Source organism: Falco rusticolus, chromosome 1 (genome assembly GCF_015220075.1).
Source record: "Falco rusticolus isolate bFalRus1 chromosome 1, bFalRus1.pri, whole genome shotgun sequence".
Lineage (NCBI taxonomy): Eukaryota > Metazoa > Chordata > Aves > Falconiformes > Falconidae > Falco > Falco rusticolus.
Genome location: NC_051187.1, coordinates 7,982,251 through 8,256,424, shown reverse-complemented (window position 1 = coordinate 8,256,424; position 274,174 = coordinate 7,982,251). Strand labels below are relative to the sequence as shown.

Below are 274,174 nucleotides of genomic sequence, written 5' to 3'. Positions count from 1 at the left end.
GCAGCGTGTGGCAGAGCACTGCGGGATATTTCGTGACTTGTTCAAGGGGGCCACGTTCACCCCCTGGGTTACCTTGAAGGTGGAGTACAGCCAAGAAGACGAGTACCTCGTGCCAGTCTACTATGGGAACATGGTGACTCCGTCAGAGGTGCGTGAGGGGAGCTGGGATCAACCTCAACCCCATGGGAAGCCTGTGTGTTTCTGTCAGATGCTTCTAATGGGCATTGGTTGTTCTGGGGGTTTTCTTTTACAAGGATATTTCCTTTATGATGAAGGAAATACGTTTCTTGGACACGATAAAGATAGAGCTTTGCAACAGGATCGTTGTCTGTCAGCAGGCTGATGTTTATTAATGCTCTGGGGGGCTCTCCAGGTGGGGCTTGGTGGCATGGCTGTGCCCAGTCTATGTTGCATCCTGGCCACACCAAGTCTGTGGGGTTTGTCACGGAAATTGTGATATGGTCTTGATCACAATTGATTTATCTTGATTGGAACTTGTTGTTTGAGTGATTTGCATTCTCTTCCTGTTGCTCTTTTAGGCTTCCAGTCCCCCTGCAGTGTCATACGAGGCAGATAAAGGCTCCCTCTGGACTTTGTTGCTCACAAATCCAGGTGAGTAGCAAGTTTTTTAAAAACATGTTTAAACTGGGTTGTGTCACTCCGCTGTTGGTTAGCTCCTGTTTCTTTTGGCTGCACAGCCAGACACGATGTGGTATCTGTGCAGCAGGGGTGTAGTATATATGCAGGGAAGGTTGTAGCCTTCCCAGATCTCTAGCACTTGAGAGATGGGACAGCAACACAACAGGACCTGTGTCACCGTGTAGAGGAAACAATTTCCCGGACTCCTATCTTTTGTTTACCTCCAGACTAACTGGGAGGTAGGTTAACTGATGCTGTTCGCTCTGAGAAACCAAGGCACAGTGGAGTGAATTGGCTGACCAAGAAGGCTTTTAAATCTTGGAATTACATCTGTAGAGTTCTCTGCTACTCATTTTAAGCTCAATCCTATAAGAATTACTTACTTTTCTGCTAGGAAAGGAATGCCAGGAGGTCTCAAGCTGCCCACTCAGTTCGGAGTGGGTCTGGGCATTCTCATTTTGGGGTTGATGCGAACACCAGGGTGTCCCTAATTCACCTTTTTCTCTTGTGTGCATTTGCAGATGGACATTTAAGAGAGACAGACTCGGAGTACCTCCACTGGCTGGTGTGAGTACGTCAGAGCAACATGCTCAGGGAAAGTCCAGGTGGAGCAGGCAGAGACATCTCCAACAGAGCTGGGGAATAAGCATTTGCTAAGGCAGTTCCATGGCTTTCTCTGGTGCTTCTGCTATTAGCTTCTGTATTCCTGTGTTCTGCATCCTGCTAAAGATGCAGTAGCTCCAGGTGTTGCTGCTGTTTGGCATTCAAATCACTGGGTGTGATTTTTCTTTCCACTATCTGTTCACTTGTCAAGCAGTGCATGTCATGTCAAAACATAGGACAGAGCGATTTGCAGTCCTGGGTGAATATGCTGGTCTTAATGGAGGGAAATGAATGAATATATAACAAAGTAAACTTCTTTGTGTTCAGGATGAACATCCCAGGCAACGACATCAAGTCGGGTAAGGAGATCTGCCATTACTTGCCCCCCTTCCCAGCCATGGGAACTGGCTACCATCGCTTCATCTTCCTCCTCTTCAAGCAAGACTGCCCCATAGATTTCAGCGAGGATGTTCGGCCGATGCCATGGTAATTCGGGCTTTCACTGGGCAGTTTCACACTTGCTTGGCTTGGCATGTGCTTGTTACTGCTGTGGGAGAGCAGCTCTTTTTAATCTGCGCAGTTGTTTGGGGCTGCTTTGAGTCTGTGTCTCACCTGAAACGAGAATCCCAGCCCTGCAAGCGCTGCAGAGTCCTGTGACTTTAAAACAGGCTGTTAAGAAAATGGTTTGTCCTGCCTGGGGCAGAAATGTGCACATTGCTGGAGAAGCTGGGAGATTTTCTTTGGGTGACTTCCTTTTCTAGCCCCGTTTTATAGTCTCTGGGACGATGTGGGAAAGTAGTTTCCTACCAGAGTGCTGCAGGAAAAGAGATTCACCTCAGCTCTTGTGCTTGTGTCTTATTTCCAGCTACAGCCTCAAAATGCGAACCTTCAGCACGTTCGACTTCTACAGAAAGCACGAGGACGTGATGACGCCAGCAGGGCTGGCCTTTTTCCAGTGTCAGTGGGACAGCTCTGTTACTAAGATCTTCCATCAGCTTCTCAGTAAGAAATGCAGCATGCAGGGATGCTGGAAGGGGCCTGTTGTGGGCTGGGATGTGGCCCTGTGGGCAGCACACAGTCGGTGAGCGAGCTGTTGGCTGTAGGCTCTTGTTTGGTCCTGTCACTGGTCTAGCCTGTTGCAGCACAGGCTGGGTACTTAATGAACCTTCCACCAAACTAACAGCAGCCTGAGCAAACAACCTCTAAAAGGCTGTTTCAAATGAGCATTTTAAAATAACAGCATGAGAACCTTCACTGGGACGTGCTTGACCAGCCCTGATCCTGTGTGTGCATGGGGGGGCCTTGCTGGTGAAGGGAAGGGCCTGGGGTTTGGACCTGAGCTGTCTTGCTAACATTCTGCATCTCCCGTTTACAGATATGAGAGAGCCTGTGTTTGAATTTGTGCGGCCGCCCGTTTACCATCCTCCACAGTTAAAATTCCCACGCCAGCAGCCTCTGAGGTACCTGGACAGATACCGAGACACTGAGGAGCCCACCTATGGCATTTACTAGGGACCCGGACTCCTCTGGAGGTGCTCTGGTGTACACTGGGATGCCAGCCAGGCAGGTGGGGCTGCTGGCTCCCCTGCATTCACACAGCCGTGCAGCTGGGAGCCATCTGCACTTCTGGAGGGAAATGACAGTCTCAGCCCTTCGGCTCCTGGTTTCCCTGTGCTGGCAGCGCTGGGGGCAACAGGAGTTCGCAGTGCTGGCAGCTGTGTGGTCAAAAGGCTCCTTAACGAGGATGTTCATAGATGAAAGCAAATCCATGGCCAGGCTGAAATCTCGCTGCTGATCCTGTAGCAGAGCTGATGGGTAAGGGTGGCAGGGTAGAGGCTCCCCAGAGATGCTCTGCCTTGTTTCTCTGCAAGGATCAAAGTTCTTCTTTTGCCTGTTTGTGGAACAGAGCCAGGCCAGCCTGGATTTTCTGTTCTTACGTGCTATGGTTCAGGACTGTGTCAGCTTTCATTTGTGCAGTCCTCTTAAAGAGATGAGTCTAATTAAACACACTCTGAGCAATGCTGGCAGAGCTGTCTTTATTGGGAAAAGCGTGGTGTCCCAGCCAGCTGGCACAGAGCTGGGGAGCTCAGCAGGGTGCAGGGGAGAAGGGCAACCCTTCCCTTAGTTGGGGTCACTTTCCACTCTTGGATGGTGTAGCACGGGAAGAGTGCAGGTACACGGGTGGTAAACATGCACAAGGTCAGCATTTGTGGAGCTGGCTTCTCCCAACAGCTATCCAAGCGTGCGGACCTCTGCCTCCTTCCCCTCGCTCCCCAGACAGCAAGTACCCGGTGGGAGTAGGTGGGGTAAAAGCAGATCTGCAGGGGTTGGGGCAAATGCGCAGTGGTGGCCTGTCACTCTGCTGCTGCCAGTCCCGTACCCAAGTTGTGCAGAGACTCTGCTTTCTGCTGTGCTCTGCGGGGCTCTCTGCGTCCCGTTTAAACCCCCAAACGCCGACATGCTCTTGCTGTGCCGCTGCCTGTTCCCAGTAACATTTTCTGAGGTTCCCCCTTCCTCAGGAAATGAAGAGCCTCCAGCAAACAACTAAGATTGTGCTGAAATGCCCCCCGCTGCTGTTACCAGCTACACACCCGAGCTCCCTGAGCTCTCCTCCTGCCCTGAAGGGTTCTGGGGTCTGGTTTAAGCCAGGGTGAATTAGCTGGTGGGGTGATCATAGTGGGAGCGCAGGTGTCCCGCTGTGCCAGCAGACACACAGGTTGTGTTACACTCCTCTCTTAGCTTTGAATATTTGGTCAGAATTTGCAGATTCGGCTCAAAGAAATGTTTTGGGGGCTGAAGTTGTGCTGGGACATGCAGGGAGGTGTAACAGATCCCAAGTCACCTGAGTCCAGGGGTGGTCTAAGGGGTGACTCTGAGCCTGCCTGTGGTATGGAAACTGTGCTCCGACCTCCCAGCAGCCCACCGGTGAGCGCCACAGCTGCAGCACAGACCTCCCCGCTTGCCCTCGCCTGCGTGGGTGAAAGCAAAGCTGCGCCACACGTGTGGGGAGGCTGCAGAGCTGTTGTGAACAGGCCATCCTGCCAGCGTTCGGCTGCCTGGGAGCGTGCGCGCAAGCGATAGCACGCCTGAGAGGGTGAGGAGATAAGGTTTGGCCTGGAGACTTGGGAGCTCTTTCTCCAGAGACTGAACTGTATGAAGACAAGGTGAAGCTGTGCTGTGCACAGGCGCCACAACTGCCCCTGGGCAGAAGACTCCGCCTGACTGATTGTGCAGATGACATCTGTCTTGTGTTTCGGAGTGCTGATGCGCACGGGTGTTGCAAGGAACCTCGTAGGAAAAGGAGTGGTGGGTGAGCATGGGGGCATGTGCAGACAGCAGGAGCTGTAGTTTAATATGGAAAGATGCAAGGGTGGAATGTGGCCCTGGCTGGCTCCTGGCATGTGTCACAGCCCTTGTCACTGCAGGGGGAGGTGACATGCAGCTGCCGGCAGCAGTGGGTGCCCCTCCCTGCTGGTTCCCAGGCTGGCAGATGCCAGGAGAGCTGTACTAGGGTCTCTGTGCCAGGGAGGACTGCCACACTCTGCCTGGGGGCCCGGCCTGGCACAGGTGAGGGTGCCAGGAAGATCCCTGAAAGGGCAAAAAAGGAGTGAAATCAAATGATACATCGTATATGTAGCCGTGCAAACGTGTTCACAAAAATGTACATTGCTCTGAATGTTGTCAGCCTCTTGCATGTGTCTCCTTGTGCTTTGATGCAGCATTTCATTCTCTCCAGAGCCTCCTGCAGCACTTCACAGCTCTCCCTGTTCCCGGGGGAGCAGCTCCAACCCTCCCATTGCCTCCCCGGCGTGTGGCACAGCCAGCATGGCCAGGGGACACCCACTGGGTGTCTCTTTAAGAGCATGCCTGGCTCGGAGCCCTGACCCGCCTCTGGGCTCAGCGTCACTGTTCCTTCCTCCACTGCACAGCCGAGTTTCTATTTCCCCGGCTTCCTACACTGGCTTCTTTCCACCATCACCCCGCTCCCCAGCGCAGCTCCCCGGCACAGCTCCCCGGCACGGGTAGGATGGCATTGCCTGTCTCACAGAAACTGGAGGAGAAGCTGCTGTGCTCCATCTGCCTGGAGCTCTTCAGGGTGCCTGTCACCTTGCCCTGTGGGCACAACTTCTGCAAGTGCTGCATCAGCGACCACTGGCGCAAGCAAGAGCAGGCACCTGCCAGGGCCAGCGAGGGCTACACGTGCCCGGAGTGCCGCAGGGCCTTCGAGCAGTGCCCAGAGCTGGAGAAGAACGTCACCCTGTGCAAAGTGGTGGAGCTGGCGCGAGATGGTGAGGCGCGGGTCTCAGGCCCAGAGAGGTGTGAGGTGGCCCATGGCGAGCTGTGCCCGCAGCACGGGCGCCCGCTGGAGCTGTACTGTGAGGATGAGCGGCGGTGCATCTGCTCGGTCTGCACCGTCCAGCAGTGCCAGCAGCACCGGCGGGTGCTTTTCGAGGAGGAGCGTGCTAAAAAGCAGGTAGGACGATGGGTGGCAGGACTGGGGTGATGCGGGGGGTTGAGCAGGGGGAGTCACAGCAGCTCAGGTGTGGCATGACATCCGCAGCCACTGTGCTGTGCCCTGCTGTGGGGACATGATTTGGCTCCATGTGATGAGCTGTGCCTGGCCTCAGCTGAACAGGGTCTGGCGTGGGCTCTGGCCAGGGAAATGCCGCCAGTACCTGGATGCTCCCCGAGAAACCAGGGGCTGTCAGGAGCAGCAGAGAGCTGAGTAAATCCAGCAGTACCAGGTGAACAGTGCCATGTGTGACTGTGACCCCATCATCTACAGGAAAGAGCTGAAAAAGGGGTGAAAGACAGCACAGGGTTTCACTCCTCAGCGACCCTGGGCACAGCCTCTCCCCCTTCCAAGCTGCCTCCTTCCCTGCCTTGTCCTGCGGCCCTGGGAGGGCTCCCGGGGGCCAGGTGGGCAGCAGTGTCCTGCACTGTGGGATGTTGGTACTTCCCTTTGCAGGCCCTCTTGAGAGAGTCCCTGGAGAAAGCCCAGGAGGAATCGGAGAGGATTGAACAGGTGATGCAGAAGCTGGAGGAGCAAACACGCAACATCAAGGTAACGCTGCACTCGTCTGTGCTGGGCACATGGGTTGGGAACACGCTGTCACTCATGGCTTTTCCCTACCCAGAACTCCTCCGAGGGGCTCAAATCGGTGATTCTGAGCAAATTTGCTCTCCTGAGGAAAGCTCTGGAGGATTTCCAGTGGCAGACGGTGGCCAGGATAGAGCAAGAGAAGGCTGCAGCGCTGGGACGTGTGGGGGAGGACTGGAACCTCCTGAAGGACCACCTGGATGTCCTCAGCCAGCACAAGGAGAGGGCTCAGTGCCTGCTGGCCTGCCCTGACGACAGGACCTTCCTCCAGGTACTATCCCGGCTCCATGTCCGTCCCCCCCCTTCCTGGGCACTGCTGGCCCCATGCCCTTTCAGTGAGAGCAGAGATGTGCTTGACCCCTTTCCCAGGTGGGACACATCTTCAGCCTGGATCCACAATGTGATGGGGCTGCAGGGAAGGGCTGCTTTTGGGGGGGGGGTCCCTGAAAAGTTGGGGGGGCAATGCTGGATTGGAGCAGGTGGTGCTGCCTGCAGGGCTATGGGGAGCACCTCCCACCCCAAAACTGCTCAGCAAGGCTCTTCCACTGCCAGCAAAACACAAAGTCCACAAAACACCAAGTGCCACAGCCTCTCTGCTCCCCTCAGCCTGACCTTTCTCTGCGAATGTCCCCTGACCCTGTGCGCCAGTCACACCTAACAGCAGATGTTTTGGGGATGTCCCTGTCACCCGCTGAGGAGATGCAGCATGTGCAGGTAGGATTCAGAGCTGCCAATCCTCTCCAGGCCGGTGCATGGGCGTCTGTTTGTCTGTCTGCAGGAGTTCCCCCTGATGCCAGCTCTGGAGAGCCCAGAGGCACTGCTCTCGGTGGAATTTGATGTGGCTGACGTGGTGAAGCCCTTTGCTGAGATCCTTACTGACATCTCCAGGCTCCTGCTGGAGGACCTGCCCTGCTCTGTGGCCCCCAAAGCCCCTGACCCCGTTGGCCAAGGTAACCCTTCTGCTCACAGGGCCACCCCAAAGGGCTTCAAGTCATCCCAAACCACAGCCTGGCCCATGTCACTGTGCTGGGGACACAGCTGCCAGGCACATGGGGTTGGGATGGGGACACGCATCTACTGATCAGCAGATGGGTATTGATGGAGGGGGGATGAGCTGGGTGGCTTTCCTGTGACCTGTTCTCACTGGCAATGCCAAGCCATGGTTGCGTGTGCCCATTTCCGGGCTTGGATAAGATGGATTTCCTCCTCCTTCCATCAAAGCTAGAAAGGAACAAGTTTTTGGGTGTCATCACTCAAAATGCCTATTCCCATCCTCCACAGGCCCAGCACATCCCCTGGGGCCAGTGGTGAAGGTGGTGGCCCCTGTCCAAGAGTGCCAGCTCCAAACTCAGCTTCTGAAAGGTGAGGAGCACGTAGGGGTCTGGAGGGACAGCACCCTGCTGGGGTCCTCAGCAGGCAGAGATTTCACCAAGCTGGGCTCTTCACTGGGAGGAGGGTGGTTGTGGCTGCAGGGACAGGGGTTCCCTCCCTGGCTCTCCCAATCCCTCTCCCTAAATGCGGAGGAGGATGGTGCAGGGCTGGGGTGGATGGGCTGGGGGACACTGCATGTCTGGGAAAGGGCTCGATAGGGGGATTAGCAGCACTAGGAACAGTTTTCCGTGGAAACGGGCTGCCAGTGCCTGGCACCAGGTCAGTTGCTGCCCTGGATTTTGCCCCATTCTCCATCCTCTCCTTTTCACCCGCTTCGGGCATCTTGCCCAGCCAGGAGTGATGTGCCTGTTCCTGATGACCCATATTTAGACACATGCCTTGCTGCAGGCAGGCAGGCACTGTCAGCAGCTGGGAAGCGAGCACCCAGAGGGATGTGTTATGGGCTGCTGGGCACGGCACAGCACCAGTCCAGAGCCCTGCCTGCAGAGTCCTGCCTGCAGTCATTGCTCTCTATCCAGGGATATAGCTCTAGAGCTCCCAGCCATGGTTCTTCATGTCCCCATCCCACTCTAGTTCCTTAGGGATTTCCTCAACGCTCCTTTTCCCATCTCCTCCCGGTTGGGAAGAGGGCTGGATAATGTTTAGAGTGTGTTGGTCATGTCACTCTTGTTAGGCTTGATGCCTATGGGACCTTCAAGGATCCCTTCCCTCAGGCCCCACAAAATGTTTTCAGGGTTATTAATAGGACCAAAAAAAATTATTTATGGGCAGCAGGCATGAACCCAGCATAGCTGGGTTGTTTCAGGGGGAAGGTGAGGTGCTGCTGGCTGATAAGTGCCTGTGGCAGGTGGAGTTATCACAGCCCGTGCAGAGGAGAGTGACTCCCAGCAATACAATATTTGCTCACTTAACACCTGGTTTTCTCCCCCTCTCCACACTCACACTCATATTTTTTGCTCTTAAAACCAAGCACATCTCTCCCAAAATGACCGCGGAGCCACTGCTGCTTGCTGGCTGTGAGCTGGGTTGTGCAAGGACCACGTGAGGCATCGCGTCTTGGTGCCTCGCCAGCCTTTTCTGGGCTGGTTCCGTTCCTTCCAGCAGGCGGGTGGGCAGGTATCGCATCTCACCCCGCTCCCCCTCCCTTCCAAACGTGCTACACCTTGTTCCCTTCTATTTTGGGAGCCAGCCCTTCACAGTTTAAACCGCACCACCACTGGGGGGGTTCACACCAAGGGCGTAAAGGTCTGATGATGCATTTCAGCCCCATCCATGCCGTTGCTCTTCCCAGACCACCGCAACCTGACCTTTGATCCCAAGACAGCCAACAAGTACCTGGAGCTGTCAAAAGGTAACCGGAAAGCCAAGCATGGCCTCAGAGCCATCTGCGAGCAGCAGGAGCAGGGACCTCGCTTCAAGCCCTGGCAGGTGCTGTGCACGCAGGGCTACGGCCACGGCCACCACTACTGGGAGGTGCAGATCTCCAGCCACTCCATCATCCTGGGGGTGACCTACCATGGTCTCCCCTGGGAGCAGCAGCAGGGCCACAAGTTCAACATTGGGCTGGATGGGGGCTCGTGGGGGCTGCAGGTGCTTGAGGATTGCTACCTGGCCTGGCACAAGGGCCGGGCAGAGAAAATCCGGGGGCAGCTGTATAAGAACCTGGGGGTCAGCCTGGATTACAGCAAGGGCGTCCTCTCCTTCTACGGCCTCGGGGAGAGGACGCAGCTCATCCACTCGTTCCACAATGTCTTCACTGAGCTCCTCTATCCTGTCTTTTGGCTGTGTGAGGGGCGAGCGGTGACGCTGAGTCGGAGGGACTGAGCCGGGGCCCCCACGCTGCTCCTTTAGCCAGGCCAGCAACCCCCAGGCTGTGCTGTGACCGAGCTGCAGCCGGAGGCTGTCATGTTGCAAGTGGGACCCCAATGCTGAGGCAGGAGTGAGGTGCAGAGTTTTAACAGAAGCTGATGAGAAGAGGCATGCAAATTAACCCATCTGATTTGCAAATGCAAATATCATGCTGATTACACAAGTCAGGGCAGGGGAGAGCATGCAGAGCTAAAGGACCATGCCCTCGTGGTGGGGATGGAGTCCCCTGACACTGTGCGTGGGGGCACGTGTGAGTGCCTGTCCCTGCAGATGGGGTGAGGGAGTGGGATAGGGAGGGTGAAAGAATTGGGTTTTTCCTCTTTTTTCTATCCCTAGCAAACCTCCCAAGCCTGGAGAAGATTTGGGGTGAGGGGGACTCCAGAGGGGGTGCTGCAGCCATGGGGTGCTGTGGAGCAATGCAGAGGGAGCCCTGTACTCCTCCAGCCCCACATGCAGGCAGGTCCTTCTCCCCCAGCCTCTTCCTGGTCCCCTCTTGCCACTCCCAGACATGGCAGAGCAATTTTTTAGGGTGTCACGCTGCAGTTGCTCTTTGTACAAAGCTGCTTTCCCCAATAAAGTTCTGTTTTCCTACTGGTTTCACCTTGGTGCTGGTGGGAGTCATGGGACCAAGCAGCACTGGGGGTAGGGGGGGATGTGGGTGCCCCTGCTCGTGCATCCATCCCTGCAGATCCCCATCCTGCCCCTCTGCACCCTCACGGGACCAGCAACAGGAACCAGCCCCAGGTAGTGAGAACTAGAAGGTGCTTTATTTACGATAGCACTGTGATAAGGAAACCTGGTTTCCTATGGCTCTGCCCCAACGTTGGTTGGGCACAGAAGAAAATCCAAAGCTTTGATTGAAGCTTTTCCAAGGGTGAGACCGCAGGTCGGGCATCTCCTCTCACCCCCGCAGGGATGCTGATGAGGACTAACGGGGCAAAACTGGGTGCTGGGTTCAAAAGTGCTGAGCAACGTGTGGGGAATGACTCACTTCCACTTGTATTCTTAGGGGGGAAAGGGCTTAAAAGGATCAATCCCCTTCTTCGAGGATGGATGCGATTTGCCTTGCTGTGCTTCCTCCTTCACTTCGCACCTACCCCCTCCTCCCAGCCCTGTCCTTGGGTGGGACCTTGGGCTGGCATGGACCCTGGAGCTTATCCAAGCCAAAAAATTGTCTCTGTACCCTGCACAGGAGGTGTCTGGAGATCCCATGTTTACCAGCCACGTCCTCATACCAGAAGCACTTTGGTATCTCCCCATCCCCATCCCTGCCAGGTGCCTGCCAGCTCCTGCTGGGTCCCAGAGGAAGAGGGGGACAGGGGCTGCAGCCCCTTTTGGCCATGGGAATGGCTGCCATGGGTCTGTGGGCACGAGGGCTGGCAGAAAAGCGCCTGCACCTATGCACTGGGAGGGCTCAGGACCCTCTATGGGGCCACAGGGCAGGGCACAGATCCTGGGGGGCAGTGGGGTTGCAACAGCTTGTAGCAGCAGTTCCCGGGGAGCAGGGGATGCTTGCTGGGGGGCATTGGAATGGACTGGCAACAGCTGCCCTGGATAGGAGATTTGTCGGGCGAGATGTGGCAGCTACTCCGGGCAGCAGAACCCCGGCGAGGGTCCAGATCCCAGTGGGCTGGATCCTTTGGGTGGTAGTAGACTGGGTAGGGAACCAGTACTTCCTCAGCAGGGTGGTCCCCCGAGGGGGGGAGTTCATCTCCCAGAAGGCAGCAGATGCCGGGGACGGGGTCCAGATACCCGGCGAGGGGAGGAGCGGATCCCGCAGGTGAGACCCTGCCCGGGGGGCGGGTGATTTGGGACCGGGGCTGGGGGGGCGGCAGACCCCCGGCAGCTGCGGGGAGCCGAGCGGGCAGCTCCGGGCGCGGGGAGGCGGAGCGGGCGGGCGGGGCGCGGTGGCCGCCCGCCTCCCGCCGGGGCCGGGGCCGGGGCCGGGGCTGGGGCCGGGGCGGGCGGTGGGGCCGGCTCGGTCGGGGCGCTCAGGGATGGAGACCGCGCCCGGGAGCGCCCCGACGTCCTCCGCCGCGGCGTTGCGGCTGGCGCTGGCGGCTCCGGGGCTGCCCGACGGTCCCTTCGGCTGCCCCATCTGCCTGGACCTGCTGAAGGACCCGGTAACGGTGCCGTGCGGGCACAACTTCTGCCAGGGCTGCCTGGGGGCGCTCCGCCAGCGGCCGGGCCCCCCCGACGGCAGCGGCGGGGCGGGCGGGGCTGCCCGCTGCCCGCTCTGCCAGGAGCCCGTCCCCGCAGCCTTGCGGCTCCGCAAGAACCGCGCCCTCTGCGAGGTGCTGCCGCTGCTGGCGGCCGCCGCCGCCGGTTCGTCCCCCCCGTCCCCTGCCGCCGTGTCCCCGATGGCGCCGGGAGCCGAGGAGGAGGATGCGGCGCGGGAGGAGGGAGCGGCGGTGCTGTGCGACGTGTGCCCGGCGGGGTCGCGGGTGGAGGCGGCACGATCGTGCCTGGTGTGCCTGGCCTCCTTCTGCGGAGCCCACCTGGAGCCCCACCGCCGGGCCCCCGCCTTCCGCGCCCACCGCCTGGTCGCCCCGCTGCGGCGGCTGGAGGAGGGTCTCTGCCCCCGCCACCTCCAGCCCCTCGACGGCTTCTGTCGCACCGAGCAAACCTGCGTCTGCGCCCGCTGCCGTGCCCACGAGCATCGCGCCCATGACGTGGTGCCCCTCGAGCGGGAGCGCGAGCACAAGGAGGTGCGTGGGGTAGCGGGGGGTGGGGGGGGGCGTGGGGGTCCCCACGCGGGGATTACCCCAGCTGTGCTGGTGAGACCCTGCTATGGGGGTGCCCGATGGGGTGCAGGGCCCATGGGGCATCCTGGGTGGGGAGAGCGCAGCACCCCTGGGGGGCTCATGCTGCACCCACATCCCCACGGGGAACCTAATCGCGGTCCCTACGTGGGGGGTGTGCAGGTGTAGCACGGGTGGGATGTCATCTGTGGGGTGGGTGCTGTAGCCCTCCCCCCTTGGGGTTCCCCACACCAGCATGGGGGGCTCATGAACAAGGTGCTATGCCGTCAGGGCACCCTGCAGGATGGGGACAGGCATGAGGGGCAGACCCACTGCCAGCCAGCCCATGGGGTTTTGTCCCACTTCAGGGCCGAACTCGCAGTCCCCGTGGGTGCAGGGCTGGGGGCGAGGGCGCCTGGGACACCCCACCGTGGCCACCCCCGCGGTCACGGGGCACCCGCCTTCTCCGTCTTGTTCCCACAGCTTCGTCAAGGCACTTTTTCTCAGCGCGCTGGCAGCCTGCCCGGCCGCTGCTCTTGCTCTTTCAGGCCTTTGTGTCCTGGTGTTTTGGCAGTGGGGTTTTTTCCGTCACTCCCATTCCCAGATGGGGCTGAGTCACCTCCTAGATTCGCAGCCACGAGCCTCCTCGGGAGCCGGGGCTCCAAGCCCAACGTGGTGCTGCCGTTCTGGGCAGTGCTGCCTCAAATACGGGAGAGGCCTCTGCAGGGCTGTAGGCAGGTGGGAGCCTGTGAGGCTCACGGCATGGTGGCAGCTCCACATTGGCATGGGGCATCTGGAGATCTTGGGGGGGTGAGAGGGTGTTGTTTTTTCCAGGGGAGAGGTTGGGGGCTGCAGACATGCTGGCAGGGAGCACAGCAGCAGCACTGAGCCAGCTCCCACATCCTCATGGGCTCTTGGGACAGCAGGAAAACCCTTTTTCTGGCATTATTAGTCATCAAGTTCCTCAAAATAGAAAGTGTGTGTGATCCCAGCCCCAAGAAGCTGTTGAGCCTCAGCACACTGCTTAACAGCACCTGCACTGCCTCTGTGACTGCTCTCTGCCACTGCCCTCGCGCTGCGGAGTGGGAAGGATGGATGGGGAAAGCACATGCTCCCCCTCACGGGGCACAAGCACCACAGGGGGCTGAGCACTGAGGGGGGAGCTGCCCCAGTTGGGGAGTGTAGTGCCCTCCTGGCTCCCAAGGGACCTGTCCTCGTGATGGGCAATAGCTGGCGCCAACAATAGCCTGTCAGGAAACTCCACGTTCGGACGGTGCTTCCTTTGCAGCCGCGCAGCACCCTGTGCTCCCGGGCTGGTTTGCTTTCCTCCTAACCAGAACCCTCCAGGGGACTCAGCGCTGCATTTCTGAGCGCTCCGGGTCTGCCTTTCCGCACCAGTCCCAGGTGGATTTTTTGCAGCCTTGGGTTACACACGGAGAGTGTGCAGCTTAGCTGCGCTTGCTGCGAGCACTGCCCAATGGTTTTGGTTTCAAATTCCTATTTTGTTTGGTTTCTGCTGGGACCAGGGTGGGGAGTGTGGAGCTGGCCATGACCCTTTGCAGCCTGGCTGCTCCTTTAGATTTCCAGCTGAGTGAGAAGGGGTGTTCACAGGTTGGTTGTTGCAGGGGAAAAAAAAGGGAAACAAGTTGTGATTCCCCTTGCACCCTCCACCCAAAGCCTGACAGCAAGGTCACGGTCAGAGGTGGGGCTGTGGGTTTTACTTAGGGATGAAGCTGGGTCCCCCATGCCTCCTGCTGCTGGGGTCAGGGGGCAGAGCTCAGCACTTGTCCTTCATGTCCGCAGGCCCAACAAGCCAAATTCCTCAGCGATGCGGAGAATGAGCTGGAGGAGCTGGCAGTCACCATTGCGCAGGCCAAGAAGATGGTGGAGCTCATTAAGGTGACTCTGCGATGGCTTCGGTCCCTTAGCATGGTTCTGCTGGGCCGGGGAGCAGATGCGAAGGGGCCATTTTGGGGCACATGGGGTGTGGAGGTGGTGGTCACAGGGGAGTAAGTGCTCTGTAAAAAGATGGTGACCCTGGCAAGGAGCCATGAGGATTCTCGCTCCTCATTTCTGCTGACCCTCATGGTATCTCTCGTTGCTTTCATCTGCAGCCTGAAAGGAGAGACAGGGCAAGGACCGTGCCAGGGTGTCTTCCAGCTCTTGCACTTTCTTTCCCCAGGCTCACAGGGGTTTTGGTCCCCTTTGGCCCTTGTGCAAACGTGTCACTTCACAGAGCTGAGAGCTGGGTGCTGCGTGGGGGACAAGGGTGTCCCTCACCTGCAGGAGGTGACTCTGGTCTCTCTCTCCCTGCACTCAGGGTGCCGCCACGAAGGAGAGGGAAAGAGTCGAGAAGCTCTTTGCAGAAGCCTCTGAGGCCCTGGCGACCTTCCAGAAGGAGGTGGCCAGTTTCATCGAGGATGGGGAGCGCTCCATGCTGGGGGAGGCCGAGGCCGATCTCCGCTGGAAGGAGGAGAGACGAGCCAAGCTGGCCCAGTGCAAGCAAAACCTGGAGAATGTCCCCAGCACCGACACCATATACTTCCTTCAGGTGCCTGGGTGGGATGGGGCAAGGAGAAGGAGCTGATGACATTGTCTTTCGGGGGTTTGGCCCATTTCATGTGGAGCTGGGTGCCCGAGCCCTGGGGTGTGAGGCCTGCAGAGTCTCACTCCTGTTGGCACAGTCCTCTCCTCTCCTTGCTCCCAGGGGGACTGGGTGGCCAAGACTTTTTCCTCCACCACCCCCACCTCCATCCTGGCTGTGACTCAGGAGAAGCTGATGTGCTGCCCAAGCTGAGTACCTAGGTGTGGGGGGCAGAGAGCGAGAGGTCGGGGTGCCCCTCTGCCACCCCCCCTTCCTGGCAGACTAGCAAGGGACCTTTTTGGGAGGAGATGCTGCTCCATGTGAGGTGGGCATGGTCTGGGTCCAGGTTTGAAAGAGAGCAAAGGCACCAGGAACGCGTGGGCAGGAAAGTGCTCTCCTCCCTTATGCAAGGTTGTCCTTGGGCCAAGTCCTGTGAGCTGCCAGTTCCCAAATCCTCTGGGGCAGGGTGGGGTTGTGGAACAAGAGACAACTTCGGCTTGTTTGAAACCTCCTGAAACTGTCTTTTTGGCTCAGGAATTTCAAGCCTTAAAAGTAGCCATGGAAGAAAACCTCTCCCCGGCTCTGAGCTTCCAGAATGAGCTGAACTTCACCAAATGTACCCAAGCCGTGGGTGCTGTGAAGGATGTGCTGTCCGCTGCCTGCAAAACCCAGTGGGACCACTTGCAGGGGAAAGGAATGGATGGGCTGAGTTACCAGGAGATGGAGGAAGGTTTGTGTTCACCCAGCCCCTCTGCCCGGAGCTCATCCTGTCACCCCTTGTCCTCCTGTGTACGTGGGAGATGCCTGCAGGCTCAGTGGCCCCTGCAAGCGCTGGCCCCTCTCCCTCCAGCCCTGCAAGCTGCCCGGCACGGTTGTGCTGCACGTTGCACAATCCCTGTCTGGGCTTACGGCTTGTCTTTGAGGTTTTATGAATTTTTCCACGGAGACTGGAGACTGGAGAGGCAACAAACAGCCTGGGAGTTAGGCAGGGCTCTGCGGGACGAGGCAGGTGGCCAAAGCGGCCTCTCGTGAAAGGGAACTCTTTCTTCCCAGGACAGACGATCTTCTTCAGGGGGCAGTCTGTGGTCTCCCAAACCTGCCAGGGTTAGAAAGCTGATGTGGCAGCTTTCTGCCATGTTCTCTCATTTAGCCTGAGCTCTCTCCTCTTGTTTTCTCAGATGCCCGTGGGAATTGCAGCAGGTTCCTTGCCCCACCTGCCCACCTCCCTGGGGTGGCAAAGGTGACGCCTGTCCTTTCCCGTGTCCAAGCTGGCAGGGTTGCGCAGGGGGAGCCAGGGGTGCTGGCTGGGGCTTGGGGGCCACAGCAGCAGGTAGCATTGGGGTGTCAGGCCAGGGGTGATGCTCCATTAACACCCTTGTTTGTGGCATCAGTTTCTTTGTTGATGGCAAACCCTCCCGTTCCTGTCTCTGCAGCATTGGCCGAGTCCCGATTTCCAGACAAGTCAAACAATCCCGCCTGCCTGGAGAGCCGCGATTACTTCCTGAAATGTAAGTGAAGGACTTTTGCTTTGACAGTTGTTGCTAAGGTCCATCTTCCCTTTCCTCTTTCTCAGTGGGCCAGCTCCTTCCCGCATGCCCTGCCTGTGCTGGTCCCAAGGTGACAGCTGGCAGGAGCACTGCCGCCACCAGAGGAAATATTGCTCAGCTAACAAGGAAGGCTCCTTGCTTTCCTGACAACAGTCATAATTTGTTTAGGTGATTTTTTTCCCCCTCCTTGTCTGTGGTTCTGCTGGACCAGCTGCCAGGGGGCTGCAGATGTACTGTGTCATTTCTGCTGCCTTGCAGCTCTTGACAAGTTGGATCCTCTGTTAAATTGAATCAGAGTTTGTGCGTGCATCTGCCTTGTTTACTGCAGAGCAGCGGCCTGATAAGGGTCAGCTTCAGCAGCAGCAAGCAGAGGGATAATTCAGTGGCCGAGCAGAGACAGTGGGGCAGAAGGGGCTGAGGCTGGAGGGTGCAGGGCTGGGCTTGGGGTCCAACACCCTGCATGACCCTCCACAGTCTTAGAGGAGTTATGGAGTCACCTACTGAGATGTCCCCAGTGGACAAGATCTGCCCCAGCAGCACCAGTGCACCCTGTGGGGAGGGCAGCAAAGGCTGGGCTCAAGCAGGGTGTGCTGTGCCGCTGCTCTAGGGTTTGGACATGCTGTGGGTTCAGACCTGCAACGCAGTCAGCAGCGATACATGTCCAGGGCTGTTCCCACTGGACATCCCCTCTGTTCGGGATCCAGTGGCGGTTCTCACTGGCCCCCCACGCTGGGGGTTGCCTCTGCTCCTGTGGGAGCCATAGGGCAGCGAGAGCCAACTACAAGGAGCAGTTGGTTTGTAGCCATCATGTGCCTGGCTGGTCTCCTGTATTCTTGGGGTCCCTCCCTGCCGTGGTTGGTTGTGGTTGCCTGAAACCTGCTTTTTTATGGAATGCTCCTACTACCACTGTCAGGTGGATCCTCTGATGTCTGGTATCATGGCTGAGCTCATGCAGCAGCCCCTGTACTCTGTCCTCTGCCAGGTTACCTGCATTCATCCTGCTTATGGGAAGTGTCAACTCTTTCAGCTCCTTATCCTCATCGGCTGAGATTGGCCTAGGGATTTAAAAGCAAGGAGACAGAGTGACGGTAGAATTCAGAACGGATTGTGCTAACCACTGAAGTCTGGAGCAGGGCATCAGAGCAGGGAGAGCTGGGGGGATGTCTACCTGTTTCCCTCCTCATCCTCATGTCTCCTTCTTGCCCTGCACAGTTGCCTTCATCATTGACCTGGACAGTGACACGGCTGACAAGTTCATCCAGCTGTTTGGCACCAAAGGGGCCAAGCGGGTGCTGTGCCCCATCCCCTACCCGGAGAGCCCGACTCGGTTCATCAACTGCGAGCAAGTGCTAGGTTTGAACCTCATGAACCGGGGCAACTACTATTGGGAGGTGGAGCTCATCGATGGCTGGGTCAGCATCGGTGTCATCGCCGAGGACTTTGACCCCCGAGAGTCCTACAACCGTGGCCGCCTGGGGCGGAACGAGAAGTCCTGCTGCCTGCAGTGGAATGGACAGAACTATGTGGCCTGGTTTGGTGGCTTTGAGTCTGTCATCCAGCAGCCATTTTTCCACACAATTGGGGTTTTCCTGGAGTACTCGGAGAAGGCCCTGACCTTCTATGGAGTCAAGGACTCCAAGATGACCTGCCTGCAGCAGCTCAAGGTCTCCCATTTTGCCAAGGGTCAGTTTGACCCGTTCCAGAACAAGATCAACCACCAATTTGCCTCGCTTTTCTTGTGCAAGCTGAAACCAGCCTTCTTCCTGGAGAGCGTTGATGCCCACCTGCAGATCGGGCCACTGAAGAAAGATTGTGTTTCGGTGCTAAAGCGTAGGTAACTGCCAGGCGAGCGGGAGCACGGGAAGACCCAGAAAAGTCTCTCCTGCAGTGTATTGCTGCTGTCATGGCTTCTTTTTGGTAGTGTTGTATTTCTTTGTGGCAGCCTTCCTTCCTTGCTCTGTGCTTTTTGTGACCCAGGGGTGGATGAAGCTGCCTGGTGGGCAGAGCCGTGGGCTGGGAGCCAGGAGGGAGCTGGATCCCAGTGCCGGCTCTGCTGCTGGGCTGCTGAGCAAACTTGGGCGAGTCTCTGTGCTGCTCCCTGCCCCTCAGTTTCCCTTTCTAGACGTCAGGGATCACGACACAGCCTTTCTTGGTAAAGTGTATTGCTCAGGAGCAGTGCCACATAGATTTGAAGCTGTATCTTGGCCAGCTGCCGGGCTGCCCTGTCCCTGTCCTTTATATCTGCTCATGCTGCCCTGGTGACTTGCACAGATGCTCTGCTTTGTGCCTTATCTCGGTCTCTGTGTCACGGGTGCTTTTTTTAAGCGCTGGCTCATTGACATCTTCCACATGCTCCTCATGAAGTGCCTTTGAAGTAGCAAGCCCAGCGTGGACCGGGTGAACCCCCAAAGCAGATGTGGTTGCTTCCCCCGTGCTTGCATCACTGTTGTGCCTTGGCGTGGGTGAGCTGGGTAGCAGGGTGCTCCGTGGCGGCTGGGATCCAGAGGAGCTCAGCTGGGCAATATGCTGCGGTGATGCAGTACCTCTCCTTGCAGGGCTGACCACCCATTAGTGCTGCAAACATGAAATGAGGATCTTTGCCCTCGCTCACAGTGCAGCTGGTGGGTATATTGAATGCTGGTCTGTGGGCAGGCTCATGTGGGAAAAGCCATGGTCCCATGCGTGTTGGAGCCCCACGGCCATGGGGCTGTTCCCAACACAGCCAAAAATCCCAGCTGGGAAAGGGGAGCAACTTCCTGCCGAGAAGCAGCAGCACCGTTCCTGCCTTGGGATGGTGAAGCGAGTAGCACAAAACAGTTTTGAGGGTGTGCTTTAAGTAAATTTGTTCCTTGGGAACTGCTTACCAAAGCTTCACAGCCAAACTTTCCCTCATGTTTTTGATGACCCTACTATTTTAGGGGATTTTAGTACGGTTAAACTCCCAACTCTTGATGTACCCTGGGCACAACTGAGCTGTAAATGTACCACTTAGCTTGGAGAGCATTTTAAGTGACAAAGAGGTGCTGTGAATATGTCCCAGGGCAAATGGTCTGTTTTAGGGACAGCTGTGAGCACATCAATAGAAGGTGCAGCATCAGTCAGTTATTAAATGACCCTTCAGGCTCTAGCAATAAGTAACAATTAACAAAAACCACTCTCAAGTAAGTGTCCCCTCTGGGAAAGGTGGAAACAAGGCTGAGAGCCAAAAATGCCCGTTCACGTGTCCTAAGGGAGCTTTTCCAGAAGAAAAATACAGAAATACTGCCTGTAAAGGTGGCACAGTGCAGCCCCTGTCTCAGTGCAGCAAGCCTTTCCACAAGTTTATTTTTTCTGGGATTAGTTTGCTACCTACCACCCAAAGCTTGCTTTACAGAATTGTAGTGCTGTGTAATATATACCTAGAGAGAAAATATATTGGGTCAGGTTCTTTGCTGGTGTGAGTCAGTGGTAACACATCAATGGTCAACAGGGATAGAAAATGGTCCATTTAGCTGAATATATGAAATGTATATATATTCCCCAAAGGATAAGCTGGAAATCATAGTGGTATATTCAAAGGGAGCCAAGGGAAAAAAAAATGAACATGAATAAAAAGGCAGCCACGAAGCCAAGGGGTCTGAAGTTAAAGCCATATTTACATAAACACTGAGGCTTAAAGAGCTCCTTTACTGTAACTCGTTTGCCAGCACTGCCAATTCCTGCTGGTGCGGGCAGAGGTGCTGGCTGGCCCCCAGCAAATGGCCACTGCTGCGGGCGCTCATTTGAGGGGCTGAAGGGTCCAAACTCAGCCGCCCCCTCCCCAGGGCAGGGCTGGTGAGTCGGTCTGGGAGGGTGACCGCTGGGATGTCTCTGCAAATCCCTTCTCATCCTCCTCCGCATGCGGCGACTCCAAAAACGCTGCAGGCAGTGAGAAAAGGAAAGGTAGGGCTTCCAGAGTGAAATCTTCGAATGAAATCTTGGCATTTCCCAGCCAGCAGGAATGCTGCCTGGACTTCTGTCCAAATAGGAATTCAATTCCTGTGTCCTGAGCTCCTACCTCAAAACGGCTTTGTTTGGCTCGCGCCAGTCGCTTTCATGCAAAACTCAGCCTTCGCACGAGATGTCAGTGGTGACACAGTGCAGGCATCGCTGCTGTTTTCCTAACGCAGGGGAGGACTTGGTATCAGAAATGCCTTACCAGACAAGAAAGGTAGAGACGTGCAACAGCCCGTGCGTGGTCATGTCCCGAGAGGAAGAGGAAGGTAACCTTGATCTCTGCTGCACGCCTGCAGGAAGAGCTCTCACATGTGGGCTCCCATCTCGGTTCTATCTGGGCCCTAAATCTCATTTATTCAGGCAAAACTCCCACCACTCGCAGCGAGGAGTTTTGCCAGAGTAAATACAGCAGATCTGGGCCTTTGCCCCATTTCATTTCACTGTAGGCGGATTGATTACTCCGTGGGGAAACCCATGCTCAAGTCATGCATCCCTCCCTTCTCCATGTTGCCCAACGCACAGACGCAAGTCTCTGAACTCCTTCAGGGTTTGGGATAGTTCGGAGAGATCCTACGTCTTTCCCTTTCCATCCTGTAACCACATGGGAGCAGCTCAGGAGGACACGTCTGCGCTTGGGCTTTGCTTCTCGTTGTGCCACTGTGTTTGCTTAATTCACCTCCGCCCCGAGAGCTGGGATGCCGGTTGTGCAGCTTTACGGAGGGTTTTGAGGGCTCCCAGCCCTCTCCTTCCTGCTGCTTGCTTTTATCCCGGTTGGAAGTGCTATAAATCCTCACGGTTTGGGGCATAAAGCGATTTCTGACTGATTTAAGACAGGAGCAATCCCCTCAGGGTGTTGGATCAGAGTTTGCTCTGTGTTGCCAAAAAATTGGGGTGTAAACTGGAATGATTAGGAAATGTGCCGTATGCCAGCTCTGGATCACTGATTCTGCTGCAAACGAAGGGCTGAATGTGTGATGAGTTTAGATGAATAGATAGCAGTTGGCAATTTAAACAGCCCTTTCTGTGTTCCCTTGGGTTATTTCTGCTGTCACAAGAGTGTTCTTTTTTTTAATTAGGATTTTTAAAATACAGTTAATGTAGAGTATTTTACATCGTGTGAAAAAACTGTAACAGAATAATATAATGATGTTAGAGACTATGACTTGCCATTAAATACTATACAGATATTGCTCTGGGTTGTCTTTTCTTTAAATACCAGACCATTAGAGTTGTCCCATTATCTCATGTTTATTTTTCTGTGTCCTGGACATCTGGCATGAAATAACACAGATTTTATTTTTTAAGTGTGTCTAAAGGATATTTTTTAAGTGTGTCTAAAGGAATTGTGCCAAATACACATTTTTATTGCTTGGCTGCAAAAGGAGCGGAAGAATCCTAAAATCCAGTAACAATATTGTCAGTGCAGGGTAATTCAAAACAATGTATTGTCTTAGTTCTCTCTTCTACCTCTGTCCTCAGCTTAGAAATAACAAAGATGAATAGATTAGGCACTTTTTCCTTAGCGTTTTCAGTTTTTAAAAGAGTAAATTTGCAAGGTTTTCTATGTGAGGAGGAGGTCTAGAGCTTTCCATGCACACTGGCACTTATACTGGCACCTTTTTTAAACGAAGGCTGCGTTTCTAAATACCAAATATCGGCTGGAGCTAGGAGAAAAACATTATTCGGTGAGTCCTGGTTTGCTCGAGGTGGCAATGCTTCAGCTGGGTGCTTTGGTGGAAGCCGAGTGGATGTCTGCTACTGACTTTAATAGGAGAGGAATCAGGGCTGTTTGTTATTACCATTTCTTAAAAGGGAAACTTACAGCTTATTGAAAAAGCGGATATGAAAAGCACAAACTTGCTCTTTTCTTGCCAAGAACTGGATAGATTATGTCACTGCATTTATTTAAACTTGGTTTCCATTATGTGGTTTTTCTGCTTTTCCCCCCACCCCCCTTTGGTTCTCAGGCATGCAGACAGGGCTGGGCTGCAAACCCCTCAGGGAACAGCTCAAATCCATATAAAAAGATATCATTTAGGGTAATAGAGGCTCTTAATATGTATTTGTATATTACTGATACACAGTTGTTAGTTATTGCTATGAGGCACCCTTCAGAACAGTTGATTAGTTTTGCAGGGCTCCTCTACTTAATGAACTTGTACAATTGTTAATTTTTTTAAGAGTTCCTTCTGCTCGTGCGCCTGGAGGCAGGAGATTAGACCCTTACGGTAGCTTTGCAAACGCTGCAGGTATTTTCCTGCTCCCAGATTCCCAACAGACAGACAGACACGATCCCAACTTGTTTATAGGGCGACTGGTTATTCCTTCCAGTTTAAAACTCTTCAATATAAAGGAGTAATTTTAGGACACGTTTGATTCCAGTATGGAGAGCAGCCAATATCAGGCTCAAAAATCCATTTGCAAGTCTGTGAAACATGAAACGAGCATCAGATGTGAATTGAAAAATTGTTGGAGCAAGCATCTCCGCTGTTCAGGGGGCTGAGCCTCATTTTATGTGCAGGACCACCAGGTACGTGGGGTGGATTTTTATTCTGCTCTACCAAACATCTGAATTCTGCCCTGCCCACCTCCTGGAAGTCCAATTTCATCTCCATTTCACTTAATTCTGGGCTTTTCCCTGGAAGATCCTGCCAAACAGCGTTAAAAATCACTTGTGGTTGCATGGGATGTGTGAACATCCCCTTCTTACATGCAAAACTGGACAGCCTCCTAGGGAAAATGTTTTATCGGCTAGTAAGAGGGCCAGGAAATGTCTTCAAGATAAAAAATGAGGTGCAAACCACAGCAAAATACAGTGTTTTAAAACAAAATGTCAATGCGGATGCTGCTGGGGGGCTCTGTGAGCTCCCACCCATGAAGCAGCGCTGTGCCAGCGTGCCCTTGCGAGCAGAAAAGCCAGAAAAAACACTGCCAAGTTCAGGCAAGCTCCAAATAATTTAAATCATTTTATTATATATGGTCAGCAGGACATGTAATCAGATGATTAATGCGTTTATAAACATGTTATGAGAGCTCTCCCAAAAAGGAGACTGACTCTTTGTATTACCCGTACTGTTATGAGTTAGAAAACTAAGGAAGCTTAATTGAAGCTGCATTAATTCATTAATTAATTGAAGTTCGAGGAGTTCAGTAAACTGATTATAAATCATGGTGGGAGAGGGACGCTGTGAGTCTCCTCAGGGGTGGCTGGGCTGGAGACTGCAGCGGGTGGGCCTTTGTGAGGGGACTATGCAGATAGCGAGGGAGATGTAGATAGTGAGGAAGGGTTGAGGACCCGGTCTCAAACCGGGTCAGCCGCCAGCCCACCCGCCGGGCGCCATGACACTGCCCTCCCCTCCTCAGCAGAGTGTCATGGCGCCCGGCGGGGGACCGCGGCCTACAACTCCCAGCATGCCCCGCGCGGCCAGTCCCGCCATGCCCCGCTCCCGCCGTGGCGCCCGGCGGCCTTTTCCCGCGCAGGCGCACAGGGCGCTCGGCGCTGTGAGGAGGAGGCGGCGGCGGCGGCGGCGGCGGCCATGGCGCTGAACAGGAACCACTCGGAGGGCGGCGGCGTCATCGTTAACAACAGCGAGAAGTGAGGTGCTATCCTCTTCTCCCCTGATCCGGCCGCAGTCGCCGGGGGATAGCCGGGAGCTGCCTTCCTTCCCCTTCAGGGGGAGCGGTTGTGCGGGGGAAGAGGCCCTGGGGGGGAGAAGGAGGGGGTGGTTTAACCCTCTCGGTTCTGTCGTGGCTGTGCTTGTTTTCCTCCCTTTTCCTTACGTATCCCCCTGGGGCTTCTCGGGTTGAGCTCTGCTAAGCCTCAGTCGCGGCCACCCCCCAACCCCTCCCCCCCCCCCCCGCTCCTCTCTGCAGCCTGCCTGCCCCCCTGCCTGCTGCTGGCCCATGCAGCTGGCCCCAGCCCTTTCCCCGAGTGCTCAGGGAGGGCTGGCAGAGCTCAGCCCCCAGCCAGGTGATTCTGGCCTGCACCCAAGCCTCACCCCTTTCTCGCCGCTCAGTGCTGCGGGAGCGCTCGGGTGCTGCAGTGTGCCTCTGTTCAGCAGCTGCCCGCTTGGGAAGCGCTAGTGGTTTGGTTTGCTGGGATTTTTGCGCACACACCCCCTCTGTGTGTTTGGAAAGGAGCAGCAGAGTTGGGTAAAGGTGCTGGGATATAACCATGGAAACGGAAAGCCTCCACAGAGCTGCCTCTGCATGGCAATGGGCTGCTCTCGCTCTCTGTATCTGCCAGTGTTCTTCAGTTCTGACGTGGCAGTCACCTGCTTCTGGGACAAAGGAGTAGTTCACTCTTCAGGGCTTCCTTCCATGAGGCCAGTTAAACATTAGTATAGGAATTCTGCGCCTGACTTCCATTTGGGATGTGATCCTTCTTAGAAGAACTTAGTACGATCAACTCTGGAGCTGAAGTCTGCTTTCATTGAAAGGAACAGCCGTGGCAGCTTAATGTGTTACTGTTCGCAGTTGTCAGCCTGTCTTGAATCAGGGGTTGCCTCTGGGGCAGCAAGGGGTTGTTTCAGCTGATACGCTGTAGCCTGAACAGAGCTGCCAGCCCCTGTGCCCTTCCAGAGCTTTGGCTGGAGGGACAGGTACTTGCTGGCAGAAGGGAAGGGCAAGTGACTGAGGATAGTAACACGTAAGCTGCCAAAGATAAAGGTGGTGGAGGTTTCTCCAGCTTTAGGGATTAGAGTTAACACAAGTTACCTGCTGTATCTATGCAAGGGTGTTGCACTGGTTTTAATCAGGTCAGTTTCTAATTGAGAATCAAGGAGTCAGTGCAGACAACATGGGTTAATGAAGTCTAGCAGCAAGAGAGGAGAGTTCCTTTTGATAATATTTTTGTGACAGAGGTGCTTAAGCTGTGGTTAGACCTTCAACAGCTGTGTTGCATAAGCCAGCCTGAGCAGTTCCTGCTTCAGCAGTCCTTCCTCCGCTGTGTTACTTTTGGTGAACCAAATTAGGGAACTGATCCAGAAGAAATGCAACACAATGTAAGAAAAATAATAATAAATATATTGCAGTCTTGATCAGTTCAGCTGACTAGCTTCGCTGCCTGGCTACGCAGACAGTGGTAGCTGTGCCAGCACACTGAGCAGGGAACACAAGGTTGACAACAAGCAGCCAGTACTACTGAAGTTGTTACTACCAACAACAAAAAAAACAAGCAAGCCAGACTGATTTTGCCTGCCAAGAACTGGCCTGAAGTTAAAGGCAGTTTTGGTAGGTCAGTAAACTTACATGCATATGGTACTTCTGCCTTGAACTATAACACTGTAACACCGTGTCTCTTCTGTCATCTTCTTTGCAGTGTTTTGATGACCTATGATCACATAGAAATTACCTTCAGTGATATCGAACCTATGCCAGATGCCTTCAAAGGGACCAAGAAAGGGAGTGTTTTCTTGACTCCTTACCGAGTAAGTAGTAGAAGGCTTTATCTTGTGTAAGCAGATAAGGGTTCTTTGCGATTCTGTATTTAAATGTCCTCAATACACGAAAGTCAGGATAATCTACTACCCCTTGAAGTATGGCTCATCTTCTCCCTCTGGGGAGCATTATGAATTCATTGCTTATCCTATCTATTTGTCAAAAGATAATAAATCTGATTAGTTTTTATGCAGGCAGCTGTGTAGTCAGTCCATCAGGCATCTTCAAGATTGGAAATTAGCAATGGTCTGGAAATGCTCGATGTGACAGCACAGCTACTAAATCACAGCTGTGTGGAGCAGCGAGTTCTCTGGAAGCTGGGAGGAGTATTATCTGAGCAGGGGTAGTCTTTTCCTGGAAGGCTTTATTCCCTTGGGGCTTCAGTTTACCCTTGTGGCTGTTTGGTGTAGCTTTTGGCTTGCAGAACTGACTAGGACCTTCAGTCCATTGGAAAGTCTCTTCAGATAATAAATGGGGGCTGTGTTTCTTGTTTGTTTTGCATACCCTTCGTAATGTTGTTTTCTTTTCAGGTTATCTTTGTATCGAAGGGAAAGGATGCTATGCAATCTTTCATGATGCCCTTTTATTTGTTGAAAGATTGCGAGATTAAGCAGCCTGTCTTTGGAGCAAATTATATCAAGGGGACAGTGAAAGCAGAGGCAGGAGGTATGTATAGTACAGATGTATGTTCTGTATCTTGGTTCAACTGCACAATGTAACTGAAATTGAGAAACGGACCAAATGGGTTTTTACAGTACTGCTAAAATATGTTTCTTTCTTTGAAATGAGCAGTTAAAAATATTCCCCTTATCTGTTCCCTGGTGCAGTTACAATGAACAGATCTGCAACTGATCTCATTCCTGGCCTCTGCAAAACACTTAAGTTCAATCAGCCAAGTGATCTCACTGAGTAAACATGGGAGCAGAGTCAGCACGAGTGAGGATGTCATTTTGCTTTGGTCAGTTGGGGTTAACCGGTTAATTCTGCATCCAGGTTCTCTTGTGCCAAAGACTCATGATCCTTTCTGGATCAGTCTGAGTTTTCAGGTGCAGGTTTCGAGAGCGCTGTTCTCCATCATTGATTTCTTTTGCAATTCAAGGGAAGGAGTGCTGTTGCTGTGGTGCATCTTAGCAGTAAAAATGACAGTTGGAAAAGAAAATCTTCTAGGGGCAGTTTCATATTAATGTTAAATGAGAAGGTTGTGGTAGACATTTTCAAGAAGGATTTTTTTTAATCACTGTTCCATGCCTCTCCTTTTACCAGAGGCACAAAGTTCAGTGAACTCTTCCATTCCTGGCTGCATTTAGTCTGTTAGGTGTGGCACTGAAATCACGGTGCGGCGCTTAGGAGACTTCAGTCTATAAACCTGAAATTGGTATTGCACCTTCTGTATAGGAGCAGAGCGGGACCATCCAGTGTGAGAGGAAGCCTGAGCAGTAACAACAAACTCTGTAAACTGAGTGAAAGGCAAATGGCTTTAGCTAAATCTTTGTGAATTTTCCCCAGAGGCCATCTCTTGTAATGAGAATGTTGCTTTAACAGCCATGAGAGTCTGGTTTAACTCAAGACTCTTCAATCTATGTGTCCCTCTTCCAGCACTGACACAGCTTCTGCTTTGATGCATTGTTGTGATTCTGGGCTGTGCATGTTTTTCTTTTTTTAGTCTGTAATATGAGATGTCACTAATTTTTTTTATTATTACTATTATCCTGACTTGAAATATCTTCCATGGACTCTAATGGATTTATGTGGACCATGTTTTTCATTAAGCTCTTTGCTTCATTGGGCATTCAAACTCCCAAACTAATTTATAACTGACAGTTAGGTGTAGTTGCAAAGGCTCTTTAGCAAACGGGATTAACAAAATCCCTGTCTTCTGCACTAATCTTGTACAAAGCTAGAGCAAATCCAGTGCTTCTGATAGCTTGGTCTGTTGGCAGCTGGTGTGGTAACAGGCACAATTTTAGAAAGCTTTTGAGGGTCTCCCTCATTGATGTTTCTTCTTCAGGTGTCCCTTGACCTGAAAATACTTTAATGGGAATTTTTCTAATAGGGTGATTCTGCCACTTTATCAGCACTTTTTTTCTTGAATCTTTGGGATAAGCTCTTTAAAGAATTATGTACAGGGCATCTGTAGATAAAGCATGGAAGCTAAATAGCATCAAACAGCTTCTCCTTGCTTCTGAATTCTGTCTTCTCTCCCTGCAGGTGGTTGGGAAGGATCTGCCACGTTCAAGATGACCTTTTCAGCTGGGGGTGCTATCGAGTTTGGGCAGCGTATGCTGCAGGTGGCATCACAAGGTATGGGAGTCTGGTAGCATCTGCCAGACAATTCTGTATTTCAGGAGGCCTTGCCCTCATCTCGCAGCAAGGGCAGTTTCAGGTTGCAATAAGTTGGAATCAAATCCATGCAAATTTCGGGCTGGATCTGGAACTTGCTTTAAAAAAATACTTTTTTCACATCCAGTGAACAGTAGATTTATTGGGATGGAGCTTGTTTGTTTTTTACGTAAGGATTCTTTAAGTTTGTATGTTTGGTGCAGGCTTGATGTCTTGATGAGGTCAACTTACCCTTAATTTTCCAGTTTCCAGAGGTGAAGTACCCAATGGAGCTTATGGCTATTCCTATATGCCAAATGGATCCTATGCATTCGCACCAGCTGCAGCTAACGGGGTCTATCCATACCCACCACCTCCTCCTGGTAAGTCTGGGAATTGAGGATGGGGATTATTCTAGTTAGCAGGAGTGAAAATAAGTAGAAGGGGGAAGAAACACAAATTTTACTTAGTCTTTTAGATTGGATCTGATGCCTTGTGCAGATTTTGTCTCCGAGCTTAATGGTATTTGCCTTTGGCTTGTTTTGGCTGGATGCTGTGACCCACCCAAAGGAGTTAAGTCTTTTCCTCTATTATTTCCTTTTCTGACAGAGTTTTATCCTGGCCCTCCTGTGGTGGATGGAGACATGGGTTACATGCAGCTTCCACCCCCGCCGTACCCAGGGCCCATGGAACCCCCTGTCAGCGGTCCAGACCTGCCTCCCACTTCTGCAGGTAAGGGGTGTGTTCGGGTGAATTAGCTCACAACAGTTCTGTTACTCATGAAACAGACATTGTTTCTTGTCTGTTACCTCTTGGAAAATTTAAGAGTCAACTTAGAAGCTCTGCTTAGAAGTATAAATTGTTTAGGAGAGGGACTGGGGAGCTCCCCTCATCTCCAGCCTTGTATGTCCAGCTCAGCTTGGAGGCCAGCTTGGTTCTATTTGGGTAGATACCATTAGCAGCTATTTTTGCAACTGGATTTATTCTTGTGACAGAAAAAATACAGTTTGTGATTCTCCTGTGGTGGTAATTTTGCTCTGCTGGATGAATAGAAAGAAATTCATGGTGAAGTGTTTCTGGTCCATTTTAGTTAGCAATTATGGCTTTGGTGAGCTTTGCTCCCCTTTCCCCTGTTTCACTCTAACCTGATTAATTTTGCTTAATAAGAAACAGCGGAATAGATGATGGAAAGGAGCTGGGGAAGTACAGTCTCATTTTCACTCATTTGGGATTTATCAAAATGATCTTGAACATGGTCTTAGAAAAAAAAATATGAGCTTTTGTGGTTGGCCACAGATCTCTCACAGGTAAGGATATTTGTCTGGGTAAGGATTTAACTTCTCTCTTTGGTTTGAATAACCAACCAATCGTCTTTGAACTATTATTTGGAAAGTGGCACTGATCCAGATGGTTGTACAAGATTTTTGTTTTCTGCAGAAACAGAGGATCTGGATTATCTTCATAAATTGCCATCTTTAAAGCATGAATCCCCTAAGCTGCTATAAACTTGTGCTGATTTTTGTTTTGTCTTGTTTTCACTCCCAAGAAGGATGGTTTGTTGACTGTCTTTTTAAGGGGTATTGCCTGTATTCAGGCGAAACAGCTGCTATTGTTTATTTGTTGGCTAACAGGCAAGTCCCAGGTGACGTCTCCAAACTAAATCTTGGTCTGTTTTACTTTGGACTTGACAGTCCTGTGGCAACTGGAAGAGGTAATGTTCAGTTGTCCTATTTGTTGCAGCTATTTTGCAACTTGCACGTTGATCAAATAGTGCTCTGTTAGTAACACTTGATGACCAGGAATACGTGGAGTTTTTGTTTGATTGTAAAAGTTCTCTGTGTGTCGTCAAATTTGTAACTTCTCTTTCTGTGACAGCTGAAGCGAAGGCTGCCGAAGCCGCTGCCAGTGCTTACTACAGCCCAGTCAACCCACATAACGTCTATACACCCACGGTGAGTTCCTGTATCATTCTGGGTTTGCAGTGTGAGCCCAAGTGTGTATTTAGCAGTTCTTTTTCTCAGTGACGCAACAAAGTTTGTCTGAATTGATTTTGGTTTTTTGGGTTTGTTTGTTGTTTTTTTTTTAGCCATGGACTGATATTCTTTTATTGTTTTTATTTCAGGACCAGCCACCCCCTCCTCCTTACTTCCCACCAGAGGACAAGAAAAACCAATAAGCTAACACAGAACTTCTCCACAACTCATTGCTTTCTTACTTCCCATTTTGGCAGAATCTTGGGGCATGGTCCATAGCACGGAGGAGTAGAACCTTCCCCCAGGGCATGTAGTTTTCATGGACTCTAGTGGTAAATGTGCAGAGCAAGGGGAGAGATTTCAGCAGCCTGGGTTACCTTGCAGAGCTCTGAGGGTTTCCTGCCCTGCTGCAGTATTCCCTTCTTCCTGTGCACGGCATCACTTGAACTGGAGGTTCTCTTCATCTGTGATTGTTTCCTTTGTCTGTTTCTTTTGACACTTTAATTATACCTCTTTAGAGTAAGCAGCTGCTCCAAACTGATAATTAACATGCTCATAACATGGGAACAAGGCTCTTGGAGGGGTGGGGGATGTCTTGTACTTAGTGTGCAGCCAAGAGCATCTCTGGACACAGGGATGTCTCTGGGTATTCCACTCAACCCAGACTATCACATCCAACTTGTCCCTCTCCTACCAAGAAAGGGCTTCAAAAGGGAAGCTGTGGGATCCCAAAGGAAATAGATACCGATTACATTTTTCAGATATCTATTAAACTTCCTTGGTTTTCTTAGCTTAAGTCATCCCTGACAATGGTAGCAAATAATCTGGTAGCCCTCCAAATTTTCGTGCTGTGATGATGCAGATAAGCTTCCCTTCTTAAGAAAACACACTACTACTCGTTACAGGGTTGATTAGTAGCATCTAACTAGTTATAGATCATATGGGAACACTAATTTTCTGTTGGTCTTTCTTTTTTTCCGGTTAGATATGTGGGCTTGAGATCACTAAGTCCTGAATATTCTCTTTATAGTCTACAATGCACTTTTTTTTTATTTTCTTCGCTGTAACACAAATTACACTTTTTGGCCAGTGAAGCATCTTACTGCTGTGATTTAACTGGTGAATTAATAGCTAATAGGGAGAAAAGAGTTGCTTCTGCCCTGGAAGCACTTGAGAGAATATGCAAAACGTTGAAATAAGCTGTTAGGTACAACTGAGCTGCTCATTGGAATGTTGTTTAATGCTGTTAAGTGTTCCTGGATCCGCTGTGAATTTACTTCCCAGTAACTTGAATGTGGGTTCCTTGGACTGAGGATTCAAGCGTTTTCCTTCTGTAGCATTGATTCATTGATCTCATTAGCAATGACTCTAGTGTGCAGAACCTCTGCGGGACTGATCAGAATCCAGGTTGTAAAACTTAGTGCCGTGCAAACCTTTGCACAGATTGGACTTTGCTGATGTCTGACAGCTGTGAGAGTGAAAACCCTTCCCAGCAAGTGTGAAGAAAGGTCGTGTGCTAGGAAACTGCCGAGACTTGCTGCATGCAGCCTGCTTGGAGAGAAAAATGGTCCACCTCTTGTTTTCTTTTTTTTGTCTAGCTAATTAATCTAATTGCTACTGTCTGTGCACTGACTTTTCTAGAATTGCTACTGCAGTGATGTAAAGAAATGGTTATTTTAAAAAATATATTTATTTTGAAAATGTTTGATTAATATATTAATGTGAAATGACTTTTGAATGCAGATTTGTTTTGCCAAGACTGTGAAGTAAAAAAAAATCAGCTCAAAACTCAGGTGTTTGTGCATTTGTGTGCATGTGAGCAGGCAGACTTGATGGTGACTTGGTAGCTTTGGAAGGGGAGAGGGAGAATTAAACAGCAAAATCACTTGGATTTTGTTCGTGGCTATTCATTGGTGACACTAGTTGCTTGATTTCTCTTGACTGACTTCGTGAAACTAAAAGAGGATGTTAAAATCTAAAAAATGCCTGTTTTGCAATTCCTGTTGTAAACCAGTGAGGCAGCTGCTTAACACTTTACCCAGATGTGTTACCCAGATGGTTTTCCCAGACCGGTTATCCTTGTAAAAGTTGCGACCTGTTACTAGAAGTAGTAGTTGAGGGAATTAGCATAGTTGTTGCCTCTAAAATATAAAATTACAGATTGCCTCTAATTAGAGACATCTTTTTTAAAGTGTGCTGAGATGCTGGGGTTGCTCTGTTCAGTTAGGACTGAACTCTCCTAAGGTGGTGTGGGCCACCTGGTAGTGCTTCTCCCTGGAGAAGTGGGAGTTGTTACTCATGGGCGTGCTCCAGCAGCAGGGCCAGAGCTGTTACTCCTTAGGTGTGAGCAGAGTCAGGTGTGTTGGTGTCTCTGGGCAGGGCAGGGAGGCAGCGTTCCGCACCGGCTCTGGTTCTGTGGTTACCAAGAGCAAACGAGTCTCTGGTTTGCACTGACGTGTCAAACGGGAGTTACTCAGAAGCAGCTCTACAGGTAACATCCCAACCTTGCGTGGCTTCATTCCTCTCCCCAGCTGCCTTCATTCTCTTGCACTCCTGGATCAGCTGGGGCCGACAGCTTCCAGATCCTGCTGGCCTACATCCCTTTTGACGCTCATGTCCTCCCGCGGGGCTGTTTTACTGCACTTTAAGGCTGGCTGAGGCACTTGGGTGTGTTTTCTGTAGCAAAAGGTGGGTGGAGAAGGAAAACGTTACGAGGTAAATGTTACAGCCCAGTAGGAACCTCATCGATCCTGGTTTGTGAACTAAATGACTTCTCGAGGTTTCCTGAATCCCATCAGTCCACTGTACGATGCTGCAGGATCTGCTGTACCAGATCTGTTCGGTTGTAAAATGGCCCCCAGTTACCCACTGCTCCCAGACAGATAATCCTAGAAACACAGATGGCATGAAGTTTCCAGGTCTCTTGCCGAGCACTGCTCACTGTGCAGCTCTCGTGCCAACAGTCGGTGCAAACTCATGATTTAAAATAAAAAAAAAAGTCAGTCGGCGAAGTGTGCTTGAGGGAAGAAACATTTAGATATCTACTCTGATGAGAACCTGGCTCCAAGGTTCAGGCTGAGCGTCTTTTCCGCTAGTGTGGACAAGTAAGAGCTGCAGAGAGACCATGAGGTTTGCTGCCTGGAAAAAGGAAAATATGGTGAGAGGATGAGTCAGGCTGGAATAAATGAAGTATTCCTTTCCGCGACAGGGGTACTAGTGAGCTAAATCAGTGACTTCGGAGCTGTGAGCGTTTTACAATGTTTTTTTGGTGAATGTCCCTGTTCTTCTGGGCTAGAGCTTGGCGCGGTCTGTGGGGGGGTGAGAAGGAGAGAGCTAAAATAGAGAGATGGATCATGGTGTTCTCGGTGTGTTTGGAACATGCCGATGGGAAGTGAAGCACATTCTGGGAATGCTGAAGCTGTGGGGCCAAAAGGCCGGGCAAGTCACGCAGTCGGCAAGGCTGCTGCAGGTATTAGGCTGAGTGGAACAGCTCCGTTCAGGAGGCTGCGGGTTTTGGCCAGATAGATGCTGGTGAGAATCCCCACCTCGCTCATTAAAACCTGAAAACCCAGATTTGATTGAGATACTCTGCACTCGCTGCCGTCTCCCTGATGGGAACTGGGAGCTGCGCTCTACTTCGGAAAGGGTTTAGAGGGGGTGGAAGGGTCGGCTGCTGCTAAGGTAGAAGATTTAAAATATTAAAGCAGGAAAGTGCAATTGGAAGTCTGCTTCTGCTCTGGAAGAGGGTGGGAGTAGGGCAGGAGGAAATGTCATGCATTAGTATGTCTCCAGATCTGGTCCCTGGTTGCATAATTAATCAGCTGTGCAGCAGAAAGGCTGCCGTTGTGAAAGCAGACCGGTCCCATTACATTCCAATATTTGGATGGTGTTATACTACTGAAGAAAGAGTGGGGTACAGAGAGCAGTTAGTGTTGGATCCAGTTGATCTTTTGGCATAGACGGACTTTCTACCGCTGTGTACAATTCTGTCTCTTGGATTGACTTAGGCTCTTCATTTGAGAAATTGCTCACGGCACCTTGTGCCTGCTTCCCCGCTCTGAACACGTGGCTATTTCCCTCCTCCACGGGAGCGTGGTGTAACGAGTATTTCTACAGTGCTTTGAGATCTTGTGCAAAAAGCTGTTACTACAGGAACTGCAGGTACCGCTTACAGATTTCCTATCAGCCTGAAATCTTGCTGACAGCCCTGGGGGCTGGGGAAGGCCTTTACCCTGGAAGGACGAGGTATGTACGTGCTCGCCTCCAGCTGAAGGAAGAGACTGAGACCACCTCCTCCTCCTCACCATTCTGCCGGGTTTTACTTTGAGCATTGCTGCTTCATGCGACCTATTACCAAACAAAATTTAAACAAATCATTTTTTTGCATTCATTCCTTTACGGCTGGAGCGATGTGCTGGCAGTGGTTAAGCCAGCCTGGCCGGTGCTCGCCTGCCCCGTGTGCATGTGTGTCTCTTCCATCAGGGACCAACGAGGACTCCCCACCGCTCTCTGAGCAGTAGATACTCAAATTGCATCTCTGCCACGTGATGGACACCGAGACTTAGGAGCTGCGAGCTACGGCTTGAAGCACCGGCTGCCTTTGCGAGCACTGCTGGAGGTGGCAGGAGGCGTGGGGCAGAGTTTGGACGCAGCTGTTCCTGGATGAGCCACGAGCCGGGCCAGCCCTCACCAGTGAGCAGCTCGTGTTGGCCAACGTGGTGGCATCGCAGGCACCTCCAGCTGGGAGCAGCTGCCAGGTTGGTATTAGAAGATGGGTTTTGCTAAGACAGGCCACGATCAAGAAGTGGTTTCAGGTTTTAAAGCTGTACAAGTAAGCCCAAACGTGGGGGTTTTTGTGGTTTGGTATGAAATGCTGGGGGACACAGGGTGGAGATCTTCATTTTAGGCAAGGGTTTTCTTTGCAGCCGTACTGGGTATTACTCACCCGTCTGCTGCCCTGGGTGAGTCAGCTCAAGGAGCTGCCATCATGAGACTAAACTGGAAACTGGTATTTCAGCAGCCTCTTGTGCTGCTGAGAGGGGCCACAACGGGATGTGAAGAGACACGTGTAATGGTGAGCAGGAGCGGGGACTTGTGCCCGCGGGCAGGGACTGCTGGATCTCACACCCTGGGGTGCAAAGGGACCGGGATCAGTCTCTGCAGCATCCTCCCAGCCATCCGCCTGGCATTTCCTACACATTTCCTACGGTCTCCAGATCCTGGAACAAAAGCTGTTAGCTTGGACTCCATTTACAAGCTCAGTGCAGCAAATCCCCTCTTTCTAAACCTTTTCTTTCCCTTGCTCAAGTCCAGTCTCTCCTCCTGCTCCGTGTACTTTGCTCCATAAGGGCTGGGCTCTGGCTCGGACACTGTTGCTCTCCCCGCAGCACAGGTTGCCAGCAATAATTCCCTGGGGTTTGGTGTGTGTCTGGGATCCAGGGGCAGTGTGGGCGAGTTCAGCCCTGCAGCCTCCTCCTGTTGTCCAAGTGTGTGGCTCTGTGGGACTTGGTGGGCTCCTCAGGGGGCTTTGACATGTGTGTGGGGAGAGGTGACAGTGGAAAAGCCATGGGGGGACCGTTTTGGTGCTGAAGCTGGTCAATAATGAGGCACATGTGCTCCAGGACGGGCACAAATCTGCTTAATGCGCACCGTGGGGCATGCCTGGTACCCGGCTGTCAGCCCCAAGTTCTTCCACCTTCACAAGCATCTACCCCGGTGCCTCCTCAGCTCATGTACATGCTGTAGCTCCTGCTGCTCTGCACTCAGCACCCCAAACCAGGCAGTGAAATGGCCTTGAAATCTGTGTCCCCCCTTTCCTGTGCCTGCAGCGAGAGCAGCCGCTGCCCTGGCCCCACGGGGAGGGGATGATAAATCCAGTGGCTGACACTGAATTAATCTCACTGGGAGGGGGAGGGGGAAGAAATATTTGCTGCATACACGTAGCACATGGTAGTGATGGAGAAAGCATTTTAAAGCTGTCATGGGATGTTGCAAGCCAAATGAATGACATCCAGAGCTGTACGTGAAGTTTGTGACCTCCTGAAGGACAAGGCAGGCTGCTGCTGGGGGGGGCTGGGCTCTCCCCCTGCCGTGTGCTGCGGTGCAGGGAGCCAGACCTAGTGTTTGAGCTGGGATGGTGTCCGGGCAGGTCAGCCCTGTGCTCTGGATCCCTGGGGGGACCTCGGGGAAGTGGGATCAGGGTGGGCAGGACACACTGTGCTTTCCCCCTTGGATGCAGCCAGCCCCCTGGGGAGCTGGAGCACCTCCAAGCAGCAGCCAGCAAAGCCTGGCATCGCAGCGGCGTTTCCTCCGGAGGGGCTGGGACTGGCCAGTGAAGCCCCTCCAGGGTGACTGGGGTGCTGATGGCCTCGCGGGCAGCTTGGCCAGAGTCACCCTTGCACACCCCAGCCGTGGAGCTGCAGGTCTCGTGCCAAACCCGTGCTCCTGCCCGGGGCTGCTGTGGGGAACAGCTTTCCCAACTGCCCTGCCTCGCGTGGGTGGCTCAGGTCCCCTTTGCTCTTCCCAGAAGGACGGGGGATTGCCGTGATGTCCTTCTAAGATGATCCAAATGGGGTGGGGGTTCTGTGTGCTCCCCCACTTCTTCCCAGGTACCATCATTTTTTGTGAGGTGCACCCCAAGTGCTCGGGAGAGCCTGTGGGAGAAAAGATGTGGGGTCAAGGCAGAAATAACTGGAAGGCGCCCTAGCAGACAAGGAGGGGAAATGACTGACATCCCTCCTGGGTATGAAATGGCTGGTCCCAGAGCACACAGTACCCGGAGGTCCCCAAGGGGATGCCCCAGCCAGGTGGCCCCAAGGAGGGGGAGCAGGAACATCACCGTTCTCATTTTGAAACCACCTTCCTCTCCTCTGCCTTGTGCTTTTACTGTACGCCTTGCCAAACTCTGGCAGGGACAGCCTGGTTTTGCAGTGTCATTGGACCTCGTGTTTAAAAGGAGAAGTGAGGGAGGGACATGATGAAATCAATTTTTTTGATATTTGCCTGTTTCCAGCCAAGAGGTTGAGTTAAGGGTGAGGGCAGGCTGCGGCTCCAGGATTATCAAGCCAAGAGGTAGGGAAATAAACTGCTATTAATGCTTGCAGAGGGCCCTTTTGTACCAGGTTTGGCTTTAAAGGGAAGACGATACCCTTTAAAGAGGGCGATAATGCTTGTTCTTTGGAGATCTGTTTTCTCAGCAGCACCTACAGCTCCATGCAGGAGTGAACTGTGGACTTTATTTAGACTGGGGGCCGACTAACCTCACAAGAGTGTAGCTCTCTAGCCTGTAAGGAAAAGAGGTTTTCCTTTAGGATGAGTTGTTTTTAAAAGGAGTGGAAGGGTTCACTCTATATTGTGCATATATGTGATACACCCGCCCTGGCTAGCTGTTTGGGGAGGCAGACTGATGTTGTGGGGAGGGAGGGCTGTTTTGGGGAACGCTGTCCTGCTCCGTTTAGAAAACAAAATCCTATCACAGCTCCGGACTTGGGTGTTTGGGATGTTTTGCTACTTATCTGCATCTTTGGGGCGTGGAGTTTGTTTGGATTGTCTCTGCTAAGCAGCCAACTGTGCTGCTTCTGGAGCTGCTTTTGGGGCTTTTCTTATTGTTTCCTGGACAGGGAGTAATTTGAGGTGCAAATACGATGGGATACGTGCGCTCAGTGATTTCTGTCACCAGTATTTTGTGGGGCAGGTGGCTGCTGGTAAAACCCGGGGGGAAAACAGGATATTTGCTGCTTTTGAAACGTGGTCACCAATAAACTCTCCCTTGGCACACACAGGGGCTCAGACCCACGCGAGCCCTGCACAGAGACCTGCTGTAAGAACCGTGCTTGCCTCTGACGGGAGACGTGTGCTGCCCACCCCGCCAGGCTGTGCCTGAGCGTTTCCAGCCGGCAATGCAGTGACCAGTTGGGGAACTGGTGGGGAAAGTCCTTTTTAACAGACCTTCCTCACTGAAGCTGAACTTTTCCTCTCTAAAACCTGCAAAAACCCAGCACAGCCACCAGCTCTTGGCTTGGAGAATGATTGCCTGATGTTTAGCAATATTTATGATTGCAGTGGGTTTTATTTCTTCAGCATTGCAAGGAGAAGGGAGATGAATCTGAGGATTAACTAAATTCTTATCAGTTGTTCTCTCTGTGCTGGTTGAGGTAAGAGACGTTGCTTTGACCCCTATTATTTTTTGTGGCAAGAAGCAGCAGAAGGTGTGAGCAGCTCGGGGATGCTGCGTCTGTGTCCTGCCTTTATCTCTGTGGTTGCTCTTTGCTAGGCCAGATTTTGCTTTTGCAATCAAAGCTAAAAGCAAAGATGACAGCAATCATTTTCAAATGCCATTGTGCACTTTACATCTCTACATCCCGCTGACAACGTTTTGCAGTGGAGCATAGTGCTGATGTCCCAGATCAATAAACAGCATTTGTGTGTGTCAAGGGAGAGGGATGCAGAATAGAAAACAGCTCCTCTGCCACGGCCCCTCCATCAGCGAGGGAGGAGATGCTTTTAAACTGTTTGCCCAAGGTGAAGCTGGTTAAAGTCAAGGCTGAGGCTGGCAGGGCTGCGCGAGCACCTCTGAGCATCTCTGCCAGCCAAGGGGATGGGCACCCTCGCCGGGCACAGGGCGAGGAGGCAGCTCCAGCATCAAACTGGGGAGCACCGAGGGAGTGATGCGGATCCCAGTTCCTTGGGCTTTCTGTGCCAGTGCCTGGGGCAGTTACAAAAGAGCCTCCTGGCATGGGGGAGAGCAGAAGTGTAACCAGCAGCTTTTTTCAGACCTCAGGGGATGAGGCTGAATGATCGCTGTGAGAGCAGGGATGGATTTCAGCTTTTCAGCATCTCACTGTATCTCTGGATTTTTACTCCATAGATTAGCTTGGCATTCCCCTGCCCCTGGCAACTCACTGTGCATCTGCTGTGCAGTGCCTTGTGGTCCCGGTCCCGTGCTGGCAGACCTGGATAAGGAAAACCTGACCCCCATGTGGATCTGCTGCCAACACCCACAGCCTTTTTTCCATCTTGGAGTCCCCCAACTTCAGGGAACCACTTTTGCCAACGTAACCTGCTCTCACAGGGTTTCAGGGCAAAGGGAAGTTGTGTCTCTCCTAAAATAGCTAAAACAGTGCAACTTGCCTTAATTAAGGAACTAGATGATTGCAAGGATGGAAAGGACTGGCTGCCTGCCTCCCCCCTGTCCTCCCACAGGGATGCCGCTGCCAGCATCCTCCTGCAGCAATTTGCAGCCCTGGTTCCAGCCAGCGTGCTGCACGGTACCGCCGTGCTATTGGAGTTGTCTCCTCATAACGCCTCATACGGTAGGTAAGAGGACAAACTTTCCCATGCGTGTTCCATGGTCATGGTTTTCTGTTTGGATTAAGCGGAAATCCCTGACAGGCTGCACAGCACCGCTGCACGCGACGTGGAGCCTCTGGCCCCTGCATTGCATCTGAAGCATCTTGTTTATGGCTTCCAGGGGTGTCTGGGGGCCAGAAACAGGAAGGCTGGAAAGAAAAAAACTCCCCTCGAGGGAGAGTGCAGGGTCAGCCGTGGTCACAGCCCTGTTTCACAGAGCCTGTGGCTGCTCAGCACCCCCAGCAGTGACACGCAAGGTCCTGGACCCAGGCTGGGCTCCTTCCCCGGGCTGTGGCTCTGCCCACTGAGCAGCCAACGCTTCTGCAGCCCCACGGCCCCCGGAGCCCGAGGCTGCTCTGAGCTGTGCACCCACGTAGGTTCGACGTCCAGGAGCAAACCGGCTCTTCCCTTGGCCGTCTCCTGCAGCTCTTCCTGATGCCCACCCACGCCTCCCCCCCCCCCCCCCCCCCACCGCTTGCCACCAGCGCAGGCGTTTCGATAGGGATCTTCGAGGGGTGGGTGCTGCTGCCAGCCTGTGATAGGCAACTGCCTTGCAAGTTGCAATCAGATTAAGTGTTTACAAGAATGAAAGCTGACAGTAAATCACAAGTTTTCAGCTCCATTTCCTGATGCTTTTTGCCTCAGTAACCATTCCTGCCTGGATAGCCCGTTCCGGGAAGGGGGCCCTGCGCCCCTTCCCAGTGCCATGTGCACTGACCGCCTCGGTTCTCAGCTCAGCTTTGTCCAACACGCCCAGGTGCCCCAGGAATTTCCCATCCTGCAGCTTTTGCACTGGGTTTCAAATCCCCTCCATCCCTGAGGCTGAGGGTGACTCTGCTTTCTGCAGGGTCCCCGTCTGTGCTCACAGTGCGTGGCAGATCCCAAATATGCGCTGCAGCCCAGATCCTCCATGTTGCCCCCACCCGTGCTCCCCACCATCCCCTTTCCCTGCTGGGCTTTGCCTTCTCGGAATGACTTCTGTCCACCTGCTCCCAATTCCTTGCTCATAAATAATAGCAGGGACTGGGTGGGACACCTTTCTTTTGCCCCCATCCCTTCTATACCACCAAGTCCCCGTTGCTGAGGGATTGCCCGCGTGGGATGGGGTGCTGGGAAGCAGGGCTGGGGTGCGGGCATCCCCGTGCTGCTCGGGAAGGAGGCCTGTGCGTGTTTCCGCTTCTTAAAATGGCCACGGTGAGATAAGGTCTGTGGTTTCCTTCGAGCATGCGAGTGAGGGGGAGAAGCGGCAGCAGCAGCCAGAGCTGCAGGCGCTCCCCTGCCCTGTGCTGAGCCTCCCCCTGAGATGGATGCTGCTGGTGAGACCCCCGTGGGGACCCTCCCCGGGGAGGAGAGCTCCAAGGTAGGTGGCCTCGGATGCGCAGGGGTTGGGGGCGATGTTTGGGGCTGGGGAGCGTGTTTGGGGTGTGATGGCCCCAGGAAGGAAGTTGGGGTGGCCGTGCCCGGGGGTCCCCGGGGTGCAGAGCCGGGTGCTGAGGCTGAGGAAGGGGACTGAGTAAAGGGAACGAGTCCATGTGCTGGCTGGGATGCTTGGCAAGGGTGAGCAAGGAGTGGGGATATGGGGGTACCGTACCCCTGCAAACATGCACCCAGTGGCTGCAGCTCTGGGCTGGCTCCCAGGGTCCCCCTCTTGGCTCGCCCACAGCTTCCCAGTGCCTCCCAGCCCCTTCGAGCTCCCTGCTGCCATCAGATCTGCCAAAGCCCTGTTCTCAGCCAGCCTAACCCAACCGACTTCCTCTGCGGTGGCTGGACAGACAGTGTCCCTGTGGGTGTCGCTTTGTCTGCCCCCGTGGAGATGGGACCTGCAGCTCTGCCCAGTGCTGCTGGGAGCAGACGGGCACGATCCCCTATGCTGGACTCCCGGGATGGTCTGTCTTGGTGGTGTCCCCCCCGAGAAGGTCTTGACCTCCTTCCTAAATGCCGCTGTCTCCGCAGCCAAGCTGGCACCCCGCACCAGTGACGCTGCCCCTGCTAATGGGGTGGGGGGGATGCTGGTGGCTCTATCCAGACCTGGATTCAAGCAGCGCCCCTGGATTTGAGCTGGGCTCTTGGCGTGGGGATTAACAGCAGTAAACACATCCTGGTGGCTCAGCTCGGCTTTGGCTTAACCAGTCCCGTGCACATATGGGCGAGCATAAAGCAGATCCCTCAGCAGCCGTCCTCGATGGCAGAAGGGAGCAACAGGGCACTGCCCAGATCAACAGCCATCCCTCCGGCTGCCCTCCCATGCTACTCCACTGCTGGCCGAGGAGCAGATGTTTGCGCCTTGCTGATAAGTAACGGCAGCAGGGAAGTAAAGTCCTTTTTCTCTCCCCTCCACGCTTGCAACCCTGCTATGGGGCAGCACTGCCCACAGGGATGCTGCAGGATTTGGACCGTGCCGTGCCCGCTGTGCGCTGATGCAGGCAGGATGGTGCTGGGAGCAGCAGAGGGTGGATGGCTCCTGCGCAGGGGCAGGCAGTGGCCCATCTGGCTACAACAGGTCGCCCTTTCACGGGGGTTGCTGACCCACCGCAGCCCCCGGCACCAGCCAGCGGTTAAAAGGAGGGATGTGGAGGCAGGTGGGGGAGAAGCAGCTCGAGGGTTAAACTCACCACGGGTGGAAGAGTTGAATGTAGTCCAGATGGCCGGGGGATTATGCCAGCCCTAGATTTGCATAAGCAAATGTTAATGTTCCAGCTTCAGGTTGGTGTTTTATTATTATTATTATTATTATTATTGTTATTATTAGGGGGATCCTAAGGTCATTTTGGGGCCTGGGCTGACCCACAGGTAGGATTTATCCATCCAGCCATCCCCGCCAGCCCTGGCTGAGTAGGGTGCTGGGGCCATGAAGGGTCAAACTCATTTCAAAAAATTTCCATTATATTTTTTGGCGTCGCCCCTTTGTACTCCCAGAGGCACCAGCACTGGGAGCCATAACGGATGGCACAGGGGCACTGGTCCCCCTCTCCTCTGGCTGCATCACAGCTCATGGCGGTGGCAAAGTCACTGTCACCTGGCCAGGCGCTGTGACAGGAATGAGTTGCTCAGCGTGGCAGTGGCTGAATCCAGCCCACGGTTAGAGAAGCGGAGGCATGAGGGGCTCAGCCTCGGCGTCAGGGTGACGATGGGCTGGGAGCAGGGGTTTGCCAGGGAAAAGGGTATTTTTGGCAGAGGTGGTTTGATCTCCTGGCCAGACCCATGTGTGGGAGGTGACATTTGAGGCGGGGGATGACGGGGGCTGTGTGGGCAGCAGGACCCCCAGCCAGCCCCGGGGCTGAGCGCAACTGGAGCCCAGCTGCACCTCATCGTGTGGCACTGTTTTTTGGAAAGTAAATGCTATTGCTGGTCATCCTTCAAGTGGGAAATGGACATTCAGCTCAACAGCAAGCAATGCACCATTGCAACAGTGCTCGTTTTTCTTCCTGGCAAGAGGACTCATGTCACAAATCCCAGTGGCTTTTTGTCATCTTCTTACCCATAGCTGCCTTGCCCAGCCTGCAGCTCCTCGCTGTGCTTTGGCCATCTGCCCTCTCCCTGTGCTGGTTTGCCCTCCAGCCTAGTCCTGCTGGGCCTGGCCAGGCCAGCGAGCAGCTCTGTGGGGCAAGAGGCAGGTGGGTGGCTTTTAAAGCCTCCTATGGGTCACCCCAAATTGCTGTTGCCATCCTCGCTGTCCCCTCCTCAATTAATGGGGCTTGGGGGTGAAGCACCCCATGCTGCCCCCCCGGTGGGTGATGGAGGAAGCGGTCCCTTGACCTCAGGGCATCTGCGGGGTGCCACAGCATCCTTTGGGATATTGCACCCCAATGCACGTCCCAGCTGCCTTGCCCTGCCTGGCCGTGTTTTCATCTTAAAAACCTCCTCTGCCAAGAGACCTGACAGGAAACCTCTCTCCTTCTTTCTCTAGATGGATCTGTCCCACCGGTTCTCCAAGAGAGAGGTAGGAGCATGGCCCTGCCACGGTGTCACTTGGTGGCACTGGTGGGGGTGGCAGCACTGCTGGGCTTTGGGGACGTGGCTCATCTCCTGAAGATGCTCCCCAGGGACACCCGGTGTGGCTGGGCAGGGGTGGATGCTGAGAGGGGGGCAGCAGGGACCGTCTGGGAGCCCCAGGAGCTGGAGGCAGGGGGGACACCCCGCTCATTCTGGGGGATGCGTGGAGCAAGTCCCCGCTGGCCTGGCCCCGTGCAAGGTGTCGGTGCTCCCCCCTGCAGCTGGCCCTGCTCTACGAGGAGGTCCTCTACACCATCCTGCACCGCCTGGGCAAGCCTGAGCACCACCATGTTGCAGATTCCCAGGAGCTCTACGCCTACGTGCAAAAGGTGGGTCCCCACTTCCCTGGTGAGGTCCCCCAAACCTGTCCCCTGACCTGTCCATCCCCCCAGCTGAAGAGTATGGTGGGGGGCACTTGGAGGGAGTTTTTAACAAGCACCTTCAAAAGATGCAGCAGCAGCAGCATCCAGCTGGAGGGCTGGGACAGCGTGAGGATGGGAAATAGTAGCTTTAGGGAGAAATACTTCATTTGGGCTCGGGATGGTGGGAAGAAGGCTCTCCCCCGAGAGCTTTCAGCTGGTCCCTAGCCTTTTCTGCTGGGCTCTTTGTTCTGCTCCCCTCCCCTCGAGCTGCAGCTGGCTCCCAGGGAATGAAGGGAAGCCCCTGGATGCTCTCCAGCCACACTAACAGGGCAGCATCCGTTACCGACCCCGGTATCTACGCAGGCTTTCGGCATGGACACCGAGGAGCACAGCGTCATCATGCAGCAGGTCAAGGAGCTGGAGGTGCGCAGTGAGACGGTGTCCCCCCGCTATGCTGAGGCTTAGGGGAAGCTTCCATATCGGGGTGGTGCTGGGGGGGCTGCATATCCCCTGGCCCCGTGTTTGGGCTGGGGGGTATGGGGTGCCCTGGGTTGTGTGTGTGGGGAGTTGCCCAGGAGCTATTTGCTGGCCTGAGCGGCAGCTGATGTGACCCTGCTCGAGCCCCATCTTCCCTCGCAGGGTTGGTGACCCCCTACATTAATCACTGTTATTTTCCTTCTTCTAGAGCCCGATTTTCTGCCTGAAAGCAACTGTGAAGGAAGCCAAGGGGATTTTGGGCAAAGACGTCAGCGGTAAGTGGAGGCGGGTGGGTGTCCCGTCAGAAGAGGGACAGCTGCTGCCCTCCATGGGGACTTGCACGCCTCCCCCCTCGCAGGGTTCAGCGACCCGTACTGCCTGCTGGGCATTGACACCAAGAGCCAGGAGCCGGCCCACCCCGAGCACAAGAGGCGGATGAAGGCTGTGGTCAAAGACCTCATCCCCGAAGACCAGATCCATCGCACCCAAGTCATAAGCCAGACCCTCAGCCCAGTGTGGGATGAGACGTTTATCCTGTAATTGCTGCCCCTTGCCTTTGCTCACCGGGGGGCTGGAGGGGGGGTGCCCAGGGCTCTTGGGGGTGGATGGGGGAGTTGACCACTTGTCCCAGCCGGGAGCTGGGGCTCTGCTGGGTCGGTGCCCACTGGGGTTTGCCAGGCTTCTGGTCTGACTCATGCAGCAGGTCCAGGGAGGGGAAAAACAAAACCCTTGGGGCTCTCCCACCGCTTCTGCAGGCTGTGCAGGGTGGTTTGGGGTCTCCCCCAGGGAGGAGCTGCCTGCCTGTAATCCCCAGCTGTTCCGCCTGCATGCTGCCGGTCCCTCGGATGCTACTCGAGTAATGGCATCCTGCTGGTGTCTTGCAGGGAGTTTGAAGACATAGAGACAGCCAGCTTCCACCTGGACATGTGGTGAGTGGCAGCACCCCATGGCCAGCAACCCCAACCCCCACCCTGAGTGGGGTCCTGCCTCCCTGGGGTGGTCCTTCAACCTGCACCCTTTAAAAACCCCCAGAAACCATGCGGGGACCCCTTTCCCCGTTACTTTCTGCCGGAGCAGTGCACAGTGCAGGATGTGACCAGCATACGCAAAGAGCGCCCAGGCTGCCTTTGCCCAGGCAGGGCTGATCCTGAGCCCTGATTTTATTTATGGAAAGAACCCACATGCTTGCAGATTTTGTCTCGTCAGCTGGTTTTGGGGGTGGTCTCATCCCAACACATTTCCCCCATCTCCAGCGACTTCCCTTCTCCACCATCATTGCAATTCCCTGAACTATTTTGCAATCACCTGAATTTCCTCCTCTGCCCTGGTGGGTTTTGCTGCCCACGCTCGCAGGGACTCGGACACGGTGGAGTCGGTGCGGCACAAGCTGGGAGAGCTGACGGACCTCCACGGGCTCAAAAGGTTGGTGCTGGCGTGGCCCTAATGTCTTCCTTATTTGCCTGCTGGATTTTAAAAATTGCCTTTGGAAGGAGGGAGGAAGGGTGGCAGGTCTGCATCACCTTTCACCCTGTCCACGGCTGGGTCATGGCTGCAGAAAACTTTTCACCCTCTCCCTCACCCGTGCCTTTCAGGATCTTTAAAGATGCTCGCAAAGACAAAGGGCAGGATGATTTCCTGGGGAACGTGGTCCTTCGCCTGAAGGTGAGCACCACGGTGCATCCTCTCCTCCAAGTGGCTCCCCAGGCACCAGTAAAACCCCACGGGATCAGGGCAGGATCCCAGCCCCATGCCAGCCCTGAACACCCAGGATCCCGGCTCAGAGCTCCAAGTTGGTGTCAGCTCCCTCAGTTCAGTGTCAGGTGCCCCAGCCACTCCAGCACACTTGATCAGTGATTATACAACTTTTATTTTTAATCCAGTACTAGAGTAGCCAGCATCTTCCTGCCCCATTAACGCAGTAGGACCTGGTCCCTGTGCAGGATCCTTCCCCGAGGAAGGCTGCCTGGGGCTTCACCCTCGTCTCTGCACATGCAGGACCTGCACTGCTGGGACGACCAGTGGTACCAGCTGGAACCACGGACAGAGACGTACCCCAACCGGGGACAGTGTCACCTGCAGTTCCTGCTGACTCACAAGAAGGTAGGAGGGGATGGGGAAGGGGAGCCCTTTCCATTGCCTTGGCAGGATGGGTCACAGATCCCTGCCCTAGGACCAGAGGTGCCAGCACCAGGGTTTGCACGTGCTGGAAAACAGCTTGACCCGCCCCCCCCCCCCAGCTCCGTGACAGCATGGGGGCCTTGCTCCTGGTGCATCTGCGTCCCTTGGCTCAGCTTCAGACGGGGCTCTCTGGCCCCATGCTCTTTGGGTTCCTGTGTCCCCACTCTCTGACTGTGTCCCTGCATGGCCAGGCAGGTTACGGTTGTTGCTCCTATGCCCTGTCTCTTTTCAGAGGGCCACCACAAGCAGCCGGACACAGCCGAGCTACACTGTCCATCGCCACCTCCTGCAGCAGCTGGTGTCCTATGAGATCCTTCAGCACCAGGTACCCCTCCGGCAGCTGGGCTGGGGTGAGGGCTTCCCTCGGAGCCCATCACGCCTGACGCGCTGCTGCAGTGTGATGGGGAGGAGGGTCATGATAGTGCCTGGCATCCTTATGGGATGCCCGTTCCTCCCGTGGTCCTGCAAACACACCCCATCCCAGTGCCCATTCCCCTCCTTGCTCAGCCCAGCTTGCTCCAGGACACCTCACCCTCCTTTTGCATCCTCACAGGCCGGCAGCATTGCCTGGGACGGGGAGCTGAGCAGGCACGCCAGCACCGTGCTGTACCTGCACGCCACGCAGAAGGATCTCTCCGACTTCCACCAGGTCATGGCGTGAGTACCCCCCACCCAGGGAGCCGTGATGCAGCACCGGGGGGGTCAAGGGCCCCGACAAGCTGGTCTCCCCCAGGAGCTCAGCGTGGCTGGTAGCGCTCCCTGCAGAGACCTGGGTCCTGCCTCTGCAAGCCCAGCAGCAGCCGTGGGTGAGGGAGCCCCATGCTGGCCCCTGGGTGCCCCCCAGCCCCTGGGGGCTCAGCCCAGCCTCTCCCTCCCCCCCCAGGCAGTGGCTGGCGTACAGCAAGCTCTACCAGAGCCTGGAGTTCAACAGCAACTGCCTGCTCCACCAGATCACCAGCATCGAGTACCAGTGGGCGCAGGAGCGCCTGAGGCCAGAGCAGGTGGGGGGGTCGGGCACCACATGGGGGGCATCAGGGATCAGGGAAACATGTCCCGTGCACCCAACCCCGAGCTTCTCCTCCCAGATCCTGGGGCCATTTCCCTCCCTGTGTTCCAGCAAAGGCAGGAATTTGTGGGGTACAGGGGTGCTGGGGCAGCTGGAGGGCATCTCTGGGGAGAACCAGCCACAGGGACCAGGGCAACCCTGGGTCAGGGGGACACTTTGCCCTGGTGGCTCGTTCCCCTTCTCCACAGAGAAGCCCTTGCCACTAACATCCCCCTGCTCCATTGCTGCCATGAAGTCAACCACAACCCCCTGCAAAGCCTGAATATGACCCAATTCCTACTTTTCCCTGCCTGTTTTCCCAGAGCATCCCAGCAGCCTGCTGAGACTGAATTTTTCATGCTTATCTGTGAGGTTTGAGCAGAAAGCTCAGTTCAGCCCCTCCAGGGAGAAGTTACCCAAGGCGTCAGGGGGGTTTCCCATCCCTGGAGCAGGCTGGAAAGGAATGGGAGCCACCCAGCTCCCTCCGCTGCGATGCTGTGGTCCTGCCAGCATCTCTGTTTGCCACTGAGGAGGACAGCATGTGTTTTCTACCTTCTCCCCAGAAAGCAGAGCTGGCCGAGTCCTTCCATTCCTTGCTGACTTATGGGGTCTCCCTTGTCCGGAGGTACCGCATCATTTTCCCCCTCTCTGTCCCAAGGTCCACCGAGAGGCTCCAGTCCCTGCTTCGGTGAGTCGAGCACCTGTGCCAGCTGTGCATGGGGTCATATGGCTTGGTCACCACGATGGACAAGCCTGTAAGCTTGAGCAAAAACCCACGGGAGCCCTTTCTTCCCCTTTCTCGGCTGCTGTGACACTTGTCCTGCCCTGTCCCTCATCCTGGGCTCCCCACGGGGGATGCCGTTGGGAGGGGAAGGTCTGTTTGGGCAGGGTCTCTGTGGGGAGAGGCAGTTGTTTCTGATGGGCTGGTGCTGGGTTTCACTTGAGGTTCTCGCTTTGCAGGGTCCTGGTCCAGATGTGCAAAATGAAAGCTTTCCACGAGCTGTGCACGCTCAGCCCTGACCTCCCTCAGATGGTTTCCGTGGCACTGAAGGTAGCGGGACCAGGGGTCTCACCCTCCCCAGCCCTTGGCAGGTGGGACCCTGCGGGTCCCATCCATCCCCTGCCCAATGCCCAGCAAAGGCCACCATGGCAGGGGAAATACCTGCCCCTTTTCAACTTGGTGGTCCCAGTCTGTGGTTCCCACCACATGGAGCTGGGTCCTGGCCACAGGGAGAGCAAAGCGGGTGACAGAGGTGGCTTTGCTCCTCCTGCTTCCCTGCCGTCCCACCAGGACCCTTCTCTTGCAGTCAGGCACGACGGAGTGGTTTCACATGAAGAAGCAGCACCTCAAGCCCATGGTGAAGGTCAGGTCCCATCTCTGTCTCTCTGACATAAGAAGCAATTTGCTGGACTTGGGGTGGGAGGCCTGAGGGAGTGGGAAGACAAGACTGAGATGGGGCTTCTCCAGTTTTCTGATACAGTCAAAGCATTTGGGCTTCCAGCTTAAAAATACCATGAGCCACGTTACCTGCAATGCCGAGGTGCATGGAAGCTTAAGGCCTTGGTGCGATGCTCAGGAGAGCAGGTGGTGGTTTCCAGCCCAGCCATGCAAACACAGGGTGACAGCAGACATTACTGACAACTTCTTGGTGCTCGTCATGTGGATCTGATGATAGATTGCTACCCCACGAGAATAAATCATAGAAATAAATCCAATCAGAATGGAGCCTAGGTCATCTCAAGGTCACCGAGCATGCAAAACAAGCTGTTCCTCCCTTTGCAGAGCATGGAGGAGAACGGCAAAGCTTTGTCCAGACTCCTCGTGGAGGTGGTAGCAGATCTCCAGCAGTGCCAGAAAATCTGGAATAAATTCTTCATCAAGTAGGTTTTGGAGCTTGATCCCCCTCATCCACCTTCCCTGGGGTCAAGAGCAACGGGGCACTTTGACGCCTCATTCCTTGGCTCTTGGGCTCCACAGACAGCGTCTGTGGTCCTGTCTCTGCCCCTTAGACCTGCACTGTCCTTGTCCCCATGGCAAGGGCATGGCCTGGGACGTTGGCTGGGCTGGGTTTGCTGGACTGGGGCTGGCAGGTTCCTGACTCTGTTTCTCTCTTGCAGCACCTTGAAGTTGAATCTCTTCTCCATCGCCTACCTAGAGCTGGAGAACCTGGTGAGCAACCTGGGCTACTCTGCACTTGTGGGACTAAGATCTAAAGCCAGGCTGAGGCTTTTGTCCACCCTTCAGGTGACAACTGGTTGTTGCAAGCTCGGAAAGAGCACAAGCCAGGGAAACTCTCCATCTTTCTTTGCGTGCCCATCATCTGCTTGCTTGACCCAGTGAATCTCCTGAAATACCACCCAAAAGGAAGAGTCCCTCGAGCTGACCCGCACGCCGTGGCCCCACAGAGCCCTTAGCAGAGCAAGCCCTCCTGGCCGGACCCTCGCTAACAGCTCTCCCCCCTTCCCTTCCTCACTGCCAGGTCGCGGAGCACGTCCAGGAGCAGCTGCATGAGGTCGACAGCAGCATGTCCAAGCCCACGGCTGAGAGCCTTTTCCAGCTCTACATGAACCTGCAGGAGCTCTATCGGATGAAGGACTTCCTCCCAAAGAGGTATCCAGCCCAGACAGAGGGGAGATGCCGAAGCGAGGGAACCAGTAGTTAGTTGAGATGCACTCCAAGTCCCTCCAATTCACTTACATCACTAATAACACACAAGGCAGACCAGGCTGTTGGTGTCTGGGGTCCATGCAAGCACCACCAGAAGGGTGTCAGGCTTGTCTCTGAGTGAGGTTGATGGAAACCTCAACTTCGAGACAAGTGGAGGCTTCTCCTTAGCACGTTGCTGTGTCGTGCCTCCACCTTGGGACAGTTTCTTTTACATAAGAGTGAGGGGTGATGGCCCCTGCTGTTGCTGTGCGGTTGGAGAAGCTGGTGCCTCCATCCACAGGGATGGACCTCTGGCTCTGAGCAACTTCCACCAGTGGTTCAAGGAAGCTGTGCCCCAGTGGCTGCAGAAGGCCTACACCATCGCGCTGGAGAGGGCACAGAGAGCCGTCCAGATGGACCAGGTAACCAGGGCAGGGGAACATCTCCCTCCGTCCTTTGGGGACGCTCCAGCTCCCTCCACACCTTGCTGCTGTGTCTGGCTCAGAGCACAGAGACCACCATGCAGATGCCTCTTGCAGCCCAGGAGCAGCTGGTTCCTCTCCCAAATGCGTAACAAAGGACACGATCTCCTGAACCAGCCCCACCCCAAGCCCCTGTTCCCCTTTCCCTTGCTGCCCTCTGGCAGCCCGAGCAAGCTGATGAGCCTGCACCTGGGCCACGCTGTGAGCATCCCTTCCGCTTCTGGCCTTCAGCAAGAGGGGAGGGAAGGCAGCCAAGGGGCCACGGGCTCCTCGCCCCGCTCCTCAGTGTGGTCCGATAGCGCTGGGTTGGGGTGTGGTGGAGGACAGCCCAAGGCAGCATGCTCAGGCTGCTCCATCCATCCTCATCTCCATTCTCCAAAGTGACTGGGTGATGACACTGGGACGTGATACTGGGACATGCTATTGGGACTGATGGTGGGCCAGAGAGTCCCAGACAAGCTAAGTTGCGTTTACTTTCCCTGCCCCCTCAGCTGACGCCCTTTGGGGAGCACAACAAGCACAGCACCTCCACCGTTGACCTGTCCACCTGCTACGCCCAGATCGTGAAGACCTGGCAGCAGCTCAGCTGGCCAGACCCCGAGGAAGCCTTCATGATCATGGTGAAGCTCGTGGAGGTTTGTACACCGGGCCCTGCCGGCAGATGCCACGCTCAGCAGCAGCTGGAATTTTCTCTCTTCTTGGAGCTGTGCCTCCATGAATGGGGCTGGTGTCCCACGGTGATGTGGCGGGGTCTCCTGGCCCCGTGGTGGTCCCTGTGCTGCCCAGCTCAGTCCCGTTGCCTTCTTCTCTATCCTGCAGGACATGTGCAAAATCGCCCTGATGTACTGCCGGCTCATCAAGGAGCGGGCTCTGTCGCTGAGCGAGCAGAACGAGGGTGAAGCAGCCAACAGGGTTGGTGTTGGGGCAGCATCTGCTGCTTAGGGAGGGGCAGGATTTGGCCACGGTTTCTGGGCAGAGAGGGAGACGAGCTGTGAGCTGCTCTGCTGGGTTTCACGGGCACCACTTGGCCCCCAGTAACCATAATGCTGGGAAATCAGGAGGGAAATGGTGTGAGCAGGGGGAGCGGGATGGGGTTGGGGTCTGGGATGAGGATAAGGATAGGAGTGAGGATGGGCATGGGGACGGGGATGGAGATGGGACTGTAGATGGAGCTGGCGGGGGATGCACCACGGGGTGTGGGACACCCTGAAGGAGACCCACCTCCTCCAGCTCTGCATCGTGGTGAACAACATCAAGCAGCTGCGACTGCTGATCCTGAAGCTGCCATTGCAGCTGGACTGGGCCCAGCTGGAGCAGCGCACGGGGGCCGTCATCGACCAGCAGCAGATCCAGCACACGTTGCACAACCAGCTTGACAGCACGGTCTCCTGCCTGGACCATGAGGTCCGCGACGTGGTGCAAGCCCTGGCCACCAAGGTGACCACCTGCCACTGAACTCCCTTAGCCCTCACCTGGCCCAAAGTGTGTGTGTGGGGGGTTCGCCCCAGGGGTCCTGGAGCCCATAGTGCTCCTGGGATGGAGACAAGGTGGACCTGGGCATGGGGAGGCTGCTGCAGAGGGCAAACCCCCAGCACCTGCGTGCATTTCCCCCCGGCAGCTGGAAAAGGGCATCGCCAGACACATCCAGGAGCTCTCGTCTTCCAGTGACAGCCGGGTACCTGAGGACGTAAGTACCTGGCCCTGCCTCTCCTGGGTCATCTTTTTGGGCGGCTGTGAACAGACCTTGCCTACTTGGAAGCCCCCATCACCCTTCCCCACCTTTCCCTGCCTCATGCCTGGGGCCCAGACCTCCGTGTGCTTTGTCTGACGCCTGTGTTGGCAGCAGGACCAAACCGGGCACCGCCTGCCCACCTACTCACTGTGGGAGGGAGACCCCTGGGCTCTCCCCTGCTCTGCTGGCTCCAGCCTGCCATGCTCTGCCCCTCTCCCTGCCTTACCCTGCTGGATACGGCCCCCCATGCCCTCCCCAATGCCCCTCTCCTCTCGCTGCAGTCCATCATCCCGCTCATGAAGTTCCTGGAGTCGGAGCTGCAGTATCTCAACGAGCATCTGGTCCAGGAGAACTTCAAAAGGTGACCAGGGCACTGGGGATGCACCACGGCAGAGGCCGGCAGCGTTCGCACCCCTCGGCGGGAGTGTTCCCCCAGCCCCAGGGGGACATCCCACCTTGGGGCTGGCTGCTCAGCAAAGCCCCTCAGCTGAGGACCAACCCCCCGCACAGACCCTCACTCACAGCCTTCCTCCCTCACCCCTGCAGCCTCCTCACCCTCCTCTGGCATCACACCTTGGCCGTGCTCTCGGCAGCCGCGGGGCAGCCAGTCCCCTCGGCCCAGCGCTACAAGAAGCTGCACTGTGCCCTGAAGGTACGGGGCGGGGGCACCGGGGGTCCCGGCAGGATGGGTGTCTGGTTGCCAGCTGACAGCATCCTTCTCCCCAGAGCCTGGAGCTGTGCTTCCACGCCGAGGGCTGCGGGCTGCCGCTGGAGACCCTCCACACTCCAGCCTTCCTGGTATGGGGTGCTGGGGACAGGGGGGTCCCCAAGGGTTTCCTTTGGGTGCTCTCCAGGGAGGGCATCCCCTGGCTGCAGCTCCTGTCTGCGTGCTTGACCGTCACCTCTCATCCTCCCCGCAGTCACTGGAGACCCACCTGGCCCTCTGCTCCTCCACCAGCCGCAAACTCATCCAGAAATACTTCAGCAACAGGATCCAGCAGCAGGTAGAAATCAGGATGGTGCCCCCAGCCCCTTCCCACGTCCCACCCTTGCACACATGAGGCTGCCCAGCACAGCCTGCCTGTGGAAATGTAGGATTTCCCCACCACCCTCCCAGTCCTGGGGGTTTTGGGGTTGATTTTTCCCCAGCGGTGGGCAGGAGGGGGTTCAATTACATCCCAGAGGATGCCCATCACCCCCTGCCCTGTACCCCAAAATGCCCACTCAGCAATGGGACGTGGGCATCCCCTCCATGAGCGTGCTGAATGGCAGCACCCTCATTCCTGTGCCCCGCTGCTCAGCTGGACACCAGCTCGGAGAAGTACGGGGCCGTGACGATCAAAGCGCTGTACCGGCCTTCAGAGCAGAAACTCCGCGTGGAAGTGCTCAACGCTGTCAACCTCATCCCACTGGACTCCAACGGTGGGTGTGGGTGGGCTGGGGACCCCCAGCGCCCCAGGACCCCCTGTCCTCAGCCCCTGATATGCCCCTGGGTAGGAGAAATGCTGGCAGTGCTCGGGGTAACGGGACTTTGTCTTGATTTGCTTTTGAACACAAGGAGGTCGATTTGGGGGAGAAGGGGGGTTGTTGCACTGGTCTGGGGTGGTCCAATGGGATGTGGCAGGTGGGACGCTGTGCCCGCATCCCACTGCCTTCCCTGGGCGGCACAAGCCAGCAGCCAGGGCAGGCGGGGTTTTTTTCCATCGTGCAAACCATCTCTGGGACAAAAAAAATACAGCGGAATGGGAAGGGACAGCCTCGGGGGTTGGCTGTTGTTTGGGGAGGTCTCCAGGAGAGGTCACTCCTCCTGCAGCCACCCGTGGCCGATGGACTGTAGGCGGGGTTGGGGTGATTCCCGAGCCCTCGTGGGAGCGTGGGCTGGGGTGGGGGTGGGGTGGGGGTGCCCTGACCTCCCCAGCTGCCCTGGCTGGGCTCAGTTGGCCGTGCCAACTTTTAATTTTAAATGTGCTGATGTCTGCACCCCACCAGGCTCGAGTGACCCCTTCGTCCAGCTCACCCTGGAGCCCCGTCACGAGTTCCCTGAGGTGGTGGCCCGGACCACCCAGTGCAAGAGGAACGAGCTGCACCCCCTCTTCGATGAAGCCTTTGACTTGTACGTAAGGGCTGACACCCCCCTCCACCCCCCAAATTCCTGCAGCACCCCACACTTCAACCCCTGCTAGGGGGCTGCTGCTCCAGGAACTGGGTCCTGCCCTGCGATTTCACCCCCTGGACCCCACTGGGGGCAGGGGCTGGGGTGGGGGCACCCCAAACTGGGTCCTGCAGGCTGGTGTGGGGCTGTGCCAGGGCCTTGTGCTTTGATGGGGTTGGGGTCATTGCACAGAGCATCACCCCAGGGAAGCCTGTTTGGTCCCTGGAGGGAAGGTTGAATGTTGGGACCAAGGGAGTGGGATGTGATGGGCCCCTGCACCCCTCCCCCTGCAGCTTGATCCCCCCTGAGAAGTGCCGGCAGGAGGGGGCCTGCCTGCTGCTGACCGTCTTCGACTATGACACGCTGGGGACCAATGACCTGGAGGGCGAAGCCTTCTTCCCCCTGTGCCACCTGCCCGGTCTCGACACCGATGAGGACCAGGCTGATGCGGGACGGGTGCCCCAGACCCGCCTCCCCCTGACCCACCCCAAACCCACCGGTACGTGGTGCCGTGGCCAGGCTGAGCCCTGCAGAGCCCCCGCCGGCCCTGCGGTGTGGGGAGGGGGCTGCGGTGAGCATCTCCCACCACCTCTCCCCTCCTCTCTGGCAGGAGATGAGATCCTCCAGCTGCTGGAGTCCAGGAAGGGGGACAAAGAGGCTCAAGCCTTCGTTAAGCTCCGCAAGCAACGAGCAAAGCAGTCCAAGGAGGTGGAGTGAGGGAGACGGAGGAAGGGGGTCCTGAAACGAGGGGATCCGGCCAGTGGGACCCCAGGAGTTTTGCCAGTGCTGGAGATGGAGCCATCCACAGGAGATGGGGGGACAGAGGTGGCCCCTGTGTCCCCCACCACCTCCCAGCGCCCATCTCACCCCCACCTTCAGGTAGCAACGTCCCCGTGATGATGTGGAGGGTGGGCACACTGTGTTTCAGGGTTTTCTTTGCATGTCTGGACTAGCAACACTACATGGGGATGTGAAAGTGTGTGGCTGTCCCTGCCTGTCCCCCATTAGCTTGTCACTGCCGGTGCTGCGTCTCCTGGTCATGTCCCCAAGCCTCCTGTCCGCAACACTGCGTCAGGGCAATGCAAACACGTCGGCATTCAGTTGGGGTGGGCACAGCCCGTGGCCAAACCTGCCTTCCACCACCACCACCCCCCCTCCTTTTTTTTCCTCTTTCTCTTGTGGATAAACCTCTTATTTTAAATTAAAAGGAACAAAGCTGATGCGTGGGCTGAGTCTGCGCAGGGAGCGCTCGGGGGCCAATGGCCCTGTGCCGGGAGCAGCCGCAGCAGCAGCGTGGCAGGGTGGGACAAGGCGTTTGGGGTACGGGGGGGGCAGCCGGGAAGGGTCAGTGGGATGAGATGGCAAATGAGTGATTCGGTCCAAGTTTCCCTTTGGAAACAGGATAGAGCGCTGCGATGGTGCTGAGCCCTGCACTGCTGGCAAGGAGCTGTGCTGGCACTGGGAGGCAGCCAGGTGCCTTGCTCAGGGACCACCAGCACCGGGTGTCACTGGCACCGGCACTGGTTTGTCCCTCCCCTCCCAGCCTTGGCTGGTCCCTGCAGGAGCCCAGGTTTTGGCGAGGGCTTGGCCGTGCGGAATCGGCCGGGCTGTTTCCCTCTGCAGGGAATCGGGATGCGCTGGTTGGAGTTATGGGCAGTGCGAGGCATCACCTGCCCGCAGGTACCAACTGAAGCTGCCGCTGCCCAGCGGTGCTGGCGGCAGGGCTCAGCACGCAGCACGGCCGGTGCCCGTCGACCGGCTGATGGAGCTGGGGGCTGGCGTGTGAAAGAGCCTGACGAGACATACGTAAGGCCCAGGGCTGGCTCAGGCAGCACGTGGTGGTTCAGTGGTGAAAAAGGGGCCCAGGTAGATACGCGTGTCCTCCGGGCTGGGGAGAGGGGACGGGAGCAGAAGCCATCCCTGCCCAGCCTGGCACTGCGGGCTCCTGGCACCTCCCCATACAGCCAGTCAGGCTTTGTAGTTTGCCTTTTTGCATTGTTTTTTTGTTTCCTTTTTTTAAAACGTGCATAGCTCTTGGGTGTGTTTCTGTGTTTTACCGCCGATCAGGGTGCCGGCCGGGGCTGCGGGGGTTTGCTGGAGCCCAAGGAGCAATAAAGAGAGAGCATCACAGCCCCGTCAGCTCAACCACGGTGCTTTGGGCTGCCGAGAGCCCCCAGGCCCCCGGCGGTGCCCCCCAGCCCGTGCCAGGGACCTGGGTCCCTCTGGCAGGGGTGGGCAGCTCACAGAGTCCATCGCATGTGGGGCGACCCAAGTGTAACAGCAAATGCCCAGGGGGGGCAGGTGGTTGCTAATTATCTGCTGGTTTTTTTCAGAGCTTGTTTTAGCTGTAATTATTATGAATTATAAATGTGGAGCTTTCTCTGCCCCCACCCTGCAGGGTCCAGCGGGTTCCTGGGAGCTGCCGCGTCCTGGGGAATTAAAAAGCATCACCCCCTGGGGTGCCAAGCACCAGCTGCTTTCTCGGTGGACAGAGCAACTGCTGGGTCATTTCAGGTCAAGCCCTCGATGCAGGGCTGGGAGGGGGGGGTGGGCAAAAGCTCCTTTGGTATCTGTGTGACACGGTTGGGCTCAATCGAACCCACAGCGGGAGGGATTAAGGCGCTGCTTGCTCACGGGGAAGCCATTTGCTGGCTTAAATCACTCCTTTCAGTCCCTCGCCTTGTAGCTCTGCAGAGAAGTAAGGGTCCGGAGAAGGGTCCCGGCTGGCGGCGGAGATGCTGTCCCAGAGCATCATTTTGGACAGAGAAACCTCCACATCCGCGCTCTGCAGCTAATTCGGTGTCGGCACCTGCTAGCAACCTGCCTCACACTTTACTGCGGAGCTCAGCTCTATGGGGCTGCAGGTCGGAATGTGTTTTTTTAGCTTATTTTTAGCTGCGTTTAAAAATTGTTGTGCTCTGCCTTGCTCTGGGCTGACCACCCCCCCAGACTGTCCTCGCTACAGGAGCCAGCGTGTCCCGGGGAGCAGGCGGCACGGGCCGACCTCTGGTCTGAGATTGTTTGCACTTTATTATCCGAGGTGGTTGAGCTTAATTTTTGCTTGGCTCTGGGTGACTACGTGGGTTTTTCCCCACCCCAAAAGAAATCACACCCTTTACAGAGGACTAATAAACCTTAAACCATCAGAGCGCAGCTAACCCCATGGCCCAGGAGGAGAATAGCCTAAGCATTAAAAAATATGGCTTGAAGCACACAAAACCAGCTCCTAGCAAATGCAAGATTGAGGAGAAAGAAATCCCCATCATCATCATCATCATCATCCTGGTGAAGAACCCCAACACAGGCACATGGCTGCGACACAAGAGGGAAGGGGGCAGACACGTCTACCGATTTTATTGCATTACTAACGATCTGTAATATAAATCGGGTGATTCAGATTTTTGTTGTGATTGGACTGACGGCAAGTGGCTGATGCACCTTTGAAGCACTAATTAGACCAAAACTAGAGGCAATTCTCGGATCCATCTGTAAGGCATGTTTTTTTGGGTGCGAACACACAGAACTGTGTATGTAACAATTTAAACGTTCCCATCCCCTGCAGCTGCACAGGCACAGAGCTCTCCTCTGCCCAGCCCAGCTCTTGCAGGAGATAAATCCTTGCCCAGACTAAGAATCCGGGGGATAAAAAACCATGCTTTGCTCTGTGGGTTTTGCCATCTCTGGCAAAACCATAGATTTTTTGCATCTCTGCCCCCACTACCCACACCGCCTTGCCTCTCCCCCTCTTCCGCTGCACCTTGATTGTAGAGATGAAGGGCTGGCCCCTGAAAAAGTGGCTTGATCCAGAAGGGAGCTCAGAAAGAAATTATTTGTGGTTGTGTGAAAGGGAGAAGGCAAACCTGGCCACAGGGCTGTTGTTTTGAGGGCTCCACCGCACAGACTTCACACCTCCCCAGGCCCCAGAGCAGGGCACAGGGCTGCACATACACCCTGGGCACGCATGCGCGCACACACACGCACACACTGCTTTATTATAATTTTTTTTTTCTTAGCAAAAAAATAAAAATTTATTGTCCTCTAAAAAAAAATCCATCCTGCCCTTGGAAACTGTGACACAGATTGAGTTCTTTCCAGCCCCACATGCAAATTCACTCTGCCAAGAAAAGAGTCTAAACCAGGTTTCTGACAGCCAAAACACATATTTACAGAGTACGAGAGAACGACAGCTGAAATCACAGTTCTATACATGGAATCAACAACACGTTTTACACACCACCAATCACCATTCTGCCAACTTCTACACGGACTAGGGGCGCTTCTGCCCAGTGCCCTTCCTCCTGGGGAAACGAGGGAAGGGACTGGCCAGGAATTGCCACCAGAAATACTGCAGTGTGTATTATTATTATTTTTTTAAACGTATACTGTATTTGTTTTAACATTGGAAGCTACGGAGTGGGGAAGCCCCAGAAATCTCTCCGATGCAGTCACTAGTTTGCAGGAATACTTCACCTTTAAAATACTAGGTTTTACATCAGTAACATCTGTTTTGCTGTTGGACATCACTCCAAGGATTACTATAATTCTGGAGGAAAACACTGGTAATATTCTTCCTTCTCAGATGGGGGAAAAGGAGAAAGAGAGGAGGTTCGGAGGCTGGTGGAACAGCAATGGATTACTGAGTCCGTTCAGCTTTACAGGCTTCCTCACAGGTTAAGGACTTCTCTTCATTGTCTCAGCTGCACAAGCCCTGCAAGTGGCTCAGGTTCAGCTTCAGAGATGTACGGGAAGTATAAAACCCTTTGGCAGGGATCAGCTGCAGTGACCCCCTTGCGGGGGGTGTAGCTGCTTAAGGAAAAATGTTGTGCTCCAGCTCCGAGACTTTCCCCCGGTCCCTCCTGTGCCACCGTGTCTTTGCCACAGCTGGCATGCAGCTACATCATCTAAGGCCGGAGATGATCTAAAAGTGGTCCTGTTAGCCCAAAGCAATGCCAAAATTCTTCAGCTCCTGGCTATCGTCTACAGCTCTAGCCTTGCTTTTTGAGATCTACCTACCCAGGATAGTGTTGTCTTAAGCCATTTGCTTCTATGTTGTTTTTCCATAAAATGTAAAAAGTTTCTTGACGTTTAAGATACTGCGGTTTCACAACACAATTAAGACTCCCTTCCCCCAGCTCTTAACTCAGAAGTGTCTGACCGGCACAATTAGTCACTGAGGTCAATACTCCTGAAACTCCCAAAAATTTGGGGAGGGAAGTGTCGTTATCCAATAAGGAGTCTGTGTGAAGAGGCAGGACCCAGACGTGTGACGGCTGCTCAGCAGCAGCCAGCTGGGCTGCTCATCAAGAAGCCTTGTGGACCAAAACTGTTTTGGGGCTTGACTTGGCCCAAAAAGCCCCCTTAGATCAGATGCGTTACTGCGTGTCCTGTAAAAGGGAGTTCCTGCTTCAGAAGGAAGCTTGACAGTACATTACAGGGGCTGTACTTATTAGCACCAGGTTTATTTCAAAAAGACTCTTTTTACACCATACAGAAGCTGACCACAGACCCTTAAGCCTTAAATGCAGTGCTGTGATTACAGTTCACCTTCCTGCCTGGGGCAGGCAGTGACAGCTGCTGGAGCGGGTCAGAAACACTGCCCTTTCCCCCTGCTCTCACTTCACTCAGTTATGAAATTGTCATATAAGTGGCCCCCCCAAACATTCACAAAATACGCAAAGATTAAGTTCTCTTTTCCGTCTGATGCTTAAGAAAATAGTTCACATTTCAGACTATTCTTTTTTTTTCTCTTTTTTTTTTTTTTTTTTTTTTAATAAAGCAGCAAATTCATAGAAACCTAAATTTAGGAAGTGTTTCTTAAAGAACCAGAGGAAAGTGAGAAACAGTCTATGTGCTTGTGCAAAGAGAGTGCTGAGATACACCGGGGTGGGGGCAAGGGAAGGGGCTAGTGCTAATTCCTTCAGGCTGTTCTGCCATGAGTGCAGTGTGGCAATAGAAAGTTAGAATTTAAGGGCCACAAATGAGCGAAGTTTTGAATTCTTTGGTCCTTCAGTATAAGTTTTAAACCAGAGAAACTGTTTTATGCAGAAGGGAAAAACATGCTTTCTCTGGCTTGGAATTTTCCTTGTACCCCCCTGCCTAAGCAATGTGCCCCCAGAGGAACTGGGGGCAAATATCTCTTCCCCCTAGATCCAATAGCCCTGCATCACACCGTGACTGGAAATCCCACTGAGACAGCCAGAGCTGCTACCAGTGGATGAGTTTCACTCAAAGAGAAGGGACGAGGTGAAGAGCCCCGGTGGGAATCAAGAGGCAGTCACGCAGCCAGGTGCCAGACCGTTCTGAAATCAGAGGGTTGGCCAAAGGCAGCGTCACCCTGAACAGGCCCACAGGGAGGCAGGAGAGCAGATAAACCACCATGCTAATAAAAAGTAAGTGTTACAAACCAATAGCCAAAACAGGCTGATCAACTCTGGTTCTTATAAATATTAAAGACCTGATTCAAGAGTTTATTTCCTATGATTTAAGGTAGTTACAAAAACTTTTTAGTAAATTTTTATCTTAATTGGGCTTTTTCCTCTTCCCCTCACTTTTTTCTTTTTATTTTTTATTATTTTCCTAAAAAAGAAATGTTCATGTATTTTAATAAAAGGTCTTTCCTTAAGATCAGACCAAGGCAGATGCGCTGCCCCATGGCACAGACATTCAAAGGCTATAACCAAACAACATAGCCACAATAGTCACTCAACAGTGTCTCTCCATTAAAAAAAATATTAAAAAAACTGATGCTAGTTACAATAAAATACACATGGAAAAAAAAAAAAAGCATTTTTTACCAAAAAACCCAAAAACAAGTTAATGGGAAAAACATAAAAAAGAACTACACAGAGCTGCACTTAAGAGATCATCTGGGAATGCATATTAACCCCTTCCATGTAAAGGAAAGGTGGAATTATGGAAGCAAACCTAATTATGTCTTTGCATTAAATATGAAGCTTTCTGAGCGGCTCCGGTAAAAATTCAGTTTTCCTACAACAGTGGGCTGCTGGAGGTTCCAGTGCTTTTCCAGGTCAGGGAGGGGTAGCACAGGCACCATTCCCATGCGAAATAAAAATGTTTAGACAACCGAGTGGCGTTTTGGTTGAGATCCCAGCAGGTTACTGCAATCCACCTGATGTAAAAATCCAATTAACACACTGGTAAAGAAAGTCACAGGAAAGCTCAGCTACTGGACAGGTCTAAGCTGGTGGCATTTCTTTGTCATGCTGGTCTTTCTCTGTCACCACAGGCATACATGATCTCTAGCATGACAGCTTCTGGACCCAGTAGTCCACAAACCATCCTTGAGTTGCTGACACAGGCAACATCGACTCTGCTCAACAAAAGTGTCCTCAGACTACCTGGAACTGTTTCATGCATTTCAGCAATGACTATGAATCAGGTCCTTGTGGCTAAAGCAAAATTAATCTGGTCTGCAACAGTAAAAAGCCTCTAGACAGCCACCAGACAAAGGGGCGCCTGGAGAAAAATAACCTCTGCAGCTATATTTCTTTCATAAAGGGCTTTAGCCGACACAAGGGCAATGCTTCTAAGGCTGCTCAGACCTGGAACACGTTAGCTGTATCAGCAGTGAACACTAGTCACTGAATTTTGGGGCTTGGCTTGCTCTAGGTCCAATACCTTTTTTTTTTTTTTCCCTCTTTTCTTCTTTTCGTAGAAATATACAAAGAGTGTAAAAAAAATTTAAAAAGCGAACTTTGCTGATTAAATGACAGACAAAGTTCCTGCACATTCAGAGATCGGCAACGTGAGGCCCACCAGGCAGGCACCCAGCAGAGCTTCCATCAGGGAGGACGGCTTTAACCAAGCTGGGTCAGTGAAAGAGCAGGGAGACCGAAGACATGAACAAGTCATTTCAATCTACCTCGATCCTCCCTGTGATCTCAACTCTTCCTCTGGAAAGCACATGGAAGCCCCTCTTGCCCACTCTAAATCCTTCTGGAAATAGTCAAAAATTTGTTATCACCTAAATAGAAAAGAGGAGAAACACAGACTCTTTGCAAATGGCCCTTTGATCTGTATTAAAAACAGCTCTCAAAGTTCCTCAAGAGTTAGAATTAGTGGGGCACAGGTGAGGGGCAGTTTAGATACGGGATGTAAAATATTAAAAAGTGCTCTGCAACTAATTTTTGTTTTATGTGTGTATGTGCATGTGTGTGCATATATATACATACACAAACATGCAGATACACACACACATATATACATATATATATACACATACATATATATGTATGTATGTATGTATAAAGTTAAAAAGTTCTATACGATATGATTAGAACAAGTGTCCTTGGAAGGTCACGACTGGAGAGAGTGGGGCCTGTTGGGATGGCAGATGGGGCACTCGCCCTCCTCGGCGCACGTTTCACACAGCACTGCGTGTTGGCACGGTAACACCACCCGGTTCTCCTCCTGACACTTAAGGCATTTCACTGACTGCATCTGAAATACCGCCTGCAAAAGAGGGGGACAGGGCAGAACATGAGCGTCAAAGTCACAAAGCAAAGGAGCTGCCATCCTGCACTAGGCAGTTCGGGGAACAGCAAGGAGGCAGCAGGGGAAGGACTTGCAGCCGTCTGCCCATTCATCTTCTGAAGCAAAAGCAAAGCAGCACAGCGTGATGTCTTTTAGGACCTTTAGGATCGAGAAAGCAGCTTTGATTGACTTAAACTGAACTTTAGGCAAAAAGAAGACGTAGGTATTTTCCTGTAAGCTGGCTAAAACTCACTTTGGCTACATCCACATGGAATTGCTTCGATAGGCTTCTGATTCCTGGCCGTGTTAAGAAAGGGAAAAAAGGTGCGACCTGTAGAAGCAGAGAGAGCAAAGCCTTGCCCTGCAAATCCCTGGCACTCACCTTATCGACTTTCTCCAGGTTTGCCCGCAGCTGTTTCTGAAGGGTGTAAAGCGAAGAGAGCGAGAGTGATTCCAGATCAGAGAAGGAGCGCAGAAACTGAGGGTCCTGGCCTGTGTGGATCCTCTCCAGCTCCTCCTGCAGTTTCTTCACTTGCAGCTCCAAGGCTTCCCTCTGCTCCCGGGCCAGTTCACATTCCATGTTAGCTGTGTTGGCGCGATCATTTGCTTCCTCTGCCTCCTTTTTCCAAGCATCACAAGCCTACAAGTTCCAAGAAAGAGGGTAAAAGAAGCAGTCTGAAAACTTTGTCAGCCTTCAAGAGAGAATTCCAGGCAAAAATATCCATTTGCACGCACTCCTCACCAGGAGCACGTTCTGTCCAACCCGCCCTCTTCCCAAATTCTGAAACATCCTTGAACTTTGCTTCAAAGTGCTGCTCATTCCAGATACCCCATCTGGTTGGGCTGTAGTTCTACATATTTGGCTCCCACCGTTACGGGGATGAACTTTGCATACCAGCAAATCGTCATGGATCTAAATCAACTGGCAGGTCTAAGAGACTGTTAAGCACTTCAGTGCATCTGTTATGACACCTGGCCTTGCACTTCCAGCATCTGAGCACATCAGGCACAGCGATCCAGTCCCTCTTTCCAAGAGAGAGGAAAGAAAAAGAATGCTTAAGAGAGTCTGTTTGTAAAACCGACAGCTCTTCCCATCACCTCAAAGTCTGGAAAGCTCCTTTGAAAGGCTGACACGCTCCTACTCCTTTACACTCCCTAATCCCTCTTCCCAGGAGTTGCCCAAGTACCTGTTTGGCTTGTTTCCAAGACTCTTCCCACTGCTTTATTGTGCCGTTGGCTTCATCCAGTTCCTGTCGTAGCCGTGCCAGCTCCGCAGCACCTGGACCTGACAGAAATGCAGGTGAGGTACTGGGCGAAAAACTCCCCGAAGCAAAGTGTTCCCATATGCTGCTGTTCATCCCATTTAAACCTGTTTCACAGGGAAATAGAGAGGGTTATGTCACAAGTGCTGGCAATTTCCCCATTTCCTCCCTACCCCTGTGAAATCCAGGATTCAAAAATGCGTACGTAGGAAAGAGAAGATCATCTTAAGAATTAATTTCACCCCCAGGACCCAGGAGTCCATCATAGAGGGACTTTCTAGGGGAAGTTTCACACCATTAAGCTTCATCTTTAATGATACAGGGAGGACCCAAGAAACTGAGTGGAGGCAACCTTCAAACCAGGCTGTTTTTAGAAGCATTGATTTTACAGCAGAGCTGCCTACCAGCTTGAATCCCCCTTCTCACAGGAGAACCTCGGAATGATTTCTGCCTTCCCACTTTTCCGTGTGGCACTGCCATCAGTGTCGGTGAACAGACTGGTCCACACAGCCAACCCAGGTGGTGTTTCCTCTCATGCTACACCCTAAGAAAACTGCTTTTGTCTCCTCAGCCTAGTATTAGAGGAGTCTCACTTCCCAAACAGCGAGACTAAAATGTGTCAACACTGTTACTGTTTGCATATGCAAGAAACAGAACTAACTGGAACCCCCTGTTTACGAACAAGTGCAGGCAGCAGTATATACACATCAGCTTCATCCCCAGCAGAGTTCTAGCACAGAGCTAGTGATTGGCACCAGAGAAGACTAACTAACCACCTTCCTGTTTTAGCTTGTTCAAATAATTTCTCTTTTCAGGAAGAAATTCAAGGCTTAGGAAACAAAGCAGTAGAAAACCAGTTGTAAACAAAACTGGCTATTTTTCACAGACTCCAAGGTTCATACTCATTTAATAACAAAAATATTTTTTACTTAAAATAAACATCTACACTTTGCACTCAGGGGAGAACTAGTAGGAAAAGCTAATATTGAGACAGGGCCACTGAGTGATGTGGACTCTTACGCACACAGACACGCACCGGTCTGATGCAGGAGTTGTTTTCATTTAGCAGTGCCCACCACTGGCTGTGGACATTCCTAAACCTAGTTGCATCTGGTAATTCTGATCTTACAGCAGCCAAACTGACTGTGTCTGCAAGCAAGCCCTGGAGCCAACGGCCTCTCACTGAGGGTTAACCCAGCACCACTTCCTTCCCACATAGTACCAGCCAAGACAGAAACAGTTACAAAAAAGTACAGCTGAAAAATAGTAAATTGTCTTCACTAAGGGCTTAGGCGCATTAACAGATCATTCAGGAGAGCAGCAAGGGATCTTTGCTGGCTCAAGCCACTTACCATAGATCCATTTCAGCTGCTCTGAAGTTGCTCAGCCATCAGCAAGAAGTTATAATGGAATCCCAACTCACATTTTGTTTTTAAAACTCCCGTTTTCTTGAATGGGGATCTAGCACTAAGCAGGATGCTGGCAAACCACAAATTCTGCCATAATGCTGACCAAGCTTATTTTAGTCCCTCTTTCTACCTGCTGTTCTCATTTCACATTTGAAGTAGCAGCCCCTTTGCTCCGGAATGCTTTCTCTGCATATTTTGCATCTAGCACAGTGGGAACTAGCCCAGGACTAGATATTTTTAACTCAATTGCAATACAAGTAATAACTACACACACTAACTTATGTGCATGCATTCAGCAAGTCACACGGAATAGATAAATTCCAGAGTCCCAGCTGCTAGCTTACTATATAAATATCTTAGCAAAACCTCAGCAAAAATGGTTTAATCATGTTACAGGAAAATATCTAACTTTTTTCTTCAAAATATTTAAATGCATTTGTGAATTTCCTGCATTTCTTTGGCTTTTTATTTGTATAACTATATAGTCAAGACAAATGTAACTGCTTAACTTGTTTCTTCTGAAATTAAAAGCAGGCTGTATCAGCAAGTTTTCCTTTTCTTACTGAACGTGGCATAAACAGCCAGCCTCAACACTAACTAATAGCAGAGATGCCTTCTGATGTCTCTTTTCTTATTACAGTAATTGTAAAAGCTGTTAAAGCCAAACAAATAACAATTGCAAGGCATGAAAGCATGGGTTTGGCCTATGCAAACAAGGGATGCAGTCACACAGATAAGTGCATGCAGAAATAGATTACAAAAGCACGTCATCATTTTATTAGGTTAAACTGAATATTAAAGATTAAGGCGTATCTCAAATTTGAAGCAGCATTTACATCTAGTATCAACAGAGTAACAGTAAATATTAGTCCTCTAACAGAAATGAGCAGAGCCAGTGCCACTGCAGCCTTGAGCTCAAACAGTTTTATTTCTCAAGGCAACCCTGCGTCTTGATAATAAAAGAGATTTGGCTCCTCAGTTCCCAGTTCTGCCTGATACAGCTGAAGCTCCAAAACAAATTGCCTTCCCTTCACAGCCCTTCACGCAGGAATCAGACCCTCAGGGGTGGGGTGCGGGGGGAAAGGAGCAAAGGGGGCAAAGCTAGAACATCGTAACTTTTTGCGAAGTCCATACTGCAAAACTGCGTGCACAGTGCCAAAGAGGAGACAAAAAAGTACAACGACCTATGCCTGCTCCAGAGCTCCCAGAAGCCAATCCGACCTACAAGCAGTCCCGAGGGCAAACTGCAGTCCTCACCGTAACTAAGCAAAGCTGAGGACCCAACTCCGAGTTTTACGTAAAGTGAAGTCTCCACACAGTATTGTCGGCAGGAAAAGGCAGAGCTCTTTTCCCTGAAAGGCATCATCAGAGCAAGTCACTTAACCTATCTGTCCCTTTTTCTCAGCCTAGAAACACGCGAAGTAGAGGGAGTTGCTCCCTTGTTCACAAGGTATTAGCTGATTTTGGTAAAGCAGCTTCTAGTACTGTTGCTGTTCTCATGGGAAGAAGAGACACAAATGGCAGCAGTGAAATAATACATTAAAATTAAAGCTAACTTAAAAGAAAATACTTACATGGCACAGACAGGCATGTACATGGGACACACACACTGTGCATTTACCTAATGATCCATGAGAAGCTGATGTCCCCAGGAAAGTGTTTTCTGATTGGCTTAAGTGTCCCTGGGGCTGATGAAGGAAATGCGATGAGAGGCTGACCGGTGGAGAAGGAGAGGCAGAGTGAAAGGAGGCAGAGCTTCCAAGGGACCCGGGGATATTTACAGGAGCAGAACTTTGCAGCAAACTCCCACCTGGACAAAGAACACACAGAGAGGATGGCTATGTATGACCATGAAGTATGGGCACAGCACAGGAGTTCAGGGCAGAAGGCATTAGGTTCCCTTCTCCTCCCTAAGCCCCTCGGGATTCCCTCTGCTTCTCACGTTTCATCCCCCTCTCAGCCTTTAAGAGGAGCACTGAAGCTGCCATCCCAGAACCACGTAGATTAAGACCCTCCTCCAGAGTTCAATGGACTACTTTTCCATTGGTCAAAGCAACAAAAGGTTTTCTGAGCAGAGTTCAGTCCCTATCAGTCTAGAGAAGATGAATTTGGTATCTGGTGCAATACTTGGTAATGAAAAATTCCCTTCTACAACGCGCACCTCTGCCTGTAATACTACCAACCAACCTGCAGTGAGAAGACTACCATGCTGGGTCAGGTTGTGATCTTAACCACTACAAATCAGTAACCAGCTTTAGTAATTTTAGACATGTTTGAGTGTCTGGACCTATCAGCAATAAAAAAAATCCCAAATAAACAAAAGCCCAACTTCCAAAGACACCTCCCTTATGCAAGAGGTCATTCTGCCTGCCACAGATGATATATCGAGAGAGATCTCAGCCCTGCTCCCCACTCCCTCCTGATCTCCCTTCTTAGAAGACCACCAGGTAACACCCAGACCTGACACGAACAGAGGGAAAAGCAGTGTGGATCATCTCTAAGCCACTGCAGAGATGCAGCCACTGCACGTATCAGCAGACACGTACAGTAAACTCTCCGACCAGGCTCTTATCTTTGGCAGGGAAGTGGAAGTGATATTCTTTAGGGTCCCTTCCACAGGTCCCTTCCTACCTCAGTACAGCTCCTGGCAGCATAGTTCCCTTGGAAACCCTCAGACAACCAAAGTTAGCTCCCATTCAGAAACCTGTCTTACACAGCAAGGGTAGCCAGAAACTACAACCACTTCCAAAAAGTTAGGAGACATTTCATTTTTCCCTAGACACTCATTAGAGACAGGTAGAAGAGGCCTTAGCCTACCTCCACGTATTCAAATGAGACAGACATTACAGGAATCAAATCAGCAGACCATGATGACACTCTGTGACAGATGGATAGCATTACCAGGTCAGTGAGTTTCCTGTTACTGCTAGGGAGAGTTTTCTGCTTAAGATGCAAATCATTATACTTTGGCCTGTTTTTAAAGGTATTCGATGCCTTCTAGAGTTTACTTACACACTTTAAAAAAAAAAAAAAAAAAAATCAAGCAAGTCCCATTCAGTCTCAAGAAACATCCCCAAGACACCTGGGCCCAATGGCAAGAACTCAGCTCTGCTAGTCAATAAGGGCAAGCTTTCACTTCAAAGATGCTCAGCTGTTGCCAGAGTTGGTTATAATTGCTGGTTTAACCAATGTTGTTTTGGGACTGGTTTTAGAGCTTTGTTGGGCTGGCTCCACTGAGGTGACTGGGCAACACTGCTTGGCAGAAGATAAAGAAAGCTCTGTTGCTTTCATGTACCTATCATGATGCCACTCGTGTGGGGCACTGTGCTGCTGTCAAATGTCTTCTCCAGGGCAGCCACTCCGAATTCATTCAGGTCCAGGTCATCCAAGGCAGACTCTGCCAGACACAGAGGTACCAATTATGTTATAAAGGACCAACAACTTCAAGAGATAGGATGGCCCAAAGAGCCTACATGCAGAGGAGCCTTTGCTCTCTATTTGTCAGTCTGCACGGCCCTACTCTCTGCCCTGTGCAACGCTGTTCTTAAATGGTTTGGCAGAAGTGTCACGGGCAGCTTTTCAGTTCAGGTTCTTTGGCCTGATCTGATTTCCTTTTGTCTCAAAGTATTCCCAAATGCTATATGAAAACAAAAATCTGATGAAATAACAGCAGTTCCCGTAAGTCTTCCCCAAACTGCTCTTTCAAGTCTGTCCATAATAGGCAGGAACACTGGCTTATGACATGTCTGGGTCTGGCTTGTGCTTTGTCCCTACTTTGCTGAAGAGCCACTCAGAAAAGAAATACCAGTAGAAGGGAACACTTGAAAAACATCTCTGAGGTTCAAAGATAGGGTAAAATAAAGAAAACTTATGAATGCCTGCAAACGTTGTATCTATTTGAACATGCCTCATCACTAATCATGATCGATATAATTCCATCCCACACATGCCTACTCATTTCTATTATTATTTTTAACAAATTAGTGAGATCACCTCAGAAACGTTAGATTTAATGAAAAAGAAAAAAAAAAGGAAAAAAGGAAAACGGGTGACAAAAAACCTGTACCTAAGAGAAGCGACTCCATTATCTGGACTCTCCTGTTTTCCTTTTTCTTACAGGTGCTGTCCTACACTCTGTGAAGGGTAAGCCCCTACAATCTACCTGGTGGTAGCCGTTGTTATAAAATTGTCATTTAGAATGTAAGGGGTTGTAACTGTGGAAAATGCCCCTGTGATTTCCTGCCTACTCCAAGACCTCTTTGTCACTCTGACAAACCTAACACTAAGGCCCTTTACACCATCTGACATTCTGAGTAAGTAGCTCAGAGGCCTTCTGTTGGTCCTGTGGGTGAATTTCATCCATAATGACCTGCAGAAAACATCAGATGTGTCACAGTCACAGAAAAAGCTTACAGCCTCAGGAATCTGCCAACACTGACAGAGACGAAAAAGTGATGCTCACTGGAACACCCATGCTACTCCAGTTCTCATACCTGGCGATCCACGTCTGAGGAAGCCCTGTGAGTATGCATGAGTAAAAAAGGCAAAGTTACCTATGACAGACTCAACGGTGTCACTGGTTGGGTAGAAAGGAAGGGCATTGGCATTCATGCCTGGTATGCTGCTGGTGCCGGCAGGGCTTGGTGGCGTTGCAGCCAGACTGGAGGTGATACTAGAGGAGATGCTGGATGTCAGTGGGCTCCCCACTGGGAGAATACCCAGTATGTCCTGAAACAAGAGTTTTAAAAGGGAAAGAGGTAGGAAATAAAACATCTTTATAGAAGAATCCCTTCAGAAACATGCAGGAATGAGCCAAAGATCAGCAGCAAACCTGTTCCTGCCTGCTTCCAACCTGACAGATGGCTGGTGCTACTACTGGGCTGGGGGTGGGGGAGAGATTAACAGCTTTTCTTTAATTTCTGCCGACTGTTCTCCATTCCGTCTGTTGTCCCCCCGGCCAGTATTACAGACATTTCTCAGGCTTCCCCAGAATTAACTCCTGTGACCCACAGGTTGCATGCAATCACAGGCATGAGTCGCACAGTCACTCACTCAGACTTAGTTCAGCACACAACTTAGAACCTGATATTAAATTCTCTTTGCTGAATCCTTGAACTTAGATGACTCCAGAGATCCATTTCAGCTCAATTTTCTGTAATTTGGAGACTCTCTCCAGCACAGTCCAGGCCTATGAATCTATCCTGAATTCACACAGGTCTAGCTGCTCACAAATAACACCTCCAGCAAATCATCCCATCTTCACAAAGTAATCCCTCAAGCTGAGCGTCCCTAATGGTGTCTGGACTGTCATTTACTCCCTGCAGAGTTGTCTGGACTCACAGATTTCTCGTGTCCTTGTCTGCGGTGGTGTGAGCACTGAGCTAGGTTCAGAGCCCTGCTGGCAGTACCGTACCTGTTTGGGCTGTAACAAAGGTTGCTCCTGGCTCCTGTGTTCCAGCGAGTGAGACTTCATTTTTGCTTGCTGCAGTAAAGAAACAAAACAAAAAGATAAGCAGAGGGATTAGCAGCAAAATTAAAAATGGCTGACTGTTGGCTTTGGAGAGGCCATAGGAAACAGAGTCCTCTGCTCTCTTACAGCCTGCTCAGGGCACTAGAGAATTTGGAGAGCGGGAAAGCATAGCAAACTGAAAACACTCCAAGTGATTTGCTTTCTGTACACCAAGACATCACCCCTAGAGTTATGCAAAGACTTATCACAATTACATTTGACTTCAATGCTGCTCTAAGTCCTCTGCTAGCACAAAGCACATCTTAAGAACCAAGACCAAAAGTGAATTAATTTGCCTTGCTATAAATAACCCATCAGCTCTACTAGTATCTAAAAAAGGCCAGAAATGGTGGGAGGCATACTGTCATTTTAAAATTATGTAAACATTTTTCAGCTTTGGGAAAACAAAGAATGTAGATTATGTTTTCCCTCAAACTTCTCCAGCTCCCAGCTAGGACTGCAAAGTAAAATACAGTGATTAACTAACAGATTTTGAAAGCAACATCATCAAAACTGATTTTTTAAAAAGTCCTTCCCCATCCGTTAACATGGAGAACGCAAAGCTATAAAACGTGAGGTCAAGGCTGTCTGGAACCGCAAAACTGCCTGAACGACAACATACATTTAGAATTCCGCTACTCAGCCTAAAAGTTCAGCTTAAGGACCTTCCAGTGCTATATACCCCTAACAGATATCAACCTTCTTGCCTCACAACATCAGTTAATTCTGAGCTACAATAACCAGAGCTGGGAAGGAAGTGGCCTCATGAGCTTGTCTGTGTGTAACTGTCTGTTCTGCAGGCCTGGCTCTGCTCCTGCCACGCTGCTACACGCATAAGGCACAGGGAGATCAATCACACCCTCTGGGTACAGAGAGGGAGCAAAAAAAGGGCTGAGAGTCAGGGCTGCTTGTTTACTCGTTCTCCAACCCCCCCAGTCTGAATCAGAGACTTATTCCAGGCATAAAGTCCGCTTGATTGTTTTTATCACAAATGCAGGCAGTCACCATCTCTGCAGGGGAGAGTCAGGCATGATGTGCAACAGCAGCGCACGAGACGCCACACTGACCTGAAGTGATACGCCTTGACTTCTTGGCTTAAACAGTCTTACGAAAAAGATAAATGATTGCTGGAGAGGGATGACATAACCAGACAGGCGAAAGAACAGCAGAAGAATTCATCCCTTGGTTTTACTTAATTAAATCATTTTCTCTGCTCAGCTGTATGCCTATGGGCAGATGGGGAGGTCAAAACCTGGCACACAGGCAGTTGAGATATGGACACAAAGATCCTTCTGCAGTGGGTACCACTCTCTTGTGCTTCCCTGAAAAACGTGCAGTGAGTTTACATACAGAAAAAACTACCACTGAACTTATCACGGGCTTGTTTTCCTTTGTGTGCAATAGATGTGTTACATTGGTGCATCTGTGTGCGTCTGATAACATGCCTGCTCGATTATCCAACATATCCCTACCCTGTTTGACACTCATCTGAACACAAAATGTGCTATCAACAGACGTCAGCAGCTACAGTGAAGCCGCATACACAACCATGCCCCCCCTCCCCGAGAGGCTTCCTGCCAATGTAGCTAGCTGGCTCTGCTGCAGTTAAGTCTTACTGGAAGGTTGTTTTTTTTCCTTTAAGGAGGAGAAAAAGCGTACACATTTTCAAGCTAGTCCCAGTTCCCACTACCTTGAATTTACGTAACATGTGAGTGAAAAGTAGAGCAAACCAATCGTCGCCACTAAGCCAGTCTCGTTTAGCTCTGGATCACGTTAAAAAGGGGAGTACGTCAAGACAAATTCAAGGGGCAGGCTGAAATTCTCCAGCTCCCTCTGTTAAGTCAGGGAAGAAAACAGGGGACATAAATTACAAATGAAACTGAACGTTTTCTGACCAGCATGGAACAAACCCACTGTACTGTGTGTCAGGACTTCGGAACACCTCCTGCTCATGGCACTCAAGTTATTCCATTGCAGCCAGCATTTTTCCAGCTTGCTAAATCTTCTGGGACTCAGGAAAAGTATTTTTAGCTTTAACTGCTGGCTCAGCCTTACCACAAACTATGTGGAACTTATTAACACAGAAGGTGCATTTTTCATTCTAATAAGATAGAAACTATTTGTACTAATTCTACAGAGGAGAAATGACAAGCTCATTGCAGAGCTGAGCCAGAGTCTCTCTTTAAGTTTTCAAATATGAGTGAATAAAGTTAAATGCCTAATTATTGATCTAATTTACAGAGTATATGAGAATCTCTGGTGCCCACCGCAGCCAAAGGAAATGACAGAGGATTGTAAAAAGTCAGTAATTATAGATTAAAAGCAAATTAAATCAGGACACTTATGAGACACCTAATTTTGTCTTTAGAAGCCTAGTATAAGGCAACTGTGATTACTTCCATCTATATCTTAACAGCTATTTATTCCAGTCATTTAACACAGGTTTTTGCTTAATTAAAGCCACATAAGTGGGAAGCTACCTGAATACAGTATCTTTGTAGCACAGCCTGGACTTCAGACACAAATGCTCATCATCTGGTCCTCCTTTTAAAAGTCCTATTCATGCTCCATCCCCTTTCTCCTTGGCTTAGGCTTGCTGCCCATTTTCTCCAAAGCAGGGCCTCCCTGGCACCCTGCCTCTGCTGGCAGGAAACAGGGGTTCTCTCAGTCCTTCGGCTTTGGGTTCACTCCTCCTTTGCAGCAGAGGCAATAGAGAACGAGCACATGTTTCTTCTTTTGTTTCTAAACAACTGCTACAAGCTGCTGTGCCCACAAGAAGTGCCAGGATCACAGCATGGTCTGCTCTTTACCCCCAAAGACGTGTTGCATCAATTTGCAATTTCCTAAGCCACATCCACGTTAAGCAAGACAATGGAAGCATTTACAAGAAAGTGTACATGCATATAGCTTAATCTGTATTTGTCACTAGATCATTTTAATTAGACTAAACAGCATTCAAGGCTGGTCCTACTGCAAAGTTTGGTCATATTTTCCCTGAAGTTGTAAAAATAAATAAAACAAACCCCACAGAGTCTGCTTCTAAATCCAACTACTTCATGCACGATCTTGTCTGGATGGGATATTTCCACTGTTTTCTCACAGCAGTGCAATACTAACGCAGCAGTAGAAGCTTATTAAGACTAGCTTCTTTAATATTACAGATTACTTTAAACGTAGCCAAGCTGAAACCAGCACTTCTTGTCATCTCTGTTTTCAGGCAACACAGACCAGGCATTTTTATTCTTTTATTCATTTTTTTTAAAAGTATGTGAGAAATACTTTTTCAGGCATCTCTTTCATAAAAGTAGCTATTCCTTCCCCTAAAGCAGGATGTTGTTCTATTACAATTATAAATCCACTGAGGAATAAAAACTGAGACTCAAGCTCTGCATTGGACTCAGCTGACTTAGAAGGAATAGTGCAAAGAAACTATTAATTGTCACGTCAAGAAAAGAAATTCACAATAAGAAGTTGACTGTGGAAAAGCTCATGTGTGGCAGAAGAGATGGAAGAGCCTGTTCTAGGCTTAGGAAGCAGTCTGAATAAGGCACGACACCAAGACGACGACTGAGGAAGCAGCAAGGCAAGACTGGGATATCCAGAAGGGATAAGAGGGAATGTCATTAGAGATGTGGGTTGGGTAAGATTGCAGAGGGTTCTTCAAATGAGAATGAAGAATTTAAATTTAATACAGAAGCCACAGGAGAGAGCCAAGGATCAGAATGATACAGCCAGAGAAGCAAGAGACAACTAACATGACATTTTTAATACACTGGAGAAATATATGGCGAAAACAGAAGACAAACCAAGTCACGAAGATCAAGGTAAGAGTTCGGAGCGAGAACAGAGAAGGAAGGATGAGTTTCCATGACACAATACAGCAAAAGAAACAGCAACTCTTGGCAAGGACCTAAATAAGGGAAAAGAAAGAGCAAGAAGTGATATGTGGGAAGCTACCCAGGGTCAACACAGGACAGAAGTTGTGAGGGGTTAGGAAAACAAGCAGCAGCTCGACTTCTACAAACTGAGTGTGTGATGGCAGCTAGGCAGACAAGAACAGATGTAAGATGGAAGAGACTGGAAGGGAGGCTGAAAGCAACAGCAGATATCTTAGAACTGCGAGTGAGAACAGTGCTTTCTCAGTTTTGTTCCCTGGGGAAAAAAAAAAAACCACCAAAACACATACATTCAAGCTAGACTGGGCAATTTCTTATTCTTCCTCATCCCCCCAACTCTTCCAGCCAATATTCCCTACTAACCTGGCATTTGAAACTCTTCAAATACTCGGCCCCCACCTGATCTTCTCGCTCAAACCCCGGTGCTTTCTTGTAGCTGCCGGCTGCTGTTACTGAGTCTGGAGGAAAACCAATGGTCTCCAAGCTGTGCGGCTTTCCAATGGCACCAGGAGGAGACCCACATATATTAGATGGGCTTCCGAGACTGCTGTTCCTACAAAGAATCTAATAGAAGGAACAAGTGTCAGGAAAGTGCAGCCAGCATCAATGACTCGAAGAAAAGAGACATCCCATGGAAGAGCTCATTCACTTCACTGTTTGCGCATTGCTTATAGTGACAGTCAACACAAGCATATGGGCTTCCACGAAACAGTAATTAAAAACCAGGAAAAAGCTCCAGTAGCTACTGGATTTATACAGTCCCACAATTATGGTATTGTCATTACTTTGTACTGGAGTGCAGTCTTATAAAATCCAACCTACAGTTCTAGTGACATTTATTCTTTTGGAGGCCTCGGACATGACTAATCAAGTTTCCAAACCTGACCAAAACCTCTTTGCTTGCTTTAGGCTACAGTGGATCCTGTCTGCACTCTGAGTAGTAGCGTGAAACCTGGAAAGGTGCTATGGCAGTCAGAACAACTAAGCATATCTGACTTAGGTGTAATACTGTATCTTTTGCTTTCCAGTTGGAAATCTGAAAGTTTTAATGCAGGCAAAAGCCTAAGATCAACAGCTGCATTAAAAAAACCTAAGAATTTCCAACAGTTCCATTCTTTAGACTAATACCAGGGATCACAATCACATGCAACAAGGCTAGTTTTGCACTGTAGATGAAGCCACAGACAGCAGCAAGGGAGATCAAGATGGGTTTTAGAGAAAGCGCCTACCTGGATTAATGCAGATATCCCATTTCTCTGGGACAAGAAATTATCTGCCTGCACTGGCAAGTGTGGCTGTGCTTTAGATATCATTTAGACAGCTACTGCTACCACAGATTCAAATGTGGCACAGTCTGGGCTGGCATTAGAAAGAAGGAGCATCCTACAATGTTTTGATTTTATTTTTACACAGACATTCTGCTGTCCACGCTTCCCTACAGTTGCAAAGATACTACTCACTGTGGTGGAGGTGGGGCTAGTTGGCAGAGTTCCTGATTTATTCCACACCTACAGTACAAATACAAAACAGAACAGGCCACGTGAGGCTGGCTGCTAGAGGGACCTTTTTCTCTGATTAATTCATCATGTAAAATGATCACCAGCAAAGCCATATTTGTTTGCAAGCTACATGCAGATGCCCTGTGGAGTGATGAAGTCACAGAAAGACATGTGTTGCCGTTTGGCATATATCCAAGGATTAGGAAAGACTGTTTAAAAGACTAAGAGCTGGAGATAGAAAAGACCTAAATGGTCTATTAAGTGGAAGATATCTTCAATTTCACTGCAGTTTTCAGAGAATTTAGATGATACATAAGACGAAGGGGTATTGGTTTTTATTCCTTTCCACAGTGTTATTTAGTGAGAGAAAATATTTTGTCCAGACTTGTCAAGATCTGTTTGGAATTCTAGCTGCAATCAAATTCAGGAGAACTATGAACTGTTAGGTTGGCTTTGGCATTAATAAAATCAAACTATCGGCTTTTCTTTTCAAGGAAGGGGAATAAGATAAAACAGAGGTCCTACGTGAGCTCACCTCATTCTGACCAGTTTCAAATGAGTTAAACTCATGTCATTTTACCTTCTCAAAACCTCAACCAACCCTTTGAAAAGGTTACACACCTTATCAACAGTAGTGCAATCAGGAAAGACTTAATCAACAACAAAAAAAGAAATCTCAGCAAAAACGAAGTGGTCTAGCATTCCATGGGCGGCTTACCTGTCTGCATGTATCTGTTCAGCATTTAAAGAACTCCCTTCTTGTACGTACAACTAAAGGTTGGGGCATTACTTAAACATATGCCAGAGTTTAGCTATCTCCAGAAGTAGGAGAGGGAGGGAATCAAGGATATCCTATAATGCAACACAATATCCAAAGGCTAAGGCTCTGAGATTACATATGTAAACAAACTCAACTGTAGTTATGTACTTTAGACGTTATTGGCTCACAGCCTTTAATTAGAGTACTTGGAAGCTAAGCCCAATATGTACCTCCAGACAGGAAGGAGTTGGACTTCATGTGCGGATGTATTCCACTTTCCTGAAAGTACATCAACAAACTCTGCACAGAAAGGAAGGCTTAGAAATTTTATAGGTGAGAGGACAATACTAAAAGCCACTGAATTGTATATTCCAAACAAACAGATCCCTATAAAAAGCGCAGAACTGAGATCTAAAAAGAAAAATGCCATATCCCTTTGGGCTTTTGGATACTTCAGATTTCTCTTCCTGGGAGGAGAAGTACAGTGACTCAGAGAAACCCAGATATATAAGTTATGAACAAGGCTTCCCACAGTGCTACATACATTGCTAAGGTCTGGGGCATGTGGACTGGAAGGGCTGACCGGAACAGAATCACCAGCTGCCGATGGCATATACATCACAGGGCCTGTCTGTGTCGGGCTAGACACAGCTGAGGATTGCTGTAAATCTTCACTCAGAGCAGGCTCTGGAAGAAATAAAGTACACGTAACGTTACTCAAAGCTGTACAACTGCAGTGGAGTACAAGATGTTTAGGAACAAGAATATCTAGATAATTTTGAAAGAAGAAATATTCCACAAGCACCTACTATAAGTATAGAAGCAAGGAGAAACCTTATCTGGCAAATGGCTACTACTTATCTAATATTCCTTATGTTATTACTGTTATCACTTGTACACTGTGTTGTTCCTTAGCCCATTAATGCTGCTCCAAAATTATCTTCTCTGCATGAACTGTGTGTTATTCATTCAGCTGTCTTGAATTAAGCAGAGCTTCCTTCATTGCTAGGCACAAAGTTGATGGGTGCATTATAAGTAGCTGAGGGAGATAAGTTTCCATTTGTGCTCCAGTACAAACCATTACCAAAAAGAAGTAATGTACATAGAAAGGCATATACAAAAATAAAGCGTCATCGGCTTAGAAGGTAAAGTAAGAGATGCTGTAGACTTGTATTTACATCTAACACAACTCAGCATCTTTACAAAGACTATATAACTGACATGTACATGCTTGTATAGTAGTATCTTTAAAGTGCTGGTTGCAACACATTTCTTGCTAATAATCAGCAAAACTCATGCTAAGAGCAGATCTAATAAATGCACTCCTGTTATTTTAATTGAATTAGGCCCTCAGTGTTTACCTTGCTAAGAAAGGACTAAAAGATACAACTGTGTAAGACAGCACAAGCAATAACCAGGTTGGAATGACCTAAGTGCCACAGAATGGCTACTGTACCACTTCAAAGCGGTATAGCATCAAGTGCAGTAATCTTGTTAGGAATAAGGCATATCCTAAACAAAAATACTATGTTATACACACATGGGAGTTTGCTAAACACCGTTTCTTTATCAAGGCTTCATTCTCTCTTAAGCTTGCTGGATCATACTGTGCAGTTGCATTACTGTGTTTTGGGCCATTATAGCCCACAGCTCTAGCTATAATTACTGCCTGTCGACAAGGCTGCCTATAAAAGGAACTGCATAACCTGTAGGGAATTTACTCTCACCATTCCTTGACAAAGGCAGCAATTACTAATTCCACCATTTACAAAGGATAATCAAATAACAAAGATTTGCTCAAGGCCATGTAGTGAGTCAGTATCAGAGCCAATCTATTGACTTCTGAGTAACCTGCTCTAATTGCTGCAAATTCAACAGTGAAACTGGAGTGCAGAAATTGAGCAGGAGCCACAGGAACAGGAGCTAACTGTTTATCTGTGAATGTTAGTACCCACCTGAATACTGAGCTCCCACAACCAAAACAGCATCGCTACTTTACAGATGATGAAAGAGAGGATTGAAATAATGCCTTATAAATCAGGGAGCTATGGAGAAAAGAGGATTTGAGGAAAAGCGGACAAAAAAGCTGCCTATTTTCCTTCTCCAACCTGACTTAAAGACTTAAACTCTAAGCAAAACTTCATAAATAGTAAAACAGCATTTAATTTTTAAAGCAGATCAATACATTATCTATAATTAGCAATCTTATCTTCAGCTTTTTAAAATAAAACGCTTTGCAACTTAGCTAGGTACAGTTCATCCACGTACAGATGAAAAGCAGTTTTCTCCTCCTAAACTGATGTACAGAGAACTAAGCAAGTGAGAGGGAACAGAGGGAAATACTTCAAGAGACAGCGCAGTGAGAGCTGAGTCCTACAGACTACTTAACTGCCTTCAGCTCTGCCAACACCTCCCACACTAGCACAGTTTTACCGGAATTATCCAAGTTAATACTTTGTTTTTGAAAATCCTTCACAGAAGCTCTAGTTTAGCGGCCCAGTATTTTAAACTATCTATTTTGGCCAGAAGCTCTCCATAGTTTAAATATCCACAAAAGACAAGAGAAGCAGCCCACGTACGTTCTACATGTGCAAAGGCACAGAAGGGTCCTCGGGGACAGCTGCCAGACTGCTGCATATCATTGCATTTGGTGGATTTGTAGATCTAAGGATGGGAAAAAAAAAACAAAAAAAACCCAGACATGAACAGGAAAAAACAGTGACCAGCAGCCCAGGTACAAAAGTACTATGAAGAGACTCAACCGCAAGATAGGAACACAGATCAAAGGCACAAAGGCTAGCAGAATTCAGAGTGACCATTTCAGTGCTTTGCTTCAGAGGATGGAAAACCCACTAGTAGTTAAAACAACCAAAATACGCCCATCACAGCTAGTGCTCACCCAAAGATCAACCCGTCACACATCAGCTCACCCAAAGGTCACCATCTGCCATAGTCCCTCAGTCCCCCTGGAAGCTTCATGGATATTACAAATGATAAAAAGTAGGAAACAGTCGACAGATGCCAGCACAGAAAGTTACAGTCACGTGTTTGCAATGAAAATAACAAACCATCGACAAAGATTGTAGGAAATGGATTATTCCCCTTCCCTCCAGTTTGACAGGTGGTGACAATGGTTACTGTGCCCATACAGGCACATCAAAGCTTTTCAACACTGTAACATGAAGCAGACTAGGACAAGGTCTTAATTACACTTTCTGTAAGGATGTTGGAATGCTCTGGGCATGCTCACAACTAAGAGTTTGGTGTTTTTTAGCATTAATTCATGGCTATCTACGGTTTAGTGCGATCATCGTTAACCAAGAATTCTTCCTCAAGGAAACAGATGCTGTATGTTCACCTGCAAACCCACATCATGCTTTCAAAAGGCCCCCCATAAATGAGACCGCTTTTACATTTGAGTTTTCCCCTACTTTTCTTACCTCCTCCCATATGGTCTACCTAACAAGAGGGCACACCTGTAAAGCAGCTGAATTTCAGCTTGCTTCCACATGCAGTTTCTCTGTGTCCCAGGACCACACCACAAGCAGCCCACACACTCTCCCAGCTGGCACGCTAATCTACTTCATGAGACTGGAATGCTTTTGCTTTTCTAGTGAGCTACCAAATAGAGTGAGGAGGTTACCGTACCTCTGGATGGAATTGTTGTTCTGTGCGAGTGTGGCAATATTGGCATGAGTCTCCATTTTCACACTTACTGGGATCTCCCCACTCGTCTCCATGTTTCACACTGGGACATGGCGAAGATCTGTGTAAATAAGGCAGCAGGAGAATGCATCAAGACTCAAAAATGTGCTTTGAGCTTTGTTGCCTTTCAGCAGACTGCGAAAGGCGACTCTTCCCCTCTACTCTGCTCTCACGAGACCCCACCTGGACTACTGTGTTCAGCTCTGGGGGCCCCAAAATAAGGACATGGACCTGTTGGAGCAAGTCCAGAGGCAGCCACAAAAATGACCAGAGGGCCAGAGCAGCTCTCCTAAGACAACAGGCAGAAAGACTGGGTATGTTCATCCTTGAGAAGAGAAGGTTCCAGGGAGACCTTACAGCAGCCTTCCAGTACTTAAAGGGGCCGACAACAAAGCTGGAGAGGGGCTTTTTGCAAGGGTGTGTAGCAACAGGACAAGGGGGGATGGCTTTCAACTGAAAGAGGGTAGACTTAGTTTAGATATTAGGAATAAATTCTTCACTATGAGGGTGGTGAGACACTGACACAGGTTGCCCAGAGAAGTTGTGGATGCGCCATCCCTGGAAATGTTCAAGGTCAGGTTGGATGGTCTAGTGGAAGGTGTCCCTGCCCATGACAGTGGGGCTGGAACTAGATGATCTTTAAGGTCCCTTCCAACCCAAACCATTCTATGATTCTATGATTCTTCAACGGCGAGGCAGGTTTGGCTGCCCACCGTCAGCTGCACAATCTGTTTGGCTGGCTGCTGCTATCCCAGCCCCCACCCACCCTGCTGTTCTTGCATCTTCTTCCCCTTCTTCCAATTTCCCGATGAAAGAAACATGGCTTAACGCTCTAACTGAAACTGAACACAACTCGAACCAACATAATTTAACAATATTAGCAGCTGATGTGATTAGTGTCAGAGATGCTGGGTCTGGTTTCTGTTTTGGAACTGTACATTCATAGAAAGCTAATAAGTTAATTGGCTAATCCTAAAACACATAATACCCTTACAGTGGTATGTTTCCAGGGTTATAGTATGGCCATGTAGAAAACAGGCTGAGTCAGGTCACTGGGGAAAAGGCAAGTCCATTTTCTTTCTCCCAGCCAGGAACAGTTCTTTTTCTCGGTTCTGAATTTTTCTGTGACCTACTTCCCCTGCTCTTTATGCTCTTAACCATTCCCTCAAACAACAGCAGAGGGAAGCAGATAGCAGCAGCAGCAAACGCCTGCATGAAAGGCAGCCACATCAGCCGGGGGTGGGGAAAGCTACACAGAAGTGAGTGGAGATCAGGAGGGGAAAAGCTTCCACCTTTTCCCTTCCCAAAGGGCCCAGGCAGGGGCAGAAAGCACATAGCTGCTGCCTGAAGACTGGCTTGGTGTTTCTTTTTCTCCTGAAAGCGTTGGGATTAACCTTCATTTGATTTTCATTTGTTTAATTTTTTTAAATACAGGATTTCAGTGCCAATTCACAAATTTCTGTGAATGCTGGGGGTGGGGAAGGGAAGTGAGAACACCCATGGTTTTTTCTCTCCTGGCTTTTGGGTCTGCTCTTATGTTTTTCGAAAAGGAACTAAGGAAAAGCCCCACTGAGACCACAACAAAAGCTCTGTTGTGTTGGAGGAAATGAGGGCCTACAACTTGGATAAAATGCGTTCAGGGAGACGCAGCATGCTGAAAAATTCAGCGACAGCTGAGTGACGAGGACTCCCTGGTGCCTCAAAAAGCACAGTCTTTAGCAGTTGGCTAGGAATGCATGTCCAGCTACAGTAACGGTCACACCGTGCCTCACGGTCCCCAACACCAGGCACACACAACAAGCAGCTTGATGATTCTGAATCCTTCACCATGAAACCACTGTTGTGTATGAGTTTTGTTTCTAGATGGGGATTAAACCTTTTTCCTGCACTGCTTTCTAAAGCAGGAGTTATGCAGTAAGGGGAAGCCAGACACAGGTTCTGTTTGCTACAAAATCAGAGTTGTAACACAATTTAGCAATGGTCACTTATTAGAGATACTGGTTCCTATACACCGGAAAACTTGTTTAGTTTGTTATGGTCCTCCTAGGCAGAAATAATAGCGCCTCGCATCAGTTAGTACAGGCCTTGGAAACACAAGAAAAATAAACTACCTCGTGGACAAAATCCTAGATCCTTCATTATAGATTTCTACTACACCTCACCATTCAGCTGGGAAATAAGACTGTGCAGGATGACAGTACCTGTATTTGTGTTTTCTTGGGCTTCTTCTTCTGTCTTTGCTATTGTGGTAGTAGGGACAGGCATAACCCTGGCGACAGAGACGGGGGGGTTTCTTACATTGCTCTGTCTTGTAATTTCCCAACACATACGTTGTTTCTGCAAAAGAAGCAGCTAGTTAGTGGGAAATGACCATGAGCTGTATTTACTATATCAAAGTTTTTGACAGGAGCGGGTGCTCCACAAACATAGACTTTCCTAACCCCACAGACCCTAAGTGACACTCACCTTGCCACCTTGGTTCCTCACTCAGTATTTTCTCTATCATAGCATGGCTAGCAGCGACTGCAGACTGACCCTCTATGCCACCTTCAGATGTAGTCTGACCATTCTGCAAAGCCTCCATCGCCTGAAGCTCCCTTCGTGGACAGAGTTAAATGAACATACAGACTGAGCAGATGAAGAGACAGATAAATGTGTATAAAAACTGACATATTGGAGCATGGTAACAATTCCTAAGTGGGTGCACTTTGTTCCTGCATTTTTCATCAGAACACCTTTAGTTGAACAGCAACTGCAACACATGCTCTTCATTCATTGGCATTCCAGATGCATTATTTTTGACACACAGCCCCAAAAGACTCCAAGCACAACTAGTTTAAAGTGTCCTCCCTTCCCCATTTTGCATATCTTCCCTGGAGATTTTGTAGATTTACCTTGTTAGGAAGGGATATACCATCATGACTCCAACTCTTAAGCATTCCACGCTGAAGTAGTACTGTCCTTCAACCACCTGACTTCATTTCGGTACAGAAATTACCTTTTAAATATAGAGCCCCAACCTCTACTAACCTGATGTCATACACTGGAGAACGTAGGTCATGGGGCCCATGAGCAAATGCGCAGTGAACTCCGTTCTTTGTGCAGTTTCCCTTGGAGTCTGTCTCGTGAATGCAGATTCCAGTTTTGTAGTAGCGCAAGTGATACCTCCTCTCTGTGTCTCCAGTAGTTCTATGCAAGAAAGGACACCTGAGGTACAGAAGGAGGGGAAGAACAGACAAAGTTTAGTCACACAAGTGATGGACTCAACGCTACCAGATGACATATTGCCAATACAGGATGCTGCAGTTGACAACACCTTTGCTAACTCTGCCCCTTCTCTTATGCTGTGACTTCCAACGCTACACAGAAGCCCTAAACCTGTCACTACACAACAAGTAATAGTTCCCCTCCCCAGAAAAAAAAGACAGCTGGATTATTAAGCCAGCAGCAGCTTATTATTCTAGTCTAGTGACTGCCACAGGTCTGGAAGAGAGCAAAGGGACAGCCAAGGTGTTCTGATACGCTAGCCGTGATTGAAGGGACATCACATGGCACATACCATTTCCTCAGCAGCCCATCTAGACTTCGTGCTGTTACTGTTTCCTGCTGATGTACTCCTACAGGGCTGCAACAGTCTACTATAGCCAGATGCATCCTTTATGCAGAGCACGGGACAAGAAAGGAGAATTACAACACTACCATTTTAACTTATGCTTTGTTTCCCCTCTTAGGCAGGAAAAGAACAATCTACACTGGGGGGGGGGCGCGGGCGGAAGAACAAGATGGAATAGGTAAAGTTTAGATATTGCAGTTTAGATATTAGCACGAGCTAAAAATACAAATCAGCAGTGAGTTCTGAAATGGCAGGTTTCCATTCACAGAGTCTGAACTAGATATGAACCACTAGAAGCCAAAGCCCCCAAATATCCTATTTCCGGTGCCTTTCAAAAGTCCTCTTCTAACAACTATGAAAGTATTGAAACTGAGGCTTCAGGCTGGGGGGATTATTCCATTCTGCTAAAGTCACAAGATCTTTACCTAACTGGGTAAAAAACCACATTGTTTTCCCAACAAATAGTATTTTTCTATGTGTTTATACTGGCATCGTGAAAGGGAATTGAAATTCCATCTCTCTGTAGCATCTCTATATAAAACACTCCCTATATTTGACCACAGTTTGGCTACACTATTTATTCTTCCATATCTGTCACGTGGTTGAAGTGATATTACTGGGTTAACCCTTTAATTGCTGGAGTCTGGCACATGCACAACAACAACACTTGCATGTCTGCTCCAGTTAAACTTACTGTAGTCCCAGGGAGAGAAGAACCACTCAAACAAACTCTTCCTCATGTTGCTTTATTCTGGGTACCTGTCACTTCCCTACTGGCTTCTTAAAAGTTTAGGAAGACAAAATAAACTGTCAAGTAATGGATATGATTTAAAAAGCTGAGGATAGGTAATTCGGGGGCAGACTAGAGGACAAACCTCCTCCTCTTTCTTCAGTCTGTGAAAAACTAAGCTACACTGCTAGCGAGCATGAGCTATTATTTGGCAGTCAGGGACTTAGGGGAACAGAGTCTTTCTGAGCCCATTTGTCAGCGAGCTGTTTTTCCTACCTCAGCTTCGTTGAAGATGCCAAGGCTCACGAGGACAGTGAATGATACAAGAGCTGAATTCCCATCTAAGTCACCCTCAGTACCACCTCTGCAGCAGGCCTGGAGCACATGGGCTGCTATTACAGTTTTTACATCTGTTCTCATGTTACGTATGTTACAAAGCTGCTTTACTGCTGACTTGCCTCCTCTCTACTGGAATCATCACCTGGACTGATCCCAAAAGCCTAATGCCTGAAAAGCAGGGTGCAGTCTTTACTTACTCATCTCCTTCTGGGCAGATTCCTGTGGTCTCATCATACTTGGTACAGTAAATGTCAGGGCTGTAGTTAAATGTACCATCCCGGCGGCGGATAGATCTGCGACGACGCTGATTGACAAAGTGCCAGTGGAAGCAAGTGTAGGGCCGGTGCTGAGTGCACTTGTGCTGCACAAAAAGAGGGCACTGCTCCGTGCGGAACTCCTTCAGGTAACTGCAGGCAGAAATCCAACAGCAGGAAATCAGGACCAGGATGCTGGTCAGAGGCAATATCCAATCACCCCACCGAGTCCAGGCCAAACCCAGCCACATCCATCACAGGGATGCCTGCTGGCTGTCCTTCCCACGCCCTCCTCCCCTGCTTTCGCTCCCAATAATGGAGGCTGGAAGCTGGTTCTGTAATGGGAAGACAGCAGTTACCAGGCCAGTTAGCACAAACACCAACGCTAATGATAGCTGAAATCACTTTCCATTGTGCCTTCAGGTATCACCTTGAAGAGGCTTTTCGTGACCTTAGAAAATAGAACTCTTAAGTACCTTTCTATCCATTTCCATCTCTAAACTTGAGACTTATCTGGACAAAAAACGGTTTCCTTCCTATACGTTCAGTTTTAAAAAAATAATAAATAAAATACACTTCCTTGTAGCCATGTTTAAAGCTTCGAGTTACTGAGAGGGGCTTTTAAAAGATCCTTTCATGCCTTGCCCTCCTAGTTTAACTTGGCTTCTTCAGCACGTGGTCGACCATGAAATTTAAATTAATCAATTTCTCTCTTGCAATCTTGTGAATTCAGGACTCAGTCTTGAAAAGTGGGATAACCACCCTCAAAAACTCCTGCATGTTTACGTTGCTTTAATGTTAGTATTTAATTCTCTGAAAGTACGTGTCTTCTTTTATCCTGAGAACTAAAGAAGTCACAAGCTTTTATTTGTGACACTAGTAACAGTCTTTAAACCCAGATTGTAGAGGATTACAAAATGGTTTAGATCAACATAATGATCTGACTGTGATCTGTGTGTAGAGGCTTAAAAAATCCACGCTGCCTGAAACTCACCAGTGCCCTGTATTTATAGTGAACATATGAACGGTTCAAGTAGCTCAGACCTGAATCCCGCCAGGTTTGGTCGCAGAGACACCCCCAAGAACAACACAGAAGGTCCAGAGCATTCTGATCTCTTATGTTTAGAAGTCAGTTTAAACAGCAAGTAACAAAATTTGTCGGTCAAAATAAAAGTGCTGGTATTCTGCTGGAAGCAACAGGATGATATAACAGCAGATATGGACTCATTTTAAACTGCACATGTACTCCAATGCAACACAAGAGATTATAGGAATTTGTCGAGTATTCATTCTCATATCAGACAATCTTGCTATCATGTTTTTAAATAAGTGGAAAGATGTCTGATGCCCAAAGATGTATTTACAGATAATATCATCGTGCCAGATCCATTCTGAAAGCAACTTCTGTAAATAAAGCCTCCTTTCCGCTTCACCCCCGGCTGAAGAGAGAGCCTCAGGAAAATGCAAATTCAACCAAAGTGGTTTTGCTTGCTGCAAAGAGAGAATATCACTGGCAAGAGCTTTCCTACATTGGATTTTGCAAGCATGAAAGGATAAAAGCTCTTCCTCCTCTTCAGCCTCCGAATACGAGACTTGCAGGTTCCACCGCTTCGGATCTGCAAACGCTCGGGGCTGGGGAGCCTCTGCAGCTGGCTGTAAGCCCTTTTCAATCCAAGCCCATCTGTCCCCTGCAGTCCAGCCTGGCTGGAACAGTATCTGCATCAGGACCCAAGGCTTAACATCAGAAAAACCAGAGCCAGCATGCAGGAACAGGTCTGTGTTGAGTAGGTGAGGGCTAACAACATCACTTTGTTCCTTTTCACTTTTAAAAAGCCAGCTCCGCTCAAATGCAGATCCCTACTCCAACCACAGCTGCAATTAAACTGAAAACTGAATGCCACAATAAAATTAATCCATTCCTGAAAAGCTTCCTAAGCTGTTGGACCAAGTACAGTTGTAAAAGGTGGAATTCCACAGATTATTTTATCTTATCAGCACACTAATAAGGCTTAGAACAAAAGTGACTGTAACAACGTTTAGGTTAGAAAGTGAATTAAGTAAACTTAAGCACCATGATACTTAGACTGCCATCCACAGACACTACACAGTCACCAACCAGCTCCTTCCACCCACACGTCTCCACGTACACCTTTAGAGACATGAGATTTATGTTACTCCCATTTTACATATGGACAAACTGCAAAACAGCTGGCTACGTGCCCCAACCAGCATCATACAGCAAGCAGAGTCGGTGACAGAAACGAAGAGCATTTGAACTCCATCTTCACTGAAGGGAGTCCCGGGCTTAATTCCTGAACCCCTTCCATGCTCTGGAAACTAAGGGGAGATACCAGCCCAGCACTCCAGACTCGTAGTGATAGGCACATATGAAAACACTGTTAAAACCCCTAGAATTTAGCAACTGCATGATCAACCAAGCTGAAACAGCTTCCCTTTAGCAGGAGAGTTTAAAAACATACGCAGTGAGAAGGGATTTCGGTCTCTGGAGTGTCAATTGTTGCTGAAGAGCATTTGAAAATTAATTGCATTTCATGATTGGCTAAACTCCCTGGAGAAACATTTATTATAATGTAAATGAGAGATAATTACATAAGTAAATGGTTCACCTGAAAAGTGTTTAACACCTAACTTGCTTCATCAGAAACTCATTCTTTAATGCTATTAAATAAATGATCTCTCACTCTTAATTTCAAAGCAAGTCCTGCAAACAGGTACCATTGAGCTGCGCACAACACATTAACTGTGCACGATCACCTCTGCAACAGACCCAACAGAGGAAAAGGAGAGTTGTCACATTAACTCAGTCATTGCGATTTCAATCACTGCTTTGGGCTTTTCTTTTTTTCAAGCCACTACAACATTTTAAATCACCCTCCTCCACAATAGCCTGAATGGTAAATTGCCTTATAGCCCTGTATTTTCTTGATCCATGAAGTGAGTTTTGGCTCCTCTGGGAGAACATGGACTACTCAACCAGCCACTTTGTATTAATATATATGAAAGGCATCTAAACCACATGTGTTTTAGGAACACTGAAAGGATACAGAGACCACACTACCGCGACGTGACGTCTCACAAAGCAGAAAGCTATTAATATTTCAGTAGCCTCTTTGCAAAGGCTCTAAAAAACGTGGAAAACACTGTCATGACAGATCCTTCTGGTGTCAATGGTCTCTATAATTTTTTTCCCTGAACAGCTGAGAAAAGGAATTTTTGAATAACCCTTGAAACTGAAAACATGTTGATAACTGGTATACATTTCACAGCGTGTCAGCCAAGCGCTGTGTCTGTACAGGAAGAGGAAATCCAGCAATGATAACTTGCGTTTCTCAACTCCGCTCTAAAGATCTCAGGAAACTCTACAGCCACCACATGAGAGGCAGAATTATTTACCCCTGTTTAATACAGGAGTTACTTCTATTAAAAAAAAAAAAAAAAAAAAAAAAAAAAAAAAGGTGCGACTAATCAGTTCCGTGTTGGTCTACTTTACCTGAACTTTTTTTGTATGTGTGTATATCTCACTTTCAAACACATACAATTTTTTAAAAAGTGGAAAGCACACAGCACGGTGGTCTTCTGACACTACATTAACATCAACAACCGAATTCCTGGAGGAAATGCTATCATTTATGAGTCCTCCTCAACAAAGACAAAAGCAATTCTAAACAAATAGGACAAGACTGGCCAGAACAATGCAGACCAAAGTCCCCAGGCTGAACTGAACTTGCTGCTGAACAGGATGGACACTACTGGAAAGGAAAGCTTCTTTCACTAGGAAGACAAGAGGAGAGGTTCTTAAGACTAGCTTTGAGAACTCCCAGAGACTGACAGCAGCGACAAAGCATTACGAAAAAACCCAAGGCTACTTTGCTGAAATTCCACTTCCTCTGGGGTGGGATGTGGGAAGGGGCAGCAATTACTCTCGGCAAGAATTTAAGGGGTGTCAGAATTGTTGTCTGAAACAGCCAGTAGCAGCTCGACTCTCCAGGGCAGGCAGCAAGTGTTTACATCTGCAGCTACCAACTGTAGCTAGTTCCCCCTCTGCCCTGGAGGAATTGAGTGGCAATCTGCTCTGGGAGCTGCAAGAAAAAAGAAAAAAACCCATCAAATGTACTTCCACACACCACCACAAACAAACAAAAAAACCCCAACACACAAAAAACAACACCCCCATCAAAAAATAACAGCCACAAACGCTGCGGGCGGGAAGAGAGAAACCAAGAAGAAACTCTAACCTAGAAGCTTCATTTTTAAACTCAACAATTGCAGCCTTGTCCTGGTCACATTCATTGCCTGCTGCTGCAGACACCGCTCGCTTTGCTGCAGCTTTGCTGGTTTGGCTCTGTTTGCACCCAGTGCACTCAAGCAGCTCAGTACGAGAGGATACCTGCATCCGAACTGCATTCCAGGGCTGCAAACTGCCTGCCAAACTTGACATAAGTCACGCATGCAGTGGCATGATCTCAATACAGGAAAATGTGCTGGTAATTCACAAAGACAGCTGAGCTCTAAATACCTTGCTGAAAGCCTTACCCAAAGCTCCCTGAAATCACTGGAAGATGCACACTGATGCCAAGAGAGAAGCCTCTGCTTTGTAACAGAGGTATCAGGAAGACCGGGGAGTGAAACAATACCGAGGACCATGGAAACGAAAAGATTAAAGCCAACTCTTCCAAACGCAAAGCTGAGCCCTCCTTTGCTTTTGACACCCCCTGTGCTATTTGAAATCTTTATGGTGGCCCCCAAACGAGCTTCTTTCCTCTGCAATCCCTCTTTGCTCCTCCCAGTCAATCCCCTTTCTGCCAGATTCCTCTTGGGTCCAGAGTGTGTCATAAACAGGGTCTGAATCTTCGGCGGCAGCACACCACCAGAGCGGGTATCTGTTTGGCTACCCCAGACTAGCACACTGGCTGTAAATGTAGGACAATAGTGAGCTCTACCACCACTGTTATCGAGATTTCACCTACACGTGGGTGTGTGTTTACACCCATGAAACTATGCTACAGCACCTAGTAAAGGCTCACGTTAAGTGACTGGTACCAGTGCTGTTTATATGGTGTTAGGCCAGTGTAAAACTACGGGTATCTTTTACAGTAGCCAGCAGGTCCACGCTCAAATCACTGGCCACTGTCAGCGGGGCTCCATCCCTGCTGCTGCTCCTTGGTCACAAGAAACTAACCTGGAGAAGGCAGCCCAGGCTCTGGCTGTTTCTGTAAAGTCCAGCCTGGTGTGGACAATTTACTTTATTACTAACACCAATATTAGAAATTTCTAGTTCAGGGCTGTATAAAGCTTCTTTGTACTAGCCCTTGTCCAAAAGGGCTCACAGAGGCAAATTAACCAAGAAATCTACAAATAAAGTGGTTAGTTGTCTTTTATTGTTGGGGTTTTTTTGTTTGTTTGTTGTGGTGTTCTTTTTTTAAAAACAAGGTTTAAGTTCCCGATAAGAATTCAGATACCAGGAAGAAAATACTCTTCTGCCATTACCATTTCAGTCCTGTCTGCCTTCTCTCAGCAGAGGTTCACACTGGCAAAGATGTAATTTTATTGACACAAAAGTACATGGAAATGGTGGGGACTTTTGCTGGCACCTTTGTATCAGTCACGTCCTGCTGTTTCAAACAGGACTGCATGAGGCCACAGACCTCTGCATAAAGTTTCAGGTGGTCCCAAGTCACCTCAGTCGTAGACAGACATCCTTCTTGAAAAATGCAATCTGAATGACAGAGGTCACTGCTCTCAAATGCTCATCCGCTCTCCTTCACTGGAAGCTCCTACTGGCACCTATCTGTCCAGATAGCACAATGGACAAATTTCTCCTAATTCAGTTTAGGAAAAGAAGAGGGGGAGGAAAAAAACAAAAATCACCAGCTTAGCTTTAGAGTTTAAATTAGTGGTTTGAGCTAACATAGATAAAAAAATATTTGAAGTAAACCAGGGTGTGTTTACCCAACAGACTGCCTACAAAGTAGGCGGCATCGCAAAACCCAGGAGAAAACATCTAACCGTAGATATAGATGTTTCTAATTCAATAATGCTTATCTATTGAAAGTATTTTCAAAACTCCTATTTTCTTTGTAAGCTCAAAGAGCCACCCCAACACAAGAGGAAAAGAGCTGTCCATATTTAATCAGCTCTCTAAATTCATTTCACCCTCATAAAATTTTATTGCAAAAGATGATATCAGACACACTTTAAGTAAGAAACCCATGACTCAATTATTTTATTTTACTGAACTGTGGTATTCCAATTGAAATGAGTCAGTGGTGCATGACAGAATCTACTTATTCCAACAGGATACTCAATAAAAATCCTACTAATGCACCTTTCGTTTAACATATCATTACTGATAGAGAAAACCCATGATATGCAGTTCTGACATTGCTCAGGAGTTTTTGCTCTTAGGGCAAAGAAGATATTCCAGAATAAGAGGGGGAAAAAAACAAACCCCAAAAAAACAGGGATTTAAAGAACAGTGCTGTTCCAGAATAACTCTTGAGAAATGGTTTGATACCAGCATTCCCACATCATCTCATAAAATGCTGGTGTTTCAATGTAAAACAAGCTTCCTGACAGGAAACACAGACTGTGATTCTCAAGATTTCTTGTGATTTGGGAGAAGCTGGGAGAAAGAAAAAAAAAAAAAAAAAAAAAAAGGTGAAAGAAACAATCTAACTTCATAGGAGTTGTAGTTCCTTGCTCCCAGGGGTGGGCACCAGGCAACCAAATCCCTCAACCACAGCTGCAGTCTACCAGCAGCCTATTTTACAGCCTGCCTAAACCTCTCTGCATAGAAATGTTTAGCATCCTTCTAATAAGAGCAGTAGTTAAGCTAAGTCTGTTTCAATAAACTATTTTTTTACTTACTGGCAGCTGTAATCTAATATTGAAACAGAGCCTTACACAAATCACTGCTGAGGAGCAAACAATAACACACACTTTTAGCAGCAATCTTTTAAGGTTTTCATCATGATTTCAAGAGAAGATCTGACCAGGTTTTACCAGTAATCTTTATCAGTTACTGCGGCTCACCTCAACTGGATATTTCCCTTTTTTTCCATATTGAATGGTATTTTCTAAATAACCTCACAGACCTGACCAAATCCTCATGCTTCACACCAAGGCTTTTGCATATGCCATGCATCACTTGACACAAAATGCAAACAGCTTTCTTTCCGTACACCTCAACAACTATCAGTCTAGCTGCCTTTCCATACCCTCAACAGCCAGGTGCAGTTTTGTAAACCTTGAAAAGATTAGAAAGCATTTAAATCTCAAAGAAAAATATATGGATCACTTTATAAAAACAAAAGGCTGACTGTGAATGTGGGGAAGGAGAAAAGGATGAGGAAAAAGTTTCAGTAAGCTCACATCTGTCAAGAAGATAGACTTCACATGCCTCAGTGTTTTCTTTATCACCTAAATAAATTGAACCATCAACTGGAAAAAGGTCACACAGCAGACAGCACTGTGTGATTTTAAAGCTGTTAGATTTCCCCTTCTCCATTAGAGCTTGACAATAATGTCAGTCTAAGGGCAAATAAAGAAAGTGAGAGTTGGAGAGACTTATTACAGATGCATGGAGTTGGGCTTGTTTGGTTGTTGAGGGTTTTTTTTGTTTTAAGAGTTCATATAACTCATTGTGTACCTTAGTGATCAAAAAGACAACTACTCACATCCATAGCCCATGGCTCCCCCTTTTTGCTACAGAAATAGGTAGGCAGCACTCACAAGTTTTCCTTTTTCTAGGCATCTGATCGATTTAGAAAGTAAAGGTGAGCTGGGTGCTTCCAAATAGATGCTAAAGGATAGCGTGTACTGCAGAAGCTAAAACATAAACTGCTGGATTACAGAAAGCTACGGATAACACACCAACAATAGTCATATTCAACAGTAACACGATCACTGCTGTAACTCTATTTCTGGATTTCAAAGGAGATCATGGGGTAGACAATAAAGCAACTGATTCAATTCAGCCACAAGGAAAGACCTATATACTACCAATACTTTAAAGATAAGAACTTTAACTGACCACAAAAGTTCATGCTAAAAATAACATGTGTTGGCAACTATCAGAAACAATCGGGACATTCTTCAATTAAAAGAAAAACTCCAGAGACAAACAGTTGTGTCTTGTCTACACTGACAAACTAAGGAAACACAAACAGACACACTACAGCACGGTGCCTGCCCATCATGGGAAACTTGTTTCCACAGTTATAGCAAAAATGGCTTTGTTTTGAGAGAAATACCACGTTGTAGCACAGTAGCTCACCAATGCTCTGTCTTGATAAGGAAGGAAAAATCAAGGCTTTCACCTCGGAGTTAACTCAATAAAATGCACATTTATCACATTTGTGAACAGCCAAGCCACAAGCTCCACTGACTCACAGTTGTGTTACAGGCAGTGGGTGCCAGGGAAAAGAGGTGCTTGCTCAGACTTCCCTCGAGCTGCGCAACCCTTAGGCTTGGCATGCATCGAGTGGTGTCATTCAAACCCAACAAATAAAACAATTTGAGTAATTTTTTTGGCGGTGCGTGCTTCTCTCTTTAAAAAGCATAAACTTGATGCATCAGCGGCAGGAAATGTATATGACCAAGCCATAGCAATAAAATCCATTTTAAACACAAGTGTTTGTTTACACAGAGCTTTCACCTTTTTAATTAAAACAATCCAAGCATGGGCGTATGCAAACATTTAACTACACTACGTGTTTCCTTAAAAGCCATTCAGCAAGATCCAGAACTCTGCATAAAGCCTTGAGTTTACATTTCCATTTCCTTGAGTTCGATCTTTTTTTTTTTCCCCAAAATTAGCTGTCCATGAATATGTATTACTTGACATGACCTCAAAATTAACTAAGCATTTAGATGGCTCATGCAATGTTTTAAAACACATAGCCAATTCTTTCCAAGTTTAAATAACTATTTTCAATTTGACACTGCTAGTTTATGTAAACAACACAGCTGTGCCTAAAGTACACCTTGTTTTCAAACAGGGATCGCCCCCAATCGAGACAACCCTCATCACTCTGTGGGCTGGTTTCTGCTCTACAAACTACTCAGCTGCCACTAATCCTTCCCTACAGCACCTGTGTAAGTGCTGAGTCTATGAAAACAGGATCATACTGAAGTAATTATTTTTCAATAACATGTGGGTTGAGCCTAACTGTTTCAGTGAAAATACTGGAGCCTACTGCATCCAGACAGCTGCACACTGTTGAAGGTTTATACCTGGTTTAATTGTCAGCACAATACAGGAACATGTGCTTAAATATGAGCAGTTAAATATTTTACTAGTAATTACTTTGCAAAAACCTTCATCCACAGACCTGTCCGTTATGGCCATTTATACAGCTTCTATCCAGATAAATTTTCTATTTTATATTAACTGGATCAGTTAGATGATGCTTCTTTATCCTGGCATTAGTGTTTGTAGCCTCAGACACATGGAGAACGCCTGCAAAAAGGCAGAGTTCAAACGGAGTTAAGAGGCATCAGGTTTGCCGCACTAGGCTACAATGAATTAAGGTCTGAATAATACACTGATGTCCTGCGCCGTAAAAATTAAAGTTCCAGCTTCCCGTAATGTTTTCCACACTACTCCTCTCACCATCAATGCAACCACTAACAAAGCCTACCCAGGGCTAGCAACTACAGAAACACTTAGTGAAGGCTGGGAACAGGGCTGGGCTGTTCTAAAACTTGCGTTACTCACTCTGCTAGTTCCCCAAAACAAAACATCCCACATGCAAGAATTCGTAAAGGCTAATTCAGAAAAATATTACTTCCATACAAGCCATTACATAGCTCAGGGTTTCAGTTACAGATTTTTATGAGCATTTTTAAGCGGCTAACCTCCAACAGCTTGTCTCACGTGGTACTTCAGAAACACAGCACAGTAGCCTTCCTTCTCCTGACCATTCCCAAGAACCCTCATGATTTAACAGTCAGCTCGTAGATCAACCACAGCCCCGTACAACAGTTATAAGACAGCACACGAACTGTTTGAAGGCCTATGCTTATACTGGACCAAAAATAGAAACCCAAAACTCCTCAAGAAACAACAGATCTATAAAGCCCTCATCCAGACCAATCTACATTTGAAAATGAAACAGCATCTGCTTCTTCTCAGGTTAAATGCCAACCAGATTTGCAGCAGCCTCTTTGGAAAGGCTCACATTTGTGAACAGCCATTTTGTTGCGAGTTTGAAACAAAACACGGTGATTATCTAACAAGCATGAACCTGCATCCCATAACACGTATGCCAGCACAAAGATAAAAGCCAGCCCTTACTGGCTGATTTTGAAGAATCAATGTTAGCCATTCAATCAATTTTCTTTTCCGTCCAGCACTCAAATCAGACTTCATCAGTGTCTGCTACAGCCCAGCGGACTCTTTTGACGCTCCGTAAGGCAATGCACACCTCAGAATAAACATCCTGCACACACAGATGGACTGGTCCAAAGAAGCACCATTATACAACCCCCCACCAGACTGCACTTCAAATAGGTACGCTGGCATCAAGACATAGTATACCAGCTCTCCACCAAGGGGAAAGTAATCAAATCCCAGGCTACATCACAGCTTCTCATCTTCCATTCCAACTGATCAATATATGAATAAATCTGGTGGCACTCTCGAAATGTTTTCAACATGCAAACAATTTTGTTGTTGTTGTTGCTGTAAAGCTGCACAATTGTCCTGAGGCATCTGCTGGTTTTATTTCTGCTACGATGGTAATATTCAAGTGCCATTAATGAAAGTTCACAGTCTATTGAAAATTAGAGAAGAAAAACCACCTCTGAGCATATTGGGTATGGACCGACAGTTTCTTTTTGAACTATGGTGACATGCTGAAGATGAAGGCCAACAATTAGAACAATAGGGAAGCTTCTATTAAATTCAGATTTTTGCAGATATTCATCACATATAGTTTCAAGAAACTATTTCCCTTGCCATATGAGCATGAGTGTTTATTAATCTAAAGAAATTATAGGCATACAATGATAGAAAGCAACCCAACCTTAATTTCTTAACTGTAATTAACTGCGTTATCATTCCTAATAAGCCAGTATGCTCTACTGAAATTTATTTGCAGTGTCTGACCAGCAGAGAGCTGGGGATCGGCCTAGGATTTTTCTTGTCTGAAAACAAACTTGGTATAGGTTTCTCTTCTGCCAGTGTTCTGATAACTACATTCAATTAAACGGCTCTGACTCTTATTAAGAGATATCAGGCCAGTATCAAGCATTTCAGTGAGCTAGCACCTTTATTGCCATCATTGCACTTTAGCACTTAAAATTGAAATATTTCCTTCAAGGAAAACCTAGAACTTTTCTTGTTGTGACAATAACCTTCTAAACCTGAATGAACACTGTACGGCAGGGTGAGGGTATATGAATCAGAAGACAGCCTGCAACAAAGGTAAAAAGAGAAGAAATTGTTGGTATTCATTTTAAGGGCACGTTCATTACAACCAGTATTTCAGATGATCAAAATACACAAGACAGAGATTGCTGAGAAAATTATCACAAGCATCTAAATTGGCTGTCATTACTAGGTGGAGTTTGAGAAAGGACAAGCCTTTAACATCTCCCTATGTACCCTTCTAGTGAGGCTTTGTATTTTTGATTGCCCTGATACAAAAGACAAACTATCTCTCAATAAAGTGGAGAAAAAAGGTCGCTAAGAAATTGCACTTGCTCTACAGCCTGTCAGCACGTGACCTTCCATTAATTTAGGACACCAGGGGAATTGCTGGCCAGCTCTGTGCACGCACAGGGCATAGCTTTCAGTAACAACTTCAATTTGCAAATGTTGTGCTGAATGTTACAAAAAGTTTAGACACTCTATAAAGTCTTTGTAAGATCAAAACCTCTGTGATTGTCTCCCTCTTGTAGTCCACAGTTTCACCAAAATCTAGTTTATGGTGTTTTTCAGGAGGAAACTAACACAATATTAAAAAAGCAACAACAACTCAACCAAAAAATTCTTAGAAAAGGTTTAGATGTAGGTGATTCCATTAGGCAAAGCGACGGACCAGGTGACTTCTCATCACCTCTTTCAGCCCCGTCTCCTGTGCTTTCAAAAAGATCTATGACGTTTTTAACAGGCAAAGAAAAAGTTAAGAGAACGAACAAAACACTATCTTGGCATCCTCTGAAAAGGAACATAGCTCTTCGGGTCCTGACAAGGAGGTTCTCATGAGCCTCAACACAGCAGTTTAAGATGTTACTGCTCCAGCTCTTTATTTTGCTCCTCTCTCAGAAATTACAGCTCCTTATAACAGGGTTAACAGAAGGGAACGCGTGCCTGCTCTCCAGCTGCCCCAGTTCACAGCCTGGTATATTAATACAGTCTACCAGTGACAGTTAGCTCATGCTAATATGCTACACAATAAGCGTGATTAACTGATGTACTGACACATTCCCTCCTGCCACGCTGTTACAGGGGCAGCAACATCCAGCAAACAGCCAGGCAGATACGCTGTAATGCACTGCAGGGAGATTTTCCAGAGGACACTGGTCAAATCCTTTGTAACAAGAAGGCTGCACATTTCAGCTCCTCATAGGAATTAGGAAAACCTTATTCTGGTGGAAAGAATAGATCTAAAGAAAATAAAATACTGAATTCCAACAGAATTTTTCCTTAAAGCCACACAATATAAAAAAAAAAATTAGACAATATATAAACCTACAAAATGAGAAGAAGTGATATAATAGGAAGCTCTAAACTCTGAGGTTCTCTAAAAGAATTATTAATTTTAATATTGTCTCCCATGCCAGAAAAAAATTATCCTACATGCTAACATAAGGAGCGTATAAGCATTAACATAATACTTTTTTTAATTAAAAAAATTGAAAGAACCATTTTCCAAGTTGGAACAATTCTGCATGACTGAATCCCTCTCCTCTTTCACAGAGTTTCGGATTTTTGACATACCAAGCCTTGCCAGACCAAAACTAATTCTGAAAATGTCAAAGCAGTACATTAAGCTTTTCACTCTACAAAACATTTATATGCCACCTATAAAGCAGTTATCTCTGTGAATTCCCTGATATCCCAAGGTACTCACTCATTTAGTGTGAACGTAGCAAGGAAACCACAGCTCCAGTCCCACTTCAACGCAAGGGAGAAATCCCTTATTGCCTCAACACGTGCATCAACCAGGACAGCACAGTCCTGCACAGCACCTGCACCGATGGGGCCCGAACGGCCCATGCCACCCACCAGTCCATCTCTCGAGCTGCAGGCTTTCAACACTCATCCTCCGAGGAACCATAAAATCCAGAGCGTTATTTTTCAGGGTATGTATCTGGTGGTAAGCATATACTGCAAAGGCAGCCCTTCCTGTTCACACTCCAGTACTTTGTATTTCCAACTTCCTCTAACTATTCACGCTTCCTAATAACAGTTTGCGGTAGAGTTGTATTCAGTAAAGTTCACACAGACTTACAAAACAGCAATAATAACCAGCTTATACTTCCTTGATAAGCCGACATTTACAGGTAATGAAGTAGTGGACCGCTGCTAAGTCCCTGGTTTAGAAGTATTGACTCATTCTGTGCTTTCCTAATTACCTCCATGGGCATTACCAAATCTGAAACGTAAAAACGCACGAGGTTTACTTGTTGGTGGGGGTTTTGTGGGGGTTTTTGTTTGTTTGGGTTTTTTGTTTAAATAACAGGCCCGCTTTCTATTTTTGTCTAAGTCCATACCAGCTTATTGATCTAAGGGTTGTCACCAGTAAAACCAAAGCAGAATTAGGGCAACAAGTTTGTTATTTTAAGAGTTCTGATGGTTTAAAAAGGACACAAAGGGTTTCTAAAAACAATTCAAAAGCCTAAAGGGTATTTGCTAGATTGTGAAGACCACCCAAGTCAAGCACATCAAAAGCAGTCTAACAGTCTACGCAGACAAATGCTAAGGGTCCTAGAAGAGCAAGCCACCTACAAAAAAAGCAACAATTCTGAAAATGTGTTAGCTACACATCTGGTTTTTAGTTTTCTTTCCACAGACAGTCAGTCGGCACATTTGAGATCAGTCATGCTGCGTTCACCCTGCCAGTGATAAGACACTGTCCACTGATAAGAAGGATTACGCTCTGCTACTACAAATACTTCGAGGTGCGTTTTTGTGTGCCATTAGTTTTGAGTACGAATGTAAATGTAAGATTTTGAGATAAATAAGACCGTGCGTGCAAGCTCACCATTGAAATCCGAGTCCACCTATGATCTTGTTCTTATTTCTTCTTCACCCCTTATTTTCATCGCTGTCCTAATCAGAGTTCCTAGTTAAGGCTGAGAAACCACCAGACAAGGCACTGCTCAAAGCCATGCAGCTACAAAAACATCTTTGATTTGAGCTATAACTAAAGCATTGCACCAACCTGATTTTCAACCCCACTTAAAATGTCCTTCACTCAAGTGCACTAGTCCTTCTACCTCTGAATCGGCTGGCATGGAAATGGTTGCGAGATAAAGCCTGGGTAAGTGCAAGCCTGTGGTCGCTAACATGACAGCACAACCAACCGTGTGGATGCAGTTCCAGTGCTACTTACAGGGTACTAATCCTTCAGGAATTTCCCACAATTCCTCCCCTCGTGCAAAAGGAAAGACAAGTTTTTTTGTCTTTTATGCTGCAACGGCATAATCACAAAGCTTATCTTGCCGTAGTACAAAGGAAGACAGGATGCGCTCCCAGGCATCTTGGTCCAGAACTCAAGCGAGGGAGGGTACAGCCTGTGGGGACACGGAAACCTGAAGTTTATGTACAGGATGGCTGCTCATACTTAAGACCAGCACGCTCAAGAGAATTATCTTAAGTAGTGATGATCTGGGTTATGCCCAACAAATCTGTGTCCCAAAGAGTTTATCACCTAAATCAGAATATTTTCAACACTGCTTTTGAGCGTGTGTGTTTTGAATAGCTAGAACGCAGGCACTCTTTGGTTTTTTAATTAAATGGGTTAATTTATCTTCACCCAAATGTTTGCTTCCCTGCAGAGTTATTAAACTGTCTGACTTCCAGGTGAATGCACAGTGAACAAAGGACCGCTCCACTTTCACTTATCTAAATTCTGCCAGATCAATAAACACCCAAGCAGTGGATACAATCTTTACAATTCACAATTAAAGAGTCCAGTCTGACTGAAAACACGGGAAGATGGCAACGGCCAAATGGATAGCCTGTACCAGAACAAAACTACACCACAGTACCCGGTATCTACAACTCCAAGTGACTGATCTCTTGCTTTCAGTTTCTTTGAACTTGGCCTCTATCCACATTTGTAGATAATACATTAAAGACAGAGATAAACGCATACAGAAATAACCATGCCAGCTAGAGCTAAGACACAGTGCAAAGTCAATACTTGGTTGAGGTTTGACAGCGCATACCCAAACCAAATCCACTTCCCACTACAAGCGATCAACTAACCCCAGCACAGCACATCGCCCAAAGCAGATCAAAGCCACGCCAGCCCGCCGGTACCCCACAAACCAGCCCATCTCACCCCTTTGTTCTGAGGAATACACTGACCTCACCCTGCTACGGGAGCTGCGGGATTGCAAGAGCCAGCCACGCGCAGCAACGTCTAACCCAGCAACCCAGAGAGAACACAACAGCAGTTGTTGAGTATTTCATTACTCACTTGAATTCTACAAACGGAATACCAGATCCCCAGATGAAAAAAACAACATTCATAATTAAATAGCAAAGTTTGGCATATACCAAAATGACTTGGTCTCCAGGAGCATCCAACTGCACGCTAACAACTGCTACCAAGGACGCAATCAAAGGGGGTTTTTTAGGTTCTTCTTCCACTAGCAAACAGTACCAAAGGTATGAGATAATAGAATTAGTGATTTTTTTTTTCCCCCACCAGATTTTCTTTTGCTGTACATCTAGAACAAATAGAAAGGCTTCCTGACGGGATCTACAACTGCAGTTCAAAGTACCAAAAAATCTCATGCAAATAATACCAAGAGTTTAGAGATTGACACTAGTATGGAAATCGAGACATCTCCTGACAAACACAACCAAAACTTTCCAAGACAAGAGATTCCCCAGCACCAGATTGCCTGTCCCCAGGGAACAGAAAAGTATGCAGATAATTAAGCTCACTTCAGCTTACAATTTGTAACCTTCATGTCATTTTATGGAAACAAACTGTATTTAAGGGAAAAAAAAGGAAGAAAATATTTACATTTTGACAACATACAACTTGCTTACATGAGCAACCCCCAGATAAGTTCCCATATGTTATTGGAAGGAGGTTTACAGTATGATGTGACCTAGCGTACAAATCCAAGACTTTCAAAGTATGGCTTGCATCCTGCTGTCAGCACTGTGCAGCCCCCAAACCCATCCTTCGCTTATCGTTATTCAGCTTCTCTGCACCTGTTTTCACTGAAGTATTTTTAGCATCCATCTGAAAATACATGTTTTACCCTCTGGAAAGAAGCTAATTGCACCACCACCTTTGCTCCTCACTGTCCCATTTTTCCTCCTCTGTCCTTTTCAGCTACCAGGTCTCGATCTTCCTTCTCCCCCTCCCATTTCTTGAACTTTTTCTTCCACATTTTCTTTCCTAGTCTTTAACATCCTTGGTTCTGTGGCCATGCTTAGCCAGGTTATCAGCTTTGTCTTCCTCTACCTAATGCACTTAACCTCTCTACCTCACCTACTTGCCACCCGGGCTTTTCCTTCTCTTGTTTTTGACCAACTGCTGCTCTGTCGTTGGTGCCACTCCACCTCTAAGGGCAGGTCCTGTACCTTCTTTTACCACTACAACAACAGTCCTAGCAGACTCCTTCATGCCAGTTTGTCGGATAAAGCTGTCAAACTTTAAGTGCAGACACTAGAAGTAAAGCAACTTACGAGGCTGTGTTTTGCCAGCTTCCTGAAGATCACAACAGGATCTTCAAAAAGCCAAAAGCCCTCAGCCATAGACTCGGTATTCCAAACAGATCGAAGGAAGGGGATGTCAAGTGGCCTGTGATCCCTGCAGCAGGCATACAGGTCGTACAGATCCGTGCCTCTGCATTTCTTGCAGCTCTTGTTATTCCACGTATCACAGTGTGAACACAGGGAAGACGTCCATCACCAACGTTATGAAAACACAAACTAAAGGAATACAGACCACACTATGAACCTGCCCTTCTCATTTTGGGTGGGGGCATCAACACAAGTGAGAGATATGGGTAATTCGTACAACATTTTTTTCTGTATGCAGACAACACCCTAAAGTGATAAGGGTAGACAGTTCAGCACACATATTTTGTTCACCAGGATCAGTCCCAAACTTTTTTCTTTTAAGGAGGACAGGGAACGCCTGATATTTTTATCCATTACATCTTCACCGCTAGCCCATCCTCACGAAGACAACGCTCACTCTTAAACCACCCCATTATCTCTACCGCAAATGGGGACCTGAATGCCATTGCCACAATTCCCAACCCAGAAACCTCATCACAGGCCAAGTTCACGCAGCTCCAGGGGGTCCTACATCCTCGGAACAATGCAGCAAAACGGTGGGTTTTTTGCTTAGGGAAGGCATATTCCAGCAACAAGACTTCACTGAGGTGCTGTCTCCAATGACGGAGGCAACACGCACCATGAGGTGACACGCACGACTGTTCCTCCTTCATGGAGGAATCGCACCCCAGCGGCGTGAGGGAAGGTGGGCACAGGACAAGCACTTCTTGTGGTTTTTGTGTAACATTTCCTATGGGGGGCATTTCTCACACACACGTGTAAGACACTCCCATTGCTCGCCTGTGGGCAACTTTGCAGAGTTGCCCACCCCGGCGAGGGACACCCACCCCGGCGAGAGACCCCTCACAGGCAGCAGCGAGGTGCCCACCAGCAGGGCTTTGGTCCTCTGGGATGGCCACTCAGCACGGCACCCGCCTCCGCACGCCACCTCCCGCCCGAGGAGCCCCCAGGCCCCCTCAGGGGGCGCAGGCCGGGGGTGACAGGCCACAAGGGGCCCAACGCCCCGAAGTGCCACCACCGTCTGAGGTGACAAAACGCGGGCACGGGGGCCGGGCCCCCACCACGGGCCGCCCGCCCAGGGGCCGGGGCGCAGCGCTGACAGCGGCCCCGCCGCCCCCGCCAAGGGGGCCGGAGCTGCGATGGCGGCCAACCCGCCGCAGGGGCCGGGCCCGCCGGTGGAGGCCGCGGCCACCGGTGCCCCGCCGCCTCGGTGCATCACGGTCGCCTCGACCCGCGGCGGGGGAGGGGGGGGAAGGGAGGGGGGGGGGGGAAGGGGGAGAATGGGGGAGGGGAGCCGCTCATCCCCCGCCCCCCCCCGCTCCCTCCCCCGCAGGCGGGACCCGCCGGCCCGCGCCGGTTGGGGCCGGTTCCAGCCGGTGCGGCGCGGGCGGGCGGCGGGTCTCCGTGCGCGCGTGCCGCACGCTGCCCGCTGACGTCAGGCGCGTGTTGGCGCGCGGGCGGCGGCGGCGGCGGGGAGCTGCTCGCTACGTACGTGTAGTGCTGCGGCTTCTCGGGCTGCGCCTGCAGCGCGCTGGCGGCGCTCGCCGGCCCGGCCGCGGCGGGGCCGCTCGCCACCGGGCCCTTGGACATGCCTCCTGCCTTCCGCTCCCGCCGCCGCCGCTACCGCCGAGGAGACCTTTATTATTCACTCTGCGCGGTCCGCACGGAGGGCGCCGCGCGCAGGCGCCGCCGCCGCCATTGCCGCCCCGGTGCGCGGGGCGGGCCGGGACTTGTAGTCCCGCCGCTGGCGCACGCTCCGCCAACCCGGGACGCGGCGGGCGGCGGCTTCCGGGCGGCGGGACCACAGCTCCCAGGGGCGCCCCGCGGCCGCGCGGCCCGCGCTTCCGGCCACGCGGGGGGCGGCGGGGCTTGTAGTCCGAGGGGAGGGGCTGCGCGCCGGGGCGCCCCCCGGCGGCGGGGCGGGATCCCACCCGCTGCCAGGCCCGGCCCTCCGCGGGCCGGCCCCCAGGCCGGGCACCGAGCCCCCGCCGCGGGCGGGGAACCGGGCGGCACCGAGCCCCGGCGGGCTGCACGCTGGGCCCAGCCCCCGCAGGCCGGGCAGGGTGCGGGGTGAGGCCGGGGAGGGGATGGGGAGCTATTTGTGGCAGGCGGCCTCGCTTCCTTCCTCCCCCCCCTCCCTCCGCCCCAGGGACCGAACGTGGACGCGGGAGCGCGGTGTCCTGGCCAAAGGGTTATTTTAGTGTTGGCATCTCTCATTGCTCCGCAGCCTTCCCCACCCACGGGACAACGTCGTCCAGGAAGTGCCCGGGAATAGCACTGCAGTCCCGAGGAGAAGGACGAGGAGGAGGAGGAAGGCCCAGCGAGCCGAGTGGAGAACTTACCTCCCAGTAGGCGTTACACCAAAGGCCCCCGGATGCTGGGTCACCAGGAGATGCCATGGGCTCCCTGTCCTCCCCCAGGAGAACCCCAAAACCCCCACCTCCCCCCCCCAAAAAAGAGCCGTGTCCAAGGAAACGGCTGAATTCCCATGGGAAGAGTTTCCTCCGTAAATTAACTTCTCTCCTGGGGGAGGAAATGATACGAGTTTCTTTTAATAGGACTTTGATCCCTTGGGCTCCACACAGAACCGCTGGCCTGGCTGGGATCTTCCAGCTGTGTGGCAAAGGGCAGCCAGGGTTTAGAAGGCAAACACCTTTCCCCAACGCTGCCAGTGCACGCGGGGTGAAAGATGTTCATAATAAACTCTCGGGCCTGGCCTGCGTGCAGCCCGTGCTGCCGCTGTTTCGGGGAGGGAAACAACTTTTAAAATTTTTATTTATACCGATTCAGCGTCTACTGTGGGCAGGCTTTTACCAGGGTAATTTAATAGCTTATTGCCCTGCATTTGCAGGAATAAGTCATAGGATATCAATACCTTCTTATTCCTCTCACAACCCTCCACGGGAGGCTGGAGTACTGTAATTATACAGCTCTTGGTCAAGCAGGACGGCTTTTCCTACGTCAATACGTGTGGAGGGATTTCAGTTAATATTTACACATACACGCCTATATGCCCAACACAAAATCACTGTCAGCAATGAACCTGTGGAAAAAAACCCCCACCCTTAAATTATCAACACAGCACACTGAGAAAGGAACCGTCAACGTGCACTTTGTACACAGGGGTTTGGAAACCGCGGGCTCAAGTCCTTCTACGCTGATGTTTGCTCTCTGGTCTGGTACTGACACCGTTTCCTCTTCCAGTTCACTTTTGTTTCACAGTCAGGACAACTCGATGCACGCTCTGCCAAGGAACAGCACGATTTAGGAACAAACACAGGTTTAAGACCTGCCAGGTACGTGCACCCAGGGTGTGTTTACTTCCATCTCCACACAGGTCCTTGTTAACGTGTGCTCCTTCGCTCTCTCCACCTTTGGTGTGTATGCCTTTCCCTCAGCCTCTTTCATCCAAGGGGATGCACGACTTTTCTCCAGTCTCAAAGAGAACAAAAAATCAAAAGTGTCTCCAAAAGTAGAAGCGTAAGCAGCCATTGCTATGAAAACACGGGATAAAGGAAATATCTAAGGAGCATCTCAACTGCTAGTGAGAAACATTACACACTCATGGCACTGGTGACGGTGGACTAGGCTCCTAAAAGTAACAAATTTTAAGTAGCCATTTTTATCACCAGAACAGGATTCTACATTTCTTTTTCCTAAGCAAGAACGACTGGGATGAAAGGGGAATTCTTCACTTCTGATTTTCCAAAACAGATAGAATGCAAACAATTGTTTACCTACTCACACCTCCCAAGTCATTCCGTTGATATGCAGCTTTCTGGCTCTGGCAATTAACGTTTTCCTTTACAAGAGAGAAAATTACCCTGAAAATGAGGCCCAGAGGCCGGGGAGACATGCAGGAGATCCGGTCCCCAGGCAGCCCTGGCCCAGGCACATGTGACAATCCTGTCACACCATATTGGCACCCATTTGCTTGACTTACCCAAGCAGGCGGAGAAGCGGGAGAGACGCTCCCTACGTGCCGAGCTCCGGTGCCACGGCAATCCTCGCTCTGCCTGTCGTGCCGGGTGTTGGCCCGAGAGACTCAGGTGCTCAGGGAGGATGCAAAACCTCATGCCAAGCCTGCACGATGACAGCCATGCGGAGGTTTGTGGAGCTCACTGACACCTTTAGGAGCAGCAGTTGGGCCGTTTGTGCTCGCCATACGTTCTGCGCGGCACAACCGTGGGGCATTCAGGACCTGTTCTTCCTGATCGCGGTTCCCTTCCCATGGGGACAGGGACCTGCCTCTGCAGTTGCTACTAATACAATTTAATAGTAATATATAGCGAGGTATAACTTAAAGCAGCAACTTCCCGCCAAAGTCAGGCTTTTTATTTAATTGTTGTTTATCTTGCTAGATGTTACTGACAGGGAACATAAATTCTGGCTTTCTACTTGCAATGAAACTTTGCAATGGCCTTCGGCGCTGAGGGCGACCCACAGAGTCGGTGGGCTTTGGGGAATGGAGGCACCCGGGGGGACACAGCCCCAGCCCCTGCGTGTTGCGGGTCCCTCCCTGGGGCCGGCTTCCCCATACTTTTTTTTTGGGTGGGGGGGTCACAGAGCAACAGTGCTGCCCGGTGCGACCCCCAGCCCATGCGGAGTGCTGCCGGGCTCCTGCAGGGACAGAACCGGGCACGCAATGCCGGAGGCGCGGACCCTGCCCCCCCCGGGGGGCTCCGCTCGGCCCCCCCGACACTTGCGAGCGCCCGGGGAGGGGACGCGGACCCCCAGCGAACCGCCGCGCACCGGAGGCTCCCGCGCCTTGTCCGCCGCTCCCCGCCGCCTGCGCGCTGCGGCTCCGGGGGAGGCGAGGGCGAGGGGGACGGACAGACGGCCGAGGGGACCCGCCGTCCCCCCCGGACGGCCCCGCGGCCTGGCCCGGCCCTCGCCGCTCGCAGACCCCCCGCCGGGCGCCTCCGCACCACACGGCGGGGAAGGCGCTCTGGGGCGGGCCGCGACGCGGCGGCGGCCGCCGGGGCCGGCCGGGGGGTGCCCGGGGGAGCCCACCGCCCCGCCGCGCCCCGCCGCCGCTCGCCCCGCTCCTATTGACTTCCCATTGTGGAGCTTTGCAACAAAGGGTAGGATCCAAACCGTGCCCCATTTCGTCCAATCAGCGCGCAGAGCACCCGCCCGCCGTCGATTGGCCCCTTCTCGCCCCACAATACCCAATCGGACGCCTACTTTAACAACCAATCAGCGGCCGGGTACGCGTCCAATCAGCGCCGAGGAACCGGAGCACGGCCTTCGTGTGTTGTGACGCCACGGCGCCGGCGGAGGTCCCGGCCAATGGTGCGGCGCGCTGCTTCCAGGCATTGTGAGGTCAACGCGCCGTGTGCCGCCCCCGCTATAAAAGGCGAGTCCCGGCGGCGGGGAGGGCGCAGTGAGGGGGTGGTTGGTTGCCGAGCGGGTCGTGGCAGGAGCAGCGCAGGCTTCGGTGCGCAGCGCTACCGGCACTGGTGCTCCCTTCTTCTCCCAGCGGTAAGCGGCGGGCGGCGGGCGCGTTCTATGGCGGGAGGCGGCGCTGCGCGGCCGCTGGCGGCCTTCGTTCCTCTTCGAGCCTGGCGGGCAGGCCGGGCCTATGCCTACGTGCCCTGAGTCACGCCGGTTCCCATCCCCCCCCTTCCCCGGGGCGGCCTGGGAGGAAGAAGGAGGCGGCGTGACTCAGTCGGCTTCCCCTGAGGAGGGGAGCGGCCGGGCCACGACGCGAAGCGGGGGCGGAGGGGGAACCGTGACTCCTCCTCCCCCTCCCGGGGGAGGCCGCTGGCCGCCTGCCCGCCTCAGTGGCGGGGGAGGGGGGGCAGCTCGCCGACATCTGCCGCTTCTGGATCTTGAGGCGACTGGCTGCGGGGGGGCGAGGGGGGAAGGGGGAAGGGAGGGAGCGGGGACTCGCCGTGTGGCCGGGCGTGGGGGGTCGCTGGGCCCCGTGTCACGTGCGCCTGTCCCCGTAGGTAAGTGAGGAAAAATGGCCCGTACAAAGCAGACCGCCCGCAAGTCCACCGGGGGGAAGGCTCCGCGCAAGCAGCTGGCCACGAAGGCGGCCCGAAAAAGCGCCCCCTCTACCGGCGGCGTCAAGAAGCCTCACCGCTACAGGTAAGGCCGCCGGCACGGCCCGGCGCTGCCGCAGCCGCTGCCCCGGCTCACCCGCTCCTTCCTCCCACCAGGCCGGGCACCGTCGCCCTCCGTGAGATCCGCCGCTACCAGAAGTCGACGGAGCTGCTGATCCGCAAACTGCCCTTCCAGCGGCTGGTCAGGGAAATCGCCCAAGACTTCAAAACAGACTTGAGGTTCCAGAGTGCAGCCATCGGTGCGCTGCAGGTATTGCTATGGCCTCCTGGGCCTCGGCGCTCGCGGCGCTGAGCGTGCTTCGCTGAGGGTTTCTAACGACATTTCTTCTTCTGCTCTTGAAACAGGAGGCCAGCGAAGCATATCTGGTGGGTCTGTTTGAAGATACAAACCTGTGTGCCATCCATGCCAAGAGAGTCACCATCATGCCCAAAGATATCCAGTTGGCTCGCAGGATACGGGGGGAGAGGGCTTAAGTGAAGGCTGTTTTTATGGTGTTTTGTAGTAAATTCTGTAAAATACTTTGGTTTTAATTTGTGACTTTTTTGTAAGAAATTGTTTATAATATGTTGCATTTGTACTTAAGTCATTCCATCTTTCACTCAGGATGAATGCTAAAAGTGACTGTTCACATAAACCTCAGTGATGTGAGCCTTGTTGCTCAGGAGTGACAAGTTGCTAATATGCAGAAGGGATGGGTGATCTTTCTTGCTTCTCATGCATGTTTCTGTATGTTAATGACTTGTTGGGTAGCTAAACTTGTAAGGTACTAGAATTGATATAAATGTGTACAGGGTCCTTTTGCAATAAAACTGGTTATGACTTGATCCAAGTGTTTAACAATTGGGGCTGTTAGTCTGACCATACATCACTGTGATCAAATGTGGACTTTTTCAGAGGGTGAAACTACAAGTCTTAACCACAGTGTAACTTACAGTTTCCTAAAAACGTAAACCTGGCAGCTATAGAATACACTATGTGCATTTATAATAGCTATTTTATATATTGTAGTGTCAACATTTTTAAATTAAATGTTTTACATTCACATGTGAGGAGTCTTTGTCATTTGGTTTGTATGGGCTTGAAGAAGCTTCCTCCTCCTGGCTCCAGTAGGTGCTTGTCATCATGGACTGCTGCTGTGGCAACTTAATCTTGTCTGTCAGCAGAATGGAGAGCTTGCCCTGGCCACCCTCAGTGGTTTTTAGAGGTTTGCTGTAGCTTGAGTCATTGCTGTTGGCCTGTGAGACAGAGCCCTGCTGCTGTGGGGGGCTCTTGGCTGCTGCTTTTTTTTTTTTTTTTAATAAAGCCTAACTGCTTGCCCCTGTCAGCTGTTCAGGCACAACTCTCAAACTAAATTGTTGAGGTGGTGTTTTTTTTTTTCTTGCTCCTCCTTTCTGGTAGATGCAGGGGAAAGTATGCTTTGGTTGTGTGACTGGTCTGCCTGAAGGAAAACACCAGCTTGTTCTCCCAGATTCACCAGTGTCTTGGTGCAGGGTGTGTGTGGCTGCGTGACTAAGTCCCGGTTAATAACAGCAGCCAGCATGAGTGGTGCAGGACAGCGGGCAAGTGGGAAAGCTAATTACACAACCTGAGAGCATATGGGCTGCTAAGCAAACTGGAACCGGTGTTCAATAAGATTCTCATTTCCCATCTAAGCTTTCTTGATGAAACGGGATTATACTCCAGCCTTCGCTTCAGAACAGCTCTTCAGGCTCTCTGCTAAGGCAGATCTGCTTTCCTCAGCGGTGCCTCTGGGAACAGCCGTATATACCTGTTAGGTCATGGTGGAGGAAAGCTGCTCAGACTACGTGTGAAACACAGGTAATTAACAATTTAAATGGAATTGTGAGGCCAGCTCTTGGCTCTTAAAAGAACAGGCTGCACTAGTAGGGCTGGCACAGAAAAGTAGCACAGGGAAGTAGCTGAACTAGCTCATCTCAATTTATTTCCATGAAATTAAAAGTGCTATGGCAGAAGCAGCATTCCAGGAGGAATAAACAGCAATAGTTACACCTGAGAGCAGCACTGGCCACCTGCACCATCATTCGCTGACTGGATGCGTTTGCAGTGCTTCCTTCCATGGCCACGGCGTGAAACCGTCCCGGCTCCTGCTCCCGGGAGTGGGGGGCTGGAGCCAGGGCTCTCCCTTCTCAGACAAACCACTCCGTGTGCTTGAATCCTGCAGCTGGAGGAAGAGGTACTCAGCACCCGCTCCTACACAGCTTCCCCAGCACCCTTTCCTACGCCGCTCCGCATGCGTGCATAGCAAAGGCGGCCCCATAACACCATTACGTCTGCCACGGGGCTGCTAAAAACGTGTTATAAAATGATCCAGGATCAGGACTGAAACAAGTATTTCCCTCACTGCTAAACCTATAGTGAAGAAAAGATTTCCTTGCATCTAAATCGTAAGCTTCATTGCTTTCAAGGCCTGGATCCAAGTTAAGCACCATCTCAAACTTCGGTTGATGCTGAGTGATCCCAGCTAGACTGCCCAGGCAGGGCTGTCCCGGGGGGTACAGCCCGTCGAGGGGACATATGGCAGAGATGTCCCCACGAGAAACCCGAGTGTTGTCAGTGGCCCAGGAGCCATGCAATTAGGGAAGCGCCACCCAGCTTGCATTTAGGCAGGTTAAAAATCAGAATGGGCTTTATGAATGCTTGGTTTGGTGCTAAACTGCAGTAGCAGGCTGGGCTCCTGCAGGAAAACTATGTTTTAAAATAACATCCCTCGAAAACACTGTTTCCTCCAAGTTCTTAGTGGAAACAATGAAACGTCTGGGTATGCCTAGGAGCCGTTTCTTAAAATAAAACCATTGTCTAGCAATTCTGAAAAAAAGAAAACAAACCCCAAACCAACCACTATGCAAACCCCAAACCCACCAGAAAACTCTATCAAAGTATCTATTCATCTTAGTAACCTCAACAAAAAAAGAAATTAAGTTACATCTTCCATGTGGTGGATCAGAACAGCAATTCTTGGTATTCCCACAATCTCCCTGTGATGATATCTGAAGACATAAACAGCTCCCTTACCGATTCTCCTGATGATTTCCTCGCATTCTTGCTCCGAACTCGATGCAAACACCAGGCAGTCGAACGTGCTCCTGTCAGGGCTCTCCGGGGAAGCACTAAAAATGGAAACACGTACATTAGCCGGCAGAGAGAGCAGCTCTGAAAGCCCAGCCCTGGCTTGTAACCACACCAGAGACCCTGCGGCTGGTCTGGATGCTGCTTGTTTATTTTCTCAGACCCACATTCCTCTCCATCCCCCCTCCCAGGGCCCACGGGCAACACTTACGCCACGCAGAAGGCGAATACATTGCTGCTGTCCATGCAGCGTCCCACGCAGGAGATGGTGGGGTAGGGGTAGCGGCACAGGAGCTGTGCAGGGGACAAGAGGGAGGTGGCACTGGGGACCGTCCCTGTCATCCCTGTTCCTGGTTTAAACTGGCCCCATGGCCCCCCCAGCCAGGCTCCCCGCGCCATGGGATAGGCAGCCTGGGGAGTCACTTGCTTACCTTGGAAGAAGGTTTCTCCCGTATGAGCACTTCTGCTTCCTTCACATCAAATAAAACCTCCTGAATGGGGGATGGAGGAGGAAGAAGCCCCCATCACCACAGCAGCTGAGCTCTGCTTCCGTAAGACACTCACAAGAGCGAGATTATTCGGAAGTGGAGGTGATGAAGCACAGTCACGCACAGCTTCTTCAAGGAGTTTTCCCTGCGCTGCCCTTTTTTCTACCACCCAGTGCTCCTGCACCTGAATCTTTTCACAAACCACCCCCCCAAAAAAAGGTTAAAACAAGTGACCTGAGCCTTAAGGCACGCCAGAACCAGGCTTAGCCTCCCCACAGCTTTCCAAGTGCTTTCCTGCAGAGTGGTTCTATTTTTTTTCCTTAATGCACTTTCCTTTCCTGGCTGCAGATACACTTCTAACCAGGAGAAAAAACCAACCAGGAAAAAAAACCCCAAAACAACCCCACAATCAAAACAAACCCAAAGGGGTGGGGGTGTCAAATACTCAGCCTGTGCAAGTAAACCTGGAGCTGGCAGGAAAAAATATCCCCGGGCAGAGGACACCTCTCCCTGCAGTTTTCTCCCCCAGCCCTTCCCGGGATGCCCTCAGCCCCATCGCTCACCCGCGCTGCCGCGTGCCTCTCCAGCACGGCGGAGATGGCCCGGTCCAGCACCTCTTTGCCACCACACTGAAACGGAGCGGGAAGGGGGGGGATAACCCATGGACAAGTGAAAAGAAACTCAGCAGAGACGTTTTACCCCTGGGCACATCTCTGCCCCATCGCCTCACCTTCCCAACGCTGGTCTGGCCCAGGTAGCGCAGGTTGTAAAGCAGCCTGGGGAGAAAAGGGCTGGGGGGCACCAGAGCAAGGACCCCCTGCTCATCCTCCTCCTGCTCTTCACAGGGAAGATGCTCACAGGCCCCCACCGCCCCCAGGCAATGGGGGCAGCTTCAGCCCCACAGCCTTGAGCTGGGGATAGTGTGGGCAGGGGGCTGCCCTGATGTCAGGACCCCCAGCCCCTCCCGGGGGGTCTCTGTGGGACCAGACCTACCTGCCCCCATGCAGCCCCCATGGCTCCCCCTCGCTCCTGTGCCGGGGACCGCGTTGGAGCTGGAATTGGGGCTCCTTCTCCTTCAGGACCTTCAGGTAGGGCAGCAGCGGCTCGTAGACCTCCCCGTCGTGCCACCGCCATCGCAGCAGGCGGAAGCTGAGCGGCTGTCCCTTCAGCTTCTGCAGCATGGCCCCGGCCTAGAGGGGGGGGAAGCAGAGGGGAGGACAGGGGGCAGGAGAGGGGGAGATATGCCAGTCCCCCATGCCCACCCACCTGCCCGTTGTAGGCATTTCTCAGAGAGCAGCCATTGATCTCGTCGAGGATGTCACCGGCGAGCACCACCTCATCCACCTCTGCCTGGCTTTCAGGGAGCACCTCGGTGACAAAGACGCGGCCATCCACGTACCTGGGCATGTGGCCGAGCCCCAGCTCAGCACCGGGGACCCAGCCCCACTCCCCCAGCCCTTCTGTACCATCAGTGATGTGCCACCGATACACGGAGGCAAGGAAAAGCCACCCCACAGGCAGCAGATACCATGAGCCGATGGTGAAAAAAGCACCCGAGAGCACCCTGATGCTGTCAATGGGGTATTTATCTCCCCTCCTTTTTTTGGGGGGGTGGGCGGGTGATGGCAGGGGGGAAAGGAGCATTGAGTCCAGATCCTGCTGGAGATTGGAGAGGAGGATCAAGGGCTCCTACCTTAGCACCATTCCCAGTGCTCGGCACGGGACCGTCTCATAAGTGATGCACACCTGGAAGAGAGTGCCCAGTGCCAGTGGCCCTGGCAATGGCCACAGAATGCCCAAGGAGCATGACCAGGACAACAGGGAGGATGGGGACCCCTTGCCCTGGATCATTTCTGGCATCAATGCCAAGCCAGGGCTTTGGGAGGCCAGTCCCCAGTGCCCTGGGCTGAGCTGGGACCATCAGTGGCTGCTCATCCCTGTCCTCTCCTGGGATTCAGCTGTGGCCAGACCCTGGAGGGACAAACCTGCTAGATGGATGGGATGGCAAAGCAGCAAGGTGAACCCTGAACTGTGCGATGAGCCCTCCTGCCTTGCCCCACGCAGCCAGGGCAGCACTGCTGCCCCTTCCTGAAGCTCTTCGTGGTGGCATTTATTGTCACATTGCATTAAGCAGGGACCCGAAATGTGGCCAGCTTGGCCAGGAGCAGCAGCTGTTAGAAATGCCCAAAAGCCAACGGGATCCCAGCCTCCGCCGCAGTGCCATGGCTCAGCGCACACCACAACCAGCTCCAGAGCCACCTAGAGCTTTTTTATTGGGATTCTTTTGGGTTAAAAAGGCAGCGGAGGGTTGCTCTTCATTTTTAAAAGCCATCAAGGCGTCCCTGCTGTTCTCCATAAATGCACTATTTCATGGAGCAAAACCAAGAGCAAACCCAACTGAAGTCTGTGTCAGCTCAGGGAAACGGGGATTTTTTTTGGCAAGAAAGCAGGGAAGGGAGCATAGGAAAACTTTGTTTATGTCAGCAGTTTATAGGCCTGGGTACTACTCTTGCTTGGGTTTACTCCCAGAAATGCTGGAATCTGCTCCCGGTGACAGCACAGGCACCCAGCAGGATCCCACCTCGGTGGCAGAGATGGCTCCGCTCGTGCTGGTGGCCCTGAGCCAGTTCACCCCTGGCTGTGGCTGGGTAGGGCTGTGTGGCAATCCCTCCCCACCACATCATTCCTTATCTTCCTCATTGGACTTTTCAGCGAGGACCAGGTGGTGAAAGGATGACTCTGGGGAGAGGGGAGCTCTTACCGGCAGCAGCCAGCTTTCATCCAAGAAGCTGCAGTTCTGCAAACAAAGGAGTGTCAGTGCCATCGGTCCCGGCGAGGAAGGGGCCAGGGCCAAACACCAGTAGCCATGGGCTGGCCACCACCCCACTGATTTGTCACCGTACCTGCAGGTCCAGAGAGAAATCCATCTCTGTCATCACCAGCAGCAGCGAGAGGAAGGGCTCTGCAGAGGGACAGGGAGAGAGTGTCACCGCTGGGTTCATGGCAGCCACAGCCTGGCAGGGACATGGCAGGGGTCCGAATAAAGCCATTTTCAGCATAACTGATGAGCCCTGGGGAGTGAGGCCCTGAGAGCATCCAGCACCACGGCACCCTGGCTGCTGCTGCAGGCTCGTCCCGGGCTCCTGCTGCCGGCACGGGGAGAGAAGTGCTGCAGCTTGCCACCTGATGTCCCCAAATTCAGACCAAGGCTCACAGCAAACGCTGCTGACGAGCAACTTGCTCTCCATTTCTCCCCCTACATGCAAAGCCAAGCTGCCCAGGCTCTCCTGCACCGAGCCTTGCAATTACACTGACGGAGATCTGCAATCTGCTCATGAACCAGCAGTGTGGGTGATTTATAAGCCATCAAGGTACAGGTTTAACACGGGGTTATTTATCATAATCAAAAGATTAAAGGCTTTCACCCGGCCCCCCCCAAGGAGCATGGCTGCGGGTGGGGTGGTACAGCCTGCCAAGGCAACGCAGCCAGTTACCGCACCAACCCCCCCTGTGACCCCCCCACGGGACCGCAGCCTAGACCCAGCTGCCAAGGGCTCCCCGAGAAGCCAGGCTGCTTAACCAGCACCCTTGGTGCAAAGAGGTAACACAGGAGACACATCAGAAGCAGTTTTCCTATCCCATGACACTAAAACCAACCTTAGATGGATTGAAACCATGGTTAAATGTTTACGCCTCGTTCTCCACCTCTGCAGCAGCAGATTCCGATTTCACCACTAAGTTTGGCTTAGAAAAATCCCAATGGACTGTTCCCACATCCCCCGCTGCAGCATCAGGGTGCCATAATGCCTGTGACAGCCACCCCGGGGGCAGGTTGCACCCCACCTTGGAGGAGCCACCCGTCTTACCCAGAAGGTCTTCATTGCCCAGGATGGAGCTCACCGGATCGTAAAACTGAAACGCAGAGGAACGGCACCATCACCCCGCCGTGCCGCTGCCCACCGCCCCCCACCCATGGGTCACAGCCCCCCACTGTGTCCTGCACCTCCAGGAGCCGGGGGGTCTGCGCCAGCTGCTGTACGGCCGCCGCCAGCACCTTCCTCTGCAGGGCCAAGCGCAGAAAGTGCCGCCCGCGACCCTGTGCCGTCCGCACGCCCTGGCAGCTGCCCACTTGCTGGATGCTGGCGGAGAGAGGGGTCGGCCTGCTGGGGAGAGCGGAAGCAGTGCGCGGGGGAGATTTTGGCAGAATGTGGGAGCACCCCCCTGCACCTGGGGTCTTTTGGGGGGAGCACGTCGCGATGGACACCACCACGGCTTGGGGCTGCTCACCCGCCGCTGGTTCCTGTGGGAAGCTGCTCCAGCCAGTGCCAGTAATCCCGTCTCCTGAAGCCCCAGGCTGGCTCTGCGGGAGAAAGGGAGCGCGAGGCCCCTCGCCGTGGGCACCAGGATGCTGACACCCCCCACCCAGGTGCACAGGACCACTCAGGTGGGCATGGGGATGCTGTCACCCCCCACCCAGGTGCACAGGACCACTCATGTGGGCCCTGAGATGCCGCCACCCCCCTGCCCGGGCACACAGGACCACTCACGTGGGCCCTGGGATGCTGCCACCCCCCTGCCCGGGCACACAGGACCACTCACGTTGGAGCCCCTTGCGCAGGATGCTCTCCAGCAGCTGGCAGAGGGAGGCGAGGTGCGGCGAGGTGTCGGTGCAGGGCCCCCCACCCTCCCGCAGCCGCAGCACCCCGCCTGTGGTGAGGGGAGCATCAGCACCCACGGGTGGCACCCCAGCCGGCGGGGCGGGGGGGGCACTCATTCAAGCCCCCCCAGCGTGGGTTGCCGGTGCTGTGGGACGGGCCTGACACCCCGGCAGGATGCGGCCCGCCCTGGGGGGCCATGCTTACCTTTAAGGGCGCTCAGCAGCGGCTCCTTCCTGGCCATGGGCTCGTCCTGCCCCCGCCCGGGAGGTCCTGCGAGAGGCTCCGGGCGGGAACCGGGAACCGGAACGGCCCCGCCCCGGGAGCGGAGTAGCCCGGCCCCGCGGGGGGGACCCCGGCTCACACCCCCCACCCCTGCGCTGCCGGCCAGGCACGGACCGACCGACACCCCGACACAGCGACACCCCTACCCCGCACACTTACAGCACACCGGCACACACACAACTATACATACAAACCTCTACGTGTATCAAAAGCATTGACAGCCGCTGATGTATATAGGTGTGACAGACACGCACAGATACACGTACACAAAATATATGTCTTGGCATATATATGGCCTATGTAAGAGTCGGCGGTGCACGTGTGTGCGCGTGTGTCGACACTTACCCCAGCACAGGGGGGGCGGGGGGGCAGGTACGTGTGTTGGAAAGCCCCCGGTGCCGGCACCGCCATAGGTACACACGGGCGTGTGTAGGTGCGGCTGTCGCCCTGCCTATAGGGGTGCACGCGCACGAGCAGCGTTTCCCAGGCCGCGGGAGGGGGCTGCCCGCACCGGGAGGGGGCTGCCCGCACCGGGAGGGCCCCCCCAGCTCGGTCCCAAAGTGCCGAAAGTTCCAGTCCGGCCGCCGGCGGGGTGATGCGGAGCCCGAGGGCCGTGCGGAATCCCGGGGGCGGGTGCAGTACCCAGGGGGCGGTGCGGGACCAGGGGGCGGTGCGGGACCCAGGGGGCGGAGCCCGCGGGCGGTGCGGGACCCAGGGGGCGGTGCGGGACCCAGGGGGCGGAGCCCGTGGGCGGTGCGGGACCAGGGGGCGGTGCGGGACCCAGGGGGCGGAGCCCGCAGGCGGTGCGGGACCCAGGGGGCGGTGCGGGACCCAGGGGGCGGAGCCCGTGGGCGGTGCGGGACCAGGGGGCGGTGCGGGGTGGCGGCGCGGTGCTGGCGGCCATGGCGCAGGCGGTGGCGGAGCCCGGGTGGGCCCCGTTGGTGGCGGCCGCCCGGCGGGAGCACGGGGCGGCGCTCGGGGCGCGGGCGGTGCTGGCGGCCTGGGCCCCCGGCCGGGTCAACCTCATCGGCGAGCACACCGACTACAACGGCGGCTTCGTGCTGCCCATGGTAAGGCCGCGCTCCGCCGCCCCGGCCCCGCCAGCCCTCCTGTCACCCTTCCGGGTCCCTCCGGCAGCCTCCCGGGGGTCCCCGGCTGCCGTTTCCCCCCTCCCCGCCCCACTATGACCCCCCAGGGATCCCCCGCCCAGGACCCTGCGGGATCCCCGAACCGGAGCTCGGAGCGGGACCCGCAGCATCGCGGGCAGCATCCCGCACTCCGGCTCCTAACGCACCGCAGAGGGGATGCGGTTCCCCCTCCCCGACCGCCTTTCTGAGGGGCTGAAACCTCTTTTCTGCAACCCCGTCAAACAAATTCCCTCTCCTGGAGGGCGATGGTTTGGTGGCAGAGATGGTTGGAAGCAGCTGGGGCTTCCTGCCCTCCTCCGGCTTGGCAGGGAAGCCCCTGCTCAGTCCTAAATCAAACCTACAGCTAATTATTTTGGGGGCAAGGAAAGTGGGAGCAGGCCAGCCGAATTCCCTTGAAGTTATGAAAACTTCCTGAAGCCTCTCATGTCCTTTTTGAGGGTTTCCACTCCCCCAGAGCCCAGCAGCAGCACCCCGGTGCTAAGCTGAGGGGGTCGGTCACAGCGTTTCAGTGCTAAGACTGACCCTGTGTGACATTAAATAGCCAGAAATAAATTAAATACCCTGAAATAAATTAAATAGCCTGTGATGAGCTGGAGTGTGTGCTGGGGGCTGGCAGTTCTGCGCAGAGTTAATGGTAACAGTGTTGGGTGCTGCCAGCTGTGGGTCACAGCTGTCCCCCCACCACCAGTGTGGATGCTCCAAGGGATGCCGCAGGGTCTGAGCGCACCTTCCCCCCCCCCCACCCCTCAGGCCCTGCCGCTGGGGACGGTGCTGGTGGGATCCCCCACGCAGGACGGGACCATCTCCATCCTCACCACCTCGGCGGAGGCAGATGAGCCCCACAGGGTGCAGTTCCCGACCCCACGCTCAGGCAGCCCTCTGAGCCCGGGGCAGCCTCGCTGGGCCAACTACATCAAGGGTGTCATCCAGCACTACCGGGGTAAGGCTCAGGCTGCTGGGTGGGTTAGAGCCCCCCTCACGCGGGGCTAGTGCTCTGTTCCTGGCTTTTGGCGTGCTCCAAGGGCTTTTCCAGTGCCGGTGCAATCCTGCAGCTGCTGCTGGGCCCAGGCTCCAGCAGAGATGCTTTCCACTCCAGAGACCTCCGTGTTAGGGGGTGGGGCATTCGTGGGTCACACTCTGTGTTTTAAAGTGGGATATCAGACAGGGACTCCTCACTGAGTTCCCCACGAGCTGTGGGCTAGGGCAACCCCCAGCTTCACAGGGGCTCACAGCCCCCCTCCTCCCTTCTCTTCCCGCAGGTGGTCCTGTGCCAGGCTTCAGCGCCGTGGTAGCCAGTAACATCCCCCTGGGCGGGGGCCTCTCCAGCTCGGCCGCTCTGGAGGTGGCTACTTACACCTTCCTCCAGCAGCTCTGTCCTGGTAAGGCAGCAGCCGGTCCTGGCCCCAGCACCTCCATTCCCAGGTGGGAGCCAGGATGAGGGGGGTGCCCTTAGGAAGATCCCACAGCCCTTGGGGAAATGCCAATGTGGGATGGGTCACAACCCCCTGCCCTCCCTGTAGCCAGAGCTGGCACCACTGTGGCTGTGGGGCTTCTCTGGCTCATGCAGCCTGACCTGTCCATGCTCTAAAGCACATGGACAAGCCCAGCTTGCGGAGATGGGAGGATGTTCCCTTAGGAGCATCTCCCCACCCTCATGTCCCCAAAAATTGAGAGATCCGAGACATCAGTGTCAAATTGTTGCATCCAGCTGGCTCCAGGGACCCATGCTGGCACTGATGCCATGCACTGGTGCAGAAGCAAGCACCTGCAGCTGATGCCTTAGCAAAACCCCATTCTGTGGGAAAGCCACCCTTTACCTTTTCATTTGTTCCCCCTGCTCCAGAGCAAGGGGCAAAGGTCCCAGAGCTGCTAACCTGCATCCTTCTGCTCTGGCACAGATGATGGTGATTTGGTAGCCAAGGCACTGGCATGCCAGAAAGCGGAACACACGTTCGCTGGCATGCCCTGCGGGATCATGGACCAGTTCATATCTGTGATGGGCAAGGAAGGCCACGCGCTGCTCATTGACTGCAGGTCAGGGCCGGGAGCTGAGGTCACTGTGCTGTGCCCACCTCGGCCGGGTGGGGACGAGCTGGTTCTGTGGCTACAAAATAAATGCAGGAGTGCAGAGAGGGGTTAACCCCTGAACACAGCCCAGGATCTCATCACAGGGCTGGGGCTCCCTGCATTTTAATTCCCTTGTCTTGTTTCTTCCTCCTGCATCCTTTCTGCTGCTTGCCTGGGCTGTCCTTCCTGCGAAGTCATTAGGGTCTATTATGGGACTAATAATTGGGAGCGAGTTAAATGCTCTAGCAAAATCCTAAACCACTTGGACTTTGCCTCTGCTGAGGCAGGAGCTGCCTGCCACATGGCCTCACCTGGATGGCCAAGGGCTGGAGCGGGCAGAGGGGACGGGCACGTGGCCTGTGCTGAGCTCTCCCTGCAGGTCCCTGGAGACCACCCTTGTGCCACTGACCGATGCCAGCCTGGCCGTCCTCATCACCAACTCCAACGTGCGGCACACGCTGACGGGCAGTGAGTACCCCACGCGCCGGCGGCAGTGCGAGGAGGCAGCAGTGGCGCTCGGCAAAGCCAGCCTTCGAGATGCTACCATGGCCGAGCTGGAAGGTGGGGACAGTCCCTTTCTGGGTTCTGGCTGTGCCTCAGGGAAGTGGGAGCTCGGTGCCCCATGGCACGGGCTGAGACTGTGGGGCAGCACCCATGACAGGTGGGGGGTGCACATACCGGGGCGGGAGCATGCTGCAAGCAGAGAAGCTCTGGCACAGGATGGTTGCAGGATGAGGCCGCGCTCAGCCCCAGCAGCATCCTGCAGACCTGAGCGGCTTTGCTGCAGTGGCATGCATGTTTCTGCAGCGGCCAGGAGCCGGCTGGGCGAGGAGGTGTACCGGCGGGCCAGGCATGTCATTGGCGAGATAGCACGGACGGTCCAGGCAGCACAAGCGCTGCAGGACAGGGACTACAGGATGTTTGGGAGACTGATGGTGGAGAGTCACAACTCGCTCAGGTGAGAATTTACCAATTTACCTACGTGGGGCAGGGCAAGCTGTGTTGGGGGGGCATCAGCATCAAGTCCTCGTGGGGTTCCCTTGCCTGTGGATGCAGCACTGAGGGCAGCCAGGACCGTGTCCTGCCCAGCATCTCTCGTGGTTCAGCCTCCCAGGGAGTTTTAAGAAAAGCCCTGCAGGCTTCTGTGCCGGGGGGATGAGGCAGCCGGTCACGTATGTTATAGATGTGCTGCTTACAGCAGTGCCCAGCGGGTCCCCAGTGCTCATGGCCTTGCTCACATCTACGTGCACTTACAGACAAAGATCTGGACTAGGATCTGCAGCATCCTGCCTCGCTGCAGTTTGCTACGGCCATGGATGCACCAAGATGCATGTTTCAGCTGTTTGGGGTGCAGGGGCTGTTGCTGGGGTGTGGGACGGGGCTGACCACCGGTCTCCTCTCTCCAGGGACGACTACGAAGTGAGCTGCCCGGAGCTGGACGAGCTGGTAGTGGCAGCCCTGGAGGTCGATGGGGTTTATGGCAGCAGGATGACCGGGGGAGGCTTTGGAGGCTGCACGGTGACGCTGCTGGAGGCTGGGGCTGCAGAGAGAGCCCAACACCACATCCAGGTACGTGGCAGAAAACCGCCAGGAGATTGACTTAAAGATCCCAAGGAAAGACGCAGGGGCATGGCCCGGGGACGCCGCTGAAGGTGCATTCCTGAGGCGCTTGGGGTTGGGGTAGCCCATCCAGTGCTGCGCAGGGGTGACCCCAAGTTTGCTGATGCTGCTCAGGGTGTTCAGTGTTGGTTCACTGTTGGTTCAGTGTTCAGGGTGCTCAGGGTGTCTTGCAGGCTGTTCAGTGCTGTGCTAGTCGCAGAGTGCTGCCCAGGGACCTTGCTGCATGGAGAAAGTCAGTGAAAAGGTGCCGGCTGAGCTTCAGGAAGGCTAAATCCGTCTAGGGGAAAGTAATCCAAGCTGAGCTTAGGCAATGCTGAGCTTAACGCTGGTAGTTATGGCCCAGGAAGGATCTCAGTGCCGTCATCGATGTTCTCTAAAGCAGGAGCTCAGCGTGCACTGGTGGCTGAAAACGCCAGCAAAATGGGGGTGTCAGGAAAGGGGGGCTGTGAACTAGACAGAGCCTCATTTTGCTGCTATAGGAGATCGTGGTGCGCCCTGTGAATAGTAGGGGGGATAAAGAAGGGGCAGAGGAAGCTGTCTGAAATGAGGAGAGACCGAAGGGGCTGTGCCTCTGCCATCTGATGGGAAGCTGGGAGAGAGGGAACATGACCAGGAGTTACAGAACAGTGAGGGGGTTACATAGGGTGAGGGTGGAACTGGCCCTCAAATCCTCTGAAATAAGGACCGGCAACCACTCAATGAGAGGAGAAAAAGAGAGTCGAGGAAGCACTGCACAGAACTGGCGGTGAGTTTTCTGCTGTTGCCAGAGGCCATGGAGGTTGGCAGCATCAGCAGGGTCAAAAAGGGCTTGGAAAAATCATGGACAACAGTCCATACGGGGCTGCTGAAGGGTCAGCTTGGGGATGTGTTGATAGATTCCCTGCCTCATGCTGTGGATGGACCAAGGAACCCCAGGCAGTGGCCAGCGCAGCATGCTGTCCCCAAAAAGCATCTCACACGGCCACTGTTGGAGCGGTGGCTGGACCAGACACACAGCTGGGATGACTGGCAGGGCCTTTGTCCCCCCAGCTCTGGCATCCCCAGGCCTGTGGTGTGGTACAGCCCCAGAGCACCAGCACTCACTCTTTCTCTTGTCTCCTAGGAGAGATTCAGCGGTACAGCCACCTTCTACCTCACCAAACCCTCCGGAGGGGCAAAGGTGCTGCCCCTGTAGAGGTGCAACCACCTTGCCTAGGCTGGGATCGCCTCCCCCTGAGAGGCAGCCACTTGCCTCGATTTGCAAGGGAATCGTTTGCCTGTTTGCATGATTTGCCTAATAAATGCAAAACATTTGCACAGCTGTTCTGCGCCTGCCTGAGCCAAGCTCTGACACCAGAGTCACTGGAGACCTTTCCTCACAGGAGACTGGTTTAACTCCAGTTTGTCATGGGGTCCAGTAGTGCCTCTGAAGCTGCAGTGGCGGGAGAGGATGGTGGTGGAGGAGGCACGTACTGACATTTGGTAGAAGCCCCTGCTTGGGTACCTGCATCTAGCACGTGTCCTTCACCTGCTGCTGCAGATAGAAGGTAGTGGGGTGTGTGTGATATTTTTTTTAATTACAGTATTTTTTGAAAGAAAAGGGAAGAGACAGACTGTAGAGAACACATTTATTGAGTGCAATAGGAAGCCATCTGATCAAAGGGCGGGCTGTTGGATCCACCTCGGAAAGGCTGAACCACCACCAGCCCTCATGACCAGATGAAAATTAAAAAGTGACGCTGTTCTAGTACGAGGCGTTGGTTAGGTGCAGAGCTGCCTTGCGCATGGGGATGGTGTGATGCGCTGGAGAGCAGCAGCTGAGGGGCTGTGCTCTTCTCTTGGGTAACAGGATACTCTTTGGCTAAAATGCTCAGAAATGGGGCTCCCTTTTTAAGCATTTTCGGCATTTTACCCTGGATCACAAAGCAGAAGGGAAGTGTCACAGAGTCCTTGTGCAGGAGGACGCACATCAGCCAAAGAAGATGCCCCAGCCACGAAGGTGAGATGGGAGCTGGGAGGCAGACAGGCTAATGCCACTGATAGTTGCTCTGGGAAAATAAGTGCTTCTTCAAGGCACAGTAAAACCACAGGGTTGGTGAAGTGCCTGTTGACCCAAGTCCAAAACTGACCCAGCTTCAGCTGCAGTCCTGGAGACTGCTGGGGACTTTACTTACCCACGTGCATCTTTGGCTCAACCATGTACAACCCCTCCCACCCAAATGAACATCCTGGAGAGGAGAGGGAGCTCTCGGTGGTGTCAGTGCTGGAAAGTCATCTTCTGAGTTAAAAAGAAAAAGAAGAAAAGCAATGAAAAAAAAGAACGAAAGCACTGAGGTCCAGTGTCAGCTCAAATCAGGCAGGGATGCTGCCAGGGAGACCAGGCAGCTGCTGTTTTGGTTGGAAGCTCTAATTCAGAGCAGCGGCAGCTGCTGCTTGCGGCAGGGTCCTTGCTCTCGGCAGGCTCCTCGCCTGCTCCTGTGCGGCTGAAGCACGCCAGGGAAGCATGCTGTTCAATGAGACACAGAGCCCGATTGTTCCCGTTGGCACAGGGCAGTGAGACGCCAGGCATCGTGCCCAGAGCCAGGAAAGTCCAGCAAGGTCTCAGCTCAGCCCTGCGCCCCGCACCGTGCAGGGGCAGCTGAAGCCAAGGGCTGAGGGCAGCACAGCCTTGCCCGGGATGGTGAGGGCACCCGCTGTTCCCAGGCTTGCTCTTCCCCTGCATTTAATGAGGGGTCGCAGGTCTCTTCATGGACGTTGCTGTTGGGCAAAAGGGCTTTTGAAAGATAACCAACATCTCCTGCTCCAAAATCTCACACTGTCCTCACCAGCCACGTAAGGAACGCCAGGTGCTGTTCCCAACTGCAGGCATGGGAGCTGCCTGGGCCATCCCCATCCCTCGCCTCCAGGCAGCTCCCAGCCCTTCTGCAGACACGTGCTGTGGCTGGAGCACACCTAGCTCACAGATGCTCTGCAGCCTTTTGCTGGAGTCTCTGCTGCTGGAGGATATAAAGCCCAAGGCAGAGCCCACCAGGTCATCAACAGGCTTTCCACAGGGTTTAGTGGCCTTTGGATCAAGCCCTGAACTAATTTCTTCCAGTTATTCATGTTTCTCAGCAGCTCCAGTCCCAGTGTAGCCTCCACATTCAGCATAGATCTCATCTACCTCCATTTTTTTTATAAAACAATAAAATACATTTATATATATTTATATATATACTATGAAAACTGTACAATGTTGTATGAAAAAAAAATGCAGCAGAGGCCATCATCAGTAACGCTATACAAACGAAAGGCTATACTTTGCTATCGTGGTACCCAATGTTAGCAGCGAAGGACAGACACAAATAGGTGCAGTAAGAAAGCATAGGTTACCCCAAACCCCTACCTTGCAGCTCTCATGAAAAACCCAAACAGAACAAAATAACCATCTCCAGTGGACAGGCAAGTTGCCAGAGAGCCTGGAGCAAAGACGGAAAGAGTGACCTTCTATAAATCAGGGTGTTGCCAGCTGGGATCCTCTCAAAACTGAGGACCTGAGAATAAATCTTTCTGTTCCATTTATCTGGGGAGGCTGGAGCCATCGAGACACCCGAATTTTGGCAGGTGTATTGGGATGGATGGGCATTGAAGAATGGTATTGGGGTGAGCGGTGGTTGTTCGTGGAAGGCATCCCTGTGGACTGTGCAGAACTGAGTCTCTGCAGAGCAGGACAGGGTGGAGAAACCCTGAAGGATGATGAAGCCCACACATCTGATGACCCAACCATGCCAGAGCTTTGAGCTCACTGGACTCCAAAGGAGAGGTCCAGAGCTTGTAGTGCCGTGGAGGGTCCTTGCCTACAGGAGGAGCTGCCCAGGCACTGCAGCAGGGTCTGGATGAAGCACCCTTGTATTGTTCTACAAAGTCCTGCCACCTGAACACAAATGTCCCTCTGGCGGGCAGCCTGCCCTGGCTCAGGCCTCGTAGAACTGCCTCTCCATCTGTTTGGTGAGGGTCCCACTGGACATCACGGTCCGGCTCACAAACTCTTTGGTGATCTGTTTGGTGAGGGTGCTGCTGGCGCTCTCTACTCGCTGGGTCGTCATGAGCATGCCATCTGCAACGAGATGCTCAGTGGTCAGGATCACAGGGTCACAGGGAGTAAGATCTGCTCTACCTGATGGTTCCTGGCAGAGCTTTCGCCTTAAATACCACTTTCACTGATGGAAAACCTCTCCAGGTCAAGTGATTCAGTACTTTGCTATGTCAGTCAGTCGGATGGATCTCCTAACAGCTCCCAGACTCTTCCCTGTTGCAGCATGAACCCGTGAGTCCATGAACTGAAGTGGAACAACATGAGACAACCACACTGATTTAATTTAAGATGGTCGTCACACTTCTCTGTTTTTTCCTGCTCTAAAGAGAGCTAACCTTGGAAGAAGAGCTATGATTTGGCCCCAAGTGATAGTCCTGGGGAACTCTGAAGACTCAGCATTCCCTCTGTGACTGGGCAGCACAAGGGGCAACAACTGCAGCTGCCTCTGGGGCAGAGCAGGGACATGGTGTAGGAAAGGGTCTGGTCCTCTTCATCAATCTCACCTGACGGAGCCTCCCTCCCTGCATTTGATGCTTGAGGTAAAAGCATCCTCAGACCTTTGCACAAGCAGAGTTATCCTTTGCTTTTTAAGGGTTTCAAAGCACACAGCGAGTCCCTACCTGTGAAGTGGGGATCCAGAGAGGAATGGCTGATGCTGGTTTTGGTGGTGTATTCGGTGGGGAAGTTGTACACTTCTTCTCTCATGTACTGCTGTCCTCCAAACTGAGAGAAAGTGCCTGGGGAGAAGGGAAAGGGACAAGTCAGCCAGGAAACAATGAGGAGCTTCCAAGCCCTCAGCCTTGCACAGTGAGCATCAATAGTCAGATCAGGAGGTTCCTCTTTCGGACATCAGAGCCAGGTTTAAGAGAAACTGGGAGGACTGGGAAGGTCTTACACCTGTGCAGCGTAAGAAGCTGCCTCCAGGTATGTGTACAACCAGGCATAAGAAAAAAGTTTCATAATAAATTAAACATTGGCAGGTTTTCATGATCCTTCCTCATTCAGTACATCAGGATTGGGACAGTGCTCACTAGGCACAGCATTGTCTTCATGGAAGACGATGTCTCCATGTCTTTCATGGAAAATGGGTCCCCACCAGAGCTGGAAAGGGACTCCAGGAGCTGTGTTCCCTGCTCTGAGAGGTTTCTTATCTTTGCACCTCCACAAAAACATGATACTGTACCTCCATCCTGAGATTCAATGGTGATGATGCCTTCTCTCTCTGGCCCAAAGCCTTGGGTGGTCTTGGCTTGCACTTTGAACTTGTATGGGACATTCTCACTCAGGTGGGGCACAGTCAGGGTAGTTTCTGGATTGTCTCCTTCGACATAGATATTCCTGGGCTCCCCTAATCCACACAGACATACCAGCGGTGAAGACAGACAGGAGCAGCGGTCCCTCCAAACACACTCCCCCCAACTCTGGCTGCTGTCTTGGCTTTCTCTAAGCTTTATGCCACTCACAGACTGTATGATTGCACCTAGTTCTACTAAGGGTTAAAATAACGCTATTATAGTACAGTGGTGACCCTCAACAAACAACCTCCACTGGGGCTGGGCTGTAATAAGCTACAGGTCCTTCCTCTTCCCATCACGTTTGTTACACCAGACCACGCAATGACACAAAGCGTCAGGGTCCAGCAGCTCCCAGGCCTGGAATCAGCCTCATGTCCCCACTTTGTCTGCACTGATGTAAGCAGACAACTTTGTTGCTGGTCCCAGCAAAAATGCAGCAAGTCGCTGCCTTTGCTGGAGGCATCGAATCATAAAATGGTTTGGGTTGGAAGCGACCTTAAAGATCACCTAGTTTCAATTACCCTGCCCTGGGCAGGGACACCTTCCACTAGCCCAGGGTGCTCAAAGCCCCATCCAGCCTTGCATACTTCCAGGGCTGGGGCATTTTGTGCTCTACACAGGGAACCAAGCTTCTATAGCCTGACACCGTACCTCCTCCATGCAGCATCTCACAGGTGACCATGTAGCCCAAGATGGACCCATTGGGCTTGCGGGGTCTCTCCCAGCTGAGCTGCAGGGAGTCAGGGCTGAGGGCAGTGAAAACGAGCGGTCCAGGAGCACTGGGTGTGCTCAGCGTGAAGGGTGAACCTGCAGGGGCACGAGAGAGGTCAGCACCAGGAGGTGGCAAGGAAGAGCCTGGGAGGGATCTGCACACAGCGTTAGGAAAGGTCTCAGCTCTCTAGGCAGCTAGTGGAAGGTGAGTGCCTGGGGAAGAAGGTCCTATTTCTAAAACAAAGGAAGGAAAGGAGAGCTCAGGAAGTGGTAAAGGGAGAAGCAGCAGCAGCAGCAGTGACATCAATGCCACCCTTTTCTCATCATCCATCCACCTCACCTGGTACGGGGCTGAGCGGGCTCTGCGGGTCCACCTGGGACTCTATGGTGATGACTCCTTCCCTCTCGGGACCCCAGCCTTCCTCACTCTGCGCCTTCACCTTGAAGATGTAAGAGTGGTTGGGCAGCAGGTCCTCTACCACCACCGAGTTCTGGCTGGGGTTGGGGATGGTGAGTCGGTGCACCTCTCCTGGGACGCACAGGGAAGGGGGACATCAGCACCACGTTGCAGGCACAAAGACAGAGCTATGGCTTTCACCTAAACCCTATCTCCAATGAACTGCCTGGAAAAGACATTCAGGGCCCCTCCCCAGCCTTCATCACACCATGCCACCACCAACTGGTAGTGCAACATGAGATGTGGTTCCAAAAAAGGCTTGGGGCAAACAGCTTCTTGAAAACTCAAGGATTTTCAGCCAGAGAGAATTACATTTTCACTAACACTGCCCCAAGTTTCATGTAAAAATCATTCCTCCAAGTCCAATGTGATGAAAAAACCTTCAGCTAATCTTAGGGGGCTGGTAGAGAATGATTCCAAGAGTTTTTGGAAGAGGGGTGACTCCACAAGCAACCCCAGGAACTGTCCCCTCAGCAGAAATGGGGAATGAGAGCGGTGGGGTAGCCGAGACATTTCCTCAAGGCTACACAAAAAGCTGAGTTGGGATGAGTGCTTGAATCCCAGAATGGCTGAGGTTGGAAGGGACAGAGGTTCCTTCCTCCAGCTTCCTCCAACAGGAGTTGGAGGTCATCTGGTCCAACTCCTCCTGCTCAAGCAGGGTCACCCAGAGCCAGTTGCCCCAGAGAAGATGCAGACCACCAGACTCTCCCCCACCAGAAGTTCCCACCCACCAACCACCTGGTGAGCACCGTGACCAGGACAAGCACTGGTGAGCCTGTTCACTGACCTCCGTTGAGGAGCTGGTACTGCACGCTGTAGCCCTGCACCTCCTTCTCGCAGTGCGGCTCCTGCCAGCTCACCTTCAGGGAGGTGGGTCCCAGGGCAGAGAACACCAGGCGTGTGGGGGTGTCAGGGACGCCCAGTGGCAGCCTGGAGTCTGAGGCAAAAAGAGAACATCAAGATAGAGATTTGGGGGCTGCAGCTAAGGGGGCTGGGAGAAAGGAGGGAGACACGCGCAAGCGTGGGATGGTCCCGATGGTCCAGGGAGAACGTGGCAAGATGCCATCTCTGCAAGCTGGCCTGTCACGAGGAGGGACTGGCTGGTTCTGCACACCTACAGTGATGTCCCATAGCCTTTTGGTGCCAGCCTTGGGTGGGACAAGTCAAAGTGGTCTTCATGCCCCTGTGGTAGAAAGACCAGAGCAGGGGCTGGGTGCTGTGTGTGGCCCTCCTCACTCACCCTGGAGCACCCTGGCCAGTCAGCTAGAAGCTCCACAGATGTCTTCAGGTGTAGATCAGTTAAGACTGGCTCTAGTCTATAGCTAAAGCAGCCCAACGCCTCCAGGGATTGTTCAAGGGGACAGGGGTGGCTGGGACCACAGCTGGGTGCTCTGGCTCCTTTCCAGCTCAGCCCATGGGGACACAAGGCTCATGGCGAGCACAGCAGCCTCCCAGGTGACACTCAGGGACTGAAACCCATCATTGACATGGGCTTTGGCCAAGGAGCTTGCAGAGGGACATCTCATACAGAGCACACGTTCTCCCCAAGAGTTCTCCAAAGGCCTGTGGGGTGAGACTTGAGAACAAGAAGCTTGTTAGGAATGAAGAGTACGGCGACAATGAGCTGATCAGCTCGTTAGAGCACGGTGGCAGTGGTGGTGAGTGTTAATCAGCCCAGGTGGGTTGAAACACAGCTGAAGTCACCTGCCAATGGAAAAGGTGGTGTGATGGAAGCACAGGCTGCGTCAGGAGGAAGATCAGTGTGGCACACAGCAAGCCATGGGGAGAGGGTTTGGGGCGAGCAGTGGATGGCAACAGCTCATGGAGGGCCGGTGGCTTGGCTGTTATGGGATGGGTGACTGGGAGGAGACGCTGGACAAAGCTGTACCTATGTACTTGCAAATCCCCGCGGACCCATCAGTCATGATTATAGAGTCCCGAAAGCCAGTGCTGGGGTAGTAACCCTTCACCTTTGCCCTGCTCCTGAAACCCACATCCCGGGGCCGTGGGACTGTCCTCCTAGCATCTTCATGGATGGGAGGGAGGAGTCTCCCCGGGTAATCTACAGAAGTGGTGCAAGAGAAAGAGAAAAAAAACCACCATTGGAGACCTCCGAGCAGGTTCAGCCCCGGTGTTGGCTCCTGCAGAGATGACTTTTTAAGGTTTGGATTTGAAGAGCCTTTTAGCAACCTTCTGTCAGTGCTGGCTGATGTACATGTGTGGAGCTGAAAGGCAACCATGCTGCTAGATAGAGCAAGAAGAGACACATGCTCTTCCCAGAGTGCTTCCCAGTGTGAGGATAAGGACGTAGCTCTCTTTCCCAAGCACTCTGCACTTGAGGGATGGGAACACTTTGCAAACTGGTCTGGGAGCAGGGTGGCCTTAGCAAAGCACCTACACCTCAGCGGTGAGGACACCTCGGCAGTGAGAACATGACCTTCCAGATCTCTGGTTCATAGGCTCCGTTTTCTGTGAACACAGTCCTCACCCCAACAGGACTTGCAGGGCAGGTGTCCCAAGACAGCCATGGGGGTGGAAAGGAAGGACAGGTCCCATCACCACAGTACTCACCGTGCCCCATCAGCATTGTGGAGTAGTCTCTCGTCAGCGAGGAGCTCCCCATCACCCTGTGCTCCTGCTGCATGTGTGAGCTCAGCTGGTGGTAGCCGGTGTTTGTTGTCCTGGTCAGGGTGCTGCTGCTGCTGCCAGGGATGGAGAAGTCCACCCGGCCGTTCAGCAAGTGCTCTGTGGAAGAGGGCACACCATGAGGAACATGGCAATGTGGGCAGGTCTGCTGCTCCAGTTTCCATGGGGAGGAAGCAGAAGGCATCATGGTGCACCCTGCCTTGGCTGCATCCCGGCTTCAGCCACTCTGGAAGGTTGTTCTGGAGCACTACATCTAGAACAAGCCACAACCACCCAACACGATGATGTGGAAACAGGTAAACGGAGACTTTGCCCTACACCCAGCACCAGAGACACCCATGGTGCCCAAGGTAACTCCAGACCTCGGCCTCACTGGGGCACTGCCTTGTGGTTCTCGCCATGTTCTCTCACATCTCTCCTTAAATGCAAGCACAGGTTTATAATTCCAGATTCTAAAAGAAGGCGGAAGAAGGAAAACAGCCCTTTATGGAGGCAGTTTCTCCAGATCTCACTCTGGATCCCATCTCAGCTGGATCTGAAAAGCAAACTCTGCTCCATTGTTCTGGTCCTTGACAAACCCCCATCCCTTCCCAGCAGGCCAGGAGAGATCAGCTACCCACAAGAGAGTAATTTCTGTTTATCAGTCCAGTGGATCTGCCCCAGAAGCTCGGAGCACTTAATTAAGGTGAGGAGCTGCCCTTGGAGGTGGCACTTAGCAGGTATCATCTGAGTTTGCTCCTGCCTTGAAGGTCCAGCCTTTTGTAGAAGCAACTTGCTAGCAGGCTCCCAAGTCCGTGCCGAGATGGGGGTTACCTTGACACTCTTGTGAGCAGACACACCAGGACAAGGTTTTGAAGCAGACTACAGCACGTGAACAGTGCATCACGCCAACACGAGGATGGGCACACAAGGGAAGGAAGGGGACATGTACTGGGGCAGAGCCCAGCCGCCGGTCCCTCGGCTCAGAGCAGGACGAGACAGGACACTCAGTGCCGTAACGAAGCTGTCCTTCACCTGCTTGGGGCCGGGGTGTCCCACTCCTCCTCAGGCTGCCAGTAGCCACGTCGCTGTCCTCCTCGTGGAGGAGACCCTCGGTGTCTGAGGAGAAGCGGCTGCTGCCAGAGAGGCGGGGAATGGTTTCAGGTGGAAGCCTCCAGGTGATGCGGCGAAGATCCAAGTCTTCTCCCAGCAACTGCACATATTTCCACCTGGAGCCTTTTGGGACAATGCAAGCACTGGTGTTGGCATGATCTGCAGGGAACAGAGTGGGCTACCCACCACCTTCGTGCAGCTTGCCAGGGAGGGGAAGGGGCAGGCGCCAGTGGGGACGACACCCGTTCATAGCCCGTCTAACCAAACGTTGGCTGATGAGGTCAGGCGGTGCAACCATCGTGTGACTGGTAGATGGAGGATGGTGGGAGCATGACACGCATGGGGTTCCTCAACCCCAGGGCTGTTTTCCAGCCCTATGTCCATTGCGACAAAAGGCGAGAGTCAAAGTCCCACCACACACCTGTCCCTGCCATGAAGAGTCTGCGACAATTGTCCTCTGCTCAGGAAAGGTTTCCTTACTTCTTGATGTGCATTCAGGATGGTTGAATTCTTGGTGTTCCCATTACCTTGCTCTCTGAAAGGACCAGGGACTCGCTCCTGGATCCCAGGCCCTGGAGAACCCTCCCAGGGAAGACCCTCCAGATCCTATTGACAAGCCTCATCTTTCACTCATGGCCCATCTTCCCCTCGTTGTCCCAGTACAAGACAAGGGAGCCAGTCTCGTTCAGAGAGCGAAGTGATGGAGAAGAGGCGCCAGTGCCTTCCCAGCACTTGGTGAGTTCCCTCCTGTTGGCTTGGCCAAGACCCTGAGCGTTCAAGGGACTCAGAGGTCTGTGCCTCGCCAGTGCTTGTTTGCTGACAGTAACTCTCGTAGTCCAGCCAAATGGCAACAAGAAGGGAAGATGAGCAGAGAAGGCCATGAAAAGCTCCTCTCCCACCCTACGCTGAGATTTGTCTGTGCCTCACGGCTAAGGTAAGGAGGCACTGGTCTTATTTACACTGTGACTAGCCAAGTGTTCCCATGGATGCAGCTACTGTGCTTTGGAAAGGCTGATCTCCACCATCTCCGTGACTTGGATCTCTCCATCTCCATGAGGGGTAAAGGAGCAGTGATGCTCATTGCTGAAAGCTGCTGTTAAGGAAAATGAACGTCACAAATGACCTTTGCAAAACTCAGAGCAACGTACCCGAATCGTCAGAGACACTGGGACGCTTGCTGCCAGCTGGAGAGCGAAGCACGTCTGCGCTGTACATCAGGTAGCTGTCGTAGTCCTCACCCCCCTCTGCATCAATGATGGGGACATCAGGGATGATGGGGACTGAAGGAGAGGTGGAAAGTGCCATTAGACAAGCAGCTCATAACCACACAGGCCTCCCATGCTCAAGCTGGCCCTCAGCATTCACTGGGTGGCCAGTGCAGCAGAGCAGACAGGACATGGAGAAGCAGCTGGGGAGCATTCCCTAGCACTGCTCCTGTCCCCCCTGCTCCCCACTCAGGCAGGGCAGTAACTCACTGGACATCGGCCGCTTGGGCTGCGTAGCAAGGTTGATGGTGGCTTCTCTCTCAGGTCCCCAGCCAGCGCCATTTCTGGCCTTCACCATGTAGCGATAGGGCTGGGACTCCCGCAGGTTTTCTATCAGCACCATGCGTTTCTTTGGGTCTTCAACCAGTACCTTCTTCATGGGGCCAATGGGTACTGCGGATACGGGTACGCCTATCACCCACGAGGTCACAAGACACAGAAGACCCCACAGCACCCCACCCTTGGCCAACAGGCTCGCTGAAGTTTGGTGTCTGGCTCTAGGACAAGGTGCAGCAGCTATCTGGGCTGCTCACAACAGACATCGTCTCGGGGAAATTCCCAAGCTGAATGCTGAAGTCAACCTACAGCAGAGGTCTCCTGTGCCAGGTGTGTCACCAAATAGCATCTTCCTGGCACCCTAGCCCTGGGTCTAGACCTGTGAACTGAGTTTTTAAGATGAGAAACAACACAAAACACTATGGAAGTGAATGGGAACTGAGAGTGCTCTAGGCTTTGCAGGATTAAATCCCGAGTGGTGATTTTTCTGTACTCCTTCCACCAAGGAGTGACTCCTCCAGATCTCAGTTTTCACAAGAAACCTACTTGTAGCCATTCCAGTTCTGCTGCTGCTTGGGGCTGTGGAAAGTGTACTCCAGCCCCTCGGTCTGGCTGGACTGCCCCAGTCAGAAAATGAGCTCTTACCGTTTTCCTCGTTGACAAGTCCGTAACTGACTTCGTAAGCCGTGATCTCCCCGTTGGTTTCTGCAGGCTCAGCCCAGCTCAGCTGTGTCACAGTGGAAGACACGACGTTGAAAGCCAAGCGGCCGGGCTCGCTGGGGACTGGAAGGGCAAGAGCAAGAGGTCCAGATTAGCACAAGGTGGGAGCCAGCACACACAGATGCCCAGAGTTCCATGGGTCATGGCTGGGTCGCAGTGGGAGCCGCTCAGTGCTTGTCCCCAAGACCATCAGAAGCTCAGAGCTGGAGCCCTGACCCCATGCTGAGTGCACAGCCACCAATTTGCTCCCACATGGTGGGAAGCAGAGTAGTTGCTCACCGTCCTCAAGCGTGCGGCAGTGGATGATGTCAGAGTAAGCCCCTTCACCCATGGCATTGTAGGCACAGACTTGCATCTCATAGTCACAGAAGGGGTAGAGGTTACTCAGCTCTGCTGATGGTGCTTTGACATCAATGAGACGGGCTTCTGACTCGGGGTCCCCTTGGGTCCAGTATTTCACCTGGCAAAGCAAAAGCAAGCCATGATTCCTTCAGATCCTTGCTGTAATGGGTGAGGAATTCCCCATCTCTTACTAGATCTGCTCTGGGAAAGCCAGGGCGTTGTGCCGTTCCTCTGAAATGCGAGGCCAGGACAATCTGGGCATTTTGTGGTCAGCGGTGGAAAGGGAGAGGAAATCACCAAGGATCTTTCCTGCAAATCCCACATCCACCCAGCGATAGTTCCCCAGGGATGGAGGGGGCCAGAAGGGGTGAGCTTGCTCCCTCCTTTGGGGATCTTCTTCCCATCCCTTCGGCACAAATGACGGTGTGTGACATGCCTGCAGGATGGGACCCACACCCTCTCCTGGGATCCACTCACCCCTTACCTTGTACCCCAGAGGTTTTCCCGGTGGAGGAAACCAGCTGAAGCGGATTTCCCTGGAGCTGACGGCATGGGCGTTGGGATTAAGCGGTGCACTCAGGCGGCCTTTGGGGGACTGGGAGACCTGGCTCAGGCCAGCCATCGAGGGGACACCATCCACCACCTCTGCAGACATGAGGAAGAAATGTCACATCAGTGCTAGTCCCCCGCATGGAAGGAAAAGAAGGAAGCGTGCCCCTTTCCAGCACTGCCCTGCTACCCTGAGGAGCCTCTCCAAGAATTTCTAAGGGGTAGATTCCCCATGATAGGGGAGGGAAACTGAGGCACTTGGTGATGACATCCCCCAAAGCCACACAGCAAGCCGGCATGAGAGCTGGGTTCAGATCCCCCATCACCAAGTCCTGCTCTTCCTGCTGCTTCTCACAGGCTGCCCAGGTAGGAGGACATGAAGAGACCACCTTCTTGCCTCTGAAAAGTCTTCAGCTCTGTCTGAATGTGTTGAATAATGCTTCAACATCTCGGCCTTGTGCAGCCATGAGAGAAGACAGAGATGGGCAGAGCCTTCAAGTCACCCAGCTGCTTCTACTGAAAACCCACCAGCTCCAGGTGAGAGCTCTCCAGAGCCTCTCCAGCCCCAGTGCCTGCTTCTGAAGTGATTCTGGGTGGTCCGGTGACAAGGGACTTTCCTGAACCCCCAATATTCATGACCAGTACTATGATAAATACACTTAGGTTACTGACCCGCTTGATGACAACCTTTACAATTTTGCTTGTCCAGCCACAGGACCCACCAAGCACAGCTCATGACAAGTCCTCCCTCTCCCCTATAGCTTTTTATAGCTTTTTATTCCAATCCTCAAGGAAAAGGCATGAAGAACCCGGCACTCCTTCCTTTTGCCAGGTAGAGCATCCTTCTTCTTCGCACCCACTGTCTATACCCACCAGTGCCTCTAGGGGGAGGCCCAAATCTACCGGTTGGAGCTGGAGGAACCTCCTCAGTTGCTTTTTGGGTGAGAAGCAGGGCTGGAGCTCTGTACCTCACCTCGGGGTGGGCTGGGCTGGTGCGGGGGTCCCACACTCCCTGCTGCCATTGCCCACCACCTGGCTGCCAGCCCCTACCTGGGTCGGCGATGGTCACCGTGGTCTGGGGGTACCGGCCGATCTTGGCGCCGTGCTTGGGATGGAGGAGGTCGATGGCGAACTGCTTGAGCTGGGAGTGGTGTAGGAGGGTGTCTATCTCAGTCAGCTCCAGCAAGGGGACATGCACCTCCTTTCGGGTCTCCCCAGGCTGGAAGACCAGGTCACCTTCTGTGAAGATGTAGTCCTGCCAGAGAAGGAAAAAACGCCTCATTATAGCCCACAGCACCCATGAGAAGGCTCCCAGAGAGCTTCCCCTCCTCTCCCAGTGAATCCCCACTTGCTTCCCAGTGCCCACAGCTCAGGGGGCAGCTGGTACCCACTGCCTCAGGTACAGGCAGCCTCTCAGGTCCCTGTGGCACGGGGAGCAAAGGATGGAGGGGAATGTCAAGCCTTGGGTCTCCCCTCTCCCAGCCACGTCCCCTTTGAGCCTGGTCAGCTGCTCTTCTGCAGCCCTGGGGCCGGTTCCTTCCCAGCCCTCTGTGCCCGCTCGTTCCTGCCTGCCAAGGCCAGGAGCATCACCCTTACCCTGCCATTCTTGGCGGTGAGATCCCGGGTCCTGTAGGTGACTTGGGATTTCCCATTGTCTATGATCTCCCGGAAGACAGGGATCTTGGCCAGCTTATCAAAGCGGCTGTGGGAATAAGCTGGCTGCAAGAAGGTGATGAGGCTGCTGGCTGGAAGGGGTGGGAAACAAGGAATGTGTAGAGTAAATACATGAAGAATCACATTACAGACATGCAGGTGTCCTCCCTGAACAGAGTTCATATCACCCATGGGCGTGAACTGTGTATGAAATATTACTGCATGGCCTGGAGACTTCACCGCTCCTGACTCATGCTCCCTGCTCGAAACAGCCAGACGGGAAGCAGAGGCAAACTGCTGGGGACATTCACCTGCCCCAAGCACAGCAGAACAGCAAAGGAGGTTTTACTTTACTCCAGTAAGCTATGAAGTGGAGCAGCAGAGGGATAAGGTCAGCCCTGGATCTGCTGTGGAATTGGTAACGTCTAAACTTGTGATGGCCAAATGTTTGGGTCTCTGTCATCAGGAATAACAACGCTCCTTTGGATGCTTTAAAAGATGCTCTAGTTTAGGCCCAGGTGACTTAAGATAGAGGTCACCGAGCAAGTCTCCAGCCTGTGATCAGGGGGAGCTCAGATACGCAGATTGCACCTTCCTTAGAAACCACACGAGTCCATCTGGACATGGGACATTCAAACCCAAATGCCCTTAATCCTGTGCCACGGTCGCAGCCCTGCACCTTGTTCTTTGATGATGGTGATGTTGACAAGCCTGCGTCCAATCTCTGCAATGCCAGTGGGGACATCAATGGCCTCCACCTGCAGCTGCTTCTCATCATCGTCATCCTCCCTGATGAAGAGTGGGACACGGACATCCACCAGCTCCACAGCCTCTTGGAACTCCACCATCCCGTGAGCATCTGGGGGAAGGGGCAAGGGTAAGAAGAGGTGGGAAATGCCTCCCCGTGGCCCAGCCAGGAGGCAGCACTGGGCTCTGCTCCCTACCTTGGTCAGAGGTCACAGTGTAATAACCCGGTGAAACCTTCAGGTCATTGAAAGCCTCGTGGGAAACGTGCTTTTCCATCACTTTGATGATCTCTGGCTTGGCTGAGCGAGGGGCAGTGAGCACTGTGTCCACAATGGTGTGGTCCTGCCTGTGACCAGCGGGAAGAGAAGGCCGAGTATGAGCTGGGGCCAGGGTTGCTTATCTCACATAGCAGCTGGAGGCACTAGGGAGTGTGGGGGGGCATTCAGTCACCCCACACGTGCGTGTACAAAGGGGAAGAAGCAGCACAAGGGAAGGTTGCGAGTTCCTCTTACCTTTTCCCAGAATTGGGCTGTAACCTAGGGGGGGGGGGGGGCAAAAAACCAAATCAGAGTGACTAACACACTTGGGGAGACAACATTCTGCGTGAATCACAGCCCTGTGCAGGTCTGAGCTGTGGCAGCTGCCCTGCGGGTACCAACCCGTCCTGCAGAGCCTGTGGCCCCATCACATGTTCCCTCCTGCCTGGCTGCTCCCTCCAGCCCTGGGTTTCCCAATGCAAGGAGGAACATGCCCACGGGGGACATCACAACTCGTCAGAGATGCGGGGAGGGGATAACACTCCCTGCTGAGCACCAGCATCCCCACACCCCTCCGTCCCACACCAAGCATTTGCAACTTTGCACAGGGCTGATATTTTTGAAGTCAATGGGAGTTTTCCCATTGAGCACCATGAACCAGGATTTGTCCCTGTCTGCAGGAGTCTTGGATCCAAAGTCAGATGTAGCTGAGATCACCCAGACAGCTGGTTGGGTTCTGCTCTACAGCCCTGGGTGGATGAAGCACCACACCTGGTTTGTGCCAGGGATGTCTCACAGACCACACTCCCTCTCAGCATCCCAGATTTCACGCCCCAGGTCTCTGGTCCACTCCCTCCTCAGCAGGGCCCTGGGGAACCCTGCCCAAAGGGGGTCGCTCCCCCAGTGACTCACCTGAACTTGGTCTGCTGGAGCTTGTGGCAGCCAGGGATGTGCTTGAAAACGTCGTTCAGCTGCAAGGAGAAGAGGGAGTTTCCAAGATATTCCTTGCTGAACAGGGATGTGTTCAGCGAGCAGAGAGTGCTGCCAGCAAACACGAGAGCCCTCTGGCCACCCCCGGGTTCTCCCACCTCACCCTGCCACGCCAGGCAGAGACCACCACGTGGGTTCTCCCCAGGCTGCAAACTGAAGCCAACCCGGAGCTTCAGACCACATGCCCCGAAGCAAACCTCAAATCTCATCAACGTGATGCTTTGATAATTCTCACAGGTGTGATCTTACAATTTTGTGCTTTCTGTCAGAAAGAGGAAATCTTGCTTCTGCCTTTCAAGAACCACCTGGCTTCACAGGGAAAGGGCACTCCCCCTTCCCCAGCATCGCAGATAGCCCCTCAGCGTGGCTGCCCCCCAGTCCCACCCCAAGCCCCCACTCGTGCCCAGGCTCGTACATTCTCCTCCACTTCCTTGCGCAGCTGCTCGCACTCCCGGGTGTCCGGCTTCACCAGGTTCTGCGTGAAAAGCCGGGTCAGCCTCAGAGACAGCCCATAGGGAACTGGGAAGAGAAATTCCCAAGTCAAACAGTTGGAGGGGGACTTCTTACAAGGGTCTGCGGCGATGGACAAGGGGGGATGGCTTTAAACTGAAAGAGGGTAAATTTAGATCAGATGTTAGGAAGAAATCCTTCCCTGTGAGGGTGCTGAGGCGCTGGCACGGGCTGCCCGGAGCAGCTGTGGGTGCCCCATCCCTGGCAGGGCTCAAGGCCAGGCTGGACGGGGCTGGGGGCACCCTGGGCTGGTGGCAGAGGGCCCTGCCCGGGGCAGGGGGGTGGAACTAGGTGACCTTCAAGGTCCCTTCCAACCAAATCATTCTACGATTCTATGAAACTCCTTCCTTCTTGGTCAGAGAAATAACCCATCCAAAAGCTGGATGCATGGGGACACACATGACGGTCAGCATCCAGACCCTGTATCGCTAGCACCCAAACCCCACAGCACCAGCAGAGAAAACCCTCTGAGAACTGGAGGGCTAACTGGGAAGCTCTCTGCCAGATCCAGCAAAGGCAAGTGTCCAGTGGTGGCTCTGGACTGGTGAGGCAGGGAAACCAAGACTGGGTCACTGAGCTAACGAGACTGAGACACACGTAGGGTGCATCTACCATGTGGCCGGGCTGTCAGGTCTCCAAGGCTACTGCTTGTCCTGCTACAGGGCTGGACACAGGAATGTGCTGCTCAGCTTCCCCCAGGATGGAAGCAGATAAAGGAACAACTCCCCTTGCAACTGGGCTTGGAGGTAACGCCATAGCTGCTGGAGCTAGGGGTCACCACCAAGGGTTCATGTCCTTTACAACACCCGTAGCATCTCCTCTACACCCTGTTCCTCAGATGCGGCACTTACTGAGATCTTTGGGGTTGGCGGCAGCGAGGGAGGCAAAACCCTGCTTGTGAACATTGTTGTTGATCTTCCAGCGGACTGTATCCCGACCCTTGAGGGACCCGCTGCGGACCATGGGGGTGTCCAGGTGGTCGGAGGACATGAGGCTGTGGCGAAGCATGTAGTGGTCCTCCTTGAAGCCGACAGTGCGACCTGCGGGCCAGGGCCAGGGTCAGAGTCTGGGCAGATGGGGACGCCACCAGTCATCAACTTCCCAATGCTGGAAACTTTGTTCTGGGGAATCCTTAGGGTTTCCACCGTGCTAAGGGTGTTGGGATGTCAGGAGCAGAGTGGAAAAGGCAAGGGGCGTCCATGAGGGGGGAGAACACATCACAGCAGCTAGGCATTACAAGGGGCACTGGCCAAGGGAGAGCCAGCAGTGATTCCCAGTAGGGCACACCAGGGTGTGGGGCAGGGACAAGCACTGGAGCAGCAACTCAAGCACTTCCTTGGCTCAGGCTTTTTGCTAGGAGCTTGTCCCCTGATCCACCTCCCCAGCTCAGAGAGGAGGAGGGATGCTTACCTCAGCATGTCCCCCCAACCCAGGAAGGCAGTGAACCCCACAGATCCCCCTCCCCCCCAGTTCAAAGGGCTGGTACCTCGTGCGCAGCAGGGAAGCAGGGCCAGGCAAGCCTAGAAAACAAATGGCCAAAGACACAATCACTTTGCGCCCAAGGGCGACCCCCCGCCCCGTGTCTCCAGCTGGGAGGACTGACAGCAGGGCTGGGTGGGCAGCGGGGGGATGGTGCTATGGAAGGTAACCAGCTTGATGTCCCTTCAGTGAGGGAAATCCCACAGCAACTCATGTCGGCAACAGAGGAGGTGCTGGATACCACCGGGACCCAGCCCCTGCCAATCTGGCCATGCTGGAGGCTGGATGGATTCTGGAAATTTGTCATGTTTTTGGCCTTTATCTGATCCTCTCCCTGGGCTGGGGCTGCCAGCCGAGGCACTCACCTTGCAGCAGGCACAGAACTTCCAGCAGAGCAGCAGCAGCAGTCCCAGGAGCAGGATGAGGAAGATGAGCAGCGGGATGAGCCAGAGGAAGCTCCCCGGCGGGCACTCTGCAAGCCACAGCAATGTCAGTCCTGGGCATTAGCCCCTGCGTGGGGTGTGCAGGGAGGGAGTGGGGAGGCAAGGACGGAGGGGGAAGGCTGGACCACGGCTCTTTGAGGGATGGAGCAGCCCAGTTACACTTGGGAACTTCTGTCTTGGTGCTCACAATGAAAAGTGCTGTTCAGGGAGAACTCTCCCACCTCTCTGCTCACATCCAGCCATCCCAAGGGACTATTCAGCACCTCACATTGATCCCTGCCCTTGCCAGCAGTGAAAAGGCAGTGATCTCTAAAGGTGCTGGCCTCTGAGGATGTCTGCTCCATGTAACAGTCAATGTCACCCACCCGGGTCACACAGGAAGGTGGGGAGGGAGGTGCTGCCTGCAGCTGACCCTGCCCAGGAGCACAGCAAAGGGGCAAAGCAGGGACTGGAGGTGCTGTGGAATAGGTGACTGCTGACCCACACGCCAGACCGGGCACCCCCTCCTGCCGGGTCCCTGCTCACCTTTTTTCTTCTGCACGTGGACAGTGGTGTTGGGCAGGACGCTGGGGTCTCCCTCCAGGGTGTAGTGGTACGTGCAATCGTCCTCCTCATCCTGGAAGGAGCAGTACTCGCTGGCCCCCTCTGCGGAGAGAGGGGACATGGGTCAAAGCCATCAGCACCAGGAAAAGCTTGGGGAACAGCCCCATGTGCACGCAAACACAGAGAGCAGGGCCCACGGGAGACACCCCACGTGTCTGCACCCAGTTCTGCTTCTCCAGGTACCTTTCTTCAGTTCTTCCACCATCTGGATCTGGAGGTGGCACCTGCTGCAGTTCCCTTTCATGTTGCCTGTTCCCCAGGCCTGGCAGCGAACGCAGTCCCGGATGCTCTCGCACACAGCCTGGAAGCCCTGAGCAGACAGGCAAGGTGTGGGGGGGGTCAGGATGCAGCCCACGGGGAGCTGGGGAGGGCATCGCTTCCGAAAGGCAGATCTGGAGAGGAAACGCTGCATCCTCACCCCAGCACCGGAGCAAGGTCAGAAAGAGGAATCCCAGAGAACCAGCAGCTAACGAAGGATTTACGAGCCCAGGAGCCCAGTACAGCCGGCTGCAAAATCTCTTACATCAACAGCCTGCACATGGGCAGCCATTAGATCTTCTCCAAGGGCTTTAGGTGGCCTTTCCAAAATCGAACCAAGCCAGCTTTCTCCACTCCCACTGTGAGATCAACTCATGTTTGTCAGTGGGGAAGCTGAAGCACCAGACCATGAAATATTTTTTTCCAATTTTGAACCAAATCAGAACAAGCCAGGAGCTGAGCCTCAAGCCTCTGCCCCCCACCAGTGTGCAGGTAAACACAGACATTCACCAGCTGTGGCTGGTGAACTGGTGGGCAAAAAAAGCTGGTGGCTACAAAGCAGGTCCCATACCAGACCCTTCCTGGCTACCAAAGGCAGGACAGGCAAGACAACCCCTGCTCAGGATTTTGCTCCTGACCAAGATGCGCTTTCCTCTCTGCTTTGTTTTCCTTCCCTGGAGGCTCTGCGTGGGAAGGAGCAGTGACAAACCCAGAGGGTCCCCAGGTTGAGCCTTACCAGCGAGTAGCTGATTTCGCAGGTGGAGCTGGTGTACAGCGAAGCCTTGTCACAGATGCATCTGCCGCATTTGCACCTCCCGTGGTTATTGCAAATGCCCTGGGAGGGAAGAGGTGACAGCTGGTGTCCGAGAGCCATCGTAGACACGCAGTGGCACTGGGAGTCAGCAAGGTGCCAGCTCCCAGCAGCCCTGCGCTTCGGGCACCGGGACAGCGTGCTGGAGCCCTGCCTGGCCCGGTCACCCTCGCACAGGCAGGGCTGGACCTACCCCTCGGCTGTCGATGCAGGTGTCATTGCTGGTGGGACATTCGCAGCCTGGACCCTCCCAGCCGCTCTCGCACACGCATGCGCCCTTGGAGCAGCGCCCGCGATCTGCAGCGCAGGAGGAGTAATTACCCAGGGCACGGTGCTGCGCTGCTCCCTGGCCCCGTCTGCAGCTCCCCCCTTTTCTTTGGGGTGCAAAAGGGCTGCAGACACCCTCCCTGCATGTTCGCAAGTGCAGAGTCCCCACAGCCCAGCGCTGGTCAGCCAACCCCTTGTGCCGGTGCCACCAGAACAGAGCAGGGCACAGCACATCCCACAGCTGGGGGCGGTGGGGCGATGGGGATCCTCTCACCATTGCAGAGGAAGCCGGAGGTGCGCGGGCACTGCAGGACGTCGTACTGGCAGAACGCCCCGTCGAAGCGCTGCATCAGGTCCTCAGAGTAGCACTGGCACTTCCCACACAGGCACTCGCCCCGGCCCGAGCACGGCTCCACATCCCCCGGGCGGATACAGGCTTCGTTGTTGGGGGATGATGCTGGAGAGCAGTCGCACATGTCCCCTCGCCTGGTGGGGAGAAGTTGGTGCTGAGAGAGGCAGGAGCAGAACGCAGGACAGCAGGGTCCTGAGCAGGATGCCCGGGGCATGAACACGTGTCACTGTGGGTCCCCGGACCCAGCAGGAACACTGGGAGGGCTGTGGAGCTGGACTTACCAGCCCGGGTGGCAGATGCACTGTCCGCAGGCAAAGTCTCCATGGAAGCTGCACTTGGGCGAGTTAAACTCTTGTTGCTGTAAAAGAAGAGAGAAGAGACATTGCTGGATGAGCTCAGCTGCCCCAGGACCATTTCGGGAATCAGAAAAGCAGACCTAGGGGTAAAGTTTTGCCCACAAGACCAAGCTCTGCCATAGGACAGCATGCCCAGCTTGGTACAGGCAATGAGGGAGGTCTCCTTGGCCAGGCTGAGCCTTCACTGAGCGGTGGTGAGGGCTTGAGCGAGACCCACACGTGCCAGCCAACATGTTCCCACCCCAGGCTGGCCAGGAGGGGAACATCTCTCTGCACCACGCACCCCCGTGTACCTGTTCGCAGGGACACACGTCACAGATGACAGAGGCTGTGATTTTGAGGCTGTCGCTCAGGGACGTGGGTTTCACGTGGATAACTCCCTGCCGGTCTTTCTCAGGGAGGCTGCAGACGTGCTGCCCACCAACATACTCAAGCGCCTTCATGCGCACGTTGAACTTGCCCTGAAGGACGGGACATGCCGCAGGGGTGAGCCAGCTCTGCCAGACCGACCCCAGGTGAAGAAGGAAGGAGGGACGCAGCGGTGGGCTCAGCCCCGCGCGCACCCTGCAGGTGTGTCTAGGTGACCCTCCCTCCAGGGCCACCCAAGGACTTACCACTTCCCCACGGGTGATGTGGAAGGAGCCAGATTCTGTCTTTTTATACATCGAGGAGGTGAACTCCGTCTTCATGGCTTTGGGAACAAAGTCAGCCCGAATGTCCATCTTGGAGCGGATGCGCTGGGTGGCAGAAGGTAACCACAACATTGATTTTCAGCGGTACACCTGCAACCACCCCATGGTCTGCCCCAGAGGGGCCACATCCTGCCTCCTGCCCTGGGTAGGAGGTGCCCAGCCTCTGCCTTCCCTGGGAGTGAGAGCAAAGCTCCAGGGAACACCATTACCTCAAAGGCTGTGCGGAGCAGCTCCACGATGTTGGAAGAATCCTCCTGGAGCACCCCGATCTCAGAGATGGGGAAATACTTGTGCAGTTTCTGCAGAGAGACAGGAACCCCCTGAGCCAAGGCCTTGAGAAACCTCTTCTGGCACTGCAGCGGGCTCTGCTTTGAGCAGGGCTCGGACTGGAGGCCTCCAAAGGCTCCTTCCACCCTAAATTACTCTCCACCTCTGCGTCCCCGCTGCTTTAAAAGAAACAAACACCAACAAGGGGACACCTCTAGAAGCCCAGGTTCCTGCACCCAAGATTATACCCTGAGACCTCCCACAACCCAAAGCAGCCCCCCAGCACACTTTGGCACCCTTCCAAAGCATCATGGTGGTGGTTTAGTACTAGGGGACAAGAGGTGGGAGAAGATTTTCTTCTCACAGCTGCGCTCCAGGCAGAGGAGCGATGGTCCTGGTGGAAAGGTAAGCCCTCACGGCACCACTGCCATGGTCTCCTCACCTCATAGTAGCTGTAGGAGTGGTTGGTGACAGCAAAGATGGGGATGATGTTGTGTTGGCCCAACAGGCGCACCAGGGTGGGCACTGAAGGATAGTCCTGCTTAATGTCATACACATAGGTGCCATTGGTGTCTAGGTGACACTGCTCATCATTTCTTGCCAGGATCCCCGCCAGGACGTTGGTACCATCAGCTTCATAGTGGAAGGCAGACTCGGTGGAGAATACGAGCAGGTGAGTGCTGTCCTTCCTCCAGCCGATCTTATCCTACAGCCAGGGAGGGGGAGAAGGAACCTTTATCTCTGCGCTCCCCAAACCACTGCACTTGCAGCCGTTGGCAGGCCGGCACTGGCAGGAGCTGGAAAACCCAAGGGGCAAGGAACCGCCTCTTGGCAGCGAACACACCAGCTACGTAGCCCCGGGAATCCAAGCCAGCAGGTCTCCGCTTCCCCCATCTGCACCCCCAATGCATGGGATATCTCCCAGCAGCTCGGTGCCAGGCACATATATGCACAGGGGGCAAGCCCACACGTTTCTGGACATGTTTGGAGCTGTGCTTATCCCTCAGCCAAGTGGCCAAGCCCGAACGGGCTCGTTTCCAGGGAGCAGAGTTTCACCACCGCAGGCACAAAGGGCGACAGAGCAAAGAGCACAGGCAGGGTGCCCAGCAAGCAGCTCCTGTGCTGGGGATCAGGCACCAGGGATACACACACAGATGGTCTAAAAACTAAGAAGCATTGGGAACGCAAAACAACTCGGCACCGGGAGCGTGCGGCTGGGAGGGCAAGAACTGGCTGTAGCTGAATGTCTGCCCTGGGCTCCCTGGCTGTCTCGTCAGCTGCCCAGCATGCTGCCCTTTTGCTCATCACCCAGTGTCAAGGAGATCAACTCATTAGAGACAGAGCCCTGCCCACATGGCTCCTGCATCCCTGGCCACCCTCACCTCGCAAACGGCTGTCTGCAGGATGGCATCAAAGCCACCCTCAGGGGCATCCAGGTTGCCAGAGATGCGCTCTTTCCTGAGCTCCTGGCTGAAGGAGCTGATGTTGCTGGTCAGGCGGATGACGTTCTTGAAGGAGAAAGGGGAGTCAGCGTTGTTCCAGGGCTCACGCAGCCTAGGACAGAAGGGGAGAGCAGGGGGTTTTGTGGGGGGCAGGAGCAAGGGGTTGCCTGGGTGCCAGGAGAGGAAGTGTGGGGAGGGCACCAGAGGCTGGGGCATCCCTCAAGGGAGGAGATGAAGTTGATCTGGCAAGTCATGAGCAGAGAGAGGTAGAATGGATGAGGGCAGAGGTGGAGAAGAAGACAAGACATGCAACCTGTCGTGGCAGAGCAGGGAAGGTGTGAAAGCAGAGGATGACACTGCTGGCATTGGCACAGTGCTACAGCAAGCCCTGAGCACAGGGTGGGGAGGCCAGGGGAGGCATTCACCACAAAGGGAGAGAGATGGACAGAGGCTCTCCCACCACAGGCGGTGAAGGTCAGGAAAGCCACAGAGAAACAGGAGGTGCCTGCCCTCCCCTCCGCCCTCATCTTGGGGACCCACTGGCCTCACTCACTTCTCAGGTCTCATGTCTGTCTGAGGGGATGAGACTTTGTCCACAAACTTGCCAAATCCAATGGTGTAATTGGAGGTCAGGGCTTGCAGAAACTCCGCTGGGAGGAGAGGAAGAGAGGGAAGAAGACACACATGAATAAAGAGATATCTGTGAGGGTGTTGCTTCAGGGAAAGAAGTCCTTTCCTGGGCATCATCTGTGCTGGCCACGTCTTAGATTAAGACTCCCAGACTGTCAGCTTTTAAGCAGTTTGGGCTTGTGGCTCGTCTTTCTTTTTGGGGTAGAAACCTATACTCCCTTTGGTAGCCCCTTTCCAAGACTGGAGCTTCTGCAGTAGCACACGCCACACCTATAGGTCTGGGATGCCAAAGCCACTGCACAGATGGACTCTGCAGGGCACCAGCCCCCACGCTGGGCTGAAAGGAGAGAGAACATGATCCCTGCAGGGCCAGGAGACAATCCCCCCCAAAGCTGCACAAAGCAGCGATAATAAGGAACTCTGGATAAAACAGACACCCATCTCTTTCTCTGGTGGTGGCAGAGAACTTGCAGCTGCAGGCAGGAGTGAGCTGCCGGGCTTCATCAGCACAGGAGCAGACTCCCCTCTTCTCTCAGCTCTGGTCTCACCTAGGTTTTGGCCCATGCTTTTGAGGTTGTCCAGATCGTCAGACATAGAGTAGGAGAAGTCCATGAGGATGTAGAGATCCACAGGGCTCTCCAAAGGCTGGAAGACATCCATGTTGAAGCTCTTCTCCTCCCCAGCTTGCAGCCGCACGAGCATGCCCTGGGGGGACACCTGGGTCCTCTGCAGGGATGTATTGATGCTGAAATTCTGTGAAGAAAGAGTGACGTGAAGGGGGTGGGGTCCGTCTCCTGGGATAGACCCCATCCCCTGTGCAGATGCAGTGAGGAGGAGGCAAGGAGCAGGGAGACACACGGGAAGGGGAAAGACAAGGGTGATCATGCTCCCTTCCCTCACGTACAGCTGAGGCAGCATCCCCTGTGTCCACACGTGCCCAGCTGGGCACCTCCTCCAGACCTTGGCATTTTGCTTACATCTATTTTGCCTGAAAAGCCACCCCAGCCCTGAGCAGTCACGGCTGGCTGCCAACAGGTTCATCAGCTAGAAGAGGCAGAGCACTGTTTTTGAGTAAAGCCTACGTAAACAGAGGCCTGGACTTTGTATTTTTCCTGCTGAAGACTCTAGAGAAGGATGAAGGACACTGGGAATGGTGGGACCCCCTCAGGAGAGGGCTGTCTCCCCAGCACCCACCTGCTGGGTCTGCATCTCGCCCCTGGTGTACACGATGCTGGCCTCCCCGCAGCCGTACCGCAGCAAGTTCTCCCGCAAGTTGCAACGCGGCTCTTCAAAGCTCTGCCCAGGGGGTGAGAACAACGTTTCAGCCACAGAAAGCAGCAAATCCTCCACGCAGGGGAGAAGGGCACTTATCAGGAGGCAGGGTCCTCTGCTGAGACCGTTAGCGAGCCTCTGGGAGCAGAGGCAGGGCAGAGAAACGGGGAAGAGTCTCGCACAGAAGAACCAATGTCCCCCAACAAGAGGGAAATATGACCACCGGTGGGTTACTGGGTTGCCTGGGATAAGGCCCTCCCTCCAGCCTTTGCACACAGTTTCAGATCTGGCACACTGGCGTTTTCTGATAAACCTCTGCATTTCTGCAAGTTTGCCCTGGATTCCCCTCCCCCACCATTTGTCCGCACCAAAGAAAACCCACGTTTTGGCGCTTCCCACCCAGACCAGCTCTTTGCAGAGAGAAGCCGGAGCCAGAAGCTGACCCTGCTCTGGGGTCCCTGTCCCAGCAGAGTGATGTCCTCTGCCAGAGGGTGGGAAGCAGAGCCCCGGCCCCCCTGCAAGGTCTCACCTCGTCGGTGCAGAAGGAACAATCCTTATCCACTCGGATGCACTCGGTGCAGCTCTTCGCCCGGGACAGCACGCAGCGGTTGTCTACCAGGAAAGATCAGGGTATCAGGAATGGGAAAAACCTGGGTGAGCCATGGGAGGGCATGAAGAAGGCTGATCCCATTCCTGGGGGAGCTGGTGGGGGTTTTGCATGGGTGGTTAATGGAAGTTGGCTACAAAACAGCAGTTGGGTAACCAGAGAGGGGCCCCAAGTGCTAGGGACGTGGAAAACAGGAGGAAAGGCACACAACAGGCCTTAGGCACATGAGGACCAACATTTCTGGAGCCCAGGAAGGGTGCACAGCATCCCCGTGAGGCAGCACCAAGGGGACACCACAGACAGATCTACCACAGCCGCACTCACTTTTGCTCCTTTGGCAGAGGCCGGTGGTGCAGAGCAGGGACAGGAGGAGCAGCCCGGCACATGCCCGTGGCAGCACATCCATCCTCTTCCTCCTGAAACACATGGATTGCTATGCTGTGGAGAGCTGAGATGGACACGATCCTGGAGGTGATGGGGGCAGCTCCCGCAGAGCCCCTGCCCGGCCCCGCCGGCGTGGGACAGCCCTGCCCACCCAGAGAAGGTGATGCCTGGAAGCAGTCTCTGATGGCAGCGGAGCAGGGCACAAAAGCAAAACCAAGAGCAGCTTGTCCTCTGCTTGGGCATCTGCGAAAGTCTCAAAGTCCCCGGCCATGCCAGGGCTGGCAGCTGCCATGCCACCGCACCCCTGCGTCCCAGAGCTGGGGTGTCCAGCTCGATGGGTCACCAGAGCAGCGGGAGCCCAGGCTGCTCCTGGCTGGAGCCCAGCACCATCCACACATCCGAGCATCGACCAGGTCAAGACCTTGCTTTTCCTGGCAGGTTAAGGAAAAAAAAAAAAATAGCAGAGGAAAACAAAGTGGCTGTCTCTCCCCAAAAACAAAATGACCCCTCCCTTCAGCTATTTCCTATTGCACTAAGAGTTTCCAGGATAGTCAAACCAACAATAAATAGAAGCTGAGGCCTTGGGAAATGCCAGACTTGGAGCTTTGGAGTTGCTGAATGAATCTGTGGTCTTCAGAGTTTGGCAGCTCCCCTCTGCCCTGTCCCAGTAGGACCCCTCGTGTGGATCCAGAGGCCAAATCCCAAACAGAGTTAACCATTCTCCCCACACCCACACGTGACTGAGAAGACTCGGTGCCATCCAGAAGTCAGCATTTGAACATGGTAAACAAAAGGGACAAAGCTGGAACTAGAGCTCTGCAGCTGCCGTGCTGCAGCGCGGCTCTGATTCTAGCACCCCAGCAGAGCAAGTGAGAGCAGTCAAGGCAAAAAAAATCCAGTGGAAAGACATCTTTAAAGCATCTCCTTTCTGGAAGATGCAAATGTGAAATATAAAATGCAAATTAACATTCTTATAGCTCCTTGCTGTGCAAGCACTGACTCTAAAATAAATGAAGATAATGTGAAAACCACCTAAAAACAGAGAAGGAAAACAGGAATAGTTGTTGTGTGCAGTGAAGAAGTTTGAGTTCCCAGCAGGACAAACCAGTACTCAGACCAGTCACTTGGTTACTTTGCTAATAACAGCCTGACCTGGGGCCCAGGGAAATCCCTGGAAAGACCCTCTCTAGTCTCAACAGCACTGGATCACACTTGGCCTCTGGATCCTGCATCGGCCACTGAAGCTTATAGAAATACACCGAACACGTGAAGCTGAGCACTTGCAGAAATCACTGTGGCACAGGGCTCTAACCAACACAGCATCGACACCGGGGGACATCTCCCCTTGTGGTTGCGCTTTCTTCCCCATGACAGTCACTGGATACACAGGTAGCAAATGACAAGGCATTGCTATCTCATTTATCTTGTCTGCTGTGCCCAGGGGGATTTATCACAGTAATTAATGCCCCATAGCTGAAATGTGAGAAATAGGGAAACCTCAGGGCAGCATCTCTGCAGGGAAACCCAGGGAAGTTTTACTGTTGGTCATGATCTGGTAGAAAAAACGCTGTTTTTCTTACGGGTAAAAAATACCAGTTGACCAAGGAAATCCCTCTGCTTCCCTGCGGTGGCCCCTGAGCGGAGCTCCCTGGAACGCTGCCTGTGCCCAGCTCAGCCTCTGCGCAGGTCTGGCCTCAGGCGGTCCCCCCAGCCAAACCCCAGCGCTGGCTCTGAGGCCGGCAGTTATCCTCATCCCTGGACATGTCCGTGACCTCTCTCAGCAGCAGTCCTCACGCCACCGCTCGCTGGCAAACATCATGTCCCTTGCCACCAATATGGGCAGGTTTTGAAGCCAGGAAAATCCCCTTTTCCCTCGCTCCACCCCAGCGAGCCATGCCAGCCGCAGCGACTGGTGCTGCGGAGACGTGGGGAGATGCCAGCTAGAGGTGAGATGAAAGGGTAGGGAAGTCCTTTGAGCCCATCAAGGGAAAACACAGTGAAAACTTCCCTTGAGCACTCGGCAAATCCCATCTCCCATCATGGCAAAGGCCGTAAGGAAAGGATTGCTTGGCTCACACACCTGTCTACAAGTCCAAGTACACATCTAATTCATCTTCCTTCAATTGCAAGTCAAGAGAGAGTCACCAATGGGTTGACAGACACACCCTGGGCCTTGGGCACAAACTGCTCTCAGGTCTTTTCAAGTGCTGAGATAAACGGCCATAAAACTCAGCTCGATATTAACGCCCTGTTGCTCTGTGAGCCGCTGGCCTCCAGGGATTCAGCTGGCCGGTTGCCAGCGGGCAGGGAGCTGGTGGCACAGAGCATCGCCACTGCCGCTTGGCACCGCCAGCTGCAGGAGCACAGCCCATAATATTTGTGCAAAAACATGCGAGCAGCCATCCGTCCGTTTCAAAAGTGAACTCTGGAAGGGAAAAGGCCACTTTCACTTTGGAAAAACTGCAGGGGTTTGGTCCGGTTTTCACGATGACAACAACAATAAAAGCTGTTCAGTTGTGCAAAACCAAGGAACGAAGCGGAGCAGCTCCTGGCTGCTCACAGACATCCTACCCCATCCCAGGCCACTGCGCCCACATCTCCTCCTGGGTCCCTCCTGCTCCTCCAGCCTTTGCCTGCACCTCAGCACAGCTGACAACCTACTCCAGAAAGATCCAGGAATCCCAGAGCTTCTGGACATCTGGGCTGACTACCTCATCCCCCAAAACCAGGGGATGCTCCAAAGAAACCACTGGAGCAGCGAGAGGACAGGGCTGGAGCGGCAGAGCTCCATCATCCTGTCCCATCCTGTCCCAACCTCATCCCCACCCCAGCAGCTCCGTGCTGGGAAGGGACAAGGCTGAAGTCAGGTATCACCCCTGCGGGGGGTGGGGGAGAGGGACCAAGGAGCAGGTTATGATGAGCCACACGCCCAAGGTGGGAGCCTGGTTCCAGCTGCCGTGCAGGGGACACCCGGCAGGTTGGGGACACCAGAGTGGGAAAGCGAGGAAGATGCTCAAGCTCTTGGCACAGCCTTCCCTCCCTCCGGTGGGCACTCCCTTTTTCATGGCTGTAGCCCCCCCCGTCCTGCTGAGGGGTGCATTGGGACTGTGTAGGGGACTGATGCCCTGGCAGCATCTAGAGGAGCATCTGCTTGACCACATGTGCTGAGGACTGCAGCACGCTGGGGCAGGCAGGCAGTGCTGGTCACTGCGGCCACCCTCAGCACGGGGCTGGGGGTCCCATGGGAAAGTTAATAGTGGTGGAGGCAAAGCAGAAAGGCAGCTGGGTGCCTCCCCCAGGGACCATGTCCTGCTCCCCCGGGTGCCACACAGTGACAGCCACAGCGGCTCATGCAGGCTCAGCTCTCCTCCAGGTCTGGGCTGCGGGCACACGGATCAGGGCCACATCTCATGCTCTCTCCCTCCCCAGAATACGCGGCAGCACAAAGCTGCCAGGGGCCACGCTCCAGAACTTGGAAATTATCAAGCCAAGCCCCCCAGAAAACTCAAAAACTTGACCCACAAATCACTTAAACATGAAATCCTATTTATCTTTGCTTCTGTTTTTCTGCCCTGGGCATGTCTATGCCACCAGGGAGCTCCATGCGAGTGGCACCAGTTCCTGCTTCCAGCAAGAAGGGGGATCTCAGCTCCCAGGCTGAGCTCCAGCCCCGGACGCAGCCCCTGGCATCTTCCAGCAAAGGACAAAACACAGCGGGACCCAGCCCGGGGACCCAGCCCGGGGACCCAGCCCGGGGACCCAGCCGGTGCTGCTGGCAGCTGGGGAGCGGCCAATACCACCCTGTGCTGGTGGCTGCGGTGCCATCTGTCCCTCTGTCCCCCCGGGTTTGGGCAGGGGGAGCCCCGAGGGTCAGGTAGGAAGCTCAGGACCCTGCCGGCGGGGCTGCCCAAATGCCAGCACAGCCCCGGGACCCTCCCGTCCCCCCCGCGCCTCCCCACGTGCTGCTCCCAGCGCGTTCACTGTTCCCTTGGCCCCACGAGACACTTTTCCTCACCAGCCCCTCCACGGGTGCTCCTCATCCGATTTTTCCCCCTCCTAACGCCCACCTGCCAGCTCCCTCGCACCAATCCTTCCGTCCATTTCTCTATTTCCCATCCATTTCAGACCCACCAGCTCCCGAACACCCCGATACCTGCGGTTCAGCAAAACTGACCCTGAGTCCCCACTCCCTCGTGGCCTTTTCCTGCAGGGACACCCCCTGCCCTTGCCTCCCCCCCCCCCCCCCCCCCCCCTCGCAGGGGGTCGCCAGCAGCTGCCTCTTCTGCAGAACCACCTCCGTGGGTTCAGTGGGTTGGAGCCACCCACAGCCCGGCCGACCTTGTGCCGTTTCACCTGGGAAAACTTTCCCTGGGTGCCAGCTCAGAGGCATGACCGCTTTCTCCCCCGGGAGCGGGGCGGACGGAGAGGGCAACCTTTGAAACCTGCAACAGAGGGTCCCAAGGGCTCTGCTCTGCCTTGCCACGCCGCGGTACCCCCTCCTCCGCTCCACGGCCGCTCACCCAAATACCTTCAGAGACAAAAACCGCACCGTGCAGCTCTGCAAAGCCCTGCTCGGTCACGAGTGTTGCCCTTCCCAGCCGGGCGAGAGGCATGAGGCAGCGTCCGACAGCCAAAACCAGCGGGAAAAGGGGGAACAAGCCGGCAGGGAGCTGAGCCCCCTCCCCACACCTCCTGCCTACCTGCCTTTGCAAGGAGCCCCGCGCCTTATTTCACCCCCTGGTTAATCAACACAGTGAAATTAAAGCAAGCTGAACGCTAAAGAGCACAGATGAATTAATTCCACAAACCTCATTAGCGCTGGGTCTGACTCAGTGTCCAAATCCTCAGCTGCAGCCCGAATAACAGGCACCCACACACCAAGCCAAGAAATTCTTCCGAAGGCAGGGGGAGAACGTGCTGCTTCGCTGCTGCGACTTGATTTCCAGCCTTGGCCTTTTCTTCTTTTTTTTTTTTTTTTTTCTTTCCCTCCCTCCTCTCTATTTTCTGTCCCTTTTCTCTTTCCGGTTAAACGTCAACTTCCAGTGCAGCAGGGAGGGCCGGCAGCCCGCGATCCCACATACCACCCCGCTGGCTCCTGTACCCTCCAGTCAAGTCTCGACTTTGCTCTCGCTCCCCTCGCTTCTCCCTCCCAGGGGGCTGGCGGGGAGGAAAGGTGGGAGCCGGGATAAATGAGATCGGATCCCAGGTGAGGACGAGCTTTATCCCAGCTGGGCAGGGAGGAGGGGGTGCCCGTGACTCAGGGTTGGCATCGCTCCCTCGCACACCTGGACAGGAGGCACAGCCCGCGCAGCCGCCCCGAGCCCTCCCTCCGCACAAGCGCCATCCCACAGGAAAAGGGCCGAGTGGGTGGTGGGAAGGTGCCGGGGGTGCGGGGAGGGGGCCGTGGGACATGGGCAGCGGCAGCTGCTTGGCTTCGCCTGTTTGCTCTGGGCAGAGCCGAGGGCGCTCCCCGGTCCCCCTTGCCGGGGGTTTCTCCTCTAAAGGTCCCACTGGGGCGTGTCATTCCCAGTGCCCAGGTAGCTCCCAGCTGAAAGAGCAGGAAATTCCTGCTGCGACAACAAGCCCGATGCCAAGCCCAGCCTCGCACCTTGCTCACAGAGGACAGATCCGGACAGACCCACATCCCGCTTTATCCAGGGCACGAGCAGGACAGCCCACCCCTCACGGCACTAGATCCAGCTCGTGGGTCAGTGCGACCCCTTGTAGCAACGTGAACGAGAACCACTCCCACCTGCTCCCAACGCATCCCACCAGGCTCCAAGAGCGCAAGGAGCAGCTATCCCCCCACTGCATCCAGCCCTGCTGCTGGGCTGGATCCAAAACCCCTTCCCGCCCCCAAGGAACAGCAGAGGAGGGTTTGAAGTTTGGTTATTTTTTTGTTTTAATCAAACTTTTTGAAGTTTGATTTTTTTTTTTTTTTTTTTTTGCCCCATAGCACCCTTTTGCTTTTAGGGTCTGGGGTTCGTCACAGCTCAGAGCCAGTTGCACCTCCCGTGGCACCGAGCGTGCACATACCAGAGCAGATGCGATGGCAGAGGCTGCTGTGTTGTAGCTCCTCGATAAATCCTCACAAGGAAAACTGCATCCCCTCAGCTTCAGCACAAACAATAGCCAAAGCCAGACGAAAAAGTCACATATTTCCTGCCTGCCTGGGAGACGAAAAACACAAGCAGGACAATTTTGGCCTCTCTGTTATCATTATAGCATCGCGGAGGCTGCTATCAACTCCCAAATGATGGTGATTGAGCATTGATTCAAATGGAAGCGAGGAGCACGATTACTTTCACTGCAAGAAAGAGGAAGCTCAAATATAGATGTGTAACTGATTAAGCCCCAGGAAAAAGGAGGATGTGCTCATGCCATAAAAAACTGCAGCAAATGGGATGCAGCAGGGGTGAAGCTGAAGATGGTCCCAGCGGTTTAACTCTGGTATTTCCTAGTTTCTGGACACTTGAGCTGGCAACCTCTGCATTACCCCGGCTCATTTGGAGATGGGATTTCCTATATTTCAACAAAAAATTCTGAAAATGAAGGGGTTTTGTTGTTGGGGTTTTTAACTGTTGGGGGGCTGAAGGCAGAGGGTCCCGCTCAGCCTCGAGGAGCCACAGAAGCGGCAGATGATGTAGAACGTTGCAGATGGAGAGAAGCTGGGCTTCGGTTCCTGAGACCAGAGAGGAGCGTGTGCTGGTGTGTGCAGGTGTGTCTGCCTACCTCCCCTGGTCCTCCCTCTGGTCCCAGCCACCAGCAGCACCCAGCTCCCATCAGTCGAGCCCACCTCCCACTGCTGCAGTTCTCCTCCGTTACCATTGGGGTAAGCAATGCTGCCAGGCACTGGAGTTAAAAAAAAAAAAGCCAATTTAGGCTACAAGAAACATATTACTAAAAAAAATAAAACCCCACCAAAAAAAAAAAAAAAGTAGTTTAGTGATGGTTCCCCAAGAGGGACCGTGGAGCCAACTGGAAAAGCTTAGGAGCTGCAAGCTTCCACCGTGATAGTTTGTGTCCTTGGTTTCTGGATGCTCTCCTTTCTCCACTTGAGCTGGAGGATGTCTGTGCTGCCTCCTGTAAGGTATCTCTGGTCTCGTCTACAGGCACCCTGACAGTCCCAGGGCTGCCTGACACCGTCTCCCTCCCCTTCATCCCAGCAGCCTGGAGCAGCAAGGCAGGACCAGCTCTGCTCAGCATCTCCAGCTGTGCGAAGGAGCCCAGTTCCTCACCGTGGGAGCTGCCAGAAATGCTCAAGATAATAATTTTGCACCTTTCTCCAAGACATGTCCCTAACAGATCTCTGAGCATACGGAGCACGATTTTTCCCTGGAGACTTGTAACTGAGCAGCATTTAAGTAGATATTTGCAGGGCTGGTAAAAAGCACTTTTCTAGTATCAGGACAAGTCCTTCAACAAAACTTAAGGCAACAAAGCAAAGAGGAATTAGAAATTCTCAGTAACTGGTCATAAGATCTTAATGGGTTTTCACTCAATCTTGTCTTTTTTTTAAAAAAAAAAAATAAATGTATTTTTTATGGGTTGTCTTCCAGGCAGCTTCTCCAAAATACTTCCCCAGGGAAGAATACATAGTGAGCTCAAGTTTTTCCCTTGGTTCAACACTTTGCACTTGCTGCCTGCTGGATCAGGCTTTTGCCACATGATTTTGCTGTTTTAAACAACAGCAGTGAACAGGGACTTTGGAGAAGAGGATCAGCAGGTTTCACTGCCGATGGCTCCATGGAAGCCCCCAGCTGCTTACGTGGTGGCCCTCACATTTATAAATCATTGATTTTCTGCTGTGGCAACGTGGCATGGCAAAAAAATTTTTGCCCTAGGAGCGAAACCAAGTCATTCTATAGCTCACACTAAATTTTTGTGCTCTCTGCTGAGACTACCAGTCCGAGTGCCAACTACCGAAAATTACAAGTGATTTTAGAGTTAATTCTTTTCTTCTTTTTTTTAATGTCATGCCAGCTTGTACTGAACCTTTCTTCTTTCTGTCCTGCCACCACAGTGTGCCCAGAGACGGCTCTGGGGCTTTTTCTAGGTCTCTGTTGAGTGGTTACAGCCAAGAGCACATTCATCCCCCTTCTGAATTCTATAACAACACACACTGCTAAAAGGAAAATAAATACTTGATCCCATAGCTGCACTGTACGCTGTAGTAGCAATATCCTGCTATGGGGTGTAAATTTAAGGAATGCTTAATAAAGTATTATTAATGTACATTAATGCGCACATAATTTATTGCACTAAATTATGCTTAATATAATTACCTAGGTAATTAAAAGTGCAAGATTAAATCCTCCCATATTCTCTTCCTCAGCCTTTCCCCTAAGACAGCAATGACTATGCACATCTGTTGTTTTGCGACAGAGGTTCCTTGTCTTGAACACATACCTAAGGGAAAATATTTTTTGCTGAATGTCACTGATGCCCAAGTGCCTCCGGGACGGACCAGCAGTAAGAGGTACGTGGGCCACCAAAACAACACACCAGGAAAACGTTAGTAAAAGATCCAGGATAAAACTTCAGCCTACAACAATCCTACCCTCCCATCCAGGGAAAACAGGACCTTCCAGGGTTACATTAGCATCTTACCCAGCTGCCGAAGGGCTGAAAGCACACTGATGTTGTTAGAAAGATTCGGTGAGATAGCCCACCTTTCCTCCCAGTTTGTGTTGGCTGGCCCCACACGAGGCATGCAGCAGTGTGGGCGAGGCTTTCGTGAGGAGCCAGCCAACAAAAACTGGGAGAGAAGATGGACCATCACCTTTTGCCACGCTCTCCGAGCCCCACAAGAGGCTACACAAAGAAGAGAGAGGTTAAAAGTACCAGTAACTTCGATTTCCCACCCTGCGCTGAAAGGCAGACTTATTTTCTTCCTGACACTGGTTCATACAGACGTGGTGGAGGACAGACAGACAGACGCCTTCTACGTGAAAAGGCAAAATCTTTTCTTGTTGAAATCCTGGTGCTTTGGTGTTTACTGGCAACCAAAAGCACAAGCCCAGCCCCAGCCAAAGACAAGTTTCAAATAAACAACGACTAAATATTGGAAGTCATCGGTGTCCACAGTTCTCGCTTGGAACAAAAGGAAGGAAGTGGAATACAAACAGTTGGAGAAACAGCAGCGCACGGCAGGGCTCGGAAAGGGAACACAGCCCTGTAAGAGCAATGCACGAATGCGCTGGTGTTAACCTTCTCCAAAAGGAAGAGCAGACTTTGGTGGAACCTCACTGCCCCTTCATGGGTCTTGCACCTCACCAGCAATAATTAAACGATAATTATATATTTTTTTTTACCATTAGGCAGTCTCAGAGAGCCCTGCTGAAAAGTATCTCTCTCTGCAGGTAACAGCTCTGGGTTTTCCTGGGGTCACACGATTTAACGGGAGCAGCCCATACCCTCTGATAATTTTTCGGGCACATTGCAAAGACCGTCTGTTTGAGGGGCTTCGCAGCTACAATTCCTTTTCCCTTGCAACGGCGAAGAGCTGGAAAGATGCTCCTGCAGGTGTCAGGGGGCCGGACGCCGGCTGAAGCCATCACCTCCTTGCTGCTAAAGCTGACTGTGTCGCCAGCAACGCCTTCGCACAGCCCAAAGCCTTGGCAAGGCGGACTTTTTTTTGTCTCAGTAAATAACTCTCATAAAACAGACAGCACAGCAGCAATCCAACTAAAACATAGCTTCGGGTGCTCACATTTTACGGTTTGAGGTGGGGCTGGCAAGGTCTGCCCCTCCCCACCTGCTCTTTCAGCCAGGCAGCACCCAGCCAGACATAAAATAAAAGCAAGTCCTGAACACACAAAATCCCTTCCCACAACAGCATCAAAGGAGGGCAGATCTCTTCAATCACAACAAGCAAATAGGAAAGAAAAATCAACACCTCAGGGCACAGAGGTGGGAGAAAAGACTTCAGAAGGGAGAGCAAGAGCAGAACCAACTCTGCCAAGGATGACTTCATTACGGCAGCTCTCCTCCCTCCGCTGAGCAACCCCCTCCGCAGAGACACACGCTTGAACACAGAGCTTCAGCTAAGGCAGACCTACTCCAGCTTACAAAGGCGGTGAGCAGAAAGAAGCCCCATGGCTTTCAAGGAGCCTGAGCCTGGAATTCTCAGACTGAGGAATAATGAAAATGGGACCAGTTTTCCTCTGCTGGGTACAATTAGTCTCCCCGTGGGAGGAGAGGTAAGAATGAGTCTCTAGAGCTTTTAGGAGTCAGAAGTGCAGCCTGAGCAACCACCAGCACAGCGGCAGCATAAAGAACCTTTTAGCTGGGCGAGACGTGAGTTTGCATTAGTGCAGCTCAGACCCAGCTTGCCGCTCCTGGGGACCATTTAAAACACCGGCACTTGCACACTCAGTGGGTCCCCTCCAGCACCCAGCAGCTGCCACACACCCTGGTATGCCCACAGCCATCCAGATCTCTAACAAGCAAACCAGTCAAACCTCCCAGTTGAGGGCTGTGGCTTCACAGCCAGGAAAGGATCCTTTTCCCTCAGGACATTGCTCTTGCACACCTGAAGCTCCCTCCACCTTCCCCCAGCGTGCTGCCTGACCACAGCCAAGCACAAGCCACCAGCCTGTACGATCACGTTCTCAGAGGTGGGAGAGCAGCTTTTTTCTAGAGCTGTAGTTTCTAACCTGCGTGTCCGCCTATTACTGCCGAAAGAAACACACAAGATAAACAAGAGCAGTGAGCTATTGTACTGGCTGCAAGTTTGTTATACAATGATTGGCATCTCCACTCCAGCTTTTTGGAAAGGAGAGGGAAAAAACAACCAACCAACAAATCATGCACGTTTTCAAGTTGCTTTCTCTGCTGTGGATAGCGAACGCTTAGAAGAGCTCAGGAGTTCGCTGCCAGAGCGCAGCCCAGCCAGGTCTCCTGCAGAAGCCTGTTACTGCAGAAGTTTGAAAACTGGGCCACCTCTGCCCAGCACGCTGCAGGAGAGCTCCTTTTGGGAAGTGTTCTCCTTATCCCTCTACATAGCATCGTCAAGCCCTGCTGATTAGCATCTTCCTATTGCACCGGAGTTGCGGGACACCGTCACACCCTGCCTGCCACAGCAACGCAGGAGCTGACCGAGCGGTGGTTCTTAGCTCTGGTTGTAAAATCTGCCCAGAAATCCAGAGGTTTGGAGTGACTATGGGTACTGCAGAGCAAGAAGGAAAAGGGCACACGGAGGAGGAAGGGGTGGGGTTCCAAGATGTGTGATATGAAGAAGGTACTTACATTTAAATTACGTTCAGTAGCTTCTGTAGTTGAAGGATTCATCCCCAAGAACTTCAGCAGTTGTCCTGTGTCAGGTACTTAACTGGTGAAGGGAATGTAGTCTCACCACTCTCCCAGTTTGTGCTTACTACCAGTTGCAGTTACAGACAGGACAGAGGAAGGGGATGCACAAGACTGGGACCTCCGGCACCGAGCTGCATTTCCATGTACTGGCCCACAGCTCCATGAGGTATTTCATCTCACTCAGCTTCAGACTTGCTCACAGCACACATATTAAGGACACTCACTAGAATTAACATCAGTTGTTCTAGAAGCCCAGACACACCTCCCACCCCTATTCCCAGGAGCAGACAATTGCAATGATCCTTCTGGTGCCCAAAGTTCCCCACCAACCTATAGCCTGAGAGAAACTGCAGCAGACTGTGCCCACCTTGCTGCAGTTTTATGGTTGTACCTTCATCCATACGTTGTTCAGCACGATTTTAAAATAGATATTTATACCATGCCAGTTTTTAACTAGGATGGAATCTTACAAGACATTCCAGACAGGACAATTACCTTACGGAGCTGCAAAGCTCCCTCGTGGCTTCTATTTCCCACCACAAGTAGATCCTGGACCTTTAAAGGAACACCCTGAAAACTGTTCCTCAAAGCAGGGCAATAATCACCTTGAAGTGAGATGTGTCATCCTCTGCAGGGACATTATAAACCCAGAAGAGAAGGCTGGGTGCTGTTACCATCTTCCACAGGATGAGGATGGGATTAAGGCATCTGTCACAAGCTTGCAGGAATCAAGTCAACAGCCCAACGCAGTCATCTAACAGAGATGTTTCTACCTTGCTATTTTCATGCCTTTCATTATCTTACTGCTTTTAAAAAGAGCAATTCCACCGTCTCCCCAACTTCCCACGCTACAGTCTCATCAGTCCCCTGGTTTCTCCCCCATGAGCATTCCTGGATACACAGGTCTTTTTTAAAAGCTGAAATGACTGCCAGGACAAAGTGTTTAACACATTTTAAAATTACTTAAAAGCAGGAAACCAACCTCTTATTCCTTCCTTAAGTCTCCATAAATTCAAAGTCTGGGTTAGGAGTGACATAAGGTAGATTAAAAAACTGAAAAAGCAACACTAAATTCTAAGAAACTTACACTTTTGTTGATCTGGAAACTCTCTCTATCACTGCTTATGGGGAAACAGAAAAATTAGTGAATCTGAAAGATCACGATCTAAGAACTAAAGACCATTTAAATAATCTGGAGTGACCACTGCAAAGCAGAAAACAGTCCAGGTTAGCAGCTGTTTCTCTACACAAACAAAAGTTCAAATTATTTATCCCACCTACCTCAAAACTACAAACAAACCTCTTCATTGCTGTTGAACTCTTTTTTAGGAGACTGGCCTCTATAGAATAATGTTTTATGAACAATCCAGGTGCCAGTCCTAACTTTTGAAGAAATTTAAGATGCAGAAACAGGTATGAAAAAAATAGCATAAAGGAGAGCTGAATTTCCAACTATTTCACAGCATCCTCTGTAACAAAAGTATTTGAATCAAGATCAGTTTATTACTCCTGCCCACCCTTTCCGAGTCTGAGATTTAAAAAAATCGGTAACGTGAAAAATCCACTCTCATGGAATTACTACATACTCACCCAACGGTATCCGTAACCCAAAGTGCAACAAATGGATACTGATTCTCCCTCGGCAAGATGAGAAATGCAGACACATCAATGACACCAGGGTGGGGTTTTTTTGAAAGACTCTCGAATTTTTATAATAATTTTTTGCTACACAGGTAAGAAGATTTATACAATAAAATTTTCAACTGAAAATACCTTTTCACAACAGTGGAGCAAGCAGTAACTGCCATGTGTGCATTTCACAGTACATCACTACCTAGTACAAAGATGGACAATACCACAATTAAGATCAGACACACCCCTCTGCTTATCTGCCGTCCAATCTCATTCCATGGCAATGGAAGAGTTTTCCGCACAGGTCTTTGCAAATGAGTTAACAAATCGAGCCTCTACAGCTTACGGGTCCTGCATAGAAATCTCCACCCCTGCAAGACGGTAACAAGACTATTCCAGCACAGTTGCCTCAATAGTTCAACTATTTAACACGTAGTCACGAAGATCTACACAGATACGCACACAGGTACAGGTGTCAGAGCTATAACAAAGAGCGAGTCTACATTCACAGATGTAGATCCCTTCAGGTCACGTCTGAAGATGGACACTGACCAGCTGTCCCTGCTTTAATTCCCTTGGAACCGAGCTGGCGCAGGTGAGGGAGGCTCAGTACACACCACAAGCTGCGAGCAGCCTTCGAGCGTGACCTGGAATACACCGGGTACCGCTGGTATTCCTCCACGACTCGGTGTCCCACCCCCCCAACCCCCTCCCCGCACCCAAACCAGACTTGCAAGTCGGGTACGACCCTAACGCAGTAATTTTCTAAGCTAACTTTTACAAGCTGACTCCAGATACCACCTTCCACCAGCACGACACACGCAGACTGGTTCTTCCCGCAGCAAGAAAAGGCAGAGTCATTTTCGGCAGAGGTCCGTTCCTGTGGGCACACAGCTGGCATGCCTGCTCCTGCCCCCGTTCTTTCAAAGAATCTTGTCATCTTTTACCAAAGGTGAAAGCTACCCCTCCCTTCCGAGAACAATGGCTTCAATGACAATTAAGTCCAAAAATCAGGCCCAGCACACCAGTCACTGCTTTGCCTTTTTCACAATGGTGCCAACAGCTGATATGACTGTAGTTTTGGATCCACTTGCGCTGGTTGTCACTGTGACAACACCTGGCAGCGTTGCGGTAGTGGTGAGGATGGTGGGCTGAGCTATTGTTGTTACAGGGATGGCCGAGTCCCACTTGCTCTTCCTCTTCTGGGCATCTGTGAATTTGATTAGATCAAGCAAATGAGGATCAGCGTTACAGTAAAGGTCACCAATCCCTTCTCAACACCCTGTCTTGTCAACACTTAATGTACCACTACTTGACTAGACAACTTTCTCTCACATTAATTTCAGCACAGGCTGGCAGTAAATGTCAAGGAGGAAAGACAAATTTGTACCTTAAGAGCCAAAGTAAAACTCTACACACCTGTACTCCAGCCAAACGGAAGACTGGTTCACTCCCTGCCCCAAAGCATATTTAACAGAGCACACGTATCTCAGTTGCTCAGGTACAGGCACAGGACACACAAAGCAGCCCCCAGTGTTTTTCTCTCTTCCTCCCAGTTTAAAAGGCAGGCTGTAGGCAGAATGATTTTCAGTCTTTCCAAATCTCTTGGGATGTATCAGCTCCAAGAATACTCTAGAACCACAGACACCAGCAGTTTCTTGACCCACTAATAAACCTCTTCACTATCCCACCTGTCCCTAGTCTTTCATTCCAGAAGGGCAGCTATGGGATGTAGGGACTAGAGAAAATCTTGTCTATCAACCTTTAGAGGAAACGCTTTCTTGCATGTTACACACAGTCAGTAAGGAGCCTTCCGGGTTTCCAGGAAGCACTAATCCCAGCATTACTGCAGCTTAATAGGTACAGTGACAACTGTTCTTTACCTCCCACAGTGGTACTGGCTGTTGTGGTTGTCGTAGAAGCAGCGCTTGTTGTTGTACCCTTTTTAGTGCCTGTCACAAATTCAATCTGGGAAAGGAGACACACGTAGAAGAAAGGGGAGAGGATTGAAAAAAAAAAATAATGAAGTGTTAAGATATACAGTCTTTTTTTTAACCCACATTGCCTGTGATTTTTACAAACAGCTTTAATGTCATGCAGGAAAAAAGATGCAGACCTCAAGCCAAAGCATACTGAAGTCACGATTGTTAAGGATTGCTGCAGCCCAGCTCCCAGGTCAGATAACAAACACATTTTTATTGTAACTGGTATAAGCATAGAAATTTGCTATAGCTCAGAAAGGATAGAACCTGGTTATTAAAGAATGTAAAAATTTAGTTAGAAGTTCCTGTTCTTCTTCCTTTAAGTAAAATGCAAGACAAGTCCCTACCTGCACAATTTACTGCGACTGCATCATAGCAGGAAACTTAGCAACAGAGCTGCAACAGCATGCAGTCTCATATTTTCAAAAATGCAGATACGGGCAAGGACGTAATCAGATAGCTGGGCTACTGTGCAAAAACCAAAACAAGTAGCAAGACACAACACGCACTGCAAGAAAAAAAATACCTCCATGTAGTGAATATGAAAGGAGCCTTCTGCAAGGTTAGATGGCAATCTCTGACATTGGACAGTTTTCTAATGCCAGCTACTAGCTTAAAGGCAACACCACTGAAGGACAGGAATAAAATCTTCCTAAGCCCATCTGTGTTCTTTTTGGAAAATGTAAGAACGTGCATTTTGCAACAAGCCCAGTTAAAGTTTAAATAGGCCCGACATTTACGGAAATTAGATGTAAGGTGGCAATATCAAGGAGAACAGAAGGCAGATACTGTCTCACAATGAGATATGGCGAGGTGAGGATTTTAAGCTATAACTAGGCTATGCCACCAGGCAAAATGTCATAGACGAAGAAAAAAGCTGTCCCTTATGCATTATCTTGCCTGTACCTGGCTTACTGAATACCATTTTAAGAGCTCTGGTTTAAAAATACTGACAAACAGAAGGAAATCCAGTGGAATAAACAACCGAGAGAAATGGACCTATAAGGGCAAACAGCTTGATCTACGCAGCTTGGAAGAAGACAGGCAGGAAGAAAGGACAGAACCAGGGAAAACCAAACAGTTTTAGCACAAAGCACAGTTTGTAAGGAACAGCAAAGCCACAAAATGAATTCACCAGGGAAACAAACAACAACCCTGCACCTGCATCTCTTTTGGTTTTGAATACCTTTGTGCGTTCCTTCTTGGCCTTCTCCAATTTGTCCATTTCAATCTTCTGAGCTTTAGCTGAGAAAGATCAGAAGTTACAAGAAGTACTAGGAACAGTAAAAATCCATAGTTCTCTTGCACTTACACATTTTCATCATAAACAATCAAAACCTTCAAATTGTGTATAGAAAATTAAACTGCCATGAAACCAACCACTGCTTTTTAATGAAAGCACTACTGTGCTAAATTCATGACTTAAGAGATGAAAATGTTGAACAATCAATTTAAATTAAAAGGCTTTCCAGACTGACAAAGCACCAATAACATTCAGGCACATCCAACCAGCATGCAGTAATGAAAGAGCAGAATGTGATGACTTCTCATTTATAAAGGAAGCGAAGACTCCAATGCAGTTAGTAAACTACAAAACATAAAAGGCTGCTACAACAACAAAAAAACCCCAAGAAAAACCCACAAGACTTCCTGGAATTACCTAGAGCCTCGTAATATGAATCTTCTGACCAGCCATGAGGATCAAACATGTCCTGAAGGAAAAAAAAAAACGAAGTCAGATTAGGGCTATTTCCACATATACCTAAAATACTTTTGAACTGGGTTTTTGTGTATATCTGTTCACTGATGATATTCATTAATAATTTCTTCTTGTATCCCAGTGACACAAAGATCACGTTAGACCTTCTTTTATAGAACCATGTGCTGTCATGAATGAAGAAACAACTTTGAAGCCAAAAGGATGTTGGAATGAAGTCATGCGTTTTTCTGCTGCTTGGCTTCTTCTTCCCCCCCCGCCACCCCCCCCCAGCAGGTTTTGTTCAGAATCAGATAGCAAAGTTGGAGGCACTGAGGCTCAGTACCATGCATAAATGTTCACTTCAATGCAGAGAATCAGACTAAAGTTCCCTTAAAGGACAAGCAGGCTCAAGAAAGCCTGAGGTAAGACCTTACAGCCCTGTATTATCTTTTACCCACTCCCTTGCCAGTTAAAAAGTATTACACCTCACCTTTGGATAATTTGTACCAAGTTCATCAATTGAACAAAACTGGATCAGCTTTTCATAGATGCTGCAAGGAAAAGACAAGAGGTCAGAGCAGAGCTATTGAGCTAGAAGTAAATGGAGGGGTTTCAGATTTGTTAGTGGAAAGATACTGTCACCTCTTCACACTGCAAGAGTAAAATCAGAACCTGGGAAGCTATGCTTGCTATGATTAACGTGGCATGCCATTAACCACATTATTTCCCACTTCCATCAAATTAATCTCCCAGTTCTCAGAACAGACACATCTTGTAAAATACTTCATCCAAAGCCTGCATATGTACAAATCTAACAGCCACACCAACCCTAGCTGTTGTCCCACAGAACACAAAGTTTTCCTGTTTCAGTTACAGTCAAATTATGTCTGTCCTTCTCATTTTTGAAAACAGTAATACTTCTTGCTCAGGATCCTGTTCCTGCTACAACTCCGACAAAGATCAAAATTCTTGGAATTTGCTCTGTGGTGGTTTGGTCACAGCGGAACAGATGGTGGCTCACCTAGGGTTACGGAACTCCTTTTTCCTCTGAATGATGTAGTTCATATCCATACCCTCTTTTATTTTCCTCTCATATAGTTTTTGAATTTTATCCTAAGGGAGAAAGAATACAGGGTGAGCCAGTACAGAAAGGAGGAGCACACCAGCTGACTACCAAACACATACACGTGGAAACAAGCCAACTGAACCAGTGACCTGCTTGCATGGAACAAGGATTCCACCTCTCCCCTAAGGCCAAGCAGGCAGATTAGTACAGACACTCCCTCCTCTAAGGTCTGAAAGTATCTTCATGAACTGTCTGGATGGGTAAGGGAGTTGATCTTTGCACTTTCTGAAGGCTTCAATGATTAAAGATTTGCATTTGAGGCAGTAGTGCACACTCCTTCTTCCCAGTCTGTCGTTTCTGCTTACGGCTGTGACCGTAGAGAAGCAGAAGCCAGCTCTGAGCGGGACAGGTGAAACCCACAAAGGTTCTCCCAAAATTGACAGTGACCACAGCACCCACCTTCAGACTCAGGTGCGCACCTAAAAAACAGCTGCTGGGCTACACTGCACAGGAGGCAAGGCTCACGGCTGTGCCTGGGGAACAGAGGAGCAGAGCCAAGTTCTGCTGGAGAACTGAACCCAGTGGATCATCAGGTACAGCTGGTGGTGTCTGCTGGCAGCCAAACACTCTTAGGAGCAATGATCTTGTAACTCCTGCTTTGGCACAAGTGCCCAGTTAGATGGAGTCAGCTTCTCTTTGCAGATCACTCACGTAAGGTATGAGGTCTATCGGTATCTTACTGAAGCCGTAAGCCCCTGCACAAGGCAACTTGACTCAGGTTGGAAATGTCAAGCGGTCTACCCTCCAAAAAGACTGAAAGATTTTAAAATAAACATGATTTTTTTGCTTCCTCAGCAATGCAGCAAAAGATCTTAAAAGTATTTTTACTCTGGTGATACTGAAGGGACGACAAAAGCAGAAAATTTCAGATGGAATATAAACTTAAGTGGTACTACTAGGAGAACAGTCTCAGTAATTTTCTTCTTTTCTTTTTGACACAAATTTCTCACGCACAGGAGGTATATAAAATAAGACCAGAGGCTAGGCCTTCAGTCTTTCAGGATGGGAGAGTTGAGTCAGTCTTCTTTTGTTGCTTCTGGATAAGTCACGTCATGACTCCCTCTGTGTGGACTTTGAATACTGAACTGACTATTCTCTAGGCATTTGCTGATGACTGAGTAAGACAGGATTGTTAAAAGCTGGTATGAAACTTCTATTTCATCAACCTTAAGAAAAACTTCATAAGATAAAATTTCATCAGGTCCTCACAAAATTAACAAGAAGAAATGACACAATCTCCATACCCAGCACAGCCATCGTGAGGTTTGAAGAAACAACGGCAAAAAAGTGAATTTGGGGGAGTAGAAATGATTGAGTAGATGTTCCCTTCTGTCCCCTCCCCGTGGAGGCAGCAATATGATTCACAAAGTCCACAGAAAGGGAACTACTCAGTCAACTTTCTAGTAAGAAATACTCCCTTTGGCGGAGTTCACGATGCAGTTTATTAGAGGAAGAATCTGACAGAAGGAAAGAGCAAATCAACAGTGAAAAGCCTAGAACATTTTGCATCTCTAAAGAACAATCCCACCTCCTTGCTCAAAGCGCTCTAAGATGTGGTTTGACCTGCTAACAGAGGACAAGCTCTCCTTTGATTTAACATAGTAAACTGCTGTCAAAGGGGAAGAAAATCTGCTTTATTCTGTCTACTCTCTCAAGCTCTGTGCATTCCTCAGATCTAACGCACTCTAACTCATTGATGTCAGAACAGTAAAATCCTCCTACAGCACAAGAGGAGTTACGGGTGTGCCCAGGTACACTGTGCAGAGAAAAAAGCGTGATCTGAATGGTTAGTCATTCCGAATCACCACTGCACATCGGTACCTTACTTTATAGAGGATTCCAGAAGTGATTCTTTACTTATATTTCTACCGGGCAGGTAACTGCAGTTAAAACTCAAATGGGCGGTAGGAAACAGCAGCCCCTGCTCTTTCATTTGCCCTCCATCGAGAGGAGGAGGACAGAGCAGAAGTTGGTTACTGCAATTATTTGGGTGTGCACCAGAGAAAACACGCATTTGTTTTCTTTTGCTGCCTCTAAGTTACTAGCCTTCCCTCTAAATGTTTATAATTTAGAGATATGTAGGTGGAAAAGGAATCCAGTCAATGCTGCCTCAACTATTCCAGTTAGGGGATTCTCAGACCCGTATAGAAAAACAATGACTTGTTCTTTCCTACAGAGCTGAATTTGCTGAGGTAAGAGGATAGCAGCCTTCACAGTAAACATTGCTTCTGTGTCACTAGTGGGATCAAGAGCCATTTTTAAGCTTAAGTGACCCACAGAGACTGGAAAACAGCTTTAAGCTACTTTGAAATTCCTAAACTAGAATCACTGTGAAGTCTAAAGCATTAACACAGTGCATTCATAAACTCAGTGTGGTAAAACCCCAGCTTCAATGCTGGATTTTTGACTTGTGGAAAAGACTGAGCAGAGCTCCCAAATATCCCCCCTCCCTACTGAATTGCAAGCTTTTTTTAAAAAAACTAAATAGGAATTATACCAACCTGCAAGTGGTTAGAACATCTGCCAGGAGGCTCAGGAGGGATTTTGATCTCATCTGGAGACATGTTCCGCACTCTCTCTGAAAAAGAAGCTATAGAGAGCAAACTGGGCATGAGTTCTAGCAATATTGAAGGGAATTTAAGCCATGCAAATCATTAAACTTGTTTTACGTCCTTGCTAGTGCTACTTTATCATGAGAACCGACGGGTAAAGGTAACAGGGGAATGCTGTCAACTGGTACTCGTGGCATTTTCAAAGTGCTGACCAAGAAGCAGCTAACCTGAAGATTAGGTCATTAGAAGAGGGATGTGGTGCTTGCTTTATTGTTATCTACCCTACACCACAGCTCTGTGCGACAGCCACGCTTAAAGCTTTATTTTCAGGGGTCTCTTCACCCCAGAATGGAAGTGTAAAAAGCTAAGCTACTTCCCACTCCAGCTGCAATTGTCGGTAAGATCCAAAGGCAAAGGATCTTCAGAGGAACAAAGGTTGGTTCAAGGAATGCCTCTCTAAAACCCTGCGCTGTGCACCACGTACCGAGCCCTCCACTACTCCGGGTTTTCTGTACGCACTTTGAAGTCCTGCTCTGAACAGCACAGATAACCTGGAGCCTCTGACAAAACTTGTGCCAGGATACTTAAATAGAAAAATCAGACTGTGTATGTGGAGGATCACGAGATCAATCCAAAGCAGCCTGACTCATTGCCATTTTGGGGGAGGGGGGTAATCACTTTGGGTCTTATTTATTTCAAGACCTACCTACATCAACCAAAATGGTTCAAGGAGGGAACAACCCTCCCCAAGGCTGTCAGGAGTCAGGAGTTAACCACAAGAAACTACATCTCATTCTTAAATTAATGTTTCCTTAACAGGCACTTTGATCTTTTCTTACAGTCAGACTATGGCCAGAAAGAACAGCTCGTTCTGCAGGACCAAGAACAGACCAGTTTTAGGGACTGCCAGATGTTTATAGCTGTTTGTGTTGGGATATGCTATTAGAGTACCTGATTGCCCTGTAAAGATTAGGTTACAGTTATCAGCAAAAGAAACTGCCAGGTTTCCCCCTGTTGCTTGCTACTTTCTCACTATTATGAGAAAAACCCAGTCAGTTCTCTAGCCAACTCTTGGAGCAGAGATTTGTGCCACATTTAAGCAGCTGGGATTGTTTTCAACCATAATTTGTACAGGAACACATCTCAGAGCCATAGTCTGTAATGGATAAAAAACATAAAAGGAACCTGACACCAGCACACAAGTTGTATCAACCAAGCCATTCACATTTGCAGCTCCTTGATTATACTATACTATACCTTGATTACACATTCCTCGGTAAAAGCCGCCTGAACTGCAGTTCCAGCACGCCCAACTTGAGCTCCTTTGACTGAAGCCCAGAAGGGCCCAAAGGACAGACCCTGGCGTTTGAACATCGTGCTCTCCTGCCTTCCAGCACAGAGCGTTGGATAGCTGAGGTTACAGATAACCAACGCTACACACATTCAGTGCTACTACAGTTTCCATTTCTTTTGTCAAAATGTAAAGCGCTAAGGACAATATCCTTCGAAGACGCAAAGCTGGCAGGCGACCGCTCATTCTGTTTGATCAAGATGTTGCTGAGGGTTAAATTCTTCAGCAGTTGCTAGCAATGAACAAAAAGCGTGCTTTGGCAATTACTAAGAGGGTGCCTCTATGGAAGAAGGAAAGCTTGCCAGAGCCCCTACAGAAAGGCAGGCAAACTGGAGCTCCCTGACAACAAGGCAGACATTTGTTATAGGTTACAGCTTGTGGTGGGATGGGGAAGCCTCTAGTTTAATTAGAGTTTCAGGAACCCAGAAAGACGGTAGCAAATAGACAGAAGTGTGCATAATAGACAGCACACCAGGCTTTCCGGAAAAGGTGAAAGCTGATTAATGGCTTAAGAGGTTCACAGCATCAACACAAAAATTAAAAAGGTCACCAAATCCAGACTTCATAAGGCAAAGAAAGGACCTTGGGGGGAAAAAAAAAAAAGGCTATCTCCAGACTAGACATCACATAGGCTCCTTACCTTTGCAGATGACCGGAAGAGCCACAGAGAAACAAAACATTTATGAGAAGAGGACCTGTTAAGAACTCCTGTCTAGCCAGCAAAGAAGTCACAAAGTCCTAAGAATATGTTCAGCAATCAATTCCAAACTCCCTTGAAACAGAAATAATACTGGAGGCAGAACAAGAGCTCCCAATGAGACAGTATATTTTGATGCATCTGGTTTTGGTGCTCATTTGCTCTTTTGTTTGAGCTATGTGAAAACAACCATTTATAAATGTTATATTGATGGGGAAGGCACCTCTCAACGGCTTACAAAGAACTGGAACTAAGACATCTTTGTCTACTGCAATCCTGCCATAGCTGCGTGCAGCTGAAGACTGAGTCAGCAGCGAACCTACGTGCACCTCGCAATCTGAGCACAAACATTCATCATTACTTAGTTCATCACACTGCAGCCAGACTGAGAAGCCACATCATTAAGAAGAAAAAAGGATGAGTTTAACCCCTTCAGGCTTATTTACAGCAAGGAAGTACAAATTATCCATGCCCTCGAGCAGTCCTCAAACTTCCTCCCCAAGCAGACAGCAGAATGGCCGATTCCACCAGCTTTTTCCCTAGAGGAAGAAGCAGCTGGGATTATCATTCAAAATAATGCTGGAACTCGCATACATGGCCACAGGCTCTTATATAAAAGATTTTGTGTTTTCAAAATCTCAGGAACAGCTTTCCACTGTCTATACAGCAGTGAATGCAGATGGACAGCTAACAACAAGGTGTGTCCTCACAGGATACATCCAACCGCTTTGTGCATCCTGTTATTTCTGCCAAGATCAAAGTTTTACTTTCATATGAGTCATAGGTAGTGACACTGGCTGCAGTCTCTAATTGTGCCTGTGATTTGCTGGCTCACAGTCTAGAGGATCTCCATGCAGGAACCTCAGGAAGTTGGCTACTGGCAGGGTTAATCACTACGGGCACACCCAGATTCTGGCTCAAAGTAAGTAAATATCTTCCCTTAATCAGATTCACAGCCCAGATAAAGAACTAAAGCCATAAAGCAGATCCCATGACTCAGATGGGGGTCCAAGAAAAAGTACAAGCCAGTCCACCGCCAGGTCTGCAACTCAACGCATCCTGCTGCTGGAGGACGCTGCCACTGGTGCTTAAGTCTGTGCATTCTCCTTCCACACGCTGACCTAAAAGTTAAAAATTTCATCAGCACAAGCAACAGGTGCTTGTAGGTTTTTATGCAGCCAGCATGCACGCAATGGCAAGGCAGGGATGTTCAGCTGTGCCTGGGCTCTGCACAGCAGGCCAAAGCACAGCCAACTATCAGGGTATACCTAGCAAAGATTCAGCATCTCAGTAGTCAAAGGAGAGTATTTGCTCACCAGATCTTGGCAAGGCAGACAGTTAAATGGAAATGCTGCATTTAATGGGCTCCAGTTTAAGACAGATGGGTTATTTTGACTAGTATACCCAACAGTACAAAGACAGGCTGCAGAGCAGCACGGAAAATGCCACAGCGCAAACCGTGCCCTCAGTTCCAGAAGGAAACAACTGCTCACAGTCCAAAGGCTACGCTGGAGACATGGATGGGGGCACACAGGAGCTTTGTTTCCTACAGATGGGTAGGCACTTTTTCTTAGTGCAGAGAAAACCAAAAGAATGGAGAGCTCAGGAATGGAGAGCTGGCTGTACACAAGCAGACCAGGGTGCTGATCATCTGAGGTCTGGTAAAGCATATCTTGGGTCAGTGCCCTCGGTGAATAACCCTGATCCCCAGGAAGGATTAAGAACTCCTGTCCCTTTCAAGGTTCACTTGTATGCAACGTCTTAAGCGGCCACAAGGGATTACAGGCAGCATCAGGTACCAGTTTGTCCATAAAGGTCACACAATGCAAAAACCCAAGCAAAGACCTGGAAGGGGTGATCAGAGGGGCATAGCTTTCCCCTGGAAACATGCAAACCAGTGGTGCCTGGTCTCTAAAACTGCATTCTTTGGCACTCTAATCAAGTCTGCTTGGCATAAACCAGGGTGTGTGGGTTTCTGATTTCCTGGCACCAGAACAACCAAATCAGAAGGAAGAACTGAAGGCAACAACATGCCAGTGACTCACCCAACCATGGAAGGACACTAGTTCCCTTTCTGCTCTGTGGGCTGAGAAATGCAGAAAGTGACCTGCAACTCAGCCATACTTTCTGCTCTTATGAACACTGACTTTGTGCTCAGATAGCCTAAGGGCTGCAGAAAACATTTCTTACAGTCCAAAAGGTAAACAACCATGCTGCAACAAACTTCAGGGCAAACCCCCACATCCTAGAAGTATTATTTTGCAAGGCCACAGGAAAAAGCAAATGCAATGTCCTGCCAGCACCACGTACTCTTCAGAGTGGTACAAAAACCCCCAAATGGACAACAGTGATGCAGAAATCTGTCAGAGTTAAGCTTCATATACACTTCTTCCTCAACCACAGGGAAGTCCCCTCCCATTCTTTTGGGCTTTGATTACGTGATCACTACTTCAGCCTAAGTCAGGACAACCATGCCTTTCCCAGCTGCTCATCCCTACTGCTTTCTTTGTGCCAACTCTAGTTCTCACCTACCATGCACTAAGCAGATCAAGGAATGGATCCAGCTGGAAGCCTCACAGGGTTGGGGAGGAAGAGAAAGGGAAGGAGCAGTGCAGGTGGATCTCAGCTGGCTCTAACTCCCAGACCAGCTCAAGGCACAGAAACCTTAGCATGCATCCGGGGGAGGTAAAACAGAAACATTACTTTTGGCAGGAGCCTACATTTGTGCTGTACTTGAGCAACTGCATAGCCACGGACGTTATTAAAGGTGACGCTGAATAACGTAAGGTTATCTTTTGAGAAGGGCAGGCCCACAAGCTTTTAATGCAAAAAGCAGTGGTGGAAAACTGTCTAAGGAAGATTTCAACTTCCACATACTGATATTACAAAACTCTAGATGTCCAGACTGGAGATGCTATTGCTTTGTGTCAGAAAAAATCCTGCACCTTTTTCCATTCAAGAATTATAACTAAAAGTCAAAGTTCCCAGGAAGGGAGTGGTTCTCACATCAAGTAACTTGCTCTTGCAACAGTTCCTTCTCAACTAGATAAGATATGGTCTAATGCAGATCTACAGAATTCAGCATGCTATGCCTGCCGACCTCTAATAACCTGGTTCTGCACAAAGCTAGCCTATACGCTGCTCTGTGTGTGCTGCTGGGAAAGGATTAAAGATATATTGCAAACCTTAATCCGGGTCTCGGACTCACCAACACTGTCCACTCACAAGCACGTGACACTGTAGTTAAGTGCTCTCTGTGCAGCTTTTAAGACTGCATGAAAGTCTGGGCTATCAGGAAACAAATGAGATTCAATCTTCTCATCTCCTGTGGATGGAACAGTCACTGGGGAAAAGGAGACTAACAAAATTGTAACTTGAGCCTTACACCTTAACTAAGTCTTCCCACGACGTTGTTTTATAAGTGTAGAGCTTCACCCGTATGTAGAGAGTAGAAGGGCAGTTGGCTTTCAGATTTCCTCTTTACTTTTTAGCTTAAATGCTGTTGTCTCATCTGTATTTCTAGTGTGCATTTTGAGGCAGAGCAGTAGTTCGGAGAAAGATTTCTGTTGCATTCTATGCTGGTTAAAGCAGTTTTACCCTCTAAAGGCTGAAAATTCAATACAACAGTTGGGTTGGTACAAAACCTGGGCAGGCCAATTGAAAAGGACTTAAGTCCAAAACGTAAGGAGGGATGGCTGTTTTAAGAGTCACAGCTTAGCATCCTAGTATTTATTGTATTATTTTACATTTATCACACATTATGGCTGAAATATCACACCTTGACAAGCTGACTTGAAAGATAACTAAGCAATTTCTAAACTCGTGGCTTTTAAAGTTATATTATTACATGCTACCACACAGCTGTACTGGTGACCTCAGAAACAAAGGGTTAGTTCAAGATACTCAAGAGCTTCAACATAAAATACACTTTCTGCACAGCTCCACAGAGACCGAGCAAAGGATACTATTTCAAGCTGGTGACCCTGGGCTTTCCAAATTTAAAAACAGTGCAATGAATAAGTGAGATGTCACAAAAATCAAGGAAGTTTTAGTAACCATTAGAAAACATATGATATGCTGTGTCAACACAGCGGCTATAAATCAATATGTGGATCACATTTAAATAGTCTATTTTAGGTAAGTTTTTGAAGGCACAGAACAAAGTATCTGTCATCATTCCCGGTTATACTGGCTCACATAGAGGTGTCTGGACAAAGCTACCGCTTTACTGGTATTAAGCTCATCTAGAAAAAAATACCAACACTGCCCTTTTCATATATTACATGTCTAAGATATATGTAAGTATTTTCATATTTTTAGTCATGGTACCTTTCTCCCAAAAGAAGACTTCACTGAAAATATTCCACTGACATAAAGCATTTCAGGTAATAATACAAACTACAGCATTGTCAGGACAGAGTAAAGATGCTTTTTACAAAAAGAGGGAGCCTAGGTGGTCTACTTTGAAAAAAACACGTGAATAAATACTTCTGAGCAAACTTACCAACTAACTCCTGAGGATCTCTTTTCTCCAGTTCTGAGAATTCCTGGGAGGAAGGGGGAAGAAACAGATATTAGTCAAGGTATGTTTCCAGCCTAAAAAGCTACCCTGTCCATTTGTTTAGAAATTTACACATTACTTCTGAGAAAAAAAGAATAAAAATTCAAAATGAAATACAAGTTATTAGATAGTTGGGCAATGTTTGTGCCATGGAAAGTCAAAGCCTAACAGCATGCTGTTTCTTTTCAAAGCCAGCGTCTAAATTTAATGAATGAATTAAGGCTTTGTTTCAATGAGTCCTGGACACTCTGCTCCTTTTGAATTCCACAAAAACTGCTGTACTTGAAGCCTTTCCTCAAAACAGCTCAAACCATAGATTCTTCATTTTTGGTGACTGACCCTTGGCACCAGCCAAGAGTCAATGTTTTAGAGCGTAGCTAACTAAATACAAACTGGATCAAGCCTACAGAAAACTACTTAAGCCCTGGGAATGCCTGCCACAGGCCTGTGCAGCTCACAGTCCCCTAAGCGTGGCCAGCAGGGTGCATTCCCCAGAGTAACATAAAAACCACTTAAATGGTCCCAGAGCCAGCAGCAGAGCACAAATTCAGAGCAGCATCTGATCAGCCTCTCTGCAGACACCCAGGGCTCCGCAGGGTCCCAGGCTGCAGAGGTTCACCAGTTGTGCTTGGTGCCAGAATTCACTTTTGTAATTGTGCCATTCAAGGCTTTGGCTGATAAATCCTCTACAAATCAAAATGCCAGGGAGCATGGTGGTGGTGCAGATCCTGTATTCTGATTTTAGAAGAATGCTCCCACTGCCAATTCTCTCTTGGCTGCTACTTTCCAGGAGTGATACAGCCAATCTGCTCTACCAGACACTCTCAAGGGCAACTTCCACGGGCTTGTAATATGCTGTTTGGAGATCTTCTCAACACGGCTAATCCCTCCTTAGTTATATAAATTAAGGCTGCTTCAGATGCAAGAGCACAGCAGATGTTTCCACCACAGTCTGCTGAGCTCCAGGAGCTGTTATATAGGATAAGACACTCTTAAATATGCTTTCACTGTATTGAGACCATTGTTCAAATATTCTGGTGCTTCCGAGAGACCCCAGGAGAGTCACAAGTGAGAACAAGTTCAGCACAAAAAAGTTTCTGAAACAGTATCAGCTGTATCCCAACACTGCCCTCTCCCCCCTGCCTCCCTCCTAAAGACCTTTTGTGACTCACTGGACTGTGTGTCCAAAATTCCTCAGTGGCTCCACACACTGAAGCTATTCATTCAACCTGACGCAGACAGAATGCTGCCTCCTTGCTGCTTAGTAACCGCTCTCTAAATCCCCTCCTTCACCCATTTCCAACCAGGTGAGAGATGCATAAGGTGAGGAGAAAGCAACAAGGTCACCAAGTCAGATCTGGGAATAGCCTGTGCCAAATTCACTGTGAAACCCCACTCATTTCCAGAGAAAGCCCCCTGGAAGCAGAAAAACAAATTCTTTGTGTGGCACTAACTGCTACAGGGCACTTGTTATAGCTATTCATGGAGGGAAGGGGGGGGGGGGGGGGGAAAGCACTGTTTCTCCGCAAGTACACTTGGATCACTAAAATATAAGACTAAAGCTATTCTAGAAAATAAAAGAAAAAACCCAGCAGTACACTGAGGAGCACACATCTTCTTGCTGGTCAGCTGGCAAGGCCCCAGGCCCTTTTCTGAGCTGGACTGTAGTGTAACAGCTCCAGCGCCTCTAAGCTAATGCACTTGGTGCAGCGTATTAACACCTCTTCTCCCAGAGTCTTCAGAAAGAACAGCACAGGCAGATAAAAATTTAAGCAGAAGCATGACATTTCAAAGCAGAAAACTTACGCCAAAAGAAGGAGCACTCTTTGGCTCCAGCCAGGAATCCAGGGAATCTAGGCTGTGTTCTCCACAAACCTACGCAGGCACGGCATTAACGTGGTGAGCTTCAACCACATCGACGCAGCGTTAACGCCGTGAGCCTTAGCTTGCCACCAGAGAAGTGGGGGCAATTCTGTGGTAACTAACAGGTTGTAAGGACAAATTCAGATTACCATGCAGGCTGGAGAAGTTTATAGAGCTACAGACAGAAGGCAAACATGTGTCCAGGCAGCACACAGTGACTCATTAGGCAGTAAAAAGATGCGGTCAGAAGGATGCTTTATGCCCTTCAGGGGGAAAACTTGCTAGATGCGTAATTATTTCAGTTTTTCTTGCTTTGGTTTGAGACAGCCATCAAATGTTTGTTGAGGTGAAAGGAGGGAACTGCTTTTGTTCCAACATTGGCTGAATTACATCCTGCACTCTTATCTCTTCAAAGTTTTAAGTGGACTGAGAGGGAAGAGGAAGAGATGGGCTACATCCCTGAGCACCTCTCGATCCTTCCTCTTACCCAGCTCTATATTTATTATTCCATTATCCTTCCCATCTTCATCTGCCCACTTGTCCTTTCACTATCCGAGAACACAAAGGCAAGAGAAAAAAAATCCCCCAAATGACCAATACTGCCAAGCAGACACTTAAAAACCCAGTGGCACAGTCACATGCAGGTGCTTCAGACATATGCTAAACACCCTCAAGAAGGATGCCCTCATATTTGGCCAGTTATCGGGGTATTTGCTCTATTTCTGAAGTTGTCAGAAGCCCATTTTCAAGTCTCCTGTAGCTGCCTGGAACAAGCACCAAGCGTAAGCACACAGTTCTCAGGAAACATGAACTACTACTCTGAGATATATTTGAGGGTCAAAACCTCTCCTGTCTTACATCAGACAGATCTCTCTAAAATGTCAGGTGCGTTAAACAGTATGTTTTATGAATTTCCAAGATCATCAGTAAGTTTGCCTTCACCAGAATTAAGTTGGTCCATTAATTTGTACCCTTTCATCCTAGAGCTACAGCACAAGTCTGCCCCATTTGTAACAGGCTAAATAAAGCCAGTCCCAGCGGGCTGCCGCCGTGTATTTCCCTGGCCTCATCACCCACACCCATTTCACCACAGCTGCTCTAGCAAGCCTCATCTTCACATCCCCAGGCCACAGCCAAGACATCAAGAAACCCCAGAGCTACACCAAGCAAAAGAAAACAAGTTCACTAACATATTACAGCCACACCTCACTGCCCAGAGGATATAAATTTTGCTTACTGATGAATTACTGTGTACCTACACCCACTGCTCCATCATTAACAAGCTGAAGACATCAACACAGCTTTTCATTAAGTCAGACTACTTTCAAGTCTCTTAAATGCCTTCAGAAAACAAAGGGATGACCAACTCTTCCTACAGTGCTTGTTCGTATTTGCTCAGTTTACTGGCAAATGCTACGGTGAGGAAAGTATCAAAAACTTGACCAAAGACAGAGTTTGGCAGACGTGAGATTTAAGAAGTCTTATTCAAACCTCCAAGTATCTATTGAAGATCCAGAACTTAAGGACAGTCTAAAAACCTTCAGTGGAGTAATCACTCAACAAGAACTGTCCTACAGTCCCTTTTAGACTAATTTAAGTCTAGGACACATGGTGAATACGATGAACTGATCGGAAAAGACAGCATTTAAAACCAAAATTCTGCAGATCTAATCTAATATAAAGTTGAATGAAACAGAGTATCACCAGGTGGAGAAACAAGGTACAATAAACATTGCACAGCTGCTATCTTTTGGTTGGGAAAGGGAATAAATACTTACACACAGATGAGGGATTTCTAAAGGAACTTCGAGGCATTTAAACAATGGAAAGTAACTGGATTTTAAGTATGGAGGTTACCTAAATCCATTCAGGGAAAGGTGATCTTTTTGTAGATTACTACATCATCAATATCCAGTATGCTATGAATCACCTCACATGACTAGCACAACATCAAGCAGGGGAGTGGTTCCAAGTGGAGGGGATTTTATGTCAAATCTCTCTATCAGAGCAAACGTATGAAAGCTATTAAAGCCTTTAGAGTTTTCAAGTATCTCAGAGCCACAAGCATCATTTAATGGGTTCATTTCCATTTGGATCCCGATCACTTTCAAAAAAACTAACACAGTGAAGACTTCACTAGTGACACCTTCCAACACTGCACAATTCTCACAAGCCTCACCTCTGAAAGTCCATACAGGAACATCTCTGAATTTGCTTTTGCAGCCAGTCTCTCTCTACTTGCACAAAGTCAGCCTGGACACAGTAGTTATGCTGAAAATTCTCTCTACTATCACGGAAACACAAAACTCAGAGGAAAAAAAAATAGATGTTCCATGTTCATTCTTATCCTCTAGTTATTTTATCCCATCTAGTGTTACATGATGACGTCTAAGAATAGCTAGTTTGAGTTAAAAAAAAAGCGCAGCAGTACTGTACTTTATTTCTCTTATGCACTCAGCAAGCTGATTTTCTGGCTGTTACCTACTTTGCAGCCTAGATTTCACAAGATCAACTGTTTAAGGGCCTAAAGCCAGACAGCCTTGCTCCAGCAGACCTACTGAAAGGAGTCAAGGGATGCCGTGATGGTTCAGAGCCAAGCTGGAAGAAGACTGAAAGACAGCAAGACAAGCAGGAGTCAACCCCCTTTTCCCTGATCCTGAGACTAATGAAGGGCGCAAACTGCTACAGGCAAAGACAAAGTATTAAAAAAAACAACAAGAAAACACCCCTACTTTATAACATCTAACTGGGCTGCTAACGTAAAGTCACAATTTCTGTGCTTCCAAGAGCAATTCTGCACAGCAGCATACAGTAATTCCTGCGTGTGTTCAGGAAAAGGTTTTCCATTTTTTCTACTTCCAAGACAAATGCTTTCTCCAAGCCCTGGGCAAGGCAACGCTGCCTGCAAGAGCCCGACTGATATGAAGCCAGCTTGATGGTTCGGTTTTCACGTATCACAATCAGTTAAAAAAGAGCAGCAAGCTGAAGGGGCATGGGGGTGTGTGTACACGCGTTAAGAGAGCGCTGCATTTTGGCTTGAGATTTTGCCTTGCTGAGGTGAAATACCAACCATCTTTTCAGTTGTAGAGTGTTTCCACTCAGTTACATTAAAAAAAAAAACAACCAACAGTCTCTGCTCAGGTTCCATGGAAAATAAAAACAACCAAACAATGCTCACAGTGTGGAACAGAGATTAAAGGAAGGAAGCAAAATATGAATTTGAGACCAATGAATTCAAATTTGGAAAGGCTTGCCCAGAACAGCTTTATTTAATGGAAAGAATGGACTGACTGACAACAATGCTTGCTAAATCCTTCCTGAAACAAGATCCATAAAGCCAGTACAAAGCTCACATCGAAAATGTTAGCATTAACTGTCACTAAGAGGTACAAATTCAACCATCAATTTCTCATATAAGCAGTTGCATACGTTAGTACAGGTGCACTTCAAACTACAAGAAGAAATGATTGAACAGGGTGGCAGGAAAGATACAGACCCAGAAACTGATTGCTTTAAATAAAATGCAAATTGAAAGAGGTGGAGAAATTGATGCCAGACTTGCCACCACTCAGTAGTGTTCCTGGACTTGCAGACAGCTTAGCCCTGCAGCTTCATTTTTCTGGTGACTTCCAGTTATTGTTAAAAAGAAGTAGCTAGGAAGCTTCCACAGTACCCCTCAATAATTTTTTTTTTCTAGAAAGAATGTTCTTGCATGGCAGAATTTCTTCTCTTCCTCAACTATTCCACCTGATTGCTTGCACATAAATAAATTTAACACCAACTTAAACTGACAGCCACAAAACATATAGACCAGTCACACTGTTGTCATGCTAGTGGATTAGTTTGAAGATATTAATGCAGAGAATTTTTCAGTGCACTCCTTCCACTAGTAGCCAGTGGACAGACCTACTGCTGTAATAGTTGTTACAGTGGATTTCTCTCATCTGAGCACGCACCAGCAATGAGTTTTTGTAATTTCTCCTCCTCCCCACAGTTCAGACTATCTGCTGCAGTCCCAACATATTAACAGCCTCATTTGTTGAGTATGATGGAAAGACACTCTGTAACAGCATAAATTATTAGAAGAGTTATCTAAGCTGATAGTGGCTTTGCCAGAGCAAGCAGGTAAAAAGTTTATATGCAGCCAGCAAGAGAAAGACCTCTCCAAACCCTGGCTTACATCCTTTTTTTTTTTCCCCCTCTTTTTCTTCTTTTCCTTTTTAAAGGAACATGCTAGCAACTATGTTCTTCCTTTTCTACAAACATCAGATGTGCTTCCGGGAAGAGAACACTGGAAACTTCTCATTTAATATTAAAAGTGCATGACAAGAACCGTTTCATTTCTTGCTCGGCAGATCTACCTGCTGTCGGTGTGCTACCAGGTTGAGGGCAGCAAACAGAGTCCATGTCAAGTGTATTCACAGTCCGTGGAACAGAAAGCAAGGAAACAGAAGTACAGTGCTTTTATTCCTCCTGCCCCCCTTTTTCTTGTATTGTGAGAGAGGAGAATCCCAAGAGAAAGCTCAAAACAAGCACATTTCCTACAGCCATATCCTGTTTGCCAGCTCTGATACACGGTTCCAGGCAAAATGCCCAGTACAGGGTAAGAAATTTAACTAAGAAAAAAAAAAAACACTGTAGAAACTACGATCTACATACTAAGAGAAGCACAGCAGCTCAGAAATAAGCCACCTATAGGAAAAACAACCCCATATATCCAACCTTGAGTGACACATGTACAGTCTTTACAAACCCACCTATTTTGAGATACTATTGTCACAGACAAAAAGGGAAGGAAGACCAAACCAGGAAAGAGTCAACTCCTGAGACATTCCTTAAGCACCTCATCAAAACAAAGAATGTGTAGCTGAACATTGCCTTTTACTTTTCAAGCTACATTAAGTCTAAGGCTCCACCTTGATTTCATTTCAATTTCCTTGAAAAAACACCAAAAAACCCCAACCAAGACCTGGCAAAATATTTCAGTGAGAAAATGCTTTAGAAGGGAAGCATTCATAGCATAAAACACCTTCAAATAGCTTCTTTGAAACTCGATTCCATTCACCTGACATACGCTATCTCAATATTTGACAAAGATTATTTGTTAGAAGTAATTTCCAGTCAAGGAACTGCGTGCCAGAACTCTCACTTTCCAAATGGAGGTCCAGTTAATAACAGCTGCTTTTCGACAGCACCTTGGTCCCAAAGCTACTTGCATCTGTTGGGTGCTTCCTCTCTCTTCCTCTCTGATGCCAGGGGCCCTTCAAGTTTAACACTTGCAGATCACCCTGTGCACAAGCTTTACCAGACCACAGCATACAGCCTCTCCACAGCACGGACACCAGCCAGGCTGCAGTGGTGTAAGTGTGTACAACCGTCTGCACGGAAGATGGCACAGCCCCTGGGAGCACACCAGCAGTGAGCGCAGCCAGCAGCACAGCTCCCAGTGCTCGCCACCTAAAGCTACCATGGTCTGCAGAGACCTGCCTTGCTCTGCAGAGCCCCCAAATCCTGCTTTGAAGTCACTTTTGCTTCCTACACTCAAACAGGAATTCAGAGGTTAAATAGCAACACTGCATGACAGAGCTTGAGGTGTCAAGCTACACTGATTTTTAACGGACTGTTGCAGTGCAGAATCAAGTAGAAAGTGAATCTGGGCTGTGAGAAATCTTAAGCCTCACAGCAGCAAAAGAAAAGGCTCAGGAGAGCTGACAAAATTAACTTCTTGCATAAGCTTTCTTCCCTAATACTAAAAATTCTTCTTCCTGGTTTGGAGCAGAGGCAAGGTGTAAAAGCAAGTATCCTCACTGGGATATGCGCTCGTCCATGAATGGATCCCACAGTTTTTGCAGATTTTGGTCCTTCGGCACCCAGAATAGGGAAGCTGGAAGAAGCTATTTTCAGGTATTTTTTGGTATTTGAGGCAATCCTCCATCTGTGCTGACTGTTCAAACTCTCACTCTGACACGCACCAACATGAAATTCAGAACAGACTATTTCAGTACAGCAGACAGAAATAATTGCAACAACAGAACTGGACTTGAAGAACTTAGACCTTTATCAGGTGAAATATGCAAGGGGAAGCAGCTCCAGAAAGGACTTTTCTTCAAGTTTAAAGACAAACAGAAAAAGCCTGGCTCTTCCTTCGGAGAAAAGCAAGCCACACCTGTGTCAATAATCTGTGGTATTTAGTACTGGAGGGAGTGAAGAGTCTGCCGCAGCATGTATGCCTGGCGGGGAGGAAGGAACAAGCATGCCCATGGACATGTCTCATCTTCCAAACAGCTCAAGAGCTGGATTGAAGCCAGAAGCTCTAAAGTAGGTAAGCCAGCTTCAGAGACCAACAATACTGTGATTTATCTCCCTGGCAGACGGAGCTGGAGACACAGAAATATACTGGGTGATGCCACATGCGAAACTTTTTTTGTTTCCTGCATGCCAAATTGTTTCACCACTTTCTGTGACTTTCTGGCAATAACTAAGGTCAGCCACCTAGTTAAAAAAATGGGAAGCAGGTTATCAAGTATTTTAATGCTGAGCACTCACTGTAAGAGGGCAGCCTTAGAAGCAGAGTTAACCATTACTCCCTCTAAAGGCCCTCTGCATGTAACGCTGCTACACTGCCAGACTTTCCGGTTCCCTCAGTGCTGGCAAACAGTGTGCCAAACCTAAAACAAGGGGAAAATAACGTAGAGTTGGAAGTGCAAACAGCATTTTACACAATTATAAAGAAGCTGGAATACAGAAAAGATGAATCTAAGACTGCAGTGCTTATCACTGGCACCTTTAAGGCTATGCTCACGGGCAAAGGAAGGAGTGCGAAACAAGCTGGAGATCTATCTTAAACCTAGCTCTGGAAACACAGTTCACACTCTGAAAGTGTTTACAAAGAGGTGTGCAGCACAGCCACACATAACGCAAAGCCATTTTTAAAACACAGCTGCTCTTTTGCCAGTTATGCCCATCAGAGGCCAATATTCACCCAGACAGCATCAAAAAGCCAAGAGGGGCAGGTAAAAAATAAAGAACATACATTTTTTTTGTTTCTGATGAGACACTAGAAGTGCCTTTCTACAACACACATATAAATAAGTTATATCCTACCAGATCCGGCCACCGCAAGACTAGCAATATCCACAGAGCCACTCGAACCATCACAGAGTGCACGGCTTTCGCATGGCACAGCAGTTTTAAAACATGTTCTTCAGTTATATGACCTTTAACATATTCTAAGTAGAATTTTTAAAACTACCTCTCAATGCCTGATATTTCCTAAGCAACTTAGGAAATCAAGCTGGCATAATTTACCACCACTGAAGTATAAGATTTAAATTATTTTCTAAAGCTTACTAAGCCAGCTCCTTTTATACAGCTTGCCAAATGGAACAGCAGTGCTTTAACAATACAACTTTTCCCAAACACAATTTTTCCCTTTCTTTGGAGCAAAACAGTTATACTTGAGGTGAAAGTTGCTGCCTAGGTTCAGGCACCTTTTGAGAATCTGGCTTGATGAATGCATCTTGAATTCAGAAAAATTAATATGCCTTATCAAAATAAGCTAATTACAGGGATTACATTACTGCACACACCCCCATTTACTGGTTCTCAGCACTTACCATTTTTACTTTAAATCAAGATAATTTTGGTATTCAAACAAACAGGTTAATGGGCAGGCAAGATAAAAAAAGGCATTGCAATCAAAAGCCTCTATCTAAGTATTAGTACACACCTACGCATCATAATACAGTGAAATTACAGGTATGCCGGATCAGTAAAAGCTAAACGTAATAAAGAGTTGATGATTATCAAGAGGTGGAAACATAGTATTCCTCTGAAGATTTGAGACCCTTCTGCTAGATCCCAGTTTGGCTGCCTCACCATACAATGCCTCAATGATGCAGAGGGGACCCTTAAAACAAAACCAGAAAAGGAAAATGTCAAGGTAGCCACCTGTTTTGAAAAACTGTTACCATGTGTGAGGCATGCACTTGCCAAGGGAGTGGCAATATTTATTAGCTTTCCTGCACTAGCTAGTCCTGATACCACAATCAAGGCTCAAGAGTTAATGATTTCCCCCTGTGAAAACTCCAGTAAGCCAAGCTGCAGGGCTGGTCTCTGTCCTTGATCAACACTTGCAACCTGTTATGCATCCAGCCCTACAATATGACATGCAGAATCCCCCAGGTGAGACTTGGAGCACAAGGTCAGTATTTCATTTAAGTTTTGTTTTCCTTCTTGCTGCAGGGCTGGTCCCTTTAGCAAGCTCTGAAGGCTTGCATCGTATTACTTCCTCAAGGCTGTAACCATAACCAGCCGCTGGCAAGAGCCCAAGCAGCCTGCACTCACTGCACGGGCCACTAACCCTCAGCATCCCAAACCGCCACTGCCAGCATAACACCAACCTTCGGACCTATTTCCAGTGTCCTTTCTTTTGTAACCACAGCTCCATCACCTGAGGAAAGGACACAAAGAACCCATCCAAGCTGTGGGATTCCATCTTTTCAACGCCACGCCTTTGCCAAGAGCTTCTGTTGACCATTTATTTTCCCTTCTGAGCAGAAGGCTCTGTTTCTGAAGTGCTTTTAAGACAGATGCTTGTTTACGATTGGTGACCACTCACTTAAGAGCTGGGACCCCAAAGTGATTTTGGGCACCAATATGTCCTGTTCCAGAGACTGTGCACATCCATCCGTGAAATTTGGAAAAGCAATTAGTTTTATTTAGATTGAAACCTCCAGTTCCATGAGTGCCTGAAGCACTTCAAAATGCAGGTACAGGATGTGACATATCTAACCAGACTTGACTACTTAAAGACGAGGATTCTGCTTTTTGCTGTGAGCACACAGTGTTTGGGACTGACTCACAGGTGCTCAGTGACAGTGAATCCTACAGGCCAGAAATCTGCTCTGGAAAAACACTTTCAGACACTGATGAAGCTTAATTATTCTTCTACTCCCAAAGAGGTGTATAGAGAAGTCTCTGCCTATCTCTCTGAGAGTAGACCGAAGACAGCAGTTTGACACCACAGTGTTTGAACTTGAAAAGCTTATTGTGACTTGCTACTCAGCAAAATTAAAAAAAAAACACAACACAGGAAAGCTGCAGTCCCATCTAGCCCTTTGACTAGATGGGACTTCACCTCTTGTGAGGAACAAGGGCTGTACAGACAGACAGATGCACCTTCATCAAGATCAACAAGGGCATACTCTCTGGAATCAAGATGAAAACCTGAGATAAATACAAACACCGTAAGTGGGGTAGAAAAATATGTCCCCAGTGGGGCCATCTGAGGCAGGCTCCAAATTCCACTCTCCCATCATCACTTTACCAGACAGTTTTTACATCATCCCCCATTTTTGGTCTCCTCGGTCTATACCCACAACTCACACTAACCAAACCTTCTGGAGGTTTTACATCTGGTACTATCCAAGTGCAGAATGAGGCCAAATCACAGGATGTACTAGCAACAAGGGAACTCCTCCACACAATCTGGCTCAAGCGTCCTGGTCAATGATTCAAGACATAATTACAAAGTAGTTCATTCACCATATGTACAGAGAGGCAAAACAGGAGAGAAAATGCTGAATGTGTATTGAAGGCTTGAAATTACTATAATTAGCTGATAAATTGCAATGGTTTTATCTCATTCATGCATTTTAAAGGATTTACCATCTGTGTACAGTCAGATTCAGACCCTGGAAAAGCCCTTGCCATACGTAAAGGGTCTGTGGTATCTATTTAAACATGTTTCCAGGTTTGTGATGTCTTACAATGAAACTGATAGAGCAAAACCAACTACAGCAGTCAGCTGGGACAAAACCAAATAAAAGTTACCTGAAAGTGTTAGCAAGCTACAATCAAGTGTCTCACTGTAAACCCAAAGTGCGGTAAAAAGTAGCTACAACTCTTACTAGCTGTCGTACGAAGAACAAGGAGAACACTGCCACTTGGTGGAAAAGGAGGATAGGAAACATTTGTAACTGCTCCAGGTAAAACTACTTTTAAAACGATGTTCCATCTCCCCCCGTCCCGAGTGAATTTCTTAACAGCATGGCTAGTACAACTCCATCAGTGCCCCACAGAATGCCACATAGCAACCTGCCTGCTCCATTACCAGCCCAGCACTGGGCTGCCCAGCGGTACACTGCATAGCGAAGGTGTGCTTTTATCTCTCCCCCAAATGCCAGCTGGCTATTTTAGCTAGAATGAAAAAAAACCCCAAGAGGCCAGAGGAGGCTATTCCCTTCTTTCACTAATGTATGAAGACATCTATTAAGGATGACATGAAAGTCTGAAACTGCTATAGTTCAGCTCTGCCTCCCTCCTGTTCTCAAATCCTCACCTTTCATGGCATGCTAGGATGGCAGGAATTGAATTTTACTTTTTTTTTTTAATTTATTTTTAACTCTAATTTACATTTTCAGTTCTTGCAGAGTATATGCAAGATACAAAATGCTTTTAATGCATTGCTTCCCCACTGAAGCTGAAACACTGCTCCGTGGCCATTTGCAGATCTTCTTCAAAAAGTCAAAATGCACCCAGACAGTGGCGCACAGAACTCGCTGAAATGAAGATGCATTTTAAACAAGCCAACACGAAACATCAGCAACATATTAAAGCAGTAGCCACAGAATTCAGTGGTAAGATTTCCGTAATGCATTACACAGACAAGAGCTACTATAGTCCGATTTCATTCTTTCTCTCTTTGCCAGATCTTTTCTCCATTGCCCTGCAGTCCCAGAGCCCTTTTAGAGGAGACAGAAATGCATACAACTGCAACAGGGCCCGACTACAGAGGCTGTGGTGATGTACGCCAAATTTCTCTTTCAAAGAAATCTCATCTATTCTTCTTTCACAGTACACATTTGAATCCAGCAGTTTTTACAGAAACATCTTGCTAGCATGCTTACCAGCCACAACAGCAAAAATGCAGAAGTAGAAAAATCATTAAAGTGAGAGATTACCTTTTTGTCTCTTCCAATTTATTTTTCTTGCAACAAGGAAAGGAGACAATACATTCCATTGCCAAAGTGCCTCCTACCTGTATGCCAAAGGCATTAATGTAAGACTTCACCAGCTGCAATACAGCTGCCAAGATTTTCGCCTGCGTATCACCACAAACCCATAAAAATATTGTGGAAACTGGAAGAAGGAGCTGCTATAAAACTAATTTAAGCAGAATAGCTAGACACATTAATTTCCCTTCATCCTGTCCTATCAAAGCCCTAAGCCAATTCAAATGCTCTACGTAATTTCAGTTTGCAGCACAGTCCTCTGATTTCCTTAGCTGAGCTTAGAGACTGTTGGCATCCTTGAGGAAGCTACTGGATAAAACAAAGGCTCTTGCAATTGCCATTCACTTGGTATCCCACAAGGCTGCTTATATTGCACGAGGAACTGAACCAGCATAAAAATTTGAGCCCAGTTCTCTACAAAGTTTCAAATGGATTTGGTCTTTTGTCTGTCTTCCAGCTTTTAGCCTGATGCATGTGTCTATGTGCTGTTAAACACCTGCTGTTCAACAGAAACAAGATGTAATCCCAATATAAACATCACTTCAACTATTTATAACAGCTGTCATCTGGGGGTGTTATTTCACTTTCTTAATTTTCAATCAACCTTTAAAGAACTGCTTCATTCAGAAGGACAGAAAGAGAGTTGGAGACAACTGAATTGATTTTGACACATTTCATAACACCCAGGAGCATATGAACATTTATTCATTAAGTTATTCTAAACAAAGAAAGTATTGCAACTAACACAGGTCCTAAGAGAATTCTGTACTGAATACTACATCTCCCAGATCACTGCAAAACAGGTGAGATGCTGTCAGAAAACCTCCCTCAGATCTAATGCACAAGATGACCGAGTTCATGAATGCAGATCTCGATCGTGACTCAGCCCATAGCCTAACTGGTTGACTACTTTTGGCAGAAGCCAGAACTAAAGTTAAAAAAAAAAACAAAACACGTTACAACTACAAAAAGGAAAGTATGAAACTAGCTACGGAAGATCACAAACGAACACCAAGCCATGCTGTTAAGACTTACTCCTCTTGTACTAAACTTCCCCCCCCACCACCATACCACACTTTCAAATACCTTTAGGTCACCAGCCTCAGGTTTTTCAGTCTCTGAATCGTCATCTTCCTACAAGACAAGAATTTACAGGATTAAGCTTAAAGAGCAGGCTTGGCAAGTAACTGCACTTACAGCAAAGGGCTCGCATTCAGCAGCCCAGCAGTAGTCCGAGACCCTTTCCACAGGAGGTAGTTTCACCCCACCCATCATGACCCAGAAACCAAGTCCTACATCAGGGGAAAGGGGTTTGTTTGGTTTTGGTGTTTTTGGTTTGTTTTTTTTCTTTAGGCAAAGCATTACTCAGTAGCAGAAGTCCCCTGTAAAACTCATGCCAGCTCCTGAATGCTCAGAACTAGACAACTATGAAGCAACAGATCTGGGGTAAAAAAAGCATTTGTCGTTGATAAATTGTCTCTTCCAGCTGGCAACGGCTTTTTGCACTTACTCCCATTTAGCAGTACTCACAGAAAAAGCAGCATTTGCAAGACCTATTACACTCCCAGCATACATCAGCAGCACACACAGGACCAGACAGCTGGCCTGCCATCCAACCAAACATGCAGGCTTGGTGAGGGTCTGGCCTAGCACCAAGTTCCAAGGATCCGGTGATGCCAGCAGACACCGCATCTTTCTTATTTGTGTAGCGCTCTCGTAGCCTCGTTGGTAGATGATGTGAACTTGCACAGAAGGGAACCACTGACAAACGTCACTGTTTTAAGTAATAGACTCCATTCATGTTTTACGCAGAAATGTGGTTTTGACCCAGAAAGAAACCAAAGCACTGGGCAAATTTTAAGCCCTGTGAGAGCTTAAAACACTCAACTCAGCCTTTGGCAAAATTTGTCATTACGTGAGAAGTAAGCCCCAGCTTTGGTCCCAACTGGTAGGTAAGCCTACTGTTCCACTGCCCTAAGAGCTACTTCACCGGGGGTCTCACAGTTACCTATGTTTCTAGACATAGACACATACTCTGGGTTCAAAACAAGTTTGAGGAGCAGAAAATGTTTTTCATGCTCACACAACTCAGCAGAATGTTTTTTTCCTCCAAACTTTGCCACAAATTTCAACTTTGGCCCCAAAACAAGAACTGGTGTTTCAGCTTCAAAAAGGGAAAACAAAAAAGTGAGATGATTACATGCAACTGAAAGGAAGAGTTTACAACAAAATGCCCACCTCAGAGTATTAGCACAGGAGCAAAATCTGGCAAGGCAAGCTAGAGATTGACCACACAATAATGTCAGTAAGTTTAAGTTGCCTGAATTAATATGCCTATCCTGCAGAAGTGAGACATCAGATTCCTTCACTTCAGCTACTCTCCAGCTTACCTTTCTGAAGGTGTACATATGCCATAATTCAGTCTTTACTGTCAAAGTTTAGTAACAGTAAGTTTTTAACTAGCAAAGACCCATAGTACCAAGTAACTTGGCATTTATCACAAATGAGGTTCCTCTCCCTCCAAGTCCACCTACATTATAAAGATAATTAATTTTCAACAAGCAACAATGGGTCGAATCATCCATGTTATAGACATGTAACTGAAACAGCTCCCAGACCTTCTAAACTAGCAGGGGATATCATTGAAACATCATCAACAAACAAAGAAGCATTATTGAAGAACCACCTTTGGAAAAAAACAAACAAAACACCACAACCAGAGACTTTTCAGTCACTGTTAAGGTAGATAATATAAGCACAGGAGTTGTTTAGATAAAAACCCAGCACAAGGTCGAGTCCAACTCACAACTGCATTCTAAAAAACAACTCATAACCAGTATAAGCTACTAGCACAAGCAGTATCAAGGAAGCTCTCGATTCTGATCAAAGAATACTTAATGCAAAAAAAACTCAAGCATTGCTCTCCTTCAACAAGACTGGAGAGAAGGTACCCTGTGTACATCCATTCTATAACCACAAATATATGCAGGATCTGCTGGCTGACATCAGAGTGACTCGATTGCCATTACTTGAACAGCAACCTGTACTCCCAATGACGAACAGCTGCAACCTGCACTGAAAATTGTGCACACAATAAAGATTACTCCATTTACTTGCCCATTTGCCAATGCTAACTAAACACAGCTGATCTTGACAAGCACCTGTATCACACCTACCACTTCCTTTGAACTAAAGAGATCTCACTGAAGGAGGGTCTAGAAGTTTTGGATATAAAAAGAAGAATCAGTAAAGCTGTAAAGAAGCTTCACTACTTGCTAAGCAAGATGCCAGGGGCAGCCCCCTGAATGCTATGCTTGCCACCTTTTCAGTATAGAACGGGACAAAAGCACGAACAAGAGCGACCAATCTCTGTCTGCTACTTGGGAAAACAGATGGCGGAAACAGCGAGTGTCTCATAAGCGACCACGCATTACAAAGTAGATTTCAGTGAGGAAAGGTTATAGTAACACAGCCCTGTTTTTCTGGCTACGTGGTAGAGGAAAAGACTGGAACACGGACCAAGGTAAGACATTCTTAATATGGTGGTACAGAAAAAGGTTGAGGAGGTAAAAAGGAGACACCCCACCCCACCCCAGATTATTGTTTGGCTCTACAGACACATGACAGGATTATACGCCCTTTGTGTGTTACAGCTGCACCCAAGGTAGTGAGCTACATGCCCCTGTCTCACAAAGCATCAGTTATCTCAGTATCTAGGTGGTTATGAAGGCCATGCCACCTATGACACGCAAAAGCCACTCACGTCTCGACAGGACACTGTTACATCAAGATAACCTGATGTTGCGGGTGGGTTGAGTTATACACAAAAGAATAATTTAAGACATCGCAGAACTTTATTCTTTTTAATCCTTCAGCTGACCATGCGACCGTGTGTTCCTATTACCAAGGTTCTCAATCTCATGTCAGCTATGCTTAAAGAATAATTTTTCATTTTGGTGTGGTGTTGACTGCGATGGGCCTTTTTCCCGTAAAGGTTGTCAAATGGCCCTAACACCAGTTAAGCAACAAGCCAACACGAGCTGTGCCAGGCTGCTGACGGGTTTCACAGGCAAACGCTTTTGAATCAAAAACAAAGTGCACAGAAGCATTTAGAAAGTGCTGAAACCCACAACCAGGAGTCAGACTCTGGGTTCACCATGGGTTGCACTTGGGAGCATTCTTTGGAGGGAGAAAACCCTCTGCGACACGTGGAAGGGCTCAGGGCAAGCTCTGGAGCGAAAAGGTACTTACTGACTGCTGCTGTTCTCATCGTCCTCCTCTTCATAGCCCTCCTCGTCCCCATCCAGGCGGGTGAAGTCGTCATCTCCGTACCCAACCGAGACCAGGCCTCCTTGTCTCTCCTAAGGAGGAAGGGGAAAAGGAAAACCATGAGGAAAGGGGAGATGGCAATGAGCCGGGCCTACCCCTGGCGGAGGGAGAGGGCGGCGGGCCGGGCCGGGGGCTCCCCTGCGCCGCCCGCTACACCACCCCCGCCCCTCACCCGCGGCCGCTCCCCCATCGCTTCCCGCCGTCCCAGCTTCGCTGTCCGACTCCGGGTCTGAATCCTCAGCGTAAACTGCCAAGCGAGGGAGAGAAACGCTACGCTTCGCCGCCGCCATCTTCCGCCTCCGCCACAGCGGCTTCCGGCGCGCGGAGATGGCGCGCCCCGCGCAGTCGCCATGGCAACGGCGCCCCTCATTCCGCCTGGGGCGGCTCGCGCTGCGGCGGGAGGAGCTCCGGCGGCCGCTCGCGAGCGCGAAGGGAGAGACCGCTCAGCGAGGCGGAGCGGGATTCCTATGGAGGAGGGATAAAAGGCGCCCGACCGCTGAGAGCGGCGGCTGCCCCTTTAAGATTGCTTACGACGTCATCGCGCGGCGCCGCGACAGCAACCTGCCGGGCCCTGACCAAGTGCGAGAGGGTGGGGGCCGCGGGCGGAGGGGTACGGCTGTGGCGCACGGCTGTGGCGCGACGGCGCTGAGGGGCGGAAGGATACAACTCCCCCAGCCGCGGCGGCTGGGCCGGTCGGGGCGCAGCGTGGCCCCAGCCCAGAGGCCGCGCCCGTGCCCCATGGGGACGCCTTAGGGCGGGGGGGGTTGTCCCAGAATAAATAATATTGGCCCCCCTTCCCGTGAGGGGCCTGGGGGACGCCCCTGGGGGAGGCCCCAAGGAAGGGGGCGCGTGGCAGGGCAGCCGTGGGCGAGGTCGCGAAGGCAGCGACCAGGCGGGGAGGCCGCGGCCGGAGGCGGGTGGCGGCGTTCGGGTTTAGCGGTGGTTCCTGTCACCTTTCGTAGCTTCTCTACGATGAGCGGCGAGGGTCCCCCGGGCCTGGAGGGCAGGGTCCGGAAAGCACTGCGAAAGGTCTTCGGGTTTGAGTCCTTCAAGACTTCCCTGCAGGAAAGCGCGACCATGACTGTGGCGAGAGGTGAGACTCAGCATCGGACAGATGGGAAGCGCATCTGGTTTTCCATCTTCCTGCAGGGGTGATGCTGCAGGAGTTGGTATCGCGCCTTTTTTGAGGAGTTGTATCACCTGGACTAGGCAGGACTGCGTGGCGCTGCTCTTGAGATCGGTTCAGTGGCACAGGAGCATGAGCACGTGCTGCACACAAGCTCTCTGAGCACGGCTTTGCCCTGCCTGTGCCTTGCACTGGTTCTGTAATGCTGCTATTGCATCGACCAGGAAATAAGAAATGCTAAAGTGCAGTGTTGCCGTTATCTCCTTTGGAGGTGTCTGCAGGCACGTTTATGGTCAGATGAGGGCAAAACTGGTTACATTTATACGTTTTCAGAGTAAACCTGTCCTTGTGTTAAAGATGATGCTGGTAGAAGGCTTCATTTCCTAGGGTAGTTTGTGTCTGTTCTCCAAATCATGCGACCATTATCAGAAACAAGATTTTGCTGGTGTTATATCCACCACCATACCGCTGTTGGTCGCACAGGCAGCTCACACCTACAAGCTCCCAATTGTCACTGCCCTGGCAGGTCTCACAATGTGAATCAGAACAGTGTCAAACTCGGCACTCGCGATATAATTAATTTTCATATATCGCCAGCAGCTATTAACGATGGACCGGCCAAAAGCAGTGCTCTGTCAGCAGGGTGTCTCCACCTGTTAGCATTGCGTGCACTGGCATCTCCCTGACTTGAAGTGGATACCATCTAGTGCAGTGACAGTTACTAACTGCATGATAATATCTATGTGGTTTTGATTTCCAGCCCTTATTTCTTATGAGGTACCTTTCTGGGATAAGCTTTAAAAGGATGTGGTAAAGATCTGTCATGGGGCTGGTAATTTGGTAACTGGGTGTCTGTAAAATGAGTGGAAGCAGCTCATCTGGACAAAAATTAGTGTGAATAACTTTGCTTTATCTTGGTTTCTGTGTATCTTCTGGTACTTTTGTAAGGCTGTTTCTCAATGTTTACAAAGCAATCAGAGACACTTTGAAGGAATCCATTGCAGGTATGCTTTCAGAAGCTAAAAATGAAGTTTCTTTGGTATGCCACACAGTGCACACACATACACGCTGTTTCTCACAAATTACAAGCCTTTCTGCCCACCCCTCCAGTCAGAGCCCTGGGAACTCACCACCATTCAGTAGCTTTGAGCTTTCTTCTGTTGTCTTTGCAGGGGAGAAGGATGTCTTTGTATGCATGCCCACAGGGGCAGGGAAATCCCTGTGCTACCAGCTTCCTGCAGTTCTGGCAGTGGGCATCACCATTGTCATTTCACCTCTGATTGCACTGATTCAGGTAACTGTCTCCTGTTGGCTGTGGAAAAGCAGTCAGTGAAGGGGGTTGGGAGACTCTGGAGACACAGCTGCCTCTTGTTTTTCTGTCCACGAGTCTCTGCTGTTGGCCTGCCTCTGGATTCTCTTGATGTCTCCATGTGTTTTTCCTACCCTGGTGATAGGTGAAGAGACTGCAGTTAGCTGCAGAGCAGAGTAAGTCTGGTAGGATGCTATGCAGTTCTCTAAAAGGATGTTTTCCTTCTTTAACAATTAACCTTGCGGTTTTTATAACTGAGCCTTTCTCCAGGTACTGCAGTTGTCTCTTACCTCCAGCGTGCTATACAGAGGCAACAAAGCAGAGTACCTTAAACAGAACATACTGGATCTTTCCCCAGAATAAACCTGCCATTTTACCTATAGAGTAATAACTGCCGGAGTGATGAAGTTGCCTTCAAAGGCATAATTTGTGCTGCATCAGAATGTCTTTTTGTTGCAGTCAGTCTTTCTGTCATGGGAAGAAGCTGGTTTAGCAGACCTGCTCCCTGAGCTTTCATCTGTGAGACTTTTTTTTCTGTACTTTGCCTTTTCTAATGTTTCATCACCTGTTGGGAGAAACACTTCCCTGTAAGAGCAGCTGTAGCATTGCTTAGACTTCTGTAAAGCATTTGATTAGCACTGCATGGTATCTGGTGTTGTAGACTGCTGTTTCGGGTTTTGGGTTTTGTGGATTTTTAACTCCTTTACAGTCTCAATGTAATATGTGTTAACAGTTAAGAGCAGGCATGGTAATACATCTCAGGAAGGTGTTCTAAATAGTGATTATTTTCCAAGTGTGAGGATTTCTGATTAAGCTCCAGCACAGACAATGTTTTATCAGTGAAATGGAAGTTACAAAGAATTACCATCAGTAAGATTTGGAGGTGAAGCAGAATGTGTCAGAGTTACAAATAGGTTGAGAATGGGCTCAGTGAGTCCTAGGAAACAGAGCTGGAGTGAACCTTCAGAGGTCTTCTCATCAAGCCCTGAGACGGGGTGGCTATGCCTGGAATGATCGTGGTGTATTTCATTGTAGCTGAACTTGAAGAACTTGGTCTGTGTAGTTTATTGTAGGGAAGGTTGAGAGTTGACTTCGTGAATTAAAACAGTGGGTATTAAATCAATCATTGAAACCAGATATTGAGTGAAATAATTACATCTGTTTCTCAGAACTATTCATATCTTCCGAAAAGTTATATGCTAGTCAAGTGCAAGTGAACAGCTGTGTGTAGGCATAGGGAGGTGAATTGGTTCGTTCAGTGTTCATCTGGATATGATGCTGTGTTTTCTTCTTGGTTTTCATGGCATCATTCTCATCCAGACTTGGTTCTTTTGCGGTGGTGATTTGCATGACCCTTGTATTTCATCCTATCTCAGCTGTGTTTATAACATCCTTTAATTATTTTGGAATGAAATGCACTTTGCTGCTGTTGGGTGGTAGTATTCATTTTCCATCTGTGACAACTTGATAGCATAAATACTGAGATGCATTGGTGGGTTGTTTCAGCTCACTGTGGCTACAAAAAGTTATTTTGCACAGATCCCTGCTGGTGTTCCCTAGCAGCAAAAAGACTGTCCTAAAGTGAATGGATGCACAAAAATGAAGTTGGGTGCAAGAGCTGGACAGATATGCTCACAGTCGAAAATAACAACATCTAGAGTTGAAGATGTAAATACCCAGACTGTAGGTATATGTTGTGCTGAGACGCAGTCCTGGAGGTGCAAGTTGGGGCCTCACCTGGATCTCCCTAGTAGCCTTTCTTGGTGGTGGTGACTTTCTTTTATTTCCTTTCCTTTTCATTTAATTTTGTGTTTGCTCTAGGATCAAGTGGATCACTTGCTGGCTCTGAAAATCAAAGCCTGCTCTCTGAACTCCAAGCTTTCTGCCCAGGAAAAGAAGACCATCCTGGCTGACTTAGCAAGTGAGAAGCCCCAAGTAAAGCTCCTGTACATCACCCCAGAGATGGCAGCCGCCTCTTCCTTCCAACCTACGCTGAACTCTCTGCTGTCCCGAAACCTCTTGTCCTACCTGATAATCGATGAAGCGCACTGTGTTTCCCAGTGGGGACACGATTTCCGACCTGACTACCTACGGCTGGGCACCTTGCGCACTCGCATACCCAATACGCCCTGCGTTGCTTTGACTGCCACTGCCACCAAGGAGGTCCAGGAGGACATTGTGGCAGCGCTCAAGCTAAAGCAGCCGCTTTCTACATTTAAGACTCCTTGCTTCAGATCTAACTTGTTCTATGATGTGCAGTTCAAAGAGCTCTTGACTGATCCATACACCAACTTGAAGGATTTCTGTCTGAAGGCGCTTGAAGTGAAGGATACCACTGGGGTAGGTTTTACATTTAAGGAAGAAAGCTAAACGGAACAAAGGCTACCTTAATGGTCACTGACCTCCCAGTGGTTGGTATGGCCCTGACCAGTCTGTGGCAGGGAAGGAGGAAGTCTCTGGAAGGAAAGCTTGTATATTTTCTAGTTCCTCTAAAAGTGCTCACATATGTTTTTTAGTTCCTTTAAAACGGGTAGAATGTGAAGGCTGCATTCCTTTCAGAGGTGCCCTCAGGAAGGGGTTGGTCTAAAAGAAAATTGATTAGGAGGAACATGTGACTAGCACTTCTGTCTTGGTTTGTCATGTGCCAGGTTATCATTGGATGGATTGTGTTCTGTTCGTCTAGCATGGTGAGGATGAACAGAAGCATTTGGAAGTGTTGTGTTGACTTTCCTGCTCTAACACTAATTCCCAACATAACTCTCAGGAACTCAGTTACAGCCTGTGCACCTGAGTTTATTTGTATGGCAGAGGGAGACTGCGTCTTGCCTTGTGTTCACTGGGAGAGGACTGGGGGACTGTAGTTGGTGGATGTTGGGCCTTGTAGGACGTATCTTTCAATTGTCGGGGAACTGGCTTGTAGAAGACATGATCTTTAGGCATCCCTCCTGTCCCCACCATGCTAATGACTGCAGCTTTGTTGTCTGGCTTCAGACAGCATCATGGACTTTCTCTCCTGTCTGCCCAGGTGTACTCTGGCTGTGGCATTGTGTACTGCAGGATGAGGGATGTGTGTGACCAGCTGGCTATTGAATTGAGCTACCGAGGAGTGAAAGCCAAGGCATATCACGCAGGTACTGGAAGCTCCATCTGCATCTCTCAGTAGCTGGTAGAACTGAACTGTACCACCTTTAAGGCCTGGGTTGGGGCTACCTAGAAAACAGCTTTGTAGGCATGGTCTGCAGTGTCTCTGATGCTCACATGTCAGGTCTGTGAGGTAAGCGCAGAGCCTTCAATGGAATGGTATTCCCTTTGCTCCAGAACTGTTGGTTTTGTTGGATCTTGTACGGCCTAAATATAACTGCTTTTATCCCAGGAGGGAACTGAATTTTTCTCTTTGGAATAGAAACAGCAGCTGCTGACTTCTGCTTGATCGCAAGCCAGTTTAAACATGGGCAAAGAGGAGTGTGTACACCAGTCACTTTTAGTGAGGGGGTTGGCTCAAAGTGGGGGAATGGAGGAGGAAGAAAATCCTCTTGTTACTTTTTTTCTTTTCTTTTTCCTTTTTAATTTTTTTCTTGTTTTTTCCTTCTTTTTCCCTTCCCAGGACTCAAGGCAGCTGACAGGACTTCAGTCCAGAATGAATGGATGGAGGAGAAGATTCCTGTTATTGTTGCAACCATCAGTTTTGGAATGGGAGTAGACAAAGCAAATGTCAGGTGTGTGTGAGTGTTTTGCGCCACCGGAGACTGAAACCTGAGCAGTGGGAAGGGAAAGCCTCAGTCTCGCTGTCACCTGATACATCTGATTCAGATGCCTGATGAACACTTGGTAAAACCCACAAAAACAGAGCTGGAGGGTTTTTAGCTTAGAAGCAGCAAAAACAAACCTGGAAGGGTTTTGTAAAGAAATTAAAAATGAGGCACCAGAGCTCCTCTTTGCCAGTCATCTTCAAAACCAAGAAAATGGGAGGAATGCTTGGGTTTTGCCACACCCTCTAGGGTTTCAAAAAGAGCCATCTCAATGCAATCACAGCTGTCCCTTTCACTTCTCTTAGTGTAATAGTTGCTGTTAAAAAGCGGTGGGAAGAAAATCTGCACCTAAAATTATTCATATACCCTTGACTAAAATAGTCAGAGCCAGCTTTTTTTAGAGATCTCCTTTTGCAATGCAATGGGGGAAAAAAACAGCAGTTCACGAATGGCAATAACCGTATAAAAAAAATACAGCTATAGTCCAAGGACTGAAACTTTCCAGATGGTTTCAGTTGCTGTTCCTCTGGGACTTCTGTCACCGTAATTGCTCTGTGTTGTTAGAATTCTTGCATAGCAGTATAGCTGTGCTGAGTTAGTATTGTGAACTGTGATCACTTAGTAGAGGGGTAACTCGGGTACAGCTCACACAGCACCCCACACAGACCTGATCTTCACTCTAAAATCTGCATAAAGCAATTGCTGTGAACACTGTGGGAGGGGGGCAGGGCATCACTGAGACAACCATGAGTTCACAGCTGTGCCATGCTTCTGTCTGTGTCACTGTGCTGCCACATAACAGGACCTCATAGCAGAGACAGCCTATTTTACTGCTTGATGCATGCTACCCAACAGAGAACTGAGGAGTCTGCTAGGATAGTAGCATGCATTAATTAATTAAGCCACTCTGCCCTGTGCAGTACAGTGGTCATTCAAAAACGCAAAGATTAACTCAAATGCAGTGGGCTGACTGAAAGTGAAATATAGCTGAAACATGCTTGTAATCTGGTTAGTTTCCAGTGGAGTTAAAATTCCTCTTTACAGTATGTTTTTAAATAGTTTAAAAGGACATTATATCCAAGCCAAGGCAACAAGGTACTGCTGCTTAGCCTTTGCTTTATGCAGCAGAATTCCAAGTATTTATGCATATGTTATCAAGTAAGATCAGGCATGACAACTTCTAGAGGTGACTTTTCTGGATAGGAGGAAAAACAGAGGCGTTGTCTCTCTTTCTGATGGAATCTGCTCCTCTCCACTGTTAATTCGGTTTTGCTTGAGAATATTTATCAATTCATTCAGTAGACTTCCTGGTGGTGATTAAATGTGTAGATGCTTCCTGCCTGGCCTGTTCTTGGAGTGTTTGTGTGTGAAGAAAAATGGTTGCCTGCTTTTGTTATTTAATCTTTTTCCACACCCATATGCATCATATGCCTCTCAGACATGCTGGTTTTGAGGCAGACTGGTATGTAAAATATTGGCAGTGTTACTGTACTGTAAAATCCTCTCAACACAGCTATCAGCTGAACTGCTGAATAGTCAGGTACAAGCAGGTTTAAAGTGGTCTGGCATTGGAGTGTTGAAAACCTTCCTTCAGAGATTACATAAAGCTTAATAATGATTCTATAGTCATATTTGCTGGCTCGGAAGGGTGTCCTCATCTACAAGCGAGCTTGGTGAGACAGAATTTCCCACGCAGACTTTGTTGGCAAAGAAGTGTCTTTTTAAAATAGTGTCTTTCATAATGTGTGCTGTAATGTTCAAATTGTGTTCCACAAAATAAATAGGACTTTTTTTTATTAATGCTGTATTTTATAGTAAAATCTTCCAAACTCCTTGAATGAATGTCCTTATTCTCAGTCTTCATAGCTGCACAGCTGTATGCACATTTAGGATATTCATGTGCCCATTTTTTTCCATCCATTCAGAGTGATATACTCCTCACATGTTGTTCAGGTGCATTTATTTTCTTACCACTCTGCTGCTTTCCTTGCATCTCGTGTCTTAAAAGGACTTAAATCTCTGTGCAAAATTCTTTGCTCTGCTAAATCCTCTGTCTTTTATGCTTTTGCTGCCCTATTTTTTACTGTTGTTGGTGTTCACAGACAACACAATTGTGTATGCAGCGATCTGAGAAACCTGGAGCTCTATGTTTCCTGTTGTCTTACCCCATGCAGATTTGTTGCCCATTGGAATATTGCTAAGTCAATGGCTGGGTATTACCAAGAGTCCGGCAGAGCTGGGAGAGATGGGAAGCCATCCCGCTGCCGCCTCTATTACTCCAGGAATGACCGGGATCAAGTCAGCTTCCTGATTAAGAAGGAGCTCTCTAACATCCAGGTAAGATCTGCAGAATAGTATCCACATACCTAGATGTGCTGCCTTTGCTCTGATCTGATTTACCTGCAGTAACCTCTGAATATGCGAAGATGACATGAGTTTTTCTGGGTCTAGAGCTGTCCATAGCCCTGTTTCAAGGCACAGCAGAAGAGGATGAAGCAGGAAGGGAAAGGGCTGCCAGCTCCAGCTCTGTTAGAGAGTCATGGGTGAGCTGAAGTCTGGAGCAGAGACAGGGTGCTGTCTGTGCCTGTTTGCCATATTGATCAGAAGGGTTGGATTTGGTCATTGCTAGAGTTACTCTATCTGCTTATATTTAAATTGAAGACTATAATTCTTGTCCCTGTCTACTTTCAGGAAAAAAAAGGCACCTTAAAAGAATCTGACAAATCTGTGATGACAGCTTTTGACGCCATTGTGAACTTCTGTGAGGAGCTGGGGTGAGTGCATTTCTTTCAAACACTGTTTAATGTTGGGGAAACCATGCCCTGTCCAAGACACTGTTATGGCTGAGATCTTGGATGTTCAGGAAAAAGAAAATACTGAATGAGTTGCATGATACTTTGATGTCTGGACTGAGGAAGGTGTCCCAAAGACATCTCTCACTCACTCCTACCTCTGAGTTAACTGAGATGTTGGTCTTGGAACCTGACCGAGTGACACAGTGATTTTAAACTACAACTCCTGTGGCTATGAGTTTTACTATGTTCTGTCTTTGATGATGGGTTGCTTTAGTTGCATTTGCTTTTGTTTTGCCTCCTGCCTCTTCACTACGTAATCCCTCTTCTAAGGAGACAGCCTAATCAGCATGGGATGGGAGCATTTAGTTTCAATGTTTCTCTAAATCTCAGGGGCTCCACTCTACAAAGTACTAGATATTGATGATTCTTGCTGACCTTAGAAGGACCTGATGGTGCTTAGAATGTTTCAGACACAGGCCCAAATTATGGATGTGTCCAATCTAAATGCAGACTAGCAACCACAATGTGCATTGTTCAGGTTTAGTTCATGACTTGTACAATTACAGCTTACTAATTGCTATTCTATGCTGGATAAGACATCAAAGCCATAATTTTGCGCCAGTAAGAGAGTAGTACATGTTCACTAACTGAAAATGGTCAACATGTGTCTTGCTTTCAAGTCTGCATCTTGTTTCATTTTTCACACCTGCGTCTAGGACAACCTTTTCAGTGCAAATGTAATGTGCTTCTTTTCTGAAGCCCTTGGTGAGCATGTTCTCTCTTGTAGTCATGTTTGGTAAACAAATCCTGGTTTTATGGGGTTGCTCTGGGAAAGTCTTGCTTGTACTGAAGTATGGCACAACACTGAGTGCTGGAGCACTTTTTTTGCCCAAAGTCAAGGTGATTCTGGGAAGTAGCTACTAGGAGGCTTCTTACTACAACAGTTTGATGCACTTGACTAAGGAGCTCTGCTTCTTCTGGTACATTACCAGCTTACAGCAAGAGTGGCCAGATGGCTGTTTGTGTCTGGGTTTTGTACAATCTGAGAGGCAGCTGTATCTATCTGGTTAGATGCTAACCTCAGAAAACCTTATCTTGGTATTTATTTCTTCTTGATTCTTAAGGTGATTATCAGTAGAGTTAGTCATAACAGTAATTTCTTGGAATTTTCACTAATGCCATACAAACTGGACTGGGATCACTGAACTAACCTTGCACAAGCCAGAAGCAGTCACAGGACATTCCAGGCTGGTGTCCCAGTGAGGGCATGAGTTAGGCTCCACGTTAGCCATCTTGCTGTAAAGAGCCTGACTGCTCTCTGAAGTGAGGACCTTCTCCAGACTTGCAGTGCAACACTGAGGCAATAACTAAGCAAAGACAGAGAGAAAAACATTCTCCTTTGCTCATATGAATACTAATAGAAATAAGATTTCACTGGATGTATAAAAGAGAGATTTCTGTAAAGGAATATCACTGACCTAATTAGTAATCACATATCCCATGCTTCTTTTTCCCTGCCCCAGCTTGGTTCATCCTTCCTACTGCATAACATGCCACATGCATCCCCAGAGTCACATATTGCAGCACTGCTGCCTGGCTTCCCTGCTCATAACTGCAGGGGACTAAGATGCTAGGTAAAGGAACACCATGTTCTGGTTTTTTTTTTTTACATTTTGAATTAATACAGTTCTATTCACTATCCAAACAGTGAAAGCAAACCTGAAACTCTGACCTTGCAAGGTTCTAAATAAGAACAAATAAAGACAGACTTGTATACTGGCAGGCAAGTTTTTGCATAGTATATTTAGGCTATTGTCCAAGTATGACAGGAGAACAATGGTATAAACTGCTTTTAGAGAGTGGGCTTAGATAGAAGTTTAGCGGGTCAGAGTTTCCTGTTGCCCATTTGCAAGATGGAAAAAACCCATGTAACTGTAGCAGCAGAAGACATCTTTATCAGCTTTAGGTGGTGGTTGACCATTTGCCACCTCTAACTGGTGGTTTTGCTTGAAGGATGAAAATCAGGTGGAGGTGAGTTAACTGGTATTTGGCTAGTTACGCAGTTCCTGAATACAGATAGCCTTACGTATTGGGTTTGCTGTGGGCTTGCAGAACAACTTGCTGGCATTGGTGCTTTGCTCTTGATGCAGGGAAGTTGCATGGGGAGAAATAACCACTCGGGGAGAGAAGATGAGAAAGCTTTCTATGAACAACACAATCAGGTTGTAGCTGGGCTGATCCTTGCTTAGCTGTAAGGCTCCAATTACTGCATCTCATCTTTGCTGTTTATGCACTGCTCTGTGCCCTGGAGATGAGCAGCAACCAAAGATGGCAGCAAACAGGAGGAGAGCAACAAAAACGAGACAGAAAGTGGCAATCACCACTAGCCCTCCAAGAGCCCAGTCACTTATTACAATCAGTCTCTTTAGGTCTTCCATAACTGAGGATGCCTCTCGCACTGATGACATGCTGGCTTCCGCCCTGCTGGAGGCAGACAAGAACAATATTAGATGTTGGTGTATCCCCTCTGTGCTCTGAGCCACAATCCCAAAACCAGCATAGGCACACAAGCTGTCTGTGCCTGCATGCATCCCCCTTCCAAAAGGGAGAGTCACCCTTCACAGAAGTGGGAGCATAAATCAGAAGAAAAAAAGACAGCTGAGGCCAGTTTCACAATGAGATTTACAGAGTTATAAAGAGGAAAGCTTCTGGCTTTACCAGACTTTGGCAGTTGAAATTTATTTTAATCATAGTTTATAAATATTTTTAATAATGTAATATAGCATCTCTCCCAGCATGTTCAGTATGAACCCTTCATCTGTCAACTGTACAGCCAGTACATGAAAGACAAGTGTTGATTGGGAGAATTTGCTTGATACCATTGGAAAGATCTCTAAAAGGGAGTTGGGGACTTCAACTCTGAGAACATGCTGGAGGTTAAATGAACACCTAAAAACAAACAACCCCACCAATAATAAGCAAAGATCTTCATGTACATCTTGTTGCTCCTGTAGGGCTTAGAATAGTCTAGTTATGTAAAAGAGGTTTGCCATTAATGGAGTTTGCTTTAGTAACGCTTTCTGTTACTCTGCAATAGAAGCATAAGTTTTTCTCCCATGAAGCATTTAAGTCCAGCAATAACTTAAACTGGGATTTCAGTGGGTTCTATGCACTTGCTTTTTTACTGATACTTTGCATAATGACTTGGCTATCAGCTTTCTAAAGAACATCCAGCATCTCTTGGCAAGCATCTTGTGGTTTTAGTAAAGCTTCCTTGCTTCTCAAGGGAAAGGATGGATTATTTCTCATACGCTCACAAATATGACTGTGTGGACATAATACAATAAAATATCTTTGTTATTTTTGAAAATTTGTTTGACTTGCTGCCCCTTATGTCCATGCCCTTAATACTGTAAGGAAGGGGATTAGTCATGTAAAATGTGTTTCATCCTCAGCAAGTCACGTTTGCCTAGAAGCACAAGCTCACACTTAGTTTGCTGAAGTTTTTGGTTTTTTCTCAGCAGCCAAATATATTCACTTCATGCTTTGTTTTCTGGAATGATGGCAGACCACCATGCCCAGTTGCTAACCAGCAGGCGTACAATACATGAAAGCTGTTCTGGATAGCTGCCTTTGCCTTTAAAAAGGAGGCACCCTAGACAGTAATTCTGCAGACCCAAAGACTGTACACCCTAGAAAGTCCCTGTCTCTTCTGCTAAACACAGTTAATCTCCTGAATTAGGACCGCTATATGCAGTTTTATAAATACCTGAAGCTGTTGTGTTTGTAGTAGGTATTCCTTCTGGTGCCCCCTCTGCACCTTCTCCAAGAGATCTTGACCTGTGGTGAGGGACCCCCTTACTGCACCTGGAGACTTGTAAAGCTAGCATGGAGGTTGCCTATTTGTACTGCAGTAAATGATTAACAAATTACTTTACTGCAAAGGTGTGGCTAATCTAATCAAACACCTTGAGCTCAGTTAAAAAGACCTAGTTCAGCTGTCACTTGGACATTTTTTCTTTTCTATGGCTTTATGCACTCACACACCTGTTCCAGTGCTTGTAAAGGTCCAGTTTGTCCTCTGACTGGGGAAGGCTTCAGATTGTGATGGAGGGAAGAGGGCTTTGTTTCCTGGATTGTGACTGGATCTGTATTGTATGCTCCATTAGGTGACTGCCATATCTAAAATGAGACTGTGAACAAGACTGCCATCCAGTCCAAAATTTATCATGACAATTTAGTTGGATAAACTCATTACAGAGCCTTGCACTGCTGTTAGTTGCAATAAAACTGACTCCCTATTGCTTTTCTGACAGAAGACCAGAGGGATTGTGCTGGCGGGAGGGAAGGAAGAGAAGAGTGTGGTATATAAGACTGCATCTGTGTAAAAGGAAACTTGTTTTTCACAAGCCAAGCAAATCACTTTGAAACCAGAGGGATGATGTTACAGAATAGAAGCTATTCCATTAAGTCATCAGTAGAACTTCAACCACTTCTGCTGGAGAGGCTGGCCTCACTGTCTCTTTTAGGTTCCTCAGGGAAAGAAACTATTTTAACACTTGATCATCAGGACTGACGTAATTATTCCCTTGCAATTCTTTCTAGGCTCACTCAGGCTTTCACAACATGTACAGAAGTTGCTGTGTTTGAAGCAGTCTCGCCTTAGTCTGTGCTCTTCTGAATCTCCCTCTGCTTTTTGAAACAGGGAGGATCCATCCTCACTAGTGCTTAGGGCATTCCAGGTCCCTTTATGCAGGTAATGATTGAAGCCTAAAACACAAAAGGTTTTGTGTGAGTCGTGAGCAGGGACCCAGAGACTGGAATGTTTCTAGTCAACAGAAACTGAAGGGCTGCAGTAAGCTTGGGATTTGCTGGGCATCTTTCAGGTCAACCTGATCTCTTGCATGCAAGAAGGCAGCAGACCCCACCAGCCCAGGCAAGCAGTTGGCATATCTAAATACCACGTAGAGGAACAGTCCAGCTGAGTGCAATGGTACAAAACATTACAAAGCAGAACATCAGGCCTGCGAGGCCCAGGCAAGTATGTAGAAATTGGTCCAGGGGCCTCTCCTCTACATGGTGGCTCCTCTGGAAAACCACCTGAATTCTCTAGAGAATTGCTTGGTTTTCTCTCCTTCTCTTTTTATTCTTTGTTTCTAATTCAGGAACTTAAAGTGACAGAGATAAGACGAGCCATTTCTCTTGTCCCCCTAGCTGGTATCTGTCAGTGGTTTAACTTCTAACACCACTGGGAAACGTGTATTTGTAGCGTTTTCTGTTGAGATAAGGGCTGGCAGCTTGTTCCTAGTGACATCAACCTGTCAGTCGTTGGTATGTTTCCAGCCTGCTGAGCTTCCTCCTGACCATTAGCGCAGACTGGTTCCATGCTGCTGAAGCATTTTTCAATGGGATTCTGTTAATTCCTGTAGCTGGCACTGTCTAGCACAAGCTAGGAAAAGAAAGTAAGCTCTGTTCTTCCACAGGTCTCGTGACTTAATTTAGATACAGAAACATTTGCTGAGTCTGTCTCCTGCAAAAGAGGTTCTGAGACTTCCTATGTGTCACCTTGATTGCCACTTGTTGATGTGTAACCGAAATGAGCAAAGACATATCTGACAGAAGGGTTAGCGTGCTGCATCTCTGAATGTTGGTTAGAGTAAATTGATGCCACGCTTGAACTTAACCTACACTAACATACCGGTCGGGAGTGAAAGCTTTGGGACCGTATCATGAAGGGCAGTGCTTTGTTAGTCTTAGCCTAACCGTGCATGCAGTAGCTTCTGTTGACAGTTCTCTCAAATATTTGAGGCAGGGGCTCAAATATTTGCTTTCTAAGGAGCATCCTCTTCTGCTGCTGGAAAGTTTTTCTTTTTATGATTTTATAAGTAACATTGGTAGTTTGAGGAACTTATTTTAAAATTATTTTTAGACTATTCTCTATGTCACTGGCTGCAGATACATTCCAAAGTACAGCAGTACAAAAATGCAAAAAACCTAGATCTAGTGTCTTTGAAAAATTGAAAGTGTATTAAATACTTGAGAAGCTACTGATGCAATGTGCTTTTTTAGGAATGTGGGTGCAGGCATCAGAGAAAAGAGGCTTCTTTAAAAAGTTTTCCTTTTTTTTTTGCCCCTTCTGAAGTGTGAAGAATATTTAAAAGCCCACTGTTAAGACTTGATGATTCTTTTCTCTCTAGCTAGATGTTGGCTCTGGTATATACGTGTGTAACCCCTTTGACTCTACACTTAGAAACTGGAATACAAAGGTAGAAGATGACTTAGCTATATGCATGTAATTCTTTATACATTCTCATAAAGGTGGCTGTTTTCACATTTGAGGCTTACAGAGTTAAGCGCAGTACGATGGTCTTCTATTTAGCTGTCCCAGTTATGAAAGTCATGGCCTGTGCCATAGCCTTTTACTTACATAAATCCCCTTCTGAAGTTCACTGAAGTGTAAACCAAACATACACAGCGACTGCAGCATGAAAAGGGGATTTATTTGCACTTGTTAACTTCAGCCATACAGCCCGTTCTTGGCTCTGCTTTGCCACAATGCCCGTTGTCAGCTGCTGCATGTATACCCTGAAGTGGCAGTTACCATACTCTGTGTCACTCCTCTGAAATGCCTTTGTGTATGCTATTAAACATACCTTAGGCATAATGTTTATGTCCACTAAAATAAACTGCACACAGTGCAGGGAGTCAGGCACACAGGTCCCTCAAGTAAGGACAGGGATTTGTCCATCTCCCATAACTTCCCATGCTCTGTAAGAACGATTCACCTACAACGAGCAGAACCATGCAGGAGGCGGGGAGGGAGCACGTTTAGCAGCACAATGATAAATCAAGCTGTAATATTAGTGAGTTTTTCCCTTTCGCCTTCATCTTTCTGTTTACAAAGGGTGGTATTGCACACGATGTGATTTTTCTCTTTGACAATTTCACGTCATTGTAACACTGCTGAAATAAAGCAGGGAGCATTTGTTGCAAGCTGTACTTGGAGCCTCAGCTGGCATGTCTGGATCAGAAGGTCCGTGACTTGTTGCTTTCAGCAGACATCTCAGCTAAACGTGTCTGTTGCAGGTGGCTTTTGAGAGAGCAGGTTTGGGCTTGAACCAAGGTGTACTGAGCATGTGGACCCCCTGGTGACGTCAGTGGCTTTTGCTAGCGCCCAGCACCATCCATCTGGATTAGCACTGGGAAGAGAGTGCCTAGCATGTGGCAGTGTATGCGTTCTCTGCTGTGGTGCATGGCTCCTGGCTCCGTGCTCACAAAGGGAGTCCTTGGCTGGCCCAGCTGCAGGGCTGTCATTGGGAAAGCGTGTCTGTTTTCTCAGCAGCACGTGTCTGTGCACCCCACCCCACCCCAGAAGAGGAAGACAGTGATGGTAAAGTAGCATTACCTTTCTGGTCACACCATGGAGCCCAGTAGTGGCTGTCACAGAAATAAGGAATTCCATACTGTGATTTCTGGTCCTCTGAGTCATATTAATTAATATTGTTATTGCCATTTTCAGGGAGCTAGTGTAGAAAGTCATTCCCATAGGACTGAATCATGATGTCCATGCACATCCTTGATAGCAGGTTGTTCACCTCTTGTTGCGTTTCATGAATGGGCAACTGGACGGACTTGGATCTTCCTTCGTCTGTGGTCAGGACGTCCGTCGCAGCTACAACAGCTGTAGCAGCAGCAGCTGCAAGCAATGATCATGAGCACCAGAACAGTAACTGGAAAGAGAAGCAAAGGGTATTGCTTCATGATATAGGAGCAATCACTGCAGAGTAACCCTTTGTCTCCTCCAAACTGTTTGGTGAGCAGCAGAATGAACAAAGCCTGGTTTCCTGCTAATTTTAATTCCCACCCACCCACCCACCCATATCCCCACCTCCCTCCTCCTAAGTTCCTGCTCCCTTGTATTAGTTATCCATTTAATCTAGACAATCAGTACTGGATATTTAATGATCTTAAGAGCTATGTACCAAACCATGTGGGGGTATATCTTTACCTGTCTAATGAGCTGTTACTTGGAGATGACATGCAGTAACTAAGTAGAGCTATGTGCCTGGAAAAGATGAAGATCCAACTCTACCCATAGTTGTGTCAGAAGTAACTTGAGAGGATTTGCCAAGTCAAACTGGCAGTTATGTTTCTGAAGAGTGTGTGCAGTGTACTCTTTAATGAGGACAGATATTTGTGACTGGGTTGGCTTTACTCATTCTTCTGTATTTAGCTTGAAAAAATAGATACTTCAGATGGAGGGGTTTTGCACATAGATACCGCAAAGCAGTGGGCTGACTTACTGTTATTCTATGTTAGACATAATGGTTGGTGTTGGGAGGGATATTTTACTTTATCTGGAATAGAAACAGATGACATGTTTAATCCTGCAAAACACCTAAGAGTGTGTGAACATGCATGTCTCTGTTCCTGTGTTCCTTAAAAGCCTGGAGCTGGGCTGCCCGATTACCCGACCTGTGGGGAAGCAGCTATGGGTATGAAAACTATAAAGCAGCAGGTGTGTCTTTCTGAATTCCAGCCCAGGGAGGAGTGTCCAGGCTGGATACACACCCTTCCGTTTTGCTGCCAGCAAAGTGTACCTCTTTGTGGGGGGGAGGGCTGGCCTGCCTTCCTGCTTGTTTTCCCATTTTCTAAACAAGCCTCATCCCCCTTGATCAAGCAGCTTTTTCTTATTCCTTCCATGTTATCCCCACACGGAGCAGCAGGAAGGATCTTGCTGTTAACAGAGGAGAGTAAATAGGCTCACCTGAAGCATACTGGCTTCCACTCAACTAAGCACAGGAATGACACTCAGTGTCTCAGACTCTTCGGTGTCTTCTGTGGCAGTGAGACACCCTAATACCATTTGTCATAAACCATCTCCTATGCATCAAAACATTGCAACACCTCTGGGTTGGTTAAAATACTGCTGTTTAAACTAAAGCTTACATATGAGAGCTCTGGGGAAAGCTATACTGTTGCCTATCATGCTCTGCATGCATTGGAGATCCACACCGTGTATTAAAAAATTATATAGGAATTAAAGCCTCAGACCACAGCCTTCCACAGTTTTCCACAACTGCCACCACCACCAACCCACCAACAAAGACTGTGGAACATGCTGCCCCGGTAGAAGAAAAGAGACATTCTGACACCCTTTGCCTCCACTGATAAACTCACCAATAAACAGAAGAACCACACAAAAGGACACAATCTCCACCGGGTCAGCCTTGGGCAGTCTCTGGAGCTTAAGGAGAAACTTCTCACCAATGGTTTGCATTTCCTTCAGAAAGCCTTCAGAAGACATTCTGGCTCAACCTCTCCAGGCTTTACGCTGTAGAACCAAACAGAGAATAAACGTTTTCACTGACTAATGCTAGGAAGCTGCCAGCCTTCTTATAGAGCTGGTGATCACAAGGAAAACAAGTTTATCTGGTCTCAGTCCTTGTTCCCAGTAGCTAAGGTGGAGGACTGTTAATTGTCTACGTGTTCTGTGTTTTAATTTCAAAATCTGGGTTTAAGGGTGCTTTTGTCAGCTGCGCTGTTGAGTAAAGGCAAAATGGTACTTCTTCTAAAAGGACACTTACTACAGCAGGCACAGAGTTAGAACTGGACTGTGCCTGCCCTTGGCTTTCACCCAGTGAAAGCTGGTAGGTTTTTTACCCAGTTGTGCTAACTTGTCCTTCCAGAAGGAAATGCAGTTCTGACTTGACTTGAATTCCAAATGCTAAACTCCAGTGGTACATAGTTTTCAGGGTTTTTTTACTAGGATAGAGTAGGCACCCCTGAAGACTTCTTGCACTTTTAGCTACAGAAAGCCCCTTCAAAAACTGAAGGTGCTTACTTCAAAACCTCACTACAATACCATTAATAATGTTTTATCAACCAGTTTTATTGAATGGTGATATTAAGACCTAAAGTCTGTGTTCACTGGGGACAGCTGGATGCTTTTCAGGTTCTTGCAGATGAATGCAAAGTTTATAAGGTAAGCTAAATGTAGCTTTTTATTCTTTTAAGACACAGTCTGTTTGAATGGAGCAATACATGAATTGAACAGTGGATGTCCTCCTGTCACTGCTGGTGATGAGCAAAGCAAAAGCCCCTGGATCTGTCAGGGAGATAGATACATCGCTTGTGGAGCTGATCCCTCCTGCCCTGCTCGGTCATCTTACACCTCCTTTATTCTCTGAAAGTGATCACCAGGAACTGTTGTTACTGAAAATATTAGTCTAGTCAAAGTTAGGCGCTTCAGTTTTGCCACCAGTTTTTGCTGTTCTTTTGCCCCATGAGCAAGATTTTGGAAGGCACTACAATAATCAAGCTTGCATGAGAGCTCTGGAAGTTCAAATTTTGCTTCAGTAACTGGTATAGGATATTGTTGAGAAATACCCAGTTTCACCTAAAACAAGTGTTGGGACAGGTCAACACTTGGATGGATTATAACTCTTAGGTCTTTATTATATCAGAATGTATTAGCTTGTGTGTGTTGTCATAGTCAACACTTTTATGGGACTTGAGCACTGCAATTTAATATCCTAGTCTTGGTGATAACGCAAAGCCAAGTAACCAAGACACTACTTGCAGAATAAACCAGCTAGTTCATTACTGCACAACTGGTTTGGTTACTCAGACAAATGGATGCTTGGGGTTCCGTTTTTCTAAACACACAGGACAGAAAGACCTTGGCTGTTTCTTTGCATGCTGGGCTTAAATACTACAGTGCCAAGTTAAATTACATTTTCTATGTTTATGCAATTCAAAAAGGGTTTTCTTTGTTCTTTTAAATCCAAGCTAAGGAATAAAAATCGGAACCAGCTGGTTTCCTAGGGATGGGTGTAGATAGAAAATCTACATCTACAGAACGATCGCAGTGCAGTTTTGCAGGGAGGCATAGCTGTGGCCTTTTAGGCTGAAAAGGTCACTTTTGAGACTAAGGGTTAAATAGTTCTTTCCAGATGATTGCCCACACCCCAAGTGAGCTGCTCCAGAAATGCTTGCTTTATCCTTTGCACAGTGCTGTGGGATTCTGTGTCAGCAGGTTTCCAGTTTTGTTTCTATTCCAAAAGATGGCGGTGCAGGCAGAGGTGATTTGTGTTTTCTGTTCTTGGCTCTAGAAGAAAACCTTTTTTTAAAAAAAATAAATCTTTCTGGCTCTAACATTCTGAAAAAGTTTGTTCCCTTTGGAGGTGTTTCTGCCTGCCCAGCAGCTCTTCTAGTAAGGAATCTGCTGTAACCTGGGCTGCACCAGAAGCAGCAAGTATAAGAGCCAGGCTCCTGAAGTGTGGGGATACAGTGTAAATTACTGATCAGGATTGTAGAATTCCATGTAGATTAGCAAGTGCCTAATCTAAAATGATAAAAGCTTGTCTCGGTAACGGACATTCCTGTGCTCGTGGTACCTGATCTGCAGCTAAGTGAAGGAGTTTTTATTCTGAAGTTTGCAAGGAATGTTGCTTGTTTACCTTGGTTTGAACTTCTTCAGGGGCAAGGTTTGATGTTGGTGGTGCAGTCTCCAACCTTCCCGTGAGGAAGCAAATGTTTTTGCGCTTGACTGCACTTCTGGCTGCACACTGGTTCCAAGGGCTCTCGCTGCTTTGGGATTCCTGCTTTCCTGCTTGTGGAGCACAGCAAAAGAGTGAAGAATAAATCACTTCTTGAAGAAAAAAAACCCACAAAAACCAAGTAGAACTCTCCCAAGAAATCTAGTTATGTTCATGGACTTGTATCTTCCATTCTACTTGTGATGTAAAGTCTGGCCAGGACTAGTTTTGACTGTGGTCTTTTTCCAACTGATTTCAGCAGAACCAAGATCTTATCCTAGAGATAAGCATAAGGGTAAGGTTAGTGCTGTGTGACTTAAATAAGTTGTCCTATGCATCTGCCTTATCTTCCTTATGTTCAACACAACAGTGATGACATTACCTAGAAATTTCAGAGTGGAGCTCTAAGGATTAATTCCCTTTTTTTTTTTTAATTATACTGTGTTCAGGTAAGCTCCCAGTCACCAATAGTAGTAAAGGCCATGTGGTGCAGGATATCTGGTTGAGGCAGTAACTGTAATGATTATTATTAAAATGGGCAAGTCTTGAGAGATTTGAAACTTGAGGTTGTAGGTCTTAACTGGCAGCTTACCTTCTAAGAGCGGAGTGCTGTTCGAGAACCTAGAACAGCCACCCAGGTTAGTACCTCACAGATTCTGTGGGGTTTGGAGCAAACGTAATTGTCTACCAGTGTTTTTTTCAATTTGGCATTTCTCCTTGCTCGCTGTCCTTCCTCAAAACTGTATCCATTGAGAATGGGAACCCTTCAGAGCAAAGGAGACATGGCTGTTAGGGCAGCAAAGCTGATGGAACTTGTTACAGAAGAAATGCTGAATGACCACAGTGCAACATAGTCTTCATAACACATCAGACTGATGTCATGAACTTTTGTTCCATAGCTGTAGCTAGAGGTCATATGATGTGAAAATAGGGTGAAAAGAGGCAAGATGAGAAACCTGTGTAGAGAAGAAAATTAACACAATGCTAATGTCTTGTGACAGGCAGTTGGAAGTTCCTGCTGGGGTGGGGTGGCAGCCTGAGACTTGTGGTTTCAACTCTTTCCTCTTCTGGCTGTTCTTTAAAAAATAACTCATCTAGCCAGTGTTGCCAGTGGGGCTAGATCATCAAATCTTCCTGCCCTCCTCTACACTACAAGGCTTGACAGGGTAGGGAATAAAAAAAAAATATCTTAATTTGGCTTTATTTGTTTCTGAGAGAAGGAGACTGAATCTGCCATGTGCCATAAGTTGTTAGCCTTGGTTGAAAAGAGAGAGCACAGTAATAGTGCAGGGGAGCACTTAACATCTGCCGGGGTGCTGCTCTGCTGCAGGGATTAGATGATCCTTTAAAACCAAAGAAGCATGGCCTACATTTAGGGCTTCTGTAGATTTAGATTCCCAGAAAGTGCTAGTATTTGTTTTTAATGAAGATTCATCTTGCCGTGCCCACTGAAGTAAAACTGTGAGAATTGCTGTAATAGCACTGAAATTATCTCTCTGAACTGTTTTAATGGACTTATGTCATACTGAAGCACTCAAAGAAGTTGGCCGCTCAACTGTTTTAAGAACAAAGCCATTAAAAGGCCTCAATCTAGATATTCAAGAGAAAAGCCTTGGTCAGGGTTTCTTATGTGAACTGGCTGTGTGTCGTAGCTTCCAGGCTTCAAGCAAGAAAAAGCTTTGGGATGACGATGCAAGGTGGGGTCCCACATCCCTCTGTCTGCTGTAAGGTAGTCCAGTTGCTTTAATTTTGAAATCGATGTAAATTGATAGGGGTTTTTTGGCCTGTCTTTGGTTTGGAAAGCTGTATCCTATCTGTGTGTCTACGCAGGTGCATCGAAAGCTGAACTGTAGGGAGTGGGTGAGCTTGAACTTACTGCTGAGGAATGAGACACTTGTTTAGTCGTAGCCCTGGTGGCATTTGAGCAGCCTATTTTGGTGCAAAGAACATGAATTTGAGCTTGTGGTTTAGCCCCAGGACTGGAAGTTAGTAAATGCAGGCAGTCTTCCTGGCCTGCCCGTGATGCTTACTGGCTGTGTGACTTCGGATAAGTCATCCCATCCCTCTGTTGGGTGACTTCATCTCTGGAAAGCAGCAGAACATGTTACCATTGTCAGAGGTTTGCTTCCTAATTGTTGTGTGTCCAAGTCTCTAACATGCTCTGAAATCTTTAGATAGAAAGACAGTGAGTCCCTGGTTTTGTTGCAGTTACAAACTGAAATGGCCTTTGCTTGCTGTCTGCTTGTTCCACTTAGTCACTGAGCCCATTTAGGCTGAAAGTAGATGAAAGCATGAGTTCTGCTCTTGGTTGCTTCTTACCCAGCCATGCTCCACAGGGCTTTATTTCTCTTGACATCATCCCGATCCATTGGTTTTACAGTGCTTCCTCCATGAATTTTTGCTTGTGCAGGTTTGTTGCTATAGTAATCTAAAAATGGAGACGAAGCTTTGGAGGGAGGAATTTGTTGTTGGTGCCCTGAAGCTGCCAGTGCCTCTAGTCCTAATGCAGCAAGTCCCAGAAAAGAGAAGTTCAATATCCTCCACTGCGCCCATTACCCTTACAAAGTAGGACCTCCCTGACGTGCCCAAGCAAGATGAATGCCAGGGCAATGTTCTCATTGCAATGTTCATCTTTTTTCTCAAGACTGCGGCTGTGGAGAAGCAAATACTTTGTGTTGTTCTTAATCAGACAAGTCAAACAGGTTGATTGTAGCTGGAACTGTACAGGGATGGGAAGCCTGTAGGGATTATGGTAGCTTATTTGGTAGGAAATTTTAGCAGGCAATCCCAAGCCTTGTGGAAGGGGAGTGCTGAGCAGCTGAAGGGGAGAGGATGCTTTTCATTCTGGTCTAAAACTTTAAAATAGACTCTGACTGTATTTGGCCACTTTCTTAAGACACATGAAGGCTTGGCCAGTTTCTAAGCCTACCAGCTTTGTTCTTGGTTCCTGAAATGTGCTTCTGATTTTGTATGGATAAGGTCTAGCAACGTTTCCTGTCCTAAAACAGTGCTGGGCTGCTAGGTGTCATTACAGTTTCGATGCATTTTGGCAGAACATGTAATAATTCCTGTCCCATTGTTTATTGTTCAAAGGTTGCAATGTACTTCTGAGATGAAAAGGGCTATAGAAATATAGTTATATTATTAGTGCATGGGTTTCCCTCATCATTGTTAATGCAGTGTTTGCTGCCATGACTGTAGTTGATCAGCCACGTGAATTTTAACTGTAGTTCACAGACAAGCCCTTTTTTCCTAAAACAGGAGCAAACGGAGCCAGACAGACCTATAATTCATTCCCAAGCAGATGAAAATAGTTTCCAGTATCAAGAGAATTCAGCTTTTAACAGCACACACCCAAACTAGTAAATTGCAGCTCAATGTCATAGGAGAAAAGCTTTGACTTTGTCAGCTGGTCTGGAAAAGAAGGCCACACATTCTTTCAGATTATAAAGCTGCCCTGACTGGGTAGCCATTTGGCTGGAATACCCTGTCATCTCCACCACCCACTATTTGGAGACTGGTTTTGAGGCAGCAACGTAAACGTACCTTCCCTCCCCTACAACCTAATATTAGATTAATGTAAAAAGGCACTGAATTCCCTGCAATAGCAGGGGTACCTGTGGGGCACTGAGCTGAGAGTCTCCACACCTCTACAGAACACCCTGGTTCTCTCCAGTCCATCCCACAAATAAGTCCCCAAAACCCCATGAGGTAATTCCTCGCTACTCATCCCAATTTTAAGTGGGGAAACCAAAGCACAGGGCTATCCAGTGAAAAGAAAAGGTCAATTTTAAAAATAAACCTGTAGCTGTTCTACAAGAGGACTTTTTTTAGGGTTGCTGATGCTTGAAGCTAGCCTGAAAGTCTACTCTAATATTAGCAAAATAACTGTTTCCCAGGAGGCTGACGGGAGAGGTAGCTGTGTGCCTGTGAAATCCTTGTAAAGAGTTACTTCACAAACATGCTGGGATCTATCAGTACTTTGGTGTTTGAGGTAAGGCAGCCGGAGCGCCCTGAGAGTGCTGGAAACGCCTCCATCTTCTTTCAGCCAGCTCTGTGCCCTGTCCTTGACTCGTCTCAGACCTACAGGTCTCAGAAACGGTATGCATTTTTGAGTTTTTTGAAATATGCTGGTCTAATCCTAGTAGAGATGCCACTTGGGTGTAGGAACTCAAAACTAAAGGCTACAACAGCTGCTTCCTCAGAAGAAGCTGTTTGGCACAGTATCAGCTGTGGTTGTGCAGGGCAGTGGTGAGAGCCTGCACGGAGGCGAGCGGTGGGTGCTGCTCTGCTCACCCAGCTCTGTACAGCCTCCTCCAGTCCCTGCCCCGCTGCAGGCTCCGCGGGTCAGGGCGTTGTGTTCCAGGAGGGATCTGCTCTATCAAACTTGGTTTATTTTGTACCTCCACTCCCATAACTGCTTTTGCATTGCAGCCAGGCTAAGAGGCTTGTCCACCGTGACAGCTGTAACGCAAGCCATGTTCTGTTTCTTTTATCCAGACATGTGTTTCATATTGCTTATTACCACCCCCCCACCCCCCGCATATGTACAACACTGCTGCGGCTGGACAAACCCCCAGCCAAACCCGTTAAGATTTTCTTTTGGCGAGGAAAACTTGGCATGTTTCTCTACTTCCCTCCCTCCCCTGCCCTTCTCCCCTCGCTCCTCCCTCCTTCCTTCCTTTCCCCCCGCCCCCTAAACTTTGTTTTTCCTATACTTTATTTGAGAAACCATCTTAAATGCAACAATCAACCTACAGAGACCCTCCATTAGCAGGGTGGAAACTTCCCTCCATCCCTTTTGAACCTAGAGCTAGTCTGGAGGCACCTGGGTCTTAACTACTACATCTCACACAGGCAGTTCCAATTTGGTGTTTGTGCAACAGGTAGGTCAGAAGGACCTGCCCTCCCTTCCGCATTAATGGGAATGGAGAGAAGTGGAAATACCTGATCCTTAACATTCCTCCCTACAGGCATGTGTAGGATCAGGAAGACATCTTTCTGTGAGAATTGGCTTTTTCCCTCTCTCCCTACCTGTTTGTAAACAGCTGAGTGCCCCCGCGCCTCCTGCAAGAGGCCCCAGCTCAGCAGTAGGAGCTGCAAGAGTTCCGGAGTAATTGGCTTTAGTTGGCAGAAAATGGGGGGTTATATGGTCAGTCTCCTTGCCAGCCCCCTTCCCCACACAGCAGCAAAACAGAGATGGGAGCACAGGCTGGGGGACACCTCTCCGTGTAAAACCAAGGCTTGGACTCAATGATCTTAAAGGTCTTTTCCAATCTAAATGATTCTCTGATTCTGTTAATTTCAAGTATTTGGGGGATCCTTTTCCTCTTCCTTCCCTTCTCACTGCATTCAGACCTGACAGCCTTGTTGCTGTAACCCATTGACCATGTATGTGTGTGTTCTCTCAGAGCTGTGGTTTCTCATGCTGTTTTCAATAGTAAACCAGCATCTGTGCCTGATACACTAGCTGATTTATTTTTTTTTTTTCTGAATGCTCTTGTTAGAAGCTGTGTAAAATCTTTCCATTTATTTCTATTGGACACAGATGGTTAACTTGCACGGTATGCTAGTTCCCCGACCAGAGTTTGTTTTCTAAACTCTGTTTGCTTCGGGATTTGGGGGCTAAAACTTAGCTCGGGCTGGGAGGAGCTCTGGAGAAACGCTGTGGCTGGCACCCTCTCGGTCTCACACGCGCTTGCCTGTGCTGGCAGCTACTCGCAAATGGCACACACAGAGGAGCAGCCCCGCTCTCTTGTCCGTGCCAAGTGTTAATGTATCGAGCCATGGCGGTGCAGAATGCCCTGTGCTAGACCTGCTTATCAGCTGCCGTCACATTCCGAAACGGCACCAGAAAACCGAGCAGCCAGCCTTTCTAATCGGCAAAGAAGTTGCTTACTCCTGCTCGAACTGTGAAGCAAGGCGAGATTTCAGGCTGGCTCCTTTTGTTAGCACGGCTGCGGCGCAGCTTCCCGCAGCCCTGTTAGAAGCTTTTCTTTTGCCACCTTCGCTCCTTAGTGTCCCTTGCAAACAAATTCAGGCTAGCAAAGCTCTGCTCAGTGGCTGACCCTGCCGTTCGCCCTACAGAGAGCTACAAAAGCCCCGGCTCCTTGCTGACTAGCGGAATGACCCAACAGCAGCAACAGCTCAGCCTTACCCCCGCCGCGCCACCAACTCCTCGGCTCCGCTGGGGCTTCTGAAACTTTCACGTCATCTCTCCCCTCATCCTGGCGTGCGGCTGGCTCCTCGCTCGGCTCCTCTCTGCTGGGCTGCTGACAGCCAGCTGTTGTCTCTGCCTTTTTATTTTTTTTTGTTATTGGTTGTCCTGGCGATGGGAAGTTTCGTGTTACACGTGTGCCAGAGCGGAGGCGGCGGCGAGAGGAGCCACCGCAGCCGCTGGGCGAACTCCCCGCAGCGCCCAACTTGTTACTCGCTTCCTCTGGGCATCTCCTCCTACCAAGGTCTTGGCTTTTTTTTTTTCCTTTTAATGACAGATTTTTTTCTGGAGGGAGACTTGAATCAATTCCCTCTTTGCGATAGTTTAGGGGGTTGTTAAAACGATTCACTTTTCTTTATGCTGTCCAGTTTTCTTCCGACTCCCGGGGAAGGAGCTTTTCTCTTGTGTTCTTTGAAGGGGCAGAGCAAGAAATGGCAAGGACAGTGCAGCACGGTCTGCCACTGCCAGGGGAGCAGGGGGGATGCGGGGGCAGTGGATTTGCTCCATGCCCTTGGCCAAGGCATTTACTCTCTTGATGCCGTGCTTTTTGCTTCTCGTGTTCTGGGGACAACTGACACTCGGTGTCTTGTCTCAAAGTGTTGCTGAAGTTCAGATGATATTACAAAGGATACAGTCCTTCAGACAGGTGCAAAACGGTAATTTCTCATCAGCCTCATAATTTGCTGTTCTATTTGACAAAGCTCATTAAATGGCTTTTGTTCGGCAACTGGCATCTATGTAATTAATTTGTCCTCACATTATTTTTCCCTTTTTTTTTAATGCTTTCATTTCTTGGCTTTATTCCAAGACTTGCTTGGGGATTTTTTGTATCAGGGAGCTTTTCTGGTGAGGCTGTGTACCTGTTACGGATATTGGGAGTAAACTTTTTAACACCTATGTAGCATTAAGAAGCCGGCATTCTCTTTATTTACAGCGCTGGATGCACAGCAGATTGCTCTGCCCGGCGTGCACACCAAGTTACTCGAGGGTACATATTATACAGCAGAGTGCTTGCACATTCGTAGTGCATTACATATTCATTCACGCGCAGGGTTGGTTCCAAGTTTCTTGCTTCTAATGCAAACTAGTACGCGTCCTCAGATAGCACTACTGAAGTGTTTTACTAACGCCGCATGCTCCCCAAGTGGGGCTTTGCCCTCTTTTGGGGGGGCTGTTTGAATCATAGGTCACAATCTCCCATTACCACAATTACTTTTGTCCTACTTCCAACTAATTTTCTGTGGATTGCCACACTTTATCAGCTTGTCTCCTGCGGCCAGGACTTCCTCACTTGGAGGCTTCTTTCTGCATAGCTTAGATAACGGTGTTCTTTTCACCATCCGTTCTGTTTCCCGTCCCTCACAAAGCAGACTCTCTTGATTAGGAGACCCTTCATTTGTCACTTCTAAAAAAATTTAGAGAGTCACTTGGCTTAAACTTTGTGCACAGATTTAACATCTAAGTAGACACTAAATCAGAGTTTGGTAATTTGGGAGTTCAGGCAGCATACCCTTCTTTGGCTCGTATGAGGGAATGCTTTTTCCTGGTGTATTTTGGGAGAGAGAAAGTGTCTTTTAGGTTATGTGACTTTGCTTCTCTGACTGCATCTGTTTCTCCTAATTGCAGGAATAGGGCTCCTGTTTTAGCTGGTGTGCAAAAGCAAGGAGTACCAACAGGAGGCATGGTGCAGGCATGGTCAGTTTAGCACTTTTCTGAAATGCATTGCCACAGGCAAAAACAAGTTAATAAACTTGATTGTTATTTGCTCTTCGTCCTATCCCATGATGTCATATCAGGGCAGGATGTCTCAAATGAAATAATGATGTTGTTTAGACGTTTTAAAGACCAGTGGTCAGCTCATACCAACTCCTGTTGAAGGGTGGGGGAAGCAAATAATACAGGTGCATATTCAAAAGATGAAGTAATTTTAGGACATGTATAATAATACAGACTACCATTAATTTATGTAAATCCCCATCTGATGGGCTTTAGTCAGGTGCTCGTATGACTCGGGAAGTTTTCCCACCACATTTTAATGCATAACCAACTATGTTTCAGGATCTCTTGTGTTCATTATCATTAATCCAGTGGTTACCCCCAGCATCCCTACTGGTAACCTGGTTTTGACCTTCTGACTTTAATTACAGGACTGTAATCTTGGTTCTGCAACTGAATTTCCGTTATGACCCAACTCACGAGCGCCACTGGCTGAAGTGGGGCTGTGGCCCTGGTTTTGGGTAACTCTTCAGGGTATAGGCAGTTACAGGGGCTGGAAGGAGAGGGCTTGGCTTTGCAAGTCTGGTTGGTTAGAAACTAGAACGAAATTCCAGTGACTACAGAGGTGATCTCTGCTTCCATCAAAGCCCTCCCTTGGGGCATCTCTCTGGTTTGCATGAGGGGACAGAGGTGTGTGTGGATGTCCCTCCCCAGCACAAGCCTGGTGAGCAGGCTGTAGGAGTGAGGAGAGGGCTTGGCCATTACTGTACGCCTCGATGAACTCTAATACAAATCAGTGCGTGCGAGAGAAAGAGACGTGGACTAATGAGAATGCCTGCCTGTTTTCTTTTGGGGAAACAAAAAGCTGACTTGCAGCTTGCTGACATTTCTATAGTCACGTTGCATTGGCAGGACAGGCAGCACCAGTAGTTCTTTTGGAAAGGCAGGACAAGGGGATCGAATGTGTTGTCCCCATCCCGGTCCCCCCACCCTTCCCCACCATGTGAAAGGAGCTCTTTGAGTGCAAGATGAGAGCGAGTCAGTGTGGCTCTGCAGGGGGATATAAAGCCAGCTTTGTAGCAGCCCTCTCTAGGCTTTCAGTGCCCTAGACCGTGCAGCGCAACCTCCGGCTGCTGCAGCCCTCCTTACCTGAGCAGCGCCAGGTCCTTCGCGCTTCGGCACACACATTTCATTGCTGTAGCGACAGTAGTCTGTAACCTGCTGCTTTGCTGCTTCACTCGCTGTTCTGCTTTAGTAAATTACCCTCGCAGGCCGTGGGAATGAGTGAGCCCGCTGCTGCTGTAGACCCTTGCAGGGTTTGTTTGTGATGCTTTGGTAGACATACAGTTGTGTTCCCCCCAGACACACGCACACATGCGCAAGTTAAGAAGCAAACTGCATTTGTCAGATCTCTGGCAAGTTCAGACATGCCTTAAAGTGTGTATAATAAGAATAAATGAAGTGCTCACTCTCTTACTTTTCCCCTCTGTGACCCACTTTTTGCAGACAAAGTTGGTAAGCCAGCTAGGGCACTCCTTGGTAAAGGAGAAAAATCTCCACTTGTTCTTCCTTGCAGTAAAATAATTCTCTTAAAATAACTCTTGCTGCTGCTCGGCTGCAGGATTTGATCTCTTAAATGCATGACGAAGTAAGTGTTTCTGTGTTATCTAGTATTTCAGTTAAAAAGACAACTTGCCACCTCTGCTGTGAAATCAGTTTTAAAAAGTGCCTCTAAATTCTGCCTGCTTTCTTAAAGAAAAAACAGTAACCACCTGGTTCTTCTTTATCTAGCAAAATCAGCGTCTTCACTAGTTTGTCAGGGAGTATTCTAGAAGAGAAATTACTTCCTGCCTGTATTGCTAACAAGCATATCTCTGTCACCAAACTCTTTTACGTACCCAAAAGCACTGATGTCTGCCAGAAATCTTTTGAAGATTCCTGGAAGAATCTAATCATCTTCACATGGCTAGTTTGCTAGGACTGGTAGAACTGGTTGTACAGTGCTGTGGGAGCAAATGGACTGGTTCTCAGGGATGTAGGACTCTGCTGGAACTTTGGCTGCTGATCTGAAGCATGTGTTAGCAGATGGAGACCCAGGCTGTATTATCTGAAGAGTGCTCCTTTGTGACCTCGGTCTGTTTCTGTGACTTAATATACATTTCTGTTTCTTCAAATGTGGATTTCTTCACCTTCAAATACAATAAAATTAGAAGCTCTCCAGTATGAAATACACAGACATACTCTGAGGTGTAGCGATCAACAGGACCTCTTTATGTGTTTCTCCTAGAGCCATTCTGTTTGGACGTGGAATGTATTTGGCCAACAATGCATATTTCATCCGCTGTGCCTTTTGCAGAGCTCAAAGATCAGAAGGCATTTAGCAGAAGAGATTGACACCACTCTGTTTTACATGTGGGGAAGTGGAGGCAGAGAGACCTTGTGCAAGGTGCCAGGAACAGACCCCAGTTCTGCTCCAGGGCTTAATCCCTGTGAATCCTGCTGGAATAGGCATTCTCTGCAAAAAAAGACTCAAGTCTTTATCAAAGGACACCTTGTGTTTGGGGTGTGGAGTTCTTGTCTATAAACATATTTACCGGATCATTTCCCCTTTTGTTTCCTAGATGTCGCCATGCTGCCATAGCGAGGTACTTTGGTGATGGCACTCCACCTTGTAACAAATGCTGCGATTACTGCAAGAACCCGGGGGCAGTGAAGAGGCAACTGGAGTCACTGGAGCGCTGCAGCAACAGCTGGGGCAAAACCTGCATTGGGCCCACAGGTTCCTCCTGGGATAGCTATGACCCAGAGCTGTATGAAGGCGGGAGAAGAGGTTGCAGAGGTTTTAGCAGGTCTGTATTAGTAGCTTGAATTCAGCCCATAGAAGCTACCAGAGAGAAGAGAGCATCTCCCTGCTGCAGGCCCAGCCACTCTATCTTCAGCACGTGTGGTGGTATTTTCCTGTAACTTCTGGCAGCAGGAGCTGGAATTTCATTTTCCACACATTTTGGCAGCCTTGATCACATTCATGTCTCAAAGAGCCAAAAGCTGTTTCGACTGACCTAAGAATTGCCCTGCAGAATGTAGCTGGTTCAATAAACTAGCCTGAAGTTTTTTGGAAGCAGTAAGCGGGGCTCAGCCTGTTCACAGTCACAAGGGTCAAAAATGTTTAAATTGAGACCAAGTGACAGCACAGTATGACATTGTCCACAGATCATTCCTGCGTTAGCGTGGCTGTCTGTGGGCCAACAGGCTGGGGGGCCACTGACAGGACTTAGTCATCACAGAGGATGTAATGGAGTGCCAGTGTCAGCTGCTGCTGCAGATTGCTAAAGTTTAGTGTTTCCCTATCGGGCTGACAGCAAAAGGAAGATGTGCAGTGGGAAACATGATTAATTCTGTACGACGCCTAGCAGTGTGGAGATGGCAACTTCTCTTCTTCCTTGTCCTCTGGCTGAGCTGTAGCAACCGTGCAGCTCTGTCTGGGCGCAGGTTTCGCGCTCTGCCCTGCCCGTGAAGCTGTCAGGATGCACAGAGCTGTCGGCTGGCCTAGCCCTCTGCTTTACCTTAAACAGCTTGAGACTGGAAGCTTTGCTCTGCAGGCAAGTCCAGCCGAGTCAGGAAACTGGCGTCCTTGTGACCTCAGCCCGTGTTTGATCTCAGGACCTGAAAAGACGCGGCCAATGCTGATGTACAGCACACTGCCACTTGATTTATTGAACCTGACTGGATTGTAGCTTTGGCTTGGACATTGTCATGGTCAACAGCCTTAAAGCTCTGATTTGTAATACCTGTCAGTTTGGGCTGTGGCAGCTGTGGAAGGCACTAAGCTCTTGGGCTACATCTGGCAAGAATCAGCTGCTGCCTGTCAGCGTGTTAGTGATGAGGTTTTCATTTAATACAACAGTGTCTGAGGAACGGACGCTTTGTCCTTTCTGCCGTCTCTGCTCCAGTAGTACCCAGCAGCAGTGACTGACAGATGGGGTACCTGATGTAAGGCAGTGAGTCCTCAGTCTCATGGGAGAATCAGGCAGAGCTCCTGAAATGGAGCCCTCTGTTCTCTGAGCACTACTTATGTGCTACTAGTTCGTGCTGCTGTTTAGTAGTTCATGGGATTAACAAATCCCGTGAATTTTTGGACGACACCCACTACTGTTCCGGTTGAGGGATGGTAGTGAAACTAAAAGCTGAGAATTGTTCAGAAAGGATGTGAAATACATCATCTTTGTAAATACTGGGAGAACCTAGGCTCTCCAAAGCTTGTCCCCCAGTTAATGCTGCAGCTACAGAATTGTTTGTTCTTCTTGTTTTCCCGCCTTCTCCAGGTATAATGAAGAAAGCAGTGGGAATGGGGATGAAGCAGATGAAGAGAATCGGAAACGGGAATGGAACAACTTCTACAGAAAGCAGATGAGTCTGCGCAAGGTGAGTTGGTGTCCCTTTGCGAGACATTCACAGATTGCTGTGTGCTTGCCTTACAGACATAAAGGCTTCCTGGCATTAGTGGAAGTAAATTATTGCATCTTGCTGTTGCTCGTTCTGTTTCTTACTTCTTGCACCTCTGCTTTTGCTGTTTTCTCCATATTCTGGGCCAGTCCTATAATATGAAGAAACGCTAATCAAGAGGATCCTGTTGTCTTTAATACCTCTGATATTAATAAAACCAGATTTCCCCATTCAGCTTCTCTTGCATATCCCTATAGCAAAGTGAACTTTGGACTTTGATTCTCATTCTTTGTCTCGTTACCTGTATTTTGGTGCCTTTTCAGTACCTTTGTAACTTCAGCATTAATTTTCCTTGGAGCAGGGGTATAAAATGCGTCTTTTATGCTTCTAGACCAGCATGTGTGTTGCAGGAATGGAAATGTCTGACTGATCTTTGTTTTATTCCAGGGCAAAGAACCAGAAAAGGAAGATTTTGTTCCTCCAAGTAAATATCTCCTTTGATTTATAGTGGGTTTTCTTTGGGAGAAAAAAGTCTTGCATTTTGCAGCTGCATGTAATTTATGTAGCATCAACACTGGAGGTGTCAGTCCCTAGGCACAGAGGTTAGACTTTTGGCTGTGAAGGCTTCGCTGGAGGAGATGGATCAGAGCTTAGCTTTGGTTGGGGTGAAGATATGGAATGCACCTTTCTGAACAGCTTGTCCAAATAAGCAAAAGAGAAGGAAAACTCTGTCTAACCTGACTTTGTAAGCTGCTTCTGCGGTGCTTAGGCAGCAGTATTCAATTGGGCCGTAAGGAAACTGCTGAAAAACTTTGCCATTTGTAACTGTACTAACTGGGGCCCTGTCTAGCAACATAGTTCTTACGCTGTTGTAAAAGAACACCTGGTAGGTCATGTTACTCTGTTCAGCCTCTTCTCTTTTTTTGGTTGGTATTGTGGGGAGGGGAAAAGAGTTGAGTTTTCAAAGAGCCGGGATTCCTTGAAAAAGGGTTTCCTGAGGTGGGGAGGTTTTGGAAAGCTGTTAGCCATGAAGTGGCAAAGTAGATGTTCTCATCCAGAAAGAAAAATCTCACTGTGGCTTCTGCCTACTCTTTTGGAGTTTAATTTCTCCGGGTTAAAGGGTGACTGCAGTGGTGCTGGGGGTTGACTGTGCAGGGAGGAGCATGCCGAGCAGTACTGGACTGGCAACCCTGCCAGTGACAGTTGGGATGTTTCCAGGAGCCCCAGCCCTGCTATGACGCCTTTTCCAAATAAATGCCTCTTTTGTGGTAGGTGCAGACTGTCCCTTGAAGGATGCCTTCAGCAGGAGAATCTCTAAGCTCACCGTGAAGGTAGGAGAGGCTGGTTAACCATCAATCTTGTTGACTTGCAAAGAACAACAAAGATTCTGCCTGCCCTGTTCTTACTCCTTCAGGGATGGAAGTCCAAGGGGCACTGTGACCTCTGTAGAGCATTCTGTATCCCATGTTTCCTAGGGACGGGAACACTGCTTGAAGATGCTGGAAGAAGCTTTGAGCACCAATCAAAAGGTTCCAGCAGGAGGAGGAAAAGGGTATGAGATGAGAGAAAAGGGGTAACATACCGAGTCCCTTAACACAGGGCCTAAGCTTCCCTGAGCAGCGTTACCACTCTCATTACCTTTTTAAGTTATCTGGCCCGAGGATGTGGTTTTGCTTAACCGCATCCTTCTCGTAGTGATGTTCAGGATCAGATAATGAGGATTCCTGTCTCGATTCTGCTAAATCAGCTGGATGGTAGGAGTCGCAATTCTTCCCTGTCCCACGAGATGGGGATAGTGTACTTCTCAAGCTGGGCAAGCGGACACTGAGACTTCGTTTTAAAACTTTGTTTCCACCACCCTTTCCATTCACCAGCAATTCCTTGCTGCATCCCTTGGGACTTCCTTGGAAGTTATCACTTCTTCTCGCACCGGAGGGAGGGAATTTTGTACTTTGTGAGAGATGCTTAAGCATTAGTGTTCCCTTTGCAGATCTAGAAGTGTGTCTTGCCAGAAATCACCCCAGCCTGTGTTACAGGTCAGACCCTCACGCCTGTGCTGTGGAACTGGAGTATGAAGCTTTCCGAACCAGTAAAATGGCCAACTCCTACAAGGCAACTGTGCTAAAGAAGGTAGGGCCATGCGTCTGCTGCTGTTCCCCTGAACGCGGTGTGGCCTCAGCTTAAGGGCAAACAGGGTAAAGTTTGTGTGGGAAAGATGAAGGAGAAGCTCTGCTTTGCCTTGGATGTCTTCCAAATCTTTCGTCTTGATTTTGTTTCCTGGAGGGCTCAGAATCACGTTGGTTTCACATCTTTGTTGGCTTTACAGGCTCCGGAAACCTACATAGCAGTGCAAGCTTATCCAGTTATCTTCTAGTCTAGCAATGAAGGGAATTGGGAGTTCCTCAGACTGTTGCTGACAATGGAGAAGCCTTGGTTTAGGTTAGCTGATTGCCATAAGTCTCTCTGAAGATGTTTCTGTTCTTGAGATAGGTGTCTCTCCAGGGGAGGCATTTATTTTGCCTCTATGGCTTTTAGTACGTACAAAGGCAGGAATGCATCAAGATCTCTGGCCACTAGAGACTCTTTCTGTTCTCTTTTCAGGTAGCAGAAATCAACAAAGCCTCAAAACAAGGAGAGTTGTTCTCATTCTTTGGGTCTGGAACTGGTGGCAATAGCAGCTTGGAAACAAAATCTGGGCCTCCAGCAGAAGAGGATTTCCTCCCTGCGTCCCAGGTTTACTCGGTGAGTAGGTACAGATGGGATAGACAAGGAGGGAATGGTGTGCTTTGTCTGTCTGCTTTTTTATAATTTTATTTTAGGTTCCTTCTGTGGCCATAGCTGTATATTTCTATTGTAGTCGCTTTTCCTGTCTGTTGTTTGTTTCTGGAGTGAGATCAACTAGTCATGCTGGTTCCTGTTAGTGATTATAATTTGTGTGCAGGCCATAAGTTAAGTAAGTTTTTCTCATTTTGCTCTAACCAGGGATGCTGTCTGTTTCCTTACTGCAGGCCTATGACTTTAACCTAATCCATTTCTCTGATGTCTCGGTTAATGATTATGATGATAAGTCACATTTAGAACCTTCCCCAGCTTATGGCTGTACACACTGGTGTATTGTGTACAGAAACTGAGCTCCTTTCAGGGTTCTGCACACAGGGTTTCCTTAATGCTTTTACATCCAAAGTTTCTTCTTCCTTTCTCCCTAGTTCAAACCAAAGCGTGTGGGAGCAGGATTTCCAAAGAAATCCAGCTTGTTCCAGACAGCTTCAGAACTGCTGAAGGTCCAGGAGGGGACTGATGCAAACCCTGTCAAAAAAGAAGGAGATTGTGCAAGTCGGCAAGACAACAGCAACTGGAGTCTGGAACTGGACACCAGAAATGCTGTTCTCCAGAAGAAAGAAATAGCAACCAAAGCAATGTATGAGAGTGCTGGGGCAGAAGTGCTCCTTCCTGAAAAGAAAGGACAGCAACCCAGTCCGGACACAGACACAAAAGCTGCCCTTGGGGAGGGCCCTGCAAAGAAGTCCAAACCTAGCAAGAAGCAGCAAATGCTCGCAGAAGCAGCTAAAAAAGAATCACAGGATATTTCCAAATTCTTCTCCCTCCCCAAAGGTGGGTCTAAAGCCAAAAGTTGCAGCTCAGCAAAGGAAGATGGTTGTTCTGCCAGCACACTACCTCAGGTTTCTTCTCAAAGCGTGTGTCAAGAGAAACCAACACCTCAGGAAAACAAAGATGTCTTTGGAGGAGATGTGATTGGACAGTCCCAGGGAGAGAATGAAGAACTGGGAGAGACAGAAGTAACACTGACTGAGAGAGAGGAGGATTTTGAGACCCAGCGGGCTGCTGAATCTGAACTCCTTCAAGAGGAAATTGATGTAAAATCCAGGTAAAATCTCTATCTCTCTGCTCCCTGTGTTACCCTGTTAATGAGCTGCAGAGTCGCACCAGCCTTGTCCGGGAATCCGTATTAGATTTCTAGGCTGGTGAGGCAGACTCGGGCTTTACCACATTGAGTCTCATGGCCACTGACAGTATCTTCGCTGTAGAACGATTAAGAGTGGCCTTCTCTCTGCTCTTCCCACTAGTTTTGCCGAAAATGTCACAGAAACTGAGCTAACTGTTGCTGGGGAAGGCGAGTGTGGGAAGCGACCAGGACCAGATGAGGTAAGACTTCAGTGGATGCTAATTTCCTCTATTCTGCTCGTCTTGTGCCGCGTTTCTCTCTGGTCTGAACTACACCCTGACGGTGTTATTTATCTGGGGAGGGCCCAGCTGCCGTTGCAGCAGAGAGGAGAACCGCAGGTGCATTGCACTGCTGGTGTCCGCCTGCCGCCCACTGGGCCAGCGCCAGCAGCTCCGGCTGCAGCGGAAAGCTTCCCCTCCGCGCTGCTTTGTTTCCTCTTCTCTGCAACACGTGTGACCGTACCCTTGCTGATGACCTGCCTGGAATGAGTCTCTCCACCCCCTGCAGATCTGTAACTACCTATAATTAGCAAGTTGCTTTCTCAGGCCAAGGGAGCAACCCCAGCCCAGTGACACACAGGAGCACTCAGAAAGAGCCGTGCTCACAGCCTTCCTTGCCATTCGGTCTCTGTTTCTGCATTTGGCATCTGAGACTGCTGGTAACTGCCTCTACTGAACAGTGTAGTCTCCTTGTTCTCTCAAATTGCACAAGAGTGTGGCACTCCTCAAGTGGTTGGTTCTTCCCAAGGGGCGTATTCTCAGCAGATATCCTGGGAAATCTTTTCCTGTCAGCTTTTCCTGTATAGGACGGGGTCTAGCAATTAGCTGCCCCAATAAGAGCACGGGGTAATTCTCAGTGGGGTAGTCTTAAAGGGTTTTCCTCAAAGTGCCTTTGTGTGAGAAATAGTGTATTATATCTGCACAGTAAAACGGGTTACGTGGATTCCTGCAAGGTATTCGCTCCAGGGAGAGCCTGCAGGATGCTGCAAAGATTCATGTTCTCAGAAGGGGGTGGCTGCTTGGAAGTGTCACGCTGCCACAGGAATTGGTGGGTTTGGTTTTCTTCTGTCCCATCTCCAGGATATGGAAAGTCCCGCAGCAAAGCGGCTACGGACAGTGGCAAAATCTTCCATTCTGTCTCAGCCAGACAGCAAAAGTGTTGGTCCAACAAAGAAGAAGGTGACTTTTGATCCGAACTTATCGGAGTGCAATAAGGAAGGAACCAGCAAGACTGTGCAGCCAGTGACCAAAGGCGTGTCCCTCAAAGAGACAGCAGACATCGTTGTCAAATATTTGACCCCATTCTACAAGGGTGGCAAATTTGCTTCCAAGGTAGGGCACAGCTCAAGACCCTCTTTAGCAGAAGGAGACTGCGTCTCCCTGGTGATCCGGGGATGGGAGAAGGGGAAGATCATCTGGATACATTTAATTTCCAAGTCACGGCTTGGTACGTGCTGTTTCAGTGACCCTCGGTGCAGGGACTCGCCTCTCCCCAGAAAGGGTTTGTGTGTGGTGGAGAGTGGTACCGTGTTGGTTCCTTGCTTGTTTGTGATTGTTCGTTTTTTCACCATAAACTCCAGCATGTTTTTAAGAACTCCCACCTGTGGAGTGGCAACAGATCAGGTTCAGTTCTGGTGTAGCCGATGTGTTCCGCAAGGCAGCGTGTGTGTGCGTGTGCTTCTCCAGCACTGCCGGGTCAGGTGTATTTGCAGGTTTGCAACACTCCTGTAGTCTAAATCTATGGTGTGTGGTACAGCCAGCCTGCGCTAGGGGCAAGACAAACGTGGAAACAGCCTGGTGAGGTAACCGATGTCTGCGTTCTGCTCTTTGTCTTCCCCAACCCTGCAGGATCTGTTTAAGGGCTTTGCTCGGCACCTGTCTCACTTACTGACCGAAGAGCAGAACCCTGCCCGCAAGACTGGTGAGTTGGCAGCTGGGGAGAGCGCCAGGGATCTTGGGTCCTGTCGCTGCTGAATGGATCGATGGCTTTAAAGGGGGCAGGTGTCTTAAGCGTCATCTCAAAGGTGGTGCTTCCTCTCTTGCAGTGAAGGAGGAAGCACAGAGACTCATCAAAGAGTTTTTCAAAACGAGGGTCAGGTGTGAGAGTGAGAGAGACTGGCAGGAGCGGCAGAGCTCAGAGAGCTGATCCCGGCGTCGTGTTGGCCGTCTTCCTTCCTCCAGCAGTGAGACCAAGGGATCCTGAAGAACTCAGCCAGGGAGAGGTTTGTGGAACTGCAGAAGCGAGCTCTCTTTTCCCACTGCAGTTTTGCTCACTTCTGTCATTAGTGGCGCATACTTCCAGGACACCAGTTTCTGTGAACTTACGGAGTTTCTCCCATAACTGGCGCACCGAAGCCCTCTGGTACCTCTTGCCAAGAGGTGTGACGGCTGCATCTGCTGCGTGGGTTAGGGGCTGCTGCTTCAGGCGATCTGCAGCACCTCCAGCCTCTGCTCCCGGCAGCAGTCGGGGAGGGGCTCAGACTTCCCCACTGGGACTCTGCTTTGGGACGGCACCTTGCTTCCTAGATGGCTCCTCCCCTTGCTCCCCCGTCTCTTAGTTTTTATTTCAGTGTTACCAATAGAAGCCTTATGCTACAAGTTCACATGCTTTGCTCAGGGCTGCCAATGACAAACTTGATGGTTGAGTTCCTGGATGGAATGTTTTCCCTTGAAGGGCAGGAGGGGAGCGTTTTGGTTTTACCATGCGGGCAGTGCCTACTTTCTGAAGGTGGAGAAACTCAGACGCTTTTTCTTTTAATGTGAACTTTTTTTTTTAACTTTGTCCAGTTCTGCCTGCCCTTTAACTTAGGCGGTGATGCTTTTTCAGTATTAATCTCTCCAATAGTGGCACCGAGGTTGCCAACACTTTTCCAGCATTTGCTTGTAACCCCTAAAGCCATATCTGCTTCCTGTGCCTCGCCCACAGTCTGCAATAGGAGGGCAACGCTGCTGTTACAGCTGGTTAAGGTACTGCTGTGGCCCTCAGATTGCCGCTGTGGTGCCTCTGCTGCTATATTTATGTAAGGACCTGAACCCTGGGGTATCAGCGGGCTTGAAATAACCCAGCTCCCTGGAAGGAGTCCTTTGTGGTGGGTTTCTGTTGGGTTCTGCCTTTGTTCCATGCCATGGAGGCTGGTGGCCTCAGGCACTGCCGCTGCTAGAGGAATCTGCAGCCTGAGAGGCCATCAAACAGGCTTTTGGATCACTGTACTCAACAGATGTATTTTTTTTTTTTTAAATGTACTGAAGAGTATGTGCGGAACTGACAATAAAACGATGTTGTAGCTGCTATGGCCTCTTCCTGGAAGCTTTTTCTTACCACTCAGTCATGCAAACTGGCCTTAGACACATTAAGACTCTGTCACTGGGAACACAGACATAAAAGCTCTTTTCTTATCTGAACAGACAGCTAAGAAATGGAACCCTGGGATGGGGTGGAGGGGAAGCATGGGCCAGCAGATGCCTCCGGCCCTTTAAGCTGCAGGCCTTCTCCAGGTGGAACCAGAAGGAGAACCTGGAAACACTTAACTCCAAAGTGACTTAGATCTTCAGCTTGCTCTGCTCACCGAAGGACAAAGGGCCCTACCAGAAGCCTTTTACGCAATAGAAGTCTTTTTCAGCTGTTGCTGGCTGGCTTCTGTTTTCCCTTCCCATTAAAACTCCTGTTCCATCAGCCTCTTCAGTGGGGTCACTGTCTGTCCAGAGCTCAGTGCTTCTGGAGTTCAGCTGCTGCCTGGGTGAACTCAGAAACACTTTGTTTACCTTGTAACTCAGGGGGCTCCCAAAAGGCTGGTGAGGGCACGGGGTTGTGTTTCCTCACACTGTGGGGCATGTCTAACCAGGTGAGTTCTGCATCTATGTAAGGCAGCAAAAGCTCAGCAAAAGAGAAGGGGAAGAAGGGTAAGTTAACCTCCAGCTATCATCATTATTCTTGTAAGAAAACTTCATGAAAGAAAGTCTGTCACGGTGCTGTGGTGCCTTACATAGCCTTGCAGTAGCACTGCTGAAGGGAGGAGGGGGTGGAACGTGTTTCTAGACTCCACAGGCTGCAGCAAACAGTACGTGAAGGGAAGTTCCTGACAGGGCAGATGCTGCAGTTACTGCTGGCATCAGCCGACCGGCAGGAAGCTGGCTGGGCATCACGGCTCGCACTGAGCACCCGCCGATCTGTCCCCTTCCCCGCCAGCAGTGACAACCTGTTCCGCAAGCTCTGCCAGCTGCCTGCGGGTCAGTCTTCTCGCGTTAGATGTAAACCAGTACCTGTCATGTCAGAGCTTCAAGCCATCTCTGCAGGATTATTTTATTGCAGTCTCCTAAAATGCAGATACTTTTCAGTTCGGTGGGTAGCTGTAGCACTAAAAATAAATTAGCATTTTTGTACAAGCCAGGATACTCTCCCCTGCTGTAATACAAGTTCCATTTAAATACGCTTCCTCCATGGGCATGGAGCCATCGTTTGTGTGACAGCTGCACGGACATGATTGACTTCTTTATAGTACAGGGAAACACATGCATATAATTATGTCAGTAAGAAATAAAAAATCAAGTTAACAGTGCACTTTCTTACCATTGCAGCTCAATCTGTACCCCAGCATGTGTTAACTATATTAACACTGATCTGCTTTGCAATTAAGATGCTTTCTACAAGCTCCTGCTTCATCGATCCTGCTATAGGGCCTCTTGCATAGCAATACAGAGAAGCAGCTCACCACGGAACACAGCAGCAGCCAGTGCAGTCATTTCGTAGCCTCAGCTGTGCACTGTCATACACGCATCCCCAGCAAGCATCAGTCTCCGCTTGTGTTAATCAAAAAAAGCAGAGAGGAGTCCCACACTGCATAGCCTAAAGCAGTCACTTGCACCTGTTCAGCTGCTCTGTGTTGGAACAGGCTGGGGAAAAAGCCACGGTGTGGAAAGCGTGTCTGGTGGCGTTAGCCACGGCATGCGTTGGGTCATGGAATAGCACTGGGGGACTGAGGGGCAGGTCATGCAGGGGAGCGATCACGGGCCAGGCCAGCAGCACACACTGCGGTGGCAGTCTTACAGCAACTGCCTGACGTCAGGGGTGTCTTTCGGGAGAGTCCTCTCCAGAAGACGGGGCAGGGAGCACTGAACAAGCCCAAGGAAGGGAGGACAGCGCCATTTCACTTGGTCTTTCTCCTCCTCCCAGGCTCTAGTGCTGCAACTCTCTTCTATCCAGGATGACAACAATCGTGTGGTACATTTCTTTAGCCTGTCAAAACACAAATCCACATCAGTCATTCTCTGCCCCAGAAATGGCTGCTTCTCATCATTAAATATTCCCATAAATCGCTTTCCATAATTATTGGGTGCATGCTGGGACGAATCTGCACTTTGGGGCCCAGGAAATGCAGTGCTCTGGGACGAGAGAGCAGTAGCACTGTCTGTTAGCAGAGGCTCAGCTGGGTGGTTGAGGGCAATTTCTGAACTGCTGGGGGAACCTGTGGGTCCACGCTGGTCTCACCTGTGACAGTTCAAGCCACATGGCCTTGGGGCTGGCAGCCGAGCCGTAGTTCAGTTCTATGCCGGGAAGCCCACCGTCAGAGACAGGCTGCAGCGTTCGCATCTTCTGCAGCTCCTTCAACGGAATGACGCAGGAGACTGCCTGTATAAGGAGAAAAGCCACAAAACGCTTTCTGGTGCGGTCCTTGCAGATAAAGCCATCTGATTCTCACCAAGGAGGATTCACCTCAAGAGCCTGTTGAAAGTCGAGACAAGGCCTGGGACGCACGGCCGTGTGTACAGAACACGGGGCAGGCTCCTGCTGACAGCATGTCCCTAGAACTCCAGCAAGACTGGGCAAACGGGAATGCGACCTGCACTTCGCTTTACTGCTCACCATGATCACTGGACTGAGAAAAGAGCACACAGCAGTACTAACTGTTGTACTGCTCGTGTCACTTGCTTTGGGCTAGGGCTGTTGTTTGAGTGGCTGTGACGCAGGTAAATGCAGTCTCTTCCTGCACAAGTTCTAAAAGTCAAAGTTAATATCTGACAGACATCAGGGCTCCAGACTCTAGGGAGGAATTGTCTGGCATACCTGGGTGGTGCCATCCACCACAATGATCTCTTCTTTATTCACGCCAAAGAAACAGGGCACAGGGATTGTGTCATCGCTGACTCTCTTTACAAAGTAGATGTTGTAGCCAAAGAAAGGCAATTTCATCACATGCTCTGTAAGGAAGCAAAAGGTGGCTTTTCAGGCAGCAGCTTCCAGCCAGCGATCCACTGCACCAACCTAAGGTGGTCAAAAGCTGCAAGAGTTCCCAAGCTTTTCTACACGAAACAGTAAGATTGACAAGTTCTCCCTCCCCCGCCCCCGGCTCAATTCTCAGCAGTCTGAGCAGCCTGAATAGACGCCCTGGTTTTTTTTCTGACCAGCAAACAGACATGCAGCCAGAATATCAACTAAAACACAACTCGCACAGAGCTCTGAAAATCTACTGCAGATTTCTACAAAAGAGGTGGAACTTCTCCCATGACCACCACGCTGGAGAACAAGTGCCAATCTAGGGAATGCTATGTCATGGCCTACTCCAGGCTCCAAGGATCCTTGCCAAAATCATGAAGTGTCCCAAAAGCGCATTCGGAGCAGCTGCTGTCATGCTCAGGATAGATGAGGCAAGCAGATCTGGATGTCTCCTCACCTATGAACTGAATTTTTGCATCCAGTGGCTGGAGGGGCTGCTTGGTTCTCAGCAGCATGCCAACGTGGTCCTGCAGAGACTGGGGATTGATGGAGGACTGCAGGGTCTTTGGCGTGTACTCCTTCAGCTCCTCCCTGTGCCAACAAGCAGATACTAAGCCACCCCCTGCCCAGCTAAAATCAAAAAATCAGCCCAGGGGAATTAGGAGGAAGGAGAGGATGTGGCAACAGTTTTCAAGTACATGGCTGGGGGCAAGGGTGGAGGGAGAGAGGAAGGGCACAACAGGTCGTTTCTGAACTGGGTAATGTGGAAGGAAACACCAGACAGTGAGACCACCATTTTCCACAGAGAAGGTGGCTGTGCACCACTGACTAGTGCACTGGGAGAAATCCCACCTTTCTGGAGACAACTCTTCAAGCGAGGAGTGTAGCCTGGAAGTAAAGCCACAAGGCGTTTCTTTCGCAGGCAGCCTCAGCTGAACACCACCTTACTCTAACCCTGTCTTGCTCCTGTGTGACCGAAGCGCTACACAGAGCTCCCCATTCCCAGCAGGGTTGTGCCGTCACCCCCTGCTGCTGGTGCTGGAAGAGGAGCTGGTGGAGACATTACCTTGACTCTGAGTCAAAAGTCTGTAAGGCTACAGGAAGGAAGGAGCATGAAAATACAGCTCAGGGCTGCAGCACAGAACCTTTCCGGCACCAGGGACATTTTCATTCCCACTAGGCATCTCACTACAAATTTCAGGTGCTCAGGGTTGAAAACTCTGGGACTTGTGAGAAAGAACAAAGGAGCATTCGTCCCAGCTATAAACTCATGTGCTCCCTTGGGATTACAGACACATGGATGGCAGTCAAAAGAAATGCCCACGGCACCCTCATGACCCTCAGCTTAGGAGGAGTCAGAAAAGGAAATGTGGATCAGAGACAGTCAACATTAAGAATGTGAACAGGAGGTAAATTTTCTTGATTATGGGCAGAAGTCAGTCACTAAGTGATGTTAATTAGTAGCTTATGTTCTCTAGAACTGTCCATTCCTCAGTCATCCAGAGACGAATTCAGGCACCTACCCCTAACCCCTGTGGCACTGGCCGTCAGAGATAGAGGCCCACCTGGAGACATACCTGGAGGGAACAGAGTTCTGCTGCTCTGTTTTGGCCCAGTGCTGGAGCACTGCCAAAACGCCCACCTCGATCTCCATTTCCTTACTGCGGCTCAGCAGTATCCTGCCGTTCAGGTAATCCCACTGCACCTGAGGGACAGCACAGCAAAGAGGCCTGTCTTACACCTGCCGGAGGGTGCAGGCAGGTCTGGGCAGTGCCAGGCTGCAGAGACCCACATCCCACCTTGCCGATAACACATCCGGCTCAGGCGGGTAACACAAAAGCAAAGGTTTTCTGGGCTTGGGAAGAGCATGCGGAACTGCAGAAACCACGTCTGGAACAGAACAGCTCATAGGCTAGGGCTCCAGGCGCACTGCCTTCCTTGCATTCCATAAATTCAGTTATTAGTCATTCCCAGAAACGGCATACAAAGCTGATTAGCCAAAGCCCTCCCGCTTCTTCAGCTCCCTTGGGACATGCCCTTTGCCCTTACACTTAACTCCACCCCTGCTAGGGAGCCCTTGCTAGGGAGGTTCCTGGTGGCACACACTGGCCTTGTTGCTTACCTGTCCATAATGGACATCAGTATAAATTTTATTCTCAAAGTGCAGAGGTGTCCTCCAGATGAGCCTGCGTAAAGTCACAGTGACCAACTTGTCCTCCAGCAGGTAATCATGAAGATACTCCTCCGATCTTATCGGCCTCACAGTTTTATCTACATGTTTATGCAGAGAGAGGGTGGTCACTCGGTGCCAAGACAGTGGGCTGAGCTCCATGGCCTGGGACAGGAGCCTTCCTGCACACCTCTGTGCCACCCTGCCCTGCCAACTCCAGGCATAAGCCATTCTACAGGACACGGACCCACACAGACAGACACATCTCTTTCAGAAACAAGCAACACAGCCCCCGAGAAGGCACAGTCCTTAACCCTAGTACAGAGGGAAACTGCTGAAGAGGAACATTCCCAGAGCCAGCAAGGGTGCGGGAACTACTTGGAACAGTAGCTGTGGTACTCCCTGTTGGAAAAACCACTTTAAGAACAAAGCTAGATGCTAGTCTCTACTTGCCGAGATTATGGCTGTTGCTCCTGCTGGCAAAAAGAACAAATTCCCAGATCTCTTCCTGTTCACCTGCCCCCATCTGCTCACAGATCTCCTGCAAGAGCTCCTTGGCCACCTGAAGCAAGGAAAGAAGCAAATAAATACCATGGCCAGGCAAGCCCGAAAGCATCCCAGAGCAGTTAGACATGCTGGGCCTGCTGGAGGGCAGCAGTATGGCTCTGGCCATCGCACAAAGCAGCAACCAAAAAGGATTTTATGATTCCATGATTCTGAGCTGGTGAGGCATCCCAGCATTGTGCAAGCCCTGCAGAGACACGCTGCTACAGGGATTCCTGGGAAGCGAGTGGGAAACTGTCACAGCGCTGTGGGAAGCACTGGCCAAGCCCAAAGTTTTGGCAGATGAGAGAGTTCCCTGGTGAGGCTCAGAGTCCAGATCAACAACAAAATTCAAAGCAGAAAACTCACCGTGAATGTCTTGATTCTAGTGAGGTATTCCATGCCTCCAGGCATCAGTATCACTAGCCGGCGAGCACTGTGCCCTTTCTGCAAAACAGTCTTTAGGCAGCAAGACATGCGAGATCCCATCAGCCCCACAATTTTCACTCCCTCTTCATCCCCATTCTCTGCCTTCCACTGCTTGCCCATCGTACCTGCCTCCTCCCTGCCCATATCCCTGCCTACTCCATGGCATGGCACCTCCCAATCCCCTTGCAGACACACGCTTCATTTCCTTTCTTGGAACACTAACCGCCCCTGTAAAACACTGCACGTAGCACCTCCCGGCAAGCCCCTGCCCTCCCTCTCTTCCCAGTATCCCCACTTCTCTGCCCCTCAATACCAGCAATGCCTCTATCTCCACCGGGAAAGGAAGGTGGCGACGGCCCCCATACATGAAATTTTTCCGCAGGTTGCTCTGACAGATCTTGGCTATATCTGCCGGAGAAAGAAAAAGCTTCGTGTGCCGAGCCAAACAGAGGAATAAGCATTGTGTCCTGTGGTGCTGGGTCATCCTGGCTGTGTTGAATTTAACCCAAGGCTGCTGCTAGGAGAGCAAAAAGACTTGACCTCATCTCCCACTCTGCCAGGACACATCCAGATCATGAGAGGCCAGCCCCAGACAGCAGGAGTACAGGGGCATGACAGGGTGGGAGAACTAGAACCCTCTTCGCTGACAGGATTCCAACCCAAATACCTCAGAGCTGATGACCCTGGAAGATCACAGACTGCCTTTCCCCCAGGGTCTAGCTGTCAAACTGGGCCCAAGCCACAGGGCTAAGCTAAGCTTCTGAGACACAATTCCACCTTGCCTGGGCAAAGATGCAATGGGAAATAACCTCTGCAAAGAGAAAGACTAGAGACACAAAGCTGACCGCTGACTCTTGCCTGCAGGCTCAGCTCCCTTGGTACCCCGCTCATTTCTCCTGCCTAACAGCATAAGAGAGATTTTCCCACTGGACCCATGTCCCCACCTGGATCCTGTCTTCTTTCCTTGACTACTGGGCCTTAGTAACAAGGGGGCAGACGTTTATTTTACAGGACACAGAAACAGTCATACCCTGGTGGGTGCTAGATGGATCGCTGCTGGCTAGCTGCAGAAATTTGGTGGCATAGGGCATCAGGATGTTAGAAGGGAGGAAGTACCCAGTTAGCAGGTTTAGGAGCAACCAACCACGCAGCACGCTGTCCCTGTAGAACAGAAAGAACTGTGGGCACTTGCAATAAGATAATTCCTACACCAGGCAGCTCAAAGCGAGCCTCTGTCCTTTTGAACATCTATGGCAGGTGGCAGAAAATGAGGTGGCAGCACTTGGTCATAGGTTTCTTATGCTGAGGAAGGGATTGATTCAGTTATTCTAACAGCAAACAAAGAAAGGGAACAGTCAAAGCTACTCTGATGCCACTGCTGCTGTATCGCAGGGCAGCGTGGGGTCAAGCCAGTCCCTAACTGTTGTGTCAGTTCCCTTGGGCTGTGATGAGGAAATTGGGGCTCTGACCAGCACCACTACCAGGAGCTACCAGGAATGTTTACCACGGCCCAGATGTATCAGCAGCCAGAAATACAAAGACAAACATCCATTGAAGTGAAAATGCCAAACCCAGTGACTGGCTTGATTTCCTGAGTGCTCAGCAACTGGTGTCCATGCAGTGAGGCAGAGGGTTCCCCCCAGGCTGTGCACGCACAGGATCGGAAGGTGCTGGTACTCACTGGCTCGGGTTGTGGGTGACCTGTTTGATGACCTGGCAGTAGACCTCATCATGGAAGCTCTCCTTCTCCTTGCACAGCTGCATTTGGAGAGAAGACAGCATCAGAGATGGGAAGAGAGCATCAGAGAGGCCTGAGGTCATCTCTGTGCCCTCTCTCTCCCAGCTCCAGAGCTCTGTCAATTTGGCTTAAAGTTTGGGTGTTGCAGCCCCTGGTCTCCAGTGTTATCTAGCCCAAAGAAGGAGAGGCTGGTTGTGCTCTCATCCAGGCAGTGATCCATTTACATGCAACCCCTCCCTGCCATGTTTTTTAATCAGCCTTTCCATTTCTGCTCCCTTTCTCTCGTAGGAGGTTGCATTATGACTCTCCCTGCCCTCGCCCTTCCCAGCGAGGTCTTGGCCCTTCATTCCCATCAGTGCTTCAGCACCTTGCCCAGGGGAAGGTCACAAACCTGAAGGATTTCATAGATGCATTCAGCCTCATTCTGGTTCTTGAGTTTCGGTTGATCTCCCATGAACCGCATCAGAGCTGCAAAGCAAAAGCTAGTGTTCGGGTCTAAGCAGAGGTGATCCTGCCACACGGCAGGCAGTAGACTAGAAAATGTCCTAAAAGCTTTTCTGCCTCTCACAGGCTATTACAAGACTTGCATTGGACACATGTGGTCAGTGGGACATCAGCCCAGGCAGGGTGTGTTCTTGGACACTTTTTACTCAAGGCAAAGTGCATTTTGTTGGACACTTTCAGTATGGACACAGGTGGTTATTAGCTGCAGAAATGCCTTAGAAGGAGCTCTCCTTTCACAGTCTTCATTCCCTGCCCTGGGGCCCGTGTGCCCATGTGTGGCCACCAAGGCCATCCCACTCACCCCCGCTCCAGCCTCTGTGGTATCGTGTCCTAGGGAGGTACTTACTCTTGAAGTTCTTTGTAGCAAGCTCGTTCAGCTCACTGTCAGAGTACCGGAGCAAAGATGCCTGGATTGGGACCTACAGGGCCAGAATACAAGGGTAAACTGGGGAGGCAGATTGCACAGAGCTGTGCTGCAGCCTTCACAAGAAGACACAAGCTCCCAGTATCTTGCAGGTAGCACTGAAGACTAAGGGGCACCTACACTTCTCCAGAGACTGCAGCCAAGGGTCTGCTCTCTGCATTGTCGCTATGTGGGGACAAAGCCAGAGACAATACTGGAGCTGGGATTCTGGCTGTAGCCATGGGGAGAGACTGGGCTCACCTTAGTGTGCTGGACCAGGTCAGCTACACTCTTCTTTTCAGCAGATGTCCCCTTCAATCCCTGCCTAGACAGAGGAGAGGGAACATACAATCCAAGAAATATCCCTAGATACGGCTTGGTGTGTGTCAGGCCATATGTATGCCTGTTCAGAAAGGACCACAGCCTACTCACGTGGACTGAGCATCTCGGAAGTAGGCTATAGCGAAGTCCATCATGGTATAATGATCACCAGCAGGGACTAGCATGATGCTGTTGGGTTCTGATGTCAGGCTGGGAACAGAGCTCTGCAGGGACAGCCCCCAAACCCACCCTAAAAAGTCAGCTGAGGAACTGCAGCGCATATTCTCACCTGCCAGACCTCATCTGTGTGTGGTGCCTCCCCTTCCCACTATGACAGTATTTGAGGTCTCCATCTGCAAGGCTTAAGCAGTCATCTTCCCTCTAGCCTAGGAGGTCAGATGCTACCCGGGCCATGGACCCACCCTGGCAGCTTCCAGAGAGCTCAGCCATATGCCCCTAGAACTTCCCCAAGGATAACTCACCGTCACCTCCCTGCTAGTGTTCCTGCTCTCTGGGGAAGCTTGCACGCTCTTCTGCCACCCTCCACATCTCCCCATGCTGGTGCTGAGGTAATCAGGGGCTGCGGCCAATTGCACCAAGCTGGTGGGGAAAATACCACAGCGGCCACCAGTGGAGCCGAACTGCCAGCCTACAGAAACAAGGGAGAAAAAGCCTGGAACCATGGCAGTTACCAAGAGAAACGAGCAGTCAAGCATTCTAGCAGCAAAGGAGAGCATCAGACTGACTAGGTTTTCCCGCCTCCTATGATAACATCCCCTATAACTGTGGCAGCTGGAACAAGGTGGGCTGCCGTCAGAGAGTGGCAGAGCTAAATGCTGGCTGTGCCAGCCCTTCACAGCCTGCTTTCCTCTGGTTTACTCAACAGCAGCATGTAGAGCATCTGGGCACCATGGGTCCAGCAGGCCCTTGGACGCAGTCCCCACCTTTCCTGCAAATCTCAACAAATTCCCTCACCTGGCTCCATGCCCTGCATGGGCAGTAACTCAATGAGGTCACCCTTCTTGAAGCTAAGAAGGCTCTTGTCATCCACGATGTAGCTGCGCAGAGCAACAACGTAGTTGGCATCCTGGGGAAAAAGCGACAGGGGGGGGGTCAAATCTCATCCCTAGGATGTGAAGGACTCAGACCATTTCATCCCATGGACACTCTCAGGTCCAGGTGGGAAACCACCATTCCCTACTGCACTGCAGCCACTCCCTCACCTGCCTCAGCTCCTGGAGGAAGAGTTCCACCATGGCCTTGATGCACAGAGCCTTTGGAGAACGCAGGAAGAGCTGCTCTGTCTTCAGGGAGAACTCCAGGGCATTGTTGCCCTTCAGTTCCACTGACAGCACATCTGCAAAGCTGAGAACACGGCCTTCATCCTCAGGCTCCTTCTGCCAGAGCTAAGGACGCAGCTCATGGGGGTGGGAGCTCATTCCAAGGACTGAAAACGGAGACAGGCCTCAGCATGCTCCAGAGGGTGGCCTTTCACCAGCACTGTGTTACAACAGTAACAGCACCATAGGCTGCTCATGGCTTTCACCACACCACTCTGAGGACCTGTCTTGTGATGACGTGTGTGGAGCTGACTCTCACCTAGCACTCACATAGCGTAAGCAAAGCACAAGATAGAAGGAAAGGGAATGGCCAAACTCATTAGAAGGAGGGTCCGTGAGTCACAACTAGCTTAGGACAATCCTAGATAGCACAGCACAACCAGGGAATATTCAGCTCACTCAGTTTGCCTCCTAACACTCTGAAAGCATCCTGCAAGTGACAAATTATCCTGCAGCAACTAGTGTCCTTTTGCTCACCTGTAGCTGTGAAGAATCTTCAGGTGTTCAGGATTATAGCCAGCTGCTTTCACCACCTTCAGCAGCCGCAAGCCCCGGTGAGAAACACCCAGGATCTGGACATCGCTTCCCCCTTCCCCCTGTAAGAGAAGTGCAGCAGAGAGCATCAAAGCATCTGGACAGGATGCAGCAGGGGAAGAAGATGCTACCACATGACCATGAAGGAGGACCTGGGCTGACAGAGGTGTCAAACCCAGAGAAGTACATAAGGCACAGAAGAATGACTGATGTGTGGCCAGGCAGGGAGACAGAAAGAGATCCCAGGTGAACTAAAGCCACACAGCTAAAGCAAGCCCAAGGTCTTGAGAAAATTAAGACTCACATGAACTGGGAAGAGGCGAGAGAAATAGTTAGCCCAGTTATCCCGAGCAGCCAGTACAATTCTCTTCTTTATCGCATCCTCCTGAATGGACTGGACATTGTTGCCAACCCGGAACTCCACTACCAGGGTTACAAAACAGATACTTTCTTAGTAAGACAGAGATGGCCAAGTCTCCCTCTGGCCAGGGACTCATTCACACCAGTCCCCCTCAGTGATTACAGTGCAGCAAACAACATGCAGAGGCGAAAGGATACCAAATTATTTTGCACACACCAGTCTACTACTATTTTCTCTCCCCCTCTCCATGGAGCTCTTGTCAAATACGACAGTTGGATTTTAAGGCAACTCAAAATTCCATCCTTGGGCTTCAGTTTCCTCTTCCCACAATAAACATACCAGAACTAAGTTTTTCTGGCCCAGAGAAATTTCAGGGCAATTTTCTGGCCATTTAGAGTAAACAAACATTCCTACACTGCACTATACAGCACACACAAATGTGCTTGCTTGCTGCAGTGACAAACATTCCTCCTCTGCCCTAAGTCCTGCCTGAAAGGGCTTGGAGGATGGTTTCTCATTTCAAATCAAAATCTGGGATGGGCACAGGGAGGAAGGGATGATGGGGCTGTTAATTACTTAGCAGGTCTTTCATCTTGCGCTTCTCTTCCCTGGAGATCCGAAAGCAGGAATCAGAGAAAGTGTCACGCATGATCTGCAAAGGAAGGAAACGGAGAGGCTTCCACTGAAAAGACCACATCTGATTATGCTGGAGTATCCAAAGCTATTAAACAGACTGAGTTTCAGAGAGGAGTGAACAGGGGCTTCACTGAACGGACCTGGAGGAGAGGCCATCACTGCTAGGGATATGCAGAAGCAAAGGCAATTTGTGCAATGTAATTACGGAGTGTTTTGTCCCCAGAGAGACGACAGGCCTTGAGTCATACACCAGTACATACCTGTTCACACAGCAAGTTCAGACAATAAGGGTGACTGAAATTTTCTTTGGGGTAAAACACCTGTGAGAGGAGGATAAAAACAACAATGATGTTACAGATGTTTCCAGATGTTTCAGAAATAGCTCCACTGCCAGAAAGAAGTTAATTCATCCCCAAGGACAGGCAAGGAAAAGACACCGTGAATGTGAACAGAAAGACCAGGAGTGAAGGACCAAAAGTAAAGTGGTGAGACCATGGGATGAACCCTGGTGAGTTCAGTGCACTCTCCAACACTTGATTTTAAACACATTTGTATTATTTTAATAGGAAAGCACCAGGTAACAACAAATTTACTTTATTTGTAGATTTCTCAGTGCTTTATAGAGAAAGGAAAGGACAAGCAAGGAAACTGAAACACAAGAGCCAGTAAGGCAGAGTAGGACCCGGATCCCCTTTGAGATGCTTCCCTGCCTCTGACTCCTGTCTCATGTGACCTCCTCCCACAACTATCTTTGTGCTTTTATATCAGACTGGCTGCCTATGACAAAAAATTATTTTAACCAAATGTGGGACCAGTTCCCTCCCACCATAGCCAGCCCTCAGCTAATGATCTGTACCTCTTTGCGCAGAAAGATTTTCCAGGCAGGGTTGACATAGGAAAAGCTGACACTGGTAGTGAGCTTGAACAGCTGGGTCTTGATACCATCATCTTCTACTGTTACAGCAGAGTCTGTGTGAGGAGAAAGAGCAGTTAAATTGGGTTTTGCTGAATCACCTTCCCACCTGCCAAAGACCTACCAAGAGGAAGGGGACAGTACCACATGCCTGACTGAAGATTACTGTCAGGAGCCCTCTTGAAGGTCAGTGATCAGCTAATGTGAATGCATGCACAGAACAGTCGGCGTCTAAGTACCAGCATTTCTGATAGCGTTTATACTTGCTGTAGTAGCCACAAAGTTCAACGCTCACAATACAGACACTCCAGAGATAGGGACCACAGTGTCCCAGGCAAAATACTACCACTGTGCTTCAGGTTGAAGACACAAGTTTCACTTCATTATAAAAAGGCTGTTAAGGGTTTCATAAAGACATAAAAATTCTCCTGTGAGCTTGCAGGCTAAAAAGTTCTGGTACAAGGCAACCAGTACTTGCACTGGATTTTCTCTCTGCAGGAGCATGACAGGCTCAGTTTGAAGGCAGCCATTCAAAGGCATTGCTTTATGAGGTAGGAATGTCTTCATTTAAGCACTCCCAACTTTCAAATCTTCAGAATTCATAGACAAGAAACATGGTAGATCCCATGGTTCAGCTGTTTCTATATCCCTATTCAAAAGCACATAGGGATTTTTTAGGCTAATTCAGTTAGTTTGATTTACTTTCACGGGACTTTCACAGAGAGGGGGGGTGAAACAGGGAAATTCTTTTATACCAGGGAAGCTGCTGCATGATGGAGTCCTTCAGTAATGTGTTTGGCTGACTGTGCCTTGCATGTTAAAAAATGTGATGCTGATGAGAGTTTTAAACAGCTTGAAATACATTGGTAAATGTATCCAAAATAGCAGGGAAGTACAAAATGAATTATGGCTCCAAGCTCCCACTGAAATTCAGAGGCAAAACCTAAGACTGAGTAACACTTCTAAACTACTGCTGAGAAGCAATAGCTATGCCATTTTTTCAGGTGGGCAGCATCTTTATGTGAGACTCTTTATGTGGCCAATGTACAAGGTGTCCCAGGCTCTCATTCTCCCTCTGGGACACATTCCCTCATTCCTCAGCCTGTCTCCAAGGTCCCTCCAGGCAATCTGGATAGTAAACTACCTGGCTTCCCATTCCTCCCTGGTCTAAAGTCCATCTGTTGAATCACACCTTTGACAAAGTAACTATGCTTCAGGTAGGCAATAAAATGTATTGTGAACTGGACCTTGATAAAGCTGTAGCCCAAAGGTCCTTTCTGCTTTTAGCTATGTTTTTCAGACAAACCCAGCCCCTCCATCATCTGTGCCTGACAGTCTGCACTGCACTGCACTGGGAGGAAAGGGAAGAGTTAGAGCTGGGAAATGCCATGCTGATTACTGGGCCAGACTAGAACTATGACAGTCTCTCTGATTTCACACAGCCCACGCAAGTCTTTGGCCAGGTGGCCGATGACAGAACATGTGCTGTGACTCTCCCAAGCCACTGGGCTGATCCCAACCACATCCCCTCCCTGCCCCCCACTCACCAAATCCCACTCGGGTAAAGTCAATACTCACCCTTCCCTGTGGATTCCTGCCAGCCTTGGTTCCCAGGCAGGAGAGTCAAAGGCAGTGGTGGGGGAGAAGGGGGAGAAGATGGTGCCTGGGAACCTGGTGGGGTGCTCTCCTGGCTGAAGACGGACAGGAGAGGCAACTGCTTCTCCTTGATAGACGTGGAAGCTGAGCCTGGCTTGGGCTTGAGTGGTGGAGGTGTTTTCTTCTCCTGTGGCAGGGAGGGTGGCTGCAAGATAACAAAATCATTTGACCCAGTCATCCTCTGCGTTACTGTGCTCTGTCCTGACACTGCTGTTATAAGCCATCCCTAGGGCAGCAGTCGAATCCTGCAAGCAAGCTCTAGGTGAACAGGGATACCAGGACCTTGAAATCAACACACTACAACCAAACTCAGGTGCAGAGAATCAAGTATTTGAGATTGAAGCCTCCAGTTGAGAAGGGGAAAAAGACATTAATGGGCCAAGACCTTGGTGCCAAAGGAGAGGAACATGAGCTGCTTGCTTCCAGATCAGCCCTAAACATACCACAAAAGGACTTGCTGCTCCAAAGCCTTTTCTTCAGGACCTCAAGTGACTTTGTAGATTGAAACCCAGTCTAGGATGGGCAGCACCATGGTGTGAGCTCATAGCTAGCTAGTAACCCAACAAGAAATCACCTGGCTGCTACTGCACTACCAGGTAGCTCCCAACCTGTTGGAGACTGGATATAGAGGCTCTTTCTGCTGAGCTCTTAAGGTGACCGGAGAGCACAGAACTCACAGATTTGGATGATGGGAGGTTCATCATTCCCAGCTTAGCCAGAGCTTCATTTTTAGGGTCATTCTTCTTTATAAATGGCTTGGACACTCTCCTGCAAGGAAATGGGGAACACAGTTACAGGGGGTGCAGAGGGGTTGTGGCCATGTGGCAGTGCTGGGATGCTGTCCCACTCATCTCATTCCTGCCCACCCAGGTGGATCCCGCTCTCTCACCTGACGGGCTCAATGGGCTGCGGCTCAGGAGCTGGCCTGCTCTGGTACATTTTGATGATGTTGCCGATCTCCCGGCTGGGTGCACGCCGTGACTCAGGGCCTGAAGGCTTCACTACCGGTGGCTCCTTCTTCACTTTTGGTGTCTGCTTTATTGTGTTTGGCTCAGAAGGTGGCAAAGGGGGAGCAGGAGCTATTGGGGATGACAGCTTTAACCAAGAGACCAGCAAAGACACAGGAAAAGTCCTTTATTTCATTTGAAGATCCCTCTCTTTCACACCTAGGCTGACTGGCCATAGCCTTCCACTGCCTTGCTTTGGGATCCCACTTCCCAAAGCTCAGGCCTTTCTCTCTCTCCTCTCCCATCAAGATGCAGATTCCCAGAAAAGCCAGATCCTTTCCTCCTCTGGCTGTATCCTGGCCTGATTGTCCTGGAAAGTTCCTGCTGATAAGCCTGCCTGGGTCACCACTGCACAGCATCTTACCTGCCTCTGTTTTAGGGCTAGGCTTCTCTTCTTTCCTCTTCTCCTGCTCCTCTTCCTTCTCCTCCTCCTGCTTTGGCTGGGGATTTGCTGGAGGGGTCCAGATTTTGGAAGGAGGCCTGACTTTCTTCACTCGGATATGTTGCTCTCCTGCATAGAAAGAGGGATCTGAGCTAGTTGAAACCACACCCAAAACCTAGCATTAACGGCATAGTTCCACCCTTTCATCAGTCAGCAGAAGCCAATGCTTTCTAGAGGCAAAAGAGTGTGTGACAGTCACAAGCCCAAAGATTTCTACAAAACTGGCAACATAACACTTCACAATCTGAACTGCAGTCAGGCACCAAAACCTCCTGCTGCACACAGCACTACCAGCTCCTGCAGGGATTAGTTGGGTTCCAGACAGGGAGACAAGAATGCCTTGTTACGCCAAGGAGGCTGCAGAACAAGGTATTATGATGAGTGAAATTCCCAAAGTGGTAAACACTCACCCATTTTCTGAAAATATGCTCTCTTCTGCTGGAAGGTTTCCCGAGGAGAATCATCATCTTCACTGCTGGAGAACTGGTCTACCGTGTAGTCGTAAACCTGTGAGAAATTCACAACACAGTTAGTTAGCACTAGCCAGCAGATACCTCCATAGTGCTCTTAAGTTCAGAGGTGATCTTCCCTCGCCAAGTTCTGATCTAGAACTTCTCCCCATCTGGCAGTGTCCTAAGAGATCAGTCTATCACCCAAGGAATCATCAACCAAGTGCAGAGAAGGAGCAGTATGTTAGAGGTCCAAGACAGCTTGCTGGAAAATAAAGAACTGAGAGATTAATTTTCCTGTGGAAAAATTTAGATCAGCTGGGAATTAATGGGCCAACACTGCAGCCAAACCTCCACAGAGCTAATGTCACTAAGGTTTGATCCTGTGTCTTAATTCAGCAAGCAGAGTTTGAAATGCCACAGTATCCTAGGTAAGCTTAGCTCTGTTCTCCACTCTGCCAAACCACTGCCACACTGGAAGGGAAGCAGAGCAAATACAAACCATGAAATTCAAACCAAATTCACCACCCCTTTTTGTTTCTCATACCGGTTCTTCTGCTGGCAATTCTGGAGCTTTTGGTGGTGGTGCAGCATTCTGGCTGCTCGGAGGCTTCTTGGGTTTTGGAGAAGTGGCTGGTGCTGGGGCTCGGGTTTGTGGTGGACTTGGGTCTCTTGGCCTTGAGTTCTCAAGAGGCTGTTTCCACCGCTGCTGTTGCTGCTGCTGCTGCTGTTGCTGGGAAATGCTTATAGCTTGGAGGGTCATCTGCTGGGCCTGAAGAAAGGAATTGCAATGTCCATGAGCTCTAGGCTACATAAAAACACCAGTCAGGCTGTCCCATTCTTTCACTGGTAATCACAGAACATCTACATAGTCCACTGCAGATTTTCCAGTGTTATGGACAAGGCATGCCCAGGGAGTCTGCTCCCACCTATCCAAGTAGGCAGAGCTCCTAACAACAGCCCAAATATTCAGCTACCAGTGAGATAGCCTAGGACCTCCATGCACTCAAAAGGCTTTGTACAGAAAGCAGAACACCACAAATCCGCACCTGTAGCAAATCCAATCTTAAAAACACATGGGAATTACAGCTGAGGCTTCTCAGGGCCTGCTCTCATCCCTGCTACTTGCTCACCTATTGTGCATCAGTGTCCCCAAGGGGGAAAAAGGGGGTTCACAGTTTTGCAGTCTTAAATAATCCCAACTTTATACAGCTAACCCCCAGCACAAGCACAGATTGTTACAGAGCAGGCCTAAGGCAGGAGGGGAGCATGGCTAACCTCTTCACAGCACATACACCAGTGTATTTTTCTTCCCCAGTTCCTGGTCCCCTCCCAGCCAATCCCTTTCACTCACCATGAGCATGGCTTGCTGGTTGATAAAGGTTTGCTGTTGTGCTGCTAATTGATTGGGATCTACAGCTGGAACCACAGGCTGTGGCATAATCATGGCTGTGAAAGACATACGCATCTGCAAAAGCCCACAGGCATTCCCCCCAGTGCCCGAGCATCAGCCCAGAGCTGAGTGTTCACTGTGCACCCCACCTGACATTCAAATGCACAGGCTCCATTGCAACACCCACCTTCCCATCCTATTCCCCTGTATGGTTACGGAAACGCTGTGTTAATACCTGGCATAGGTGTAATCCCACCAGCTGCTGGCATCATAGGCGTGGCTGCTGGCATCCCCATCATCGAAGGCATGGGCTGGTAGACTGGTGCTTGAGTCATTCCAGAAAAGCCTAGAGGTAAAAGACCATATGCACAGTGTTTCTGGGGGGACTGCAGATGAGAAAGTCCTGATCAACCCCACAGAACGCATTGCATAGGCTGGGTACCTCTGGTTGTCTCCACATGTACCAGCCACAGGGACATGTGAATGGTTTATCTGTTCACACACAGAAAGACACAGCAAACTCAAGTGGAAAAAGGAAACGAAAGAGAAATGCATGGCCTGCCAGACTTTACAATAGGAGTATCCAGACCCTGCTTCTGCAGCCTAGCTTAGGACACCGCCATCCTTCATGACTAAGCATATAAATAACTCCTGTCTGTGTATGATTACAGAGCAGGGTTTCTTCTGAGGGATGGGCAAAGATGTCTGGGAGTGTCACATCCCTATCTGTCTCTTTGCAGCAGGTATCAAGGGTGAGTGAACAATGAGACCTGGCCTGAGTGGCTTTGTGTATCATGTGAAGGAGCTATGGGGAGAAAGGAATTCCTCTGCTTTAAGCAGTCAAGTCACATTTGAGGCCACAAAACAGAAATCCCACTGAGGGCAAAGCCAGCAAAGCAAGGGGCATCGACATCAGTCTCAGCTAGGAGCGAGTCAGCACACAACACTGGTCTACTGAGTCATGATGTCAGTGAAAGTGGTCCAGGGGTGCCGTGGAGAGACGTTCACATTCCTCGCTGATCTAAGCTGCCACATAAGTGAGAAACTGGCCTCAGGCCAATGATCTGTAATAGGGCTTGCATGCCCCAGAGACTCTACAATAGCCAAAAATAGTCCCAGTCTCAGTAATGATCTGAACAGGACATTCCCCACATTTCTGAAGCCACTGGGTATGTTCCTACACATGCAGATTTCTCAGTGCCATTAATATATTGGTGTTTGACTCCACCCTACCGAAAATACCCGAGTCTTAGCTCCACAGAAATGAGGAAAAGTAAAGAAACCAAGCACACGAAAACCTCTTCAAGGTTCAGACTTACTAACCCAAGGAATAGCTAGAGATGATGGGAAAGTCTGTAAGGAAGCAATAAGAAATATTAAAACCCTCCCCTGAGAAAGACAGCAACTGTTTTATGAAAGCACAAGGTGAACAGAAGCTGAATACATGACTTAGGGGTAGTACTGGCCTAGGGAACAAGTGGCCTAGGTCAGAAGCAAGACACCTGTTGCCTTGACCCCAAGACTAACTCGAGAGAAATGAAAAGCAGTACAAAGGCAATACCCTTACCTAGCACCTTACCCAAAGCATCTGTCTCCCAGCACTTGGGAGTGAAAAGTGCAACTTCTGATGACCTACACTAAAGAGCAAAGTCAGCTGAACCCATGTAATAATTAGCTCTTAAGGGACTACCTGACTTGTACTCACTGAAGCTTATGTAGCCCCACAGGTGTTCTCAGCTGTCCCCATCCCCTTACAGACCTGTAGAAGGGAAGATTCCTCTCTGGGTGGGTCCAATCTTTCCACCTCCTTTCATGCGTCCAGTCAGAATCTCCTTGTTCTCCATATCCTGCATCAAGAAAAAAAAAAACAGTTATCTGAGCTCAGAGAGATGGACTTCACAGAGGGACAGCCACCCAGAGGCATTTTCTGAGCTGAGCAGGGGCAGACTGAACAGGCAGAGGCATGCTTGGGAGAGGCACAGGAACAGGATTGCTGCAGAGAGGAAGTAGGAGTGAACATCAGGGGACTTACTGGTACTCTGGAGCCTTGATGCAGCACAGTGCTGAAGAGATCATCCACATAGTGATCCAAGCCTACAGGGGTCCTCAGGTCATCTCTGAATCTTGGATCTAAGAGCAGAGAGAAGGCTGGTGACAAGGCAGACTAGGAACATTCCCCTGCCTCCAGTGCCTATTAGACAGTCATGTTTTGGAGTGGAGCCCTTCCTTGCTCTACATCACAAAGAATCACCCGTCTCCCCCTCTGCTCCGATTCCCTGGATAAGACCCATCTAGGTAAGGTCTACCTTACCTGGGTGGAGACTGTTGAATTCTGGGGGCAGGCTAGGTGGTGGGAAGGTAGGCGCCTGGATGCCCGGAGCAGGAGGGATCCTGTTGAAGAGGAAAATGAGGTGAGGACAGTGCAGAGTGCTGAGACAAAGACCAGCCACTGGGTGAAAGGGCCACAAGTGGTGGGGCAGGAGGATTAGGTGACTTACAAATCCAGGTCAGAGTGCTGGAGGAAGCTTCTCTCCCTTTCAGGAGTGATGGGGTACTCAGCCAAGGACTGAGAGGGGCTGCTGAGGTTGCTGGCATTCTCCATCTCTCCAATGAGGTCCAGCACAAAGTCACAGCCCAGCAGGTCCTGCCATGTGTTGCCAGTAAACATGGAGATAGACCACCCTCGAGACTTTTTATCACAGCCCCTGGTAATAGGAAAAGAAAGGAGAGAAAAGGTGTCCAGGTAGGCAGGGGGAAAGGAGAGAAAGGAAAACTGCATTTGGTTCCTTCTTGTCTTATCTATCCTGGCTTAAGTCCTTAAGGTTTAGGTTTAGGTTGTGAATTGACTAGTGCCCAGGGTCAGGAAAAAACTAGAATCACTCAAGATTTGTCTTTTTTTTTTTTTTTTTTTTCATCTTTTCTCTGAAGCTGCTCTGACAGATCACGCCAGTGATTCCTCTGTTCCTGAAGAGGCCTACAGTTTATGCATGCAGATGGAAGGGTGAAGGAGACAGCACAAGCCTAAGTGGGTAGGGTGTGGCTATTCCACATCTGACCATAAAAATTCTAGCCTGCTGTCCTGACCAGTCTTAACCTTAAAACTAGTGACAGATTATTTCACACACCCAGATCTTCCCCCATTCTCTGGCAGTACCTTGCACTCAGGATCCAGTCTGCATACTGCTCCCCAGTCATCCAGGACTCCACCTCAGCTGAGATGATCTCCTCTAGCACAGAAAAGAAATTCAGTACAGACAGCCACCCCAACAGGACCCAAAGCAACACCTAAGCTCCACAGGACACAGGCAGGGCTGGGCTGCAGAGTCTTACACACTCCAGGGCGGGGGCCACAGGAGGACTGAAAGCATGTAGAGGGCTCCACATGAACATATTCATAGCCAAAATAACTGTTTGATGGCACAGGTTGGCATTTCCAGCCTAACAGCTGGAAATCCTCACAGTGTCCTGGTTCGCTTGGGCCACCACTCCAGTCACCAAGAAGCCAAAGTAGGGATGTTCTGCATTCAATTCACCAAGCTTCTGATTGCTCAAGAGGCAGCATAAGCCAATATTTGAGCAGGATGAAAGGCAGGAAGTCCCTATAGCAAAGGCAGCAGCTGATGCCGCTTGGGCTATGCAGTAATGGACAACAGGACCCTAGACCCATATTGATACCCAACCAGAACAGCCCTATATTGAGATGGGCCCAAATCCAGAAGAATCTCATCCCTCAGCCTGAGTAGTAGATGTCATCAGGCCCAGATTTTGGGAGTTTTGGATCTAGATTCAGATGCTTGTATCCCCCATGGCTGTACCAGCCAGAAGCAATGGGTGTTCTGATCCCTCTTTACTAAGCTGAGTATTTTCTGAATGCTGATTTCTGCACTGGAAAAATCCTTAGGGACTAGAAGATAGCAGAAGGGCAGAAACACGAGTTACCATTGAAGGTATGAACATCCAGTACCATCTTCCCTCTTCTCTGGTTTGCAGTCCACTCCAGCTGAGTGGGAGGGTAGGCCCGAGACAATGCAGAGTCTATCTCTGTGTGCTGTGCTGCTGTCAAGATCTTGCGCTGGCAAACAGCGTTGTAGCCCTCCATGCCATGATCTGACACTAATCTAGAAAAAGGCAACTGCATTTAGCACATTGTTCATTTCTCTTAACCTTAATGAAAGTGTAGCTAGGTCTTTTCTCCTCCTTACTTCAGCAACGGCTTCTCCAGTGCTGGTGAAGGGGCAAAGCAGCTCAGCAAAGTCGCCATCAGGACCCAAGCTCGCTGGCTGTGCTCCATGTCTGGGTTTTTCCATGTCTGGACAACCACCTGACTGAAGATTTCATTGCGCAGAGCCACATTATTCAAACCTCTCCCAGCAATGTAGTTGCCCAGAAGTACCTCCTGCCAGCCATCGAGACTCTTGTCACCAATGAACCGCAAAATCTAGAAGCATCCGGGGGGGGGGGAAGAAAAAAAGAGAACTCTCTAGCTGCAACCCTCTGTCCCAAACTGTTGTTGTAAGGTGACAACCTGGTTTGTAGACAACAGTGTATTTGTGAGCCTAAGAGTAGCCAATACTCCAAGTGGGATCTATTCTCAGGTTTTGTGCACCACCTAAATTCTGGAGAATTTGGGAGACAGTGTTCGGAGGGACTGGACCCTGCCTAAAAGTCAAGACTACTTCAGTCTCTTCTTAGTTATGCCTCTGACTCAGAATTTTTCATGGGCAAAATACTTCCCCTTCTTTGGGCAGAGGTCAGATACATGAGCCAGTTACTGTAGGCAATTTGTTACTGTGTCTGAGTCCACAGGTTGCCTAGGTATAAAAATATGTATAAGAAATTGATGCTTAGCTGATCTTTGTGAAAAGCTCAGAGTACCAGACATGAAGAAACACTGTCTAACAACTGAATGCTAAAAAGACTTTGGTGTAGTTAATATTATACCAAGTAGTATGAGATGTATCTCAACAAACTCATTAAGCAAGGATTCAGCTTCTTGGCTATGCATATCAACATCCTGATGCTTTTGTAATTTGTATTTCTCACCTTAGGTACAGAATAATTTCTTTCAGTCTCTACACTTTAATATGTCACTAGATCAAAATTTTTCTAAAATGCACCATGGACAGCTTTGGAAAGAACTTTTATCAGTGATGGCTCATTTTTTTCTCAGAGAACAACACTTTTTAAAATGGTTAATGGTAGTAAGTGTGTCGAAGACTCACTGAGAGAAAACAGGAGATGGTGGCTGGTTAGTTCTCATGGAATTCTCTGTTGTAAACGCTTACGTGTTACAGCCTTTGCCAAAGAAATAGCTGTATTTTTTTGATTAGCAATGGAGAAAAATCATCTTTGATCTTCAGGAAAATAATAGTAGCCTACTTAAATACAATCCTATTCACAAGATTTTTATTGAAGCTTATGGTCTTCTATAATTAGGATCATTAGGACAAAACAAGAGATTGGGTTTAGGTATTATCTTTCCTAATGGGCTTATTTTAATTACACGTAATTCTCAGAAAGATTACCAGATTTACTTAGAAATTATCTGAAGTTTCATTCTCTTTTCAGGGAGTGAAAACTACCATTTTTAAAGAAGAAATGTATGCTTTGCATCCACAGAGATGAAATAACACCATCCCCCTCATGCAAATACTACAGAATTAGGGTGTGGTTCCAGGTGTAGTTTTCTTTATGATAAAGTCCCTGCCTTTTTCCAGCCTTTACACAACAGTTCACTGTCCCCTGTTGCGTACTGACGCAACTGTATGCCTGAGATACAATCCATACATTTACTATAAAACACATAATGGAAAAGGTCTGAGTTAAACTACATTTTTTATGACTGACAGATAAGAGTAAGTGCTTGAAAAGACAGATCTCCTTTATACTTGTCAGTGCTACTGAATCTGGAATATTGGAAAATGAAGGCTTAGCAGTCTGATTCCTGTACATCCCGTCAAATTCTGAGGCTACATCACCAGGAAATTCACTTCAATCCCATCGGTCTGTGGCTGCCGTATGCCTCACCAAGAACACAGCCACCCTGAGGGGTTGCATGTGATCTCTGCCAGACTGCTCCAGTGCCTAGAAGGAGCAATTTATTCTGCTTTCCTAACACACCATGTACTGTAAGAACAGTAGCCACCACCAGCATCTTGTTGTATAAAGGCATCAGAACATTTTTATGCCCACCTGTTCAACATGTCAAGAGAAACATCTCTTACCAATTTGTTGATCTCCAGTGCGCTCTCGTGGTATTCAGCATCCAGATGGGTTAAGGGGTGCTGCAGAGGGTGACCAGGGGCAGGAAAATCTGTCTTCTACAAAGAAACAAAAGGACAGAAACATGGAGCTTGTTCCTGGTGCTGCTAGAACTAGTGTGTCTCCCCAGTGGGGAAGCAATGAAGAGATTTTTTAATTTTTTTAAATCTGAGTTCCCACCTGGAAGTGTGACTTAACAAAGGAGGAGAAAGGATAGCTGTTGATCGTGTGTGGGAGGGAAAGGTCATCTTTGACCTTGACTTCTGGAGGCAATGCCTCTGTTATCTGGTTGGCCTGTGCTCGGTATTGGCCTGCAAGAGAAAGAGGTCTTGTGTTGTAGCAGTTGGAAAGGCAGTCAGAACACATCCCACTCGCAACGCAACACATGGGTAACACACATCTAACCTGGCCCGAACACCCGTACCAGCCTTCTGGCTCCAGAGACACCCAGTCCACCCCTGCTGCCTCAGACCCCCAAGCAGGCACATCCTCACTTCCTTGAGACCACGTCGGGAGACAGCTTCTACAGCTCTGATCTTTCAGCCTCTTATCCCTGGGTAACACCCAGAGGGCAGTCAGAACCTGGAATTTCAATTCTGTTATGGAGTTTTCAAGGCAGGGAAACACTGAGCCTATGCAGAGATACTGCTGGCGACTGTTCAGTCAATAACAGGTCATGATAAGGCACCGGATGAGGGATTTCTCATGAATAATAGAGCAGCAAACTTCTTCCTAAATGAAGAGATTTCTCAATGCAGCACAGCTTCTGTGCATTCCTCTATCTCCAAACTGTGTCCCCTAATGCTCTCCTCCTCCCCCTCACTGTTAACATCCCATCAGCTTTCATTTTCAGCAGTTCCAGTGTGGTCTGTCCCCTGAGCTCCTCCAGGTGACATTGCTCACTAGACCAGCTGGTAGTCCCTAAAGCGGTATGACTTGAAGTGTGAGTTATCTGGGAATCCAGCACAGTCTGCTGCAATTCACAAGATCCTTCTGCCTGATTGCATCTTTTACAGTACAATACAGAAGGCAAAAAATACAGCTCTCATTTTGTTACATGCTATACCAGCATGAAGAGGTAAATCCTGCCTCAACCTATTTGCAACTTAAATATATACATTGTCCAAAGAGCTACAGAGGAAACAAAACTACAAATAACACTCAAGATTAGGTCAACAACTTGGGAAATTATTTCAGTTAGTGGTATTTTGGTGATTTCAAAACAAAACAAAACTTTCCCTCCCAAGCAAAACATTTCCTTTAATTGTTACATTGTTACATCCTTAAGTTGTTACATTGTTTCTAACTACTTCTATTTTAAAAGCAGTAACTACTTCGAAGAATTAATTTTTAACGAAAACCAAAAAATATTTCTTTGAACTGGCCAAAATTATAGTTTTGATTTCTTCACCTCGGATTTCCTTAAAGATTTTTAACAGGAAAAGATAGGTTTAAGTTTCTCACACCCCAGATATCCAGCTCTGCAAGAGACCTGCATTCATTAAACAGGTTAGTCACACAGCTTTGACCAAAAAGTTTTGCACCATTGCAGTCGTCAGTTCTATCAGCACAGTTCAGAAGAAGAGCTGAAAAGGTAACAAAGATACTGGATTTTAATCTGGTGTTCTGCCCACTGGCCCGAATTGCTTTTCCACCCTGTTGTGTTGAGAAATAACATACACAACACCATTGCCTTTATCATATTTACACTGCAATGATGATAAATCAAATCAACCCACGTGACGGCTGGTAGAGCAAGCATGAACTGAAACTGCTAGAAACCAAGGAAATAAACAGTAAAGAAAAGCAGCACGGGAAAGGGAGGATTTCTCACCTTCAGCTGACTGCAGGAGGGCAGCAAGCTCTGCAGGGATCTCCAGCAGTCCCACATCCTGTGACAAGAGCAAGAAAGTCAGTCATTGGGGTACCAGCAGTGACACAACATACAAACCCTGAGCTGTTCTGTTGAGCCTGGGTAAAGCTGCCTTTGAAAAGCTGACGAGAGCAAGGACTGAGCATCTGAGCAAACCCAGTAATAATGGAACACTCAGGAACATTACAAATAAGGAAGTATCACATTAACACAGGTATATGAGGCGTCAGCAAAGGAGGGACAGGTGAGTAATTTCTTAATTTCTGAAAAAGTCAACTGCCACAAGGGGAAGTGACAGGGAAGTTGACTTTCTTTGACTCATCTCTCGTTACTAATAAATCTTGTGTATTGCACAGAAGAGATTGTAGTTGAAGGGTAAGGGCCATTTCCTCCTGCTTCTTTTTCTGCCATTTTTATTTTTCAATATCCAAGAGTGCTTGGATTTTATGTATATTTTATTTATGCTGATAAATAGAGACCTGATTCTGACCTTTGATGCACGCCACTTAATTATGTGCCTACATAATTAAGATGAGAATCTGGCCTATGAGCCTTGATTTTTCACTGTTTGGCACCTTCCATGATGCATGCATTTGTGCAAGATAGGAAGTAAATGGGCCAATGGAACACAGTATGTTGGCATCAGTGTCCGCATATAGTGTCAGTTCAGGGCATTTCAGACAGGACTACTCAGATTAAGACACTATGAGATGAAGCCAAAGACACAAAACCTGAGCTTTTGAGGTTTGTTTTTTTGGGGGTTGGATTTTTTAAGACTTGCCTAGTAAAGCCTCTACCCATCAGCATACTATTCTGACATCTCTCTCCACATAAACTCTCAGCAATGCTTAAAGATAAGATTTGCAGCTTTTTAAATCAGTTTGATTTTGCTTATAAGAAGATACTTTAAGTCTAGCTTTTCAGTGGCTTATTCAGGAAGTGGGCTGTGAGATTCTACAGTTTTGGATCCACACTTGAGAAAGCATGTGATACTGCAAGAGCACCCAGTGCTAAGTGTTCCCATTGTTGATACTGACAAATCTGTTCAAAACCGTGGATTTTGTCAATTCAGATTTCCTTAACTACACACATCATAGCAAATGTATGCCCAGTCTAAACATATAAATAATGACATTAGTTAGCACTGTTACTTACAGTAGTTGATGCAGGTTAAACTTGTTATGAAGCCTCCCTTCCTCTACAATATCTTCCATAACTATATTTGTGCAGAACTGTCTCATTGCCACCCTTCACAACAGAGCATAATTATCAAAAATAATCTTCCTCCCAGCTCGAAAGAACAGGTTGAGGTAGAGTGCTGTGAACAAATACAGTACTCTGCCTCTGGACCGCTTTATGATGCCCGACTACACTCAGAGACTGGGAAACATTGAATTAATGGAACAGTTATGTATTAGAAGGCTCTTTATACCAGGGTAAACTACCTTCTTGCTACTAGGTTTCCAGCACATATGTGGGCTCTGTGCATTCTCCAGACATTTTGCTGTTCCCCAGCAAATCTGGACTGAGGAGTCAGAAGGGAGAGAGAACTGCCTGAGAGCCTGGCATGTTTTATCTCAGACTTTCCCAGACTGTTTGGCAACTTACCATTCCTTGGTTGGGACTGTCCTCCGTGTCACCACTAGCCAGGGACCTCCTCCTTTGTTTCTTTTCCTCTAACTCCTGCTGTCAGGACATGAAAGGGGGATGAAGGGTGGGAAGAGATGCATGTAAGGTCATTTCCAGCTACTTCTGGGGACAGACTCTGCGGAGGGGCAAGAGCTGGTGTCCTGCTCCAGAAGGTAAAATGGCAGAACAGCTGCAGGGTCTTCCTGGGACTCAACACAGTGTATTGAAAAGGGGATGCCCAGGCAAAGCCCTTAGCCTTGCTGAACCACCACCTGCCCTGTGCCACACGATTCAACAGCAAGAGCCTTCACCACCTGCCCAGCATTCCTGCCACACTTTTCCTCCTTTGTCTAGCATTTGATGTATCTCAGGACAAAAGCACACAGGAGCTGTCAGAAACATTTACCTGCCTCCTCCGGCATCAAAAAATACAGTAACACAGCCTGAACATGGACAGATGAACTTGTCCATGGAGAGGGACCCCTTTAAAGGGGGTGGGAGGGATACCAGAAGCCAAACTCCCTTGCAGCTCTGCCCTTTCCCATCCATTCTATTGTTCCCCAGCCTTACCACTCACCTGATTCCTACTCCAAGATGGAAAAGGAGGGTGTCTGTCTCTCCCTTTCTTTCTCCTGCCTGCCTAAGTTGCAAAATGGTGTGACTAGATGGGAGGTTATGAGGGTTGGGCTGAGAAAGACAGCAGGCATGCTGAAGTCCAAAGGGCAGGGCTATGGTTGGGGGGAAAGGAGGAACTTTGCAACAGGTGAACTTTGAGACCTTTATTGTTGCTACTGCATGTACAGAGACCTCAGCAAGCAAACACTAGAGGAACAGAAACAGATTCAAAAGAGCTGTGCTGTTGTGGTTACCTGGGAGAAAGAAAAGCTGGATCCTGTCCAAGTAGGAAGGAGCAGGAAAAGGAACACACTGCTCTGGGCATGGCATGGCAGAAGGAACCTCTGCAGTCTTCCAGCAATAACACTGACCTTAATCCTCTTCCCCATCCTTTGTCATGCCAGCAGCTGTACTGGGTCCCTCCCTCGTGAAGCTGACAGCTATGGGGATATTATTTGCTGCTCTAAGGATGAGTAGTCCGATTTTCCTGTTTTCAATTTTCTTTTTAATAACTTGTGCAAAATATATTCAACCCATTTGACAGAACCATGGCTCTCTCCTGCAAATTATTTTCTATCTTTGCAAACCACTGCCATCTTGTTCTCACTCCAGCTATGGGCCCAGCTAATTTCTAAAAGGCCAAGGACTTCAGTAGACTGAGGTAGCTGTAAGGGGTCAGGGAAGGATCACTGTGGACTGAAAAAATCTTGCATTTCAGTCACCATCTGGGAAAACACCAGAAACTGAACTGGACAACCTAAAGCAGGATGAACAACCCATAGCTTGAGCAGAACAGCAGCCCTGGAGGCCACAAATGGAATAAGCTCATGTCTTGTGTGGGCAACCTAGAGAAGCTCACATACACAGACAAGAATCAGCTGCATTTGTACCACTTTTGCCAATTCTGAACTTCATCTAAGGAGAGGAGGCTCCAGTCTTTGTGGTTCCTTCATTTGACTACATTTATGTCAGCCAGAGTGAAGGACACCTCGCTGGATCATTTCCAAGAAACTTTCTAAAGTCATCTCTGCCTTGGCCTCACGCAGTCACCATCTCGCTCTACTTAGAGCAGAAATAGCTCCTGCAGTACACCTGATCCTGAGAAGACTGTTGTTACCTGACAATGCTTCCTCCTTTGAGTCAAAGATCTGGAGATTAAAATCATGGTATTAAATTGTACCAAAGTCTTCTTCAGCTTCCTGTAACGCTTCCTAGAGGGATGTGAAAAGAGAACAACGCCAATGAGGGAAATATCAACAAAATTTAGGTAGACTGTGGACTCAATACAAGGGCATGGGCCAAACATAACGTTAATACAATCAGCCAGTCCACAGGCTTACTGTGTTAAGCCTGGTCCTCTCTTAGATGTTTTCCCTACATCCTTTACTCTAGCTATCACAGTATCAGCCTTAGCACAGGCAAGTTACTGTAACAGTTTTGACAGCAGCTGTATTTCCCCTGGAACCTCTGCTCAGTGTTGGGTACCAGGCTGGGAAGTCCCTCCTCCACCATTCCAGTAACAGGATATCCCCCCACAGAGCAGGCCAGGGAGCCAACATGAGGCCAGGCACATCCCCATCTTGCTGTCCTAGGCAAGGACAAAAGGCTGTACCTTGCCCTAGCCTTTGATTCCTGACCTTGCCTGATAACCTCGGAAGTGAGCCTGAATGATCGTGACTTTCTCCTGGAGGACACGGAGGCGTCTGCGGCGAAGGAGGCATCGGAATTTCCTTTGCAGAGTAACAATGGCCCAACTCTGCCTCTGGCTCCATCGTCTCTCCAGAAGCTGCCTGGCTTTCTCTTTCAGAAAGACCTGAGCAAAAGCAACAGCTGCTGACCCACAAGGAAAGCAGCCAGCTTCTCTAAGGAGTTGATCAATAATAAAAGCTGCTGGTTTATCTCTCTGTAGCCTTTAAGGCTTCCTGCTAATGAAACTGCACTACCTCAGCTGGGGAGGGCAGGAGGCACAGGTGCAGGTGACAGAGGTGGATGCATTTGGGGAGGACAGGGAATCAGGGAGCAATGAAGGTTCACAGGCAGGAAAGGCAGAAGCCCAGATTCCATCAAGGAAGGTTGGGTAGACAAAGGAGCTGGCCATGCTACAAGAACAGCCTGGAGCCGGTCTCCTGTTTCTTTATCTGAAATGCTAAAAATCCCTCCTTCATACTTGAGACAAGAGGCAAAGCAAAAGGGAGGTGAAGGCAGAGTGTTCTCCCTCTTTGGGCAGAGAGCTGAACTGCTCTCTGTCCATTTACAGCCAGTGAACAGATGGTTGGATGGTTGGGCCTGTGCGAGTAAAAAGGGATTTTCTATAGGCATCACCTTTGTTAGTCCAATCTGATAGAGATCTGAAGGGTTCCCCACCACATGAGACAGCACTGCCACACAGCCTTCCCTCTCCTCCAGGCAGCTGTGCCTTTGTCCAGCCAGGAAGCCATACCTGGAAGATAAGATGTTGGTATGATGGAAGCCAGGGCTGTAACTGGAGACCTCAGAGAACAGCAGGTCACAGTGTGCCAGTCAGTACATTCAGGCTTTGAGTGTCTGGGGAATCCCAAGCCAGGACACCACTGTACCTGGCTAGGAAGTTCTGGAATGGAAGACGGACTGGGTATCCCTCCTTTCTAATGTGGATAGCCTCCAGTATCCCAGAATGTCGCAGCTGACAAGTGACATACTCCACATCAAAGATATTTGACAGCTGTGAATATAAGGCAGAAAAAAATTGTGAAACGAGAAATAAAGAAACAAAAAGGGAGACAGAAGGGAGAGTTTAGAAAAGGGTCTCCTTCTATCATCCTGTCCTTGGGTTAGATCTTGTGATGGTCTATGGGTGATGGAACACAAAACCCAACACATCCTTTGGTGTTCAGCTGGCACTGGCTTCTTATCCTCCAGCATGTGGTCAGCTCACATGGCCACAGGGAAGGGTGAGAGACAGAGAAAGGGGAAGAAAAGTTTCAAGCTGTCAAATAAGGCAAAGAAGTCCAAACACCAACTGTGAAAGAAGAGCTGCTGGAGAAGACTTCAAGGAACTGGGGGACTCCATAAGGAGACAGGGTGCCGCCCTACCTTTTTGGGATTAGGGGTGATGCACCGAATGAAGAAGACATGGCTCCTGCAAAACAGAAGGAAGAACATTTGATCACGCTCCTCTCTGTGCTGACCTGGAAAGACTTCACGTACTTCTGGGTGCAGCAATCAGCCCAGTGCAGGGATGGCATCATAACAGTCTCTCACCTTTTCAGCTTGGCTGTGAGGTCCTGCAAAGACTGCTGGAATTTGGCCACCAGTGTGGAGGCCTGAGGCTTGGGCCCTTTGCTTCTGGCACCCAGCTCCCTTTGCTGACTATAGGAAGCTTTAGCCTTCTGGAAAATGTGAGACACCACCTAAAAAAAAAAAAAAAGAAAAAAAAAGTAGTGACCAAAGATCCCTGAACTAGGTGGAAAGAACAATCTCTTCTACCTGAAACTGGGGGACCATTCTCCCTTGCCCCTAGCAGTGCCAGGAACCCAGCTGCATCTTCAAGCAGTCTGTGCATTTTGTACATGAAATGCATCAATTGCTGGCAAAGATGACTTGCTCAACTCCCAGGTGTCCTTCAGTAGAACAAAACTTTCTCCGGATTCTTCTGACACCTGACCAGGATCTTTCTGCTTCTCACACAAAAGCAATGAGTGTCTCATCAGGTGTCTTTAATAGAGATCTTCATCCTGAACCACTACAGTACCTTGAGGTGGCTCTGAGAGAAGATATCCAGCACTTCTGGATGAAGCTGGTCACGGTTTTTATTAAGAAACTTGTGGACCTGCAGAAGCAAAGTCTGGTTTAATGCACCATTCAGACCACCAACCGGACAGACAAATACCCCTCTTAAGCACACCTTGACTTGGGGCAGACAGCTGGAGAGGTGGAACAAGGCGAAAGTCCTAGAGAGTGAAGTTTGTTGTTCCTGCTGCCACAAGGAGTGGAAGGAACAACGACTTCTGCTTTTAGGATTGCTCCTTTTCCCCTTCATTGCCCGGCCCACTTTGACCTCCACAGTTTTTACAGCAGCAACAGCTTTCCTGGTTCCAGGGCTCTGAGACAGGCAATGTAGGCTGTTGTGTAGCTGAGGCCATGATCTATTTTCCTTCTGCCCAGAAGCAGTTTAGTTGCCCCTCTTAATAAGAATCTCCTCATTTCTGATAAACTGATGCTAAAGGGATGTGCAGTTGCAGAGAGAGAGCTTTGTTCACATCACTCAGAGCTGGTCCCTCAGGACATCCACAGCATGCTTCCAAGCTGGCCTATTGCTTCAACTGCTTGGAGCGCCCTGCCAGCTCACCTGATAGGTGACAGGCCCTGCATAGTGCTTCACAGTGAAGACTGGCAAAGGCAACTTGGGCTTGGTGTACCAAGGGCTGTTTCCATGATGGTAATGACACTTCTGGAGGAAGGTGTGGTCAGTGGCCTGAAAAGATGACAAACATGTTTCCTACTGCTGCAACACATTCAGTTGGCTGAAAAGCCGCTGTTAAACTGAAGATAAAGACACCTAATACTTGTGCAAACACAGTCCCTGTTTAATCTGTGTAACTGCCTCACCATAACCACCCTGTGAAAGAGATCACATGAGAGGATAACAGCTTCTCACCTGAGTCAGTGAAGTCTGGTCGTCCAGGATACGGAAGATACCATGGGGTTTTGCAGCAATGAAATCTAGGCATGACTCACTATACATCTTGGAAATAGGAATCCAAGCTAACTGCTCTTGGCTATATTCCTCCTGCATGTTAAAGACCAACCAGTTAAATCCAGCCATGCAAACAAGAACAAATGGAGGGAGTTAACAGAAGGATTTGGTTTATTCATCAGGAAGTTAGTGTTTGACTGCTGTTAGGAACTTGGCTAGAATTATCATTTTTGTCTCATGAAGCTTCTTCTAAAGAGACTAATGATTTTCCTAATCTAAGAGAGGAAGGCTGCTAAGCAGAGTGTCAAAAGGCAACAAGTCTGATAAATTCATTTTCATCTCCAGAGCCTGAGTGATACGTAAAATACTACAATGAATCTACCAAACAGGCTTCAAAAGTACCAGCCGGGGTCTTGGGTCCTTGATTCTGCCCAACTCACTTATAAAATCTGTAAAAGGGAGCAAGGCACTACCAAACTCCCCCTTCCCTTAATTTACTACAGAATTAGTAAAAGACATTAAATAGCCAGCTCTTTGGACTAGGATTCTATAGCTACTGCTTAAGAGGGCCAGGCTTATTCAGCTTCCTGCTTCCCTGCTAAAGAATACTCTCCAGCTGACGCTGCCTCAGCTCATTCCATATATGCTGCCTTTCACCTGGTGGCATGGGTTCCATTTACCTCTTCTTGGGCAATGACAGTCTGGCTGAAAAAACGCTGGAGATGCTCATTGGCAAAGTTGATGCAGAGTTGCTCTAAGCTGTTCACACCTAGATCCTGCAAAGACAAAAAGGCATCATCACTTCCAACCCGCAGCCCTCCCAGGAGATTGTGTCTTCCCACGAATAATGCACAGCACCAGATGGTGCTGATCTGAACTGCTGGTTCAGGCAGCTTGTTCTGATCAATAAGTGTGAATGAACCTGAGAAATTCAAATCATCTTATGTCTGGTTTGCAAGCTCTCAGCCTGGTTTATTGACTAGGCTGAACAGCAAGAGGCAAGACAAGCTGTGAAGGAGCACAGAGAAGAAATTTACTCTTGGATGCACACCCCCACCTTTATATGCTCCAGTTTTCAGCATTCGTCAGAATACAAAGAATTTAACGGGAATCCTAAGTACAAAACTCACAGGCCTTTATGAGCACATATCATACCAAGTCCCTGCCTTGCCTGGTTTTTATTTATTGCAAGTCTGGGAAGCCCCCAGAAGCTCACTGGGGCAGAGGCATGGGTGTACACCTGCCACAAGGGTAAAGATCCCCAACCCAGAAGTCTAGGTGCTACCCTAACCTCAGTTTCAAAAACCAACACCTTTCAGGGCCTTGGCTTACAAAATTTCTGCACTTCTCCTATCTCTGTCCTGATCCAAAGCCTAGTGGATCAGGGAGAATCTCTTCAGAAACTACAGTGGATTCTGGACTTATTCCTGTTCAGGCTGGGAATAACAGAAAAACAGGATATGCTGAAGCACGTGAAAAGAAATAAATAATAAAAGATAGTGTTAACATATTTCCAGCTTTACCCAAGTCTTCAGGAACAAATGGGAACAGTTAGATTACAACTACATAATTTTTTTCTCTTACTTCTGTTAATAGCACCATGAATAATTAAAATGTGATTCATTAAGAATTAGCTCATTCACCTCACCTCAACAGCATGCAAATTTATACTAGATATTTTTCTGGGTTTGGTCCATCAAAACAGGCTGATGAGTGATCTGGCTCCCCAAGCCACTGCTGAGCAGCAGAGCACAGGGAAAGGACTCTGAGCTGCTTTTTACAGGAATTTGTGTAGAAGTGAAAGTTCTAAGAAACTTCTAGGGGTTTTGTCAAACCTGCTTTAGGTGAGAATCGAACTGTGGAGTTAAAATCCCCATGTTCCCTTTCAACATCACACATAACTTGGTTTCTAAACTCCAGTGGACTTGCTGAAAAGACAGTTTTGATCTGTGTTTAATACCGCCTATGAGCTAATTCAATGGACCAAGTTGGTGAAACTGCTGGTTTTGTTCTGATTTAAAAGCAAATAATTTTCATCTTCCTTAGAATGACAGAACCAAAGCTAGCTATGTGCACTATCTATGCAGCACCATACTGACCAGTTCACGCAAAGGTATCAAACATGCAAGGCTGACATGGTAGGAGCACCAGAAACCACTCCAGCTGAGACTAGGTTGTTAGGCGCTTACAATTGTTAGGACTCCACTTACACACCGATACTACTCCAATCCACCCAGTTCTATGTACCTTAAGATTCTACCTATGCCACGCAGTTATGGAAGACTATGGGCTCCTCCAGATAGCAATCATAACAAGAGTCCATAGTAAAAGTGCTAAATCATACCCTGAAGGAGCACTTCTCTACTGCCTCTGAAAAAAGGAAGTATCCCCTGAACACAGACATTTAGATTACATGGTGCAATTACTGTCTCCTTTCTGGAAAAAAGGAAAAACAAAAAACCAACACCAAACAGAAAACCCACCCATCAGATAGCCTCCCCATTTCTGGCAGTGGCTGAGGAGAATCAGCACGTGCACTTCCAGCCCAGACAATATCAAAAGAACAGGAAAAGCAACCTCAAAACCATGTATGTCCACAATGCCCAGAGCACAGTCAGATTCCCAGGGAGCCAACCACTCATTGATTCTCAGCAGCAGCCACTCAAAAAGCAGGTAATACAGAGTCTTGGCAATGGAGTCCCTGAGTAGGAGAGGGGAGTAAAACCAGTTACTGCAAAGACAGCACCATTGGGTGCATCTGACCAACCCAGAGAGTAACAGCAGAAGTCACCTGGCATCAATGGCTCCTTCTACAGACAGAGGAGTGAAGATCCGATCATAAGATGTCACCTGGATACATAAAGAGCCAGAATTTACTGTTATTATCCCATAAATACATCAATTTTTTAAATCCACAAGGAAGTCAGCCCAGTTAATAAATGGATTTTTTTCTATTTGGCCTGGGAATTTACCCAGATATCAAAGGAAAAAGTAAAACCAGAATTTTGCTGCCACATTTCAGGCTGGGAGTCAGCTGGCCAACCTGTTAAGCCTGAAGCCACTCACGTCAGAAAAAAGCCCTCCTTGACATGAGTTCTGCCAACTTTACAGAGCTGCCTTTAGGGGTTCAGCTCGCCCCCATTACTGATCCAGCACCACAACCATTTTACTCCTGCTGTTACCTCCCAGGTTTTAGACCTTCTAAGGTGGTGGCCCTTCTGCTGACAGCACTGGGCTAGGGCATTCCATGTGTCAGGATGAATGAGAAATCACCAAAAAGGTACTCACAGTGACACGGTGAGTGACAGCACTTTGCAAGAAATCTGCTGAGACACACAACAAATTGGCCACAATCTGAATCTCAGTGTCACCGGCAATGGCTGCATGTTCATAGGATTCTTTCTAAATAATGGAGAACAATAGTCAGCTATGGATGGGATACCAGGTTCCATTAGTATTAATATTCTCAACACCACCTCAGCTGCACAGACCTGGTCACAGCCTGGGCAAAACACTAGCATCTAGGTTCATTTTGGCTCTAATAACCTTTGGTTGCCTTCCATCTTCTGTCCCTGCCTAGGTCAGTCTAGAGCCTAATATCAAAATAACATAATAGTCTTCAAAGAATATAATCTCCAGTCAAGAATAATGTCACCGGTCCCACCACATGGGATAACAGCACGATGTTCAGCACAAATAGCCAGGCTGCCAAGGGTTAGTGTACCTCGTAGGAGGTAAAGCAGATATTCCCCAGCTGCAGAATGGCAGCCAGGACAGCCCAGGTGGAGGTCAGCTGATCTTCCGAGAGGTTGATTCCCTTCAGAGCTTGCACCAAGACCAGAAAGTCCTGACCGTCCTCCTTCCCCAGGATGTCACATGCTCTGCCCTGAGAGAATAGGAACAGATAATCATGGTCAGCCCTTTTGCCCAGGTTGGAGCTGAGCTACCAGCAACGATCTTCAGAGAAGTAGTTCAACGTTTTAAGGACTGGAGGAATCGGAAATAAAAAGGCCGAAGACACCACTAGTGGGAGCACAGCATTCATGACAGAACAGTCTTTTCTCTCTGGAGTTTTTGAAAGGAAGATCTCTCTTGCCCACACATGCTGTTTTTATTATGGTTCTAATATAGGCACCCCAGCTGCCCCTTGACCACTGCTGGAGTGCAGCTTGAGAGAAGGGATGCCAGAATCTACTCCCAAGTATGTCATGTCATACTATATATATATGTATGTATGTATGTATATATGTATGTATGTATGTCATGTTGCTACCCCAAATGGTACCAGAACCCAATGTATCAAAGCAAATGGGTTTCTTTGTACCTAGAGAGCCAGATTATAATCTCACTCATCTCTGCCACAGAGCTTCACTACAACATGGGCATACTGCTCTTTCTCCTCTTGTGGTTTTCTTTACAAGGGGACACTCCTGACAGCTGCCTGTGACTCTAAAGGTCACAGAAATCCTGGGTCAAGGTGGGTGTCTGTAGAACCTGCTTGCCTACAAAGGCATTCTTTGACAAAAGCTTCCATCTGATTGTCAGATTCAAGCAAGATCCAAGAGAGATTTTATCAGTCTCTGTTAACTTCTTTACACATGATCTGATCTTTTTCTCTTCTCTGCAGCAGGCTGAGACACTCCTGTTAACTAGCACCTTGAGGAGTTTAGTTTACAATACAGATCCTTTGCCAACTAGGTACATCACTCTGTTAGGGAATGGGCCCTTAATTGCCCTCCATCCTTGAGTCATTAATGATACTCACCCATTCCTTGCCTGAAAGGAAGATGACAGTAATAGTTTGTCAAGTATTCCTCACATGACAACAGCAGCTGTAAATAGTTTGCCCACCTGGGAATGCTGACCCACACAGCTGAAAGAGGAGATATCTTGCTATTGCTGTGAACTCCTTGAGCATGGAAAATGTCATTAAACAAAAGAAACCATGCTCCAAGGTGATAGCTTGCCATAAATCTGGCAACCAATTTTCCAATTCAAATATATTGTAATCAGCAGTATAATTCAGTGGTTTCAAATTTCCACCCATTAAGTCAGTCAATGAAGCAAGTGTTTTGCTGAAGGTGGAAAGAAATCTCTCTTGCTCTTTTCATTTCCACAGCAAATTGCAAGTGCAAGGGAAGGCAAAGAGAAAAGGATTTCTTCACCACGGGGTGGAGCCATGGGCCTACATGATGACTCCTTTTTTAAAAGGTTTTTCTTTGGGAGCAGAAGGGACCTGAAAGGTAATAAAAAGATCACATAAGAGAAAAAGGTATTCCTTCTTAGGTCAGGTGTGAGATGGAGCAGAGCGGATTTTAGCATAGTCCTGTGAGGGACACATTAGAAGGGAAGCAAAGTTGTTAGGTGCCTAACCAAACAGAAGTGATGTCTTGGTCATTTCACTCTTTATCAGCTGCTGTAGAGCATGCTCACCTCACTCACCTGATTCAGGTAAAAGTAAGACTCTGCCTCTTGCAAGTACATCTCCTCTTTCTGCTGCATAGGCAGCCCAGCCAGCAGCTCATAAAACACATGGTAGTTCCTCTCACCATGGGCCTGATAGGGGACACAGTTCATAGAGTTGACATAGCCAGTTTCAAAACTCTACAGAATACACTCAAAGAGCAGGACACTGCAATGCTGAGGTCAGCAAGATGAGGCCAGAAGCCACCCAAGAATTATTTAATTTGAAAAGTTTCCAGGGTTTCTCAGTGACACTGTAAAAGCATTACATCTGAGAGCAGGCCTTTTCACACAGCTCCTTTCCACACTCCAGACATTAATAAAAAATAATTGAGGAAAGATTTAACTTCCAGTAATCCCTAATAAATGACTTGATTCAACCTGTTTGAGACAGAGAGGTCCCCTATTTTATTCAAACAAAATAAGCGCTCACCCTCTGCTACAGGAAGGGGACATATTTCTTGCCAACAGTTGAAATCCCTGTTGTTTAACAGTAAATTTAAAGTTAAATATGAGTAAGGGAGAGCAGGACCCCTCTAGGAGGGAGAGTCTCATTGGTCCTTACCTGAAATACCACACGAGACTTCTCCAGCAGGTACTGGGAGATGGATGTTCCCACCACAATGCCACTGAGCACAAGACAACAACAAATCCTGTCAGAAGCCAGTTACAGGTTTTTTGTAGAACCATTTCTCTGAGGGTTTAGGAGAGGGAGTTGTTGCCAAGAAACAAGGGTACGACCTGACCAACTTGCTTAGAATTTTGAAGCATTCCAGCACTGGTGTTTTGTATCAGATTATTACAAACTATTACAGAGAAACACAGATTCAAGTTTGAATTCTGAACAGCCTCCAGAGTACAAAGGAGCTTGGACTTGAATGATCCTTACAGGATGTGTCTTGAAAATAGTGGAGGGAACATGCCGCACCCTTCCCTTCAGCTGTATCTGATTGCTGTTGCATTTCCACTGACCCTACCCACCCATTTCATATGATAGCCTGTGGGGACAGAGACCACCTTTTTGTTTTATAATTTAATTGCATCTTGCACAAAGTGATCCTAGTCCAAAAGCAGAGTTTCCAGATACTACAGCAATAGTGGGCCACACAGGCAGCAGTCTGTAGTTAAGCTGCGTGCAAGGATCTATAGGCCTTTAAGCCTGTCATGTGTCCCATGCAGATCAGGCACATGTGTAACCAAGGGCTGAATTAGTGGGCACCTGAATATATACCATTGATTTCAGAAGAGTCACTATGGCTTCTGTAAAAGGAGATCCTACCTCACAGAGCTGCTGGAGTCATTTGAAGGGGGTGACAAATCTGTAGAGAAGAATGATCTAAGGGGTACACTCTACATGAATTTCCAAAAGGTTTTGACAAAGTTGTAGGGCTTCCAGGGAAACGAAGCAACCATGGCATAAGGGAAGGTCCCTGATGTGGGTAGGAGTCAATGGTGATCCTCTTAACAGTGGGAGGCAACCACTAGAGTTCCACAAAGTGTGTCTGTGCTCTGACCTGTAGATGTAACTCAAGGTTTGATAAGTGACCTAAAAAAGAAGCCAAACAGCAATGTGACAAAGCTTCCTGATTGTATGAAATTATTCAAGGCAGTGAGGATGAAGGCCAACTGTGAATAAATGCAGACAGACCTTACAGTACGGAGTGAGTGAGCAAGAAAATGGCACATGACAT

The 274,174-nt window shown here is 49.5% G+C and overlaps 14 protein-coding genes and 1 long non-coding RNA gene across 42 annotated transcripts in view; 8 read left to right on the top strand and 7 right to left on the bottom strand.

The window, feature by feature from the left end:
• Window positions 1-3,263, top strand: part of MRPL38 (mitochondrial ribosomal protein L38) — a 4,585-nt gene extending 1,322 nt beyond the window's left edge. The window contains exons 4-9 of the mRNA XM_037408605.1: window positions 1-148; window positions 540-612; window positions 1,161-1,206; window positions 1,570-1,728; window positions 2,108-2,244; window positions 2,618-3,263. The exon at window positions 1-148 is cut by the window's left edge and continues 61 nt beyond it. Of these exons, the coding sequence (XP_037264502.1) occupies window positions 1-148; window positions 540-612; window positions 1,161-1,206; window positions 1,570-1,728; window positions 2,108-2,244; window positions 2,618-2,754 (700 nt within the window). The 3' untranslated portion in view covers window positions 2,755-3,263. The remainder of the gene's footprint in view (window positions 149-539; window positions 613-1,160; window positions 1,207-1,569; window positions 1,729-2,107; window positions 2,245-2,617) is intronic.
• A 1,004-nt stretch (window positions 3,264-4,267) lies between these two features.
• TRIM65 (tripartite motif containing 65) lies at window positions 4,268-10,201 on the top strand. Of its 2 annotated transcripts, none has more exons than XM_037408592.1 (6): window positions 4,268-5,716; window positions 6,212-6,307; window positions 6,381-6,614; window positions 7,122-7,293; window positions 7,625-7,705; window positions 9,000-10,201. In XM_037408592.1, the coding sequence occupies exons 1-6, from the start codon at window positions 5,270-5,272 to the stop codon at window positions 9,557-9,559; spliced, it is 1,590 nt and encodes a 529-aa protein (XP_037264489.1). In that variant the 5' UTR covers window positions 4,268-5,269; the 3' UTR covers window positions 9,560-10,201. The 2 variants fall into 2 exon arrangements, with proteins under 2 accessions (XP_037264489.1, XP_037264498.1); XM_037408601.1 differs by having other exon boundaries at window positions 4,272-5,716; window positions 9,027-10,201.
• Window positions 10,202-11,573: 1,372 nt separating this feature from the next.
• Window positions 11,574-21,638, top strand: TRIM47 (tripartite motif containing 47). Its single transcript, XM_037408583.1, has 6 exons — window positions 11,574-12,312; window positions 14,149-14,244; window positions 14,666-14,896; window positions 15,464-15,659; window positions 16,363-16,437; window positions 17,689-21,638. Exons 1-6 carry the CDS (start codon window positions 11,602-11,604, stop codon window positions 18,312-18,314), a joined length of 1,935 nt encoding a protein of 644 aa, XP_037264480.1. The 5' UTR covers window positions 11,574-11,601; the 3' UTR covers window positions 18,315-21,638.
• Window positions 21,639-23,907: 2,269 nt separating this feature from the next.
• WBP2 (WW domain binding protein 2) lies at window positions 23,908-31,970 on the top strand. Of its 2 annotated transcripts, none has more exons than XM_037408567.1 (8): window positions 23,908-24,046; window positions 25,772-25,880; window positions 26,421-26,556; window positions 28,099-28,191; window positions 28,476-28,592; window positions 28,819-28,941; window positions 30,085-30,161; window positions 30,332-31,970. In XM_037408567.1, the coding sequence occupies exons 1-8, from the start codon at window positions 23,988-23,990 to the stop codon at window positions 30,383-30,385; spliced, it is 768 nt and encodes a 255-aa protein (XP_037264464.1). In that variant the 5' UTR covers window positions 23,908-23,987; the 3' UTR covers window positions 30,386-31,970. The 2 variants fall into 2 exon arrangements, with proteins under 2 accessions (XP_037264464.1, XP_037264472.1); XM_037408575.1 differs by having other exon boundaries at window positions 23,946-24,051.
• A 5,216-nt stretch (window positions 31,971-37,186) lies between these two features.
• On the top strand, window positions 37,187-55,815 carry UNC13D (unc-13 homolog D). Of its 3 annotated transcripts, none has more exons than XM_037408557.1 (32): window positions 37,187-37,253; window positions 43,438-43,470; window positions 43,745-43,852; window positions 44,249-44,308; window positions 44,571-44,637; window positions 44,721-44,898; window positions 45,247-45,291; window positions 45,716-45,784; window positions 45,955-46,024; window positions 46,358-46,462; window positions 46,773-46,865; window positions 47,094-47,197; window positions 47,424-47,541; window positions 48,149-48,273; window positions 48,546-48,636; window positions 48,893-48,949; window positions 49,369-49,466; window positions 49,704-49,755; window positions 50,066-50,196; window positions 50,534-50,654; window positions 51,206-51,349; window positions 51,534-51,626; window positions 51,945-52,151; window positions 52,333-52,401; window positions 52,728-52,807; window positions 52,993-53,098; window positions 53,173-53,244; window positions 53,367-53,450; window positions 53,748-53,868; window positions 54,436-54,559; window positions 54,892-55,097; window positions 55,209-55,813. In XM_037408557.1, exons 2-32 carry the CDS (start codon window positions 43,438-43,440, stop codon window positions 55,313-55,315), a joined length of 3,138 nt encoding a protein of 1,045 aa, XP_037264454.1. In that variant the 5' UTR covers window positions 37,187-37,253; the 3' UTR covers window positions 55,316-55,813. The 3 variants fall into 3 exon arrangements, with proteins under 3 accessions (XP_037264454.1, XP_037264448.1, XP_037264440.1); XM_037408551.1 differs by lacking the exon at window positions 37,187-37,253 and adding an exon at window positions 40,716-40,890 and having other exon boundaries at window positions 55,209-55,814; XM_037408543.1 differs by lacking the exon at window positions 37,187-37,253 and adding an exon at window positions 41,805-42,105 and having other exon boundaries at window positions 55,209-55,815.
• Window positions 55,816-58,596: 2,781 nt separating this feature from the next.
• Window positions 58,597-104,778, bottom strand: UNK (unk zinc finger). Of its 8 annotated transcripts, none has more exons than XM_037408449.1 (17): window positions 104,583-104,778; window positions 86,011-86,220; window positions 84,162-84,338; window positions 83,598-83,728; window positions 83,333-83,468; window positions 81,075-81,192; window positions 80,006-80,090; window positions 77,971-78,113; window positions 76,628-76,675; window positions 75,531-75,731; window positions 71,176-71,244; window positions 70,316-70,490; window positions 69,058-69,159; window positions 67,384-67,572; window positions 64,279-64,376; window positions 63,474-63,731; window positions 58,597-63,070 (listed from the first exon to the last, which is right to left on the bottom strand). In XM_037408449.1, the coding sequence occupies exons 1-17, from the start codon at window positions 104,678-104,680 to the stop codon at window positions 62,915-62,917; spliced, it is 2,394 nt and encodes a 797-aa protein (XP_037264346.1). In that variant the 5' UTR covers window positions 104,681-104,778; the 3' UTR covers window positions 58,597-62,914. The 8 variants fall into 8 exon arrangements, with proteins under 8 accessions (XP_037264346.1, XP_037264319.1, XP_037264310.1 ...); XM_037408422.1 differs by having other exon boundaries at window positions 64,279-64,460; window positions 75,567-75,731; XM_037408413.1 differs by having other exon boundaries at window positions 64,279-64,460; window positions 104,583-104,776.
• A 1,106-nt stretch (window positions 104,779-105,884) lies between these two features.
• On the bottom strand, window positions 105,885-108,202 carry LOC119157527. The gene is made up of 2 exons (XR_005107556.1): window positions 106,828-108,202; window positions 105,885-106,526 (listed from the first exon to the last, which is right to left on the bottom strand). It is a non-coding gene; the product is annotated as an uncharacterized LOC119157527 (long non-coding RNA).
• A 171-nt stretch (window positions 108,203-108,373) lies between these two features.
• Window positions 108,374-110,206, top strand: LOC119157519 (histone H3.3A). Its single transcript, XM_037408522.1, has 4 exons — window positions 108,374-108,574; window positions 109,045-109,186; window positions 109,258-109,411; window positions 109,507-110,206. Exons 2-4 carry the CDS (start codon window positions 109,059-109,061, stop codon window positions 109,633-109,635), a joined length of 411 nt encoding a protein of 136 aa, XP_037264419.1. The 5' UTR covers window positions 108,374-108,574; window positions 109,045-109,058; the 3' UTR covers window positions 109,636-110,206.
• A 236-nt stretch (window positions 110,207-110,442) lies between these two features.
• LOC119157488 lies at window positions 110,443-118,319 on the bottom strand. 5 transcript variants are annotated; one of them, XM_037408481.1, is made up of 16 exons: window positions 117,600-118,319; window positions 117,337-117,444; window positions 117,025-117,097; window positions 116,741-116,900; window positions 116,604-116,649; window positions 115,641-115,699; window positions 115,499-115,534; window positions 114,431-114,483; window positions 114,004-114,136; window positions 113,731-113,927; window positions 113,468-113,513; window positions 113,301-113,366; window positions 112,681-112,740; window positions 112,461-112,543; window positions 112,196-112,290; window positions 110,443-111,344 (listed from the first exon to the last, which is right to left on the bottom strand). In XM_037408481.1, the coding sequence occupies exons 1-16, from the start codon at window positions 117,634-117,636 to the stop codon at window positions 111,310-111,312; spliced, it is 1,287 nt and encodes a 428-aa protein (XP_037264378.1). In that variant the 5' UTR covers window positions 117,637-118,319; the 3' UTR covers window positions 110,443-111,309. The 5 variants fall into 5 exon arrangements, with proteins under 5 accessions (XP_037264378.1, XP_037264387.1, XP_037264395.1 ...); XM_037408490.1 differs by having other exon boundaries at window positions 116,741-116,897; XM_037408498.1 differs by lacking the exons at window positions 110,443-111,344; window positions 112,196-112,290 and having other exon boundaries at window positions 112,681-112,808; window positions 113,468-113,569.
• Window positions 118,320-118,545: 226 nt separating this feature from the next.
• GALK1 (galactokinase 1) lies at window positions 118,546-123,813 on the top strand. The gene is made up of 8 exons (XM_037408399.1): window positions 118,546-118,747; window positions 119,576-119,765; window positions 120,085-120,204; window positions 120,724-120,859; window positions 121,272-121,453; window positions 121,700-121,850; window positions 122,299-122,461; window positions 123,615-123,813. The coding sequence occupies exons 1-8, from the start codon at window positions 118,580-118,582 to the stop codon at window positions 123,684-123,686; spliced, it is 1,182 nt and encodes a 393-aa protein (XP_037264296.1). The 5' UTR covers window positions 118,546-118,579; the 3' UTR covers window positions 123,687-123,813.
• A 302-nt stretch (window positions 123,814-124,115) lies between these two features.
• Window positions 124,116-155,358, bottom strand: ITGB4 (integrin subunit beta 4). Of its 4 annotated transcripts, XM_037408368.1 has the most exons (41): window positions 154,748-155,358; window positions 149,880-149,971; window positions 149,478-149,560; window positions 148,871-148,972; window positions 148,225-148,429; window positions 147,600-147,696; window positions 146,987-147,158; window positions 146,047-146,310; window positions 145,547-145,636; window positions 145,260-145,382; window positions 144,939-145,106; window positions 144,571-144,647; window positions 144,212-144,423; window positions 143,864-143,967; window positions 143,596-143,694; window positions 142,785-142,911; window positions 142,524-142,643; window positions 141,921-142,027; window positions 141,563-141,596; window positions 140,928-141,116; window positions 139,982-140,085; window positions 139,489-139,547; window positions 138,832-138,855; window positions 138,517-138,665; window positions 138,252-138,431; window positions 137,516-137,664; window positions 136,970-137,174; window positions 135,855-136,015; window positions 135,308-135,488; window positions 134,954-135,091; window positions 134,243-134,425; window positions 133,916-134,047; window positions 132,690-132,890; window positions 131,601-131,774; window positions 130,918-131,091; window positions 129,817-129,966; window positions 128,913-129,101; window positions 128,513-128,668; window positions 127,750-127,914; window positions 127,187-127,303; window positions 124,116-126,587 (listed from the first exon to the last, which is right to left on the bottom strand). In XM_037408368.1, the coding sequence occupies exons 1-41, from the start codon at window positions 154,750-154,752 to the stop codon at window positions 126,445-126,447; spliced, it is 5,604 nt and encodes a 1,867-aa protein (XP_037264265.1). In that variant the 5' UTR covers window positions 154,753-155,358; the 3' UTR covers window positions 124,116-126,444. The 4 variants fall into 4 exon arrangements, with proteins under 4 accessions (XP_037264265.1, XP_037264274.1, XP_037264284.1 ...); XM_037408377.1 differs by lacking the exon at window positions 130,918-131,091 and having other exon boundaries at window positions 154,748-155,357; XM_037408387.1 differs by lacking the exon at window positions 132,690-132,890 and having other exon boundaries at window positions 154,748-155,356.
• A 7,575-nt stretch (window positions 155,359-162,933) lies between these two features.
• LOC119157421 (SAP30 binding protein) lies at window positions 162,934-194,390 on the bottom strand. The gene is given in 11 exon segments (XM_037408346.1): window positions 162,934-164,094; window positions 164,768-164,852; window positions 166,053-166,111; window positions 166,527-166,578; window positions 167,056-167,116; window positions 167,587-167,678; window positions 170,193-170,281; window positions 176,796-176,838; window positions 190,817-190,864; window positions 193,978-194,086; window positions 194,219-194,390. Coding segments are annotated over 11 exon segments (951 nt in total). The 5' UTR covers window positions 194,350-194,390; the 3' UTR covers window positions 162,934-163,912.
• Window positions 194,391-194,441: 51 nt separating this feature from the next.
• Window positions 194,442-234,208, top strand: RECQL5 (RecQ like helicase 5). 6 transcript variants are annotated; one of them, XM_037408266.1, is made up of 20 exons: window positions 194,442-194,638; window positions 195,022-195,152; window positions 196,358-196,479; window positions 198,316-198,834; window positions 199,520-199,625; window positions 200,099-200,210; window positions 202,418-202,580; window positions 202,935-203,017; window positions 225,133-225,360; window positions 226,834-226,933; window positions 227,402-227,438; window positions 228,227-228,285; window positions 228,430-228,506; window positions 228,991-229,084; window positions 229,556-229,696; window positions 230,161-230,840; window positions 231,040-231,118; window positions 231,998-232,249; window positions 232,766-232,838; window positions 232,942-234,208. In XM_037408266.1, the coding sequence occupies exons 2-20, from the start codon at window positions 195,032-195,034 to the stop codon at window positions 233,061-233,063; spliced, it is 3,168 nt and encodes a 1,055-aa protein (XP_037264163.1). In that variant the 5' UTR covers window positions 194,442-194,638; window positions 195,022-195,031; the 3' UTR covers window positions 233,064-234,208. The 6 variants fall into 6 exon arrangements, 5 of the variants coding, with proteins under 5 accessions (XP_037264163.1, XP_037264171.1, XP_037264185.1 ...); XM_037408274.1 differs by having other exon boundaries at window positions 194,442-194,669; XM_037408288.1 differs by lacking the exon at window positions 194,442-194,638 and having other exon boundaries at window positions 194,689-195,152; window positions 232,968-234,208.
• Window positions 204,694-221,039, bottom strand: SMIM5 (small integral membrane protein 5). 4 transcript variants are annotated; one of them, XM_037408325.1, is made up of 5 exons: window positions 220,736-221,039; window positions 214,501-214,652; window positions 212,219-212,372; window positions 210,444-210,768; window positions 204,694-205,522 (listed from the first exon to the last, which is right to left on the bottom strand). In XM_037408325.1, the coding sequence occupies exons 3-4, from the start codon at window positions 212,343-212,345 to the stop codon at window positions 210,647-210,649; spliced, it is 249 nt and encodes an 82-aa protein (XP_037264222.1). In that variant the 5' UTR covers window positions 212,346-212,372; window positions 214,501-214,652; window positions 220,736-221,039; the 3' UTR covers window positions 204,694-205,522; window positions 210,444-210,646. The 4 variants fall into 4 exon arrangements, with proteins under 4 accessions (XP_037264222.1, XP_037264206.1, XP_037264215.1 ...); XM_037408309.1 differs by having other exon boundaries at window positions 214,501-214,649; XM_037408318.1 differs by having other exon boundaries at window positions 204,694-205,519; window positions 214,501-214,649.
• Window positions 234,209-235,196: 988 nt separating the features above from the next.
• Window positions 235,197-273,699, bottom strand: MYO15B (myosin XVB). Of its 2 annotated transcripts, XM_037412076.1 has the most exons (59): window positions 273,049-273,699; window positions 272,463-272,576; window positions 270,745-270,906; window positions 270,309-270,422; window positions 269,812-269,870; window positions 269,598-269,721; window positions 267,701-267,796; window positions 266,982-267,113; window positions 266,673-266,798; window positions 266,076-266,153; window positions 265,586-265,734; window positions 265,418-265,463; window positions 264,922-265,046; window positions 264,668-264,785; window positions 263,983-264,158; window positions 263,463-263,556; window positions 261,710-261,787; window positions 260,063-260,120; window positions 258,409-258,539; window positions 258,192-258,287; window positions 256,170-256,405; window positions 255,907-256,085; window positions 255,122-255,194; window positions 254,466-254,672; window positions 254,279-254,358; window positions 254,000-254,097; window positions 253,727-253,814; window positions 253,291-253,320; window positions 252,203-252,313; window positions 251,929-252,023; window positions 251,122-251,346; window positions 250,536-250,632; window positions 250,048-250,194; window positions 249,566-249,755; window positions 249,354-249,444; window positions 248,599-248,821; window positions 246,964-247,076; window positions 246,368-246,427; window positions 246,048-246,123; window positions 245,415-245,533; window positions 245,054-245,172; window positions 244,460-244,601; window positions 244,212-244,323; window positions 243,719-243,885; window positions 243,348-243,460; window positions 243,177-243,240; window positions 242,859-242,931; window positions 242,400-242,476; window positions 241,952-242,028; window positions 241,301-241,431; window positions 240,584-240,678; window positions 240,211-240,288; window positions 239,752-239,860; window positions 239,251-239,399; window positions 238,706-238,833; window positions 237,586-237,719; window positions 236,979-237,112; window positions 236,403-236,543; window positions 235,197-236,150 (listed from the first exon to the last, which is right to left on the bottom strand). In XM_037412076.1, the coding sequence occupies exons 2-59, from the start codon at window positions 272,520-272,522 to the stop codon at window positions 236,091-236,093; spliced, it is 6,663 nt and encodes a 2,220-aa protein (XP_037267973.1). In that variant the 5' UTR covers window positions 272,523-272,576; window positions 273,049-273,699; the 3' UTR covers window positions 235,197-236,090. The 2 variants fall into 2 exon arrangements, with proteins under 2 accessions (XP_037267973.1, XP_037267963.1); XM_037412066.1 differs by lacking the exon at window positions 273,049-273,699 and having other exon boundaries at window positions 272,463-272,708.
• Between the last annotated feature and the right edge of the window lie 475 nt (window positions 273,700-274,174).

Excerpts from the sequence above, each read along its gene's own strand:
- ITGB4 (XM_037408358.1), bottom strand. The coding sequence starts at position 149,982 with ATGTGTTTCAGGAGGAAGAGGATGGATGTGCTGCCACGGGCATGTGCC. Across the intron at positions 143,968-144,211 it reads CTCCGGCTTCCTCTGCAATG|ATCGCGGGCGCTGCTCCAAG; the intron begins GTGAGAGGATCC and ends CCTGCGCTGCAG. Across the intron at positions 141,117-141,562 it reads GCTTCCCTGCTGCGCACGAG|GTCGCACTGTCGGCTTCAAG; the intron begins GTACCAGCCCTT and ends CCTGGCCCGCAG.
- LOC119157519 (XM_037408522.1), top strand. The coding sequence starts at position 109,059 with ATGGCCCGTACAAAGCAGACCGCCCGCAAGTCCACCGGGGGGAAGGCT. Across the intron at positions 109,187-109,257 it reads AAGAAGCCTCACCGCTACAG|GCCGGGCACCGTCGCCCTCC; the intron begins GTAAGGCCGCCG and ends TCCTCCCACCAG. Across the intron at positions 109,412-109,506 it reads CAGCCATCGGTGCGCTGCAG|GAGGCCAGCGAAGCATATCT; the intron begins GTATTGCTATGG and ends CTCTTGAAACAG.
- UNK (XM_037408413.1), bottom strand. The coding sequence starts at position 104,680 with ATGTCCAAGGGCCCGGTGGCGAGCGGCCCCGCCGCGGCCGGGCCGGCG. Across the intron at positions 81,193-83,332 it reads CCAAGAAAACACAAATACAG|ATCTTCGCCATGTCCCAGTG; the intron begins GTACTGTCATCC and ends TTATTTACACAG. Across the intron at positions 63,732-64,278 it reads CTTGGAAACAAGCCAAACAG|GCTTGTGATGCTTGGAAAAA; the intron begins GTACTTGGGCAA and ends TGGAACTTGTAG.
- SMIM5 (XM_037408325.1), bottom strand. The coding sequence starts at position 212,345 with ATGTCTTCTGAAGGCTTTCTGAAGGAAATGCAAACCATTGGTGAGAAG. Across the intron at positions 210,769-212,218 it reads TGTGGTTCTTCTGTTTATTG|TTACTGTTCTGGTGCTCATG; the intron begins GTGAGTTTATCA and ends TTCTCTTTCCAG.
- UNC13D (XM_037408543.1), top strand. The coding sequence starts at position 41,884 with ATGGGGCAGCACTGCCCACAGGGATGCTGCAGGATTTGGACCGTGCCG. Across the intron at positions 50,655-51,205 it reads GAGCCGTCCAGATGGACCAG|CTGACGCCCTTTGGGGAGCA; the intron begins GTAACCAGGGCA and ends CTGCCCCCTCAG. Across the intron at positions 51,627-51,944 it reads AGGGTGAAGCAGCCAACAGG|CTCTGCATCGTGGTGAACAA; the intron begins GTTGGTGTTGGG and ends CACCTCCTCCAG.
- WBP2 (XM_037408567.1), top strand. The coding sequence starts at position 23,988 with ATGGCGCTGAACAGGAACCACTCGGAGGGCGGCGGCGTCATCGTTAAC. Across the intron at positions 26,557-28,098 it reads AGTGAAAGCAGAGGCAGGAG|GTGGTTGGGAAGGATCTGCC; the intron begins GTATGTATAGTA and ends CTCTCCCTGCAG. Across the intron at positions 30,162-30,331 it reads ATAACGTCTATACACCCACG|GACCAGCCACCCCCTCCTCC; the intron begins GTGAGTTCCTGT and ends TTTTTATTTCAG.
- TRIM65 (XM_037408592.1), top strand. The coding sequence starts at position 5,270 with ATGGCATTGCCTGTCTCACAGAAACTGGAGGAGAAGCTGCTGTGCTCC. Across the intron at positions 7,294-7,624 it reads CCCTGACCCCGTTGGCCAAG|GCCCAGCACATCCCCTGGGG; the intron begins GTAACCCTTCTG and ends CATCCTCCACAG. Across the intron at positions 7,706-8,999 it reads CCAAACTCAGCTTCTGAAAG|CCCCATCCATGCCGTTGCTC; the intron begins GTGAGGAGCACG and ends GATGCATTTCAG.
- LOC119157488 (XM_037408481.1), bottom strand. The coding sequence starts at position 117,636 with ATGGCCAGGAAGGAGCCGCTGCTGAGCGCCCTTAAAG. Across the intron at positions 117,098-117,336 it reads CCTGCGCAAGGGGCTCCAAC|AGCCAGCCTGGGGCTTCAGG; the intron begins GTGAGTGGTCCT and ends TTTCTCCCGCAG. Across the intron at positions 113,928-114,003 it reads GAAATGCCTACAACGGGCAG|GCCGGGGCCATGCTGCAGAA; the intron begins GTGGGTGGGCAT and ends CCCCCCCTCTAG.
- RECQL5 (XM_037408266.1), top strand. The coding sequence starts at position 195,032 with ATGAGCGGCGAGGGTCCCCCGGGCCTGGAGGGCAGGGTCCGGAAAGCA. Across the intron at positions 203,018-225,132 it reads AACTTCTGTGAGGAGCTGGG|ATGTCGCCATGCTGCCATAG; the intron begins GTGAGTGCATTT and ends TTTGTTTCCTAG. Across the intron at positions 232,250-232,765 it reads GTGGCAAATTTGCTTCCAAG|GATCTGTTTAAGGGCTTTGC; the intron begins GTAGGGCACAGC and ends CCAACCCTGCAG.
- TRIM47 (XM_037408583.1), top strand. The coding sequence starts at position 11,602 with ATGGAGACCGCGCCCGGGAGCGCCCCGACGTCCTCCGCCGCGGCGTTG. Across the intron at positions 12,313-14,148 it reads GGGAGCGCGAGCACAAGGAG|GCCCAACAAGCCAAATTCCT; the intron begins GTGCGTGGGGTA and ends TCATGTCCGCAG. Across the intron at positions 15,660-16,362 it reads TTACCAGGAGATGGAGGAAG|CATTGGCCGAGTCCCGATTT; the intron begins GTTTGTGTTCAC and ends CTGTCTCTGCAG.
- GALK1 (XM_037408399.1), top strand. The coding sequence starts at position 118,580 with ATGGCGCAGGCGGTGGCGGAGCCCGGGTGGGCCCCGTTGGTGGCGGCC. Across the intron at positions 120,860-121,271 it reads GCGCTGCTCATTGACTGCAG|GTCCCTGGAGACCACCCTTG; the intron begins GTCAGGGCCGGG and ends CTCTCCCTGCAG. Across the intron at positions 122,462-123,614 it reads GAGCCCAACACCACATCCAG|GAGAGATTCAGCGGTACAGC; the intron begins GTACGTGGCAGA and ends CTTGTCTCCTAG.
- MYO15B (XM_037412066.1), bottom strand. The coding sequence starts at position 272,597 with ATGAACTGTGTCCCCTATCAGGCCCATGGTGAGAGGAACTACCATGTG. Across the intron at positions 254,359-254,465 it reads CAGCACTCTGACCTGGATTT|GATCCCTCCTGCTCCGGGCA; the intron begins GTAAGTCACCTA and ends CCTCTTCAACAG. Across the intron at positions 245,534-246,047 it reads CAAGATGAAAGACCTGCTAA|TGGAGTTCCGGGTTGGCAAC; the intron begins GTAATTAACAGC and ends TAACCCTGGTAG.